This window comes from Larimichthys crocea, chromosome X (assembly GCF_000972845.2).
Source record: "Larimichthys crocea isolate SSNF chromosome X, L_crocea_2.0, whole genome shotgun sequence".
Classification (NCBI taxonomy): domain Eukaryota; kingdom Metazoa; phylum Chordata; class Actinopteri; family Sciaenidae; genus Larimichthys; species Larimichthys crocea.
Window position 1 is genome coordinate 32,114,383 of NC_040020.1, and position 284,536 is coordinate 32,398,918.

At 39.9% G+C, this 284,536-nt stretch overlaps 20 protein-coding genes across 35 annotated transcripts in view; 9 read left to right on the forward strand and 11 right to left on the reverse strand.

Moving 5' to 3' along the window:
- The first annotated feature begins 9,091 nt into the window (after positions 1–9,091).
- Positions 9,092–18,128, forward strand: dla (deltaA). Its single transcript, XM_019261862.2, has 11 exons — positions 9,092–12,491; positions 12,639–12,941; positions 13,235–13,295; positions 13,394–13,651; positions 14,625–14,685; positions 14,811–14,941; positions 15,502–15,671; positions 15,983–16,199; positions 16,357–17,137; positions 17,233–17,341; positions 17,459–18,128. The coding sequence occupies exons 1-11, from the start codon at positions 12,423–12,425 to the stop codon at positions 17,462–17,464; spliced, it is 2,166 nt and encodes a 721-aa protein (XP_019117407.2). The 5' UTR covers positions 9,092–12,422; the 3' UTR covers positions 17,465–18,128.
- A 2,777-nt stretch (positions 18,129–20,905) lies between these two features.
- Positions 20,906–34,524, reverse strand: zbtb45 (zinc finger and BTB domain containing 45). 4 transcript variants are annotated; one of them, XM_027283039.1, is made up of 6 exons: positions 34,400–34,524; positions 31,897–33,229; positions 31,396–31,530; positions 28,713–28,853; positions 27,013–27,286; positions 20,906–25,474 (listed from the first exon to the last, which is right to left on the reverse strand). In XM_027283039.1, exons 2-6 carry the CDS (start codon positions 32,959–32,961, stop codon positions 25,056–25,058), a joined length of 2,034 nt encoding a protein of 677 aa, XP_027138840.1. In that variant the 5' UTR covers positions 32,962–33,229; positions 34,400–34,524; the 3' UTR covers positions 20,906–25,055. The 4 variants fall into 4 exon arrangements, with proteins under 4 accessions (XP_027138840.1, XP_027138841.1, XP_027138842.1 ...); XM_027283040.1 differs by lacking the exon at positions 34,400–34,524 and adding an exon at positions 34,103–34,198; XM_027283041.1 differs by lacking the exon at positions 34,400–34,524 and adding an exon at positions 33,645–33,779.
- Positions 34,362–96,101, forward strand: myom2a (myomesin 2a). 4 transcript variants are annotated; one of them, XM_027283038.1, is made up of 39 exons: positions 34,362–34,485; positions 35,103–35,194; positions 39,469–39,624; positions 40,652–40,762; positions 67,607–67,699; positions 68,480–68,615; positions 69,955–70,109; positions 70,523–70,615; positions 72,628–72,716; positions 72,809–72,847; positions 73,881–74,045; positions 74,243–74,404; positions 75,162–75,303; positions 76,062–76,261; positions 76,347–76,400; positions 77,675–77,802; positions 78,845–79,028; positions 81,459–81,633; positions 83,094–83,215; positions 83,761–83,948; positions 84,378–84,504; positions 85,133–85,311; positions 85,480–85,594; positions 85,949–86,108; positions 86,948–87,054; positions 87,146–87,190; positions 87,281–87,417; positions 87,860–88,004; positions 89,556–89,615; positions 90,360–90,427; positions 90,510–90,623; positions 91,235–91,322; positions 91,407–91,445; positions 91,581–91,686; positions 92,222–92,385; positions 92,513–92,549; positions 92,640–92,662; positions 93,576–93,631; positions 94,440–96,101. In XM_027283038.1, the coding sequence occupies exons 3-39, from the start codon at positions 39,560–39,562 to the stop codon at positions 94,938–94,940; spliced, it is 4,572 nt and encodes a 1,523-aa protein (XP_027138839.1). In that variant the 5' UTR covers positions 34,362–34,485; positions 35,103–35,194; positions 39,469–39,559; the 3' UTR covers positions 94,941–96,101. The 4 variants fall into 4 exon arrangements, with proteins under 4 accessions (XP_027138839.1, XP_027138836.1, XP_027138837.1 ...); XM_027283035.1 differs by lacking the exons at positions 34,362–34,485; positions 35,103–35,194; positions 76,347–76,400; positions 77,675–77,802; positions 78,845–79,028 and having other exon boundaries at positions 39,494–39,624; positions 76,062–76,273; XM_027283037.1 differs by lacking the exons at positions 34,362–34,485; positions 35,103–35,194; positions 39,469–39,624; ... (2 more) ...; positions 77,675–77,802; positions 78,845–79,028 and adding exons at positions 64,128–64,209; positions 65,102–65,230 and having other exon boundaries at positions 76,062–76,273.
- On the reverse strand, positions 46,478–56,444 carry LOC104932780 (hexokinase-1). The gene is made up of 7 exons (XM_027283043.1): positions 56,011–56,444; positions 53,597–53,759; positions 49,106–49,254; positions 47,687–47,806; positions 47,271–47,366; positions 46,952–47,051; positions 46,478–46,665 (listed from the first exon to the last, which is right to left on the reverse strand). Exons 1-7 carry the CDS (start codon positions 56,071–56,073, stop codon positions 46,478–46,480), a joined length of 879 nt encoding a protein of 292 aa, XP_027138844.1. The 5' UTR covers positions 56,074–56,444.
- A 241-nt stretch (positions 96,102–96,342) lies between the features above and the next one.
- LOC104932778 (protein FAM83B) lies at positions 96,343–107,174 on the forward strand. The gene is made up of 5 exons (XM_010748083.3): positions 96,343–96,485; positions 96,650–97,179; positions 100,436–100,600; positions 103,242–103,366; positions 104,161–107,174. Exons 2-5 carry the CDS (start codon positions 96,742–96,744, stop codon positions 106,127–106,129), a joined length of 2,697 nt encoding a protein of 898 aa, XP_010746385.3. The 5' UTR covers positions 96,343–96,485; positions 96,650–96,741; the 3' UTR covers positions 106,130–107,174.
- A 951-nt stretch (positions 107,175–108,125) lies between these two features.
- lgsn (lengsin, lens protein with glutamine synthetase domain) lies at positions 108,126–111,711 on the reverse strand. The gene is made up of 4 exons (XM_010748089.3): positions 111,579–111,711; positions 110,698–111,394; positions 109,747–109,907; positions 108,126–109,333 (listed from the first exon to the last, which is right to left on the reverse strand). Exons 1-4 carry the CDS (start codon positions 111,600–111,602, stop codon positions 108,140–108,142), a joined length of 2,076 nt encoding a protein of 691 aa, XP_010746391.3. The 5' UTR covers positions 111,603–111,711; the 3' UTR covers positions 108,126–108,139.
- A 4,181-nt stretch (positions 111,712–115,892) lies between these two features.
- On the forward strand, positions 115,893–123,405 carry ptp4a1 (protein tyrosine phosphatase 4A1). Of its 3 annotated transcripts, none has more exons than XM_019278590.2 (6): positions 115,893–116,074; positions 118,442–119,126; positions 119,387–119,479; positions 120,275–120,405; positions 121,080–121,154; positions 122,132–123,405. In XM_019278590.2, the coding sequence occupies exons 2-6, from the start codon at positions 119,022–119,024 to the stop codon at positions 122,247–122,249; spliced, it is 522 nt and encodes a 173-aa protein (XP_019134135.1). In that variant the 5' UTR covers positions 115,893–116,074; positions 118,442–119,021; the 3' UTR covers positions 122,250–123,405. The 3 variants fall into 3 exon arrangements, with proteins under 3 accessions (XP_019134135.1, XP_010746384.1, XP_027139259.1); XM_010748082.3 differs by having other exon boundaries at positions 118,445–119,126; XM_027283458.1 differs by having other exon boundaries at positions 115,893–116,060.
- Positions 123,406–124,484: 1,079 nt separating this feature from the next.
- Positions 124,485–140,939, reverse strand: col9a1a (collagen, type IX, alpha 1a). 2 transcript variants are annotated; one of them, XM_010748081.3, is made up of 32 exons: positions 140,771–140,939; positions 139,862–139,936; positions 139,059–139,097; positions 138,890–138,952; positions 137,197–137,250; positions 136,953–136,988; positions 136,469–136,492; positions 136,006–136,059; positions 135,781–135,834; positions 135,566–135,598; positions 135,017–135,073; positions 134,844–134,897; positions 134,541–134,594; positions 134,350–134,403; positions 133,916–133,969; positions 133,788–133,841; positions 133,652–133,705; positions 133,357–133,410; positions 133,120–133,173; positions 132,965–133,009; positions 132,776–132,829; positions 132,496–132,549; positions 131,729–131,782; positions 129,763–129,834; positions 128,950–128,985; positions 128,800–128,844; positions 128,593–128,625; positions 127,945–128,091; positions 127,608–127,662; positions 126,493–126,681; positions 125,879–125,956; positions 124,485–125,624 (listed from the first exon to the last, which is right to left on the reverse strand). In XM_010748081.3, exons 1-32 carry the CDS (start codon positions 140,843–140,845, stop codon positions 125,419–125,421), a joined length of 2,064 nt encoding a protein of 687 aa, XP_010746383.3. In that variant the 5' UTR covers positions 140,846–140,939; the 3' UTR covers positions 124,485–125,418. The 2 variants fall into 2 exon arrangements, with proteins under 2 accessions (XP_010746383.3, XP_019134125.2); XM_019278580.2 differs by lacking the exons at positions 124,485–125,624; positions 125,879–125,956 and having other exon boundaries at positions 126,564–126,676.
- Positions 140,940–143,031: 2,092 nt separating this feature from the next.
- On the forward strand, positions 143,032–149,338 carry hyls1 (HYLS1 centriolar and ciliogenesis associated). Its single transcript, XM_019278563.2, has 12 exons — positions 143,032–143,242; positions 143,973–144,110; positions 144,283–144,405; positions 144,565–144,635; positions 145,066–145,289; positions 145,521–145,576; positions 147,680–147,846; positions 148,003–148,042; positions 148,133–148,187; positions 148,327–148,408; positions 148,519–148,545; positions 149,092–149,338. The coding sequence occupies exons 2-12, from the start codon at positions 144,011–144,013 to the stop codon at positions 149,224–149,226; spliced, it is 1,080 nt and encodes a 359-aa protein (XP_019134108.1). The 5' UTR covers positions 143,032–143,242; positions 143,973–144,010; the 3' UTR covers positions 149,227–149,338.
- Positions 149,339–149,357: 19 nt separating this feature from the next.
- mrpl4 (mitochondrial ribosomal protein L4) lies at positions 149,358–152,943 on the reverse strand. Its single transcript, XM_010730588.3, has 9 exons — positions 152,743–152,943; positions 151,947–152,028; positions 151,575–151,746; positions 151,195–151,246; positions 150,785–150,902; positions 150,514–150,620; positions 149,784–149,893; positions 149,626–149,699; positions 149,358–149,539 (listed from the first exon to the last, which is right to left on the reverse strand). Exons 1-9 carry the CDS (start codon positions 152,788–152,790, stop codon positions 149,394–149,396), a joined length of 909 nt encoding a protein of 302 aa, XP_010728890.2. The 5' UTR covers positions 152,791–152,943; the 3' UTR covers positions 149,358–149,393.
- Positions 152,944–155,024: 2,081 nt separating this feature from the next.
- On the reverse strand, positions 155,025–165,786 carry si:ch211-69b7.6 (neuroblast differentiation-associated protein AHNAK). 2 transcript variants are annotated; one of them, XM_010748383.3, is made up of 6 exons: positions 164,803–165,786; positions 164,239–164,353; positions 162,251–162,304; positions 162,044–162,164; positions 161,693–161,862; positions 155,025–161,373 (listed from the first exon to the last, which is right to left on the reverse strand). In XM_010748383.3, exons 3-6 carry the CDS (start codon positions 162,251–162,253, stop codon positions 155,671–155,673), a joined length of 5,997 nt encoding a protein of 1,998 aa, XP_010746685.3. In that variant the 5' UTR covers positions 162,254–162,304; positions 164,239–164,353; positions 164,803–165,786; the 3' UTR covers positions 155,025–155,670. The 2 variants fall into 2 exon arrangements, with proteins under 2 accessions (XP_010746685.3, XP_027138746.1); XM_027282945.1 differs by having other exon boundaries at positions 164,239–164,357.
- Positions 165,787–166,176: 390 nt separating this feature from the next.
- Positions 166,177–182,283, reverse strand: abcc10 (ATP-binding cassette, sub-family C (CFTR/MRP), member 10). Of its 4 annotated transcripts, XM_027282947.1 has the most exons (23): positions 182,198–182,222; positions 181,884–181,975; positions 181,089–181,302; positions 179,088–180,459; positions 178,638–178,865; positions 177,906–178,062; positions 177,447–177,595; positions 177,068–177,147; positions 175,995–176,166; positions 175,255–175,353; positions 174,605–174,794; positions 174,274–174,351; positions 173,845–174,033; positions 173,536–173,674; positions 172,537–172,732; positions 171,659–172,002; positions 171,408–171,577; positions 171,156–171,316; positions 170,712–170,965; positions 170,035–170,180; positions 169,198–169,295; positions 167,957–168,069; positions 166,177–167,801 (listed from the first exon to the last, which is right to left on the reverse strand). In XM_027282947.1, the coding sequence occupies exons 3-23, from the start codon at positions 181,262–181,264 to the stop codon at positions 167,678–167,680; spliced, it is 4,635 nt and encodes a 1,544-aa protein (XP_027138748.1). In that variant the 5' UTR covers positions 181,265–181,302; positions 181,884–181,975; positions 182,198–182,222; the 3' UTR covers positions 166,177–167,677. The 4 variants fall into 4 exon arrangements, with proteins under 4 accessions (XP_027138748.1, XP_019134104.2, XP_027138749.1 ...); XM_019278559.2 differs by lacking the exon at positions 181,884–181,975 and having other exon boundaries at positions 182,198–182,283; XM_027282948.1 differs by lacking the exon at positions 182,198–182,222 and having other exon boundaries at positions 181,953–182,186.
- Positions 182,284–182,657: 374 nt separating this feature from the next.
- sp2 (sp2 transcription factor) lies at positions 182,658–197,917 on the reverse strand. 2 transcript variants are annotated; one of them, XM_010748376.3, is made up of 8 exons: positions 197,816–197,917; positions 194,489–194,565; positions 192,349–193,104; positions 191,040–191,258; positions 190,274–190,568; positions 189,015–189,192; positions 188,468–188,661; positions 182,658–186,650 (listed from the first exon to the last, which is right to left on the reverse strand). In XM_010748376.3, exons 1-8 carry the CDS (start codon positions 197,820–197,822, stop codon positions 186,550–186,552), a joined length of 1,827 nt encoding a protein of 608 aa, XP_010746678.2. In that variant the 5' UTR covers positions 197,823–197,917; the 3' UTR covers positions 182,658–186,549. The 2 variants fall into 2 exon arrangements, with proteins under 2 accessions (XP_010746678.2, XP_027139010.1); XM_027283209.1 differs by lacking the exon at positions 197,816–197,917 and adding an exon at positions 197,794–197,811.
- Positions 197,918–203,115: 5,198 nt separating this feature from the next.
- On the reverse strand, positions 203,116–219,688 carry socs7 (suppressor of cytokine signaling 7). Of its 2 annotated transcripts, XM_019278561.2 has the most exons (10): positions 217,682–219,688; positions 216,719–216,798; positions 213,521–213,625; positions 212,020–212,154; positions 211,079–211,224; positions 210,433–210,601; positions 207,427–207,555; positions 206,311–206,446; positions 205,578–205,721; positions 203,116–205,436 (listed from the first exon to the last, which is right to left on the reverse strand). In XM_019278561.2, the coding sequence occupies exons 1-9, from the start codon at positions 219,241–219,243 to the stop codon at positions 205,601–205,603; spliced, it is 2,583 nt and encodes an 860-aa protein (XP_019134106.1). In that variant the 5' UTR covers positions 219,244–219,688; the 3' UTR covers positions 203,116–205,436; positions 205,578–205,600. The 2 variants fall into 2 exon arrangements, with proteins under 2 accessions (XP_019134106.1, XP_019134107.1); XM_019278562.2 differs by lacking the exon at positions 212,020–212,154.
- Positions 219,689–224,884: 5,196 nt separating this feature from the next.
- On the forward strand, positions 224,885–247,692 carry gpr179 (G protein-coupled receptor 179). The gene is made up of 11 exons (XM_019278558.2): positions 224,885–226,518; positions 227,836–227,944; positions 231,962–232,058; positions 232,983–233,215; positions 234,202–234,270; positions 238,602–238,711; positions 239,370–239,608; positions 240,481–240,619; positions 240,746–240,848; positions 241,884–242,030; positions 242,420–247,692. The coding sequence occupies exons 1-11, from the start codon at positions 225,593–225,595 to the stop codon at positions 245,720–245,722; spliced, it is 5,475 nt and encodes a 1,824-aa protein (XP_019134103.2). The 5' UTR covers positions 224,885–225,592; the 3' UTR covers positions 245,723–247,692.
- A 93-nt stretch (positions 247,693–247,785) lies between these two features.
- On the reverse strand, positions 247,786–253,019 carry mrpl45 (mitochondrial ribosomal protein L45). Its single transcript, XM_010748378.3, has 8 exons — positions 252,896–253,019; positions 251,816–252,011; positions 250,672–250,789; positions 250,407–250,505; positions 249,368–249,416; positions 249,114–249,263; positions 248,639–248,812; positions 247,786–248,253 (listed from the first exon to the last, which is right to left on the reverse strand). The coding sequence occupies exons 1-8, from the start codon at positions 252,956–252,958 to the stop codon at positions 248,155–248,157; spliced, it is 948 nt and encodes a 315-aa protein (XP_010746680.1). The 5' UTR covers positions 252,959–253,019; the 3' UTR covers positions 247,786–248,154.
- Positions 253,020–254,782: 1,763 nt separating this feature from the next.
- npepps (aminopeptidase puromycin sensitive) lies at positions 254,783–273,609 on the forward strand. Its single transcript, XM_010748379.3, has 23 exons — positions 254,783–255,207; positions 258,150–258,234; positions 258,447–258,524; positions 258,645–258,766; positions 261,104–261,211; positions 262,725–262,925; positions 263,198–263,294; positions 263,387–263,420; positions 264,048–264,162; positions 264,687–264,851; positions 265,114–265,218; positions 265,315–265,375; positions 265,474–265,583; positions 265,798–265,861; positions 265,950–266,089; positions 267,270–267,404; positions 268,323–268,542; positions 269,015–269,157; positions 269,542–269,598; positions 269,803–269,910; positions 270,308–270,463; positions 270,620–270,667; positions 271,395–273,609. The coding sequence occupies exons 1-23, from the start codon at positions 254,905–254,907 to the stop codon at positions 271,539–271,541; spliced, it is 2,802 nt and encodes a 933-aa protein (XP_010746681.3). The 5' UTR covers positions 254,783–254,904; the 3' UTR covers positions 271,542–273,609.
- Positions 273,610–275,077: 1,468 nt separating this feature from the next.
- cxh6orf120 (chromosome X C6orf120 homolog) lies at positions 275,078–279,780 on the forward strand. Its single transcript, XM_010748381.3, has 2 exons — positions 275,078–275,207; positions 277,212–279,780. The coding sequence occupies exon 2, from the start codon at positions 277,260–277,262 to the stop codon at positions 277,815–277,817; it is 558 nt and encodes a 185-aa protein (XP_010746683.1). The 5' UTR covers positions 275,078–275,207; positions 277,212–277,259; the 3' UTR covers positions 277,818–279,780.
- A 1,312-nt stretch (positions 279,781–281,092) lies between these two features.
- On the reverse strand, positions 281,093–282,222 carry mrpl21 (mitochondrial ribosomal protein L21). The gene has a single exon (XM_010748382.3). It carries the CDS (start codon positions 282,173–282,175, stop codon positions 281,591–281,593), a length of 585 nt encoding a protein of 194 aa, XP_010746684.2. The 5' UTR covers positions 282,176–282,222; the 3' UTR covers positions 281,093–281,590.
- An 892-nt stretch (positions 282,223–283,114) lies between these two features.
- The window catches only part of wipf2a (WAS/WASL interacting protein family, member 2a), a 20,749-nt gene continuing 19,327 nt past the window's right edge, over positions 283,115–284,536 (forward strand). Inside the window, exon 1 of the mRNA XM_027282960.1 lies at positions 283,115–283,626. The gene's annotated coding sequence lies outside the window, so the exon portion shown is untranslated. The remainder of the gene's footprint in view (positions 283,627–284,536) is intronic.

Here is a 284,536-nt window from a genome sequence, read left to right on the forward strand (position 1 = left end):
CCTAAAACAGAGGCCTTCTTCATTTGCAGAAATCTGTGCCATGCAAATACACTCTTATATTGTGAGGACTTGTAACTAACACAACACCAGGACTGCAAAAAAAAAAAAAAAGCCCTTCCTTCCCAAAAACGTCCAAGCTCACAAAGTGTTAAACTAAAGTTGGTCCTCATAAAGATAGACGTAAAAGAACAAACTGTGTCTCGGCTCCTTAACAATGGCAGTCTGCTAAAAATTATCTTTAACCAGGCGCTGACATTGCTGCTTAACAGGATTAATGAAGAGTCAGTGAAAAACAACAGAGATCTTCCAGCTCTGTGAATGGAGACATCGGGTAGCCCCGCTCCAGAAGCTGGCACAAAACCCAAAAACCCATAAACCCTGTCAACACACACACATACACACACACACATGTAACATACAAAGCTGCTATTCTACTCATGTACAAACAGTCTCCCTCCTACCCCTCCTCCTCCAACATCTGATAAACTAGACACCTAATCAGAATCTTTGGGGGCCCTGGGCCTCCTATTGGAGTTTGCAGACCAGGCAAATACATTAACTCAATTTAGAGTTTGGGATTAAGGACCCACCCCTCCCCCCTTATAACACACACACGCACGCACACATATATAGATACAAACACACACCATCAACCCACCTCCTCCTCCTCCTCCTCCTCTGCCTTTCCTCCTTCTCTCATCTCTCTTTTTGATGGGATCAGCTGAGCGCTACATTCTCCTCTTCTTCCACTGCACCCTCTCTCTCTCTCTCTCCCTCTCTCTCTCCCTCAGGGGACTGGGGTGCTCGGACTCTATAGTTATGGGCCGGGGCCATCTGTCACCGTGCGCATTCACGCAGCCACCAGAAGGCCGCAACATGTGCAGATTTAAATGGAGAACCCAACTTTCCCAGGACACACAGGCCTGACCCCGGCAGCCGCGGCAACCCCCACCCACCCGCCCTCTGCTTCCTCCTCCCTCCCCATCATCTCGTGCCTCCCCTCTCCTCCTCCTCCTGCTCCTCTCTCCTCCATCCCACGACCATCACACGCCACCACCACCATCCAGCATCCCTAAAAACCCAGACCCCACCCACCTGCCACACCCTCCCCAACCCCACCAAGAAATACTGTCTGCATGTGAATCAGTGAATAGAACCCCCCCCCCAAACCTCCTGACCAATCAAGTATGTGTGTATGGTAATGGCTGCGCAGCAAGCAGAAGCACCTTCTTTGCACACAAGATGGATTTCCACCTTACGTAGCAGCTGATGGTGAAGGGGGAGGTGATGGAGAAGGTGGGGTGGGGGGGGAGGAGAAGGGGATGAGGGCAACCCCTGGTGAATGTGTGAGAAGAGAGATCAGCTGATTGGTAAAATTGATTGTGAAGGAGAGAGGGAAAGGAAGAAGGGGACTGTGTGTGTGTGGTGTGGTGGGTGTGGGTGGTGTGTGTGTGTGTGTGGGTGTGTGTGTGTGTGGGGTGTTGTGTGTGTGTGTTGAGCAGCAGTATCAGTGTGTGTTGTGGTTTTTGTGGTTGCAAGGAGGGGAGGGCGAGGGGGATGAAGGGTGGGAGGGTAACAGGATTGGTCTTGTCTGTGGGACCCACGGGGAGGACAATGGGACCGGCGGGGGGGGGGGGAGTGTCACACGCTTTTGCTTTGTGGCTCGGTCAACAGGCGTGTGCCACGGGTGTCGTCTCGCCTCCTCTCGCCTGCTGTCCAACTCCGGGGAAGGACCGGCAGCCATGAGAACCGGGGCCCCGGGCCCTTTAATGAGGGGCGTGCTGTTTCTTATCAAAGATGGACAAGCCATCATTACAATCATCATTAGAAAGTGCACAATGGAGCACGCCTCCCTTTGCAATGGATGGGAAAATCCTCCTACAGAGCTGCGGCGGTGAAGGCGGTGGCAGTGGGGGATGAAATAAAAAAAAAAGAGCACAAAAAAGTCTGAGTGAACGTGTCTATTTAGTGAATCTGCAACAGTTACGTCTGGTGAGGCATGGCTCATCAGGTGCAACTGAAAGATTTTCAAATAAACATGACAACAGAGACAAAAACCCTTGCCATAAAACACACAAATAAAATGATTATTTGACACTTATTTGTTCGCTTTCTCTTCTCTATCTCTTTCTGAGCTGTCTCCCTCTTATTGGGGTGAGTCTAATGTTGTGTTAATGTCATATGAGATTAGTGGTCATGATGGTAAAGATTCCCATGTTGACAACTTGGGAGCATTTATAAGATATCAGACAATTCAAGCAGTTCAGACTACTCAGTGAGGTCAATACAGCAATATATCCATTAAGTTTGGATCAAGTTTGGATCAGACTGACTTTGGCTGACATGAGTCATCTCTACTTGTTTGCATTTTCATGCATATGTATTTAAATTCAATTGAATATGTCTAAGCTTCAGACAAAAGTTTCTGAGGCAAAATTATAACTTGGGTGTGGTGAATGCTACTTCCAAGTCTGAATTTGGTAACTCCAACACAGCATAAACATGGAAAAGTAGGAGGGTGTCTTATCTTGTTTGGATCGTGTGCTACAATTAATGAATTAAAATGCTATCATCCTCTGTGACAATAAAAATTTAAGATAGAAATGATAAACAGACCCAGATTTCAACACAACTAAAACATATTTGGAGATTTGAAGTGACGTGTTCCCACCTTAGCCATCACTAAAACAACAAAAGAGAGTTTATTTAGAAAGAATGGTGTTTATCTATCCAACAGAGCTCAGCAGATCTGGAAAATCCATGCCAAGAAACACTGGAACTGTTCCTGAGGTTTGTCTGGAGGCCCAAACCTTCTTTAAGACTTTATGTCGGTGATAAGTATGAATATCTGCATAATGAAAGGTAAACTTTGCTACTTTATGGTTTGAGTCTAAAGGCTGAAGTCTGGATTTGATTTTATATGACGCAAAACATTTACAAGTGTTGATAGTGTGGCATCTAAGTGAAAGAAAAGTCAGTCTCCTTTGACGCAGAAGAATTGAGAGCAAACTTGCAGCTGGGTTTCCTCTTTGAAGAAAACAAAAAGGAAGGAGTGAACCTTCAAGTCTGGCATCTACAATCAAACTTCCACGACAACATCAGGAGTAAGTTTTGCACCATCACACAGAAATTATGATCTCTCTTTCTTTCATTCAGCGCTCTATTTAATTCACTTTGAGGGGGCTGGCAGTCCGATTCGTCCAGGTTATCATGTCATGCACTGTAACCCTGCTCAGAGTTTGTCATCATTAATGTTCAGCAAAAAAACATGCTGCTCCGCTGTGGCCTTTCTCAAGAGTGTCCTCCAAGTCCTTTTTAATGCTCTCCACTGGCCTGTGGCCCTGGCCGCAGGGAGCATTGTCATGGTGCTGAAGGTGGAGGGGATACTAAGAGGTGGTGGTGGTGGTGTGTGTGTGTGTGTGGGGAGGGGGGGCATGACGCTGCAGCAGTGGCAGCTGGCGGCCCAGCTTGCAGAGGCCATCTCTTCACAATGGAGAGCCTTCCCCCTGGGGCCAGTGATTTAGGACAGGGCTCTCTGGACAGGCCCCTGGAGAGGAGGAGAGAGGACACTGGCTTTGGAGGAACGCACCCACCCTCCCCTCCTTCTCCTTGTCTTGTCCTCTAAAGCTTCCCTGCTGGTTCCCGTGCCCCCCCAGCTCCTCCACACACACTCCTGACACCCTCCCCTCATCCCACCGTGGATAAGCTCTCTCCTGGGACGAGGAGCCAGGCCTCTGGACAGGGAGCATTCCTGAGGTGTAGCACACTAACACTAGCCGGACACAATAGGGGGACGACAACAGGTGCGTGTGGATCCTCTGTCGTCCAGCGGCAGCTGAGAGATAGGGACGGGGGGCTATTATGGCACCATTATCCACCGCTGCTCTACCGTTGGGCTGTTGGACCTCTTTTCTGGAACAAAAACAAGGCTTTTTATGTGTAACCTGGTCTTGTACCCACCCTGCTCCAACAAGCCTCTCTTTCATCCTCCTACCCTAGCTAGCACCTGCCACCCCCGGGCCCTCTAATCGAGCCCAACAGCCACTTATCCCAAGACTGGATTCAATTCAATCGAACCCCAACTACACGAAAACCTGAGCCCACTTGTTTAAAACACCCACCACTTCATATTGGAGCCATAGAAATTATCCAGGCAGCCACCTCTGTACACCATCCAGCCCCCCTCCTATCCTCCCTCCTCTGTCCCTCTGAATTATGTTATGTCTCAAATGAGCAGTCATACAGCAGATTGTTTGGTGCAGCCACTTGATATAACTGGTGACAATGCCTCTAACAGAGCGAGTGTCCTGGGGGGATAGGCAGTATTTGGTTACTGCATCCCTGATCTCTCCCCATTGTGGTCGGCTCTGGGTCCCATGGAAGGTTGAAAGGGGGTTTTGGGGAGGGGGACATGTGCGCATATGTGGGCCCACAACGCAGGTGCCTACATCTGTTCATTTCTGGGCAGATGCTCATGGTTGTAGAGATAGAGAGGGAGAGTTAGAGAGAGGGGGGGAAGGGGAGGGCAGGGGAGGGGAGGTGGACTTCCTCCATTTATTCTCTCATCATTCATACTGGTGACTAAACCTAGATGAAACAAAGAGTTAAAGGTGACAAATGGAGGATTGCACTACTTCTGGTTCAAAAAAAGACACAAACATACCCATGTGTCTTTTCACCATCAAAAACACTACATGGATACAAGTATTTTGGGGTTGTTTTTCATGGTCTGGAACAAACTTTTTTAAAAATTTTTTATATGTAATTACTTTATCATTGAATTCATTTATGGACAGAAAATGTCAACCATTCACTGTGTCCTGTTTGTAAATGCTTTGTTTCACAGTAAATCGGAAATCGGAATTTTGGTCAAACAAAATCAGTGAGCTACAGGACACCACCTTAGGCTCTGTGACATTCTGATTGGGCATTTTATTTTCTGACATTTTATGGCTTAAACAATTTATCGTTCTGACTGTGAGCCAACATCAGTGTTGAACAGTGTCACTGATGTGGCTGAATGGCTTCCAAATCATGTAGAAAGCCTGAGTCTAGGAGAACAAATAGATGTTATAGAAGCAGATTAATGCCCAATTTGATGTCCAACAATCACATATGAGTACCCAACAGTTGGGTGTTTATATTACATATATACTTTTGGCCCACCTTATGTTCACGATTTTATTAGGTTTAATTTCATTTTTATTAGGTTTAAATTTAATTTCTATTGTGGTACAATAAAACTTTATTGTGGTACAATAAAATTACTGAACAAACAGAGCTTAGTGTGCTGATCCTTGTCTCTACTCCTGCAATAATCTAATGTTGTTATCTTGGACAGTTAATCATTTTCAATCTGCAGCCACTAGAAAACAGCCACACTATAGACTCTGCTAGGCTTTGCACTACATGCTAATGGCAACATGCATAATTTAGGGAGGTAATGTTTACCATGTGAGGCTAATGGGAATGTAATGTCAAACAGTAACCAATAGTAATCAAACAAGTTAAAAATGTGCAACTGATGATGGTGCTAGAAGTCTGGGAATCAAAGTGAAGCATGAATATCAGTTGCAAATTTCAAGTCAATCCATCTAACAAAGTCAAACTCAAGCTGGCACTAGATGAAAAGTCAGATCTGATGGGGTCTGAGGGGTTCATCCTCTGGGAAGCATGAATGTCTTTACAAAATTCATTTGTAATCTAATCCAAGTTGCTGAGATATTTCAGTGGTGGACTGAATGACAAAGTACCATCAGGCTACAAACACAAAGATGTTGATCTACTGCAAGCTTGCAGAATAGCGTCAGGGCTCATTGTCATTGATTTTCCAAGTCTCTGGAGCTCAAATGGAGGGGCACAACACCATTGTTGCTCATTTGCTGTTTATATGATGGTGAGTGGGAGTGTGACAATCTCCCACAGGTGGGTTGAGATCTTCAGATTTTGAAGGCCATAGGGAATGTGCACACTCTCTAAACCATACAGCTATGGATGGAAGTATCTCCAAACAGTGATAGGTATGTGATAGGATGTTAGCTGCTTAATTATATCATGCAGAATAGCCTTTCTTATGTTTTCTACTCATTTTTCAGGTTTTTCTTTTGTCATCTATATTTGGTGCTTTAGCGTTTCTGTGCTTGAAATTGGAATTTGAGATTGATTTAATGGATATTTTTACGCACATGTGTATTCATAAATTTCGAAAATACCTTATTTGTTTCTATTTGCACCTTTTCTATATAATAACCCAACAATCTTCTCAGTGGAACCCCCTACCGCAGCCAGCAGCCTAGTTGTTTTTTTTATGTTTGTTTAACCATTTAGTTCGACATCATTATGGCAGACTGAGCTCTGATCAGCACTCACTGAAGTATTTGTTGAGGGTAAACGTGTCTCGCACAGTATCAGTTGTTGAGTTATCGATTTTATTCATAGGGACCCGCATATGTTGCGGTGCGTCACCCCAGGGTGCGCGGCAGATGTGTTTTCATAAACATTGGCACGCGACTGGCCACGTACAGCTCCCTCTTTACCTCCCTCTTAGGTCCCCAGTGTCTCTGTACACACACACACACACACACACACACACACACACACACACCACCCCCTCCCTTCTCACACACTTATGGCGCACACACACTTGCAGGCGCGTCTCTGGGCCCCCCACGTAATTACTGCGGCACTCTTCCCATAAACTTAAGCTCAGCACGTCTCCAGTAACAGCAACATATGCAAATGAGACAGCAGCCCGGACCGGGAGCCGCGAGCAGCCGTGGGAAGCCGTGGGGAGTCTCGCGGAGCACCGAAGAGCCCTGGGGAGCTGCAGATCTGGCCTGTGGCCCCCTCTTCCAGCAGCTGGCCACAGTAATCTGATGTGGACACAAAGGAGCCTGTTGATCTCTGCGTTTCAGCAGGTAAAACCTGCGAACCAGACAGACAGAGAGACAGTCCAGGACCAGTCTTAAATCACAAGTCTTGAAAAGATGCAGAACTTTATGGACAATATGACACATCACGGCAAAAACAACCTATAAAGAAATAAAAATGATAATTTTAACATTAACTTAAGAACAATAAAGCACACATAAACTCACTGCTGAGTAGTATGGAATATTTTTCAGTAATTCAGTAATCAGTAATGTTTACATCACATCAACCACTGTTTTTTGTGCGTAAGCATCATTACGCAGTGGGGGCGTGCGTAAAAGCATCTGAGAAAGTGCTGATTCAAAACCTGCCACTTCCTCGAGCCTTTTTAGTACTAGCCCACATTTAAGCACGAGTGGCCTCTAAGACACCCCTCCCTCCCCTCCTCCTCGTCTCAACTCCATCCAACCCTGGCAGTGTTGGTCTGGTGCCTTGCTCCTGCATCCGTCAGGGAAGGGAACCACCAACCCTTGCATCACCATAGGCTCGACTAACTGCGCTCCACACGGGGTGGAAGCTTTCACTCTGGTTGAAAATGCGTCAATATTTTCTGTAATGATGAGGTATCAGTGAAAAAAAATCAATTGATCTTCACCCAGTAGAAACCCCCTCCCCCAGTTCCCCAATCACCGCTTCATATGATCGATATCGTGTGATGCGCGCCGTGTTTACGTTCCCACGAGTGACCATGTGGTGTCTCCTCTTCGGGGACCAAAAAAGGAAAAAAAAAAAACCTCCTGGCTTCCCCCTCGCCATATGGCCCCGGAGGGCCCATACCGTTACAGGTCCTTTAACATGCTTCCAGTTGAGTGTAGACGGAGCCCGGTGGACAGAGGCGCATAGAGACGTGCGCTTCAGGCCGGAGGAGGGAAGGAGGGAGGGAAGCAGGGAAATAAACGTCGTTTTCTGGATGTGGAGGGGGGTGGTTAGTGGCAGATGGCTTGTAAGGGTCTGTCCGCGTCTGAAGGCGTGTCGTGGTCCTTCACTGAAGACCCCCTTCCTCCCTCCCTCCTGCATTCACAATCAATGGAAATTAAAGCGCAGAGAATGGATGAATAGTCAGACCCCGAGTCACCCTTTTTTGTTTGGCGCAGCTACTGGTGGGCAGGAGTTAAACTACAGCAGCCCCCTACAGTAGCACTTTAGTTAAACAGTCAGAGCTCAGCCAGCAGCATCTTGGCCAAGAGAGGAAAAGGGGACAGAAAATATACTGTAGGGACAACTGTGTCCAAACTGGGCAGAGTTTGAATCTGGGTTCAGCTGTAAAGGGGGTTTTACTGGCTCTAGTTTGGAGCCTTTGCAGTATTGTTCAGGTTTAGATGCATTTTTTTAATATCAAACTTTTTATTCTTCTAAGATCAGGTTCACAAACACTGACTGCATTTGGTTGCTGATCAGGGCTTCCTTCAATCCATTAAAGATGGAGGTTCAGTTCATTTTGAGGGAAGACTTTAAATCTCAAGTCAGTTGTAGTTCTCTGACTATACCTTGTTTTCAAGTTAGTTTTCACTTTTTGATGGTTTCTGTCTCTTCAAATTGACTGCATTTGTCCTTGTTTTTTCAAGACCGGTCAAAACCACAACTACAGCGATATCACCAATGTTTCCTGTTATTCAGGTCTAATTTGTTCCCATACATTACTAATGAATTAATTATAATTAACTGAAAATGCTTACACTTCAGGCAAAACTCAAGTTTCACTTTTAATTTGTGACACTTAACTGCTGTACCACTGAAGAGAGTCAAACAGGTGATGGTGAGAACTGCAAGAAAGAAAGAAACAGCTCAAAAAGTTGTCCTACAGTCTGTAGTTAGAGGCTAAACACCTGCATGGCAAAGAAAACTAAAGAAAGGACAGGAGAATTCAGACCACAAGCCAACAGCTGCAAAGTTTTTTACAACAAATCAAACTCAGTATTTTATGAGGCAGCTCATTTAAAAAGAAATGGATGTGAACTAGTTCAGTTTTGTAACTAACTTACTACTAATAACCTGATATAAACACCCTCATCCCTTGTTACACTGTCCCTCTGCAGGAAACGCTTTATGTTGTTAAAATCCAATTTCTCTAATAACCAGGTTTAGGCTGCTCTGGTTTCAGTTGTCTCTACAGTAATAGAGTTGCACATGTTGCTTGCTGAAAAAATAAACTGTTTTCAATTCAGGATATCATTACTTAATTGTAATATTTAATGTGTTGTTACAAATGGTTACAAATAAATAAATAAAAATAAATAGTAGGCTATAAATAGACTCTGTGAACTGTGGTGATCGGAGCACCTTTAATATTAACCATAAGTATTCAGACATGAAAATGTATGAAAGAAAATCTGGGGGACTTATTACTGTGTCATGATGAAATTGTTCACAAGAGCACAAAGTTCCTCATAAATGAATAGATGAAGTGATGAATTTAATTTTAAAATGTACAACATATTCTTTGGTGGAGTAAGCCCCTGGATCCCAGAAAGTCGGAGGTTCACCCACTACAAGTCCTGTGTGAAACATCACTAAATGTGCATTTTTTTGTTAACAGTAGGTATTTACTGTCTAGTCTTGGTCTTGACTTGGTCTTGGTTTAGGTGGTCTTACTTTTGTAGACATTTAGTGTTTGATTTTGTCAACTTGGGTCCAAACGCACCAAATTTGTGACACGAAAATTACTCAGGTCCAACTCAAGTGACTCAACCATTCATCAACCATTTCAAAGTTAATCCATAATCATTGCCCTGCTTTCTGTACCACTAAACAAGTATTTGAAACTGGGCCTATTTTATTTTTTTTATTTTTTTTGCTTTCATTATGATTGTAACCATAAAGAAATTAAAGAAATGAGGGAAGAGAGGGCACTTTATGTTGGATGGTTCAGCAGGACCTTGGTTTAAAAAATAGCCCGTTGTGAAAGGAGAGATGGACAGGTTTATTAATGGAGGAGGACTTTGTTTGGTTGTTGCTGCCATTGATTAGAGGTAATAAGTAACTACGGACACATCAACCATGTTATGTGACAGAAGAAGTGAAGGTAATTTGGAAGAGAAAGGGAAAGCATGTCACTTTTTTTTTTTTTTTTTTTTTAGGGGTGGGGGTGGGGGTAGTGTCGACCGCCTCCTCTGACAGACGCGGCGTGGAAGACGGATCACAGCAGTCAGGTAACGGACACCGGAGAGACGCCAGAGAGTAAACAGGAGCCATGATGTGCATATCTGAACACAGTGACGCAATGCTACGGTAGCCTGAGCGTGCAGCTTGCTATTGGTTCTATTATGCGGCAGAAAAATCACACTTCTAATGAACGACCTAATTAAGAAACAACCCCCTCCACACACACACACACACACACACACACACACACACACACACACTACTTATTTATACGCGCGCGCACGAGTGCATGCGCAAACCACCTTCACACAGAGACACAAATAAGACTTAAATGATGGCGCGTGCATGTTGATCTCCCCCTGCTACATGGGATTTGGTCAAAACTTCAGTAAGAGAAGAAGAAATGTGTGCGATGATTGTCTGGTTATGTTTGATGTGTGTGTGTGTGTGTTTGTGTGTGTGTGTGTGTGTGTGTGAGGAGGGGAGAGAGTATTGTGTATGGGACGTGTGAGCGCGCGCGCTCAGCCAAGGGAGGCGCGCACTCGCTGTTATTGAGGGGAGAGCAGGTGCTGGCCGAATTACCATACAGCTGAGGGGGGAGCGAGAGAGAGAGAGAGAGAGAGAGAGAGAGAGAGAGAGAGAGAGAGAGAGAGAGAGAGAGAGCAAACTTATTCCTTCACCACACACACAATAACAAAAGTTCCCCCTCATGTTGGCCACGCGAGCGACTCCGGTGCGCGCGCGCCCGCTTGCACACACATACACACACTGCTATATACATACACACACACACACGCGCTTTTTTTTTTTTTTTTTTATATCTTAGCCCGGAGAATGAGAAGAAGGGGAGAGCAAAATGGAAAAGCAGCAGAGTCCAGCCCCTCAAGTCGTTTACCTCACCACACATGCTCTGCCAAGGAATGTTTTCTTTAGTCTTTTGAGTCGATTCAAAGCATCAAATTCTTCCCACAACCAGAAATACCAAAATCTAAAAGGGTGTGTGTGTGTGTGTGTGCAAAGAAGGAAAGAAGGAGGAAGAGAGGAAGGAGGAGGAGGAGGAGGGGTGTAAACAATTAACTGAGTCAAGGTTTCAACCCTGAAATATGTTTTTCTCTTTCTCTCACGTTTTGTTTTTGAGATCTTTGAATCTTTACACTGTTTTTTTGGGGGGGTGATTTTTTTTTTTTTTTTTGGCACTTTAACCAAAAACATCTTAAGACAGCTAAAAGACAAAGAGGTTTGTCCAGTGAGGCAACAGCTGGAGGGATCAATTCAACCACATGTCATCAATATCCTGTCAGAAGGGAATCTGGCAGGTTGTTCAAAACTCTTTACATTCTGGTTGAATGCAACTTCTTCGTCTACAAAGATTTGATGTTCCTTATTCGACTAAAATACTTTAACCATTTAATTCAGAGGGAACTACAGTGTGAGCTCCAAGCAACCAGAAAAAGTCAACATTATTTCCTCCTAATCCTGTAAATGTTGGGGTTACACCCCCTAAGGAGGCTCTCCTAAACCAGTGAATTCATTTAAGGTAGAAACCAGCTTTAATTTCCTTCAACAGGTTATGTGAAGGATAGTCAGTAATCTGTGGGAGTCACACAGCTTTTCTTTTCAAGTTTCACTTCTTATTTGGTCGGAATACTTTCACACGTCTCCATTTTGGGCTCATATATTAACGCTGTACGTGCTACACTGCTGCTGGGGGTAAAGGGAGGCTGTTGGGGTACTTGCATGGGATCCCATTGTGGAGAGCCGGGCCAGATTGGGAGGTGAAGTCGAGAAGGAGGAGGAGGGGGGTCAATTTGCATGTTATTACCATAGCATGTGTCAGGCCGTATATAACAGGCTGCAGGCGGCCTTGGCTGGAGACAGACGCACAGTTCACAGTGAGGAAAGACACTAGGAGGGAGAAGGAAGCATGTTGGACCAGTGACAAATCTGTCCCTGGGTTAGACCAAGACCTAGACACAAAAAGCTACTTCCTTAAATTTGTCACTTTCTTCACACAAAAAAACACAACAAAACAAGGAACCCATTCTTTTTTTTCTTCTTCTTTTTTTAAATCTGTCTTTACGCATTGGATTAACGCTTCATAACGGAACCGGAGGACTTTTGTATTCACCACCGCGCACTCGCATAAGTTCACATATCTTGTCTTGTGATTTTATTTTTTTACTTTGAAGGTTTGGGATTTATCCTTTTTTTTGTTCCTCGGGACATGAATGAGAGCGGCGTGGCTGACAGCCGCAGCAATTGATGAGAAAACCCCGTGAGGCGACAGAAACGTGCTCAATGCATCTTCCTCAGAGGGATTGAACAGGAGGAGGCACCCGGAGGACAAGCCGAGCCCCGAGACTTTTTACTTTATTTATTTATTATTTATTATGTATTTATTTAATATGGGGCGCACCATCCTGCTGACTCTCGCCGTCATGTCCATGTTGCTGTGCCAGGTAAGCTACTGAATCTAATTTTTTTTTTTCCCCAAACAATGAACCATCAATCCCCCCTCAACCCTCCCCTCCCCTCCCACCACAACACTCACTCATACACGAGCGGTCCTGTGTGTATAGTTAATGATAAGTTGCTTTCCTCCACAGGGGTTTTGTTCGGGAGTTTTTGAGCTGAAGTTGCAGGAGTTCTTAAACAAGAAGGGGGTGCAGGGCAACAAAAACTGCTGTAAGGGAGGCCTGACCTCTTCTTTCCAGCAGCAGTGCGAATGTCAAACCTTCTTCAGGATCTGTCTCAAGCACTACCAACCCAACGCCTCCCCGGAGCCCCCTTGCACCTACGGCGGCGCTGTGACGCCCGTACTCGGCTCCAACTCCTTCCAGGTCCCCGATGTCATCCCGGAGAGTTCATTCACCAACCCCATCAGGATTAACTTCGGCTTCACGTGGCCGGTAAGTACAGCTATTCATGTTCATTTCACTCCAGTAGTAATGAATGGTTTCAGCGAAATCGCGCCATTTTGGGGGGTAAATCCGTGCGTAAAAACGCACCGTGGCACGATTTCTGACCGCAAGTTGAGGGCTGAGAGCACAGAAAGTTTACAGGTATTTTGTTTCAGCGGATCAGGTTAGGCAGTTTGCATTCAGCACAGTGAGTGTATGGCACAATCGCCTCGGGCCTTTGCTTGATGTTATCGCCACATCTCCGCTGGCCACCTGTCTCATGAAGCCATTTGTGTTCCCAGGGGACCTTCTCGCTGATCATTGAGGCATTACACACAGACTCAAAAGACGACCTCTCCACAGGTAGGAAATAAACACCCATTCCTTTTCAATCTTTGGCACATTCACACCCTTTTCTAGCCCTTAACCCCTTATTTTCCACCTCCACTTGTGCACTTTAGAGAATCCAGACCGCGTTATCAGCACCATGACCACCCAGAGACATCTAACGGTGGGAGAGGACTGGTCTCAGGATCTGCACACCGGCGGCAGGACGGAGCTCAAGTACTCGTACCGCTTCGTGTGCGATGAGCACTACTACGGGGACGGTTGCTCTGTGTTCTGCCGGCCGAGAGACGATGCCTTCGGCCACTTCACCTGTGGGGAGCGCGGGGAGATTGTGTGCGACGCTGGGTGGAAGGGACAGTACTGCACTGAACGTGAGTAACACAACTTTGTTATTGTATTAGGAGCATGTGCTGACGTGAGTGTGAGGCGCTGAAATCTTAAAGGAATAATCCTAAAATATATTTCAAGGCACAAGAAATTGATATAAACAGAGATAAAACACCATAAAGTTGTTTTAAAGTCGATATTACAAGACAATTTAACTTTGTTCAAAGTTTAGAAATGTAATGTATAAAAAGTTTATTTCTGTGTTGGGTCTGTAATCAGATCCTCCGAGTGCCGTTAGAAGGCAACTTGTGCGTAAACACCACACGCACCCCCTCCTTTCCCCTCACACGCACACGCACACACACACACACACACGACCACTTGATTTATTCTAAGGAAAGTTTTTGGGAATAATCTCACGCGTGCCATAAATTTACATGCTACCTTCCGATTCGTTACTCTCGGAGTGGGCCGGGCGCTGATTGGCCGAGGCGGGGGAGGTATTGTTTGAAGTGGGCAGCTGCCGGCAGAGAGGAGACAATGGAGCAGCTGTCGCGCACTGGCAACACACTCGCCAGCTGTCCACTCTTATCTGCCCCAATCCGAGACATTAAGGGGAGTGTGTGTGTGTGTGTGTGTGTGTGCGCACAGAATGAATAAAAGAGTTTTGACCCGCAGCGAAGAAGAAAAAAAGAGGGTAGTGGGGTGGGTTGAGGGGGTCTGTGTGTGTGTGAGTGTGTGTACACTTTCTGTGGCACACACACATTCACACACTCCCTCCTTTGTCTCAGCACTATGTTAAGCAGAAAATTCTTCCACGGTGATAAGGAGATTGAGTTTAAGGTAACAGCTAATGGGTTTAGGAGCCCCTCCTCTCTTTTATTTTAATGACTTTCTTGGGATTTAGGTGATAAGTTTTATATATTCAAGATCAAAACCTAACAAAGGACCTGTGTTTGAGTTGTTTCCCCCCCCACTCAATGTGTCTAAAAAGTCTGTTTCTTCTCTCCTGTACAGCGATTTGCCTGCCAGGTTGTGACGAAGAGCATGGCTTCTGCGAGAAACCCGGAGAGTGCAAGTAAGTTTTTTTTTTTCTTTTTTTTTTTTTTCACAAGTTCACTGGGGCATTAATTAATTAGTGGGACACACATGAGGTAATGTGAGTGGACTGACCGGTGTTTCCTCCTAATTGGACAACAACAGGTGCAGAGTGGGATTCAAAGGCCGCTACTGCGATGAGTGCATTCGTTACCCGGGCTGCCTCCATGGGACCTGCCAGCAGCCCTGGCAGTGCAATTGTCAGGAGGGCTGGGGAGGACTTTTCTGCAATCAAGGTAAGGAGAGGGTGTGATGAGAGATGAGGACAAACAGGGAGGAAAGGAACCAGAAAGAAGTGATAGGGTTAGGATGTACAGGCCAATTTAGGTTTTAACTCTGCAGCATTCTGATGAATGAATTTCAGTGAGGAAAAAGGTCCTTACTTCATTTGGAAGAATGTTAATTGAAACTGTATTGAAACATAAATCTGATTTAATATATTCTACTATATATAGACAGATTAGGATCAACAAAACATCAAATCAGTTTGTCTTTGCTTTGTCACTGTTCAGTAAAGTTTCAAAGCCTTAAAACTGAGTTGGGAGAGGAACAAAATAAGGCATCAAGATACTAACATAAAAGGCATCAACACTGTGGTAACAAAAAAAAAAAACAAGAGTAGCAGTTGTTTCAAAATGAACAGCAAGGACAGGAGGCCAGGAAGAGGAAACAAAAAAAAAAAAAAAGAGAAAGAGTCAAGTGTGCCAGAGGACAAAAAGACATTCTGTCGCTGCTGCTGTTGTCCTGCCATGTGTTGTGCTGTGGCTAATCCACATGTGCTGCTGTGTCTTTCCAGATCTCAACTACTGCACTCACCACAAGCCCTGTATGAATGGAGCCACTTGTAGCAACACTGGTCAGGGCAGCTACACCTGTTCCTGCAAGCCTGGCTTCACTGGGGCCAGCTGTGAGATCCAGGTCAATGAATGTGCTGGAAACCCCTGTCGCAACGGAGGAAGCTGCACTGTAAGTGTTGTTTGGTCTTCTTAAATGATCTTGGAAGGAGAATAGTGACATCCTGTGAACCGTGGCTCAGCGCCAATTATGTTTTATTGCCACCTGGCACATTTGTCACAGGCTTTTACCCATTTTCTCCTATATTTTTTTTTTACTCTTGACTTGAAATTAAGCCAGAAAAGACTTCATAAAACAACATTTTAGAAACAATCCAACAGATACAGTATGCAGAAAATCAAGATCCAAATGGGTGCAGTTTGCAGCAGCTGCAGTTGCAAGACAGATTTTGATGTCAAGCCTGTTCTATTTTTTCCCCACAGGATTTGGAAAACACATATACCTGCACTTGCCCTCACGGTTTCTATGGCAACAACTGCGAGCTGAGCGCCATGACGTGTGCTGATGGGCCCTGCTCCAATGGTGGCCGCTGTGCTGACAACCCTGATGGAGGCTACTTCTGCCAGTGCCCCACAGGGTATGCAGGGTTCAACTGTGAAAAGAAGATTGACCACTGCACCTCCAGCCCCTGCTCCAATGGTAAGAGTAACTGGCTGTGTAATCCTACAGAATTCATTTTTACTCTCAGAGATGTGCAGGTCGCTTTCAGTGTGCCTTGAATGCCAAGCATCAGATATGGTATGTCACTCCAATGTTCAGATCACACATTTATTCCACTGTTTATCTCTGTTCTCAGGTGCACGATGTGTGGATCTTGTCAACTCGTACCTGTGTCAGTGTCCAGATGGTTTCACCGGCATGAACTGTGACCACACAGGGGATGAGTGCTCTACATACCCTTGCCAAAACGGCGGGACATGCCAGGAAGGTCTCAACGGCTACACCTGCACCTGCCCGCCGGGATACACTGGTCGCAACTGCAGCTCACCCATCAGCCGTTGTGAACACAATCCTTGCCACAATGGTGCCACCTGCCACGAGAGAAACAACCGCTATGTCTGTGCGTGTGTTCCTGGCTATGGTGGCAGAAACTGTCAGTTCTTGCTTCCAGAGCACGCTGCCATCCGCGGGTCAGAGGTGCCCTGGATGGCTGTTGGGTCCGGTGTGGCCTTGGTGCTTCTGCTGCTGGCAGGATGCGCTGTTCTTGTTGGATTTTTCAGATCAAAAGCTCAGCGCAGCGGTCAAGTAGAAACAGTTGGTGAGGGAGAGACAATAAATAATCTGACAAACAACTGTCACAGGAGTGACAGGGACCTGGCAGTCAGTGTGATGCCAACGCCAGGTGTCAAAAATATCAACAAGAAGATGGACTTCTGCAGCGGTGACCCTGATGAAGGATCTTCACCAGGCAGGAGCGGCTACAAGAGCCGCCATCAACCTGCAGACTACAACCTCGTACACGAGGTCAACTATGAGCAGGCGGCTAAAGAGGCCATGCTGGAGGCAGCCTGCGAGGACAAGTGCCAATCCCTGGACTCATTTGAGTTCGAGGAGAAACGCAGCAAACGTTTAAAATGGTAAATATTTTTTACTAAAAAGTCTCTCAAACAAAATGTAACATGGGTTCTGTCAGAATGATAAAGCTAACAGTATTTTTCTTTCTTTCCTAAAGCGATGCATCAGAAAAGAAAGCCCCAGAAATGTCTGCATGTGCGGACACCAAGTACAAATCTGTGTTTGTGATGTCAGAGGAAAAGGACGAATGTATAATTGCAACTGAGGTGAGTTTTGTATGTTTATTTTTGACTTTGTTTTTTCTTACAGTGCAACAAGATCACCGATGACAAGATTTGGCCAACAAACACTAATGATTTTTTTGTCTTTTTGCGTCTCTGCAGGTGTAACGAGCCACCAATGGGCTGCCCGTTGCTCATTTGCTCTATGGGAGAGTTTTTATACTCCTTCAGATGCTGCTCTAACCCTAGGGGGAGGTGTCCCGCCTTGAGACTGCTGCTGATACTGAGACGTTTAACTGATATTCAGAGTGAGCTGGTTCTCTACTGGAAACTAAGCGCAGGCAGCGGCGGCCTGTGGGATAAGAACTGGCGGGGTAAAAAATAAATAAATAAAAAGAAAAAGTTTACGGTTGAAAGTAAACTGCCATTTAGCTTTCTGTTCTGCCTTTTATCGGGGAAAGGGGGTAAAAAAAAATATATAAGCGGACACTGTCTCGTGGCGATAACGTGTGATGCTACGATTTTTGTTTTTGCAACATTTGCACCCAGGCCTTTTCTCTAACCCACACGCCGTTGCTGAGCGCAGGAACTGCATCAAACGGTGGATGTTTGGCCATACTGGCCTGTTCTTCATGAGGCTGTTCACATGGGCTGTTCACCCATCACTACACCTGTGAAGACTGTATGTATACTTGATCACTGTGTTAACTGAAGTGCGTTTTCTTCCCTAAGCCCTCCAAACCATTTATGACATATTATTGTTCTTTTTTTTTTGTTTCTTTTTGGGACATGAAAACTTTGTCTTAATTAAAAAAAAAAAAAAATGTTGCTTTTTCATACAGATTGTCCTTTTGTAAAATAAAGAAAGAAAAAAACAAGAAAAAAGTTATTGATTTAAAATTATGATTTAATTTAAGTTAATTTAATGATTTTGTGTTATTTTTATTTTGTATTGTATATTTGTGATGTTTGTTATGATTATTTAAGTTGGCTTTTTTAATAATGATGATATTTGCAAAGGCACTTCAGGTCAATGGGACTTTTTTTTAAGAAAATGTTATTTAAGAGGGATTGTACTGTACAAATTGTTATGTTACTGTCTCCTTTACCGTTTTTAAATGAAGGAATTAGCCAAGACTATTTTTCCAAATAAATATTGCTAAACGTGAAATTTTAATTGCGTCCAACTTTTGTTTTGTCCATCTGCAAGCACTCTGAAAAACACTTCTTTAGGGGTCTGTGAGCAAAGTTAATCAGTAACATCTGTTGTCTTCCCCTGGCGACCCCATAGTGGGCTTTTCTATGCCGACACTGTTGGCTACTGCCAGAAGTTGAAAGTGTCTCCCTGGAGACGGGAGAGGGGGCCTATTCATAAAAAACAATGTCCCTACGCTAGATTTACCACTCCTATTTCTCCCCCTAAAGAACAAGTCAGGTAATTCATGGCTCTAAAATTCAGATCAATGTAGAGTAACGCCTACTGGACATCCAACACTTTGGGTTTTGGTTTTCCACCCTTCCTGTTTCCACCAAAAATAACTTTAGTGGCTTTTTTCCTTACCATTATCTGAAACTTTTCCTTTTCACTGCTGTAAAGTTTGGTCATAACTGAACACAGCCATCATGTAAGTGAGAAAACAAACTTTAAATTTGCCTGCATCTAGGATTTACCAATATTCTTTTTCACAATTACCTCTTTAAATTCCCCTCAGTTTTCCTTGTTAATTGCCCCACAAAGACGTTGATTGTTTTTAGACACAAATAACTGTAAATCATCAGCCTGGTAGAGTTGGCCTCTGGAGGGGTTTATAACCCCGCGGCATTATGGGAACAGACTTCAGCAGACAATGATGGAATTGACAATGGGGCACACAAAAGGCCACCCTTGGGAGAGCCTGCGTGTCCCTCGGCATGCTGGGAGAAAGAGAGTAACAGGAACAGATGTTGTTGAGTAACAGATGCCTTCTGGCCAGAGTTCAGCCACGACCAGCCAGACCATCAAAGGCCTGAGCTGCAGAAAAAAAAAAGAAAGAATATCTATGGGCTTTCAAGAAGAGACAGCTTTTACATTGTCTTCCTGATAAATATGTTGGGATTTTGAGAAATGGACAGATAAGAGAACACCTAAGAAGACTTTTGTGTTCAGTGATGAATACAGACAAAGAAACTACAGTATGGCTGCAGGAATTAAAAAAGCATTCAATTAGTTTGAGGAATAACAGAAAGTAATTTTTACATCAGGAAGTTTTTAGGGTTAAAACACTGAGGGGAAGTAACATCAAAAGAGTGACTGTGTTCATTTAAAAAGAAAAAAAAAGATAACACAGTAATATGTCTTTTCACTAATTTGCTTGTTGTTGACTAACCAGTAGTTCAAAACCCATAGATATTCAGTTTACTATAAGAGCGATCACTAAAATTGACTCATTGTTTCATAAATATGTATTCCTACAAAAGTTTTTGTTTAATTAAATGTTTCACATGTGTTTACCACTTAAAAATATAAGTCAATTAAATGCTGTTCACTTTAAAAACTTTTCTTACCCAGTAAGAAGTTCTGAGTTTCTGGTACATTTTTACCAACCCATACCATATGTACTGTATATAAACACACACATTTGTTTGTTCAGACCTTACTTGTTAATAACTGTGTACCAACTGAAATATTCTGATTTCAGTGTGAGCAATTCATAAAAACATAAAAATATAATTTCATTGACTACAGAGGGTTAAACAAACTTGTGAAAAGCATCAGTACTAACATCTGTAGAGAGTAACTGGATACACTGAGGATTGGTACAATTTTGAGCTAACTTTTATGTTACTTTGTACTTTTACTGTATTACTTTTCACAGGCAACTTTTATGCTTTTCACTTCAGTTACTTTGTAAATAGGTTACATACAACATGGGCAGCTTTTAAACTAGCTGACATTGTTACTGATTAAACAGCATATAAACTAGTTAATAATTAATTATTAGTAATAGCTCTGTTTACACATGAAAGCCTCAGCAATCATTATCAGACATTAGAACAGACAACAGCACAATAACATTCAGTCAGCATTTTGTTGAATAATGAGTACTTTTGACAGTTTGAGGACACTTTGCCGACAACACTTGTGTTCAAGTTTAATTTTCAATAGCTCATTTTACTTGAAGCATCTTCACAATGTGGCTTAGCAGAATAACATGATTGAAGTTTTGACTTAAATCAGACAAAATCTGAAGCAATATGAGCAAGAAAAATAAGTTTTAAGTGCAAAAACATCAGGATGTGATTGTTTGAGGATGATTTGAGGATCAATAAGTATATACCCTCTCTTTGTCGAAGTGTCCTTGAGCAAGACATTAAACCCCAACTCTCGAGGCGCCAACGACAGCCCAGTACTCCCTCTACTGTATAGGATGGGTCAAATGTAGAAGACAAGGTTAGTTTTCAAGTGTATAAACTGCTGAGAAATAATAATAAAGACTAAAGGTTGAAAAGCTGTGGCCCTGATTCGTCATACGTTTGATGTAAAGGCACACACACACACACACACACACACGCACGCACGCACGCACACACGACTGAAAAAAGATTAAAATCCAATGACGAGCAGCTGGCCTGGAGCCATAGAAGACTTTTTATTTGGAGAAAGAAATCTTTGAAATCACTCATTTTTAAAATTCAATTAATTCATTGAGTACAACATCTAAGTTCTCAGAAAAAGTTAAAATCATGCCTTTAGTCTTTTTATACATAAAAGATGTGGTTTTACGATGACAAATGATTTTTTTTAATTTTTTTTTTTATAAAATGACTTTTTTTTTCTTCTGACATACTCTGTTAAAGAAATATTAATGTAGAAAAAACAATTATCAACTTCCCTCCCAATGAAACAAAAAACAGAAAAAAGGCATAACACAGTACGTTACAATGCGCTGACATGGCTTCAAAGCACACATATTACAGTACTGTACAAGGGTCCGCCTCAGACAAAATGCACCAAAACCACTTCCACTGCTGAGGATAGATCAAACCTCTGAAACAGCTCAACACTGCTTATTTACCAAACCCAGACCACAGCATGGTGTTGGCAACTGGCAAATGAGGTAAAGATTTCCAAAAAAGCACCAAAGGTTTGGCGTTAATTTTTTTTTATATAGCTTATAACCAACAGTGAGTTGGAGGAGTTTCAGTCCAGCTACTCTTAAGCTTGTTTTCTTTATCTTCTTTTCATCCACAACACAAACTACTGAGTCTGCAAATTATTTGCAACGTTCAGAGGCCAATGAACACACGCTGCTAGGCCTGCTCCCTGTAAATAAGCAGTTTTTCCACATTTAAAATGGGACATTAAATGTCAATATTTATAGTGAAGTCCAGACAGAAAGGATTTGAATCTACGCCTTTGCTGGACTCACTCTTTTAAATGAAAATAAGTCTTGATTAAAGTGATATTTTTGTCAAATTATCTCATCACTCGCAAAGTTCTCAAGCTCAAACATATCTCACTTGTTAAGTGAGGCCCACTTCGGAAATCATGTCAATTAGAAGGCTCTTACAAAGCTTAAGTAAACTACTGAATATCATATAATGCTTCGACTGACAAACATTAAGGAAAATGAGCAAAAAGCAGGGACACATAAGGTCTTTTTAAGATCACCTTTTAGGTGTAAAAAACAGAAAACAAAAACAATCTCAGGCCAAATACTTTAGGGGACATCAACAACATCTATGTCTATGTATTATGCTGTGCAAACTTAACTGTGCATAGAGATCAAATTGTAATAAATATTAATGTGATAATTACCATTATCACGAGTTTGACTTGGTCAAAACTTGTAGGGGTGATTGTACATTTTCATGATTAATTTAGTTGTACTAAAACGTTAAAAAGTTGTTTTATTTTATTTTTTTTTTATTATAGTGCTGCGAGAAAAGCTTTTATTGTTTTTTTAAGCAACAAACACTTCCCATTTATTATTAACCAGAGTCCCAAAAGACAAACACAAACACTCAATAAAAATCCCAATAAAAATCACTGATTTGTCATAGTTATTCAACCAAGTTTAACTTCCTCTGAATGGCTCTTTCTCTTTAAAGTTTTTTTTTTTTTTTAAATGTCCTGCCTTATTTCTGCATCAAAGAATCACATGAGCAACAAATAACAAACTGAGCGTTATAGCGATGTACAGGAATTTTACATAGAAGTACTTTAGTAAGCTTTCAAAAAGTAAACAGATCTATCTTAGCTTTCATTTTTCACTGTTTCTTCGTTTGATGTAGCTTAAAAGATGTGAAGCATAATGCCTGTCTTTGGACCACCGAGGTAATTGTAGGTGTGTGTGTGTGTGTGTGTATGTGTAAAACATGCTGAAATGTTTCCCAAACATTTCAAATGAGAAAATAGTGTTCCTCCGAGCCATCAGAGGCTCGTCCTGGTTCGAGGTATATGATCCTGGGGCTGACCAGTGGCGCCTGTGGAAAATGTTACAAAGCTGTCTAATGGATGATGGTGAATTTCATTCACACTGCTGTGCGTTATGCGTCCCCCCTCTCCTTCCCCTCCTTCCTCCCTCCCCTCCCTCCCTCCCTCCCCTCCCTGCTGTAGCCTCAATTTTGCTACTTTTCCTTCTTCGTCGAATCATTCATCAACAACCCTCTTTGTCACCCTGGTTTGATCCTGAATAGCGCCAGGCTCCATTCACATTCAATTCAGTTAATTCTGAAGTGCATTTTCTTCAGAAATATATATAAAAAACAACAACGAGGCTATTAAGGCCACTCGAGCGTTTTATTTTTTTTGAGAGTCTCAAAACTTTCCAGGACTGACCTCCAGTTCTTTCTGTTATTTTCCTCCAGTTCTCCTACTTTTCTGTTTGAATTTTCAAATCTAGCTAGTAAAAAAGTGTCTTTGCGTAAATTTCCACTGCCTAAAGCTAATCTGGACATTGTATTCAGTGTTGTAGTACTCAAGACTGGTCTCAAGAACATTTTTTGAAGGTCTCGGCCTTGATGAAGAGCCGACTGCATTTTTAACTCGGCCTTGTCTCAGTCTCAGACAAAAAAGACATGGGATTTTATTTCAAGACCGGTCAAGACCACAACTGCGGGGATATAACCCATGAATCACCTAATAATGTCTAATTTGTCCCAGCACACTTTCGTAAATTGGCCTACGGTCTGTAGTTATACGGCACAGAAAACTAAGTTCCTGAAACAAATCAAACTCAGTATTTTATGAATGAACATGAACTAGTTCAGTTTTGGGACTGTGGATTAAAAAAAAGAATCATTAAAGTTGTTTGTGAGTAAATACAATCTATATACAAAATAACAAATACAATCTTGACTTGGTCTCAGTTTAAGTGGTCTTGACTGATTATACTCCCTCTGATTATACACTGGTTATACCGATCTTGTATGGATTCGCCTTGAGTCTAATTTTCACTTTGTGTTTACCTCACTATGAAAACAGGAATTTAGAGGTCCATAATTTAGTGCCCTATAGTGATATTTTTATCTTACTTCTTAAGTTGAACTTGGAGGATGGAGTTGTTTGTCCACAGTTGGTGTCATGTTAACTAAATATATTACTTTCAAAATGTGTTCAGATCCAGATTTGAAAGAAAAGCACCTAATTTTTGCTTGACAGCTTAGATTGAAGCTATTTCAAGCTAACTAGGTTGCATTATTTTATAAGGGTGGAGTTGCGTGGGCCTTCAGTATGCTATGATTTTTAAATAGAACCAGAAGGAAGATAATAAAAAAAGCCGGACAACATAACAAGCTGTCATCACAGGTTGGACAAGCTCCCACTTAACTTCACGTTTCATCAAAACATGCTAACGGGCTAACGTGCCACGAGAAGAGCGGATCTTAACACCTCTCCAATTTTAAGAAATGTTTTTTGTTCCAACCTGGCTCTTTTTTCATAGTTCTGGAAACTCTTACTCTGCAACTTTGCTGAGATCTTGGGTTAAAAAAGTTATGTTCACACCTTTTTGCTCTTAAAGATGTGTCACTGAACAGAACTGAATTCTCAACTCCAATTCTCAACTTGAATTAAATGAACTGAAGGTAAATAAAACTCTGCAACTACCACCCGCCACCCCCCACCCTCCCTACCAAACCCCTCGTTCCCCTTGTTCTCCATAACTTGCATCACTATATAACCCCAAACTGCATCCTATCCCACCCCCCACCCTCACCTCCACCTAGAAATCCTAGAAATCTCCATGCCCTCACCAACTCCCAAACCCGCTCTCTATTCCTAACCTCTTTGGTGACTCTCTGGTGTCTTTGAAACAGGGTTCCTACACGATCTTTATTTAAAAATTCAAGACTTTTTCTTCTCTCCACCAACTTTTTGGCTGGATTTTGGATGGCTGTTCAACAAGCTGTGTGATTGTTAGCTTTTATGATTAGTCGTCACAGCAACAATGTCACAACACAGGAAATGACAGTAGGACTACAACTACTTATGATGGGTTTCTGGGGAGGGAACACCTCTACTTTTTACATACGTTTCCTGTTTTTTTGTGCAGTTCCAAAACACCTTTAAAACTGACATAATATTCAAACTTCAAAAGCCGTTCCGGTTTGTGTAGGAACCCTGATTGAAGGTGTCATTGAGCTAAAACAATGGGAACCTATACGCGCTGTTCCCTCCAGAACAAAAGATCAACAAGGCTGTTAGGACCAAATAAGTGTTGGTTCAAGGAATGGGCTCACTAACCTCCCCCTCTCCCCCGTATCTCGCCTTCTCTGTCTAGGTGGAAGAAGCTCCGTGGCTGGGCATGTTGGCCATGCTGCCAACCATGCCAGCCGCGCCAGCCATACCTGAGGGCCCTCCCAGAGCCGGAGGACTGTGCTTGGTAGGTGAGGTCATGTCGGGCCCGCGCCCCTGGCCTTGGCCCTGGGCCTGGGGGGCGTGGTGGGCGTGCTGCAGGGCATGGCGCTCCAGCAAGGTGCGGTGGGTGAAGGCCCGGTGGCACACGTTGCACTGGAAGGTGCGCTCGGCACGGTGGGTGCGCATGTGCACGTTGAGTGAGCTTTTCTGGGTAAAGCGCTTGCCGCACATGGAGCACTGGAAGGCCCTGACACCAGTGTGCACCACCATGTGTTTGAGGAGGTAGTCGCGCAGCGAGAAGGAGCGCCAGCAGATGGAGCACTGATGAGGTTTTTGACCTGGAGAGACAAAGACACAGAAAAAAAGTCATGTCAGTAGATCTATTTTCTACTACTTATTATCTATTACTAATAATTATAACGCATTGAAAGACAACTGAATCTGTTATTGAGGTTTTTGTTTGACACTTTTATCTGATGCAATGTCATGCAATTCTTCTAATTACTTTATACCTAATTTTGTCTATGTTTGTCCTATATTACAACCATAAAGCCAATCCAAAGAGGCTTTGAAAATCTAATATTTTATATTAATTCTGGCAAGAATTTCTTATATTTATCAGCAACCACACCTTGATTCCTGAGCATAACTCTGTGATGTTGTTCTTTTTTGTTCATTTTGCTACACTCAGATTTGGTCATTAGGCGACAGAGTTGAATTGCTGTTGTTGAATTGTTGACAGAGTTGTCTATTTTTACGATCGGCTTCTGCATAGTGTGCTTTATTTTGAAAATTGACCGGATTTTCTATGCTGTTTCTGTTTCTCTCTCCCAGGCAGCTCAGTCTGCTCTGTGCTGCTTGACGCAGCAGGTCGCAGTTTCCACCAAAAATAGACCAGCATATTTTCCGCAGAGTGGAGAGTCGTTTCTGAGACGCGCTGCGGTGCTTGTGGTGGAATCACAAGCATCGTCTAGAATGGCCTCGATCAGCTCCGGTGGCCCTATCACAGCCAGAGCGTGTTTCAGCCGTGCCTGGTGGAATCAAGCAATAAGAATTTGGCCCCGGCTCCAGAAAAAATAGACTTGACAAAGATTGCTCAGACCCTATAGAAGCACCTCCTCTGAAACAGCATTTAGACCATCACACTAAAAGTTTGAAATTTAGATTAATACATAAAACAAGTTAGCAGGTCTAAGGAGATAGTAATAAAATAAAATAAATAAAATGTAAATAAAAAGTAATAAAAAGTAAATACAATGTTGTAAGAAGAAAAAAGGTTTGCGAATTGTTTAGATAGATGTATTAAGAGAGAACCTTCTGCATTATCAATAATGAATGATACTGGGTGGTTTATATATTAAGCTAAACAGCATCCTGATACGTGTGTCTACCTACTCAGAAGTTGCAAATTATGTGAGAAGTAAAGCTTCAGCTGCATTTACAGTTTTTTACCACTCAGGGGCAGAAAAACAATGAGATGTCTGAATCACAATTATATTTATATTATTGGAGTCCATCTTGTTTCTTCATAATGAAAGGTCGTCTCATAATTACTCTCCTTTTAGTTCTGGTTTGGTATCCACCAACTCCTAAGAAAACTGTTCGGGAGTTGGTGGAGACGTTTTAGCTACAAGATGTTCCACTTTCTTCAACAGCTGGTCTCTAACGGTGTACGTCTGCTGCTTGGTGCTGGGGAGGTAGTGTACAGTGAGTTTATCAGAGCTTGTACTGACAACAGTTCCATACCAGGGTCTGATAAGAACAACATCAACACATCACAACTCATTTGACTGAGACCTTTCAAAGTTCAAGTGAAGTTAAGGAGTACTAATTAAATAAATAATAAACAAATGGAGGAGAAGAAAGCGTGTCTTACCGGAGTGGATGAACATGTGCTTGCTGTAGTTCTTCCTGGAACGTAAAGATTTGCCACAGTGCGTGCAGTCGAACGAGGTCTCAGATCCCTGGGAGGAAGGGGAGGGGCCCGCGGAGCAGGAGGAGGTGGAGGGCGGCGGGGCCGGGGTCATCGGCGCAGGGGGAGGAGCCTGCTGACTGGGCTCCGTTCCTGCCATGGTGTCAATCCCACCCATTGGCCCGCCCACGTAAAACGGAGCTGGCTGCGACTGGCTCACTGGGTACTGGAAAAGGAGCTGAGGGCAAAAAACAACATGCACTAGATGGAATGACACGTGATAAGTTTATTTGTTTATTTCCTTCTTTGTTTTTATTTTTGTTGACACATCTATGGATATATATGGATTGTATGTGTTCTCATATGTTATTCATTCATTGTACTGTCATGTGTGGTCTTATTTTTATTTAGGGCTGCAACTAAATTATCGGTTAATTGTTTGGTCCATTAAATGTCAAAAAATGGTGATAAATGTTGATCACTGTTTCTAAAAACCCAAGGTAGCATCCTCAAATGCCTTGTTTTGTCCACAACCTAAAGATTACTCTTACTTACAAAGTTTACTGTCACAGAGGACTAAAGAAAGCAGAAAATATTCACATTTGAAATCTGGAATTTTGTCATTCTTTTCTTAAAAAAACATGACAGAATGATTAATCGATTATTAAAATAGTTTGCAATTAATTTATAAACTGAAAACTAACAGATGATTGACTAATCATTGAAGCTTTATTTTTATTAGCTTCCAAATGTTGTTGTCATATCTATGACATCCTTTTAGTGCATGTTGCAAAACACAATATTGAATCTTTGTCTATCAAAAGTAGATAATAGTAAAACTCATCATAAATATAATTTTGTATTTGTTTTGTCTTCTTCTAAAATGACCTTGTCATTTAAATTAAAAACATAATTTCAACACAATTCCTTGTAAATTATAATTAAATTAGCTATTTTATTATTTAGTTATTGTATTTATCCTTGTATAAGGATGACAAATCGAGTGGCAGTGGTTCTGTTTATATTTACCTTTCCACATGGTCAAGTGCCTGCAAATGTAAACCCTCCTTTGCATTTTCATTTTCAAATTAAACACGCCTGTCAATCAAACTGTGTAGGAGGGGGTTTGTCCATCACACTAAAACTGACACCTTCATTTAGTTTTCTGTGTTATTTTTGTTTCATTGTTCATTTTTGTTAAGTCTTAATTAATTAATTTTAGTGTTGCATTGCATTAAATTCTGCTATCTGTCAATCACACATCATACCAAAAAACAGATGAAATACAGTAAATGTCACACTTAAATGAACTGTCTTTGGGAAGGCACTCAGCTTTGGAATTCAATGACCGTATCCTAGTCCTTTAAGATGCTGCGAATGAAAGCAAACCAGTCACATAACTTTTTACTAACTAACCTTAAAGACTATGCGTAGCTAAACATTTGGCCAAGATGTAATTGAAAAGTTAGAACAACAGCTCTATATAACAGATATTCTTCTGTAAGACACAAAAAAATAGAGAGTTTAGATAATGTTGTTGTTTTTTAGGAATTAGCAGAGCAGCATCCAGTGTGAGCAGATTAGGTTGTGGTGTCCATTGGTGACAATAAGAATATGTATGTTTTTCAACTGAAACACACTGTAACTCTACCTCTGGCACTGACCTGGTTGTTGATGGACTGTGTGGTTGGAGGTGGAGTCAAAGGCTTATTGACCCTTCCTCTGGGGTTGAAAGCCATGGCCTGAGGAGGCTCACTCTGGGGCCAGAAATTCTCTGAAAACACCCCCTGCTCATCATAGAAATCCTGAAGAGACACACAGACTTTAATAAAGATCCCAACACTCATATCTCAGATGAAAAATCTTGGTGGCATTCATATTTTGGCTTCAGTTTAATAACTGTTGAAAAAAGAAAAAAATCCTGCTCTCTCAATCTTTGAGAAAAACACTTTTGTCAGATCTGAGATTCCGTTCTCCCTGTGACATACTGTACGTAGACACCCTGACTGAGCTACCGTATTAAGCTTAACACTTACCTGCTCCATAGGTTTACATCCTGCGCGCCTCTGTGCTCTAAACTCCTTTGGTGAAACATGTTCACCTCAACAAATGTGTGCGTATGTTAAGAAACAAATCCCTAACTGCACATTTCTCAGTACTCCACTGTGTCTCCTTTCATGTGCACAGACCACATCCCTCATTATTTACACATTGAAACCTACTGGTTCCCCAATCCTACGCATGCATCAGTGGTGCAACAGCGTTGTGATCAAAAGTTTGATGTACGGCTGCAGAGCTCATCTGAAAGAAGAAGAAACGGCAGCACGGGTGGAGCTTGTTTAATGTAAAAGGAGCAGGAAATCCCTCATCTTTATGCAGTATACTTTCTGAAAACTAATTTACATATATTTTGGTTAATTAACTGAACTAAATATAAAAAAATCATAGAACTTTATCATATTGATACAATATTGAGAATCCAATATTGTAATATATCAGTTCTGCATATGAATTTACAACATTGTAATCCGGTTCCACCTGGTGTTAACATGCATTCTGTATCTGAATACCTTATTTGGATAATGACATCTAAATATGGATCTTTGCATTTGAACCTGTTAATAAGAATTCTCATCTCAATTTTGTCTGCTTTGTAATCAGGAGCCTGTTTCACCTAATTTCCAAAAGGCAAGCTGTAATTGGCAACATGACATAACTTCCTCTTTCTCAATTTTCTCTTTTCACTTCTCTAAACAAACACCATACTTGAGCATGAGCATGTCTGCACCCTGTATCTCCAAGCAACAATCATTTGTAAAATATGACACTGCGACCACTTACGTGCTAGCAATGGCTCCTTTGTGAAAGGTAGGCAGCCAAAGGTCATGTGACAGACAGATACAGCCATAGACATCTGTAGGCTAATTTGGTGGTAGCCTTGCAAACTAGGCTACAAATGAAGGCAATCAGAATCAGTGGAGAAGCCTGCTAGCACTACTTTTAGCCCAGCTACCACCATCAGTCATGTGGCTCTCGTTTTGCACGTTGTAGTGGTCCCTCGAGAATCTCCTGAAGCGATGCTGCTGTGTGGTTCCTACTCATTTTTTTCTTGCTGAAGACAGGACTCGTTTGTAGATTTTTTTTTTTGCTTGAGATAGCAGAAGAAGTGGAGATAGGAGACCTTTCAACATGTTGGGTCAGTTTCTTTTTTACAAACGTAGTCAAACTGTACAAAGGTATCATTGACATCTAGCTAAGGTCCAGCCACAGTGTGAGACACCTCGAGATGTGATCTGTCTGATCTCATCAGAACCGCAGAGAACCCTGTGTGCAATCACACCGTATTCTAAAAATGAGTTGTGGCAAAATCTCTACATGTTGTCAAATCTTTGTTGACTCATAGTATATTACATGATATTACGCCCTAATCTGAAGACACTTATAGTACATTGTAAAGTCCAAATTATTTTTTTGAAAAAAAAAAAAAAAAAAAAAAAAAACTCCAAATAGTGGCTAGTTATCACAATAATACTATATTCTGAAATCAGTGTCACGTTAGAGGTCAAATTTAAAGATACATTCAAATTTGTGCATAAATATTTGAGGACCAATTTTTAGGAGGTATAAAGATAAGCATATCTGCAAAGTCACATAATTAACTGTATAAAATATAACATGCCATTTTGCTGTGTCTGAATAGTGCAATGCTCTGTGCTGACATATGCAAGTAAGAAGCTGCTTCACACCATGCCATGCAAACTAAAGAACAGAGCAGAAAAACTGCTCAAAGAGAGAAGATGAGATTATTTGAAGCGCTGTTGGGTAATTTAGAAGATCACATGCTTTTCTTTGTATGAAAAACATAACACCTTAACCTCCTAAACTGAGCGGATTAATTCATTTTCAATCTGACTTACTCTGCAGCAATTTTGAGAAAACTGACAGGCAAAGCTGAATCATTTTGACTGTGTGGCAGATGTTCCTTGTGTAGTCTGCAGGGTACAGCAGGCTGCGGCATAAATCCGCTCCACCATGTTTTTCCCTCTACTTACTTCAGGACTTGTGACAGAAATGCTGAGAATAAATCTAACACAATAAGGTAAAAGTTTCCTTCTGAGGCAATATATAAAAATCTCCACCAAAACATCTTACATCATACCTTAAAATCAAGGCTCAACACTTAAAATCTGCAAGATGTTTCATGCTCTCAACGTCCTTCTACAAGCAGCTGATACATTTTTAAAAACGTTCAATAAAAGTGAGCGTTACATCTCTAATATATATTTTTTAATCAGTTGCTCTTTCATTGGCTCCCACAGCTGCAGCTCACCTCTTAGTTAAACCCACCTGTCCAAAGCCTGCCATGGCTTCCTGGGAGCCCTCCTGCTCTCCGTCTCGTCTCCCGTCCTCCAAGGCATAGACGGTCCCATCTGTGTCCTGGACCCCTTCATCTTTCACCACCACTCCCTCTCCTCCCAGCACCTAGAGAGAAAAAGGTCCATTTCAATTCTGAGTAGTAAAGAAATATGTTTGCAAGAGTGGCAGCAGAAAGTCCATAAGAACATTATAGAGTGCATTGACCCGGCTACAGCCCCTTCAAGCAGCTACTAATAAGTTTAATGACCTACAGTAAATATGCAGAAGTCCATAGAATATCAACAAGGCAATTACTGCAGAAGTTACGACGAGAGCTTCTCTTCAATTGTGCAAAGTGCAGAAACATCTCAGCGATATACGCCAATGCAGTGTGAGAAGAGGGAAAAGCAGAAAAAGAAAGAAAAGCAAACCGTTGCAGCTCTGCATGCCTGAAAGCTGTAACCATGGCAACCCTTCCCCTTATCCCTCTACCTGGAGTCTTAGCGGCTGCCTCTGCTTGCGGCTGTGGCTCGCCCCCCTGTCTCTGTCTCCATCTCTTCCCCGCTCTCTGCCGTCCAAATCCTCCTCCTCGCTGTATCTGTCCATCCCCACCAGGTCATCAGAGAGGTCAGTTGTGTTGCCGCGGAGGCTGTCCCTGCCGATGCTCTCCACACTGCCCACGCCAGAGCTGCAGCCCGCTGAGAGGTTCCCTGTGCTACTAGTGCTGGCTCCGTTGGCCGTCTGTGCCAACAGGTCTCGGAGCTTGTACCTGACATCCTGAGTACAGCTGGAGGTCTGCTTCATGAGGATTGTGCCGGCCCCAGAGCCCAGTCCGTCACTGCCACACATGGACCCGGGGCCCATGTCACCCAGCGCCATCAGACTCACGGTATTAGCTTGCTCCATCGGGCCTGGGCCACTCTCACTGACACTAATGCGAGCACCCCCTAACCCCCCGCCCATGTTACCAGAGCCACACTCAGCCATGAAGTTAGAGAAGTTGGCGTAACCTCCACCCCCACCTCCACCAACAGAACAGCTTCCACTGCTGCCTCTCTCCGTCCCTTTCCCCCCGCCACGCTCTTCTTGTTTAGGGAGAACTCCTCCGAGCATCCCTCCTCCCGCTGCCGCCGCCGCCGCGGCTGCTGCGGCAGCGCTCGCCGCCCCTGCTGCTGCCTTTCTCTGAGAGATGATCTGGGTGCACTCGTCGATGACCGTCTTGATCTGGAGGATGCTGGCAGCAGTGAGGATGCAGAGGGCCTGCGACTGCAGCACCACCAGCGAGCCGCTGTACATGAAATCTACAAGCTGCTTCACGGTTTCGGCGGGCACCAACGGCGGCACAGAGATTTCAGAGTGACCCAAAAGCAGCTTGTCTTGAAAGAAAGGACTACCGGCCGCCAGGACGCAGGCGTGGGCACGCAGCGAAGCATCATGTATCCGCACGGTGACATCGCAGAAGAGGCCCTCACGCCGCTGCGTGCGCAGGGCTTCCAGCACCGACTGGCTGGAGTTGTGAAGGTGGATGTAGTGCACCGTCTCCGTGCCGGGCGCCATGGCGGGGGGAGGTGAGTCGCTGGGGATGGGGTGGGAGTGGGGGTGGGGGAGGGGGGGAAGGTGTCTGGGGTTTTGCGTCAGCTTGAGGGATAAGGAGGGCAGGGAGGGAAACGGGTACAGTGCATGGGCCACGGTGGGTCCGTGTCCCCTCAAACAGTCATGAGTCTGATGGAAGCTTTCAAACTGCTGCTCTGCTGTGGTTCAAGTGTGGAGAGGAGGAGCTGCCTTTGTTATCCTGAGCGAGAGGGACGTCAAGAGGTTGTTTCCACTGTTGAAATAAGTCATAATAAGAACGATTAAACACCAAGCTGTTGTATTGAATGTTTGTTTGTAACGAAACGACAAGTCAATCAGCATAAATGATGAATCATCAACAATTTTCATAACCATTTAAGTCATTTGTGAAGCAAAAATACCAAATAAATGTTGTTTATCCTGGATTTGAATGATAAACTGAACATCTAAAAGGTTTTTTTTTTTTTGTACTGCGGCTCAGACCAACTGGGGGAGACATTTTTCAGCACTTCCCGACATTTTGTAGACTGCATGATTATAATCAAATCATAGAATAAATAAATCAACATATTATTATATATTGTTAATAATCGTCAGTTGAAGCCCAGGTTTAAAATCTTGTCCACTTTGCATTTATTACATTGCTCGAGCCCTACAGATAGATGTACCTGAAGGTGACACAGGTGACAGCTACGAAGCTGCTAATTGATCACCGAATAAAGTCGCGTGCATCATCTGTGAACACCTGTTTTGGACAAATGACAGCACGTGCCGTGCGCGAGACCAATAGCTCCCCGGGTCAGTTTATTTGGCTTATTCCGCACAGTGGGTGGCCGCTAACGCAACACCAAAAGATAATTGGACTGTTTAGGTGTGCCAAACAGACGCACGAACAGTGAAGCTGAACAATTAAAAACAGCCCGTTAACTGACTGTAACTGTTCAAGTGAACAGGTTAACCGTCCGGCCGTTAGCTCCAGCGACACGCGAACAGGTTAACGGTAACGAGCTAACGTTAGCCCGCGTTAGCTGTTGACATTAGCCGCACAACTCCCGCACGGAAATCTGCACGAAATACCAACATTTAAACATGCAAACCGGGGCGCGGACATCGACTGAACACGGACCTAAATTGTTAAATAGCGAACGCAGACTGGCACCGTGCCTGGCATAACATAAAAGCAGCTGTCTGAGCTCGCAGCCCTTCCGCGCACACACACACACACACACACACACACACGCTTCAAACACAATGCTAACCCAAGCTACGTTACTAGCGAGCTAGCGCAAATTGCAAAACACAACTAGTGAAGTTAGCACGCCAGCTAAACCCGCTACCAGCCTTTTTCTGCGCGGAGCATGTTAACGCTCATGTGGCTGACAAAGTCGGTGTCATTGCACGTCGTTTAATCGTGACTACATACCTGCAATGTGCAGTGACACTTCGGCGCTTTTAATTTTCAGGCAGATGGATACAGCAGGAAGCCCTCGGTATAACGCACCCAACCCGGTGAGAGCTGGAAACAAACACACGTTCAAACAGACACACACTCACAGACTCACACATGCAGACATATATACATGCATACAGGGATACACACACACACACACACAATAGGGGATGTGGAGTTTTCTTCTCTTTAACGACAGCTAGTCCGTCAACAACTGTTAATGTGCCGTACTTGTCTCAGACTAATGCACACAGGCTCACACACCCTTCAGAAAGTAGGACAAATACCTGCACACAAACCCACATCACAGACACACGGCACAGCCATCAGACATGAACGCATACAAATACAGGCAAACACACCTCTACACACCCACAACACACACACACACACACACCAGGAACATACCTAAAGAAAAGGTTGAAACACACACAAATTGTTTAAACTCTAATTTAGATTAAATGTGTATTGTAGTCATCAGCATAAAGGAGGGCATGGATGTTAAATGTACAGTAGCAATGTAACAAAGACAAAGAGTCATATTCCAATAATGAAAAAAATATTGACACATTAATAGGCTGACAGATGTTGGCAGGTGTCCAAATGTACAGCTTGTGCTCCATGAATATGTATTTTAAGAGTATTCGTACGGTGAGTTATCTTCTTTGTGCTGTAGCCTTGCTCCGGGTGGTTAAACTTCAATGGGGGTTGAACTCAGCACAGCCAGATTCCAGGATCAGCATGTACTTTCAAGGACGAAGACTTGAAGTGAGTATAACGCAGTACTGCACAGATGAGAAATGACTAGGACGTACAGTGTATGCACAAGCAAACTAGTATTATCAGCCTTTTCCAGATGAGGAGTTGAACTGAGGCACATGAAGAAAATCTTTATTTATTTATTTATTTATTTATTTATATATATATACACACACACACACACACACACACACACACAGAGTTGAAACCAGAAGTTTATATACACTGTATAAAAAGACACAATCTTTTTTTTTTCTCACTGTCTGACATTAAATCAGATTAAACTTTTCCTGTTTTAGGTCAATTAGGATTACCAAAATTATTTCTATTTTCTATATTAAATGCCAGAATGAGAGAATATTTTTATGACTTTCTTGAAAGTCAGAAGTTTACATACATTTCATTAGTATGTGGTACCATTGCCTTTAAACTGTATAGCTTGGGTCAAATGTTTTGGATATCTATCCACAAGCTTCTCACAATAGTTGGCAGGAATTTTGGCCCATTCCTCCTGACAGAACTGGTGTAACAAGTTCTGTCAAAGATCGTAGGCTGCTTTGCTCGCACATGCCTTTTAAGCTCTGCCCATAAGTTTTCAATAGGACCGAGATCAGGGCTTTGTGATGGCCACCGCAAAGCATTGACTTTGTTCCCCTTAAGCCACTTTGTAACCAGTTTGGCAGTATGCTTCAGGTCATTGACCCATTTGCGCCCAAGCTTTAACTTCCTGGCTGATGTCTTAAGATTGCTTCAGTATTTCCACATAATGTTCTTTCCTCATGATGCCGTCTATTTTGTGACCATTCTCTCCTGCAGCAAAACAACCCCACAACATGATGCTGCCACCCCCCGTATTTCACAGTTGGGATGGTGTTCTCAGGCTTGGCCCCTTTTTTTCTCCAAGCGTAACAATGGTCATTATGGCCAAACGGTTCGATTTATTTATTTATTTATTTTTTGGCCTTTTCAAGCTTTATTTCTGATAGAGACAGCTGAAGAGTGACAGGAATGCGGGGAGAAAGAGATGGAGAATGACATGTGGGAAAGAGCCATAGGTCGGATTCGAACCCTGGGCTTCCGCAGCAAGGACTGAGCACATGGGGCAGCTGCTCTACCAACTGAGCTAAACACCGCCCCGACAGTTCGATTTGAGTTTTGTCTCCAAAAATTAATGTCTTTGTCTCTGTGTGCATTTGCAAACTGTAATCTGGCTTTTTTTGTTTCTTCTGGCTTCTTCCTGGCAGAGTGGCCTTTCAGCCCATGTCGGTACAGTACTCGTTTCACTGTGAATAATGATACACTCTTACCGGCTTCAGCCAGCATCTTCACAAGGTCTTTTGCTTTTGTTCTTGGGTTGATATGCACATTTCGGACCAAATTTCGGACATTCCCATGCTGTTTATACTTGCGTATAATTGTTTGAACAGAGGAGCGTGGCACCTTCAGGCATCTGGAAATTGTACCCAAGGATGAACCTCTTCCTGATATTTTGGCTGATTTTCATGATGTTACACAAAGAAGCAGTGTGTTTCAGCTGTGCCTTAAAATACATCCACAGGTGTGTTTCTAATTAACTAAAATGTGGTCTTTCAAAGACATGGCATCATCATCTGGGCTTTCCCAAATTGTTTAAAGGCATAGTAATCTTAGTGTATGTAAACCCTTCTTCCATTATTCTGGCGTTTAGCAAATAGAAATAATTTTGGTAATCCTAATGGACCTAAAACAGAAGATGCTAACCATCTCTGAGGTCGTCTTATCTAATAAATACCGTTTCATAGCATCTATTGGTGAAGAAGAACCCTTTATGGTACATAAAAAGACACGTATGTTGTGGAAACAGCTGAAAATTGGTTCTATTACCAAGAAACGCTTATTAACTACCCATCCACCTGAGAACAAAAACAGCTGCCCACTGCGTTGGGTTGAGCTCCTCAGCTGAGCTTCATGCAAAGCTAATTTCTCTGTTTCTTTGTATTTGATAATTGTCCCACATTTCGGAACTTCTGCCGTCTGCAGTTCCCCCTCTAGCATTACAAGTTTAGGCATGCCTCTCCCATTGTTTGGGGGTTTAAGAAAGAAAGACCAGGATTTACTCCACAACAAAATATAATTTAATGAGTTCACTTTTCACTGTGTCGATCACAAATCTATATTGATGTAAAAAAGAAAAAGAAAAAATGATCCAGTGCTCTCCTTTGTCTTAATGTAAGGCATGCAAGGTCTCCACAGATCTTTGGACATTGACAGCTACAGATCATTACAGTAGGACACACTGACACTCAGCCACAAATACACACGAAAGCGCTCGTAGTATCCACTCTTTTTTCTTGGGGCCCAATAAACATTTATTCTTTGCACATACAATGAGTAGAAGTGGGATTCATCACAACACCAAAAGTATAGTAGTTCACAAATAGCAACTGGATACGCTAACACTTCCACTTGGGCCTTTTCTACCCTCTCAGCTTGTTAGGAATAAATGGTATGGTGCTGCTGGAATACTTTAATATGTGAAGTACATTAATAGTTACACAAAATGGTTAGTAGCAGATTAGCACATTGTGTGAGCAGGTTGCACATAAAATGAGGATGATTTTAACAGCCGTGACTCTTGCATTCAACCCTGTGCAGCGAGCCCTTTTGGAATTGGTAGCCTGTAAAAATGAGTTTCATCATTCAGTGAGAAGGACATGCTTCATTTGGAAGTTACATTGAAATGCTGCTGTAACTCTTATATAAAAAGTGCCGACATTTTCTTGTGTCTATGGTGCAAAATCCTAATGACCTCTGGGATTCAAAGTGGCCTCAGCTATATAAATACAGTTATATATTTGCCTCCATATAAAAATAAAATTAGCAATACACAAATATTGCACACCTAAGGAGTTTAGATTTATCAGTTTACTGACAAGCTACTGAGGAAAATGTACAAACATGGAAATAATAAACCCTCTGGTGCAGTATAAATAAATATTTTGATATTCAGTTTTAATTCCCTATGCATGCAGCATATCTCTCTGGCTGTGGGGGGGGCCAGGTGGGGCAGAGGTGGAGTCACGGCTGCCAAGGGGAGATGGAGTCGGGCTGTGCGGCGGGTGACGTGGGCGTGGTGGAGCAGCAGGTAGTTCTCAAGGATAAATGGGGCAGTGGTCCTTAGTGCTGCTGCGCCTCCAACTCCCTCTGGCGGCAGCCCACGGCTGTGATGAGCGCAGCCCCTTTGCCGCTGCCGTCCTCCGATAGCAGGAAGTTGACATCACATTTTGGGGCAAGTTCCTTCACTGTCTGCTGGAAGATCCGAGAGAAGCTGAGGGTGGAAAGCAACAGGAAACCGTGGTTAGGAGGCACTGAACTCAAAGAAATGAGAGATGCTTTCGAGTAGAAGCAACAAATGCAGCTGGCACTCGAGCCTTGCAGCGTGGATGAGCAGCAGGGTAGAGCAAGGAAAGCTCATCGAGGGCCTGTCTCATGAAGAGGGGATTATGATATCTGGACAACTAAGGATGGACTGAAATTAAAAGAGCTTCTCTGGATGGTAGCTGTGCAATTGTCCAGCTAATTTGTTAATCCTGCTTAATGGGACAATCCGCTAACCCTTTGATTTACAGTGGAACAAAGATGTTAGCCTTAAGCTTTTGCTAAATGGGGCTTGACCAGTGCCATGCAGTGCCTCTGATTCCTTTCCTATGCACAGTGGTAAAGCACTTGCAAGGACAATGATGTATGATGATATGAAAACAGCAGATTTTCATATTTAATGGCCTGAAACCAGCAAAAGCATTTGTTTGATAAACTTATGAATGAGCAAACAGCTTAACATTGAGATTAGTCATCCTATAAAAGGTCTTTATTATCAGTGTCCTGAAACGTTAGTACGCTGCAATTGTTTTTAGTGTGAAATAATAATCTAAAATACTCCTAATCAAAAATTAGTTCCTTGCCAGTTGAAGCAAGTGCCACCCACCCTCTGATCTGATTTGAGACAGGAAAATAAAAATAAGTTCCAATCTTTGCAGCCTGATGAAATTCAATATTTATTGTAGTGTTAGAATGAATGGACCCTTCCCCCCCAAACACGCCCCCTATTATGCTCTTATCCTGTGACTTACTGTGGGTGCAGCTTGTAGAGTGTGCCATCCACGCCCACGGTAATATCCAGGTGGTCCAATCCTCTGTTCTCACGGATCTTGTCCACCACAGCAGCCATACCGGCTCCGCAGATCTGAGCCGCACGGCGGGACACCGTGCCACACACCTCCTTGACGATAATACTGTCATCACAGGTGCTGTCGAGCCCCAGCTGTTGCAGGATCGCCCTGACCTGCAGTAGCGCCAGACGATCGCTGTAGAACAGGAGGGGCAGGGGGGGAGAGGATGTCAGAGGTCAGCCAACAGCAGGAGAGTCACCGGATACCTCACAGCTGTTGCCAGAGGCTAAGGTGGGCTTAAACAGTGTATAAATTCAAATGGTCACATTGCGCCCCCTCCTTCTCTTGTAGGTGTGTTATAGATTCTACTTTTCTATGAACAATGCTGCTGAAGCATGTGTTTTTATGGACTTATCCTCTCAACCATACTGCTGTTATAGTATGTCTCGGCTATAGGCTATATATTAAAACTATTTCTGGTGTTTCAGGTTTTCCTTCATCTGAGGAGCTACCTGTTTCATTTCACGACCTTATCAAACTAAACATGAACCTGATGACATACTTAGATAAACCATCACTTTGAATATCATGTTTGTTTTGGCAAATACCATATCAATATTTAAGTTGTAATTGTATAGTCATATAGTTTTTACTTTTGTTGTGTGTTTTCAGAAGAATTATGACAGAAATGAAAATAGACATGGTTTTCTTTGTAGCTACTTGTCTTTCTGCAACTTAAAGGACCAGTGTGTAGGATTTAGTAGCATCTTGCCATGTAGCTGGTGATTGCCTTGTTTCACCCTTTGGTTCCCAGTGTAAAAGAGAAACTACAGTGGCTGCGAAATGGGTGAAAAACAGAAATTCCCTTTGTAGAGCCAGGGTATAATTTGTTTGCTCTAGGCTACTGTAGAAACATGGCAGAGGATCTGCAGTGTCTGAAGATATAAAAGGCTTATTATAAGGTAACAATAACAAAAATGTAATTCTTATTTTAATATGATTTTATTTATATATAGATAGATAGATAGATAGATAGATAGATAGATAGATAGATAGATAGATAGCCCCTTAAATGTGACACTCTGGATCTTAATTTTCATGCTGTATGGAGGTAGGAGAAACAAGCTGTAGGCGGAGTTGGAGTATAGTTGGCACTAATGCAAGCCCTAAGCCCTTAAGGGCCTGTAGTTGTATATGGTTTCATCAGTTTGTGATATTTGATTTACACAAAGGAATAGTGCGGCAGGTAATTGTTGATTGCATTGTATCGAATTGTTGAAAGCATTAAATTATTAACTTGCCTCTCTATCTGTGACAGGAACTTTGTCTCGAAGATGCCCCTGGTCTTCAACGTCTCCGAGATTTGTCCTCGGAAGAGGAAGCCACGCTTGGTCAGATCGATCAAGATCTGCCTGACGATCTCTCCGAGGTACATACCACTGCACATCTTCTCATATCTGACATGTACAAGAAAGAGACAATTCATAATTAGCAGATGACAAAACACTGCACTAACACAACACCTTCCTCTGCTTCTTTATATCCGTTACATGAATTGATAAAGTGTTAAACTGGTTGAACTAGTTTGATACTGGAGGTGTCTTGACCTTTGTTTGCCTTCATTGAGGGAGTTCTCGTCCACCGCCTGGTCGTATCTCGTCCTGATGTCATCCAGACAGCCGTTGTCTCCAAAAGCTCCCCACTCCATATTGACACACATGCGGCCTTCGTTACCCTCCACTATCTCAATGTTCTTTGTCTCCTCCATGTAACAGGCGTTACTGCCTGTCCCTAAGAGGACACACAGCCACATCTCATCAGTCTCAGCATTCTGTTTTTAAACATACAAATCCCAGACATTTTCAACTATATATTAGTTTTTCCTATTGGTAGACAGCACTGAAAAATATGAAACAATGGTATGATAAATTAAATATATATATATATATATTATATATATATATATATATATATTTTTTTTTTTTTTATGTGTAGATCAAATGTCTCTTTTCCTTTTTAAAAACGTGTGTAACTCACCTGCGATCAGCCCCACTTCACAGGTGGGTTCCTCATATGCACATGTCATCATCGTTCCCACTGTGTCGTTCACTATGGCAACCACATCCAGCTCAAACTCCTGTGAAAACAAAAAGCAAAAAATTAATCACAGGTAGAAGAAAATTTAAACTATAAGTCTGTTGCTGGTTAAGAATTTGTAAACAAAACAAAAAAAAATCTCAAGAATTCATGCTTTGTGTTATAATCAAATAGGTCAATATACAGAATAGTTCAAGTCATAAAACTTTTAAATTATTAGAATTGTAATGCTAATTAAATGATAAAATCTCAGACGCTATTATTACATAATATCACTTATGTTTCCAACTTTTCACTCAACAATAAATCAATGTTAAGTCCATATTACATACATAAATCCAACAATCGCTGCGTTGACAGAAGGATTAATCTCAGGCCTAGCAACTTTTTAAACGGCACACGGAGCACAATGCACTTCACTCGCATTCCTGTTTAGACTACACAATAAAATACACAAGCTGCAAAATCCAGGAGCTATGCCAAACACACAAAATACAGTCAGCCTTGTCATCACGGTGTTAAATCTCAGCTTAAATAAAATCCCACACTGCAGACACAGACACACACTCCTTTAATAATATCTGAAAGTAGGTTTTCCGTGTAACATGCTACTGCAACAATGATCACACACTGCTCCAGTCCTGCACTGCTTTACCTGCCAGTTAACGATTTACAGTCACTTAATACTTACTGGATTCTCCATCTAAAAGAGTAAAATCGAAAAACTCAAAGGTGATGACATGAATAAACAAAACTTCCTGAATGCCAAACAGATGCAATAATCAGTGCTGTAAATTATGCTTAAGGCTATATTAGAAACTGTTGTGTAATTATGCCATGTGATTTATAGTAACTGGCAGGTCTTATGAAGAGTCTATTAGAGGGTTCATTTTTGTCCAGCAGCTTTTCAGTGCAGAGAATATTCACATTTGTTACTTGTTTGTGTACTGCTAAAAAAGGTATATCTGTATAGCTAGACAAAACAAACACATCATGCCAAAGACTTTACTCTAAAATCGCTTAAACACGTAAAAACATTGCTGCAGGTTGGTTGAAAGTCAGTTACCAGCATCTATCAGCTGTCAGTCAAAGCTTTTTGTTTGGAGGCTGCCAAAGCAACAATCTGAGCTACAAAGGGGTATTGTAAATGATACAAGTTGCACAGTCCAAACAAGCTGCATCAGTGCAAAGCAGCAAGTTTATTTTGACTAGCAGGAAGATTGTAGATATTTATAGTATCTACTACTGTTTCAACTATCTAGACTTTATTTGCAATACTGAACTAAATACTTAAAAGTTCTTTTAAATTAAGTTTTTTTTTTCTTTCTTTGAGCAACTTTGTATTAAATCATACTGTTTGTTTTCTAATTTTCTTAATGTGGCAGCACACGAATCCCACAGTGCATTAGATTTGTTAACTGAAGTGTGGAAAGGATTGAAGAAACTAAACTGTTGGTGTCTTTGTTGGAGTTCTAGTAACATATTATACCTAATGATGATCAGATCTACTTTATATTTGCAATACCTCTTTCCTCTTGATTGCTTCGCGAAGAAGCTCCACCACATCCTCACCCTCACAGTCTGTGGCCTTGAAGCCTTTGGTCCAGGTTACGAGGATACCCTGTAGAGCAGATAATACTTAATGGGAAGTGTCTCACAAATACTGTGGCTAGTACAGCACTATCACAATTTGACTCTACAGTCATCTTAAGGTTGCAGAGGTTAGAGCAGCCTTGTGACTCAAAGGTAAGCTCATAAACCCCTGAACATGAATAAAAAATATTGATGGAGACAAGAGATTAGAAATGCTTATGTGTCCTTAAAAAAGTCTAGTTGCTTATACTCAGTTACTATCTTTGTTATGACCTATACTTTACTATTCACATAGTTTAATACTTGAAGTTCTTGCCACTCTTTGCATTGATATTCCTGGTAAACGCCACATCAGTTAGGTGGAAGGGACCCAGGTCTGATTCTTTTTCTTTCTATTTCACAAAACGGGTTCTATTTTTTAAATGATTGTTAAAGAACATACTGCGTCCAAACTGGTCTGATGGCAGGGGAAGGAGAAGGTGAAACCCAGCGGCAGTCGAGCACTTTTCATTCCCATGTAGTCCAGGAAGTCAGAAATGCAGTGCACAATGTGGTCAAAGAGCTGGAAAGAGACAGGCTTTTAGTGGTGATTTGCTATCACATTTTTTGAAAGTAATGAGAATAAGAAATCCTCAGGGGCACAAAGAAGCAGTACTGAAATCCATTACCTCTTCTCCTGTGCCCTGCATGACTTCTATGGGTATGGCATAGATTTTGTTATGCATCTCCACTGTTCGCCTCTTCCCGCTGCGAATCTTTACCAGAAGCACACGAAAGTTTGTCCCTCCGAGATCCAGAGCGAGGAAATCTCCATTCTCTGTATTAGAGGAAAGACCCTGTTAGCTTAAGAATCAACAAAAATGAATCTGTTACCTATAGAAAGTTTTCTTCCATTTTATTGATTTAATTTTTTTTTAAAAACAAGTACTGGTGCTTGATGCTTTAATAATACATATACATAATAGTACAGTCTACTTAGATCTACAAGACAAGCAATGAGGTTTTAACGTAATGACAGTTAAGTTGCAGCTGTGGATCTTTTTCAAATAATGCGAAAGAAGCTGACTGACTTGTTACCGTAAATGACATTTCCGGTAACATTTGTAATTGGCCATTAACAATGGCAAATAAAAGCGTTGTAATGTTGTAACCTGACCTGGTAACGTGAATGCAAATACACTGTATGATTGACAGAAGGGAGTTAATTCAAGACACGCAACTCCGACAAACCTGATCAACCTTTCTAAAAAGCAGTGGTGTCTCTGCAGTAATACGCTGTTTTTAGTGTTTCATGATTAGTTGGTGGAAAACAACTCAGATAAAAATGATTGATGTCATTAATACCTTGTCAGTTATATAACTGCAAACTAACTTAAATGATTCACTGTTTGACCGCTTGAGATCCTAGTGATTTTTTCCTCACAGGTGATTGTGAACAGTTGACTGAATATGGTAGTACACGTCTGCTATAAACGTTGAGATTAGAAACAGTTGAAAATACATCAGTGATTATACAGATGAGCCTTCCCTTCTCAAATGTCTGCATATCTCGTTTTTTTAGTCACCTGTTCCATCTGGTGTAGTTCGGACAAAGGTTGGCAACATTTTGACCGTCGCCTCCTTGTGGCTGTCCTTCTTGAGGCCTCTTTCAATCTCCACCCTCATGCGTTTCTTCACTTCTAACAGCTGGGCTTTGCTCAGCCTGAATTCTGCCATAGTCTGCTGAATCTGGCGTGCCTGTTCTGTCAAACGGTACGCCACTGCTGTCACCATGGCTGCGCCTTTCGCACTCCCACTCTCAGACAGCAGGAAGCGGACATCTGAGTCTGGGACCAAGCGACGCACTGTCTTGTGCAGACGGCGAGCATATCTGTTCCAAGAGCAGAAGATGTCCTAATGAGATTGGTGTAACAAAATCCATGCCGTCTGTAGATATGAAGTGCTCATTCTATGGTAACAAAAACGTAACAATTCTTATTTTTAGGTGATTATACACTAATGAAAACATAGTTATACATATTATATTCTGTTTCTGCTATTTTCTGTAAATAAGAATAATTTCATCAGAAATCATCAGAATCATTTATTTGGATATCATATTATTCACATTAGTCTTGGACCTGTGTGGGAGTTTTTTTCTTTAAAGATTGATTTATGGGAATCTGCAATCTTCCCACTGGTGTACATCCTCTATATTCCTCTGAGGATCTTGTCAACAAATACTTTTTTGTCGGACATGAAATCCCAACTTTCAGTGTACTCTCTGTACGACTCTCCCTCGCTTAAAGAATACTCACTGAGGGTGCATCTTGTAGAGAGAACCATCGATGCCCACAGTGGTGCGGAGGCGTGCAACTCCTTTGTTTTCCTTTAGGCGAGAGAGAATGCCTCCCAGTGTTGAAGCAATTAGATTTGCTGAGCGAAAGGATACGATGGTGCACACATGCTGCACAGCCAGACAGTCTTCATCTGAAGGCTCCACCCCGAGCCTTGTCAGGATTTCCATACACTTCTTCAGTCCTTCTTTGGTCCTAAATTGACAATTATTTTTTGTTATTAAAGCTTTTATCCCAGCTGTAGAAGAAAAGCAATGAACCAGCAGTTTTTTTTATAATCTTGAGAAAAAAATTATATGCCCATTTTAAGGTCATTTAGTTTTCTCTTTTGCATTACATTACAAGTAATTCTCCCCACTCACTTTTCAATGGCAGAAACATGTTTTGTCTCAATCTTTCCTTTTGTCAGGAGCTCAGGTGTTATTCGTCCCTCAAACAGCAGTCCCTCTTTTGCCATCTTTACCAGGATGAGTCGAACCAGCTCACCCATGTACATCCCACTGGCCATCTTTTCAAACCTGAGCAGAGAAAGCAGCATTTTTAGATTATGTGTCATGGATACAGTTGGCATTAGTCTTCCATCTTCTCTTCAAAGACACAGTAGAATTGACATGCTGTTGGTGCTTGGCAGGATACAGTTTTGGAAGGCCTGTAAACTCTTTCTCTGTTTCTCGGATAAATATTATAGTTGCACCAAAAGCAAAGAACATGCTCCTGATGAGAAAATCAATCTCCAGAAAATCAAATATAGTGTTTTGTTGTAGTAGATTAAACTTTTTTACTGGCACAGCAACATAATTAAGAATATGGCTGATGCATATCTGTACTATACTGTAATTTCAGTCCTTTGTTTTTTTGCAATAATGAACACTTACTATATGCTGGCTGTTTGTTGTAATTACACTTTCAGGTGTCTCTATAGCCCTATTTTATATCACATTAATTGTCGATTTTACAGTATTCTATGTTGGGCTGGTTAAATAACTAGTAAAAATATGGATTTTGAAGAGTACTCTGTAGGTACTGTATCCCTCAGGTCTTCCTTGCAGGAGCTCTCTCGGACTATGTTTGGTTAGTAAAAGGATTTATTGAATAAATAAATGTTTGTAGGGAAAACCTTACAGCTGCTTTCCTGGGTTGATAGAGCCCCTGTCGATCTCTCGGTCAAACTCTGTGCGAATGTCTTCTATGGATCCGTTATCCCCGAAGGAACCCCACTCTGTGTTGATGCACATTCGCCCTTCATCTCCTTCCACCAGATCAATATGACGCAATTCCTCCATGTAACAGGCATTTGTTCCTGTCCCTGAAAGGATTCAAACCTGCATGACTCCAATCCCACATGAATTTTGCTTTGTGGAGCTCAGTAGGCAGAGTTAATTGTCCTAAGGATGCCAGAGTTATAATACCTTTGGCGCCCCCACATGTAGAACTATGCTCATGGTAAGTTGCTTTGGATATTTATATTGACTTAAGTATGCTTGCTGCTCAAATGAAAGTACTCTGATCAAAGATTTAAGCAGACTGCCCTATAATTTTAGGAATAAATAATTAATTTCTTCCCAAACAAACGTAGTCTAAAGAATCTCTACCTATGATGATGCCGACTTCACAGCGCTGATCGTCAAATCCACAGGTCATCATGGTACCAACTGTGTCATTCACCACCGCCATGATGTCTGCCTCATAGTCCTGAATAAACAAAATTATGTTTAATTGGGAAAAAAAATCTAAAAATAGACATCACTCACAGGCTGATAACTTTTGTACTTAGTCATTTTAAACAGTATACTATATATTGACATGAATTGGCCATCTCCTGTCACGTCTTTGTGGAGAGGATTTGCATGTGTTGTCCTGTATATCATATGCAAAAAGTAGTTAAAACTGTTAAAAGAAAAAAAAACTCACCCCTCGTTTCTTGATGGCTTTGTTCAGAAGCTTCACGACATCCATGCCTTCGACCCCACTGGCTTTAAACTTCTTTGTCCATGTCAGTAAGACTGCCTATAAAACAAGTCGTTTTAGAAGGCCAAACTTTAAGTTACAGTTTGACGGGCTTGGCAATGTCTGAAATGGCTGTCTATTGCTATTCCAACCACAGCACTGACATTTGCTACCACTTCTTCCTTAAGGAACTGAGAGTACAGTTGTACAATATTTACTTTATTCCCAATAATAATAATAATACTCCCATAAGCAAACATTTAAAAAAAAAAAAGAGCTCCACCCACATTTGAGATTGGAACCTTATACCTCAAAACTTGACAGATGAAACTAGCCTGAAAAATAGTAGTCTGAAAGTTGATTGTGGCTAAGTTGTTTACCTCATCTAGTTTGGATTGGGCACAGGGGAAGGAGAACGTAAATCCTACAGGAAGCTTTTTATCCTTGATTTTTTGCTTCTCCATGAAGTCGCCCAGGCAATCTGCAACATGGTCAAAGAGCTGCAGACAGAACAGAGATAATACACTGTAGAATAACAAGATAACACACCAAAACCTTTAACCAACATCACATTAACAAACATTTGACATTTTCCTTTCTTCATACTTGTTGTGAAGTAAAGAGGGATGTTCCTGATAATTGATCACATAATAATCAAATAATCATAACTATTTTGATAATCGATTTAAGCGAATGTTCATGCTTCTAGTTGTTTGCTGTTTTTGTATGTCTTTTCTGCATATTTTATATCATATTAAACTGAATATCTTTAGGTTTTGGACTGGCAAAACAAGACTTTTAAAGACATCACCTTGGACTTTGTTATGGACATTTTACACTTTAAATAAACAAAACAAAATAATCATAGATTTAACCTCCCTAAACAAAAATAATTTGAATGATGACTGAACATTGTAACTTTTGAGAAAGTCGTAGCAGACAAGTAGTAGTTTTATTTGACTTAATATACTGAACACTGAGTATCTGGCCCACTAAAATGTGACATATTGATGAAGATACAACACCAACACTCTAAGTACTATATTAATAACTTGATTGGTTTAGAAACTTACAAACCACTGTTGAAAGGGTTTACTGTATATCTTTGTTCACAACTGAACAACCAAATTTCACTCTGTGTCGCCATTAAAACAAAACACCTTGTTAAGAAACATGTTCATATAGCACATAACATTTTTGGCCAGCTGTCCCCTTGACCATTTCATTAAACAGCATCTGTCTTTGCTCTGTCTGTGTAAGTCATGCTCTGATCCAATCACAAAGCCTCAGACAGACGCTCATGTTTTGGCTATCATGTTCCAATACGACTGCCAGCTGTTCACTACAAGTTCAGTGAAGGTCAGCGAAGGGTCTGACTTCACTCTTATTGCTCTCAGCATTATTGAGGTCATTTTAGATATATTGAACCCCCAACTGACCTTTTAATATTACTGTGCTCTGTATGCAGGCCACAAACATTCAATATTTTGAGGTGAGTCTCTGACCTGGGTCATACAGTATTTGCTGATGATAGGGATTACAGTATGTGGACAGTTTAGATGCTGTCAAAGGCTCTATCTTGAGCCAGTGTTTGGTTTGTCCACTGTAGATATAAAAGGTTCATTCTAAGGTAACAAAAACATAAAAACTCCTATTTTCAGGTGAATGTAGACTAATGAAAACATAGTAATGTATATTGTGCTTTTGCTATATTCTGTAAATAGCTCCTCAATCTGACACACTGGACTTTTAACACAATATTTGTAATTTAAATATAGTCAGTATATGTTTGTGTTTACCCGTGACCCGCTGCCATGGATGATGTCATCAGGGGTGTCATAGACCTGGCTCTCCATTTGGACTGGCTGCTTTTTGTCATGTGTCACTTTGACACGCAGGATCCGAAAGTTCGATCCCCCAAGGTCCAGAGCTATGAAGTCCCCCTTTTCTGTCAAAATAAAAATACAGACAAAAGTTACATTTTTATATGGTAATTTTTTTTTTTTATTTAAGTGCTTATTTCTCTTGCACTTCCCAATGATTGTCAGGCAGACACGTAGGCAGTGCTGTATTGTCTTCATCACAGACAAGAAAGAATAACACATTATTGCTTGAGACTGCACTCTGAGCTCAATTATATGCCAACGAATCTTTTATTCGTATAAAACTGGCATGAGCAATGCTTCGTCTGTGATTCTTCAGGTTAATTTGTCTTACTGTTGACATGACATTATTGGGATGTGTATGTATACAGAATCCAGATCATGTGTAATGAGACACACAAAGAAACTAACTTATTATTAAGGTTGAAACAACCAAGACTTGAACCCTTCAGACACTAAAACCTTGAAAGGGAAGTGCTCATTAAGAAAGACAAGACAAACAAACAAACGTGACCTTATTTTAGGATACACTAGCTAGTTTTACACTCTTTCATCTGAACAGAGCCACCAGCCAAGTGCTGAGGTAGAGTCTCAGTCCAGGCAAGAAGCCAAGATGTAATGGTATCCTCAGTAGAGAGAAGCGTTCTCGTAACATTATATTATATGTAGAGTTATTTTTTATTTATTAGAATGTCCTATTATCTTGAAACTACAGGCCATTAAAATTTCCAAGATTTTACCGATATGTAATTGAATGGAAGATGTAAGATGTTGGCTAATTTCTGATATTTAATGATTTTTATGAAACGGTAAAAACAGCAATACAAACAGTTGTATTTTCATTTTTGATTAAAATTATTTATTTAGTTTTTTGAGGATGTATCTGATAGACACTAATCTAGAGCGAGTTACAAAGAAAAAACAGAAGGATTAGGTGACTTACAAAAGGACATATGATAGTGTGCATTTCACTGTTGCAGGGATCAGACCTGTGACCTTTACATGAAAACAGCCAGAACATCCTGCCTCCCACCAAAACAATGTTCTTCATTTAGTGCCACCATGACTGCAGTGTTTGCTGCAGTGTGCTATTTATCTCCTTGACCGGACTGGAATGAAAATGGCTTGACATATAGAAGTGTTACTGATTTGCGGCAGAGCATGTGTCCATTTTATAGCCCTGTCCCACTATAACCTTAGTTCTAGTATGTGTGAGCTGTAATGCTACTTCTTGGTGGTACATTTATTATAGATTTTTTAAATCAGGTGTCATTAAAAACAAAACAAAAAAAACTCAGGACACATGTTGCACAACCACAGAAACAAAGTGTTACAACGTATTTTGCATTATTAAACAGCAGAAATGCAGTTGTCATTCTTATATATAATCCTGGTTGTAATACTGCCAACAAACCCAGAGGTTTACTGGAGATATAATCCTCAAAGCTCTGAGCCAGCAGAAGAAGCTGGAGCTGTGGTCACATTGTAAATTTAGATACCAAAAATGATCCACGTCCAACTTTGTCTCTCACACTTTCCCAGGGTTCAGGCTTGTGAACTCTGCTGGGTGGCAAACTTGATCACAGAGCATTGTTGGCACACTAAGCTGGACATAGAGCATTGCTTAAGTCTGGTTTAATGCTGAACCTTTGAGAGCCCTAACTTCTATAGTGTGACATCAATGCCTCCTATAGTACACATTCATTGTGAGGAAGAGAGGGAATCTGGTTGCACAAATGAAAAGCTTCACCTAGTGTTGAAGTTAATGTTTGCATAGGTAAGAAATATCTAATATAATAATAGTATACTGTAAAGAAAAACATGATGGCATGAATTTTGTCAGTTTTGTGAAAAATTAAATCATAGTTCCCTTAACCTAAGAGCTTTCAACCATATTGGTTAATACAGTAGATTACAGAGATTAGTCTTTACTATGCTTGTATAGCCAGATCTCCACAATAAGTTTTAGTGTTGTCCCAGCGCTGGAGAAAGGTCTAGCTGTTTTTGTTGTTTCTGGTTTGTATTTCTTTGAACCGCCTTTAAATCATCTGCCTTGGGAGGCGATAAGCCCAGATGGAAAATAGTGATGTTTGATAGCAGAAAGGGAGGAGAATTCCAAGTAAAATAGTCGAACGGAGGCAGGCTTATACCCACAGCCTACTTCCCGTGAGTCAGACCTAATCTGAACTGACATCAGTGGAGCTTAGTTATAATTTATGATTTTAACTAATTTTGCTTTGAAACGCATAGAAGGTCTGCCCTGAGGGATTACGCTACCTGTTACTGAAACTACATCTTACAGTGGACAGTAATCTATTATTCTTGTTACTACAGTTATCTTTCTTATCATGTCTGTCATGTCAGGCTTTCAAATGTTTTAACTATTGCCATGACTTCAGCCCTGCTGCCCTTTGCTTGATCCTTCTGACCTCATGGAGTTGCTGAAACCTGAGGCTATTTATAACGTGAGAGAAGGCAAGAGACGGGCAGTTTGCCCTCTCCACTGGCCTCGTTCGGGTCACAATATGTCCGTCAGGCACATGGGTGTTATTTCTGTGTACTGGTGCTGTTTATTAACAAGGACATCAGTACTAAGCAGCAAATGGGCTCAGTTTGACTTTGACTCTGGCCAAGAAACTACAAGCTGTCCAGACAAACTGTTTTGACGAGTAGTTTGGTTTCTCTGAAGACATTTAGCACATTAAAATAATCCTGCTTTGCTGTCATCCTTATTTCAACAAGAATAAACTTGACACAATAATAATAACAGTTTAATACAGTTAGTATGTTGCTACTACAACTGCCAACCCACAGGTAATTAAATTGTCTCATAAAATAAAAAGAAAACTGACAGATTTATCGTCATCTGGACACTTGTTGCATGTTATGAGATGCAGAATATGAGAATACAGAGTGTTATTAGGCTGTTGAACTGTTTGGCCCCGGGGTTAAAACAATAGTGATCTACTGAGTCCAAATCCACAACAGAGCACAGCACAAAGAGGCTTATGTCACAGAACAGGCCTGATGATTTTACCACATCAGCACATTGTTTATAGACAGATAGAAACGGGATACATCAGGCAGTGCTTCAGTGCACTTACAGTAAAGATGGACTGTATATAATATAACAAAGGCACTTTACTCTTTGTTTAACAGCAACACTATTGTTGTCAATGTCTGAATGGGATCACTGCCTTTTAATGTGATGAACTTGTCATCCTCCTGATGGAAAACTGTGACTCTAATTGTTATAGTTGTTTCTTTATGAATACAATTACAAAAAATTTATATGGGGAACTGATGAAAGTTTTATTGAAACAATGAAATCTCGTATCTCTCTCAAATCTCATATTCATTCAATTTTATTATGACCCAGTCATCTCACTGTATCAAATTTAAAGTTTAATATTGCCTAGTATGGCAGTCGATCATAGTTAAAGTTTAATACCACTTGGAAATGCCCCCCAGCATTTCCAAGTGGTATTATTATTTATGCCATTGTCACAAAGGCTGGATCATTTCCGTTTTCCTCAGAGCTTAGATCCATAAAGAAAGAAGTACTTTGAAACAAGACAGAAGAAAGAAGCGTGTTCATTAATAAGTTAATAAATTCATATTGAATTTGGGACCAGGAATTGCAATGATACGCATTGTGTAATAATAACAGTTTGAGTAATGTCTTTGTTATGCACAAAAAAGTAATAACAAAGGGTTGGCATCTGGATGGAGAGGGGAGAAAAACTCTTTTCTTAGAAAGATCATCCCTGGTGGCAGACATAATTGCATAATGAAGCAAGGCCTATAGGGAATTCTAAATGTGGGTGGTGTCATTATTCTGTAGCCATTACACTGTGCAATCTACATTTAGTTCATAATGATCAGATAAAGCAAATGCTGAATCGATGCAATAATTCTGCAAAGGAGCACATCAGAGTTTCTTTTAGGACACCAGGAACTGATGCTGAAGGAAGACAGGTTATTCAATATTTAACTAATATTTAACTTCCAGCTGAATATTTCAAACAGACCTCCATGACCTTCAATCAATACCACAGCAGACAGACCATTGTCGTGTACACAACATATTAAAGCTACTATGGTTGTGCTTTACATTGTCTCTTAATCTCAGATTTCCCCTCAGCTCACTATTTGCAATGTTTCGAAATTCTAAAAAAATATCAAAAGTGAACTGCGCCCCGTCTCCTAAAAATATTATTAAGTGAAAAAACTTTTAATTTTATCTTAAGTGTAAAACAATTTTAGTGCCATCAGTTGGTCTTTAGACACTTTTAGAACTAAAGGACTACTACCAAATTTTTGAGCTCTCTAAGAGGTTTAGCTTTAGTTATCAAAATAAATCTTTATTATCTTTATTTGTATTGCAACAATCTATGTAAACTGTACCTGATCCATCAGGGATGGACCTGACAAAAGTGGGCAGCATCTTGACAGTGGCAGTGGGGTTGGTGTCACGGCCGAGCCCGTTCTCCATTTCCCTGCGGAACCGGTTCATGATGTCCTTCAGCGTCTCATCCGAGAACCGCATGGAGTACAGGTACTTATCAATCTGAGGAACAGACATAGGACACAAAGACATGGTGTCAGGGAACATTCAAAACAGTCAAAGTTATTGTATTATTGTTATTGGTTAACTGGAGCACACCTAACCATGTGCTAAAATTAAAAACCAACTTGACTTAAAGTTACCACAGATTTAAACACGTTAACACTGGATACCTTTTTTTTCCTTTGGTATATCATCATGATATAAACACAATAATAGTGAACTCCATGTCATTTACTCCCTCGTTCATTATTTTCCTATTTAAGGACACATCAGATTGTTTTACCACTTACCTAATTGAATTAGGTGCATGTTAAAGATTGGGTTCTGGGGCTGAGTGGAAGTTTAAGTCGATAGATTGATTAAATTCACTCAGCACCACAAATTGTGAGAGGGAGTCTGATCTCAACCCCCTGATCTAGAACACTGTTGGAAAAAAAAATGTTGGGACTGGGCGAAATTACTGCAGTACAACACAAGGTGGAGATACTTTCAATATGTCATATGCCACACGTTTGTTTCTCAACAGGCTACCATGTGGCATTTCTATTATTAGCATTTCAAATAATAAGACTAATGCAATGTGAATTACAGTAACATTGCAGAGTATTGATGACACTATGGCATGATTCCCAGGAGGAAAATCACTCTGTTCGTATCTTTCACTTGACGTCATCCTTGTGAAACTATATGTGAAGACCCTTAGATCATTTTGTTGATGAATGTCTTTGATTCTTGATTGTCTGCTTACATTACATGGTTCCTTTTAAATTGACAAAAACAGTATTGCATATATTCTGTATTAGTTTATTTCAACATTTAATTAAAGATTAATTATTAATTAATTATTGACTGAATATTTAAACACAAGGCATGTCATTTATGGCTACACCATGACTTAAAATGGAAATTTTATCATCACATTTTAATTATCATTTTGTTTACCTTCCCTCTCAATTTAGCCTGGCATATTTATTTTCTTAGTATAATTAGCTTTTTAAAGAAAGTACTGTGTTTGAACAGTGTTTGACTGCAGTCTTTTTTTCTGTTATTATCACCCTTCTATTAACCTTGCGAAGCAGCTAAAATTCATCTTTTTAGGCTTCAAGCTACGCGCTTGTTATCGAACCACAGTGGTTCCAACCAATCAGCATCCAATTCAAAATTACTGGCAGCTAGAGCACGAGCTACAGGCGTGGTTTAAGGCTAGATGTGTGTGACGACGTGTAAGAAATTGCTGAAAAACAACGATGGAAACTGCTAAAGAGGTTAGCACAGATGCTGCTTGCATCATTTGTATCAGAGCTGGAGAGTATTTCTTATTGAAAAAAGAGCACAGCACTGAAGGCTTTTTTTTATTTTTATGGAAAAGATGTTTTTTACCCTTCCTTCGACTGACTTTGGTAAGAGTTGTTGATGAAAACTGACTTCTTATATGGTACGCTGCGTACCAGTCATACATGGTTGGATAACTTTCAGGGATTGTGATTGACTCCAGTAGCGATTGTTGTAAATTCCACTAGCCTACTTCAGCACAGGCCCGTGCATTGACTGCACTGTGACATCACACACGACATCACAAATTTCCCACTCCCCCCCGCATCTCATCTGACTCCCTGCCAGGGAGCATCTCATTGGTCAGTCCTTCTGTCCAGTTATTCATTTCCACTGAACTTAAGGTCTGTTTCTTTAGATGACCAGAGGGTTTATTCTCGCTCAGAGTTTGTCGTCTTTGCCAGGAGTAACAAGTGAATGAGTGAGTAAAAAGGGGGGAAATATGAAACGGGAGAGAACAACCTGTCAAAGAGAGTAAAAATCAGTAAGCTGGGAAAGCAGCCAAGGAGGGAGGAGATTGTAGAGCTCACGACTTTTCCCAACAGCCCCTCACAGACACCTGTCTGCTTCAGACACCCTAGCAACCGGCGCTCCGGAAACACTCGATAACGAGGTTCTGTCTGCAGCTCATCACCACCATCATTGACCACAGCCCTTCTCAAGGACATTCATGTCAAACACTGCCAACCCCTGAATAAACTAAAACAGAATACAATCCAAATTATAATTCATCATGGCCTCCATTTCCTCTACTTCCCAAGTGCTGCATCCTCCTCTCCCAGACTGATACGCCCCACAGGCTCAATGCTGACATGCAGTTAACCGGCGTCCATGGCTGTCCACCAGGCTGCTGTCACATTACACAACTCTCCAAACCAGAAAAGGACCACTGTGGCAGTTCAAAGCTGCTTTCACTCACCTTTTTGAGTTGATCATCCTTCAACTCGGTGAAGTAGTAGGCCAAAAGCTGAGCTGCTATCATCCTGCCTGCACGTCCGCCAGGAGCTGTCAGCAACTACGAGGTGGATAGAGTAAAGAAGGAGGGAAAGGAAGGCTGCCGTCTGTTCTCTCCTGTCCCCCCACGCTGATCCCTCTTTATCCTGAAGTGGAGGAAGAAGCAGGCCTGAGCTGAGCACTGTGGCAAGGCAAGGTTAAAAGAAATAAGTCTGATGAAACAAGAGTGCAGCAGTGGCCGTGCCTGCTAGTCTGCGACAGGCACACACTTACAACCGCACACACATACACACACACACTTAAACACACAAACACACACAGAGGCTGGGTTTGACCGTGTCTCCTCCCTCTGAGCTGCTAGCTCCCTGTTAGCTCTGGGGAGATGCAGTAGCTCTGCACTGGAATGGTGCTTTTGCTATGCCCTGCCCCCACTGAGTCCTCTGATTGGCTGAGCTGTGTACGTGAAGGAGAGGAAGAAGGGGAGGGTTAGATGAGAGGAAGGGGCTTCTCCTACAGTATCAGGGGAAAGAAAGAGTTGGGGTGGAGGGGGGGCGGTAACCGGCTTTGAGCTAAAGCAGGAAGCTGCATCTGCATCATGACCTGCTTGTCTTCTCCCAGCAGCGCAGAGAGCCAGAGACACTCCCCCTCTCCAGCCAGCACGTCTCACATGTTGCCACGGCACCCAGAGGTGTACGTGCAGACAGTCAATGCAACCATGATGATGTCATTATCCCTCTTCCTGCAGCATCACATTCATCATCAGCTACAAGCTTAAGGGCATCACATGCAAACTACTATGTCTAACCATCTCCAAAAAGCTCCACACATGCAACACTTTCAGACTTGTGACTGACCGTTTCTTATCTCCTACAGTGCTCTCCCCTTTCCCAGCAACTGGTGTCATGTTCCCTACAACTGGCCAGATATGCATGGTGGCACATAATTGACTGAGGACTGCAGTATCCAAACCAAGATTCAATCACTAGCTTTTCCAGCACAACAGATACATAATGTATGTTTTTATCACCAGTCTCTGGTGTTTATACAAAAAAAAGGAGTTGAAACATACCACCAATACTTCACAAACTGCTGTTAAGGGTTTCATACTCACTTAGGGGTCTGTAGTACAAATCCCAGATGAGCCCACAATTCATCTTATATCTCTGGCCTAGATTTGACTCCCCGTGTTTAGCAAGGTTTGAGTTATAGCTTAACAAAGGAGAACAAGGACGCCCTGATGGCTGGGTCCTCACTGCTCTGGTCTGGGTTTAGTTCCAGCACTGCTCCTTTGCTGCTTGTTGTGCCTTTTTTTCCCTTACCCCTTCCTTTGTCTCTCTAGCTGTCACTATCAAATGAATCAGAAATGCAAATAAAAAAGACCTAATCCAAAAATTCTTACCCCCAAGAACTGTAACCTAAAGCTCCTTAAGCAAAAGCCATGGGGAAAAATGTCTCAGACACAAGGGGTTCTCAGTTCTTTACTGTTTCCAGTTGCATACTTAATGTTAACTCTAACTGTATATTGAGTATATTGTTTGTCCAACACAAAAAGACTTCAATTTGTCATCAAGCCCATAAAATGTGCTACCTTTTGTTGTTAAAATATGGAGCTGCTCTAGCTGTAAAAAGTGAAAAAGTATGAACTGTTGCACAAACACTTTCTTGGCAGCAAACAAAACAAAGACATGAATGTATAATAATCAGAAAGCTATACTTGATATTACTATTATACACAAAAGTACCGGTTAAGCTGACTATCTGTTCTGCCAGGTAGTTACTTACGTTCAGTTACAGCTCCAGGCGTAAATTAGTAAATCAGTGACTGATTATAGGACTAAATACTAAAGCTAGTAGAGGCTAGTAGAACTAGTAGAATGAATAACCAGCAGACAAGGAGACTGATTGTATTTCACTCTTCATATCCATCACATGGTCTCAAAATTAACTTTTTTCCCCCTGGATCAGTAATCTTGATCCCTTTCTAACTTTGTGTGAGTAACTCTTGCATTAGCTCCAAGATGTCAATAAAATCAGCCAAAACTCAAGATTGACAATAGCCATGCTATAGAATATGATGGTGATGTTGTTTACTGTAACCAATCCAAACCAACAGCACAATAACAAAATAAGAGCTGGGCTTTTATCCCTGATCAAGCAGCACACCTATAGCTGAACACCTGCCTTATAGTTGAAGTATTATCTTTTGATTATGTTGACTCTGGAGTTAATGAAACGGTAAGCATCCCTCCATCCTCTCAAATGTGCTATGAATGTCTTTTTTTTCCAAGGTGTGACACACTTAGTTATGAGCAGCACATGGTTTGAAGCCCCTCTTTGAATTCCTTATGAGCCCTGATGCAACAGATCTCAGTGTTGCTATACATAGTCAGGGATGACCCCTCCTCTTGACTCTGCAGCTCAATTACGTCAACACGCTCTGCGTAAAATGACCCATATCTGCTGACTCAATGACGTGCAAAAGCCTCTGACGTCCCTCTTTTTCCCCCTCAATGGCTGTGATTTAGGACTTCCCTCCTTGATTCCCCTCTGCACTGCCCACAATCCCCCTCCTCCTCTGTCCCATCTTCTGCCAGCTGCAACCACGAGTCAGTGAGTGCATGAATGAAAAGAACGGCTTTCGTGTACCATCTTTCCCCCGCTGTGCCCCAAAAGAGCTGTTCAAAAGGGAGGCAGGGAGGAGGGAGGGCTTAGCATTCACTCACTCCCCTCCCAGGCTGAATACCCTGCCTTGTGTCATGGCTGCTTCAGGGTGACCTTCTCTAATGACCTTCACATGAGACAAACACACAGACCCAATAAACCTGCATTATTATTATTATTTTTTAAATAACTGATGCTTAGCAAAGAAATGTGCCAATTTGAGGATGATTCTAATTCAAACTCAATAGTTATAATCTAAAAAAAAGGGAAAATATGACCTTATATCTATATGATCTTAGAGCATTCACTGCGTTTTTCTATCTCCTAAAATGTGATTTGCTTTTCTGTTTGTTGTACAGCATTATTAAATAAATTAAAATACAAGTGTTGATCAGATAAAACACAATATTTGATTACTTCACCTTGATGGACAATTTTCTAAAAGAAACAAACAAAAAAAAACGACGCAGTAACGATAATGAAAACAGTCTGTATAGTGTAGTATTAAACACACACAAGTGACAGCAAATGTGTCAAAAACAAACAAAAAAGCTGCATTTTACATATAAATCATGAAACCTTATAATAAAAAAGTCATCAATGATAAACAGTCATTTTTGGTAGCTTTCAGGATAATTTGTCCTCACTAAATGTTGTTGGAAGGAAGTTTCAGCATGGCAGTGTGTGTTTACGGCCACTGTAGTTTGTCCTTCATGCTAGTAAGGAGAGGATCAGTTGAGGGGGTAGCAACTGCATCACTAGATGGCGCTAAATTCCACACATTGCTCCTTTTAAGATGTCTTGATTATATTCAAAGTGTTATACTGTTGAATGGTCCAAATGACAAACATCCCTAACATGAACTGGGAGGAAAAAAATAATTTATTCACATGTTCATTATCAAATAACAATATTTTGGAATTTCTTACTATTACTTGAGTCACAAACAAAGTCGAAAAACTTTAAATGGATGCAGCAGTTTGCCCTCTAAAAATCCATCAGACCTGAATGTTGCTTTGCAGTGATGAGGCCCCTCAAACTTGTTAACTTCCTGCTCATCACATTATCATGCTCCAATAATCTCTTTTATTCCCACTACAAACATGCTGTGTACTGGGGCCAGAGGAAGGAGACTGGAATCCAGCAGGAGATCACACACCCACTCTCTCTTTCTCTCTCTTACGTTTGTTAACTTGCATCAATACAAAAAGTACTTTCTAACAATACAGTAACCGTGCAAACAAACATCATTCAGTTAAAGCTCATAATGTTTGTTTCTTTTGGATGACGGTATATCAGTATATTCAAGTTCATGTTGGTCAGAGTCTGTTTGTTCCTTTTTACTAATATATTTTTCCTGCGTTTCACTCTTTATGCCACAATTTGTGAGCATTTCCTATGAGCATTGTCTGAAAGAGTTAGGAATCTCTGCATGGGTCAAAGGGTAAAGCAACACTAACTGCACCACACTGCTTTCTGTCTCCCAGTACAATGGAGGTTATTGGTACTTTGTGTTGTGGTGCTCAAAGCTTTGACAAATTTGAAAATAATGAAAGCAAACATCGTTAAAATCTTATGAAAAGGTTTAATTTACTTTTCACTCCTTGTCCTTTTATTTCATTTATTAAAGTTGTATTTTATTTCACTCTTCAACCCTGGTTATTTATTATTATGAGTACTAAAATTCCAAACAAGTCTAAGAGTCATGGTTTGATATTCCGGTTTCCTATGATCTTCATGAGTCGCATCAAAGCACAAAAGTATATTTTTTGTTTTGTTTGTAGATCAGCTGGTCATCCACTACAACTTCAGATAAACAGACACCAGGTGGCAGCATTTAACAGAGAAAAACACCATACTGACCACCCACAGATCACCGGCCATGGTTGGTGTTACTCAGTGTTTGAAAACAGTGGTAAAATGTTCTCTGTGGCTCTGAAATAACAAGTGATGTCTTGAATTATTTCAGATGCACAGAAGATATATAACGGGTAATAAATAACTGGAAAGTCACATTGAGATCTCACAAGTGAGACCTGAGTACAGAGTAAAAGTGTAAATAAAATAGCAAAGATTTAAAGTAAATTTGTCATCAATCTGGATACCTGTTTATAATTAGAAACCATGTACCATTTAAAGTGCAGAACTGTAGACTACTGTCAGTTTCCTTACAGCTAGAGAAAAACAAACTTATCTGTATTTAAAACAAATTTAAGGTTAAAAGGTGCAGACTGTATGGTGGCGTCAGTGGCTGACTAAATAGAGTTAAATAGAGCCAAAGTTAATAAAATTGTATCATCTGCACAGAAATGTAAATTACATGTATCGATGGACATCCCACAATATTATTTATATGAATAATAAATGATAGTAGTGAAGGAGAAACTCAAATCATTCCATTGCCCACTTTTGTACACTGCTGTCTGTCTGAAATGTCGTGGCTGAACCCACTGGTGTCTGATTCTAATCCAATCGCAAACTAAAAAGTAACCTGGTCATATACCAGTCAGGATGGTCTAATGAAATATGCAATTGAGTGGAATTAAGAGACATTTAGGATCCAGTGTTTTTTTAACCTGACCCAAACAAGTAAGAACTATAAAGTCGGCATCCCGCTGTTACATCAACTACAGTGGTATGAAAAAGTTTGGGCACCCCTGATCGTTTTCAGGATTTTCCTTTATAAATCATTGGTTGTTCGGATCAGCAATTTCAGTTAAATATATCATATAGCAGACAAACACAGTGATATTTGAGAAGTGGAATGAAGTTTATAGAATTAACAGAAAGTGTGCAATAATTACTTAAACAAAAGTGGACAGGTGCATAAATTTGGGCACCCCAACAGAAAAATTACATCAATATTTCGTAGATCCTCCTTTTGCAGAAATAACAGCCTCTAAACGCTTCCTATAGCTTCCAATGAGGGTCTGGAGTGTGGTTGAAGGTATTTTTGACCATTCTTCTTTACAAAACATCTCCAGTTCAGTCAGGTTTGATGGCTTTAGAGCATGGACAGCCCGCTTTAAATCACACCACAGATTTTCAATAATGTTCAGGTCTGGGGACTGAGATGGCCATTCCAGAACATTGTAGTTGTTCCTCTGCATGAATGCCTTTGTAGAGTTTGAGCAGTGTTTGGGGTCGTTGTCTTGTTGAAGTATCCAGCCCCGGCGCAACTTCAACTTTGTCACTGATTCTTGAACATTGTTGGCAAGAATCTGCTGATACTGACTGGAATCCATGCGACCTTCAACTCTTACAAGATTGCCAGTACCTGCACTGGCCACACAGCCCCACAGCATGATGGAACCAACACCAAATTTTACTGTGGGTAGCAAGTGTTTGTCTTGGAATGCTGTGTTCTTCTTCCGCCATGCATACCGCCACTTGTTATGTCCAAATAACTCAATTTTACATTTATCAGTCCACAGGACCTTATTCCAAAAGGAAGCTGGCTTGTCCAAATGTGCTTTAGCATACCTAAAGCGACTCTGTTTGTGGCATGTGCGTAGAAAAGGCTTCCGCCGCATTACTCTCCCATACAGCATCTCCTTGTGCAAAGTGCGCTGAATAGTTGAACGATGCACAGTGACACCTTCTGCAGCAAGATCATGTTGTTGGTCTTTGGAGCTGGTCTGTGGGTTGAGTTTGACCGTTCTCACCATCCTTCGCCTCTGCTTCTCTGAGATTTTTCTTGGCCTGCCACTCCGGGCCTTAACTAGGACTGTGCCTGTGGTCTTCCATTTCCTCACTATGTTCCTCACAGTGGAAACTGACAGCTTAAATCTCTGAGCCAGCTTTTTGTATCCTTCCCTTAAACCATGATGTTGGACAATCTTTGTTTTCAGGTCATTTGAGAGTTGTTTTGAGGCTCCCATGGTGCCACTCCTCAGAGAAGATGCAAAAGGGAGAACAACTTGCTACTGGCCACCTGAAATACCCTTTCTCATGATTGGCTTCACCTGTGTATGTAGGTCAAGGGTCAGTGAGCTTACCAAACAAACTTTGTGTTCCAACAATTAGTGCTAAAGGTACTCAAATCAATAAAACAACAAGGGTGCCCAAATTTATGCACCTGTCCACTTTTGTTTAAGTAATTATTGCACACTTTCTGTTAAGCCTATAAACTTCATTTCACTTCTCAAATATCACTGTGTTTGTCTTCTATATGATATATTTAACTGAAATTGCTGATCCGAACAACCAATGATTTATAAAGGAAAATCCTGAAAACGATCAGGGGTGCCCAAACTTTTTCATACCACTGTATAACCATCCCTTTTTAAATCTGTCTCTTGCACACCTGGCTTTCTGAAACTGCAAAACAATTTGTTAGACAAGGAATTAGTAGTGTCTTATAAATAAAGTTGATATAATCATAGATTAGGCACATTTTTTTGTTTTCCATTAAGTGACGATACATACTTTTACCACATGAATACACACTGTGTGCTTGGTGAATATCTGCTGTGTACATCTGACAGGAAGAGCCCTCCAACATTGGTTGCACAGTGACATTATCTTTGTTTATTGTTTTATTATACATGGATGACACGTAATGTTATGGATTTCATGAGTTTGTGAGCAAAGTTGTAGACCAGTGTTAGTCTAAACGGTGAACAGGAAATTACCTTTCCAGTGAAGACAACTGCTGGGTTTCTGGGCAATAAACTCAAGGCCTGCTACCTCTTTAGAGTCCACTGTGGGGTTTTCTATTACATCCGAGTTTCACTAACTCTGCCTCATAAGAGCTTTTATCTCTGTATCATCAGTCATTTTATTTCTTTAAACAGACATGTGAATAAAAATAGCTGCAAGAGCTCTTGTACAGTAAGAATTGGGGGTATCACTGTACCGGAGGACTAGCTGTTAAAAATAGATTGACTGTTGCCCACAAGTGTTGAGCCAAGGAGGACTGGCTGTCTCGAGAAACCTAAAAAGGTCTCATAAGGCTTTCAGTGTTGGGATTTGCCAGCAAAACATTTTAAAGGCTTTTGGCTGAATAAATGTTTGTGAAATATAAAGGTGCGGTACCTCTTATTAATTTTGTTAGGAAATTAAATTAGTCTTCTTGCCAATAAGGGGAATCACATTGATTTTAGGACTTCTAAAATGAGTTATTGTTGTGTGAAAACAGTATTTGATTTTAGAAATCCAGCCACCATAAAGGTTTTACAGACTTTTCTAATTTTCTTTCAATATTTGACTAAAAATCTCAAAATAATCCTTAAATTTAATATATGCAGCGACTAATACATACCTCTAAGTTATTCAATAAAATTGCAGGTACTGATGCACACTCTTCATCTCCAAAGTGCAGAATGAGAACAAAATTTGGGGCTAAATGCTATATATAGTCTTAAGTGCGTCCATACATGGGGTGGAAGGGGGAACAGCATTCCTCCAGTGAGAGGGTAATATTTTTGTTACCATCAGCAAGTGCTTCCCAAGCGGCATCAGGCTGGTCTGCCACCGCTTTGCGCTGTTTTAATCTCTTGGGGTAAGTCACTTTTCTTCATATTTGTTCCCCAGTGGGCTCATTTTATTAGATAATTACTTTTACACAATGATTTTCAGAATAGGAAGAGAGGATATCTGCTGTCAAGTGTGAAATGTGTTGCTATAATGAATGACTGTAGATGATCTGTCTCCTGTGTGGGAAACAGCAGCAGTCTGTTGTAATCTCCCTGAGTGGTACTTCCATACATACCAGGGCATTAAGAGGTTGCTGACCTTCTTTCCCCAATTTGTGTCAGCCAGAAAGTTAATATTATTGTGTTGAAATAAATGATTATACATGGTGGAAGGATAATTAGCCTGGAGCAGTTTGTGGACTTGACAGCTGGTTTAGAAATAACTTGTTTGATTTATCTATACAGTTTGATCAGGCTAATTTTCTGCATGATGTTCTAATTAAATAATGTGAGGGCTGTGTGCTGTGGGTATTGACTCTATTTCCTTCATTTCTCCAATCATGGAATAGGCCGACTGCTGCAAGCTATTCATAGCTGAGCTGTGTGAGTTTGTAAGGTGAAACATTTGAAGTGCTGAGCTTTGGCATATACTGAAACTGTCCTGATGCCTCATAAATGCTGGTCTTTAATATGTCTTCCTCTAAGATAAATATGTTCTTATAATCTCTAAATATCGGCAATGGAAATTTATTATGTATAATTTACATATAACCATAAAAATTATTCTTGACGATACGATTTTACCCAGTTATAAAGAAGCACTGTTGTTACTTTCAGTATCTGTTAATCCTGCATTTCTAAGAAACCAGGAAAAATATGTATCACAGAGACTTGGCTGCGGTAACAACAGTGGTAAAGGACAGACTTGTATTGACATTGTTATCATTGTTATCCCCTCCCCCTGGTGCTCTTGGCCAGGTCTCCTTGAAGTGTTCCAGTCATGGCTTCCAAAGTCATACCTTGGTATAAGAAGAAGCGTGTGAGCCAAGTCAAAACTGATTATGCTTATCATCACACTAAATGCGTTGTCAAGCAGCAGACAGAAAGGTATGAAGGTGGAATTCACCTGCTAGTAGCATAGCTTTTGTTGCTTTGCTGCGTATAGCAGCAGATTTGCAGAGAGCTGCTACAGTGTGCATCTGCTTCCCAGCGTGCTATATCCATTTTTCTGCTGATATCAGATTTATAGCTGTGGAGACCTGGATTTTAATCAACAAATGAGTCCTTTGCAAAGTGATTAAGGCTAAAAAGGACTAACAGAGTTCAGTCTCCAATTACAGCCCATGTAGATTCACATTCATATTGATTTATGAGGTTCGATGAGCAGCAAATCAAAACGCTCTCCTAAACAGTAGCCAACAAGCTTCCCATCCATGTCCAACAGCTGGACTCATCAAAATCATTTTGAAAGTATTTGAATTCACATGCAGAAGGCAACACACACCAGGAAACATCCCGTCCTGTGATTAAGCTGTGACCTCACATTAGTCCCGAGTTCTTTTAGACACCATCTAAAAGACTTTAAGCACCTTTCTTTCTGTTGGTTTTAAAGAATTAACAAGGTAAGAAATTTGAACCACAAATTAAAGCATTCACACACATAAATCTAACTTTAAAACCTTAAAATCAATATTCAACTATGACAGATATTGGTTAAATTTGAAGGTTGAATTGGTTAAATTTAAAAATAGAAGATGAATTGTGTTTTTTGTCATTTCATTGCATCAATAATTACCTTTAATAACCAACATTTGTGGTTTTGCATGCTGTCTCACTAACTCTTGGTGGACTTTAACAATGCATTTTCATTTAACTGACTGTAAATTGCAAATATTGTACAAGCAGAATTCGTGGTCGTACGTAATTTTGTTTCTGGATGCAAAGATGGATCTAGATAGATAGATCTAGAAATGTTTAACTATTCCCTCTTACTGCCAACTGAAGTCATCTCTGTGTTAAGTTGCCTAAAGCCATGATCACACACCCTCCATTAAAAGGGCTCAAACTTGAGGCGCAAATATTTCTGTAGTGATGATGATTCATAGCGTCTGAGTTAGCAAACCTATTGTTGGCTGTAGAAAGTTCAAGATAGCTCATTTCATGTTGCTTGTTAAAAGAAAATGAGAAGCCAGTGCAGTTTTGAGCATGTTTCTCCCCTAATGCTTAGTTTAGTTTAGAGTGGGTATACATTTCATCCAGCAGTATGATGCTATTTGTTCCTGTAATGTTGATTTCGTTTGAGAATAAAACAATGACAGATGACATATTCAACCTACAGCACTCAAGAAGGAATTTGACACTGTTGCATGTCCAATGTAGAAAGATCAGACCTGCCACAGAGTATCATTCAAAAATTTGTGCTGTGTGTTGGCAAAGTTGGAATATTTTAAATTGGTCACCAGTGAGTCTGTTGCTTTGAAGCTAAAGACCGGCCTAAGGCTAGAGATAATATTAGTGCTACTGATGCTGTGTAGTTTGTAGTTTCTTGCTAGTTTTGTCACTCTTAGTTTAGGCTCTTATCCAGCTCTGCTATGCAACATAGTTACGATGAATCTGATACACAAGATGAAGGCTGCAATAAAGCTTTGTCATGACTAGTCATGAGGGCAGAATGTAAAACTGCTTCAAGTCCCAGATCTTAGCCACTACAAGCTGACTCCTGATCACAGGGAGAAAGCTGCCATGCGGTTATGTAGCCCCTGCCTTATGTCAGAGGTTGCATGAACTTGACCTACATCTGAGGCCAGTGGTCAGAGCTGCAGATACTGATACTGACAGTACTGACCAAGTTTCATTGGAAGAGACAAACACGGAGGCCCGAGTGTTTTTGATTCTTAGTTTTAATAGCAAACATGTCAACTTGTTGTCTGCATAGTTTGATCAACTATGTAATGTCGTTTTTGGGTTAAACATTACTCCATGTCCCTGATGCTTATTGGTCAAATTCTCTTTGTGCGTATCAGACATGAACCCAAGTCTTTATATCTAATAGTAGTAGTATTTATAAAGGGGGAATTCTTTTAAATTTAACTTTGGGGTTGCTATTTTGCAAATGTTGCCGTATTTGCTCTTTGTAAAATTGATATAATAAGAGTGGATTATAGTATATGATAGCATTATATTGGCAATGCAAAAGAGAGAAATTGGTGTCCAACAACATGTACAGAGGAGGAGCCACACATATTGTCTGGGAGTTAACATGGATTGGCACCATATTCTGTCCATCCATATCAAACTAAAGAAAATTAAAACAGGTACAGTTCTGCATTGTTATAGAATTACTTCAAATACAAGAAAAATCTCAGATGGATCATGGGATATTTCGCTCAGTGACTGCTTCTGCAAAACTAAAACTTGGAAAATCCATAATGGTGGCTTTCCTTTTTTATTCCTTTTGTGTAATGGTGGACCTCCTCCTGACAGGAAATCAAGCTCTAAATCGGCAAGCCAGGAGCAGGCCCAGGCCACAGAGGCTATGGCGGAACCAGCGTATACCATACCGGTGTTCCGGGACAGGTGAGTTCCCATTGGCTGCTGTCATATGTCAGGCTATTTTAGGTGTAAGGTAATACTGACCTACAGTCTCTACTAGCTGACCTCAGTCAAGACAGCACATTTCTTCAGTGTTACCACTTGTTCACTTTTCAGTATGATTATTTTGAATTGTGAAGTGTAAGGTCCATGAGATATGTTAAATTAACTCTGCTGGCCTGATGAGGAACAGTTTATCAATGGAAAATGTATTTGTGAAACTAAACTCTGTAGCATTACTGCAGGTACCACTGATGAAATACACAAATGTGAGGTTGAATCTAATGCAGGTATACATTATTCTGTAATTAAGAAATGAAGATAAGATGGAGATTGCAATGTAGATTACGTCAAATGGCTTAAAATAAATTATTTAGGGGGGAAAGAGACTATTTCCAGTGTAAGATTCATGGGCTGTATTCTAATCGTATATATTTGCCTAAAGGGGTTATATCTACAGACAGGTCCTATTACACATGTTGAAACACAATGTTTCTTCAGTAGCACAGAGCAGACACACTAAATACTGGCTTTAGATAGAGCCTTTTGCATTTAGTCATGGCCACCATAGTTGTCACCATAGGGTGAGATGAGCGGTTTGCCGTCAACCACTAGATGCCACTAAATCCTACACACTGGTCCTTTCAGAGAAGTTATGTGTTATAATGTATAAGATAAAAATCTAACTCATATAACATTAAAATTATTTATCTTATGTATGTAGTTGGTAAAAGTGGTGGATCAGTTTAAGTTCTGTGTTGGTAGGACTTCTGAGGGGACAGAGGAGTACCAGCGAGTGACTACGAATGTTGGGAAAGGACTGACTGTTATTCAGCAAGAGCTCCACAGGATGAGGATGGCCACCAAGGCTCAAGTGGACAGTCTTGCTATCCAGAGAGAGGTGAGGAGCCCAACATTTTACCAGACACATTATGTGGTACTGGATTTAATTATGTTGTTTCATTTGCCTTGTATTGTCAGATTTGATAAGCTTAGTGATAATAGTCAATATTTAACAACAATTCTGAATCCCCAGACCGAGCACAGTGTTTCATTTACATTTCATTTATTGCACCTATGCAGATGACACTCCACTGTACACTTATCTTTTACAGACTGCTTGGTCTTGTTGATACACTGCATATATTTACATTTTCTTGTTTAATAGGCACAAAATGTGCTGTATTTGTTTCATACCGAAATAAGAAAGGAAAATAATAAGAGAGACCGAGGAAGTAGAATTAATTACTCACTGCACCATCTCTCAATGTGTCTCAATGTGATTTGAAATGTGGGATTTAAAATCAGACACTGGAGCAGTGCTGGACTGTACCTCTGTATATTTATTTATTTATTTTCATGTACCAAAATTAATTGGCTGGAAGAAATATTTGAAATGGATACATTATTGAAAAAAGTTTGTGAAACACTGTCATAAATCACTGGATAATGTAGCGCTACAGCAGGATACAGTAGATCTTTGACATTCTTATGGGATATTGAGCTCTAAGGTTATCTTGAACTGTTTTTTTGCTGTCTTAGGGTGAGAATAAAGACCGAAACTACATTTCTGCCATTTAACAAACTGCCTGAGGAGCCCCTAACCTTCAAAAGCAGGCCTATAAATTTTGTTTCCAGATGACTTTTTGTCTCCATGCAGCATTTTTGTGTTTCCAAAATTCAGGTGAAAGCAGAAATTTTTTGCACATTCAAGATATGGTATCATTATCAAGGCCCATTAAAAAAGTTTAAATTCATTAACTAATGAGGAAACAAGTATGCTAATACATTACATATAATAATATGTAATATATAAACTAGATTAAATAAAGTGATGAAAATAGATGTCATTGGCCCAGAGTAGAGTCTGGAATGTTTCTATTTCTATTGATTTATATACAGTAATAACATTAAATTAATTATTAACATTAATCTGTTAATACTGCAAAATGAATGGTGCTCTATAAATGAGTGTGTCAAGACAGACAGATTAAAAGTTGTGCTCTGTTGTTGACTGCAGGTCTAACTACTTCCTGCTGACTTCACCTCTTTAATCCTTCTGGACAGATTTCAGATTCGTTGCTATTGATGTCAGCTGGGAAATGTTGATGATGACAACATGTTGGCATAGAAGAGTTTACAATGATGACTCTGTGTATTTACCATGCATGGTCAACAGCCAGTGAAGTATCACTGTCCTGTGCTGTATACATTCACTTAATGTAGTTTACTCTCTCCAGGTTAAGGACATGATGACCAAGAGGGTGGATGTGTTGGATGATATTCCCAAGATGCCGGACTTCCTGATTGCCCTGCGGCCCCACACTGTGTGGGAGAAGACTCCTGTCAAACTCTTCTGCACTGTGCAGGGAAACCCAAGACCTATTGTGAAATGGTCAGAATATTCACATCATCATCATTCTCATGTCAGAATAAACAAAACCATTCTTACATTATTTTAATATTTAAACAACATATGTACAAGATGAGCTCTAAAAAAACACTAAACAATATTCACAATTAATTTAATTACCATATGTTTGAATGTTTATGGTGGTGCAGTCATTTTTATACCTCATTTTGGTAAAATATTTACATTTTGATATTTTATGTTCTAGTTTAGTTGTTTTATATTATGCTGGGAAGAAATACAGCATTGATCATTTGATCCCTTTAATCCCTTTAATAACAATATACAGTGCTTAACATACCTCCCAGTTGCCATCACCTTGTACAAACATTTCACTTGGTGGTTGCTGGTGTGAGCATGTAGGTGTGAACATATCACTGACAGTTGACTGCTTGCAGGTATAAAGGAGGAGCGCCAGTCGACCCACTGAACACCCCAGGAAAGTACAAGATTGAAAGCAAGTATGGAGTCCACAGTTTGATCATTAGCAGGTACGGCACAAAAACAACTCTACATAGTTAAAACATAATTTTAAGGACTTTCTTAAAAAACACCATACACAGTTCTTTGATTTGAACAGTACTAACAATGTCCAGTCTGTAAAAGTGTGATGACCTTAAGTTAGCCTAAGTTATTAACTACTCTTTCAAAGGAATATCATCAATTTTGTCACACTAACAACTTAAAAAGATTTGATTTCACACTCCAATAATATTGTAATATTTTGAAAAAGTTGAAGCTCCACTTTTCCGGGTTTCACTGTAAAGATGTCATCCTAAATAAGATGGTGTCATACTAGAGGTGGATGGCCAACAATATTATCATAACCATTTAATCACAACCATGATCCATTTAAATAATTAATACATTTCTCCATTTGTGCCAATAAAACACAAAGTTGCAATAAAGACACTGCACACGTCTTAAAATGGTGAAACCAGTTTAATACAAAGTTGTCACTAGCAGCCAAAAGATAACATAATCATAGAAAAACACCTTTCAGGTACCCACAACTCAATTGTTTACAATACATCAGCCAAGCAAGAGCTAGTCGAAGTAATTCATCCTCAACTCAGCCAGTGGCCATGCTGATTGGCTACATCACACAAAGAAGTACGAGGACTTTAAACTGTTGAGTATATAAACAAAAATTCTATTAAATTAAGATCTGTATGATTTGCCTGAAGTGCATCAACACACAACCTTGTCTTGTGCAGCTTTACAGTATGCAAAGAGTTTGAAACCTTGAATTAAAAAATAAATAAATAAAGGAATCTGTGGTACAAAGAGCAGAGGGAGTTTAGAGTTAACTGTTACAAAGCTAAATATTTCCTCTTTGATTCTTTACCTTTAATATTTAATATCTTAGCAGTCTACATTAACTTCTGGTGTCTAAAATTAAAAGGGGGGGTGGCTAGAGAGGGAAGTTAGACTGAGCGCCAGGGCCCAGCCTGCTGGCTTGTCTGTCATCTTCAAGGCTCCTCAGCTGTTCGTGTCAAAACGCTGACCTTTGCGTCATTCAAGCCCTGAATTCCTCTCACTGCTCCCTCTCTCTCTCTCTCTCTCTCTCTCTGCTCTCTCTCTCTCTCTTTCTCTTTGAATATATCCAGTCCTCCATCATTGCATTACAGGGTCATCAAAGAGACTGTCATTTATGTCTCTAACTTTGTAAAAGACGTCAAAGAATTTTCTCATTCAGAGCCCATCTGAAAAGCTCTATTAGAGGAAAAAGACAGACGCAGTTGACAGCTGAGAAAATGAATCATCTTTTAAAATAGTTTGTCCAGGGTTAAGGTCACATTTCTTCCTTCTATTCTCACCCTCAGACTCCTCTTCAGGCTGGGCGCCGTTCCCTTGGTACAAATGCTTTTCAATGCCTTCACAACATGTGAGACTACTTTTCAAAAGAGGCAGTACATAATATCTTAGCTGTAATCAGAAATTAATAATCGGGAGTTTACAGCTAACCTTGAAGAGCAATGGCAGTATTGTTAATGAAAGAAAGAGCTTAGCTGCTCCATGTACCAATGTTTAACTCAGTATTCTGGTGCCAAAACTTTAAGATGGGCTAAATCTTCAGCTGATTGTTCCTTTTTCTTGTTCAAATGTCGTTTTTCTGTCAAGTTAAATATGGATATGCCACCTTTTTTAAAGGGCAACATGTCCATTTGGGGTGTGGGTACATATTATAAATCTTACTTTCACCCTCCACTTTTATGGTGAGTTTATAAACAGCAATTGATGACTCTGCATTTCAAATTGTTTATAGAAATCATGGACTTCTTGTCCTCCATAAATGAATGTTTTTTACAGTGTCTTTTTGGAATCAGAGTTGTAACTAAAAGACACATATATATTCTGCATTGGTTTTATCCAATCTGTTACTTCTCATACCTGCATTTGTATTAAAAACATATTTGACAAATATCTCAAGTAATAAAATGCTAAATAAAATCTAAAAAGAATCACATAAACCATTCTTGTGTGCTGTCTGGTCTTGTAGGTGTGCTGTGAGTGATACTGCTGAGTACAGTGCTGTGGCCACCAACCAGCATGGCACGGCTACCAGCAAGGCTACAGTTATCGTGAAGAGTAAGCCACTCTCTTATTTTGGCTCTGTACCAATCAGACACTATTCAGCTCTTGTGTTTCTCTCTGTTATCATGGTTTTCTTTTCATTACAGGACCAGCAGGAGTTGGAGAATCCTGCCATCTTGGTTTAGGTGAGAAAAGAAGAGGGCAGTAGCCGAGGATCTAGCGGGAGGGTGGGGTGTTTTTTCATTTTTGGTTGGAATCAGGCCCAGACACAAACAGTTCATCAACACGGGATGAGGTGGCTACAAATAGCTGTGTGTATGACAAGCCTGATAAGCAGTGGAAACTATTGTAAGAAGCTGTTGTTGTCAACCAGAAATAAATGGAAACAAGAAGATGATCTAATTAAGAATTCATATACTTTAGCTTAAATAGTTTAGGAAATAATTTCCCCCATTGTTAATATACTATATAAGTTTTATACATGCTATCGGACACAGTTCCTTTTAATAATATGAAAATATATTTCTATCTGTTCTTTTAGGTCTAAAGCAGACATGTTCACTGTGAAGGTGCTGTTATTTCAATAAATCTAAAAACCCAAATAAAACCCAAAATCAAATTGCACTCACCAAAAATCTAACTGCAACACATTTGCATCCAAGGAATTAATGTCCTCATCTCCCATGGCTCTGTTATATATCTATAATATATCTATAATTGCTGCACTTAGATCTCACATTATATGAAACAAATACAAATGTCATATTTCCATTGTGTTTCCTGCATTGTTTTTGACCGATGAAGATTTGACTGGAGCTCTTTTAATTTGATCATCTTATTTCGCACTCTACTTCTCGTTTTCCAATTGGAAAATTGCTGCCACCTACTGTTTACCTCGATGACTCCAACTCATAATAACTACATAAAGGGAGATGATGGAATCAAGTATTCATTTGCATTTAAAAATTTGTGATAGATTTGGGTGGAAACACAGCTTATGAGAAGCACGTGTAAGACAGCAGTTCCAGATATCTGATATTTCCCAAAGGCAGTTTCATCCACAAAATGTACTTTTTTACACTATATTACATTTTTTATTATTTTCTAATGTAGAGATTTTTCCTATTTCTATAAAATAATAAACATTAGACTGATTGTTTTAATGAATATTTATTAATGTTATTGATTATTAAGAATGATGTTTCACCTCTTTCTCAGTGCCCCATCTGACTGAGATCCACCCCAGTAAGCTGGAGGTCGCCCTGCTCGATCGGTTCTCAGTGACCTTTGGTGTGGAGGGCAGCTCCATCAGTCTGGCGTGTAGCATGGTGGTTGTCCCCGACCTCCCCAATGTACCCCCTCTCGCCCAGTGGTACAGAGACGGTAAGATGTTTGTTCGTTCTTTTGTTCAGGTACAGAGGGTACCATGTCTTTACAGATGACGTCTTGCCCAAGGACACGGCATTGTTTTTGGTTTTCATTTAATTTGATTTAATTGAACTCAACTTTGCTTTATTCTAGACTTTTATTTCATTTAACAGCTGGTCCTTGCTGTGTCCTTCCATCTTTTCTGCTAACAGATAAACTGCTGAAACCCAGTAAGCTGGCGGGAATGACAGCAGGTGGAGGAGTGGCCCGTCTGACACTGCCTAACCTGGCAAAGGATGATGAGGGTCTCTACACCCTCCGCATCTTTACAAAGGACGGTACCACCGAGCATAGCGCCTACATGTTTGTTTCAGGTACATCTCTCGGCATCAAAAAATCATCACCATGTTAACTGGGTCATTGGGTCACATTTCCTGTTTCTACAAAAAGGAATATTTAAAGCAAAAAACAGGAACCACAGTTAATAAGGAGCAAAATTGTGATTATCATATGGGAAAGCTTCTTGATAATTTTGTTTCAGCACAAGAGACATTATAAAAGAAACAATCTCCAGAATTGAATTGAATCTTCTTTTATTTTGAAAGAAACACAAGTAGAACATTATTAATCTCAAATGTGTAGATACGACCTCTTTGTAGTCTTTGGATGGATAAACTTGCTATTACAAGTGTCACATGTCACAGTTATGCACAGAATGCAACCGGCTCATAAATTCAGTCAAAGTTCACTCCAGTCTCACCAAACCTGGTTTCGGGACGTGCTTCAACATGACAAAATAATTATCTTGTCAGTCTGTAAACCATTAATCCGTGAGCACTTCAGTCAGGATATGTGCTGTTCCCATGATCTGATCAGCATCAGAGGTTTGGTTTGAGTGTTGAAAGGAAGGGTTTTTAATCATTATATTGATTATCATTATATTCAACATGCTTTTATGTAAATACATATCTATTGAAGCAAAAAGATTTAAATATGTTGTTCTTGTTACCCCTGAAAAACAACAACATATAGCACAAGAAAAGAAATAGAAGGAGTCACGGCTACAATTAATTTCCAATTATGTTCCCTTCACCCCTTCCTACCTTATGTCCTTATTTCCTTGTTTCCCAGATGCCGCCGCCTCTCCGGCCGGGGCCCCTGGTGCACCAATGAGCGTAAAGGCATATGACATCAACTCAGACTACGTCCTGGTTGCCTGGAAACCCCCTAACACCGTCAATGAGGCGGCAATCACCGGATACTTTGTGGATCGGTCAGTGTGCACCCTGAAAACTCTTCAAGCTTTCTTTTTATAGCACAGAGTTGGCACACTAACGTGAATGCAGTCAAATTACACTTCACTGAATGCCAAGGAAGTTATTTAAAGTACGATATGATGTCATTCTATTTATTTAAGCTTCTTTCAGCTCATAGTTTTGGTCTAACAGCTGTATGGTTCAGTCTCACTTCTAGTTATAACAGTTTGTTGGTTAATTGATTAGCTGATCCATCGAATTGACAACAAATTTGATGATGCATTAATCTTTAAAATATTCTCTGGTTGTGTCTTCTCCAATGTGACAATTTGCTGCTTTGTTTTTTCTGTTTTGTAAACTGATTTCTTTGAGTTGTGGACCGTTTGTTGGGCAAAACCTTCGCTGACATTTAGACTAAACGATAAATTAATTAATTAAAGATGCGATTGACAGATTAATCAGTAATGTAAATAGTTTCAGCCCTTCTCACCACTTCATTAGGTGATTTTATCTTTTTCAGCTTGTTGTGAAGGTTCTCTAAGCGGCCAAAAGAGAAACAATTAATGCAGTTTTAACTAAAGAACATTAAAGGGGCAATGTGTAATTTCTGACTACATGCTCCAAATAAATAGGAGGCAGCATTTCACCCCCATTCTTATCCAGTAGGTCAGAAGTGAATCAAAGCAAATTGTTGGTGATGAAAAGTTGAAGAATGAGATTTTCTTGCTGGTGATGTCATTGTACTGATGATGTCATCTCCTGCTCTGGTTTGTAGGTGTGAAGCTGGCAGCGACAGCTGGGTCCAGTGCAACGACTCCCCAGTGAAGATTTGTAAATACCCGGTGCACGGCTTGAAGGTGGGCCACTCCTACCACTTCCGGGTCCGAGCCGTGAATCGTGTCGGCATCAGCAGGCCATCCCGCAAGTCTGACAAAGTGACCGCTCTCGACGCCGCTGAGAGTGAGAGGCTGCAAGGTACCGATGAAGGTAAATACAAAATACAAACTGTCAGGATGCGGCGGTTTCCTAACAGGTTTGTTGTTGTCGTTTCCTGCAACAGTGATTAAAATCGAAGGAAAATACGATATAGTCATCAAGGATGATGATCTGGAAGGTACAGTAGTATACAACGACTGATCTGGGTTCAGTGATTTTCTTTTAATCCTTTAAACCACTTCAGTGAAATCTCACACAAACCAAACACTAACATCTGTCCCTCCTTTCAAACCTTATCACATCGTCTAGATAAAATATTTAACTTCTAAAAAGGTTTTTTTTTTTGGAAGTTAATCAGAATAGGAATATTTATTTATACATTTGGCCTAATTCTTTTCCATACAGAATATTATGAATAGGATTTCATTATTACCTCTTTATTGTGAAGTCAGTAAAAATTAGCTGCAAACTTAAAACATGAAACTTTTATCACTCAAAATGACCTATAAACATCACACCTGGAAATTCATTAGCCCTGACATCTTCTCTAACTTACTGATTTTAATACTACACAAAAGAAACCATTTCCCCATCTTCTCCCGTTCTAACGGTTGTGGTGACCTCTTTGATCTAACTCCAACTCTTCTATTCATGTTTAATCTTCTTTTCAATCAAACCACTTTTCTTCCTTCTGCGCGTGTGTAGTATCTTCTCTACTTTAAAACAAACCATTAACACGAAAACTAAAAATAGAAATACCGTTTTACACAAGGCTATTGTAGAAGTCCCACATGTTACTGCCATATACTATAGCCAAACTTCAGATCCTTGGAGTTCTAAAGCGACTCTAATAAACATTCAATCATCCATGTGTAGTAATTCCTATAGGATTGTGGATGTTTTTATTGTTTAATTTCTTATAAATAGCATTTTTCATCTTTCTTTGAAATATGAATATGGTATTATCTTTATCTACTACTTCACCTGCTAAGATTTCTTTATTATATGATAAAAGATGATTTGTTTTGTTTGCACACAACACCCAAACCTCCATGAGGCTTTGATATAACAAGTGATGTGTTGTTGCTAAATGCACACAAAATAATAATTGTATCTTTTTTAAAATACAGAGGATAAATTTTACTTGCCAGTACATAGGAATAATCACCGAAATATTCACAGGTCTGCATTTTAGAAAGACCAACAAAAGAAGGGAGCAGAATATAAGCTCTTTATTTGAATTAGGAAAAGATGCTGCTGTCTAAAAATCAGCAATGTACTCTTTAGATTCATTCAGTTTTAACCCCTCTAACAAAACCACATTTATTAATATAATATTATTGAATACATAATTAAAAACAATCAAAAAACACACACACACATAATGTGGGACTTCTGCAATAGGTGCCGTTGTATTTACTTAGGCCTCAACACTGTTCACTCCCAATCTAGGCTACGTAACTATCCCAGGGGAGCCCATCGACGTGCACGCATCAGAGATTTGCAAATCATATGTCGTGCTGAGCTGGAAGCCTCCCAGCCCCCGCGGACGAGCTCCGCTGTGGTACGTCATCGAGAAGGTGTGTGTCGCTTCACTGTTGGCCATCCATTTCCATCAAGCCCACTGTTACGTGCTGTAGTGAAAAGATAAAGAAGACATTAACCTCTTAAACTCAGGATTTTTCCTTCCAGTGTACCCTTTAAGTTTGTCCAAAACTACATAACAGCAGCACATGCAGCTCTTCTTGTTTAAAATGCTGCAAGCACAACTTTCCACACATTTTTTTCCAGAATTCATCCTGATATATTGAACCTATTGAGATCTCCATTAGAAATGTTCTGTGGCTTTGAACAGGAGTATGTTAAGATGGATTTACTGCTGAGTCCATCAGTGTTTAAGAGGTTACATGTGGTTTTTTTTTCTGTAATACTTTATTCACATAAACATGACAGAGTTATGAAGCTCACCATGAATCACATGTTTTGTTGGGGCTCCAGTTGTTCAGTCAAAATGTGGCCATAAATGAAGGTCACATAAATAACTTTCAGTTAATCCAGATGCTAGAAATGTAAGTAATAATGTAGATCAATGTTACCACTCAGTATTGGTGATACTCAGATATTAGTATCTGCGTAACTGTAGGCAGATGCAAACATTTTTATGCAGTTTATAGTTTAACCCTTTTTTTTCTCATTGGCTAATTGGATTTTTGTTATATTTGTTTTTCAATTGTGATAATAACATTTCTGAGAGAAATTAACTGTTAAAAATTCACCCTTGTCTTTTGCCTTTTGTCTTTTTCTTTTTTCATCTTTCCTATTTATATATCCTTGTCATAACTCTTGCTAAATAAAAACAAATATTGCAGATTAATCGCCCTATTTGTGTGACTCTTAAAGAGTAATGGTGATCACACCTTTTATACTTTGGTATTTCAGATTTACATCAGTGATTTTCTTCATTCTGCCTTTAGCCAATTGAAAAATAAACTGAGCCCCAGCTATGCAAAAACCATGTGATCTGTACCCTGAAAGCTCCTCATTATGTTTGTGCTATATCGAAGAGGTTGTATCGCAGATGGCTGTACCTTCTCATATACCCCCTCCCCGACTCTCTCATAGTGCTTAGCAGGCACTGGAGCATGGCAGAGGATCAACACGGCAGTCAAATTGCACTCCCCTCGTTACCCGGTTTTTGATTTGCAAGACGGGCAAAAGTACCAGTTCCGAGTGTATTCAGTCAACATGTACGGTTCCAGTGAGGCCTCTGCGCCCTCTGAGCCCATCCAAAAGGTCGATGAGGATGGTAAGGGCTGGAATCAGTGTCACATATACAGCACAAATATACATACAAGCATTTGCACACATGGCTACATATTAAATCAAATTCAATATCTCTAATAGTACACTCCCTAATTGTTTACCCACATTATTTCTTGCACCTCCCGAACATTGATGATGGTCAAAAGCAGTATGGATAAAGGCCTTAAAGGGTCTTGAGTAATGATATTTTTTTAGTTCATCAATACTAATGAAAAATGAAAAGAAGATTTTTTTAAATTTAACAACAAACAACAACCTTTTCTACAATGTCTTTTAATTAAATATATTTCACATATAATCATACAAGTACAATCATAGTGAAATGTATTTCTGTAAGCTTCTACAATATAATCTTCAATTAAAAATAGCTTAAAAGGGTAGGAATGAGAATAGAAAATGTAATAATGTAATAATATATTAATAGTTATGAAGTAATGTAAGTGAAAAGTACTGGCTACAAGTACTGGAACTAAAAAAAAATAAAATAATAATAATAAAACGTTCTCTACACTACATGGTTTCTAATACATTGTGTTATAGTTAACTATAAAATCTGGGAAGAAATGTTTTTTGGTTGCTTTTTGTTAACTATAAAATCTGGGAAGAAATGTTTTTTGGTTGCTTTTTGAGTGTAAAATTGCAGACTGTATCTTTACATTTGCCACTTTCCAATGTCTCAAATATTCAGTCTCTGCCCCACAGTTCTTTTTGTATTTCAACTCTGCAAGAGTTTTAGCACACATTTATGAAATACATACATACATATCTGCAAACATATAAACACATGAAATGCTGAAATTGATCTTTTGTTTAAAAGTAAATCACTGTATGTTCCAGGTACTGAGCTGCCAGTTGGTATGTACAGTTTAATGAAAACTCCTGCACTGTTTTACACTGCTGTAACATCACGCAGTTTACTCTTCCACTATGTGATTTAAACATGCATGATGAGCAGCACATTGGAAAAATACAGTTTATATAGAGTTTTTTTTGTATTGTGGCCTATTTAAAGGGACAGCTCACCACCAAATCAAAAATACATACTGACACATTTTTCCACTTACCTGTAATTTTGTCCATCTAGATTATTTTGGTGTGAGTTGCCAAGTTTTGGATATATGTTACAGCTCCATGAGTAGACGTACGCTTCCTTGTGATATGGTTGGTGGTAGTAGTAGTGCATATAATGTACATATTTGGATTTCTACATTTTTCAAAAGTGTCAAAACAAACACCAAACAAAACTTCCTAATCTCAATTGCTTCCCTTCAATCTAACTTCACATTGCTGTTTTGTTATTCCAACACAGACCCCAAACAAGTTTCACAAACCAATATTCACTTTGTTTGTTCACCTAATGTACAATGATAGAGATCAGCTTTCATTGTAAACACCAAAAGGACACACCTTTGCATGCTTTGCAAGTGGTCATTTTGTAATCTACAGCACAGTATGTGCAAATCAGATCAGTCGGTACATATCCAGAAGTGCAGAATGTTTAAAAAAGTCAGGTAATGAATTCCTGTGATTGACAGCTGATCTGATCACCGGTCTGAAACATCCTCATGTGGTAAATGAAGCTTCCTTTGTCTCTCTCTCTTTTTTCTTTTTTTTTTTACTTCATCCCTTCACTTTAGATGTTGACTCATTAAAAAGTGAAAAGTGTTGTTTTGTTTCTAAATTAAACTCTTAAAGCAACATTATGTAAGATTTTGTAAATTTGCAGTTTGGCACCGCAGTTTTCATATATAAATGAATGGAAAAATGGACAGTTGTACACATGTATTTGATATGATTACATCACTTATGATCAAAGACTAGAAAGCCAACAACTTTGATAACAACCAAGCAAGTGCAACAACAGACAGAGTAGCCAGCTAATATTATTTACTAGTCCAACAGCAGGAAGCGCATCTTGGCGTCTGTCCCTCAGCCTTTTATTTCATGAAGCTCTCTCCAACAACTAAAGTCAGTCCCAGATTTACTCTTGTCTGGGGGCTTCTTCCTCTGTCACTCTCTCCTTTTTTTCTTTTTAGCTTCCTAAGTTGTCTTCTTGGGTCTTGCCATGTTCGCAGGGGCTACTGAGCCCAGTTACATTGCCACCTTGTCTGCTTCTGGCACAATACTGACAACCAGTTGCCTGAATTTCAGCAGTCCGAAACTCATTGCTACTCGTTGTAAATAAAAACACTTCCTGGTCCTTTGAGCCTTAACTGTGAACTTACTTTGGCAAGTAAAGCTTTCTGTCTGTCTTTCTCCAAAATCAGTGACATAGTTATTTTAGGGTAAAAAAGTTACATAATTTTGCTTTAATCACATAAACTGAAGGTAAAATACATACCTCTAGAACCATTAATATTAATTGTTAATAAAGATATCATTACTAATGTGTAATAATTACTTATTTTCCCAGGTGTCCCCTCTGCTCCGGGTCAGGTTGTTGCCTCCAGAAACACCAAGACGTCTGTATTTGTGCAGTGGGATGCTCCCAAAGTTCTGAAAAACCTCATGGGATACTACATCGACGGCCGCGTTGTTGGAGCAAAGGATTGGTTCCCCTGTAATAACAAGCCCTTCAAACACAACAGGTACAGTGATTGTTCAAAGGCTTTATTATATGTACTACCTTTACTGTCTTTATGACTTTTGTAATAAAAGGACAGTTAATGTATACAACGCTGAAAGACCACAGTCTTGAATGAAGATAGGGGAAAAGCCCCATACACATCCAGCTTGATAAAAATTTTACATCCATCCATTGGCTAAACAAAATGTTATATTATTAATAATATTAAATTGAATATTGATAATTTAATTAATTAAATACAAGTAGGTCCTCCTGAAGTGTGGCACAGGCTAAAACCTCCTTCATCATCAATTTTTAGAGAAATTCCACCTGTAAATATATTTTCCTCAATGCTGCATAATCTCTAGGCAAGAGACCAAGATTTTTTCTATCAGAAGTACTCTGGTTTTCACTTGTAGTTTCACCAATCACATTTGAGTGGGTTTGGTTGCAACAGTCCATGTGGAGAGAAAAAGAGTCTGCATCTTGGAACCTGCCAGCTATCATCTGACAACGATTTAGCTTTCTGCATTCATATGCAGAAATCTGTTTAAAGAGATGAGCAGAAAGATGTCTTTCTTGTCATTATCATGTATCAAGATGCTATTCTGACTGCAGAGGAAGTCTTGGCCCAGATATCTGTTATCAATTTTCTGAAAATCTGCTGGCTACATCGGAAGCTCAGAAACATTTGCGCAGAACTTTGCCCCCAGAGGCTAAATCATCATCAGATGACAGCTGACAGGTTTCCAGATTGGTGTGGTGCTAATCTGGGACAAAGATGATCTGTATGACTCACCTATAAATATATATTATGCCTTAAAATAACAATATTTACATAGAAATAGTATATGTTGTGTAGAAATTGCTGAATTCAATGGTCAATGGTGAGGTCAGGAGGGAAGAAAGTGTTCAGGAGCCTCTGATGTCTTATGTTGTAATATTTATTGACACTTGGCCAAGGAGAATTAGAGACACCCTCAAAGTATATCAGAAGTGCCTGAGTCGGTCTCACATTCGCCCGAGCTCCTACTGGTGGATAGACTTTAAACCCCAAATACTATATGCCCCAAATAAGACAAAGAGAATTTTTTTTACCAAGAAAGCTGTTATTGTCAGCATATTCTTAGTGTGGAGACACAGATGTCTGTTCGCGTCAATTGAAACGTCAACAGTAAGCTATCTATTATGACTAGAAAGGCATTAATAGGTCTCTTCGACCCTGGCCACCACAGTGTTGAGATGGACTGGCACCTACTGTTCCCAGTTAAAGCCAAACAATTAATACTTCTGAGGACCTCAAGGCCCACATGTGACCTCATGTAGCCTAAGAATAGAAAATTCCAGTATATGCATAGTAAGGTAAAATCACGAAGAGGCTTTAGTCAGTAGTGTTAGGCTACAAAGATTACAAATCTGGATAATGGCAATAACTTTATATATTTTATGAAAATAAAATGTGTGTCTGTGTCTGTGTGTCAGGTTTGTGGTCCATGGCCTGATTCCTGGGGAGAGCTACGTGTTTCGTGTCCAAGCTGTCAACGTCTTTGGCCTCAGTGACGAGTCTCAGGAGTCCTCTCCAATTGCTGTGGAGCCAGCCCTCGGTGAGAGCAACATGACATTTACAATGTGACCAACACTGTTTATATATCCCTCGAGCAAAAAAAAAAAGATTTTTTTTATTTTATTATTCTAATAAAGCCGGTAGGTTCTATACAAAATGTTATATGCAAATTAAAATAGTTTCAAAACTGAAAAAAAAAGTGTCAGAAACATGATGAATGTTCAGTTTGATGTTCAGTGTGGCTCATTTCATTATTCTGTGCAGGCAAAGGGTTTGAATATGGTATGTATGAAATAGTTTTAGTTTTCTCCCACTTACTCACTTTGTCCACTTTCACTTTGCATTATGTTTTTAATCACAGATCTGCATATGTTCAGTGTCACCGTGCACAGCAGGAGTCATAAAGAACACAAAAACACTTAAATCATCTTGAACTACTGCACAGTTTTTCAACTTAGGTGCTAAAATCCTTGGATGTGTTTTTGAAATGTCACTGTGGTGTTGAGGTCAATTAGTTTGCTCACAGCTGATTGAATTAATCAAACACAGATGTATGCATATTAAACATTAAATATTGTGGTTCAGCAACTCCCAGCGCTCCCTTTGGCATCACCATGCTGAGCTGTGACGGCTCCTCCATGACTTTGGCCTGGAAGAGTCCTAAACACTGTGGTGGCTCTAAGGTCAACGCTTATTACATCGACAAGCGAAATGCCGACACTTTGGTGTGGAAGGAGGTCAACCTGGCGGCCGTCACTGAGAGGATCTGCACTGTGAGTGGCATAGTTTGTTTTAGAAACTTTTTTTAAAGATATTTTTTGGCTTTTTAAAGCTTTATAGTATAAAGACAACTGACAGGATAGGAAATGTGAGGAGAGAAAGATGGGGAATAACATGCAGCAAATGCCCGCAGGTCAGATTCGAACCCTGGGCCGCTGCGGCAAGGACTGAGCCTTCCTACATGGGGCGGATGGTCTATACCAACTGAGCTAAACGACACCCCTGTTTTGGAAACTTTTAACTTCATATTTAAAACTTTAAACTGACCATAAGTGGGTTTTCATGTAGTCGAGTGTAGTACTCAGAGACAAAACTCAACAGAGATGAAGAAGCATCCATCACAGACCTTTAGATACAGAGTAGCTGACCAGTTATTCATTGAATTTAATAATCATGCCACACCTCTCTCTGTGTATCTTCAGGTTGATAATCTAACTGAGGGAACCTTCTACGAGTTCAAGATCCAGGCCGCTAACATGGCCGGTGTCGGCGTGCCCTCAGCTCCCAGCGACCCAATGAAATGTGAAGCCTGGACCTTCAATGAGCCAGGTAAGAGAACCAAAACTGCTTCTCAAATAAAACCATACTGACAGCTTTCCACCCTGAACAGTGTGAACTTGAGGAAGGATGTGATCTTTTAGGATGCCAGATAAGGCTGTGAGATGCTGCTTCCCTTTTTTTTAAGTCTGTACGAGTGAGACTTTGACAAAAAGAAGTGTCTTTTAGATTCTTTTGTTTATCAGACATGATATTGCTTTTTTTGGCATTCAAGTCAATCTGATTCCCCCAAAACTTGTTTAGGTTGTTAAATCTGCAATAAGTAAGGTTTAATGGTCCCATAGCAGCTTAAATCACTGGTTTATTGACTAGAGTATTTGCAATTTATTGGTGCTGATGATTTAAGAGACTTTCACAAAATGTTGTCACAAAACACAGGTAGAGCCAGTGAATATCTCTGAAATGTCAATTTTCAATTTTAAGTTTTTTGTTCTTCAACATTTTCTTGATTTTTTCTAAAACCCAAGAATTATAGAAATGTATCAACCCTTAACTAATGTCAGGACAAGCTAAACATTACATGACTAACCTGTCACTGATCCCAACATGCAGCCAGAACTTTGAGACTACTCTTTGGTCCTGCTTATGTTTTGTATTTTTCTTTTCATCTTACCTCCAGGCCCAGCCTACGACCTGAGCTTCAGTGAGATCAGAAGTCACTCCCTGGTGATCCTGTGGAAGGCTCCAGTTTACACCGGAGCAAGTGCAGTCACTGGATATTTGGTGGAAATGGCCAAGAAGGGCTCATCAGACTTTGTTACTCTGAATCAGGAAGCTGTGAGCCACCGTTACCTGCAGGTAGGAGACCAACTGTCCAACTAGAAATTCAACTGCTTGGTCATAAGGACCCATTCACATCAGTAGACTGTGAAATAAAGACTTGACATAAAGATTTACCATTTATTTATTAGTTTTTATTAGAAACTTTGTCATGTCACACTAAGATGTTTCCATGGTTACCCGCAGGTGACTGGTCTGGAGGAAGGTGAAACTTATGTGTTCAAAGTCCGTGCTGTCAATGCAAGTGGCGTTGGAAAACCCTCACAGTTGTCTGAGCCGGTCTGTGCCAAAGCTCTTCCAGGTAACACAGCTTAACACAGCTATCTTAAACACAAAGTAACAGGAAAGAGAAAAGAAAACAGAAAATTTTAGATTACCAGTTTTGAACTCAATAATTATCATAATTTTCACAAGAATATTTCGTGAAAATTATAAAATGACTTTGTCACAAGTCTTTGCAATCGTTGATTTGCATGTGCAGTGCTATTTATACAGCAACTTGGTTTGCATATACTGTATTTCTCAGTAAATAATATGAAAATCTGTATTATGGTTCCAGTAATAGAGGTGAAAAGAAAAGCCATGTTACCTTATTATATGTTCTTGCTGAATGTAATATTTAAGAAACATTTAAAGTGGTTATTCATCTTCATAGGCACCAAGGAGATTGTGGCTGGCGTAGATGAGGAAACCGGAGATGTCTTCCTGTCTCTGGAGGCCTGTGAGATCTGTGATACCTCCAAGTTTGTGTGGTCAAAGAACTACAAACAGATCGGTGACTGCCCCAGAGTGGCCATCACCACAAAGGGCAGAACGTAAGCTCGCTGCAATCGTCAACATATTGAAGAGGCTTCAGGTAGTGCTTAGGGTTAATTTGCCTGCTTCTTTGATCACGGAAGGAATGATAATCTTTGAATAGTCTATAGAGACACTCAGAAAAATAAACAGTGTGTTTCCCCCTCGGGGCTTTGTCAGCCTGTTCTCACGTAACTCAGAGCAATAGCATGGATGGTGATTGAGTTCACAAACAAACGTAAGAGGTCATAGGTTAAAAACCAGAATAATAAATTTTAGATCCAGCTACAACATTACAAGGTGATTTATTGTGGACATTTATGAAAAATTCATTAATTCAGGTAAAATTACAGGAACTGAATAAAAGCTTAATAGCCAAGTTTTTTATATACTATAGCAAAAATGGGTGCGTCTTTATTTTGTAGGTCCTAAGGATTTTTTAAGAATTTCTTCTTTTTTTTACTGTGCTTTTAACAATTTAAATATATAACACTCGCCACGTGAGAGAGATCATCTAGAATTATATATTTGTAAAAAAAAAAAAAAGACAAAAAAACATTATCTTTGATTATAAATTTATAGTGCATAGAAAAGTGTTACCGACAGAAAATGAAACAACAATCACAAAAAGTTAAAGAATGATACTGAATGAAATAAATAAATAAGATTAGTGTCAATGAACCTGAATTCTAGTAGTAATTTTACTAGTAATTTTAGTACTAACTGAACACTCTCCCTGTTTGACCTGTAATCAGTGTTGATTTTTATGGTTACCTAAGTAATTTTATTCCTTTCGAGGTGGTGGCTCTAATTGTTTTTACTTTACAGATATTTCACAGTTTCTGTGTTTATTTCTCAGCTCCAGACTCACTTTCACCAACCCTGATAAAGATGATCTGGGCAGATACTCTGTGGTTGTCACCGACACAGATGGAGTTTCTGGCAGTCACACTCTGACTGAGGACGGTGGGTCACATAACAGATATAACCACTGTAAGTATTTTTAGTCCTCCTTGTTAGTCTTTGTTTCTCATATTTGTTTTCTTCTGTTCTGCAGCCCTGAATACTATGCTGGAGCTCAGCTATGCCATCAGACATCCAAGTGAGTATCATGCATTAGCAGCAAATCTTCTGTGTCAGTTAAAATATTTACTAAGGATCTAATATTTGTGTGTCCTTTGTCTCTGTGCAGTCGTTCCTCTGAAGCACGGTCTGAACTATGAGGTTTTGGAGAAGGGTCACGTGCGTTTCTGGGTGCAGGCCGTCAAACTGTCATCGTCTGTATCCTACAGGTTTATCGTTAACGACAAGGAGGTCACCAGTGGGGAGGTAACATCTTTCACATTCATATTGACTATAAGTTTCAAAATTAAAATTGAATCATACAGTCTTTATTAAATACACATAAACGATCAAATGCAGTCTAATGCAGCAGCAACATTACAAAGCCACGATTGGAAATTCAATTTTGGCAACATTTCCTGCTCTGTCTCCTTTTTATTTCCCATCTCTCTTTGACTTGTTTGGTGAACTCTGATGTTGTCAGACTACAATACCCAACATGCATATTATTTATCATTAAGTCAATGTTTTTCAGGTAAATATGTGAATATATATGTACATTGGGTCTTTAATATATAATTTCAGTAGTTTCTTATGCACAGTAAAGATCTAAGTGAGATAAAAATAAAATTAAAAAAAAAAAAAAAAAAGATAACACTTAAATTTGAATATGATCTTGTTGTAAATCTTTTCTTTGTTTTCCTCTCAGGGACACAAGATCAGCCATGATGTGGCCACAGGTATCATCCAGATGACGGTGGATACTTTCACCAGAGCCAATGAGGGCACTTACACTGTCCAGATCAACGACGGCAGGGCCAAAACCCAGAGCTCCCTGGTCCTGGTGGGAGATGGTGGGTTTCTTCTCCCTCAGTTTACTGTCATTAGATGTCATTAGATTAGATTTACACCAAGTACCACCTCAAAAAATACTTTGCTCTCCAAGTACCACCATAATGACCAACACTATACAGTAGCATAGTAGGCCTACTGTAAGTATTCATCAAAAACAAGGCAGAGGTTTTATTCCTAAAGAAATATATCTAATATTGTCAGTCATTGTAACATTTTACACCGTTTGAACAGTAAGACTGTGCTTAAACATAGGAAAATTTAAAAAACTGTACTTAAATAATGATTCAATCAAAATGTATTGCACATAAAAGTTAAATAAACATTGTACTTAAATAAATGTAAAACAACAAAACAAAAAACTGTTCTTAAAGATTAAATAAAACTGTACTGTACTTAAATGTTAAGTAAAAAATGTACTGTACTTCAAACAGTACATTGTACACTGTAAAATTAAACAGGCTATATGCATTGCTGCAAGTAACAGTTTATGCTGTCTCAACTTCACACACTGCTGTATGGCTGCATTCTGAAACAGAAACACACACACAAACACAGACGAAGAACAATAAATATAAAATAAAACAAAAGTGAGGAAGAGAATTAAGTGTAACAGCTGTAATTAAACATACACAGACTACTGATGACAACTTACATGAGCTTAATGTGATGGGTGTGCATGCCTCTGTGAACACAGTCCTGCAATGTCTGGATCAGTGGAGGTCAGCTTCAGTCTCAGGTTTGGCTCAGCATCCACCCTGCTTCTGTACTTTGTTTTTATGACAACAATCCAAGAGAAGCCTTTCTCGCACAGATAGGTGGTTGCAAAAGGAAGGAGACAGCCTTGGCCTTGTCAGAAAGCACTGTACTGCTTCATCCAAAAATCACATTTTCGTAAAAAAGATTCCACTGGTTTGTCATTAAGTGCCCTGTGTTTGACTGTAAGATGTCGTTTGAGATGCGATGGTTTCATGCATTCATTTCTCAAAACGTCTCCACCTCTTGGCTTTAAGAGCTACCGTGAATAATTCAAACGCTGTACTGCTACTTGCAAACTTTTTAAAAGTCTTAACTTAATTTGTATCTCTTTCATTTTCTTGGCATCGGCTGATAATGTATTTTCAGCTATTCTAATATGTTTGATAGTATTTCATGTTTTAAAGGATTTTTATTTTATTTATATTTATTTCAGTGATTCTTTAGCGTAGCACTAGAGGGAGCCCCGCCTACAGAATCACTGGTCTAGAACATTAAAATTTTCAGAAATTTAATGATGCGTTTTTAATTGTTTTACTTTATTGTTTGTTTATTGTTAGCCAATAAAATGCTGCAGTCGAGGTCGTATCATGAAGAGAACTAAATAAACCATTATGCAAATAAGCTGATGGTTATTTGGAGGTTTTTCAATCTGAGAAAAGTTTAAAAAAAAAAAAAACAGAAACAGAACTAAAATCCTTGGAATGATCCATAGTTGCAAAAACCAAAACACTGTGTCAGTTGTTTTCAGTTTTCTTCTAATGTGTGTTTTTATTAATCGTCTTTTTCTGTTTCAGTCTTCAAAGTTGCTCTAAGGGAGGCCGAGTTTCAGAGGAAAGAGCACATCAGGAAGCAAGGTACCAACATGCATAATGATCTATTCAACCCTCCACCGAGGCACAACTGTCATTATGTAGTAAACACACTAGTAAGCACACACTGCTGGCCAGAGCTAATTGTCTCTCTAAGAGTGTAATTTCCTCTAAAGAGGTTACAGTATTTTGCAATCTAATTAGTTTGTTTGTTGATGAATGAAGCAACAGGCAAAGAGACAAGTGGTTTGGTTGCAGGAACATTTTACGGATTTGTTAACCTTTTGAATATTATCATTTTGTTTGGATTATTTGAAACATGGTTGAGTGTGGTTGTATGAGGCACTTAACCTTAGTCATTGTAGTAGAAGGGGGCAGCCGGAAATTGTTTTTTTTACCCAAACCTAAAAAAAGTGTACACTATATATAGAACAATTTTACAGCTTTACATTGCCGTCAGTGAGCCCTTTCTTACAGGAAACTGAAGCAGATATATCACTCTCACCAAAGCCACCAGACATCATTGACAAAAACTACAATTTTACCTCAGACGCAGAAGTTTCTGGTCCACATAGACCGGCAACTGTGAAGTAAAATAAAGTTTTATGTCAATGAAATCACTCCTGACTTTGAAGAAACCATCGATCGATATAAATGCTTTAGTGTCCTGCTGGAAACATCTCATAATTTATGTAGATATACTGCTTCTGCTTTGACTGATTTTATATTTAATTTAATTCATTGTTCTGATTATATCCTAATTTATGTGATTCCACTGTGTGATTTTAGGTCCACATTTCTCTGAGTATCTGTATTTCACTGTCACTGAGGACTGCACTGTCATGCTCGCCTGCAAGGTAATGTTTCAATCACTCGCTTTTCCTTATCACACGACTTCCTTCTTCTCTCAGTAAAACAATCCTTGTGTTTGTGTTTCAGATGGCCAATGTGAAGAAGGAGACAAGTTTCCGTTGGTACAAAGAGGACGACGAGATTGTTCCAGAAACTCCTCCCAATGTCATGTCTGGAGCCTGCGCTCTTCCCATCCCTATGGTAACTATGGAGCTTGTTGACTTTCATGCTTTTATTTGCTTACACACAAATATTCATTATAAAATGCTAATTAAGTAAATAATTAAAGGTAAAAGCAATAATCTAACTGTGCTGGGCTAACATTTAGTGCACAATGTAATGTATGATCTGCATTTAATCAAAACTGTTAAAAGTTGAGTCACTTGATGAAGTCTTGCACTGGTGTCAAGGAGAATTTTCTCAAAATATGAAAAAAAAAATTCTCAAACTTAACACAGTTTTGAACTGGCAGGGACTTGTTTCTTTGTGCCCTCGGGTGGTAAATGTCTTGGTTAAAGCTACAACTCAGCAGTTCACTTGAAATTCAAGAAAAACATCAGCTATGAAGAGTTAACTTATGTCACTGTTGCAACATAACTACAGCTCGTAAAAATAAAATAAAAATCAATTACGGTAAGAAAATTGTAAATGCATGATTAAACAGTCAGCTGTTGTCTCTATATATTATCTTTAACACTGAGCACTTATATTTACTTAGGGTTAATACTTATCTTTTTTTGAATGTGTCTAAAAATATACTGAAATGTTCATGTTATGTATGTATATTGATAAATTAATGCGTGTTTTTCCAGTTCTCCAGAAAAGATCAGGGTGTTTTCAAGGCCGTGCTCAGTGACGACAGAGGAAAGGACACATCTGTGTTTGACATTTCAGGCCAAGGTACTTTCTCACTGTTCAGAAAGATGTTGGTCACTTCATTCACTTCATTCATTTAATGGATTTTGTGTCTTTCTTTCTTTGCAGTGTTTGAAGACATCATCAATGCCATCGCCCAAATCGCTGGTGAGTTTGATCAGCTGACATGTACATCATGCGAATGGCTGGTTGGGACACACATGGAGCTGCTTTAACTGTACAGAAAACATCTTTATTTTCTGTTGCTCTGATTGTGTGTTCACATGTGTTTGCTGCCTTCAGGTGCATCTGCCTCTGACCTGGTGCTGCAGTGTACTCCAGAGGGCATCAGGCTGCAGTGCTACATGAACTACTACACAGAGGAGATGAAGACTGTCTGGAAACACAAGTACGGTTTAATGAGATGCTTTATTTGACACTACTTAGTACATTTAAAATAAACAGGATTCAAATATTTACTTTTAAACCTGAGACGGAACAACATCATTTAGACCAACATGCCAATAGTGTGCTGCAGTAATGACGGCACACACACTGTGCGGTTCTGTGCATACAGTACTCTGTGTACTGCACTCTCTTAGTACACATTTGCAGTATTTCCGTTAATTAACATTCAGTCACACTGGGCCAAAAATGTATGTACTTACCGCTCAGTCCCTTTGGAGCAGGTGTTTTACCCCATCAGATTTATTCTTTAGAGGGTTTTTTAGGGAATGTGATGTTTCCTAATGAAGCTGTTTACTGAGATTCATATTTCTCAATACGTCTTTAACAAGGTACAATGAATCTGTAGTGTCCTCTGCTCTCTATATTCATATTTTTCTAAGTAAGGTAAAATCCCTCATCAGTCAGGTTTGATTATTTATCTGACATCAGTATGAACTGAGGCCTGACTCTTGTGATCTGTGATGTAAACCCTGCAGAGAGAGTAAGATTGCCTCCTCTGAGAAGATGAGGATTGGCGGCACAGCCGAGATGGCCTGGATGCAGATCTGTGATCCATCTGACAGGGAGAAGGGTCACTACTCCATCGAGATCTCAGACGGCGTGAAGACCCACACCAGGACCTTTGACCTCTCTGGACAAGGTAAACAACATTCAAATCAACATTTTTTTTATTATTATTGTTATTTCTCACTTTTATTGACTTTGAGTTACTGTAAAACTTTTGGAAACTAAAGTCAGTTATCATGACATTATTTCTCTTTTTGCAGCATACACTGATGCCTATGAGGAGTACCTAAGACTTAAGTAAGTTATTTGACCGTACAGTAGTTTGTGAACATGTCTTTGAATTGTATCCAAATTATATTAATCATACGACATTGTTTTATCTTCCAGGGCAGCCGCATTTGCTGAGAAGAGTGAGTATATCATTATTTATTATACTGAATCTGTTGCTGTTTACAGTTTTTACAAATACAATGGTCTAGAGCAGGGTTCGGCAACTAAGTTTGGACGCGGGCCAATTTTTTTCCTGACAATTCCATCGCGGTCCATGACCATGCGCGGGGGGGGGGGTTCTGCGTCCTGATTGGCTGAGTGAGAACCGCACGTGTGTTCTGCGTCCTGATTAATTAAGGGAGTACTGTACAAAATGCGTGTTAAACTTAAAAGATATATTTAAATATATATATATATATATATATTCAAATAAATCAACGTCATCTAGCGGGCCAGATATAATTGATGGCGGGCCAGTTTTGTCGTCATACAGAGACTCACTCGTAGCACCTCGCTCTGAATTCAAGGTGGCGATTTCATTGGCTAGATAGAATCACATGGGTAGCATGACTCTCACACGATTGGTTGGTACCTTCCAATGCTTGCTCAGTGCAGTGCTTGGATAGGGAAAAGTAATGTTACGGCATGAAATAGACTCGCCTGTCAAAAAAAAAAAAAAAAAAAAATTCTACAATTAATCTCGGGTCCGGATGATATGGCGATCCGGTCCGGATCCGGACCCCGGTCCGCGGGTTGGGAACCCCGGGTCTAGAGGTAATGCTGAATTACATTATGATGATGTTTTTAAAGATCGCTCAAGCGAGTTTGTGAGCTCTTGCAGCATTCTTAACATTTTCAGAGCAGTCTTGCAGACGACTTATTTGCTTTCAAGTCTGAAAATTCAAAGACAACTTCACATTCCTCCTCTCTCTCCATCTGAACATCTCAAACTTGTTTACACTGTGACAGATGCAGTCTTACATCACTTCACAATGAAAACGGCGATATTCTTAACTGAAGTTATGTAATAACACACATGTTGTCTCTCCTCAGACCGTGGCAGAGTGGTCGGTGGTCTGCCTGATGTGGTTACTATTATGGAAGAAAAGGTGAGGATTGCACGAAATAAACATCATGATATAAATCAATACTATTTAATTATATGTGAAAATTACATGATGATTACAGCGAGCAGCAGTTGGTCAATGAGCTGTACTGTAGCATTCCTGTGAAGCAAGTGCTGGAAGGAAAGAAATGCAAAAATCTCTAAGTTCTTATTTTCATGAAACTTAAGAGTCTTTCACAAGAGTAAAGAGAAGATATGAACGAAAGAGTTCACTTTTCAGCCTCCAGCTTTAATCACATATTTTAAAATCAGTTTACATAAAATGTATTTTCTAACCTTAGCTCAGTACAAAACAATAGAGAGGAAAAGATTTTTGTTTATGCAGCTCAAAGGACTGGAACACATTTATTAAGTGAAACAGCAGCGAAATTATAAAAAGTTTTCATATGGAGACTTTTACATATTCCTTTCCAGTGATGGTCAATGATACCAAATTCAACACCTTGAACTGTTCAGGTGAATTCAGTGATCACTCTATTGTATTTTATAAGTTGTATCATTATAATTCTTGACCATCAACACATAGGAGTAGGCATAATTTTTTCGGTGTTATTATGTTTGGTTCAGGAGATGGTAAAAAATAAAATGTCTACCATGGCCACCACAACACATTTATGGAAATGCTCAGGGTGAAGTTTTATACTTTAGTGAAAAGCACCTTTAATTTCCACCTGGACTACTAGAAGATTTTTAAAAATATGTTGAACTTCCCCTTTAACTGTTTTGTTTACAGTACACAAACCTATATTTTGAATACATTTTGACATGAGTTGACTCTCAACCTTCTGCAGTCTCTGAGCCTGACCTGCACTGTGTGGGGCGAGCCGACCCCTGAGGTCAGCTGGTTCAAGAATGAGCAGGAAGTCGCCTCTAACGAGCACACCAAGGTCACGTTTGACGGTGGCAAGTTCGCCAGCCTTGTCATCAACAAAGTCACTCCTGACGACTCTGGCAAGTACAGCATCAATGTACGGAACAAGTACGGCGGTGAGTTCGTCGAGATCACCGTCAGCGTCTACAAGCACGGTGAGAAGATCCCCGAGCCGAAACTGGGACAGCCCAAAACGCCTGCTGCTACACCTGCAGCTACACCTGCAGCCACACCTGTGCCACCGAGATCCCCAGCTCCTTCCAAGGCCCCAACCCCCGCTCCTTTAAAGACCCCTGCTTCCACCCCGGTCCCCAAATCTCCAACCCCAACCCCAAAGTCTCCAACTCCAACCCCATCTCGCGGCGTGAAGTCGCCCACCCCACCCAGATTCATGAAGTCTCCGACTCCACCAAGGAAGTAAACGGTGGTGACATCTGAGGGGGAAAAGTTTGCTGTTAGCAAAGCTGATTTATAGCATGAGTGTGAAACCATGAGCTGTTACTTTAAAGTTTATGTAGATGTAGTCACTGTGAAAAGTCCCACTATCTGAACTTCACATTTACAAAGAGCAAGCTTCTAACCAGTTTGAAGGTTTTTTGTGTTACAGCATTCACCATAATTCTCTCTATAGTGTCTTAGAACTAGTTGCAGGATAAAACCTATTAAAGAGGGACTTTTACAGTGGCTGCTAACATACAGTAGATGTCCTTTTCAGTTATTTCATATCATTCAACTGATCACCGTGCTTGTGACACAGGTGGGAAAAAGGCACAAAAAACAAGAAAGATAAAAAACCAGGGTAGATGTTCTATGTTTTAAAAGCTGCACCTTCCACTACGCCATGTTAGTGGAATGCCTGTATACATTTTTTTTTGTGGATAACTCGTGTTTATTACAACTTGGCTCATATTTACCCAGTTTCATCAGTGACCTCACTAAGAAAGACGGCGCACAGATCCCGACAAACGAGCATTCAGACGATCAGAGGTTTTAAACAAACAGACAAACTTATTGGAAGAGAACACAAAGGGTCGGCTCGTAAACCTACATCACAAGTTTCCTGTACAATGAGGCATTATTACCAACATTTCAGCTGTGCTCTCCAAATGAAGTGGTTCAGTTTAGGTTTGTTTTACAACCTGTCTGATCGAGTAGGATCTGAGCGATGTCACCGTGTTCTCAGATTTTAGCATCTAAAGTACAAAGTTATTGCAACCACTAAAAAATATGACCAAAACTATGTAAATAAGACCAAAGTTGTTATAAACCAGAATTATCCTTTAAACTGGATGACCTTGGGGTTAGCCGGTGCAGAACTGGGGTTCTGGGCGCGAAATTAACACCAGATACCAGATTATTTTTTGTTTTTTCTCCGGGGTGGTTAAGTTTTCATCCATCATCAACAGCTCCTTTTGTACCAGGTAGCTTTCATCATGTGTTGATCCTAATGAAGCAAGTTAGTGATCCTGTGAATAAAGAAATATTCACTTCCTGCCCTGGTCTGTATGCCGGAGAGGTCTGTCTGTCTGTCTGTGTCCCCCAAATGCTTTGTGATGGCAATAAACTTTACTTATCAACCTCCCTCTGTTGTCTTTGTGAATAATCTCTCCTCATCCCAGATATGTTAGGAGGTAACATGAATGAATAAAGTAAAAATGTGCACATATTGTGTCGTATCCAGGCTCAAATGGATTGCATGACAGCTAGACATCCAAACAAACCTGCTCCTGCTCCTGAAACCCAGGTGACTTGAGGTGGGCGGGGAGTGTTACAGTATATGAGCAATAGGGCAGGTACAACCAGGTATTCGTTTGCATAAACACTTCAAATCCACACCTTAGTGCTGCTGGTTCATGCTGCAGAGAGTACAGATACCAAGACTGACTGGAGGGTTTCAACTTTGTTCTTTTTAAGCTTCAGGACTCAGAAACACAGGAAAACCAAGATTTCCTTTACCTGTCATGAAGTAAGTTTGTTTAAGAACCTTTTCAGTTCACAATGTTCAAGAAGTCACCACACGCCATGTATTGTTTATTTTGTGGTGAATCAAACTAGACAGACAGGTTTTTGTCACTTTATATTGCCTTTTCTTTAAATGAGCTTCTAAGTGTCTCTTGCTTCATTGTCTAGTCTGAACAGGATGGTTGACAGACACAGTTTGTTACACTGAAGCTAAAGGAGAGGCCTGTTTCACATAGAGACTCAGAGGGGATCTGACATCCATGGAGTCTGAACTGTCCTACCTGTCTTCACTGAAAGAAGACAACAGTCCGGTTTACATCCAGCCACATTACAAAGAAACTTACCGCCTGGCCATTTATGCCCTTCTCTGTGGAGGCAAAGAGGCCTACGAGGAATTCCTCCGAGCCGAACAGATCCACCACTTTCTGTCCGAGGAGGAGATCTTGTTCATTTTGGAAAATGCAGAGTTACCTGTTGTGGATGATGACTCAGAGGCCAAACAGGTCACAAGTGAGGTCAGCCCCTCCACATACTTTCCAGTTGAGTCGGACGAGGAGGTGCCTGACCTGGAGCTGGGCTGGCCGGAGGTCTCACTGGAAGATGTGGACACAAGCATCAGCCTGCTGTTCCACCCGCCCAGACAAGACACACCGAGCATTAAAGAAGTAATTCGCAAACAGATACAGGAGGCGAAGCAGGTGAGAGCCGATTCCTGTCAAACAAATGAAAAAATAAATGTGCAAAGATTCATCTTCCTGACTTTAGCTGCACACAAATAGAGAACAGGGACAATAGCAGTTAACCTATAGCACAAACACACAATTAAAGGGCGTTGCTTTGCACAGAGGAAAATACACACTCTACATATATCCCTGTATACACAGCGTTTTACAGGCTTAGACCATACATTACTGGAGACAGCTGAACACACAAGTCACTCTGTTTTCTGTTTAACAATGACAGGAAACACTCTCAAAACTATTTAATCCTTCTTCAGTCTGCTACCCTTATTGCAGTTTTACTACATGAGATGTAATTGATTCTGATTTAAATACTAATGACTAACTTAAAGCGATTTTGTCCTTTGCGTGACAAAAATTCATTGCCTATAGGCTTGAAATGTGGCCGTAAAATGTTTTCCTTGCCTTTGCTAGATACACTCTAGGGTGTACCCTTAAGGGTGGACTTCCAGTGAAGAAATCATGATGCAGTGGCAGAAAATGAGTTGTCCTCTATCCATCATCAGAGATTCTAGTTTAAAAGATTTAAGAGAGAAAAAGAGATTTCTTAGTTATTTGCTTGGAACTTTACTGGGAAATAACTATGTGATCTGGTAATTGTTCTGAGAGTTTATGAGGAGCACTGCTCCATTCAAATTAAACATGCAGAAACAAATCACAAAATCTGTAAAGACACACTTCATCTGAGTCCGCCCTTATGAGAGAGCCCGTCGAGTTCATGAGCAGATATATGTGTTAGTCTACACATGTTACAACACAGCCTCCCGCTCCTTTATAGGTCAGACCTGCTTCATCCTGCAGCAGCTCCCTCACCATTGTAAAATAATCATCTTGTGCTAAGCTAGATGATTCTGTTGTAGGTTAACCTGTACAGACCTAATGACTAAATTAAACCAAGCCAGTTCAAAACTAGATTGTTTGTGATTCAGTAGCCATGGATAAAATAATGATACATAATGATAACAATAATGATAAAGAGAAGAATAAAAACTTCAGCTGTTCTCTTACTACTCTATGTTTGTAGATCCACAGTATGCAGCACACTAAACACACTCCCTATAAAGGTTAAAAGTAGTCAGTCAGGTTTCTGAAAACTTTACTGAAGACAGTGTTAGATAAAACACAATAAATGTGGGCCTAAAAGAGTAAAAGTTAAAAATAAAAAAGTACTTGTCAACATCTGGCCCATTAAACAGTAACTGTGTCAACTGTGTCAAATGATATTTAAATACCTTAACCACATGTTCAACATCTAATTTAAAATAGTGATAATTTATTAATAAAGCAGATTTTTTTAAATGTAACTGTTCATGTGTGTCACTTAAAACCAGTGGTGGAATGTAACTACATTTACTCAAGTACTTCACTTAAGAACAAATGTAGTACTTAATATATGTTTATTTAGGGAAAATAGAGGAAAATATTGTAATACTCCTTTGTAATTATGTCTGACAACTGGCCCAAAAGTGTATGCAAGATGATACGATTAGTCAATTAACTGACTGCTGGAGAGAAAATTATAAATAGTCAACTATTTATTTTAAGTCAAGGCACTCACCAAAAATTTCATGGATCCAGATTTCATGGATCCTTTTAATTATTTGAATTTATACATTTTTCTTTTATATAATTTTGCATTTGTTGGACAACACAAGCATTTTGAAGATGTCACTTTAGGCTCTTTGTTTATTGTGACAGCTTTTCTCATCTCCATAAATCCTAATAATGAGATAATTTTATATATGATAGCAATTTACAGTGTAGTATTAGTATCACTATTTAAAATGATGATCTGAATACTTTCTCCACCACTTCTTAACCACTCCTAGTGTTTTTTGTGCACTAATTAACAAGTCGTTTTTGAAGTTGTTGATATTGCTATATTGAAGTTTTACTTGACAGTAGATTTTGATATGAATATTCTAAACATTTATCAGTTGTATGTGACCATTAATCGTAAATTTGCGAAGAGAATGTAGCAGAATAACTATGCGTGTATCCAGCAACTGCTGAAATTACAATAGTGACTTGCTGCTGACTTGCAGAAAAAACTAAGCACCTGAGGCAAATTATTAGTCATTTGAGTTACTCCATTTACAAGAATAAATGTCAATCGTGCTACAGCATGTAGTACTATATGCAAATTAACATGTAAAGAACAGTCTACATATTACTTTACACACAATCTCTACCCAGCTTCAAGAGAGAAAGTTAATTTATTGAATGTGAAATTAATTCATAATGAAAAAAGTTAGTATGAAGGTTATGTTTCACTTTCAAACACATGACATTTTCCGGGCCAACGTGTCTCAGCTTGAATGTTCAGCTACCAGCTCACCGTCTCCAGAGGTGAAACCAATTATTCAGAAATTACAGCAGGGCGTGTGTCTCTTTTGTCTGAGGGCACAGAGTGGAGTTTCATTCTACAGATATCCACTAACTGAAAATGACTGATGAAATGCACACAGGGTAGCTGCTTGACATGCGCTGCTCAATGTATACATAAACTGAAACACGTGACACGTCATAATGCAATAAGCCCTGTGTGCTTTCAGACACGATTGTCTTTCCTTTGAGAAACTTATTTATCTGATAATCTGAACATGCTGCCATATGTCAAGTTAATAATTTACCTAATAAAAATATTTGTCAGGGCATAAAATGTGAATTAACACATATAGTAATTGCGTGTCCAAAGAGTGTGGCAGAAATGGAATATAATATTGATAACTATGTTTTTATTAGTATATAATCAACTGGAAATAACCGCTCTAGATAAGGCCTTTTGCATTTTTCAAGTGTTTTGCAGCCAATCAGCAGCTACACATCTGGATGCCACTAAATCCTGCACACGGGTCCTTTAAGTACAAGTTTTTATATGTTTTTATTTATTCTCAGACTTCTTGAGCTAAATAAATATTTTAAAAAGTGTTTTTTTTCTGAGTTATAATAGGAAAACACTTTGAGTTAATTTGCTGATAATACTTACAGTAAATACTTAATTCAGGTTTTGAATGCAGGACTTTTACCTATAGTGAAGTATTTTTACAGTCTAGTATTAATAATTTCACTGTGTAAAATCTGAATACTTCTTCCACTTCTTCATTGATTCATTAATTTATGGATTCACTCATTCTCACAATCTTTCAACCTGTCTTTGCTATGTGGACTGTGACTTCTTGGTCTGAAATTGTTTTGTTTTTTGTGTCTCCAGATTATTGCCATAGCGATGGACATCTTCACAGATATCGATATTTTCAAAGAGATCGTCTCTGCCACGTTGAGGGGAGTGGTAGTCTACATCCTCCTGGATGAGACCCACTCCCAGAGTTTCCTCACCATGGCACGCAAGGTGGGCGTCAATATCCAAGACCTCAAGGTAAGACATATAGTAATAGTATCAATAGTAATAAGGACTAAAATAAGTACAGTAAGTAAGGACGTAAAGGATTTTAAGGGTGCAGTGTCCCCGTTCAGAATCCTTGTGGTCTGGGAGTAGTAGCTCCTCCTGAGCTTCTCAGTCCTGGCCTGGTGTATTGTGAATCTTCTTCCTGATCGCAGCAGGGTGAAAGGCTGGTAGAGATGTCCTTTAGGCAGTTTGAGCAACACCTATTGTGTGTTCATGTTGTGCATTCAGGGCCTTGTGGTCTTTTTTGGCCTTGTTTTCTTTCCATACCAGACAGTGATGTTCCCTGTCAGGATGCTCTCAGTCAGAGCCAGTAAGCAGAGTCCAGGTCAAGCCCTCTGTCATGTGGACACCGAGGTGAAGCTGCCCTTTTCATTGTTTTTAGTGATCAGGGCAATCCAGTCTCACATAAATCCCTTTATGCATATTATATTCAAATCCTGCCATATTCCGTAAATAATGCCCCCTAAATCTGACACACTGGACACTGGACCTCTTTGTTTGCTCTGGATCAATGTTTTCATGAGTGGGGCCCTAGGTTGTTTATTCTCATGTATGGGGATGAGCATGCAAATGCACTTGGCTGACAATGAAATAGATGCACAGCAGACATTTCGTCATAGCAACAAAATGACAGCTGTAGCTGCATTCCATTTAGGAGAGGGTCTGCTTATGTCCATGTTGAGTCACCACTGCTCTCTGTTTTTTTTCCAACTTTGATAAGTCTACAAAATGTCTGCTGTGCAATCAGTCCATAGACGCACATTATACCACTCATGTGCCAGTGGCTGCAAAGCACCAAGAAATGATGCAATGAGTCAATGAAGGCAGCGAAGAAGGTGACTGCCAGCAAGTAAAATTAAATGCAAACAATGTATACACTCCTCGCTTGGTCACTTTCTCCTTTTCATCTGTCAGCATTCTATTCGGTCTCTTTGTCTCTGTCATTATGTCCATAGGAGCTGCTTATCCCAGTTACATTGCCAATTTCCAATCTCCTCCTCTTCCTGGTGGTCCAAAACACCAGTGGTGCAAACACTAACTCTGAGCTGACAGTCCAGGCAGCCTGGCTAACAAACTGAGCTAGAAAACTCCATAAATCACAGAGTGTTGATACGCAGGTTCACAAAAAACAGTGAAATAGTTGGTGGTGGGTGACTTAGTGCACTAAAACATTTCGTACGTTTGATGATTATTGTACCTGCAGCATAAAGTTACATAGTGCAAGAACAAGCGTACCGAGAATGACAGAGACGCCATTCATCTGACTTGAAATTATTCAGTTATTTTATGGCAAAAAAGTTACACAGTGTTGTTTTAATGCCTCAATGTTATTAATATAGTCTAAATTTGCTTGCCATTCATTAAATTACCTCAGTCATTCAAGTCATAACAGGTAGAGGAATCAAACTTTATTGACTCAGTCTTGTCTTACACAGGATCTTGTTCTCAATATAAAAAATTATAGGGCATGATTAGAAAATGATCACTTCTTGTCTGGTCAAGCTGCACAGAAAGAGACATCTCCTATTCAAAGACTTACAACACAAGAACCTGTTGAATATGATGTGGACATCTTTCCACTTATTCAGCTGTATATTTGTTGATTTGTATTCCACTGATGTTTGCTACCAGAGGAAGCTTTGCCTGTAACATGACCTTTATTTTATGGGCAAGAACATTAGTGAATTAAATCTGACATTTGCTCCACACCCTCGTCAAAACGCTGCCATTTACCAACATTCCTCTGCTGCGTTTCTACCTGTCATTATCATATGAGGGAACTGCTGCTGCCGTAGGACAGATCTGTTGGCCTGGCTGGATTTTCCTGTTAAACAGCATCAGTGTGATGTTCCAACAGTCCAAACAACAAGTCAGCAGAGTTAGCACAGTGACGCCTTTGAGATCTCTGTGCAAATTCTTAGCCAGTAGCCACATCAAAAAACCAGCCTCAGAGAAAACGACGCACAGGTTTGATCTTGCTCAGTCTCCCAAAGTGTAAGCATGCTTCCCTGTAATGGGGGGGTATGCTTTTCTTTACTAATTTCCCTAATAATTACTTTGTTCACTTGAACACTTCACCACATGTATGAAATCAAATCTAGTTAATTAAAATGCATCTCATTTAGCATGAAAATGTTACTTTAACTTAAAAACAGACCATGTTATGTTAAAAAAAAGAAGTAAAAGGACAAGAAAATTCAAACTAGAAAACTTTATAAGAAAAAATTACAAATTACAAAGAGGTTTTTATAAGCAAGCTGAAATTTAACTTAAAAGCCAAAGGACCACAAAAGCTGCTGTCTGATAGGATGAGGGGATTTCTAAACTATTTATTAATATTTGTTGGATATATTTTAAATACTTATTTATATTTTAAATAGTACCTGGTCATGTATAAAAAATAGAGACACGTTCTGTTCTTGAACCTGTACACCTGAGGCTGTACTGGACTGATGTGTTCATTTTAACCAGGTTCACCAAAGTCAGTAGGCTTCATCCTTGAGCCTACACCAAATTTTATGCCAATCCATCCAAGATATTGTCAAGATATGTGTTGGATTGATCAATAGAGACCGTAATGATCGTAATGAAAATCCTGTTTCTCCACCAGAATATTCGTGTTCGGACGGTTCAGGGGCAGCAGTATCAGTGTCAGTCTGGGATGAAGTTTCACGGAGGTTTGGAGCAAAAATTTATTCTGGTGGACTGCCGAACAGTGTTGTATGGAACATACAGGTGAGTCAGCCATTTATGCACTCATATGTATTCCCAGCAATTAAAAATCAAAATATAAGCCGCTAATTGAACTAAATTTCTCTTATTGTTTCTTAAACTGAGATAAAAGCATAAATCCAGCATAGTGTTGGTCACTTGAACCCCAATTATCCCTGAGACTAACATGCAATCTCTCCTATCTAGGTAAGGAAAATTGCTTGTTAAAACAAGTTGTAAATGCAGCTTGCCTGGCAGGTGGAAAGCTTAGCTCAAGCAATCCTGCCAGTCCTACCAGTCCTACCAAACTGATTTGTATATTGAGATCAGACCACAGTGTGGGGAAAGGACCCAAATGCAAACAGGCAGGCACAAACAGTTCAATGCTCTGTCTTACAGGCCAATGTCGAGACAGGTTACATGAAAAAGGATTCATGTTTGGATTCAGACACAAAGCTGAGACTGATGATCTGGCAACAGACTGGAGAAATAGGGCTGGTTTGATGGTTTGACAGGGTGATCTGGGAAACAGACACAGCTGACACAGAGAGTCAGAATGGGCACAAATTAAAAAAACACTCAAGCAGCTCTCATGACAGGACATAATCAAGATGATCTGAATGCTTATCAACACCAGGTGTAAAAGGCTGTGGATCAGATGTCATTATCCAGATACAGATCAAATGTTGATAGCATGCAAAAATGTGGCCTTTTGTTGTTTGATTATTTGAAGCTTTGCATCAGTTCTATCAACAGTCTATTCACCATCATCATGCCTTCTTGCTCTCTAATCTTTGTGTCACCATTTAATTTTTCAGCTACACATGGTCATTTGAGAAGATCAACCTCAGCATGGTCCTGGTGATCACAGGTCAGCTGGTGTGCTCTTATGATGAAGAGTTTCGAAGACTTTTCGCTCGCTCCACAGTTCCAGCAGTTCAGTCCTGGGAGAGGGTATCTGTCCAGAACAATATACACACTGGGGCCGTGCAGAGCCCCAGCTCTAGCCAGCTTTCCCTCCATCAGATTCACATGAGATCCATAGGGGTGCATGGCATGAGAAGTGCTCAGGATGCCTCAATGTTGACTAGGGGGCTGAGCGTGCAAGACAGGCTGCATCAATCTCACTGTACAGACCTCGGGAATCTGTTACGGGGACACAGTTACGGTGGAGAACTGCAGAAGTTAAACCCGTTGACTCGACTGAGGATGGGGAACAAGGACATTGGAGGTCCTACTGGTCCAGAGAGGCCTGGATCTAACCTGAGGAGTGGCGACCCTGCTCTAACAAACAGATTGTCTCAGCAGCACATTAGGCACCGGACTCTCTATGGAGCAGACGAGAATCTGATACCATTCAGCTCTGAAACATCACTCCACAAGTGGAAGATGGACACTTACCTTAACGACAACATGCCTCTAGATCCATCGTGTGATGCATTATCCCCAATGACATCTCCATATAGTAGTTACACAGGCTTAAACGAATATCAGTCACAGATGATTCACAGTAGGTCGAGGGACATTAACTCCAGGATGGAAGAACTGAGGCAAAAGAGGCTCAATTTACAGGATCACAGCAATCTCCGGCAGAGTCAAGAGTCCTTGAGGTTTCCAACAGAAAGGCCTAAATTGATGTCTTCATTGAGAGGTCTGGACATGAGTGTGGCAGAATTAAAGCCAAATGCACAAAACAGTTGGAGCCAAGAAAGAGCAAACCACAAAGACAGTGAGCCAAATAAGGAAGGAAATCTCACTGATAGCCACCAGTTTTCCTCTCACTACGATGTCAACATGGGTTCAGATCGAAAGACACTGCAGATGTATGACTGGCATGAACCTCTTTCCAGGACAACCTCAGCGGGTGATTTAGATATGAAACTGAAGGAGCCATCGCTCAAGTTATCTCATTTGTTGCCCAGTGGTCACAATGCCCAGCACGGAAGAGCAATGGAGTCTTTGACTCAAATCCCTGAAGAGAAGGAGGGTTCAAACACACGTGTCAATGGTTCAGGCTCTGCTGTTTTCCAAGATGGAAATGAGCAATCAAAGCATCAGGATCATGCCAGAGGGAGCCATGATTCAATAGTTAAGGTTTCTAACAGTTCAGGCTCTGCTACTCCAGATGAAGGACAGAAATCAACATCAAAAGCGGTAAGGACTCTTCTACAGGACACTTCCACAGGATCTCAACATGCAGAGGAGGCTAAGAGTAGTTACACGAATAGAGGGAAAACACAAAGCGAGGAACCACCCCTTCAAAGGAAAAATTCTTTGAGAATGAAAGTATATTCGCTGCTTACATCAGATGAAAAGAAAGCATCCAAAAAAGAGGAGAAGTCACTCCAAAGAAAGGGCTCGTTAATATCAAACCAACCAGTTAAAGCGGACCATTCACAGGCACCTGCAGTAGACCAAACACCTAAGAAAGGTCAATCCCCAAGCATCTCCAGGTCACAGAACCCTGTCAGTGGTCCAGCAGAGACAGAGAAACAAAAAACTCCATTCCTGAGACTATCTACTCAGCGTTCAAGCAAAAGGAAGACAGCAGCAGACCAGGATCGAGCCTCTTGGAGCTCTCCGAATGATGGGGCGGCAACTGCCTGTCAAAGACAGAAAGTCTACAGTCGATTTGAATATTTTCTTAACACTGAAAGTGTTCCTAAAGACGGAACCTCTTCCATGAACAGGTCTGAGTCTGCATTGTATCAGACACAAAGTGGTACTGATAACAAACTGGGAAAATTCATGCAGCGCGTAGGTAATTTTATAGGCAAGAACAAGTAGAGCTGCAGGAAGAGAATAAGGCTGCCATGATCAAGAATGAATAGTGCGTACTCCTTCTGATGTTTATTATGTAGTACTCATTGATATACTGCAGTATACCACATTTTTCCTTTAATGGGTTTGATGCTGGCCTTAGATCTTACCAGGGGAGATATTTACCAGTGAAACCAAAAAGCAAGATGTAATGTATGAGGTATCTGCTCCTCAATCAGTGTCTATCTACTAAACTGAACTGGATGTTCAGGGAATCAGGGCTGATATGAAAATACTGTTAAGTCACTAACTAATGAAGTTACAACAGAGTCAATGTAACAATAGCGCTTATGGACATCAAGTTTAATTGTAAAATGATTGTTGCATCTGTGTTTATATTGAATGTATTTGTTCTTTGTAAAGGTTTAGTGAAAGGATAAGTCTAATGATATTTCATATTTTGCCTACTCATAACAAATCCCACAAAAAGACCAAAACAAACAATGAATTGATCCCACTAGCAAGTACTGTCTGTGTCTATAAAAAGCCTGATCTATCCTATTCCTCTATCACACAGAGCTCCATTGTTCAAAAACTACAAAGAACACATCAAAGAGCCATGCCCTTGGTTTATTCTGACTCAATCCCACACACACCATCCTGCTGCTCCAAACACTCACTAGAGTATTAAATGTGGATTCATTCACTGCTAAAAACAAACATAGTATTTCTTCGTGTTTGTTGATACAGTGACCTTGTGAAATTTCTGAACCTTCATTAAGGTATTTAGAGATGGACTAACATTTGTTGGTTTGGGTCTTTTAATGGAATCTGTTAATAATAACAAAAATATTTAGTATCACCAACCGGATCCTTTCTATTTAGTAAAATATAGTTTTTCTAATGTGGCTTGATGTTGTACATTTTCTCTGCATTGTCCATTATTGATAATGACATTTATGACTCAGTTGTTCTCAAACTCATTGAAGATATTCATGTTTGAAGTACATATGTATGGCTGTAATATAGTGAAATCCAAATGTTTAATAAAATAAAATAAAATATACAGTACAACCACATTGATGTATGTAGCCTGGAAACCCGGATTTCACAGACTTATGAGGTACTGTATCTTTTACTGAGTACTAAGTATATACAGTAGTATCCAGACTTTTTAAGCCATCAATGTCATTAATGGGTGGATTTTTATAATTTCCTTTATAGCACTCAAAGTACAAGCTAAACACTGAAATGTTTTAACTTGGTTTTTCTTAACATCCTTGTCGTTAGTCTTTAAGGGTTGCTTTTTTCAAATTTTCCAAGAAAAGTCTCCAGAACAACAGGTCAGGAATTTCAGATCATCATAATCTTTGATACAAACCTATTCTGGACTGCAACAATATAGATTCATAAATAAAAATAATAATCTGATGATTTTCCTTAGTCCAAGACCTGGTCCAGACATTTTATATTGACATTTTATAATCTAATCCAATGGGATGAAATGAGTAACCCCATGTGATTAATTAATACATACAGTATGACACAGAAATGGTTACACCTCAAAAACTACAATGAGTTATGTGAAACACTTGACAACTGGATTCCTCTTTACAGAAAAAACAAGACTTCAATCAGCAGCCACACTAGTGGCCTCCAGAGGTTGAAAATGTTAATTACATACCCGGAAATAAAAAATCCTGACAAGACTGAAGATGGAGAGATCATTTATTAGCATTAGGGTTACAGCTTATTTTAGCTTCTGTGGCAGCCAGGGTGCAGGACAACACCAATTAATTATGTAGTACTCATACACTTGTCAACAGCTGCATCAGAATCGTTCTTGAAAATGATGAAACACAACAAAATTGCACTGTTAGGGTGTATTTATACCTTTATTCTGAAATAACTAAAAAAAAATTGCAATATTTTTAATATATTATGGTATGAATATGAAATGAAAATATATAAAATAAAAATATTTTTATTTATGTTTTTATTTGTGTTTCTCATATTTAAAAAAAACATGGAAAATTTCTAGATGAAATACTCCAGGCACTTGTTCCTTTCATCATCCAGTTCTTGGGTCTCAATCTCAAACTTTTTCATGGCAATGAAATACTGAACAAACGGCTCTCCAAGGGTGCTGCAGATGACATGATCTTCCGCCAAAGCCTCCAGAGCGTCGTCGAGCTTCACAGGAATGGCAAACTCCTTCTGCTGAATGGGAGCTTTGTTCAGAACGCTGTCGACATTCAGGTTTCGTCTGATGCCGTCCAGTCCTGCGGCCACAGTAGCAGCTAGCACAATGTAAGGGTTGGCTATGGCTGAGCCCAGCTTGTTGTCAATGTGCATCTCCCTCCCGCCATGACATTTGATATTGAAGGAAGTACTGTTATCATTGCAGCCACAAGTCGCGCACAGCATTCGCTTGGGGTCTTTGACTGTCTTGGCGATGTGGCTTCGGCAGCCTAGGCCAGGCGACATCAGGCAGCTTAGGGCAGCAGAGTGGGTGAGGAGCCCAGCCAGCCATTTCCTGCCAATCTCAGACAGCTCAGCTGCCTTCTCCCCGCTGTGGAAGAGGCTGCGCCGACCATTAGCATCCCACAAACTGTGAGAGAGCACCCCAGCATTGTACAGGCCATCATCAGTGAAGAAGCTAGCAATGTAGCTGTGTTTACGAGCCATCTCTTTGATGCCGGTGCGGAAGGTGAAGGCGCTATCTGCAGCCGCAATCCCATACTCTGGCCTCAGGTTGATCTCCATCTGGCCGGGGCCACTTGCAGAGGCAATGCTGTCTATGTCTGCGCCCATGCAGTACATGCTGTCCACCAGCTGCTGGAAGAAAGGCAGGTCATGGTTGCTGAGCAGAGTGGTAGCCGGGAACAAAAGTGTCTTTGGTCCAATCCGGTCCGGTGCTCCAAGGACGCAGCATTCATAAGTGAAGGATGAGTGCAAGGAAAATCCCATGCTTTGGAGCTGGCCAAGGAGCTGCTTAGCGATGAGGCGAGGGGAGGTTCGAAGAGGGTTTCCTGTCACTGTGCAGGGGTCACAGATGACTCGAGCTGTCTGCTCAGCCCAGGGTAAGGCCCTGAAAGTCGAAAGATCAGGGATCAGAAGGACATCGCTGCTGTAGTTGGCAGTGTTGGAATGGTCCACTTCGTTGCTCTTTGCGCTCAGTGTCAGCTCCAAGTAGCTTCTCGGCATTGGTACCCCATATACTGCTTTCTCCTGTGGATTCAACATGTACATTTAAAAAATAGTTAAACATTAGTTAGATGTTAGATGAGACAATCAATACAACTCTAATTATGCTAGCATTGTATAATGACAAGAAGCAGGCGAAAATAAATAGCATGGCTCTGTCTAAAGTTCAAAAAAACCCCAGCTGACTAATTAACATGTTTTAACAGCCTCAGGTGTACTTAGTGTTTAGTGGTAATTATGTTATAAATGTGAGCATGCTAACATCTTCTTAAAATGTTTAACATAGTACCTGAACCCAAAATCTTTTGCTGTTAAATGTAAAAAAAAAACAACCTTTTTTTAAAGTATATTTCCTATATCCTATATTTTTATATCTTGCTTGCAAACATAACAGTCCGTCTAAATAGATAGCTAGAAAGGTGAGGTGGAGTGATTACATGGAAGAAGCGAACAGGCACTGTCTTGGACCTGGACACCCCGTGGAGGTCAGTGGCCTCGAAGCGGACGAAGGTGATGTTTTCTCTGGCAATCTGCTGCTTGATCTGCTCCATGGCTGAAATAAATCTCTGATTCCCAAAGATCTTGATGATCTCGTTATCTATGGAAAAGAGTTTGAAATTTCTGCAAAAACATTGGACAACCATTTGATTTCAAATACTAAGTACAGTATCCCATGTTTGAAAATAATGACACATAATCCATGTTTGTCCGTCAGTATTTCTAAAACTCAGAGCTCTAGTGGTATCAAAAACAAGTCAGTCAAGCCAAAGTCAAATTTCAAACCAGTTCTGCTTGATTTCAAGTCAATACTGAGTACATTTAAATGATAAATCTGCCCAGCTGATATTGGTTTATTGCAGGTATATCTGTATCTGTTTGTAATAAACTGATAATAGATAATTTAGTTAATTCTACTAGTCACCAGTACAACATTTGCCCACCAGAGAGCACTAACAAGTTCATTTTTCAACTGTAAAATGTCTCACTCAAAATGTATATTGGTCCCCATTAGCTTAAGATCAAATCCCATTAAAAAACAACCTCAAAATAGGCAGTAAACCATTGTTCCAAATGTAAAACTAATGATTAATTTTACTATATGACAAATCAATTCATAGAAATTAAAAGACCACAAATAGGTTTAGGGTAAAGAAGTCAAAATCTATCAATCTTGAATCCAAGAAACACCCAAGTTAAAACAGGAACTAGAATAAGACAAGTCAAATAAAAAAATAAATAAAATAAGACTTGAGTGTTAGAACCCTGTAAGCCAGCATCTTTGTTTTTTCTTCAAAGAGCTGAAGCTATATAATATTTGCTCAGTTTTGACTTGTATGATATTTCTTCATTTATATCAAGAATAAACTTTTGACCAAATCTTCACTAACCTGCATGAGAAGCTTCAGTCTCTCCCCAGGATCTACTGCTTACATATGTGTGTGCACTGACTCCAGGCTGCCTATCCGTGTTAGCATCAGACCTGATTGAGCTGGATGAATCCATGCTGGAAGTATGAATAGATGTGCTATCTCTGGAGCTGGCCCCCCTTCTGGAAGCATCATAGTGGGGTTTGAAGGTGCTGAATGCCCTGTTGAGGTTTCCATCGCTCTGCTGTCGATCAGGCCTTCCAACACCACGTCCACCACTGCTACTGCTGCTTCCATGGAGGTACGTATAAGGACGCCCTGGCTTCCCATCATCTCTTCCCTGAATGCTGACCAGAGGACTATCCCTTAGGATGGTCTTCAGCTCCTTCATGGTCTGTCGGGGGACGTCCATCTCCCTGTAGGACACTCTGGGTTTAGAAGACCCCCCTCTGGTCCACTCCTCACCAACAGCAGGTTCATTTATCCTGGGAACATCAATTTGCTCTGGGGACCTGTGAAGCGGGGGGCCGATGGAGATCACAGTGGGGTTGTCTGGAGGTAAAGGGATCCTGGTGGGAGAGTGGATGACAGATGGACCTTCTCCTTTGCTGCTCCAGTCCACCGGAGCCACATATTTCCCAGTTACCCTCACTCCCTTCTTGTGGCCCAGGCTCATTCCTGTGCCATCTATTTGGTCTTTGCTTCTACTTTGACCCTCCTGGAAAACACACATTGGATCTGTCATGATTATGGTAAGAGATGGTCAAGTTAAAATGAAAAGTTATGAAAGAATCTAAGGAATCAAGGGCTAATCTAGTCAACATAGTATAAAAGATAGATATATTTGAAGACATCCACACTTTTGTGATGAAACAAAATGAAAAAGTTAGATGTAGAGTTACCTTGAAATCTTCAGAGTCATTCATTTCTTTGTTTGTAGTCTTTCATGAACTGTGATTATATAGCCCTAGTGAAGGCAAAGCTTCAGTCGCACATTAATTTTTATAAACAATAGGTACAATGGTGACGAATTAGAAAATTCTTGACCCCCCCAACACCCACAGGAGTCCAGCTGGGAACTGGTACCTGCCAGCTGATGGTGGACACTGAACCACTGCTGCTTTGAGCTCATTGGCTGCCCATGAGGACAATTCAGTGTTGCTTTTGTGGCATTGCAAAGTGAAACTGCAGAGTTCAGCAGTTTGTGCTTCCAGAAAGATATGGAAGCAAACGTATTTATTCCAGAGAGATGAAAACACACAAATATGAAGATCAGACAATGACTGTGATGGTCTGTGCATTACAGAGCTGTTGTCTGCATGAAATCACTCTCCAATCAAAAGTTTAGTTTTTCTTCTTAATTTCACTTCTTAAAGGCTTCAGTCCGTGTAGTTTGTCACCAGAAAAGAATAATGGCATCACTTTCTAATAAGTTATATGCAATAAAAAGAAACAGTCTCTATCTTTTAAGATAATATGGACAAGAAAGTCCTTAAGTCCTTAAATACTTTCAAATTAACAAACAAGGTTGCTGATGAGGAGCATGTAATATAGTCAAAAGCCCTGGAGCAGCCACTTAATGGACCTTGGGGTGAGGTTGTGTCATCAACTACTTCTTCCAAAGTATTATAATTAATGTGTATGTATAATCATTACAAACATTTAAGTAATTTGGGAAGCTATAAGTAACACATCCACTCAGATAGTGTTCTGCTTGCAATAACAATGCAACAAATGACCTGCAAACAGCAAAACAGACAATTTATCGGCCAGATCAGCCCTGGGGATCTGGATGAATTAGATGATATTATCCACCCAAGACAGTATTTTGCTATGTTAAGCAATTTGTCTGCAACCAAGTTAACGTTATCCAGCTAAACCACAGTATCTCAACATATTTCACATGCTTTGCAGTAATGTTAGCTTTGACTTTTGACATTTTTGTTGCACCTATTATATTTATACTTCTGCTAATTCAGCACCTTCTTCTACTTCTGTCGCACTGCTACAGACTTTCTATATATCTGATGCTAACTGGACTGAATCTCCTGCAGTAGTGGTGATGGAGGTGGTGATTTTCCCAGAATTCACTTTAATAGGGTGTTTAATGATGTAGATGACATGTAATCAGAAGCTACACACCACTGTCAAAACTTTAAATTGATAAAAGCTCAGTTCACACAATCAGGTTTAGAAATAACTGCATCTGATCATTTACTTCAGCCACAGCTGAAAAATAGAGTTTTATTTGATGTGTTTTAGGTAAACTTGCAATATGACGGTAAATACTGCAAGGCAGTTTAAATGTATCTATCATGAAATATTTTGCAATAGGCCTACTGTTTATCTCTTTGTACTGTTTCTGTGTTTATTAGGCCACTATGGCAGGACTGCTTTATGAAAATGTGGGATTTTAAGATTGTTATTTGGGAATCACTGTGATTATTTCTGATGTATTTCATGCAAAACAGACATACATGAACAGTGTTTCAATTGATTTGTCCAAAACTGTGAAGATACACAATATAAAATGGCATCTACTAGAATAGAGGATTGTATCTATATCACACACTTCTATAGGGTAAAGTGTAAAGTTACATTTAAAGAACACAACAGCAATGCATAAACAGCATGCACAGCTAGATACTACTGTGTGCTGTGAATTTATTTATTTATTTATTTATTATTGTGTTCAGCTTTTCCCACACAAACTCCATCAGTTTAGATTTGGTCGAAGAGGTTACAGTGAGTTCTGGAAAAGTCCACTTTTAGTTTTGTTAATAAATAGTTTGGTCCGAATGTTTCAGTCTTTATAATTTGGTGTTAGTGATTTCTGGTGTCCACATGTCTCTGAAGGAGGAGAGAGAGCAGTCAGGCCTCAGCAGGAACCACCTGATCTGTGCAGCATGGAGGGAGAGAGATGTCTGGGCAGAGCACCTCACTTTTTCAGGGTGGGGTTTTAAAGAGCTGAGTCAAGTTGGAGACCATTTAATATTAGGAGAACCGGAAGTTTGCTGGGTTTCTCTTCAAAATAATGCTTAGGGGTCGTCATGGGAACAAAACATGGAGACAAAACTCTATTTGATATTATAGAAAATAACATATTGCAATTGTTGTGAATTGAGTGATAATATAAGATAGCTTTAATCATGTGTAAAATCATGGCTAATAATTTTAAATATCTGACAAACAGAAAATATTCTCCATTCTCACCTTTTCTTAAATGTATGTGTGAATGCTTTAGAGCAGGAGGCACGGCTGAAATACTGAACATTGTCAACACTTTTGTTTTGTTATGTTTGAGTGGTTTGGCATTTGAACTCCCCATGAAGGATCACAAGATTAAAGTTCACCTGCTGGCTGATGGAACTGGTTAGACAACATTGTGCAAAGTTCAATCCAAGTTTGTTTTTTGTCTGATTATTGAGTGATTGACAGTTTGGTGATACTTGGCATGCAGCAGCATATTTTGTATATTGGCTCAAGTATCATGTTTTTGGTTGACTAGACAGACATTCACAACATTCCCACAGTGTAATTTGTGTGTTTGGGGAGTCAGGACCTAAGTAATTCTTAATTCCTGGCTACTTACTGTTATAATTATGTAGCTCATTATTATGTCATATATGTGACAAATAAGACATTTTCTGGTAACATACAAAATCAAAATAAGTACTTTTAAAGGTCCAGTGTGTAACATTTCCAAAGATCTATTGGCATACATGTTTTCATTATTCTATAATCGCCTAGAATTGTTGTGTTTTTGCAACATTAGAATGAGACCTTTTTATCTACACAGCAAGCACATTGTCTACCATGTTGCACAGCTATGCTTCTGCAGCAGCCCATAATGGATAAACTACTAAACGACACTGGGTCTACATAGTGCCATGGCTGCTGTATGTTCTCATACACCCTTGGTAGTTGAGGGTGAGGAGTGGGGTATTCACCATTAGTGCCACTAAATTTTACAAACTGGACCTTTAAAAACGTGTTCATGTGCAGAACAAGCAGCAAGGTCTATGCCTGGGAAATGAAGCCAGTCCAGAAATGCCACAAACTGCAATTCCCCAATTTCACCCGTTCAGATCATATTGAGACTTAAAGGTACGCATAATTAACAGCATGGATGCTTTGATTGACAGTTGGGTGCCATACAGATGGGTTGCTTGAGCACCCAGGAATTATTCGACCAGCTGTATGGTCAAGATCTTTGGTGTTTTTTAGATTAGCCAAGAAGCAGAAGAAGCAGTATTTCATTCATTAATTTATTTAATGGGACCATGTACAGTATTAAACATAAACAATTACATTTGATGTACTGCACCATAGTTAGCTTACAGCTACTTTTCATCTGCAGTCACAATTAAAACATATTACAGCACAAAAACAAACAATAAAAAGCAAAAAACACACAGGACACATAATACAAAGTACACACAATAGCACATAACACTTGAAAACCAACGGGTGACATATGCTGTACACAGTCTTTTTTATTTTAATTAGTGCAGAATTTCAAATAAATTGGGCACTGATTTATTTATTTTTTTTACAATTATAGAAATTACTACTATTTTAATTTTACTGCCGGGGGTGCTCAGTCCATAGGGACTTGGCTTGGGAACCGGAGGGTGGCCGGTCCAAGTCCCATATGGACCAAATATGGAAGGTGGACTGGTAACTGGAGAGGTGCCAGTTCACCTCCTGGGCACTGCCGAGGTGCCCTTGAGCAAGGCACCGATCCCTCCCAACTGCTTGCTGGGCGCTCCTCAGGGGGGCTGCCCATCACTCCACCATCTCTTTCCAAATTGCATGTCTACGAGCCCTTGTACTACATGTGTGTGTGTGTCTGGGTTAAAATGCATGTAAAATAAAAAAAATTCCCCGTCGTGGGATTAATAAAGTATATCTTCTTCTTCTTCTTCTTGAACTAATCTGCTTGATTATGGATTAATTGCTTCAATAAAATGGAAGACAATAGTGGAAAAAGTTTAAAGGTGGCACCTTCAAATTGTTTGTTTCCTCTGACCAACAGTACAAAAACCAAGTCAAATAAAAAAAAAAGAAGCAAGAAAAACAAAAATATAGATTAGTGGCCCTGCTACTAGAGAGAGAGAGAGAGAGAGAGAGAGAGAGAGAGAGAGAGAAGAGAGAGAGAGAGAGAGAGAGAGAGAGAGAGAGAGAGAGAGGTGTTTTATTTTGAAAGTTGTGGCAGGAAGTTGTCTCCGTCCTCCTCTCCAGCCTGACGGAGTCGTCTCGGCAGGTCAGGAGACTTCGGCTCCGCTCGGAGAAACAGCACCGGACTGTATGGTGGAGAACCGTTTAACATTTTTACCTTTTTCTGGGGACCGGCTGTATGATTAAGCTACAATCTTCAATGAGTAAGCATATCCCAGTAAGTGACGTGTTTTCTGTGGCTGCCATGTCGTCTCCGTTGTTGTCTTTCTCCTCCGTCTTGCTGTAAAATCAGGACGTTTTCGTCCCCAGCTGGCCTTCACGTTTCTTCGGTGAAATCACGGCCTGCTCCGACACAAACCCGGTTTAATTTCTCCGCGACTTTAACGCTTAACATCAAACCTTTCAGCTATCAGCAACTCAAACAGACTGAGCTGTTGTTCCCCCTCCTTGTTATCCAGGTTAAATTGAAGCTTTGTGTGACGGTCCGTCGTGGTGAGGAAGCGGCTGTCGGGATGCGCAGCAGCACGGGCTGGTCCACGGCCAGTCAACTCGAAGTTTCTGTCGGATTAAATCGACGCATTTTAATGTGAAGTCAATCAAAAATGAAAACCGCATATTGTCTGTGGTTTCCGACACACGCTGTCCTGCCTGCTGCTTTAACGAGGCGTCGTGTTTGTCGGTCGCACAGCCGGTCCATCTCTGCGCTCCTGCCTCTGCCTGCAGGCCTCTACCGTGAGATGATGGCGCCCAGTCTATCCTCACACAAAGGACACTTCACAGCTCTGTAATGTAATGCAACATGTCAAATATTTAAATCAACGCTTATATATATATATTTTTTTTTCACCTCTCTTGTCTTTTCATATCACCTCCCTCTCTGTCATTTAATCATTTTGTTCGCCGTGCAACATTTTCTACCAAATGCTGTTTTTCAGCCGGATTAACAAAAGCATACTTGTGCAGCTTAGGTTTTAGTATTTGGAGCATAAGCTGGAGAGAAACATCTCTAGTCCACTAAGTATACCTTCATGTATTACTCACTGCTTATACGTGTAAAGGCAAAAAAACAAAAACATTAGGCGCTAGATGGCAGGGAAAGCTTTGTGGTGATGATAATAACAGTGTGTGTTAAAGCCCAGCTGAAGGCCTCATGGTGAGCTCAGCTTTCACAGATATGACCTAGATGTCAGAAATGACACATCCTTCCTATTGTACATCCAGCAGCTATTAGGTAAGATGTTACATGGCACTGCGGTGTGACTTTATGTAAGGTACATCTTCATTTGTGCCTCTGTGAAAGCAGCGTATCTCACATTTTGTTGCAGGCTTTTCAGGAGAAGGAAGAAAAACCCCACCTTGTTACCTACACCTGTTCAGCATGGGAATCAAACCCTAACACCGTGGCAGTGGTTAATGCCTTGCTTAGCACGTTCATCTCAGTCACTCACATGGGAGTTTTAAATTTTTCAGCTGTTATGTCTTATTTGGTTTAAAAAAAACAGGAAATTGTACAACTTGTTTTCAGTGTAAAAGGTGGAAATTTAGAAAATTAGGGAGAAGTTGCAGGAACGGACATGAAGTAAAGTAAGGTGTGTGTTTGGTCTCCGTCTGGAGAGAATCGGTTATTCTTTGAGTCTGAATGGCTGATGCATTTGACTGGAGATTCAGTTTCAGTGTCATTGTTGCCAGCGTTTGGTTACATTGTTGTTACTCATAAGTGTGCAGAAGGGTGTGATGCAACTGTGTGACAATACGTCAACAAATGTACGTCACGCGGCTCTGGAAACGGGTTAAATTCGACTAAACGAGCGTTTGTGGGTAATGTTTTTTTTAGTTTGACACTTGTTCTGTGAAATGTCAAAAGAGAAATATGACAAATGTTCATCGCAGATGAGTTCAAAGTGTCACTAAATATTATAGTTTGTCGTCACGTGAATTTGAGTAAAGCAAATCCTCGACAGGTAGCATTTTTGTTTGATAACTGACTTTCAAACGTTAATTTAATTAAAGCTGCACAATTAGTTGATTGACAGAAAATTCATCAGCAAGAATCTTTATTTGTCAAAATGTCAAAAACTGGTTCTCATCTGTGTTAGTAAACTGGATATCTTTGGACTGCTGGTCGAACAAAAAAAAGACACGTCACCTTTGAACTTTTGGAACTTTTTCACAGTTTGCTGATATATGATCATTAGTTGTAACTTGAATATTAAGGTCATTGTATTTCTGAATAATTGAGCACAAAACCTAAAGTGTTTTATTTACAATCAATATGTTCTTAAAATAATTTAGTGGAACTTGTCCTGAAATAAGGATGTTGTTCACCCGACATTAGCAGTGGAGTCAGAGATTGCTCAAACATTTTCTGTCCACAAACTTCAACTCTCTACATGTGAATAAGAAAAATAGAAAGTATAACGTACAGCACCAGTAGCTGTTTTTGTCACGTTTCAGTGCCAAAACATAGAGAAGCTTCTTCTTGTCACACTTCAAACAGAAGCCCTCTGTGATGTCTCTTTTTAAGGTCTGTCTTTTTAAAAGCATCTTCTTCTTCTTCCTCCCTGTCCCCCTCTGTGTCCTGCAGCAGTTCTGTGGTGTTCTGGGTCACACATTTATGGAGTTTCTGAAGGGCAGTGGGGACTACTGCCAGGCTCAGCACGCTGCCTATGCAGACGAGTGAACAGCCAAACTCGCCATCGATCCGACGCACTTGAGCCACAGGAAGGACCCCGGAAAGTTGGCAGGACCGGGACGCCTCCCAGAACCAGCGACAACTCGGCCTGGATGGGGTAACTTCACCCGCTGCACACTGCCCTCGTCGGCTTCCGCCTGGCCTGAATCAAGGTGGAACCAGCCTTGTTTTTTTCTTCCTTTTCTTTTGTTTTATTCCAAAGGAGAGGGTTTTGAGTTCTTTCTCTGATTGTCTCCCCTTTTTTGGCCTCTAATTCCCCAAATTTTCCCCCATTTATCTGTCGCCGCCTTCGTTTTTTTGTTTAGCCTTGCCAACCCCGAAGGAAGACCGGAGGATTCTGGGTTTCTAGAAGCTCGTTGGACGTTTTTGTTTGACATTCCCTCCGAGTTTAACTAAGTGTTTACATTAGTGTTTTTACTCTGTGGAAGACTTTTGGGTTTTGTTATTCTTTTTTTTTTTACGTTGCGTCACAATGGCTCGTATGAACAGACCGGCCCCTGTGGAGATTACCTACAAAAACATGAGGTTCCTCATTACCCACAATCCCACCAACGCCACCCTGAACAAGTTCATCGAGGTGAGCCTCAGTGTCATTAGTTAAAAGTTCAGATTTATTCAGCTCGATTCAAGCTTGATTGGAAAGTTTCTTTTTGGGAAACATGAGGACAAAGATAATGTTCTTGGAAATAAGTGTAATGGAAAGATAAGCTTCAGCAGAAGATAAAACAGTAATAAAGGACACACTGTTTTTGTACTTACATAATGTTTGAGATAGCTTTCCTGTTTCTGGCTGTTACAGTTTTTTTTTCTTCTAAACTTTGCGACTCATCATTACAGGAGCTGAAGAAATATGGAGTGACCACCGTTGTGCGAGTTTGTGAGGCCACCTATGATGCCACGCTGGTGGTGAAGGAGGGAATCCAAGTTCTCGTAAGTTCAGGTCTCATAACTATCGAGGCATCAAACCAAACTTTTCCCCCCAGCTCTTACTTACTTTCCTGAACACGGCTGGTCAGTTTTTTTTTCCTTGTGTTTTTACTCTAGTTTTATTACAGTGTTGTGTAAGATTTTCCATCAATAAAACGCACAAAAGGCGTCCATAACACTGAGCACTGTTGCCAACTTGGTGACTTTATCCCTGAACTTGGTTGCCAAACAAAAAAATGCTTTAAAAACAAGCAGACTAGGGAGGGACAGTGTTCATGCATTTTCAAAACATGAGAGCAACAACAGAAGAGTGGGACACATGCTCTACACAATCTTCATCTGCTTTTGTTCTCTATTTAAAAGCATAAACGTGTTAAAGTTGCACTGACATAAAAGCAAGAAAGCAGACAAAAAGAACTAGCAAATGTCAGCACATAAAGCACTTAAACAATCATCGTTTCACAAAACAGTCATCAGAGAATTTTCTGTCGATTTACTCATTAGTTAAATAAATGTTCCAGCATGTTCAATCTTTTTCCTTTTAAATATCAGAAGTCTTGTCAGTATTTTTCATAAACTGATTGTATCACAAACTACATTAATCATTTTTATAAAACTTCATGTGTAACCACTAAACCCAAATCAATAAAATGTGAAATGTCGACAGAAAGAAACACCCTCCCGTCGTCGCTTTCTCTATAACAGCATCTGGTTTCAGCCCTCACACTTCTTTTGTTTTGGTTTCCGAGAAACTGGGCAGATGACATCATTTCCCTCTTTCTCCTTCTTCTTTTCCAGGATTGGCCGTTTGACGATGGAGCTCCTCCCTCCAACCAGATCGTGGATGATTGGCTGAACCTGCTGAAGCTGAAGTTCAGGGAGGAGCCCGGCTGCTGCATCGCTGTCCACTGTGTGGCAGGGCTGGGGAGGTGAGTGCTCACTGCCAAAGAGATTAAAGTATTATGTTCTTATCATACAGGATAATATTTTACACATCATTTCTGTTGATCGGCATGTGGCAGAAAAAACATTGTTACATTGTTTTAAGCTGGTTCTTGTTTAAAAAAAAAAAAAGTCAAACATCCTGTTTCTGTTTTCAAAACTTGCTGCTTTGACGCTGCTTTACTATTTTTTGACATTTAGTAGACTAATAATTTATTAATCAAAAAACATGGTTAAAAAACACGTTGTTACTTTGGGTTTTTGGCTGATATTTAGTAAAGTTAAAGTGTTTTAAAAAGTGTATTGGGCCAACCCTAACCACAATAACCATACCAAAATGTGAATCATAACAGCAGTCAGCAGATTTTCTTTTATGTCGTTGTACATGACTCAAGACAACGCTTACATTTTGCTGTGCGTGTTTTTAGCTCTGTTCTGTTTTTGTTTTTGTTTTGTTTTTTTGCTTTAAAATTATGAGTTTCAAATAGCTGAACATCCTCTTAAACGTACACCTCTGCTTTACATGATTATTGATTGATTATTAATTATGAAGTTTTTGTTCTTGCCTTTAACTCCAGAGAAATTAGAAGGTCTTTTTGATAGATGAAACCAGCTAAAGTTCTTTTTGGCTGACTCTTTTGGACCTTTATTTCCCCTGCAGAGCTCCTGTTCTGGTTGCACTCGCCTTGATTGAATGTGGGATGAAATATGAAGATGCTGTCCAGTTCATTCGACAGTAAGTTCAATGAAAAGCTTTTGAAATGTTTGCAAGTTTGTTTGGAAGAACTTTATGTTTCGTGAATCCAGAGGCTGATAATGATTTGATGTCTTTTGAGGAATCAATGAAAGAGAAGGAGGCATGCAGCTCAAGTCCTTTTAATAGACTCAGACTGTGAACATTGCTGTTATGCACTTCAACCATTAGGCTGACAAATATATGTATATTTATTTATAAACATACAAATGGCTTTTTTTAAACTCCTTTAGTTGTGGTTTGATTGTGAGCAGGTTCTTGATCCTTGTCACCCGCGATACGGGCACAGAAAAGTGTATCTGTGATAATATTGGCCATGCCATTATAATATAATATTATTGGTTTTGAGCTCTTCCAGCTTTTCTGTGGGATCTTGTTTCTCACAAAAACTGAATGTTCAGGTCGTACATAAAGCAGGCAGGGATGAGTCATGCAACTGTAAATAGCTTGGATGTATCATCGGATAGTGTGATGAGAGTAGGAAGAGTGTTTTTAAGTATGTGGTGTCAGTCCCACATGTTGGCTTAATAACAAAGTTACAAGAATAAGGGACAACAACAGGGAAAGAAATAAGATTTCAATAGAAAGAAAAAATGTCTCACTGTACATATCTTCATATCACCCACCCCTAATTAAGATGTAGAAATTGGCTAATAAGGTGGATAACTGCACTTTCAGTATGTAGATATTAAATCAATGGCAGGACAGTGATGCAGTGGTTAGCGCTGTGGCCTTTTCTGTGTGGAGTTTGCATGTTCTCTCCGGGTACTCCGGTCTCCTCCAAAAACATGCAGGTCCACAGGTTAAGTGGTGACTGAATCATTGTTTGTTTCTATGTGTCACAACTTGCAACCTGTTAAGGGTGTAAGCCATATTAAAGATGAAGTGAAATGTTGTTTGGAGACAGCTGTGATGATCTGTTGAACTCAGCTGGTTTCTTGTCCTGTTGATTCTTCCAGGAAGCGTCGAGGAGCGTTCAACAGCAAGCAGCTGTTGTACCTGGAGAAATATCGTCCAAAGATGCGCCTGCGCTTCAAAGATTCCAACGGCCATCGCAATAACTGCTGCATCCAGTAGAGCCAAACTCTGAGCCACACCAACCTCCCGCCCCACTACCACACACACACACACACACACACACACACACACACAACAGAAGGGTTCAGTTCAACCTCGCTAGCTTATTACCTGGCAAGCGTGTTTTCTTAGTCATTGTGTTTATTGAATATTTTACTTTGAAGAACCATGCTCGGTAATTCACCTGTCCCCTTTCCGCTCCAGGTTCAAAATCAAGTGTCAAAAAAAAGAAAGAAAAGTTTTGTGAGCCGGAATCACCGTGTTTTCTCTTCATGTGCCCAGCAAAAAATAAAAAATAAAAAAAATTAGGAAGGGCAGCGCTGAGTCCGTGTATCAATGTAAGATGTTGGATTAATTGTTTTCTGCAAACGCATCCCAAAGATTTCGATTGGCCAGTTTACATAGCCTGAGAATGTGCTTAAAAAAAAAGATGTTTTTAATTTCATGTGAGTAATTATGTACCCCGTTCAATTTTAGTAGGGTTCCGTTTCAAGACTGACTAGAAAGAGGTATGCCTTCATTCAAATCAGATGGTTCATCCATAAATGCCTTACAATCGAAGTGGAACAAAGGCAATCGAGGTGGGAGTTGTCTCCCACTGGCATTTGGAAAAGGTGTTTAATTTTTCTACTCGGAACAAAAAAAAAAAACGTTGCCTTTGTCTTGTGCAGGAAGTCTTACACTCACTTATGCCCTTTCAGTAACTATTTTTTAATATAAAATGCTTAATTGTTGCAATATTTGTTAATTGAAAGTCTAGGATTTTGTTTTTTTTCCTCTATCAAACCTTCTGTTTACTAATTAACTGCCATGTCCAAAATGTGATTTTATTTTTTCCTTTGTTTTTTCTTTTTCCCAGTTTTTGTTTATTTTTTTAAAATTTTTTGCTTCAAACTGGACTTCCAACGTCTGCGATATTTTGTATGCCTTTTTATTTGATGTCCGTAACTTAAGACTTGGATACTTGATGATTTTATGTAGTTTAAAATGTGGTACTAATTATTATTATTATTATTATGATTGATTAATTATTATTATTATTAGGTTGGCTATTTATACTATCAATGGATGTGTGATTTAGTACCGTGAGCGACAAAGTTGTACCTGTTCACCAACTTGTGAGAGTACATTAAATGATACACTGAAAAACAACAAAGAAAAGAGTTGATGGGTGGTTATTTTGAAATAAGCTGTTCTCCTTAATACTTACGTGTCTGAATGGCAGTTCATTCTTGAGTGTGGAAATAAGTTTGACCAAAAAAATCTTGAGTCTCAAGTTCACTTACTGGCTTTTTCCAGATCCGTTTCTAAAAATCTACATTAAAAAAAATTTAATGTTTACTTTAATGTTTACTCTTACAATACAGTATGTCACAAACTCTAAATGTTTTTAGTGTTCTTTTGCCAAGTTAATAAAAGACAAATTAATCTTTTGGTCAAGAACGCATCAAGAGACAGGATTTTAAATCAAATAGATTATCTGATGAAAAATTCAGATCTTTGCCAGACAGAAACACTGGGAGCCCTTTTCTGTCATTGAGTAAACTAAGTGATTTTATGGATATTTCATATTCAGTGCGGAACAATAACAGAACAGAACAACAGAGAAACTAGACAACTAACTTAAACAGTAAACACAATAATTGGAGTTTGTGTCAAATGAGTGATTCGGACGGATTTTTCCTGTGAATATTTCATCATGGATATAGGCCTCGTGAACCCCATGAAGCTTTGATCACCCCCAGGTTGGGAACCATGTGGTAGGCTTGCCACCCCGTGGTTCGCCCCCTTGTGGTCATTTTTAAACACACAGCCAATAGCATTTACGTACACCCCCAAAGTTTCCTTCTTGTTTCTGATGATCATGCTGAACATGCTGTACATTTCAACCAGAACACTTTCCTCTTGTGGTTCCCCTGATAAGCTGATGTCTTATTTAAACACTGAGAGAGCTTCATCATCACAGTCATGCATACTTGTTGTCCTTTATAATAAATCCTCTTTATCATTCAGCTCTGATATAACTGCTAATGCTATAGCTGTGAAAAATTAGATACATTTAAAAATAGTTATAACATTTTTTGTGAGATTAGGAGGAAAGTTGTTCAAATCAATGCTCAGTTTTGGATGAGTTTAATTACTACTTCTTTACTGGTAGAATGTGATATTTTATGACTCATCTAAATAAATAGATAAAAGATCAATTTAAATTCAGTTGTTTTAATTAGTTACACCAGAAACAAACATGTGTGTGTTTTAAAAGGACAACACTTCATTGGGAACATTTAATACTTGACTTGCAAGAAAACTGTGAGCTTTAAAGACAGCTTCAGTCTAAAAATTTTTAACTTCTGGCATGTTTTTCTTTTCACAGCAGGATTGTCAGCTTTGGCTTGTTAGAAGAAGTGTCTTAAAGCTGTTGGTCATATGAATTCAGTTTAATTTGAAATTTTTGAAGCGCACTCCTGGTTGTTTTTGGCTGTACTTGTCCATACAAAACATGCAAGAGGTTATCAAAATGTGTTTATTTCCTCCTTTGTACAACTCGAAGATGTCACTCTGAACCTTGATATAATAAATAAGAAGTCATATAAAACTGCCAGAGAGGTTTTCACACATCGCAACCCTCCAATCACAAAAACAACAGTCGTCATGACAGAGAAATTATCAAACATATCCTACATTTAGAGGAAAAGGCACAGGGGGGATTTAAGTGGATAAACAACAAAGATACTCACAAACAAAATGTACGTCATCTAGCAGTATAATTTTGCATATTGACACATTTACATAAACATACAGAAAAACTTTCAGACTTGTCTTATTGAATAGAAATGGGGCTGGTAGGTTTGTACATGTTCAGTGAGCTCTTAATTTCTTAGATTTTACAGTACAGAGAGGACAAAACTGAGGTAAAATGAAACTTTTTATGTAAAGGAGTTTCAAAAGGTGAGGTGTGCTGTTCAGTCTCCACCTTCATGTCAGTTTATAACCATTAGTTGCCAAAAGATGGCTTCAAGAGAACAAAATTACTTTCCATATGAGATGACCAAATTAAAAAAAAAAAAAAGACAAACATACAAACCAAGTGACAAAACCCAAATGGACAAATCTTCCATGGAGTTCTGGTTTCTCCTCCAGTCTCTCATTTTTCTGCTTGGGCCCCTCTTTACATCTCATTGGGGCCCTTCATGCTGGAGTCCTTTGCGGAAACAGGCGACGCCACCATGGGCAAGACACACTGTGACGATTCACAGTAACCGTTCAGACCAGGGGGACCAGGAGGCCCAGGAACGCCGGCTGTACCAGGAACACCACGGGGTCCCCTCTCTCCGTCACGACCGTCTTTGCCGTAGGCTGGCCGACCATAGTCACCTAAAAGAAGAAATTAAACAAAGATTCTTTAAAACACACCATGTCTGCCTTGTTGAGCAAAACACTGAATAATAAAAGTTTTTGTTCCTAAATAAAGTATTTGAGTCTGTAAGAAGTTAGGACTGATGACAAAAAAGTAGCTTTAAAAATGTTTGTATCATTTTGAAAACGGTGCATCTGAATGGTATTTCTCTTCAGACAATAAATGGTTTTATAATCTAAAATCAGATTTATACTTCGTGATTGTCAGTTACCTGGTAGACCAGGAGCACCTGGTGCTCCTTTGGGCCCTCTCTCTGTGGGTCCTCTCTCCCCTTTGTCACCCTGGTCACCTGCAGAGAGCAAACATAATTATCATCATAATTGAAGTTACCATATTTAGCTGACGTTCAAGCTCAGAGTTCACACCTCATCTGTTCCTTCATTAACATTAAGATGAATTTGATTGGCCCCCTGAGGGGGAAGTGGGTCACTGCAGGATATAAATAAGTACACATAAAATAAAAAACACCACAAGATCTTTAGCCCTTGGCCAGAACAAACTCTCATAATTTTGACTATTCATTTATTTAAAAATATAGATGATAGGATAGAGGGTGTATGCTGCACAGACTGCACTTTTTGATTTGTGAACAGAACAGGGATTTAGAGGGGTTTAATATGGATCTGTTATATCTGACTGATAACCTGATCAGTTTAATGGGTTCATTATTGGGTAAAATTGATGTATGCTTAGTTTTTTCAGCCCACACCTATGATGAACTCACTTTATAGCACATCTTATTAACCAACTGTAACTCTTAATTGAAACCACAGAACTAAACAACACCCACAACAATTGTTGTATAACTGCTCATGTGAATCTCACCTTTGATTCCTTTGCGACCCATTAGCCCAGGTGGACCCTTCAGACCAGGCAGCCCTCGTGATCCGGTGTGTCCGGGGAAACCATTGTCTCCGGTGGGGCCTGGAGGTCCAGGCGGGCCGGGAGGACCAGGTAGCCCAGAAATGCCTGACTCAGGCCTGCTCAGGCTAGCTGCTAGCTGGGCCAGCTGCTCTGTGACACAGGAGGACATGTTTGACATTTATATTTATAAGCTGGCACTTGAGTCCAGAGCAACATTAACGATTCAGTCCATGAACATTTGCAGCTTTATGTAGAGATTTTTTTATCAGTTGGATACATCTCAAAAAACAAAATATGAAGTCATCATATTAAGTAAGAAAATATGTGTTTTTGTGTTTTGGATGACTCCTAAAGCAGGATGAGCATCAGTTACAATATCTAACAGTCACAGTGTCCTTATTCAGATCCTTTACTTAAGTACTTAAGTATAATCAGAAAAATGTTTTCTTCTTTTCTTTTCTTTATGTAGTATATGTGATTATATACTAATTTTGTAGTATTTTGATGGTATAATATGTTTTTACATTCTTCCACATACCACTAGAGGGACGTTGTGTACCACCATGTACCATAATTTGAGAACCAGTGACTCAAGTGATTAATAAATTAGCAAAACATCTACAATCATAAATTAATTGACTAATCGTTTAAGCTAATATGTAATAGTTTGGTAATCATTTATTTATATGGACACATTAGTTAACATTTCTGTGAATATGACAGTGTATAGTTATTATTATGAATATGTAGCAAAGTATAATATTTATTTCTGAAATGTAGTGAAGTATCAGTATAAAGTGTACAAAAATACTCACCATGTTAACCTCTTAAACTCTTGAGTCTAGGTTTGTAATATTTTTCATCTCTTGATAGTTTCACAACTTATATTACATGTCAGCTTGTTCCAACTTTTCAGTTTCAATGAAACTTGAATTGTTTGTTTTGCTTTTGATTGAAATACTTAATAAGAAAATGTCACATGAATAATGACTCAAACAATTAAAAAGAATTTACAAAAGGTAGAAAGTAAAGCGCACAAACTGAGTAAGTTTATTGACAAGATGACAAACACTTACCTTGCATTACCCTCATGCAGACTTGTTTGATGTGTGTATCTGTTGGTGATTTTCCCTGAACGAACATAGAATTGTTGATGGTGATGAGCCATTAATGTTTGTTCATACAATGCAATGTGGCAATGGGCAAACGCCACAGTTGAGGTGTTGCCTCAACAAACCAAATATATTTAATTCCAATAAAAAACATTGCCTAAACACTTTCCTGTTCAAAGATCATTTTCAACACATTATCACAACTTTAAAATTAGCTTCTGGTTCATCTTCCACATAGATTAAGCAGCTCTGATTCAACAGCTGTCACATAATAGTTCAGAGAAAACAAAAAACATCTCACCGCTGGTCCCTGTCCCCCCGGCAGGCCTGGTACCCCCATGTCGCCCTGCATGCCGCGCGGCCCCACCTGGCCCGACTTGCCCTCTTTCCCTTGCTGTCCTCGGCTGCCCTCGGGTCCTTTATTTCCTGTCTCTCCTGGTGGGCCTGTCTGCAGTCAACAGCAGACAACATTTTAAGATACACACCCAGTAAGAGGTGGAGAAACAAATATAAACTAAAAATCTAATCAAATTTATGTTTTGTTAGATGACACCAGGGACATGGCAACCTTTAAGTGAGTCAGTATTTATTTTTATAAATATGAAAATGTCCTTTCAAAGGTTAAAGGGAGGGATGGGATGAAAACTAGAAGGACATTTGTCATTCAGGAGTTACTGTTGTTTGAAATTGTTGTTTCACTGAAGATTACTGGATTTCACCAAATCCAGACAAGACATTTATCAAGAAGCATCATTTGTTCATGGCCAAATGTCCTGAAGCTTCTTCACAGTTAAAGTTTACGAGGAAATTGCAGTGAAGCAACTGGTTGTGATCCCCAAGATGTAAACAACAACCTGAATTATATTAGAAAAGAAACAAGGACCTCATGACAATCATTCAGTCAACTGAAGTGTTATGTGGTTATGATGCTTTGTTTGTGTGTCCGTACCGATCCTTTCTCTCCTGGTTCTCCTTCATCACCCTGTGAGGGAAAAGATACATAAATTACTGTTTTACTGCAGAAAGATGCATCCAAGTTTATAGCAGCAGAACGTCATATTCATCCTTCTGGTTTCACACTGATTTCCTCAACAGACGTATGTACTGCTGTGCACATGAAAGTCAAAAGCAGGTGTTTCAGTACTAGATCACTCACCAGGTCTCCTCTGTCTCCTGGTGTTCCTTCCGCACCTGGAGATCCCTATAAAATAAAGCCGCATGACAGATTTTTGGCTCTTTGTGTGCTGCAACTCAACACTCAACAAGTTTTAACGGCAGGTGCAATATTACGACTTATTAAACATACCTGCTCTCCCTGTGGACCATCGAGACCGACAGCACCCTGAGAAAAAAAACAATAATGAATAACTGATTATTTGAAACTAAATCCACTATACACCTCACATCAAACCTCACAGTGATTTTGTGTTGATATTCAGCATTACTAAGATTAGACAAAACAAAAGAGTTCTGTAAAAATAACTACACACCTACACATGTGATTAGGTGATGAGTTCAGACTATGCATGTCATTTTTCTTTTTTAAAGGTCCAGTGTATCAGATTCTCTTTAGAGAATATGGCAGAAATATAATATAATATAACAATGAATAACTATGTTTTCATTAGTGTATAAACACTTATGCGTTATGTTTTTGTTATCTTTCATTCAGCTTTTTATATCTACAGACACTGCAGGTCCTCTTCCACAGAGTCCATCATTTTGAACCGCAATGTTTCTACAGTAACCCAGAACGGACAAACTAAACACTAGCTAGTAGTTTCTCCTTCACACTAAAAGAGAGACAGGAGAGACGACAGAGTTGCAATCTGTAACTACACCACTAGATGTCACTAAATCCTGCACACCGGTCCTTTAAAGGGGACATTTTATGTCTCTACAACCTTTGGCATCAACACATTCCAGCAAAAGCTCCAGCCAAAGATTAGAAAAATAATATGGGACTTTAAATTGACTGCATTTATTTACAATACATTTCTATGATCTGAGCAAAGGTACGTCTAAAAACAGATCACAAAATGCATTCTGACTGCTTCTGATTTTTTGTCTGTTGCACTCACATAACTTAATTTTTAAGGTGTAATTTTATGTCTCTTACCCTGTCACCCTTCTGGCCACGATAACCAGCAGGACCAGGAAGTCCAGGAAGGCCTGGATCCCCTTTGGCTCCCTGTTAAAAACACACACAAAAATAAATTAAACAGTTAAATACACAGAAGGCACGCGCACATGAACGCTCAAAATCATAACACAAGGCCGACTGTGAGAAGCTTAGAAATGTCACCTCCCCCACCTTAACTTGGCCACATCCACAGAAAAAATAAAAACATTTCCAGCTTCACATCATCTGAACGGTGAGGCTGCAAGGTCCTGAAGACCCCCTCCACCACCACCACCACCACCCCAACCATCCAGCCATCCAACCATCCGCCCTCCCTCACATGTTTTTGGGTTTGTGTGGGTACTGATTGTGGTATACAGTGGGGCGACGGGCTTCAGGCATTCCTGGGGAACAGAGAGCTCTTTCAGGGCTTCTCAACTTCTTTTCCTGCCCTGAATCCCCCCTTGAGCTGTAGAAAAACCCCTTGGGCCTTCAGATTCCTGTAACAAGGGGCCATTCATGCCCGCTCACTGGCAGATTAGAGACTTAACTGTAGGGACAGAAGTTCATAAAGACCTGCCGCTCTTTAATGAAAGCATGGCACACGGCTTCAGTTCCCAGATACAAAGTTTATCTTGGTAAATGATCCTTGTGTCGAATTATACATTTAGTATAGGAGACAATATTTATGAACACTGATTGCTCGCTTTGTATTTCAGGGCCCGGATCTTTTAGTTTGATAGAGTCGAGGTTTGCAGCAGCAGGCCTGAGCTGAGCAGAAAGGTTCAGCTGGTATTTAGAACTATCAAACACATTTAAGAGATTATTATGTTTTTATATATTCAACCTGAATAAATTCTGGACATCTATAATCTCATTTTCATCCATATCTTATCTTGTAACAGTGTTACAATAATCCTAATTGTTGTCCATGTTGATAGGATTTGTCCAAGTGATTACCAATTACACTTTAATAATAATACTATTGACGTCTTCTTCACAGTTATCCAGGTGCTTGGATAAGTGATATAGACAGGTTTTTTTCTTGATTTCTTAACTTCTAACTAATGTTTGGAATACCTCAGGGTTCTGAACTGGGGCCACACCCTTTCTGAAATCCTGCAGATTAGGGTCAAACTTTTGCAGTTACTATTCTCTTTATTCTTTGTACCTTTTCTGAAAACATATTAAACAAAGGTTCAGCAAAGCAAAGAATATACTGAAATATCATCAAAGTATACCTGTAACTTATGATTTACTATGGTTTATATGACACTATACTGCACTGAAGCTAATTAATTTCTGTCTTTCAAAGTCAATCATGTAACTCTTTTAAAATGGAAAGATATTCAGAGACCTAATTCTATCCGGTGTCATATGTATATATTGTATATTTAAAGATGCTGTGTTATTGGGGAAAGGATTAGAGGATTTTTGTAAACGTTTGTTTTGTTTATTCAAAATATGAAATTATGGCCTCCTTTCATGCAGAGCTCTTTCTCTTCTAATTATCTTGTTCTGTTAGTCACTTCGTCTTCTTTGTCTTGCTCACCCACCATCCTTCATAATTATTGTGTGTATTATTATGAGTTGCTCCCACACACTTTTCATTCAAAGTCTTGAACTTGACCTCTAAACTACAAAGACCCCTGCCCATCTGTGATAGAGGGAGATATCTCCTGCAGTTTGTTCTTAAAACCTGTTTATGTGAGGTAATACACCTCTTCCAACTCTGTTCTAACTTTTTCCCTTATTCTCTCAAATAAATGCTATACTTTATTTGGATAGTCACTCTGAAACCTGTTTCACTCTGTTCTGTTAGGATCCACATTCATTATCATCTCCATTTACAGCACCTCCACCTGTACATGCTGTACTTCCTGGTTGATTTCATTTTCTGACACTGTGGCAGTCACTGCTGTGGTGTCAAGATTTTATTCTTGGACTCTCTCACAGGTCTTACCCTGGCTCCTGGTTGTCCTGCAGGCCCTTCATTCCCTCTCGGTCCTCGTTCACCCTAAAAGATAGAAAAGAAAATAGATACCTCAATGTATAAATGAAAATAAATATTTTAAATGCAGTGCGCTGCACATTATTTTTAGTTTCTAACCTCCCAGTGTGCTTTATTAGGGTGCCTTGACTGATGAATTTTGTGAATATATGAATGTTTAATGCTCTTTCATTTGTTTACTGTGGTGACTGTGTTTAATGTATTTTGCACTTTGGGCACCAGTTTTATTCCATATTAAAAAGTAGTCATGTATAATGTAATACTTCAATGCATTATCTAGGAAATTATAGGAAACAGCTTTGTCACATCGTGTTTTGGGGGCTTCTATGTGACTTTTGCAAAGTAAATCTCTGTCAGGACAGTCAGAGGCATCAGAATATGTTTTTGTTGTTTTTTTACACGATGCAGTGGTGCTGAATCAAGAATGTATGATGAAAACACTGAACTGCGCAGCAGACTGTACATGTTGGTGTTCACAAAATCAGTCTGTTAATATGTTAACTTGATCTCAATAGAAGATGTCATGACGTTAAGGAATGTGATGTCATGACATCTTATATGACAGAGATGTGAAAAATGTATTAGAATTCCTAGACAAAAAAGATATGATAAGCTGAGGCAGGAAGTGAAGGGGAAGAGGGCATGGCTAAACAATATATTTCCTTTCTCAGGGTGAAAAACTGTATCTTGTAAGTGAAATGCAGATGCAGGTGACTCACTGGTCCTCCTCTGGGTCCAGGAGGTCCCACCTCTCCCTGTTCACCACGCTCGCCCTGGAAACAAAAAAGACATCAAATTAAATAATTATCAGAGCTCCAGAAAACAAATGCAAGTCACAGGCAGCGTTTTTGTCTTATACATAAAATGAAACTTTAGATTATAATTAACTATTAAAATTATTATTGAACTAGTGTTTAGATTCAGTGTACATCTTGCTGTGAGGCTTTACAATTAAATCAACTTACACGATGGATGTATTTCACCTTGCTTTAAACTTACTTCTTTCCCTGGAGACCCCATCAGTCCTACAACACCTGGAGCACCTGTGTCACCCTGGTGACAGTAAGTTTATTTTAATTAGGAAACTACAATTTAATTATAACCATCAACAACAGCAGTAAAAGTAGTAGAAATAACTATTATTAACATTAATAGTGTTACTCAACATTGCTGCACAAGTTAGCATACCTTTCCACCACTGACTCCTTTTTGGCCATAAGCTCCTGGCAAACCCTAGAAGGAGAAGACAATTGTATCAAACATCAATATCTGAACTCAAAAGTGCAAATGTCACACTGTTAATGATGAATCAGGGATGCTTTGTGGTCAGAAGTGACACTTACAGGAAGTCCTTGTGGGCCTGCGTCACCTGGAGCCCCACTTTTGCCTGGAAGACCCTAAAAATAACACAAACAGCAAACTGTCAGGAGGATTTGCTAAAGGCCACAAGATCTCTTTAATTTGCAGATCCAGACTGAAGGATTTCTGAAAGCAAACACAAATAGTTTTGCAGCAAAAAATCACTTTCACGCACTGTTCAAAAATAAATAGTAGTTACTGTTAAAAGTAATACTAGTTACCTTGGACCCTGGCAGCCCAGGTATACCCTCACGGCCATCTGGACCAGGGAGGCCCTGTCGACAGCAAAGAAGAGAGGTTTATATAGTTGATAATCCAAATGTGTTGATCTTTTAATAAAGAAAACACTTAGAGCAAAAGGTACAAAATTATATCTATTGACAACAGCATATAATATAGAATATGGTAAATCGATGGCATTTATATGGTTGCTTTATGGGAAGATAGATAGAGGGTTTGAAAGATGGTAGATGTGCCAATGTGTGTGGTTTATTGATAAGTTGAAGTGGTGCTCACAGGGTCCCCTTTTGGTCCCGGTACTCCTCTAATTCCAGCTGGACCTCGATCTCCCTATCCAGAAACAAAGAAGGAAATTAATAAGGATTTATTAAGACATTAAAACACAATTCGATTTTAGTCACTGTTGTCCTACCTGCACTCCCACTGGCCCGATCTCACCGATGGCTCCTCTTTGTCCTGGATCACCCTAAAAGAAAATTTTTTTATCAGTGTTTTGTCAAACAGGGGGTCAACAGAAACGATACAAAGACAGGTACTCACTGGGCCTCCCTGGATTCCCTGAGGACCTACATCACCAGATTTTCCACGAGGTCCCTGTTTGTGGAGAAAAATTGTTGTAGTCAGTAAAACATCTGTTGATTAAATATACAGACAATCAACTTGTAAAAAAAAGTAATAATACAGATACATACACTGGATGAGACAGTTGATGGTCCTGATGGGTGTTTTTTGAGAAAGTAAGTTTTGAATATTAGAGTGTAATAATAGAGTTTTGTAAATGTTTAATGAGGTTTTCAAATTTCAAATTAGATAATTGATAGTCAGCCATTTTGTGGTGTGTGTGTATATAAAATGATGGCGTGTGCTAAAACATGATCACTGTAAAAAGTTTATATTCTTCTAGTCTGTTTCCAAGTTATCTCGTGGCCTGTGTGATGAAACAATAAAAATGATTTGTGTGTGTGACATCTTACCCTGTCGCCTTTGGAGCCCACTATTCCTGGGAGGCCTCTTGGACCACCTGGACCCTAAAATTACTCAGCGGATAGAGTAAAAGATACAGAAATGTTAATGTTAATATGTTTGACTGTGAGGAGTCGCCTTTTTTGAAGTAGGCTCTTTGTGAAGGGAACTTTCATAGAGAGAGAATGGTGAAATATTTTACTGGTAGTCCTTGAGCTCCAACTTCTCCCATCAGCCCTTGGTCACCTTCTTCTCCCTGAAAGAGAACATAACTCAGTTATGTCAAGCTATATGTTTTCATCCATTTCCATCTACTTCAAACAATGTAGCTTGTACCTTGAATTTGCAAACATTTTTGTTATTTACATACTATGTTTTGTTCTAGCATATGTGTAAATCTATTTCTATACACACCATTCTCACTTAAGAAAAATATCTTTGCATGTTATCTAGTGTAGCAGTAGATCACAGATGCTGCACACAGTGTGAAAGGAGAGGATGTTACCTTGTGTCCTTGTCTTCCAGGCTCACCAGATTCACCCTTAGCCCCTTTGTGGCCCTACAGGTAAGAACAACAAGTTAAATGTATCTATGAAATGCATTTAACAAGAAAAAGTCCAATTACAAAAGTGTAAGTGAAGTGAAGTAAAGACATGATGTTATCATTTTATCACTTACTTTCATGCCAGGGAGACCAGTATGTCCGTTCAGACCAGCAGGACAAGCGTTGGGACACTGAAAAACACAACAGCCTATTTGAGGTCATGGAAGAGCCCTGCCACAAGGGGGCTCCACTGACAGTGGCATTACCTTGGTCAGCCATTGGTTTTAGAAAATCAGAACTGAAAATGTAATAAAATTTAGTTTGAGTTCAGTCACAAAGAGGATTTTGTGAATTTGTCTCTTGCTTTGCAGGTCACTGGTTGACAGTAGTTTCTCAAGTCTCGGATGTTGGAGTTTTCTAGAAGCACTTGAATACACCAGTCTTGCTTTCAGTTTGACAAATAAGCGACTAGTTTTCATACTGTACTGACATGAACTGAAAAAAATGGCTGCCATGCAATAAAAAAGTAAGACACAGCTGTGCTCCCTTAAAGCACAAAATATAAACCTGAAGATGCTTTCTCAACCACATAGCTGACTAGCTCAGTTTTAGTCATATGAGCTATTTTTATAAAGGCAGAAAGCAAATAGTTATAAATGAATCTACTTTGGGATCAAACTTACCAGGTCTTCACCTTGATACACGCCTGGAGGACCCTGAAAAAAAAAACACATCATAATTTTTTATTTTTCAGCCTAGACCTCTTTGTTAACGTACAAGAAACACACAACTCTAAAACACCCTCTCTGTATTGAGAGCTGTCCCTTGACTCACTCAAAAGTTTCCTAATCAGCCTCCCATGATAGTGTTTCACATCAGTGGAGACAGAAATATTTACCCGTGGCCCAACAGCACCAGGAAGACCCACTTGACCTCTCTTGCCTCTTGCTCCCTGTGAAAGAAAGAGGAGTCTTTATTAATGTGATAAATATTGTACAAGAATCTACCCATATCAATACACTTTTTAATTTGTATCTGTCCTTTCACTTAATTTTAATAATATGTAGTTACATTCAAGTAAACATGACAAACTTTACATAATGAAAATCATAATTGTACTCACAGGTGGTCCAACTTTGCCCAGTTCACCTGGTAGTCCATCTGTACCAGGAATACCCTGTTAACAAACAACAAAGTTCTGTTGCAATAAAGCCTCTAACACTGCCACTGTTTTCCCCAGATTGAGCAAAATGTTCCTACATTAATGGTGGAGATTATAAAATAACAGATTTAGTATAACATTGACATAAATACAGCCACGTTAAAGTGTAACTTAACACCAGCTGAATTTTTGTTTTTGCTGACCTCTGGTGGTCTCTTGCTGTGTTAATGTAGAAGTGTACTCTGGGTGTTGTCAGTACACCGTGACATCACCGATTCAGCTTGATGTTAAGTTACTGCAGTGGTTGTGGTAATAATATCAGCAGCATTTGATAGTGAACTGGTAACCAATTATGTTTAATTTACCCACACCAACCTGAACTGAGTGTGTTTACCCTGACAGCATGTATAAAGTTTGTACTCACATCAAGCCCGTCAGGTCCTACACCCTGTGAGAGAGAAATCATGGATTGACAGTGTCAGACTGAGACTGATTAGTCATCAGGAATAAAGATAAGCACAATGTTGTTAGTGCTCAAAGAGAGAGCTTAATGCATCTTTGATTTTATCATCTGTGCAGACATTCAATGTATTTGTTTAACTATGCCATATAAATAATGAATAATGTGCAGGGTTGGTGATACTTTATTCTATATATACTGTATTCACAAATATCAGAATATATTGTTTTAATATTATAAGAATGCCATATTACCCAGCTGTAATTATATGAGCAGCAGATATTTACACAATTCTCACATTCTCACACAGTTTTGAACAGATTCTGCAGTACTGATCAGTCTAGTTTGTTTGTTTATTGTTAAAATGTAAAGGGAAGGTCTGAGGTGTTTGTTTGTTTGTTTAAAACTGAATCACTGCAGTTGTATTCAGGTTAATATTTGTGCTTACAGGCTCCCCAGGAGGTCCACGTGGTCCAGAATCTCCCTGAAAATAAGCATGAACAGACATGTTAAGTCAAAATATTAATATACAGATGCTTAGAGTTTGATTTGTCCACCAGCTCTGCAGACAGAGAGAGTGAGTGAGAATTAGCACTAATGTTTCAACAGAAAGACTAAAAAGAAGAACAATTTATTGATAATAAACTTACTTTTTCTCCTGTAGGGCCCTCTATGCCTGCAGCTCCACTTACTTTTTCTCCTGTAGGGCCCTCTATGCCTGCAGCTCCAGGAGGTCCAACAGGTCCCTAAAAAGATGACATAAAAATCCTTAAAAAAAACAAACTCTAACACGTAATGAAAAAAAAAACAAAATAGCACAAATACTGTGAATGTTGAACCTTTTAAGGACACAGACCTTTTAAAGTGAACTTGTCGTAGAATTAAGACAGCTTCAAGATAATAATGGACACTGGACTGTGTTTCAGCCAGATGGAGCAAGAAACACAAAGACTTGGACAATCAGAAAGGATGTAAACCAGCGGACCATTTAGCCAGATTACCTTAATCACTTATTTTAGAGTTCTATTACCTGACAGATCCCAAATAAGCATCTGGTTTGGGGTCATGTTCAGGCCATTGTGTTGCATAAATCTTTGACCTCTGGTTGGGTTTGTTTGTCTCTATTCAAATCCAGTTTTATTAAGAAATTCAGTGAAAGAAATTTCTCTCTTTTTCTCTCTGACCGAGCCAATTCTATGTGTCCATGTGTGTCATGTGTTGCAGTTGCTAAGTGGAAAGAGTGAATAACACGACTAATGTGTTGCATTAGCCTGGCATACGAACAATCAGTTATGAATGAAATCAAGAAAAATCATGCTTCTGCCTCAGGTTGCGTTCGAGTTTGGCAGCAGCAGTTGGGTTTTGTCAGGTCGGGTCTTAGACATCAGTACAGGCTGGGTATGGGTCTCATTTAAGACTGTTGCAGATTTCTGCTTTATTTGAAATTTAATTTGGTGAGAAGAAAATTGGTGATTAAAACTTGAAAAGTCTATCAAACTTTCTCTGTCTGCGTTCATCTTTGGAGATTCAAAAAAATGAGATATCAGAAGGAGGTGTGGCCTTCCTTCATTCTTTAGCTCCTCCCCTCACCCGCCTCCCCATAAATAACCCTGAAACACTCTCCACCTGGTTAAATGCATCAGCAAGTAAAAGGAACCAAAGACACCTAAAACTAGACAATCACAGCAACAAAGTAGACACACCAAAAAAAGGAAAAATACCGCTTCAGATAATCAATTTACCTACTGCACTGTATTCTAAACTCTCTCTCCACCTTTTCTCAAAGTACGATTTATTGGTTGGTGTAGCTTAAACTTTTTCTCTGTTTCAGTCCACATGAATCTGTCGGTCTGTTTCCAGCACCGTCACCACAAAGACAGCAAACACACTGAGCCCATTCTGCACCACCTTTTCCCAGCATACGCTTCTCTCCTGTCAGCCATCTCTGGGCAGCCGATCCCCCTGCACACCCCTCGATCCCTCACAAAAAGACCCCTGTTTCTGTCAGGAAGCTACTCGAGACTCTCCCCTAAATAGCCAGATTGATTTATTCAAAGGACCTTTTTTTTACCCCCCTCCACATTTAAACTCAGTGGCAGCCAAGACAAACTGCTCGCACAGCAGCACATCTGAATATCTCAAGTCCTCCTGCTCAGATCTTACAGAGATTCAATACATCCTCTTACTGGAGAGTTTAACCTTTCATCCACTTGATTAAAGCAGCTAGTGGATCCAAAATTCAACAGATCTTGCAGTTTTTTGAAAATAGACAAGCCTGTTGAACCAACTGTAAAATGTGTCTGGTATGTGACCACTCGACCAGCTGCAACAAAAACCAGTCTGTGCTGAATGTTACCCTCCACTATGACAACATGTTTTACTTACATCTGCGCCTGGAAGGCCTGCAGCTCCAGGAAGTCCGTCTTTGCCGTTATCACCATCAGGACCCTGAAAGTAGAAGTTCACATCATGTTAACACTGTTGATTTGAATCCTATAGTCAGCATCCATCATACATCTCTGCATGTGAACAGAGAAATTAGAAGTCAACTTACTGGTCCGCCGTTCACTGTGGAATCTTCTCCTCTGTCACCCTGAAGATACACAAAGACCGTGTTCAGACAATGATAATAAGCCTAATAAAAAGGGGAATTTTTCAAGATCCATAAATGGAAAGTCTTCAATTTTCAATAAGACTATTTGCTTGTTCCACTGGGCGTTAGCTACCATTGAGCACACTGGGGCTGTGTCCATTTCGAAACCTGGGAAGCTAAACTGGCATGATTATTAGTTTACTTTAGAGGATATTCTCCAACAAAAATATGCAGAAAACATAACTGAATAACTAACTTTTGTTTTTGGTGCATTTGGGGGAACTCATGTTCTCTGTATTTCTAAAATCCTGACTATGGTCCTGCATATTCAGGGAACTAAGAGAAACAGCCCTTTTTCGGTGTAAACATGAGACGTGTTTGAGATAATTTAATGTTATTTTGGAAGACTGTATTACCTTTAAGGAGTTATATTAATTTTTCTTGTTTAATTAAAACATAAAAATGATCTGACTGTAGTTTTATGTAACAACAGCTGCTCTGTTTAATCTGATAGTAGAACATGTTTTTGTAGGTGAAGGTGAATGATGACCTGATGATGTAAGGACGTTTTTATTTCCAAAGAACTTCATTATTAAGACAGTTGCTGTTTTTTTCTCTTTCTTGTATGAAACAATGAAAATCTCTTTCACTGTTCACTAAGCTGATTAACCCAGAAGTGAACTGATCCACAGCGTCGACCCACATCTGAAAACTTTGAATAAACTGAAAGTTTATAACCGAGAAGCGACTAAACTGTGACTCACATCAATGCCGTCCACTCCGGGCACACCTGATGCTCCAGGCGGCCCTGTGGGGCCTCTGGGACCGACGGGGCCCCTCTGTAAAACAAACACAAAAATCAGTTTTCAGAATCACACTTTTTTTCTCACAGAAATTCATCTCTAAATTTCGTCCAGTGTTGCTGCTGCTGCTGCTGGTGGTTGTGGTGTGAAGGGCAGCTCACACAGAGTCTCATTGTTTTGGATGATGTGAGGGGAAAGGTCATGAAACTAAACCTGGGTTCCCATTATAGTCCCATTATACCGCCTAAGTAACTGCATGTGTTCGGATTACTGCTGCTGTCTGGACCTTATTGGTGCCAGGTGTGCAAACTGGGATAAATGGACCACAGTTTGGTCAAGGTTTTAGATAAACTTCACATAGACATTGAAGTAACTCTACCTATACCAATACACACTGTAAAAGAGAGTCCAATACTAAACCATAAAATATTTAAAGTACACGTGAGTATCTAAAAAATGTTACAAGGATTCAAGATTTAATTAAAGCACACTAAAATATATATATATATATATCTCACTATAGAAACACACAAAGTTAAATTTACAGGTGACGAGGTATAACATGGTGCAAAAGGTACTGTAGGATACAATAAAGTAAACAAAGAACATAGCAGTGCCAATAGGAATATAAAATGCGATGCTATAAGAGATTCAACATAATATAATGTATAATCAAGATATACATTTACTTTTAAGAATCATATAGATGCCTCAGATTCTCTATTTATCATATTGTTAGGATACACAGAAAATATAACACTATAAGGTGCAATAAGTCCTCTATGCATGCCTTACTGAGCATTGAATATTACAGGAACACTTCCTCTCCTGGAGATGAAGGGGAGAAAAGAAAGAGCACCTATGTCTCACCTGAGCGGAGCAAATCAGCACGATGTGCAGTAAAATCACCAGCAAAGACTCTCGACAGATCCCGGAGAGAGCCATGGTCTTCCCAGGGCCAAGGAAGACGCTAAAAGTCCCTTTTTTCCCAGATTAGACAGGGCTCACGGACGGTCCACCTGTCAGTCTCCCCCCTGACTGAAACCCCACCGCCTGCTGGAAGGGGAGGATGTTAGAAAGTCCTGATTATTCATGAGAAGCTGAGGCTCTGCAGGAGGAGGAGGAGGAGGAAGAGGAGGAGGAGGAGGGTGAGGAAGAGGAGGAGGAGGAAGGCTTCTTCACACAGACTGAGTGGGTTTACTTACCTTTAAATAGAAACCATAGGTAGAAAATGGTTTGACCTTGCCTTTTACCTTTTACTGCTGTTTCAGGTTGAGCTCATTTTAGATTTTATAAACTGTTGATCAGTTTAATCTACAGCAATGCATCATGCTCTATACAGTAAGATCATGATATGTTTGTAGTGTCGCTGTCCTGTTATCATTAGCTAATGCCTCATTTGCGATATAAAAAGATCATTGTCTTAATGTAAATAATCAACTGATGATGTTTCATGGTGAGATCTATAAGTTGTTCCTATCTATATTCTGAAGGTTTTAACAGAGATGTTCATTCATAGCCTGATGTATAGGACATTTTATTAATAAAAACTGGAGTCATAAAAAGAGATATCCATGGTTTCCTCTGTAAAACCCTTAACACTTAATCCTTCAATTTGTCATTTACATATTAAAGGTCCAGTGTGTAGAATTTAGTTGCGTCTAGTGGTGTAATTGCTGCATTGCAATCTCCTCACATCACCCTCACCTTCCTTGTGTAAAGGAGAAATAAAACTTGGAAGGCTGTGTCTAGAGTCAGTATTTAGTTTGTCTGTTCTGGGCTACTGTAGCAACACAGTGTTTTAACAAGGGTGCCTCCATGAAAGAGGACCCGCCTCCACTGTAGATAAAAAAAGAGCATTTTTAACTAAGAAAATCAAATAGATTGTTATTTTCAGCTGGTTATACATGCATGAAAACATAGTTATGAATATTATCCTTATAATGCTTTTGCTCACATTCAAAGCCATCCATAACCTCGCACCACCATATCTCTCGGATCTTCTTCATGTTGCTGCTCCCCCTCGCTCCCTCAAATCTTCTTCCTCCATTCACCTGACTGTCCCCTCCGCCCGTCTCATCACCAGAGCTTTCAGCCGCTCTGCTCCCCAGCTCTGGAACTCTTTACCCCCAATCATAAGGAACATCAACTCACTCTCACAATTCAAGTCCGCACTCAAAACCCACCTGTTTAAAATAGCCTTTTTCATCTGACTGATTCAATTGCATTGTCCTATTTTATCCTGTTTTTAATGTTGTATTTTTGTAATTTGATATACTTTTATGGTTCTTTTTATTTGTTTTTGTTACTTACTTTACTTACTGTAAGGTGTCCATGGGTGATAGAAAGGCACCTATGAAATAAAATGTATTATTTTTTATTATTATGTATTATATTCCATGTCCGCCTGAATTCTGAAAAGGCCCCAAATCTTACACACTGCACCTTTAATACATGAGTAATAAATATCCAGAATTATAATAGTATAACACTGACAAGAGCCACTCCCCATTAAGTACTTTTGATACTTTATTTTGCTGATACTTTTGTAACTTCTGCCAAACTCAGACCATCTGTTTCATGAATGTGAGACTGTCCAAAATTTGTGGAAATCTCTCCGAGACCTGATCTCGTCCAGCTCCAGAGACATGGACTTCTGTTCCTCTCAAAATATTCGAACAGGAGTAATCCTCAAAGACAATAGAAATGAGTTTTTAGTGAATAATCTCATTATTATTACAAAATATTATATACACAAGTGTCGATATGCCAACATTTACAAAATGAAACGAATAAATAATGCAAGTAAACTGTACACATTTATAGAAAAACCTAACCTATCCTAAACCCCTTAGTATGGATTTACTTGTTTATATGATTTAATTTCTATTGATTATTTATTGAATGTTTCTTCTCATTCCTCTTTATATCTATTATATGTTTGAAATGTGATATACACCACAGTAATATTTTTTTGTTTGGTTTCTCATGGAGGTGTTACTTTACTTTAAACTGTGTGATTATGATGTTTCTGTCTGAGTGTGTCATTGTTCATGTAATGTTGTTTGTTTAAATAAAGTTTTTTTTAAACTGCTGCTGCTGCTGCTGACACGCTCCAGCCGAGCGGGTGGCGCTAAAACACGAGACAACCAACACGAGCCAGCCAAGCGAAGAAGAAGAAGCGCGAGCGTCGTTTTCAAAGCTCGTTAACGGCTGTTTGTTGCTCCGGTTGTCTTGGTGCTGTGTTTGCGGACCTGTAAGCGACAAAACGACCATTAATTAACTTCACCGTTAATGTTACCGTGATGGACACACTGTAACAGCGACCCGGCCCTCGCTCAGGTGAGAGACGAGCCCGGTAAACGCCTCTTATTGTTGTTAGATGACGTTGTTTATGTTTACTGTCTGTTGTTCAGGTTAGCTTAGCTCCACACTTTGCCAAACCCTCTCCAGAAACCTCTCACTTTAGGACTGTCCTGCTTATTAACGAGCATTGAGCTGCAACTATAACTAAACTTTTGGGGCTACGTAAAATCTTCATAGTGTGTCGCTAAATGCGGCTTTAACAACAGCTGCAGGTTGCACATTTTAACCAGATAGCAGCTGAGAAAAGGTTCACAACGCCCTTTTTTATTAGAGCTGACTACAGGTTACAGCAAAGACACATTCAGTCATCACAGGAGTGAAATAAAACTTCATGAAAGACAAGTATTAAATATGATATTTGACTGTTTTTAGAGAAGTGATGATAGTTTGTGGCATTGTTGAGCTATAATGTGTCAAACTGAGATGTATTTTATCAGTTATGGTAGACGAATTAATACCATATGCTTTTTATATTGATTTCATTCATCTATGGATCTACAAGGTTATGCATATGCGTACAACAATAAAATAGCGAAAGCCAAAAATTACATTTGTAAATGTGTAAACTCAAAAATACACATCAAATCCCATAAATATATTTATTGATGCCTTGAAAACCCTAAAACATCTCCTTTGTTCTTCTTAATACCTGTTGTCTACTGTCATATTATATCTTGTGATTTTCTTTTTTTCCCCCACCCTTCAGGATTTATGCTTCCTCCTTGACTTGAAGTTTAAAATATTATGGACAATCTGGATTTCTCAGAAGAGGAAATTCAAGAACAACTCGCACTCCTGGGCTACAAAAACATACCGAAACACAGGCTGCATGAATTTAAACGAGGTTAGAATCTTAAATATCCGTCCTCTGATTTCAGCTTTTTTTTTTTGTAGTTTGTTTGGGACCCTAAATGTTTGCGTTGTGCATTGATGTGTCCTTACCAGGGACAAACAATGGTGATTTCCATGTTTTAACTCATCTTGAAGGATTAAAGCCACTCTTTGTGTATTGTCAGATCTTGATGAACTGATTCGACATGGAGACTGGAAACGTTTTGCCTCGCCCACTCAAATAAACTCCACCAAACCTCCGACAGCTACATCTCAGCCGAGTCCACCAGCCTACACCAAAGAGAAAGGTCGGGGCACTTATCTCACTGTGGGATAATAATAACTGTATTTTTACAATTTTCTCAAAAAACAAAACCAAAAAAACAGCATGTGGAGTGAAATATTTTAAGATTTTCTATTAAAAATCGTTGTTTGTTAACTGGTGAATTCTGTCTTTTCCTTCACAGTTAGTCACTGTCACTTTGAAGACTCTGAAGGGTTTTTCTTACATGCCAGACAAGCGGACCTTGACAGACAGGTAAATGTTAACCATACTAAGACTGCACACGAGCAGATATTGTGTTTACATTTTGTACAATCTGAGTATGGTATCATTAAACTGTGAAAAATAGCTTTAAAAAACGTGATAATCAGACTTGAAACAAACTGCAGGTTCAAGCTGCACAACAGACTCAAGGTTAAGAGTTTAAGTAATGAAGAGAAATACTATTTTTAGCATCATATTTCAGTTAATAAGGTTTAAAATGAAGATAGTAGTTCACCAAAACTCCTCACAACTCACTTTAGTCTGCATCACTTGGAAATTAATTGGATCATTCAAGTTTTACATTCATGAGATGGCTTGTTTTATTGTCAAAGTCTAACATTTAGATTGGACAAACAAATATTAATACAGTCATAGTGACAGGCACATGTAATTTAATAATATGTTGTATGATTTAACACAGGTGCTCACCACCTGTCAGAACAGAGATTATGGGCGTCAGCAAGGATGCTGCGACACGTACGCTCAGCACTCCGTGGCTTCAAAGCTGCGGTTGCCTTCAGGTGCTCCCAACAGGCTGCAGGTGGAGCCGGATCCTGATGAGACCCTCTACCCGCCGCTCACTGACAGCTACACATCCACTCCTGACAGCCAGGGGAGACGCTTTATCAAGAGAAAAGTCCTGAGGTAATACTTGTAGCCACAGACATACTGACTGTTCATTCAGCTGTCTTTACATTCATTCATTCGCTTGTTTGTCAAGTTTCAAGTTTAATTTTATTTGTCATCCCATCTATAAAAGATGGAGCTGAATATAGCAAGTATAGCAATGAGTATAGCGATGCATCACTAGAACAGGAAAAATAATATATTATCTAATCTATAATCCTATAATAATACATTTTTTTCCATCTACAGGAAACACAAAGGACAGTCTCTTGTCTGCGATGAATCAATCTACAGTGAAGACTCAGGTAACATAAACTGAAACACATAAACTCTTCTGATCATCATCAGCCATCATGAAATAGATCAAACCAGCGATGTAAATCAAGTAGAAAATCAATTAAAATATAAGCTCCCTGAGGTCTTAAGCAGACATTTGAAGGATGTTACTGACTCAATGTTTCTAAAGTTAGAGATCCACCATTTCAAATACCTAAAAAAGAATGGTCATAAAAATAGGTGAATGATAAAAATGTAATTTTAACACTTTTAGAGGATTATGCAATTCAAAATCACAAAGCAGCAATTTAAAAAAGGTAAAAGTTCACTTCATAAATTCATTCACAGCAAGTAGAATAAAAACATGAACTAAAATGATAAACAATGAAAACACGAGCAAACTAAATACTGAGGCATCCTGGTGCTTGAGGTGGTCTGTGTCAAGTTCCTTCCTAAAATGGAATCAAATAAAATGTTAAATAAATAAAAATCAAATAAAAGAATAACCAAGAAGCAGCAGGGATGTAATCCCTTTGATGACCAGCAGTTGGAGCTGTCTCAGTTTTCGAGAAGAGGCCCAGCAGAAGAGGCTGAAGCTCCTGAATATCAGCTTAATCCTCTTAACTCGTTCTTTAAGCCTCCACAGATCACACACTGTACACACCTCAGCAGGAGCGTGAGTCGCCACCATGTACAAAATGTACAACACCCAGTCGGACGATGACAGCGACAATGATAAGAATTCTCTCAACTCTTCTTTTTGGTCTGATGGAGAGCGTCAGGAAGACGAAGAGGAGGAAGAGGAGAAGGTGGAGATTGAGCGAGTGTTCAGTGAGAAAGAAACCAAACCTGTTGGCGATACAGAGGAAACTCTCCAGGAGACTTCAGTGGATGGAAAGCTTGAACTGAAAGAGGGCAACGTCAGTGGGGAGAGTTTGGTAGGTGGAATTGATGATGATGATGTTGATGATGAAGAAAGCTGCAGCAGCAGTTGTGATAGTCCAGCTCCGAGTCTGATGACCTCCGGCTATGGCACCTACAGACCAGAGGAGCAGGAGGGAGGAGACTACAGAGACGACCACACCATAACAGAGTTTGATCAGGATAGTCGCGGAGATCTGTCTGAGGTGAGAGATGACGAAGAGGACGATCGTTCACTTTGCAGCTTCAGCTGGTTTGACCGGTTTGAACCCACAGAGCCGGACTACGACGAGACTTATCCACTGAGCGTGTTAGCAGACACAGAGCCTGAAGCTAATTGTGGAGATGATGGCCTGCGTGAAGAAGTGGACATCACAGACATGAAACTAGAAGGAGATAAAGACCAGGAGGGTGAGAAGGAATTTGAAGATCTTCATGCAGCGTCCAAAAATGGAGTGACTGATGGAACATTAGAGGAGCAACATCACAACGCTGTAGCTGAAGACAAATTTATACTGGATGAGAAACGTTTGGAAGGTGACAGTGTTAATGTTGAACAGGGAAAACTAAATGAAAGGCAAGAAGAAGAAGTGCAGGGCATTAAAGAAGAGAATAAAGTGGAGTCAGAGGATCCAGACGAGTCTTCAAGCAACAAAGACATCAAGTTTATTGACTCCAAAGTGGATTTCAGCCAGATGACGTATGAGGAGATGTGTAAGGAGTGGGAAGGAAACCTCAGACAAAAGAAGGGTAAATGATTTCCTGTGTGTGACACTTATGCATCTGTTAACAGTATCAGGATATCAGGTCGTTCAAAAGGTTAAAATTCAAAGGATTACTTCTTCTAGAGCCAATCCACCAGCAGATATTATCACCTGATATTTTCAGCCTATCACAGGTGTATCTGTATTCCATATTTGTTACCCAATATGCGCCAATATGAAAACTTTTTTCCTTCTATGTAATGTAGAAAAACATGCTTGCAGTAAAACAGTGGTGTCACAGCAAAGTTTAGCTGTGATTCATGACAAGATTATTTTTTGCTGTGCACAGAACCGATTCAGGAACCAGAGAAAAGTGGAACTCCTGATCCACACTTCTCTTAATAATATTTTCCACTTGGAGCCACGGTTGTGATGTTGTGATGTTTTCCCTAAAAAAACAAACAAACCCAATCCCGATAACCCTTTGAATTTATGCATTCTTTGCAGACGCAGCAAGCTGTCTGGAGGAACGACTGGCGGAGCTTAATTTATCCACGTCACCTCAACGTGTCTTTGAGACGGAGAACGAAGACATAACCAGTCAGAGTGACACCCAGAGCTCAGAGACAGGGGGAATCTCTATGAGCGCCTTTGAATCCTACATAAGAGGCATGGTGGGTAGTGTAGTCTCCAACAATGTGACACTTGTTTCCACTGTTTGTGTCACATTGCAGAGAATAGATAAAAATGTAGCTACTCTGTGGTTAGAGCTGATTAAATGTTTTAAATAATCACTTAAAGTCACTTTACTGGTGCTTCGTTTTGGACAGACTCGAGCTCAAAGTGACGTCAGGCCCAAACCCAAATCCTGTAAGTCAAGATCGACATAATGCACCAAGTCATTTTAATGTTTTTATGACACTAAACTGTCTTACAATCTATTAAAAATGTTTGTTTCAGTCATCCGACCAGTGATGAGTCAGAAAGCCATAAAGAAGACAGACCCAGTGGCCAAGTAAGTAAAAACCCTGAAAATTATGGAGGAAAATCTGCAACAGAACCAAAGATACTAAAACATTTTTATTCCTATTATTTTGTTCTGATTGTTGTCAATAGTTGACGTGTTTGGTCATGTGGTTTTCTCGTCTCTGCAGGTATTTTCAGTATAAGCAGCTCTGGGAAATGTTTAAACTTCCAGGAGAAAAGGACCGGAGACATCTCCGCCTGGAGATAAAGGTATGAAAATATATATTTATAGAAAAAAATCTTTTTTAGGCTTGCAACTGTGAAATTAAACATAAAAATGACATGTTGTTATTCAGTTACTGTTTTGTGTTTGTTTTCAGGAACGACTTGCATACCAACCTCCACCAGTAAGTATTCTCCCAAATATTTTCTATAAAGCTGCACAAGGCAACAGGTTTTGTATTAAGCTTTTATCTGTTTGAACCACAGGTTAAAGATATGTTTTTTATTTTGTTTTTCTTTGGGTCCCAAATGTAATTGTGGTGTCAGAGGCTGACCTTCATCATCTCCAAAAACCCACACTCACTTTTCTACTGTAGCTTTAAAACCAGTACAATAAATAGACCAAAAGATCACAGGAACTGTTATTGATAAATCTTAGTTTTAACATCTGCACCAATATAAAACAGTGATTTGGACAAGATTCTCAATTCAGCAGCCCTACAAAAACTGTTAAAAAAAAAAAGATTTCAACAACCCCTGAATGGTGTGATCAGCAATAATGAAACGCAGCACACATTTACAGACAACTTTAGAAGACAGAAATATCAGTACTCTCTCCGACCTCTGTCCAGACAACTACCTCCAAACATTTATGTGGACTGACATGTAGACACAAATGGATCCACATTAGCAATGAAGCAGATTAAATCTTGTTTTGTTGTGTGTTGCAGCCCAAACCTCGGAGAGTTTACGTGCCGAACACCTACATTGTGCCAACAGAGAAGAAGCGCTCGGCCCTCCGCTGGGAGGTCAGAAACGATCTGGCCAACGGTCTCGTTCCGTACAAATTCAGCTATCGATTTTAAGCCTTTTGCTGTACACATGCCTTTTAGATACTTTTAATAAAACTTTACATTGTTGTTTTTTAACATTGGCATTATTTATTGATGACATTTTTGAACATAATAAACACATAAAGAAAACATTTGTCTCACTGCAGTCAGTGAATATATTACAGGTCATTTTGTGTCTTCTATGGGAAATCTGAATAGGGCAGTTTAAATGGGTACAGAGGCGTATAACGCTGGTCGTGCCAAAGCAGCTTGTCTTCCAGGAACTTGATAGTCTCAAGCGTGAGGACGACGGCTTCATGTTTCAGCAGGCTGTGGACATTCAGTCCTGACAGAGGAAAGACAAAAACATCTGCTACTGACAGATTTTGTTCACTTCTACAGAAACTTCATGTTACATACATGCGAACTTACCAATGGCTGGAATAATGTTCACCGTGTTCAAACTAGCTGCCGCTTGAAGGATGTTTTCAGGAATCTCTTCACCTCTGAAAACAACAGACACAACTTCAGCACTCCGTGAACCACAAAGGAAATAAAAGTGGCACAAGAGTCTTGTGGACGAAACTCACACGTCAACTATTAACACAGACTCTCCCCAGTGTCTGTGTTTGATGAGGTCCAGCAGGTACTGAGAGTCAGGTGTGGGGATGTTCAGAGAGTCCACAATATGAAGGTAGTCCTGAGAAAATATAAACAAAACAGACTTGAAACAATTCAATAAAAAATAATCAGGATAAATGCTGTAGTCTATTATTTTTATTATTGATTAATCTGTTCATGATTTTCTCAATCAATTAGTTGGTCAGTGTTTACCAAAGCCCTCAAATGTCAAAAGCTGAAGTCCTAAAAAGTTTATTTTGAATGTTAAAAAGGAGTTTTTAACTGGTTATGAAACCATCTCAGTTTAATACTGATGTCTCTATATGATCTACATAAACAAACAAGACTATCAGCGAGATTATTATCTATTTCTATACAATTATTATTAATGACTGCCACCAGATTGGATTCAGTCAAATTCTCTCTGAAATCAAACAAAAGAAGGAGGTTGAAACACTATCGCTTCTGTCCACAGAGGCCCCTGAATCAACACAAAACTTTCAATAGTATGTGTTTGTAGCTGCTTCAAGTATTTAAAAGGCTGATGAAGGTTTGTATATCTATAAGCAGTACTTTTAAGCTATACATGAGTTTGTCAACAACAAAAAACTGAATTAAAGCAATCAATGCTAACAGAATGCTATTATGTTTAAAACGAGTTTAAAATGAACTTTGCTCTCATGAACAGGTTTCAGTTACCTGGGTCATCTTGGAGCTTAGAGCCACTTTAAGTCCTTGAACTCGAACCTTCATGGGTAACATGTAGTAGTAACTGGTCGGCCCTCTGGGTCCATGAGACACCCCACCTGAGAGAAACACATCACCTGTCAGACCTCCTCTGACTTTTCATCCCCTGAAACACTCAAGATCGATGATGATGCTACGCAGGTCAAAGTAAAGCATTTACAGAGAATGAAATAAAACAATAAAAAAACATTCATGTTGGAGACAAATGAACAGAACATGTCACCTCCTCTCCATATCGGAGATCTGATGCTTCCATGACGGGCTCTACCACTTCCTTTCTGTTTCCATGGTTTCTTGCCTCCACCTCTGACCTCTGATCTCACTTTTGTGTTAGCGTGGCTCTTAGAGACCAAGACAACTGTAGGTTAAAAGGAGTATTTGCTTTCTGCTGTAGGTGGTCTCTTCTGTTTTGTTCTCACTGCTTATACTGCCTGAAGTCAGACATTTATGAAAACCTGGTTGAGTTTAGCATGCAGTGTAGTTACATGGGAAGAAGTCCAAATACTTAAGACATGCATTAATATTGGTTTTAAAGCTCATCGTGACGGGCCTAGAGGAAGTTAAAGCCTAAACATGAAGCCATCTAACGACATACACTACAAACATTTCAAAATGAGTAAATGTGTAACTTACAATTCTTTTAAAGTTTTTCTGCCATATTTCAACAGAATGGAGAATATCGAGTCTGTGAGGAGAGAAAAGGCACAGCTGATTAACACATTCATACGCTTTCCGCTTCACACAGACACAGATTTTTTGTGACTGGATATTTGGTGGTACTACTAGGAATTAACTAAGTGAGCATCAGGATCTTTCATTGTCTCAATAAAATGTATCCTGTTTGTCCACTGCTCTTTTTTTAATTCAAGGAAATAAAGGGATGTTCAGGAACATTGTGCCTGAACATTAGTTGATAATAGTTTGATAACGATGACTGATCTTTGCCGACAGGAACTGAGAGCAAAACAATACATTTTTATATTGAAGCTTTGCAAATGTGGACTGGGCTTTACCTCGGAGGCACTGCGAAGACATCTGGGTGGAGATGAGCCAAACCCAACGGCTCGCTGTCTCGACTCTCCAGAGTCTCCACCCACGTCTGGACGGGGCTCAGATGAGCAGGAATGACAGCATCGCACTTCCTCAGGACAGGCAGGGAGCAGTCTGCAGGAGGAGGAGGGCGCTCTGTGGGAGAAAAGACCAGTTAATACTGTTCAACCTAGTACATAATAAGTATGATTTCCACGATGCAATGCAGATAAAAAACTCTTGAGAAACATATTTTATTTGATATTGAGGAGGATAAAATCAGTGAAATTTAAAAACACCATATCAGCTCAACCACAGCAAGTTTGATTTAATCTAAAACAAAAGTTTTGGCTCACTTAATCTGTCAGGATCCACGAGGTTTGTCGGCAGCAGTAGATTTGGAGGCAGAGCACTCTCTCCGGAGAACGACGAGGCAAACTGAGGAGGAGAAAACTTTGAGTCAGTGGAAAACACACATCTATGTACACACATATGTTTATCAAGCATTATGATTAGAGCGCATGTCCATGTTATGGTACCTTTATTTTCAATAATATTTTCAAATACACAGGCAAATAATAAATACTTTATGCAGTTTTACGCATGAGGTATTAAAATAACACATCTTCATAAGTTATCAGAGCAAAGAGTCTTGTTTGTTCTGTCTAACAATCAACACCTGAAAATATTCCACTTACAATGATAATAAAATAAAATGTTGATTTAATGTATTCATAAAAAAAAGTTCATCTGCATCAACTTGCTGATATCCTTTATCATGAAAAATGTTTCTTTGTGAGTTTTCTGCTTTGTATCATTAACATTTTTTTATTTTTAGAATATGAGGACATCACCTTCTAGACACCTTCTTTAAAACTGCTTAAACATAATCTTTGGCATGTTTAATTAAAGTATATAAATATAAAAATATTTAGGCCACCCTATAGGGTTCTGTTCTGTAAAACACGTATCAAACTCAGATGTATATTTCTGATCACTATTGGACATATATGAGTTAGATTCTGAGCTCATTAATGTAAAATAAACATATATGAGTTAGATTCTGAGCTCATTAATGTAAAATAAATATCTATTATCATTACTACACTGACTGTGTGAAGCTCATGTGGCTGCAGGTTAAACGTTACTCACCCTTTTAGCGACTCCTCTGCCACAGATTACCAAAGAACAACGAAGCATGTTGAGAGTGACACACACACAAACCTAATGTCTCCTTAATTCATTTGAAATCAACATCATAAACTGAATGAACAGACTGTGCTCGCGGTGTGAAAGGTCGTGTGGTGTGTTGGCGCGTGCTGATGACACCAGGTATCGAGCTTCTTCTTCTTCCTCCTCGTTTCGTTTTATGGCAGATCACAGTCCTTTAATACTGCCACCTACTGCACCGGGGTAAGTATGGGACGATGGCTTTTTAAAGTGTGTAGTGTGTCTGATTGGTGTGAACAATTTTGGAAATGTTTAAAATGGAGAAAATGAGCTATTCTTTAAGGATTCAAAGGGAGAAATTCTACCAAATTTGGAGTAAATGGATTGAATTCATAGCCCTGATAAGTGCAGACTTTGTATGTGTTATGGAATTTCCTATCCTTAGGTTACACGAGGTCACGTATGGGCCTCAAGGTCCTCGGCAGTATTAGTTGTTTGGCTTTGGTTGGGAACAGTAGGTGCCACCATATCTCAACACTGTGGTGGCCAGGGTCGAAGAGACCTTCTTAGACATAATAGATAGCTTGCCGTTGACGTTCCAATCTGCATAAACAGACATCTGTGTCTCCAGACTAGAATATGATGACAGTAACACCTCTATGGGTAAAAGCATATATAGTAAAGCATGTATAGTATTTGTGGTGTTATCTTGGTGTTTAAAGTCTATCCAACAGGATGAGTTGGGCAGAATAAGACATCAGAGGCTCCTGAACACTTTCTTCCTTCCTGACCTCACCATTGACCTTTGACTTCAGCAATTTCTCCACAACATATGAATTCACTGTTGCTTAGTACAACTTCCCTTATGTTGATGCGAATAATAGAAATATGAGCTCCCTTGGTTCTATTGTTGATTGTTATTTTGTTATTTATGGTAGAAGGACATATTTTGGACATACGTGAGAAAGACAAAGGTATGTGTGTGAACTTTAAGCACACAAGTTCAGGTAGATGTAATGCTTTTGTGTATGTGTGCATATGTACATGTGTGTATGTAAAAACTGGAAAAGGGCTTTTTTGCTTTTTAAGGATAGCAAGTAAAGCTGACCTTTTCTGAATAAAAAATAAAAGTAAAGTATAGTGTGTCATTTAGTGTGCTCTATTTATAGAATATGAAATGAAATATAGCCTTTTAAACTATTTTTTAGTGTATGATTACCTAAAAATAAGAATCATTGCGTTTGTTTTTTTCCTTACCTTAGAATATCTCCATATTCCATATAGACGCCACAGGACCTCTTCCACTGAGTCTGCTATTTTGAACCACCAGTAACCAGGAACGGACAAACTTGCTCCAGATAAGGCCTTTCACATTTTATACAATTACATGTTTTAGATCCTGTACATGTTGTTATTAATGCTGCGTCGTATTTAATTAATGGTCTGTGATGTTTCATATCCTGTAGATGTTATTAATGCTGTCTCATGTTTCAGATCATGTCGATGTTGGGGGGAGTGTTAGTATTTGTACCACTGGACAGGGAGTGGAGCAAGTGTTGTGCCAGAACCGGAGCCAGGCTGTTGGACTAGTAAGTAATATTAGCTGGCTGCTATGTGTTGTGTATGTTGTGTTACTAAACTAATACGCTGATGGTTCACAGTTTCCAGAATCACTTTTACAACCACTAGAGAGCAGTATTGCAACATTTCTTTACTGCCAATACTCTTATATAATTTTAAGAAGCAGTGTGTAAGACTTAGCAGCATCCAACAATGTAGTTGCTGTTGCTGTAGTTTTGCTCTTTTTACACCATTCAGCAACATGTTCTAACATTGTAAATGTTTCTAAAATGGCATTTCCAAGTTGATTTCAACATAATACAAAGTACAAAAGGGAAAATGTGCCAGAAATTCACTTTTAAAGCACTCCCCCCCGACAGAAAATATTTAAAAATATGAATTCTCCATAACACCAATCACCAAATACAAATCAATATAGAACACTTTTATTTGAAACTGTTTATTTCAGAATTTTACTCATCTGTTGAGATGATTAGATATCTGCCTATAATGCTTTTTATCGTTTTTACTCAAATTTGTGAAAACCTTAATGTGAGCAGATTCAAACGTATGACCCCTGCCCATACTAAGCACCTGGCACCATCCCAAATCACACACTGTACTGGCCTTAAATAAATGTAAACTTGATGGACAATTTATATTCTCTCTCTTTCTCAATAAAGTGGCACAACAGAATCAAAAAAAATATATTGTGTATATTTTTATATTTTTTTATTTTGTAAAACATAATAAATTTGAATTCTAATGGTTTTATGGTCACATTCAAACTGGACTAAGGTATTTCATGCAGTGTAGTATATATAGTAATCTTAAATAACTTCATTATGATTTATAATATTATTGTTTAAACATGTTGAAGCAAACATTTTGTGAAAAATCTATAAACTCAATTACATACAACCCCAATGAATATAAAATAAAGTATGCAGTTCAATAGTATAGATACACAGTATAATACAACATACTCACAACTTCACAACATTGGATATGTTAACATTCAGTTGAAAATGCATATCAGTGCATCATGGATGCCATAATGTAACTTTGTGGTACATAGAAAGGACACCCACTTTTAAAACAAGTATTGTATAGTACAAACATAGTACAAAATATTCTGAAAAGGTTTCACTTTACATATAAAACAAGTGCAAGAATGCTGCATTTTAATGTAGGCTGGATCATTACAAAGCAACAAGGTTGGTTTTATATACCAAAAACTTAAATGAGGCAGAGCATGAGCATGAATCATATACAATAACAAAAAACAGCTTAAGTTAAATAAATAAACCCAATATACAAAGCTCACTAAAAGAAACATTTGGTGGAAACCTACATGAGGTTGGAGAAAAAGAATGTTGACCCTTTTAGGTCACTACCATCTGGAACTTCAAGTTCCACGTTTCTTGGATAAAAGTCAGGCGGCCCAAGTGTGTTATTTGTGCGGTTTAGCATTTTTTGATTTTGTGGTTGAGTGGAAAAATCTGTGACATAGTATCCTTCCATACTTTGAGGTACTCTCTTTCTTGAATCTTGTGGTAACCGTGCATTAGGTATTGGCTGCATTGCTTTGTGAGGCTTTGCATATATGTCCATGTCACCAGAAGTAAATTGTCTGGCATCCCTCATGTCACTGTTAACACCTGGAGGGGACATCATGTGTCTGTAGCTATGTGATGCTTTGAGGTCCCTTTTCGAACCTCTAGCTCTAAGAACATGATCCTTTCCTGTAAAATCATCAATGTTGAGATCTGAACGGTTGAAATCAATATGTTGGCCTAAATGAGCATCCCCCAGAGGGTAGCTGGACCTTACTTTGGTCCTAGGTGACTTTACATTAGTGTGATTAAATCTGACATCACCATCTACATCCAGGACAGGCATTCTCATGTTTATCCCTGTGGTATCTGATCTGCGATTCTTATAAGAAGGCCCATTGAAATTTAGTGAAGGATCATCAATGTTAAAATCTGGATTCCGCATTTCCATTTTTGGCATGTTGAAATGCATGTTTGGAGCACTGACATTTGGACCTGTGATATCCCCCTTCAACCCTTGTGGTTTCATGTTTAATTTTGCATTTGGAGGAGAAATATCCAGATTTGTTGGTCTCAGAGAGGCGCCAAAATCAATATCAGATCCTGCCCCATTAAGATCTGGGACTCGAAATTGAGGCATCTTGAAAGAAGGGAGTTTGAATCTTTTGTCTGCCAAATCAAAATCCGTCTGAGGACCATGTATGTGTCCTGAGGGAACATTCATGTCGAAGTCTGGACCTCTTATTTCTATGTCTGATGTTTTTGTCTTAGGCCCAGAGATATTGAGGTCTGGTGCATTTAAACTTGACATTTTTAATTTTCCTTTTGGACCATTCACATCTACATTTGGAATATTCAGGTCTGGCCCCTGTAGGTCGCCATTTATGTCAAGATTGGGGCCTTTCGGCATCTTTGGCTTTTTAAAATTTGCATCAGGGAAATCAATATTTAGATCTGGAGTCTTCATATCTAACTTGGGTGCTTTAAGGTCCATGTTTGGTAAGCCTATCTTAGGGGCATCAATTCCACTTTTCATCTTTGGAGCTTTGATATTACCTGAATTCATGTTCAAACTTGGTCCTTTTGGTAATTTGGCATTAAGATCTGGTGCATTGAAATCAAAGTTTGGACTAGAAAATCCCACATCAGGCATTTTTAAATCTGGCTTTTTAAGTTTTCCCGACGGGGTGCCAAAACCAACATCTGGCATTTCAAAGCCAGGTTTGGACCCTTTGAGGTTAACATTTGGTGTATCGATGTCGATGTCTGGGGCATCGAAATCGCCGTCAATGTCAGGTCTTTTTATCTTTAATCTTGGCATTTTTATCTTTGCTTTGGGTGAGCCAAAGGTGACATCTGGGGTGTTCACATCTAACTTGGGAGCTTTAAGGTCCAAGTCAGGAGGATCAATTCCACCCTTTATTTTTGGTTTTGCCAGGGTTGGCATTTTCAGTTTGCCTGATGGCATGTCTAAGTTGAGCTTTGGGGTGTCCATCTTGGGGGTTTTAAGGTCAACCTTTGGCAAGTTTATGTCTGGTGCCTTTATTCCACCACTGAGGTTAGGACCAGCGATATCTAGGTCAGGTGATTTGATGTCCAAGTTAGGGCCATCTAACTTTGGACCAGAAAAGCCAAAATCAGGCAGGTTGAAGTTTGGCTTTTTGAATTTTCCAGATGGACCAGAAATATCAACATCTAAGTCAGCTTTAGGACCTTTCAGGTTGACAGTGGGTGCATTTAAATCTACATCTGGGCCATTGAGGTTTGCATCAATTTCAGGTCCTTTTAGGGCTGGCACATTAAATTTAGGCATTTTTAATTTGGGCAGTTTCAGCTTTGCTTTGGGTGAACCAATGTTAACATCAGGAGTGTTCACATCTAACTTGGGGGCTTTAAGGTCCACGTTTGGTAAATCCAGTTCAGGAGTATCAATTCCACCCTTTATCTTTGGTGCTTTCAGATTCAAATCTGGTGATTTAAGATCTGCGTTCAGGTCCAAATTTGGTCCTTTTGGTAATGTACCTGAAAGATTCAACTTAGGCCTTTTTAATTTGCCTGAGGGAGCATTAACATTCCAGTCTGGAGCATTAAGCTCTGGCATTTTCAGTTTACCTGATGGCATGTCTAAGTTGAGCTTTGGGGTATTAATGTCCAGCTTGGGGCTTTTGCGATCAACCTTGGGCATATTTATTTCTGGTGCATTAATACCACCACTGAGATTAGGACCAGAGATATCTAGGTCTGGTGATATTAGGTCCAAGTTAGGGCCATCTAACTTTGGACCAGAAAGGCCAAAATTAGGCAGGTTGAAGTTTGGCTTTTTGAATTTTCCAGATGGACCAGAAATATCAACATCTGGCATTTCTAAATCAGCTTTAGGACCTTTAAGATTAACATTGGGTACATTTACATCAACATCTGGGCCATCTAAGTTTCCATCAATCTCAGGTCCTTTTAGGGTTGGAAGACTAAATTTGGGCAACCTAAATTTGGGCATTTTAAATTTTGCCTTGGGTGAACCAATGTTGACATCTGGAGTGTTCACATCTAACTTGGGAGCTTTAAGGTCCATGTTTGGTAAGTCCAATTCAGGAGCATCAATTCCACCCTTTATCTTTGGTGCTTTCAGATTCACATCTGGGGTATTAAAATCTGCATTCAGGTCCAAATTTGGTCCTTTTGGTAATGTACCTGAAAGACTGAACTTAGGCATTTTTAGTTTGCCTGAGGGAGCATTAACATCCCAGTCTGGAGCATTAAGCTCTGGCATTTTCAGTTTACCTGATGGCATGTCTAAGTTGAGCTTTGGGGTATTGATGTCCAGCTTGGGGCTTTTGAGATCAACCTTGGGCATATTTATGTCTGGTGCATTTATGCTGCCTGTGAGGTTAGGACCAGAGATATCTAGGTCAGGTGACTTTAGGCCCAGGTTAGGGCCATCTACCTTTGGACCAGAAAGGCCAAAATCAGGCAGGTTAAAGTTTGGCTTTTTGAATTTTCCTGATGGGCCAGCAATATCAACATCTGGCATTTCTAAATCAGCTTTAGGACCTTTAAGGTCGATATTGGGTACATCAGTATCCATGTCTGGACCATCAAAACTGCCATCGATCTCAGGTCCTTTTAGGTTTGGAAGACCAAATTTAGGCATGTTTAATTTGGGCATTTTTAATTTTGCTTTCGGCGAACCAATGTTGACATTTGGAGCTTTAAGGTCCATGTTTGGTAAGTCCAAGTCAGGAGCATCAATTCCACCATTTATCTTTGGAGCTTTCAGACTCAAGTCTGGTGACTTAATATCTGTGTTCAGGTCCAAATTTGGTTTCTTTATTGCTGGTGCTTTGAATTTACCTGAGGACATATCTAAGTCAACATGTGGGCCAGAAAGATCTAGTTTGGGTTCTTTAATGTCAAAGTCTGGAGTCTTTACCTCACCATCAAACCCTTTCATCTTTGGTCCTGATAGTCCAATATCAGCATCAGGCATTTTCAGCTTTGACCTTGGGCCTTTGAGATCAAGTGATGGTGCATCAATGTCAAACTTTGGCTTAGACAAATCCACATCAAGACCACCTGATGGCAGGTCTGGTCTGTTAATAGACCCGTCAATGTCAATGTTTGCTTCCTTTGAACCTGACACATCAAAGCTGGGTATTTTCAGTTTTGGCATTTTAAATTTTCCTTTGGCTGAACCAATGTTTACATCTGGAGAATGGAGGTCTAATTTTGGAGCTTTGAGATCCACATTTGGTACACTCACATCAGGAGCATCCATGCCAGTTGTTATCTTTGGGGATTTCAGAGTTAGTTCAGGTGTTTTCATCCCTGCATTGATATCCACATCTTTCTTCTTTGGTAATGTGCCAAAGAGCTTAAATTTTGGCAGCTTAAGCTTGCCAGAGGAAGCTTCTGTATTTATGTCCAGTTTACCAGAAGGCATATTAATATCCATATCAGGTTTACTAAGGTCTAGCTTTGGGTCTTTGAGATCATCACCAGGCAAATTGATGCCCCCTTTAAACTTGGGAGCAGATATATCCATATCTGGAGTTTTTAACTCATATTCAGGGCCTTTAACTTTAGGCCCAGATAATCCAAAGCCTGGCATTTTTAGCTTTCCAGATGGGTGTGCAATATCTAAGTCAACATTTGGGTCTGCAATTCCAGCTTTGATATCTGGTGCTCTCAACCTTATATCTGCTCCTATTAAATCGCCATTAAATCCTGGAAGTTGAATGTCTGGTAAATCAAATTTGGGCATTGTGAACTTAGGAGGCTTGTATTTTCCAGTTGGACCTTTAATGTCAACTGATGGACTGTCAGTGGTTAATTTAGGTCCCTTTATGTCAGCTTTGGGTAGATTTGCATTAGGTGCACTTCTTATCTTTGGTGTTTTGAGACTTAGGTCAGGTGTTTTAACAAAAGCTTCATTTTGTTCTGAGACCCCAAATTTGGGCATGGTGAATTTACCAGATGGGGCATCTAGATCTAAATCTGGGGATTTAAAATCAGCTTTTGATTTCTTAAGTGTCACTTTGACTTCCCCTGAAGGCATGTTAATGACTGGCACATTTAGATTAACTTGTGATATATCAACACCTGGCATTTCTTGGTCTAGGTCAGGCCCAGAAAGCCTGGGCTTGGGCGATTTTGCATAACTGAAAGGATCGTCCACATTAAGATCAGGGTTTTTCAGTCTCTTGGAATGCTTGAGACTGAGTTTACCTGAGGGAACATCTGTGGTTCCTACATCTGGTATCATGACCTCACATTCTGGACCACTAAAAGAAGGTTCAGAGAGGCCCAGGTTTGGCAGATTGAATTTTGGCATTTCGAAATCTTTTTTTATTCCGTCAATAGCCACTTTGGGAACACCAGTGTCAAAGGATGGTCCAGTGATATTTCTCCCATTCAGATTTGTTCCCATGTCAGGTGTTCTAGCATCTGTACCTTTTAAGTCCATGCCTACCTCAGGAGCACTTAAAGTTCCATTGCTATCAAGCCCAATTTGAGGTCCTTCAAGATTTGGCATTGTCAAGTCAACCGAGGGACTGTCACAGTTTGGCAGTTGCATACCAGCTGTAGTGTTGACATTTGGACCCTCAGGTAATGTCCCGGACAGATGGATGCCTGGAGTGACAGGCTGTGCATTGACTTTCAATCTTGGTACCTGAGCTCCACTTATGGCAGCCCGATTCAAACTGAGACCCAACGGTGGAAGGTTCAGATTGCTGTCATATGTTAATTTTCCAGCAACATCAGATTGTGGATCAGCATTATCATCTGTGCTCAAAGTTTTTGTTTTCAGAAGTCCAAAGTCAACTCCTAGGCGAGGCAATCCCATGTCGTGTTTTAGGTTGACCTTGGGTGAGCCTGGCACAGTTGGATTGGCGGTAACAGCCCCGTTTACACTTCTCTCTTCGGCACCAGGCAAGTCACCTCTCATAAACTTCTTGATTTTGGCATTGTAGAGTTTGCTGTAGGAATCCTGAAGCATCTAGAAATGTAACACAACTTAGTGATTGGAATGCAACTAATAATATCATGGTTTCTTGTATGGCAGTTGGAGTGGGGATCAAAAGCATTATCTTGATGACAACTGATGTAATGTAACAGCTCTTAGTTTAACACTATAATGGTGTCCTTTAAATTTGAGGAAAACCAAAAAAGAAATTTTACTTTGGTGGAACCTGCATTCAAACGTTTAGGAGAACATCTGAACATTTCAATAAATGTGAGTTGTGTCGCATGAAAATACAAGAAATTAATTAATTCATTAATTTCATTTGACTCAATAATATCTATATTCTACCTACCATCTCAGGGCTCTTGGCACACTGGTCCAAATTTCCAACACTCTTGCTCAGGTTTTTCCTCGTGAGAACTTTCATCCTGTCATCAAATGGTTCCATCAGCTTAAGTACATTTAACACCTCCTCTTTTGATAGGTGATCAAAATTGATTGTTGCCCCCAAAATTTCATCCCCTGAAAAAGTAAAAGAAATATTAAATGTCGACATAAAACAATAATGTCCAGAACATTGCTTTGTTTTCCTGGGTGCAAATTAGGCAGGGTATTGAGCCAGAATCACAACATGAAACTCTTGCTTTTTAAACAGTCAAAAGCATCACAAAAAAAAGCATCAGTAGCATGTCAAGAGATATACCTTCCCTCAGTCCCTGATTAGCTGAGGCATTGCTGCTGATGCTGGATACGATGAGCCCTCCCTCGGCTGATCGTTCCAGAGTCAAGGCATCAGACAAACTCCTTCCCCTGCGGTGTGATGGCTGCAAGCAAAGGCATTTCAAGTGTTTGAAACAATAAAAATACACGTTTTAACAAAGAACTAAAACAATAGGACAGTGTTTCATACCATGATTCTCGTGTTTCTGTCAGAGTTCCAGTGAAAAATCCCCTTTGACTAAACCTATAGAAGAAATTAAAATGTTAAGTAAACAGATTCAGATAATAAAATAATATAAATAAAAGAAATGACAAAATGAAATATTCCAACTGATTCCACTAATTTACAACTAAGGAACACATTTTTCCAGTCTTTACAGTTGCACATGAATACAGTACTTTGGCAGACTGTAGTTTCCAAGCAGTCCTTTGAAAGTAGGGAACAACAAATATAAAAACATGAAAAAGATTTGGGTGGGGCAAATAAAGCCAACTACAGTTGCAAAAATCAACAAACACAAAGACATGAGTGGTGGGGTAGCAATTTCAAAGAAAGAAGAAATTTCAATTTATGCAAATGTATAATTTCAAAGCTTTATTTAACAAGCTAATTTTTACATCTTATCTCAGTTTATTAAGAATTTTGATAAATAAGCCAGAGCGCTGAGAGAGAAGTTTTGTTTACTGAATATTTAAAAAGAAAAAAGAAAAAAAAAGTGTAGTGTGTACATTTTAGTTAATGCAGAAAGACTAGTGACACCCAGGTGACTCCACAGATGCACCTAAGGTATTTGAGTTATGGCCATGGAGCTCTTGGGCAATAACTGAGGGAAATCAGGAACAGGTTTATCAAGTGTTCTGTTGTTGGGTATTTCCTTTTTGTAAGCACACAGTGTTAAAAGTAACCACACCCACTGCTTTCTAGTATAGAAACCCTTGCACTGGCAGACTCCAGTGAATCCAGACACACTATCAAGTTCTATCAAAATCAAGAAATGATGTGCAAAGATAAACTGGAAGAATGAAACTGTTGTATAAACAATGCTACAAAAGTGCAAAATACCATTCATACAGCACAATGTGCCATTATAGCCATAAATATACAATACAAGCTAAGGCAATAAGAACTTCAGTCATACTACAATAATGATCCCAGGATCATCTCAATAACAATGTGATATTTACTAAAGAATTCAAAATCCTGAATGTTATGTTCATCCCTTTTAAGTCAAATTACAGTCAATTCAAAAATATATGTTGTCAGGTAACAATTACAACTGTGAACTGAGTCCTGGAGAGAGAAAACTATATATTCAGGTCATGCTTTACTATATCAAGCACTCAGAATGCTGTTGGTTGGACATGAGCAACACGTTTTGTTTAATTTATGTGTACAAGATAAGTGTATAAACAGAGAGCCAGCACAACAGACCAGCCTTTCTCCCCAAAACATGAAGTTCACCTGCTGCAAGTATTATGAACCAACCAAGTCAACCAACCGTACACTGACAATTAAGGAATAACACGAAACTCAACCCTGACTTAAGCATCGCTTTCCTCACCATAATAAGCCTTTGTTGAACACATGAGTATTCCATCACAACTATACATCCTAATGTAAGTATACCCACAGCCACTGTGCATGAAGTTTGGTTTTTTAGCATGTGTTTGTGTGAAACCAAATACTTTCATCAATCACATTTTGCCATTCAGTTCATATTTCACATGGCTCCAACTGACATGGAAGGAAGCAGATGATTTACTGCTTCAAAAGTTACATATTAAACACTGACTCAAAGTGCACATGCCTGCAAAAAATTATGCACAGGAGAGCTAAGATTCAATGGCAGGTATTTCATGTTTCATTAGCAACATTAAATTATGAACAATCAGCACTTGTAATTTGTAATTTAGCAGAGCACCAACCTTTTTTTATAGAAACATAGCATGATGCACCAAGAGTTGATTAAAACAACGGTAACAAAAAATTGTTTAGAATTTTCTCAAAGCAGTCAAGATGAACAGCCCAGGAGCCACCTGAGACAGAAACTACTTGGATGATGGCACCTGAAACCTGAAATGCAGCCACCCACTGACAATCAAAACCTGCCACCTTACAGACCAGACATCACACTGGATGAAGTTTACAACTGAACAGAAAATATAAATGACACTGACCTCAGGGTCCATTGAGCAGGTGTTTTGGCAGGTGTCTGACCTCAGTGTTGTTGAAGTTGTATCGAAAAGCTTCAGCACAGAGATCAGTCAGTCCATGCTGTTTGCTCTGCAGTCTCTGACTGGGGAGAAGAGTGCCAGTCAGGTGAATGAATACTTTACTTGAAGCAGACAAACAGGTTCCACCTTAAATGTCCTGCCTTCATTAACTGACAGCAGACATAAACACTCACGCACACACATTCACATCACACACCCTGAAACAAACACACCTTGACTACAGCATGCCTGCAGCTCGTGTGTATGCAAACACAAACTACAACAGACAACAGTACAACATGAATCTCTGACCCGCTTTTCCTCATACGTCAACACATCTGTTTCGTACATGCACACATATGCAGTTTAAGAACAGACACACACACACACACACAAACACATACACACACTAAAGTCAGTGGTAAAGTCAAAACCTTGACTTACAGGAATCAGGGCAGATAAAATAAATAAACTAAACACTCCCCCTGACAACATGATAAGTCTGTTAACTTGAGAAAAAATGCTGACCTGTGCCAAGGGAGTGGCAGGCGTTCACTGTGTGAGTCACTCTGATTACACCTGTTTTTCACCTATTCGTCACAAAGACTGCTGTCTGTGTGAACCTGGATGGAAAGAAAAGAGCACTCTGTGGCATTCTCACAGTCATTATATAATCGTACCTGAAAAGGTATGACTGTAGGCTCTGACGTTACATAAAACAAGTCTGTTCTCAGGCAAATCTGGTGAAACAAAACACTTAAAACAACCATGTTTATTAAAAATGCAAATGATTTATTTATTATTTTTGTTATAGTAGAAAAATACCATAGCAGTACTATAGCTTTATTACTAATAAGTGCTTCATTAAGTATCTTATTGATAAAACGAATAAATTTTTTAAAAAGTCCAGGTATTCAGCAACAATGCATGTAGCAACAGCACTAGTACACTCTGCATCTTTCAATCAATATTTAATTGTAAATTAGATTTAAAGTTTACATTTCAGTCTCTGGTTATAAAAAGACTTTGTTCAAAGACAAGACAAGTTGTATTTTAGTTTTGTTAAGAACATAATTTAAGTGTTGAAGATAAAATCAGAAAATTAATCAGACAAGTGTCAACAGAAGCCTCACATCTTGTGATCTTACATAATAACATGCTAATAATGACAAACTATGAAGGGAATTTAGTTGAGTTGATAAAAGCTTTTCTCCGACGTTTTCTCCTTTTGGATGTTAACAGCAGAAAACCTGTGAGTTCATTAAAATATAATATATGTGGTAATATATTATATATACGTAATATATGTGGTAACTTTATAATGTAAGGTGGTAATATATCTATGAAAAAAAAGCTTGTTTTATCAACTTGTATGAATAGAAATAAACACAGGTGAGAGATGAGAATTCAAATGTACGAAATGTAAGACAATAGTTATTTTTTAGTCTCTGGAGCAATATAATTATTTCTGTTTTATTTCACTTTCAAATGAAATTAACAAATTTCTATAATTATGCTAATTAAAAACAATGATTTGCTAAAAATGTAGTTATAAAAAGTCATAACTGACCTGTTTATTGACTGTCTTCAGACAAACAGTGTGTTGCATCATTTATCTCAACAGAAATGTCAAATTCTTCATCATTAGTTACAAGAACATTATAACTGAAAAAAGGTATATGTACAACAAAAACTACAGGGGACCAAAACAGCTTCCCTGAGGAACACCAAAACATGCTGCATGTCATATTAGAAGGTCGAACCAGCCATTTTGGAGAAATATAGTTGATTGTCATGTTTCGTTCTCAGGTTGGCAAAAATTAATAGTTTGGGTTATACCAAATGGGAAACAAACAACAGTTGGTGTTTGTGCTCCCAGGTTGTTAAATACGACCTTAGAAAGAGACTTGACAGAATGACTTTAATATGAAAGACAGCCTGATCTCCAAGATGTGAACTCTGTGTAAAACCAATTCAGTTTCCAAGATAGATTTAGTCAAGATGAAGCTGATCTCTGAGTAACACTGAAATCTGACTATGATATCCTTATAATATTGCCTTCAGTTATAACAGCTCACTATTTAGTGGCTTGCCTCAGGTCAGGTAACTTACCCTGATAATCTTTAGTTACTAACAGGTAACAAATCAGTTCAGCTGGTAATACATGCATTGTTCAGTTTCAACCCGGTTTCCTGTCTATCTCTGGCTGTCACTATCTAAATAAAAGGCTTAAAAACCAACCAGTATATGCGGTTTGAAAAAACTAAAACAAAACAAAAAATGTACCCTAACTTCATGTTGTTCCCAGAAGAGCCAGCAGAGGAAGGACAGAGGAAAAATCTCTCTCACCTGCTAGTAAATTAACAGTTTAGACAGTTTTAAATTTAAACCTCATTTTACAAAACACATATACAAATCTCAAAATAATAATAATAATAATAATAATAATAATTAATAATAATAAGAATGGAATCTGATCCTTACAAAGTGACTCATCATTAACTCCAACTTTAAAAAGGAGCCAGTTAAAGATTACAGATTACTGACATACTGTATATCACCCAAATCAGAGTTAGACAGGTATGTATGATTGATATTGCTACATCCCTAACAAATACTAAACCTGCAGTAATACCTGACATCTCATTCGTACATTCAGATTTTTTCTTCATAAATTCATTGCAGTAACATGATATTGTAACATATAGTTTTTGTACAACAAAATCTTAGATAACTGTATCCTCAACTAAATTTATTTCCACAGTCTGAGATTTAGCAGCGAGTATTTGACATCTGAAATCTAAATTAGATGTCCCAGATGTTTGGTAGCATTTTATATTTCTTTCTTTTCACATGCAAAAGAGTAGAAAGAAAGTAGAAAGAGAAAAAAACAAAACATACTGGCTCCACACAAACCAGCCAACATGGGCTGGTTGAGCATAGAGTAATATGTTGGCCCTGCTGCCAGTTCCCCAATAAATGAAAACAAATTATAGCAGCAGAAATTCTTAATTTACCGATGTGCAATACAAATGTATTGCTTTAATTGCTTCATTGTTAAAAAATGAGATCAAACAGGCAAAAAAAAGTCATTTAACGGAAGTGAAGTTTTTACTCAGCATTCAGGAAAAATTAAATGAATAGTGTCAACATGTTCATATTATCATTCCCAGTCCAAACTGCTGGTTCAAATTAGGAACAGTACCCTGAAAGCAAGGCATTCACGGCCTCTCTGCTCCAACAGTAGAAGTAGAAGTAGAGAGTATGTGTGCTGTAAACGTGCGTGAAACAGGACGGTACCGAAAAAGGCAGCGAGTACTCAGAAATCCTTCACAGGATAAAATATAAAAATAAATCTTTTGATTTCCTTCCAGTGTATTTTCTCATCATGTCAGTCTCATTTTCAGCCAACCAGCCTCTGGAAAATGGAGTGGTCAGTTTGGCAGAGAGCAGCCGGGGTGTCAAACTCCATAACTTTCCCAGCATGCATCACTAGAACCCGATCACAGTCCATAATGGTGTTGATCCTGGTGACACGAACACAGACAACACAGATTTTATTCCCGAAATAGAAGAAATGAGAACGTAATTATGTGAATACGCGTGTATCAGTCTATGATTGATTGTAATATTACATCTTGACACGATTGGAAATTATTTTTTCAATCAGGAAACCTTTTACCTGTGTGCAATAGTGAGGACAGTCTTGTCCTGAAACTTCTCTCTGATGGTCTGTTGCAGCAACTTGTCCGTCTTCTGATCCACACTGGCTGTGGCTTCATCAACACACAGGAGCTGCATGATGGGAAAACAGTGTCTTATATTCCAATGTTATGATTTGCAGCTCAGTGTATTTATTAGCAACAGCAGTGCAGAAATTACTGAGAATGATGGAAAGAGGGAGGCACATGAAACGCTTATTCAAGGGAAAACATTGCGTGTCTGGCACAAAGTAAATTTAACACTACAGTCAACAAAAGTCATTGATATAAGATGCTTAATAATACCTGCATCTCATTAAAGGTGGTTACTGCTTTTGTGTTTTGTATTTAATCGCAGGGCACACTGTCAATCACAGTAAAGGTTGAATGCATTCCTCAGTGTGCAGTGTGTGTCACAGTCTAATTCTTTTCAAACCGGTAAATAGTATCGGGTTCTCATAATGTGCAGAAGGCCAGGAAAAGGTGTGGCTGTACAGCTGAATGAAGCATTTTGTTTTCTCTGCTCAAAGCTGCTCTGCTTAATATCGCTCGCTACATTGAAAGAAAAAAGCTGCTTTGTATCTTGATTTTAGCTTAAACCTTTACACCCTGTGTCACGCTCTGCACAAGGAGAGGATTCTTAATCTTTTATAGCTGATCAAGTCGTCTCCATCAGCCAGAGAATGTTGACTTTTTGTAATATAACATGAAAGGTATCAAACTCACACAAGAGGACCATTGGTTTGCCCACAGACAGAAGAATAACTAACAGGATGTTGGTGTTTTTAGAATTACTGAAATAACCTCCACCTTCACAGTCAAGATGTCTGCCTTATGCCTGAAAGAATAATAATAGAAAAACACTGCATCCTCTGTGCTCGTCAGACAGCGAACTAGGTCCATTGTGCCCTGCTGTCATGTGGAAAACTGCTCTCTTGTTGCATGAAATCAGATCATGGTTCCTCATGACAGGATGGACTACAGCCAGGTACTGGTTGACTTTACATGAGTTACATGAGCACTGTAAACAGATACACTGTTTGCTCTTCTCTTGTATTTTGGACAAAGTAGCTGCCCAAGGAGTGTTTGCTTTTGCTTTTGTGTTTCTTTTCTTTAGCGCATCCCTTGATCTGTTTGAACTGGTGAACTGGACGCAGCTGAGCTGGATGTAAGCAGCTGATCTGTGTTGGTTACAGGAAGAATAACACAGCTGAGGTCTCACCTTGGCCTGGGTCAGCAGAGCTCTGGCCAGACACAGCAGCTGCCTCTGTCCCACAGAGAAGGATTTTCCTTTCTCTCCAACCTCAGCATCCAGACCACCTGGACACACACAGACAAAATAAGGCATTTGAGAGGTCCAATTTATGCTGATACACTACTGTCTGTAGTGGAACCTAATATATTAAACAGGATGCTGTATGCTAAACGAAAAATCGAAATCTTGCAGAGAGTAAAGTTCTTCCTGCATTCAAAACTAAAAAACTTTCCAAGATTAATCAAAGCACATGAGAGAGGAGGAAGATGAAAAGAAGAAGGAGGGAAATACCATAAGTAGATCCTATAACTTGATTTTATGTACAGACAATTAACACTGATGTTCTGAATCAAACACTTACTCAGTAGTGAATAAAACCTTTTGAACCAAGAGAAACACTCTGTAAGAGTCACTGATCATGTGAGCAGACAGGAATGATGAAGGGTGGAGTGAATACAAAAGGACTCAAAACACACACACACCCTGGCTTGATCAGCATTGCTCTGCCCATCCTTAATTCACTCTGTCATCCCATCTCATTATCTTTATTTGACAGGGACAGTATTAACATATGAATCATTTCTCCCCAGGAAGGCAACAGTTGAAAGAACAATCAACAATAAAATTTGTGAAAATAAGCAAATACAAACAAGGCATGCACTCGATAAACTAAAGAGACACACAGAATCAACAATAATATATAAAAACAATCTATTAATATCAGGACAGCGTAACATTAGTTCAAGCACTTGATCACTGACTTCATCAGTGTGTCATTTGATCTGTTCTGGCTCAGTCTCTCACCCATTCTGTTGACCACAGAGCTGAGGTGGCACTGGTCCAGGACGTCCAGCAACTGCTGGTCTGAGTGTCGCCCACATGGGTCCAAATTCTCCTTGATGGTCCCACTGAACAGGAAGGGGTCCTGGGGAATAATGGCCAACCTGGACCTGCAGAATGTGCCACAAAAACAAACTCAAAAGTGTCAACTGACACTGACTTGTCACTGGCTGCTTTTATTATACTGTACTGAAACAATCAGACTGATATATGATTTTTTTTCTCATGAGTTCTCATTGGAAAAACAACACAAAGAAAGTGCATCTTCGAGATTTAAGGGAGAGATCACACCTTTTACCTGTAGTGCTATGTATCCATCTAGATTGTTTGGCGTGAGTTGCCTAATTTTGAAGATGTCAGATATCATTTTAACTTTGACAACTGTATTCTGATGTAGATCTGGATCCGAATACAGATTAAAACCCTCGACATTCACAGAGTATTGTGCAGCCTTGGTGGAAGTATTCCCTCTTACTGAATGACTATACTGTTAAAAAACTCAAAGGGGAATTGGAGAAAATATAAATATAATAAAACTGTACCTCCTCCTGCCAGTAGGTTGATGACAAGATAACAAAACAATATTACAATCAGCATATGTAACACATGCAGATCTTTAACTACTTGTTATTTTATCCTACCTGAGCTGAGCCAGGCCCACAGTGCTGATATCCAACCCATCCAGGAGAATCTGACCCTGGTTCAGCTCCACCATACGGAACAGTGCCAGGAACAGGGTGGACTTGCCGGAGCCCGTACGTCCCACGATGCCCACCTTCTCCCCAGGTCGCATTACTAGGCTCACCCCGTCCAGAGCATTGGGAAGACCTTCCCTGTAGGCCAAAACCACAGCACGGAACTCCAACCATCCCTGCTCGGGCCACGCTGGGGACAGCTGAGGTTGAAGCACCAACAGAGACAAAATATAAATCTGTACTTTGCATTACTTGCTTTTTTATTTAATTTAAAGCCATAAAATCTGGATCCTGGAGGCTAGACTAGTCAGACAATTCATGTTCTCCATAACTTTCATGGGTGTTATACAACTATCAGTATCTGGTGGGCAGTGTAGCAGTTGGTCAGACCTGTGCGTTCTGGTGCTGAGGCTCAGTGGGGAGGCCGGTGGAGTACTCCTCAGTTCTCTCCACACTCACCAGCTGCATCTCAGTCTGGGTAAAGCTGAATATGAGTCCAGACAGCAGCGATGTGATGGACAGGGCGTAGGACAGGGACAGACCTACCAGACCTGACAGGGAGGACACAGCCAGTAACACACATTATGGATCTGACCATCTCATATATTAGTGTGCAGCCACTAAACTCAGATGTGGACTCACCTGGATCAACAGAATTATACTGGTGCTGGATGACAGCAATCACACCGAGGCCGGTTACTACAGCGACACCAATCAGCTGCAGGCGGATGTCCAGCCACTGCATGGCAGCGTTGCTGAGGAACAGGCAGCGTTGGTTCTGTTCCAGGCGCCTGGCGCTCTCCTCCTGAAATCTGCAACAACAAATGTGAGTCCTTTAGATACTGTGCACTGAAGTTTATTTTTCAACTGTAAAATGTCAGAACATCTCTCACCTGGCACAGCTGCGACTGGTCCGGATGGTTTCCAGCCCAGTCAGTGTCTCAGAGAAGTGCGAGTAGATGGGCGACAGAGTGAGGCTGCACAGGCGCTTCAGCTCCCGAGACGTGTGTCGGTAGAAGCGCTGTGTGTGGTGGTAGAACAGAGCAAGGGGCAGCAGGGGTACTAGGACCCAGGGGAGGCCATAACCTATAATTACCAGCATGCCTAGCAGGCTGAACATCGTCGCCAGCAGGATGTTCAGGATGAACGGCAGGCTGTCGTCCACGCTGTACAGGTCTGAAGAGAAACGGTTGAGAACACGACCCATCGGGGTGGTGTCGAAGAAGGTTACCGTGGCCTGAGAAGGATGTAAACAGGAAGTTTGGTTAGTTAACCCAGGTAGGTAAAGATGAGAGAAATGTCTTTTTAAAGTTGCTCTTTATTTTATACAACATATGCATGTAAAAGATGTAGCTCTTAGTGATGAATCCACACCAGACTCTATAGGTCCTGACTATGCTCTATGGAGCTTTTTAGCATCTTTCAGCTCATTGTTTTGTTTTTACGGACCCCAACTTTACTGTTCTGATTTAGTATCAGCACACTGAATATTCAGTGGCACAGTAGGCAGCTGTTTTCAGCTAAAAAGCTCCACTATGTGTTCAGCAAACCACAACAAGCAAGGTGTCTGAGGCTGAAGAAAGACTATGTTTCATAAACATCCTCTTAGCTAGTCTGGAGTTTCATGCTGGCAACATTTCAGTCAGCAGCCTGGTTCTCTAACCTTCATCTAATGCTGCCAAAAATAACACTCAATCTGCTCAGCTCAGCTCTGACTGTCGGCCTGAAGAGCCTGACAGTTGCTTCGGGGCTCAAAGCTCAGATGACGCACCTTAAGGACCCGGTCCAGAAGTCTGTTGTGGATGGCTGTGGCGGCGCAGATGGCTCCATAGGCAAAGAGAAAGGCTCGGAGGGCAGTGAAGACAGTGTTGGCCACAGCAATGGAGCTGTACACTGTCAGGTAAAATTTGACATCGGAGCTCACGTTGTTTGAAGGAAACGTTTGCACAGAGGAGGACAGAGGAGACCTGGATGGGTAGATGTGAGTGTTCATTACCAAAACAACTTTAAAATACAAAGATATTCATTTTCATGCTTCTACTGTTGCCTTTTCTGAGTTAAGTTACAAGGATTTTTATACTAAACTTTTTGAACTGATAAAGGACGATGATGTTTCAAAGACTGTGTACCAGTATCATTCTTATCTGCCTAATATGAGCTATGTTTGGAAACCACACCCTGCTGACATGTTACAACACAGTTTAATTAATTGGCCATATACAGGTCTGATCTCAAATTGGCCAGACCAGTAAATCCAGTGCATCATAACCTGTAAATAACACCTCCAAACTGTTTACTTTCTTTTAGTGCAGAAGGAGAACATTTAAAAAAAATGTATACAAGTAACAATTATCAATTCCAATTTTCATAATATGTCTCACATGCATTAGATTTACAGATCACCATGGATACAAAGGCACAACATTTAGTCACATGTATTTTGGAAGTAAACAACAATAGAGTATTACTTTGAACTTGTGAACAAGAAGTAGCAGTGCACTGACTTGACTTCTTTGCAATTTTCACATATTTTCAGGCAAACTCAGCCAGTTGACCAGATTAAAACCTTTGACGGGCGGATTCTGGCCTCAGGTGTGTTACACTGTAAATTTAACCATAAAAGTACATTTCATAAATAACTATTATATAATCATAAGATTAATCAGATATGTTTTGACAGAAATCTGTTTGAATTTGTGCTGTGTAATTTGGTGGTCATTTTGTTTGGTACTTTGATTCAATTAAAAATTACATTGACTGGATGACTTACATTAACCCTCCAGGTGAGAATAGCAGCAGGTGAGGTGAGCTAAAGGCACCTGAGGATGAACCATTTGTTCTAGTGGAACCATTGTTCTTCAGCTCTGAGATCCAGTGCGAGAGCCACCAGTCAGAAACATTCTTCGAGACTGAATCAAAAAAATAACATGACAGCAGTTGGTTGTTGAAGCACAATGTGGATTTAAAACAGGAAAAGCATTTTTTTTTTCAGGTGAAATACAGTGAATAAAAGTGTGATAAAAGCCTAATGCCCCCACGGCTGCAATGATCGTTACACTCGAGTATAGTCGATCCACACCTTGCATGAGGAGCAGCGCCATCAGGATGGAAGTAGCCAGCACTCCACCCACAGCAACCCAGTAGGTCTGGTAAACCCTCCATGCCAGCCCGCCCACCTGCTTCTGCTCTGCCCCTGACAGGTCAGGGTGATCATCCACACATAGATCAGGGGGCGAACCCGTCTCCTCTTCCTCCTGCTCCACACCATCTGGTTAAAATAAATGTCAGATTCTTCAGCAAATCCAGACTGGATAAATGATCAATAGCTGGCTTTCACTCGGATTATCAGCCATGCACCAAATTATTGTGGGCACCATCAACATCTGATCAACATTTTGAGTTGTTGAGATGTTTCGGCTGAACCAAAGTAATGATATAATATAATACAAAAGCTGCATTGTTAAATCTCTGCTTATAGTCAAGGTGTAACACCTCGAGGTGAACATACCTTTCTCCTTCATGTTGTGGTCATTCTTCCGTTTCTTCGGCACCGCCTCGACCAAAGGAAGGATTTCTGCTGGTGTGCCTGTTTGACAGCAAAGGGAAAGTGATATGATGAATTATAGCAACTTGCTATAAAACTTGCAAATTACTTAGCAACTTAACTTGACAAAAATGTATTTAACTTTTCACTCTTTTCCCAACAGTGAATAACATAAATACTATAATGTTATGATCACACTAATAATGTGAATTCTCTCTCTCTGCCAATATGAGAGAGAATGACAATGACCACGTGAGACATTTCCGCCTGTCTGAGTCAGATTATTTGTTTTTACCTGTTCTGATGATCGTTCCATTGTCCATGAGAACCACCATGTCAGCTTTGTCCACAAATTCAACCCGGTGCGTGCAGAGGATTCTGGTCTTTCCCCTGAGGAGCTCCATGATACATTTCTTCATGAGGTGTTCGGCCACGTCGGTATCAACTGCTGCCAAAGGATCATCAAGGAGGTAGATGTCTTTGTCCTGAGGTGGTGAGTTTAAGCAGAAAAATTAAATGAGAGGATAAATTGGCGTGATACACCTGCTGATTACACATAAACATAATGTTATTTTAGATTTACTAAACTATAAAGGCATGTTTTTAGACAGTTGGCTAATGGTTTTATGGTCCTACATGCAGACAGTACATCTGATGTAGGGGACTGTTTCAGGCAGACTTCGTCAACCACCAACTTAACTTAATTTCTTCATAAAAATAAGAATTAAATCTATCTAAACATTTACATGATGTGTCAGTACATGTGTATCTAAACTACAGCTGTTTTTTAGCATTAATAAAACCAATGCACACCATGCAACAAAAATAAGTCCATATTAATATCTTTTGCTTTTTTCCTTTTTCTGTGTTTTTCCTGCAGACTAGCACTTATTTGTTTGGTAAACCCTCTTCCACGTCACTGGCAGGTTTGTGCAGCGGACTGACCATGTAAACAGCTCTGGCGAGAGCCACTCGGGCCTTCTGCCCTCCGCTCAGAGTCACTCCGTTCTCTCCGACTTCTGTCTTGTCACCATTTGGCAAAACCTGAAGACACATTTTAGGACAAGTTTACTATAATTGTTAAATAATCACACAAACTGTTGAGCACACTACTCTCTAACTGCTGTAAAGCTGAAATTTGTCAGTTTGCTTTGGCTTGAGATTAGCTCAAGAGGAAGCGGTTGCTGCGTATTGATATTATAGATTCATATGTTGATTAAAAGGAGTGGACAGAAAAAGCCTTAGGGTGACAAGTACATTTACTCAAGTTTCTGATTAAACAAAAAGGTCTATCTGTGTTGGTTCCTTTCCATAATGTTGTCAGACACTTGAAGGGTAACTTTGGTTTATTTCAACCTAAACCTTAATTTCCAGGTTTTTGTGTCCAAGTAAGTAATGGAGATTTAAAAAAATAAATCAATAAATCTTTTTTTTGTTGATCCAGTACTAATAAAATAATAGCAGTAATTTAGACACAAAAAAGTTTCTCCTCAAAGATCTGAGTACTTGCTCCTTAACTGGATCCCTGTCCAGAAGTTGTCTCACTCATGACCACTCATAGGCAAAAGGTAAATGTGTCTCCTTGTGCACAACCAAAAGAATCAATAAGTGGCAGTAATATGTAGAGATACTGTATGTATGAAATTCTCAGACTGCAAAAGACATGAAGGGTGTAGTAATCGTACATTGAGGTCATCTGAGAGAGCACAGGCTTCAATCACAGCCCGGTAGAAGGCAGGATCGTAGTCTTTGCCAAACAGGATGTTGTCCCGTACTGATGCGTGCTGGATCCACGGCTCCTGAGATGCCAGACCAAAGCCGGCCTCTCTGTCTGCGACATACACAACTCCACTCAGCCTGCAGAGACAGGAGGAAGACTGGTGAACCTCAGTTCGTACCCCATTATTTAATCTCTTCTGAGCACAACATCAAAGTGTGTTGTAACTTTTGTGATCATTTCACATGAATCAAAACATTGTTCTGAGACCTAAAAGTTATATTCTTTCCTCATCTCTTAAAGTCATTTTTAATGTCGAGTTCTCACGACAGTTGGGATGAAAGTAATCATCGAATCCACCAGTTCCCAACATTTGAATATTTCATACTATATTCTATGCAAAACAATAACAGAACACACAACTGTAAAATTATCAATTAACAAGGACAGTGAACACAATAATAATAATTTGTGTCAAACAATTTTGAGCAGATTTTTTCCAGTGCATATTTCATTAGTGATGAATTTTCCTGGGAAACAATTATCCATTCCTAATAGACATATTCTTTGTTTCCTTCTCATTGTTCTATGAGCTCTTTGGTTATTTTAACTGTGTACTTTTCTAATACAGGATGAGGCTGTTTAACAGAAAGTGAAAACTCTGAATATAGCTTGTGTTCAGGTCTTCATCGTGTCCTTAACCTGTCACATTTATTTAACTCTTAAATGATAATCAAAAGTTTAAAAATAACTAAGAAGTTTTATTCACACCTCTCCTTGTGACCTGTCTCAAAGCTTTAGTGACCCCTAGGGGGGGTGTTAGGACCCCCAGATTGGAAACCAGTGATCTAATGTAGTGAATATGTACAAAAAATTACAAAGTATATACTTGTAATTTATAAACTTGATGAAAACATGATACTCCCTAACTTCATATTCCCTTACCTTTTCTGGTAGGATATGATCGCAAAGCAACCATACGAATTAAATTCATAGAATTAATCAATCATAATATTTTAGGTTTCAGAGTTGGTGCTTTACCTGCTGAGTTCTCCAGTGAGAGCAGCCAGTAAGGAACTCTTCCCACAGCCGACCTTCCCCACCACAACAACCAGAGAGCCCTGCATTAGACACAAGTCAACGCTGTTACTCCTGTCACCGGCCATACACTGACAGCAAGATTCAGCATGAAAAACAACTTTCAGATGTTTCAAACCTCAATCATTTCATTTGTTTCCAATTATGCTAAAGACAAAACACTGATTTTTTACACTTTCATTCATTAATCACTCGTTTACTGGCTGAATTAAGTCAGTTCAAAGCAACTGTAGCTCAGCTTTAATTCTGCAGGACCTATAAATAGAACATGAAGGCATTGAAGTCATTCACATACATCTATGTGTTAACAGATGGCTTATACCTTGGTTATGTGTAGACTGAGGCTGTGCAGCAGCAGACTTTCTTTAGCAGCTCCAGTTTCAGGTTCCCCCTCTTTGGGACTGTCAGGCCCCTGCCAGGAAAATTTCCCATGGCTCAACAGGATCGATGTCTGACTGTCTTCAGGAGTCACTAGGACAGATATGGTAAGTTTCATTCATATTAGTACATATAATGATATATAATTATTAAATTAATTAAATTAACAGTTCTTAACATTTATTGTACAAAAAAAAATAAACAGGATTCAGTTATCAGATGTTTCTAACTTTAAAATTTTGCGCCTGCAGATTTAGTTTTTAACATTCAGAAAAGTCTCAGTCTCTTTCCTTGACAGAAACAACTAAACAGGACCAAATAAATACGATGACCTGTTTTGGGTCATTGATTAAACACAAACACACAAATACACCTACACACAAACTTCAAAGCAGCAACCTACACAGGGCATAGTACGCCTGCAGGTCCTGGTTGGTCAGTTTGAAGAAGCGCTGGATTCGCTCCAGAGACACTTTGGCCTCCAGGATGCCATTGAGTACCCAGGGGAAAGCGTTGAGTGGGACTATCAACATTCCCACCAGAGCCAGCGTGGTGAACACCTACAGGGGAGAATACTGATTACTGAGTGTAAACTAAATCATCAATCATGCATACTATAACCTGCATTCAAAAACAAAAAGAAGGGGAAAAAAGAGGCTGTGAAAATTGTCCAAGCTGAAGATCTAGTAACTATGGAGAGCCATGCACCTTTGCTAAAATCAAGAATATAAACTATGATGTAAAGAAGTATATGACATGACATGAGATGTAAAGGAACTTTTAACATTAAAGACACAGTGTGTGAAAAAGCTTTCATAAACTTTAAATAGACTGAATCATTAAACTGATAAAAAGCAATAAACTGACATTTGTTTATATAAATATGGTACAAATTATTACTAAAAGAAATCTAGTTTTTATTTTAAAAAACTGATTCACTCCTGCTTACCATCAAGGCACAAGTTAAATTAAAGAAACTGTATATAAAATCCATTTTAGCTGTTTCTCAGATCCAAAAAAAATATTTTTAAAGACTCTGTTTGCAACAAGACTAAAAACTACAACGAAATAGGCTCTGTTTGCATTAACACAGTCAATAGTTAAAACAAAAAAAATTAAAATAAAGCTTCCCCACCTTGGCTGCAGTCAGCTGATGTCCCAACAGCACGTATGTGACAAAGGTAAGGATGGAGATGACAACAGGCAGAGCAGCCCAGGTGTAAACACACATGGCATCCAGGTACTTGATGGCCTTGAGGTGGGACAGCTCATGTTTACGACAGTCGGCGACCTTCTGAGTAAAATGAGACTCCCAGTTGTAGAACTTGATGACACGAATGCCAAAGAGGATCTCGGTCATCAACTAAGAGAGACAAGTCACAAAAAAAGAGAATAATCTCAGTCTCAACTTTCTTCTTGAACAAATACTCTGTGAATAAGGAATCATTAATTTCAGCAATAAAGTAATTCCGCCTACTAAGACAAATTATTCTTATAATTTTATCATTGCTACCGCCATTGTGTTCACAACAACTATCCTTTTTTAACCACAGACTTTGTAGCAACAGTTTTAAACTGTTCTCACCTTAACACGACTGTCCTTGTACCTGAGCATGTGTTTGTTGTTGCTAAGGATACGGGAAGCGAGGAACTTGTTGAACGGCACCAGCAGCAGTGCCACGCCCAGCCCTCCGAGAAAAGCCACACCCACCTGCAGATACAGCAAGTATAGGGTAATAATAAACTGGAAGGGCATGCTCCACAGCTCGTGGAAACTGTTGAAGAAGTTGACCACGCGGTCAGTGTCCGTGCTCATTAAGTTCACAACCTCTCCTAGAGCAAAGCCGGCGAGGCTGCTGCCGCTGACCTGCAGGGCTTTGCCATAGATGGCTGACACAAGAGCGGCGCGGGCTGACAGTGCCACCTTAGAGACCTCGAAGACAAAGATGTTTCGGAGGATGGAAGAGAGAAGAGTGGTGGCAAAGAGACCCACAGCGCACCAGACACCTGTGCTGACTGGAGCACCCTCTTCTTCCATAAAGTTCACCAGACTGCTGAGGAGCAGCGGACCTGCGAAGCTCAGCATGCTGATCACCACCTTCAGCACACCAAGCATGTAGTACCGCAACCCAAACGCCTTGTGCAACACTCTCAGTAGTCCTACATCACCCTGCAGCTCCAGTGGTTCCTCCTGGTAGTGTGAACTCCAAGTGCCACTCAGGAGGTTTCTGCTCACCGGCCTGGGCCACTGATCCTGTCCGTTGCTGACTGCTGCCCCTCGTCGACAGGCTTCCCAGCACTGTTGGAAATATCGACAAACGACACTGGTCCGAAGTTTTCGAGGGAGGTGATAAACGTCAGTTGGTCTGTCCAGCTCCCCTCGCTGCCCTCGTTTGAGAAGAGGAGTCAACCACAGGTAGAAGAGCCGGGAGAAGCAGCCGCTCCCGTCCTCGGCCACCATCTCACCTGTGTCCGGGTGGATGCTTTCTGGAATGAGCGGGGATCCATCCACAGCATTGATGTACAAAGTATATCCAGCATCCCTGATGCAGGGAAATGCAAATGCCAGAAAATAAACTAGAAGGGGGAGCGTTCGGGCTGAGGCAAGGACAAAACGTGTGAATATAAGAGGTTCTGTGAAGTTCAAATAGTCCTGACTGTCACAGTAAGTCATCAAAGTGATGACCACGTTTGGGACAGACAGAAGGACCAGCAGAAGCAGCAGTGGAGGTCCTCTGGTTCTCCTGAAAGCAGTCCTCTGGAGCACCGTGATGGCACTGAAGTGGACCAGCCATGCCAGAATGGCACAGCTGTCAGCTAGGACATCCAGGTACATGTCCGCCTGCTGGAGGAGGCACACCAGGATGACATCTGCAGTGAAGAGCAGTGTACCAAGCAGAGCTGACACCAACCTGAGCGTCCAACCACAGGGAGGAGACGTCTGGAGGAGGCTGCATCTACACAAAAGAAATAATATTACTGAAAATACTAAAGGTGCACTGATATGAAAATCCAGGGTCGATATATTACTTTATATATTTTGTGTTAATCAATACAATAACAGGAAAAGTGAAGCAGACAATAAAGGCTAACTTGAGCTAAGACTGAGTTTATTTCTCGTTTTATACCACACATTAGTGCTTGTCCTTAAAGAAACTGTCTCCTTGTTGAAGTGCATGTTCAGTGAGTGCAGGTACATAAACTGGAGTCAGGGAATAAACTATCCAGGATGTTTGTTTGATGTTTTTTGTGTCCCTGATCACATCTGGCACGTAAAAAACGTCTTTCGTGTATGAAAATGCGACACACACCTTTGCCTTTTACAAACTGATGTGCTAATGTGCATTTTTTTTTTTTTGTCCTCTAACATTTACAAACCCACAAATTAATAATCAACAATGATGTATTTAGGTGTTCAGACCCAACATGGACAGAAAGCATCTTTTGATGTAAAACTTCAACATTTCACTAATGTTAAAGTACAAATGCGAACAATATTATGCTTAATGAAAAAAATACTAATTTCTTATGCATGAATAAACTGACCAGGGTAAATTCCACATTTTGCTGAAAGTGTGTGACCTACCTTGCCATGCCGAGGTAACAGGCACTGAATACTGCCAACCCTGCATGAGGCAAGACTCCGAGGACGAGCTGGTTAAAACAAGAGCTGATGTGTCCGTTCTGCCACACAGGGAAAGGATTCTGCTCGTCTGTGTGACAGAGGCCTGCGACCAGCTCTGCTGGCCCAAAGTCCCTCATCCCTCCTCCTATTTGACTGCCGTCATTCTAGAAAACATCTGAAGAGCAGAAAATAATATGAATCGCTAGCTGTAATGGACATTAGAGAGAGATAACAGAGATACTACTGAAAACAGGCAGATCTTTGTGAGGTGCGTGTCCGCCTCAGTGGCCAGGATAGGACAAAAAGGTGAGACACTAAAGCACCATGTGAAAGTCTTTGTCCTTTGTCCATCGAGAATGTTTTTCCAATTTTTCGGGCTGGTGAATGAAGGATTTCACCAGTCACTTGCATGGTTTACCAGAATTTAACTGGTTGAGTGCTGTAGGATGATATCATTAGACAGCATCTGATCTTACAGGTATTCTAGTGTGGCTCATTAAAATAACATCAAACGCTTGCTGTAATTTGGTCGATCCAAAAAAAGGGTTGAGTTCAACATTGGTATTAAAATAAACATTGTTTTGATTAACAGGGATTGGTATTTTTTTTAAAAATACCCAGCTCTGTTCAGTCCATTCTGAAAATGAAATTTATGTAAGAGGTTAAGTGCAGAGAGAGTCCAAAATGTTTGTATGGCCTCCAAATACAAGAGACCATCAGCACTTAACAAGTAGGAGACAAACTTGGACAGCATACCTGACATACCTCAGGTAGTCACTTGTTTTTTTGTGGGAATTTTCCATCATAAAAGCGTTTTGCACTGACCTCCAACCTGTTCAAACCTGCGTCTGAGAGCAGATCAGTTCAGTGAGCAGCTGGACAAACTAATGTAAACAAATGAGGCGAGCTAACTAGCTTAGCCAACAACACATCAGCCTGTGGGCTTGTTTAAACGACGCTGACATGACAACACGAATATCACACAAGAAACGCTGACTGGCCTGTGCAAAATAAACCTCAACAACAGCACTAATGTCGTGTAAGTGAGAGGAGAAAAACTCAAATATTACCGGCTTTCATCCAGCTAGCAGGAAGTACTACTCTACTGATTCCTGATGACGCACGACACAGCGCTTTCAAAATAAAAGTCGCATTGGGAAATATTTTTATGAACAAAATCTCAAAAGCAGCAAATCTAAATTAAAATATAAAACAATAACACAATGCAATTTAGTTTACTTACTTGAAAGTAATATCCATTTTTATTAAAGTAATTTAACAGCTGAAAGATTTGGATTAAACATTTAAAATTGTCTGAAACTTGTCTAACATTACACTGTTGCCACATTGCTAAATTAAAGCAGCTTTTAAATGTTAATTTTACTGCACTGAAAAACACAATTGACATTCGAACTATGTCATACAACTGTTGTCTTCTCTTTTATTTGTTGGTTTTACCTTGTCAACAAAAAAAATCTATACTATACTTGACCTCAAGACAGGCATAGGAAAAAAATAAAAGAAGCAGCAGGCAGTTTGAGTTCTTTATTGAGGGGGTGACTGTAGAAAAGGAGCAAACTTTTAGGTTTTAGCACCTTTATAGTTATAAAATAAATTGCTGGTTCTCTGGGTTCTCCTGATAAACACAACAGTTGGCTGCAGAACATTATATGACATATAGGCTTGGAGAAGGAGAAGCATTTAAATTCATAGAAACCAAGCAATAGAAATGTCTTAATTTGGAAAATCTCAATATATTTAATTACAATCAAGATTTAATTTACAAATTCTGCAACCTGGGATTTTAAATCAGTGCACATTACATTAGCATGTAACATAAGTTAAAAACACAAAAGGAAAGGAATTTTACAAATGTTGTTACCTGGAATTAGACAGAAAAAAAGAACATCTTTAAATACTGGGCGCAGCTGTCTAAGGCATCTTTAATTCAATAGAAAAAAGATCTAGAAGTCTTATACAAAGCAGGAATGAAGCTATACAATGTCACATTATATTTTATTCCTTACACACTGTACAAATTCCACTTCCTTCAGGGATGGCCGTGCCAACCACAACACTAGGCAGCTTAACTTTTGTTTTCTAATATCCTACATTTACTGTGTCTACCAGACACACACTGTATTTACATATTGAGACATGAAATACAAACATAAATATGAGCAGGCTCTGTCTGTCCATCCCAATGGCATTGCATGTCTTCAGACACATTCTTGAAAAAAATACACCAAATGTTGGCCACCTAAGCTTTACGTTATCTGTCGCCCCTGTGAAGCACTTTGAGGAGGAGAACTGGTTCAAAGTGCTTCTAAAATAAATGTGACTTTAGCTTTTTGGTCAAATTTCTTTGTTGGATTATTTTTAGCAAGGCAGCACCATCCTTTAAACACGTATGTCACAGTATTAAAACACACCACAGTGAAAACTCGACACAGAGGTGAAGCTGCTACCTGCTGTCTGATGGCACCACACTAATTTGACCAAAAAAGCTAATTTAACAATAAGTTGATGTATTTCTTAAATGGAAGGAACTCCCGTACAAAACCAACCAGACTTCAAACTGACTGACGACCTGTTAGCGAAAGGTCAGCATATCTAAACTGATATGAGCAACAGTACGTTTTTGTAAAGCAAAAAAAAAAAAAAAAGATATTAAAGTAACTTGTGTGAATACTGTACAGTAGGCCTAATGCTGGTCATCTGAATATCAACAAAAGTTTTAATTAAAGCTATCATATAGCTGGAAAGAATCATGTACAAAGTAACTGATCAAAGGCCTGAGAAAGGTTGTTTTCTTTTCATGTCGAGACGTGATTGTCAAGTCAGGCCAAAAAAATTTAAATCTGATCATATATACAACAATGCATAGGCTACAAATGATCAAATCAAAATTATACTGTAGGCAAAGCAGAATAGCAGAGTTACCCTGGAATTTAGTTATTATTCATTAGCACACAATGTGCAGTTAGGGCTGGGTGTCACTTGGTACAGGTACCAAATATTTACTTTGAGTAGTATAAACATGTTTTTCTAAAATAAACTCCATAATAAGAAAACATTTTCGGTTAACAGAAGTGTTCAAATTAAACGTTAAATGTCTAAAAACACACTCTCATTCAAAAACTTTACGTTAACAGAAAAATGTCTAAAGCTAGAGAATCTAAAAATTAGGTGCTATGTGATAAAAGTATGAATCTGAAACATTCGATGCCAACTCTCTGACAGCTTCAATACTCAGGACACATTTCAGTACCAGTCAGAACCAGAAAAAGTATTTATGTGTGATACCCAGCCATAGACATAAGCGTACCTGTCGTGGTATCCACAAGGGATGACCAGCTATGTAGTTTGGTTCTGGTTTATTACTCAACTCGTGTTATCAGAATATTTCACTGGATTAAATCCTTAGCATCTGGGGACTCAAGAGCCCTCTTTGCCCATCAAATTTGACAACACAGGGAAAGAAGTAGTTCTCTCCAAAGTTGAAAGTTTTTGCAGTGATTCTCTAAACATCATGGATTTTTAGGTAGAATAATGTGTGAAATCATCATCACCCTTGGACAGATTAGTGGTACAGTCTGCCACAAACGTCTATGAAATATGACTTACTGATAAAAGCAACTTAACTGTCGAACAGAAAAAAACAAACCTGGATCCTCTCATTAATTACAGGTCCCATTTCTGGTTTTTAACAGTATTTCCTGCACACCTTTAGTAAACATTTCTAAAGAACTTCGGCCATCTAACATGTAACTAACAACTTCCTCCTTGCAGTAGATAGATGTGACATCCTGCTTCATCTTGACCAATTCACAGTCTTTTCACATTGATAGACAGGTCAAATTTAAACACACTTAGATTTGGTGTTCCACAGGGATCAATCCTGGGTCACCTTATTATGCTCCAATTACATTTGCCCTTGTAACATTAAACCTAATCAGTTATTCTGACAATAATAATGAGTGTTTGAAAATGAGAGACCCTTGAGTGTTCAGATTAACCTGATGTTGATAAAAAACTCTTGATAATGTCGTTCCTGCCAACAAAACTCAATCAACAAGACACAAAACAATACTTAAACCTTACTAAGCTTTACCAAGTTTGACTGTGACATTATATTCAATATTTGTCCTGCTTCCCTGTTTAAGCAAACTGTATTTCCAAGAAAATCTTCATTCAAACAACAACTGTATGTATATTTTTCAGCTTCACCAACTACTCACATGTCAGCAACAAACTTTGCCTCTTTATTTTAAAAACTGATTTTCAAAATTTTAATGACAACTTTTAAGGCACAGTGACTCCTGGCCCTGAACTGCACGTTAAACCCCCTCCAGGCCTGAGCTCAGCCTGAAGTGCTGCTGTTTTGTTCAAAGGTCTTGGAAGCTGCAGTGGCTGCATCCAAAACCTTGCCATCAGAGATGCCAGGCTTTGAATTGCTCTGCTGGAAGAGCTCAGGTTAGGCTAATCAGTACCCTCAAAGCAAACTTGTGCATGTAATAAAATCTTTCAGGCCTCCTGTCATTTAGTCATTTAGTTTTTTCTACATACCTACTTGTACCTGTAAATCAATTTGTAACAATTGGTATGGAAAAATGTTATAAATAGTTTATTATCATTATTAATATTATGTAGAATAGTATGCATATACACACTTTTTAAAATAGCCGATGTAAACTTCTAAAGGTTTTCAAAAGTCTTGTAGGGGGGGTTGGTCCCCAACTTCATTTTGGGTGTACAGGTTTTTAAATCAGCAGAAACTCTTGCTGAAACACAAACAGCTAATTAAATTACCATCCAACTGTGGTAAAACAATTTCTGTTAAATTTACAAAACATGGTATTGATTTTTTTTTCATTTTCTGACAGCCAGTTTGTAGGAGCTCCCAATGTTCCACAACAAACAAATAAAAAATAAAACAACAAGCAGGACTTTGGGGAAGAAAAACTAAACAAAAGAGAGGGGAACTCTGACAGGAGTCCTGTGGTCTTTGTTGTTTAATTATTCTGTGTATGTTCTTCCCCCCGAGCAGTTCATAAATAAGCAAGCAGAGTTAAGCATCTGCATCTGAAGCCGCGCCATCTCGTCATCTTACACGTTCAGTCGGAGCTGGTACTGGCCTCCGCTCAGACCAGAGAAAAACAAAACAAAACAAAGATAAACTATTATTAATAAATTTGCTGGATCAGTTTGAAGTCCACCAGGAAGGTTTTCTTTGTACACCACGCTACAGTGTCCTTGAGGAGTGAGAGGGGATATAGGAACTTTTTTGGAGTATTTCCCATGATGGGATAAAGTCACAGACACTCCCTTGGTATCGTTTCCTCTGTCCCTCCTTCCTCTAATACAGTCTTTCTTTAGTTTAAGAGAGTTTGTTTGCGTATACACTCAGTATACAGACAGCTCACAGGTTCTTGGTGTTTATGTGAGTCTTGTAATGCTTCGTCAGGTGGTCACTCCTCATGAAGCGTTTCTGACACTGGCTGCATTCGAAGCGCTTGTCTCCTGTCGGGGGGGCAAAAAGAAAGTGACGTGGTTATGTTGAATGTCGAATACAAATCCCAACAGGCAACTAACATGTTGTGCTGGGCAAAAAATATTATCACCATTAACACTTGAAGTTTTACAAAATTCTGTAATTTATATAAATCTTTTATAGGCCAGTTCTATGAATTTAGAAGTTCATCCGACTGCTCTTTTAATTCAATTCCTTCAGGTTCTATAATCTCACCAGAGGAGTAAATGCTCAGATATTTTAGCTGTGCTATTTTTCAGTGTGCAATGAAGAAGAAATTTGATTGCACACTGAAAAAAAGCACAGCAGAAACATCTGAGTATTTACTCCTCTGATGTAAAATAGCATTAAAAGACAATTCTAAATTGATATGGGTATGCAAACTCCTCGTGTGCTTGCTGGGTTTTCCCAACTCTCTTTTTGTCTTTGGTTAAGCACAATGTTTTTTCTACAACCTTCAAATGAACCGATAATACAAGTTGATTTATCTGTCAGGCTCCAATGAATAATTTCAATATTTGAAAGAATTGAAAAGTCTCATCATTCATATTACTTACTCTGTTGATAGTATGATGTGATCACTTCCCCTATTTTTCTTTCTTTTTTCATATTTAATGTAGGGATGCACTGATCTGATACTGTCCCGATATTGAAGAAAATTCTAGATCGGGTATCTGTGACAATGGGCCGATCCATATCGGCCAATCTATTCTGTCTAATTCTATACTGTGCACCGTGAGTGACGTCATACACAAGCAACACGCCACGCTGAAGCCCACATTGTTTTCAAAATGGAGCAAGCAAAAGGATCGGCTATCTGAAACTTTTTCACACTACCTCAGCCAACAAACTCGAAGGCTACTTGCAATACCTGCACAGAAAATGTTCTGAGGAGCAGTGGTAAAACTTATATTATAAAGGTGCTAACTTATAAACACAACCAACTTAATCAAGCAACTACAGAAATTTCACGCCAGCACACGGATTGGAAAAACTTCCACTTTTGTGTTGGATGCTAAAATCATTTTTGCACTAAACTAAACCATTACAAAGAACTGACTTTTTAATTTGAATGTCAAGCTTGTGAATCTATTGTTTTTTTTAAAGATTGTTGTACTGGGGCACAGTTATTAAATAAATAAGTAATTCAGTACATTTATATCTGTTTATTTGTTTTTAAAAAATAGGAAAGTAATGTTTAAGTCAAGTCTGATAGATACGAAACATAATAGATAACGGTATTGTTAGTGAAAAAAGTGGATCGGTGCATCCCTAATTTACTCCCAGGCACTGTTAGCAACTGTCAATAACTGCATTTTTACTTTTACTTTTTAACTTGGACTTCAAATAGGAATAAGAGGTAACTGGGACATTTGAACTTTAGTTTTAAATCAACATTTTAGAAGTTTTAAATATTAAACTCACATGCTTTTAAGCAGGGTTGGGTCATTTTCCAGTTTTGCCCATTCAGTCTTGTACATAAGCTTGAACTAGTCTGATTTAGTTTGTCATTTTGTCATTACAAGGCAAATTAAAAAGAACCAAGAAGTAACTCTGAGCAATGTGGTGCAGACTTAGCAGTGTCAGGTTTGTAAAATACATAACAGAAAAGTTAATAAACAATGACCCATCATATTCAATATAATGCTAATAGAACCCTGTCGTGCTCATCACGTTTGCTGTTAGTAAGTTAGTTAGCCAGCTAGTACAGTCAGTGATGTAGCAGAAGTTTGAAGCCTCATTTGATCCGCTCCTGTTTGTGCGTGTGTGGGTTTCATGTGTGTTTCAGTATCTCCAGCAGACAGACCTGTGTGCGTCCTGGCGTGTCGCTGCAGCTCATCGCTGCGTGTGAAACGTTTCCCACAGAAAACCCAGTTGCAGACGAAGGGCCTTTCACCAGTGTGCAGCCGGACATGAGCTCTGAGCAGCGACGTTTTTCGGAACGTCTTTTCACAGCCAGGTACGTGGCAGATGTGCTTCCTCTTCCCAGCCTCCCCGGGTCTATAGAGTGTACACACAAATACACAGTGAGATTTTAATGGTAGAATGGTAGTTTTCAAACCTAACATCTAATCTTAATTTCATCAAACATCAAAACAGACTTAAATGCTCATTTACAAAGTACACAAAGTGTCTACAAAGAATTAGATTTGTATTCACTCGTGTTTTCTGTCAACATTACTAGCAGTATCTTCACATGCGACACTATTTACTGAAAAACGGGCTTTTATTTATTACGCTTCCCACAAGAGCAGAAAACACATTTTTAATTCCTCTCATGTCTCTTCATGCCTTGTTAATGACTCTCACTCTGCACAACAGCTATGGAAAAGTCCACCTCTTGACACACTCACCTTTTGTCTGCGTCTTTACAGTTGGGGCACGTGCAAGCCATACGTCGCTTCTTTTCCCCTGGCTGGCCGGGCAGCTCTAGGGTGAGGGTCTGGTCTACCTGGATGGCCTGCTGGCCCTGTGCTGTTGCCAGCTGGAGCCCTCCACCCTGCATCGTCTGGACCGTGAGGTGCTGCTGGCCTGACAAACACAGAGACAGACACACTGTAAGAGACACAGCAGTGCTCCCACCAGAGCAGCCAAGTTCCTCTGAAAACGTAATTAACACCAGCTGACCGCCTTGAGTCAGAATGGAGTGAAAGTCTAATAAGTGACTAATGGAAACATTAACATAATGCATATCTGTGAAAGCAAAGAGTTGACTAGATGTTCTCCTGGAGTTGATTAAGTCTGAAGTTTTTACATTTTTAAAAATGTTGATGATATTTGTGCAAAAATAAGATTACTAGAAAGTATTCAATACCAGTATTCTGATTGTAGATCTGTTTTTGTTTTATATCTTCGGTACTTTTAAATACTATTTAAAGATAGTATTGTATTATTGCCTTACACACATGGTATCTGAAAAGTATAAAATTACTGATACTGTTGATAACTTTATCACATAAATGAAGGGTTATAAAATCCAATTGTTAATGTGTATGCTCTATTCTGACTGTGAAATCTATTATATTGCCAAATAATTGCCAAAAGATTGTAGTTCATCAGTTAACACTAAACAAGTTCTGGATTTGACCAAAAATGTGTTACTTTTCCATACTGGAACTCTGATCTTGAATCATCTGATCTTTATGGTTGATATTTTCTGCTGACGTTGCCCTCAGGCTGACCAATAATTTTAAATTTCAGTGAAATTGTATCCTGCTTATAAGAACTCATAATTAACAATTATTTAAAAACAAAATGGGTTATTAAATATTTGTATTGAAAAGCAACTTAAATCTAAATATATACTAAACAGTATAAATACTACACTATTCATTTTTAGAGCAAACTTCAAGTTTTTAGTTTTAGTTCAGTTAAGTTAAAAATGTTGTTTATTTTCCTATTTACCTCTTTGTGTGTCCTAATGTTGTTCCTGTTTTGTGATTCAAAGCACAAACAATTTCCCAATGGGATTAATCATGTACTGATTTATATTATGTAGAGTTACTTTATTACACTATGAAAAGGTTCTGGTCTCAGTCTAAAACAAATCTGTGATGTTGCCTTGTAACTTTGTGTTTCACAATCCTGATCCTGTCAACGGACATGAACTCACCCCCTGCGTTGGTGATGGTGACAGGAACTCCCTGAACTTGAACCCCGTTGATGCTGATCGTCTGCACCGCCTGAGCTGCTGAGGAGAGCTGCGACGTATTCAATGCTATCATCCCCCCCGCCGGAGCAATTTTTGCCAGAGTCCGTTCCTTACGCCCCCCCGCCAGCGTCCTCTTGGCGCCGGCCGGTGGCGAGGTGGTGGTGGTGGCAACTGAAGTGGTGGGGGTCGTTGTCGTGGAAACTGAGTCCTGGAGCTGAATGGACTGCCACTCACCCAGTGCTGTTTTGAAGAGGATCTGAGGGAAGAAATGCCAAATGGAGGTTTTATTTAAACTGAACTGCACAGTATGACTAGGGTTTGTGCTCCTTTCCACAATTTTTTAAAACAACTTTTAAATGACAGTGATAATAGATTATGATGGAATTTTTATGACACTGTCAAAATGACGGAGTACGAGAAAGTCTAACGCAACCAAGACTCTAGTATGGCTCAAAATTTTAAAGAAAACCATCACTAAAGCTAGAAATAATTATTAAAGCTAGATATAATTATAACACAATGAAGAAAAACACAAATGTCATCAAACATATTTTTAGATATATTATAAATCACTTTTAATCATATAAAATAACCTTGAAACAGTAATATGTGGTCCCTGGTGTACTTTTATTAGCACTCTACAACAGCTCTGAATGAGTCAGACATCAGAGTTGATAAAAATTGTTTCATTACACATTTGTTTTGAAGAGTATGTCTGAATAGATACCTGCGTTGGTGATGGCTCTGTCTGAGCGACCTGCAGGCTTGAGGGGACTGACTGTCTCTGTGGGACGGGCGGTAATGTGGCGGAGGCGGCCTGCACCACCTTCAAGGCCTGCTGGGGGATCTGAACCACCTGAGACTCTGGTTTGGACTGGACCAGCTGGACCTGCTGAACCATAGCTGGCTGCCCAGGACTCTGTACGATCAAGAGGTTGTTACCTGCCTGTAAATACAGAGACAGAAGAGGTTTATCCTGTAGCACTCACGTACGAGGCTGTTAGCCAATGGTCACATCTGGAGTGGTGTGACCATTAATTAGTAGGAAGGGATTGGCTGTGTTGGGCTCAAGGCTATGTGTAAGGATGCAGTCAACCCTGTAATAGTTTAGTAATGGGGCCATCAACACAAGTTCAAAATAACCCAACAAATTAGTGAGCTCACTTTTCATTAAACCTGCATTAAGTGATGTTTTGGGCAACAGAACAAATTTCAAATACAACTCTGATATTATGATGTTCACTCCTTAAATCTGGATCTGGCTCTTTAGCTGCTAAATGCTGCACTATGATCATTTTGCTGTTTGGTTTTGGGCCTGTAGTTGGAAACAACACTGATGAGAGCAGTGAGAGTGAACCAAAACAACAAAGTTGCAGTAATAAAACCAAAACAATGAACTCATTATTACAAGTGACACCTTGTAGCACGTAAATATGAATAAAAAAATATTTATGAGAGAAACTTTACTGCCTGATGACACGATAGAGCGAAGGTCAACCTAAGTCAGGATTTGAATTCAGCTATCAACTGAAATTGGATAAAGTCTGGTTCAGTCAATTAATCAATTAATTCTTTCAGCTGACAGAAAATGTACTTACAAGTATGATAATCTATAAATTTTCAACCTTGTCTAATAAAAGTGATCCATTAAGCAAAACATCTGTGAGAATTAAGTGTTTGTATCTGTTTTATATCATTGTAAATTCAATAACAAACAAAATTTCTAAAAAGGTTAATTTACATGCATTTCTATCTCACAACTCCATCAACATTAACTGTTGACTGAATTCATATTCTCTCACTGGAAAGTGAACCTTGAGTTTAGATTATTTTGTTACAGATGTCTTCAGGTCAAGACTTGTGTTTGCGTAACCATACAAGTAAACTCTTGTATCTCGCCCAGAAACATCTGTCACTACAGCTCCAGAAACCTCACAGAGTTTAACGCAAACAAGTTCAGGCTGTTCAACACGATGAGCCAGTGGATTATCACAAAAAGTGTGTATTCTGTTGCTTGCAGCAGCCGCCAGATGTACCTGAATGATGTTGTCGCCAGCCTCTATCAAGATGGTCTCCATCTGCTCTGGGGGTGGGGAGGCGGCCTGTGGAGGGGGAGGAGGTTGAGGCTGAACAGCGAGAACTGCTTTCTTCTTCCTCCCTCGTCGTCCCTTTCCTGGAATGGGTGGGGCAGCTGCCGTCTCTGTGATGATTTGAGTCCCACCAACCTCTCCAGTCGCCACATTGAGCGGCAGCGTGAGCCCGCTGGGTAGCTGCACCATGTTCGCAGTAGAGTTGTTTGGCTTGCGCAACTTGGGGGAGGGTTTGATGGCTACAGTCTTCTGCGGCGTGACCGGAGTGGTGGCGGCTGCGGGGGCCGGTACAGTCATGGGAGTGGTGATGATGGCCTGGTTGGTGCCTGGTATGAGCTGGATCTGACCTCCCTGTGGCATCACCTGGATAGTCTGGGCACCCTGGATCTGCGGCACCACCTGGTACTGAATGTTGGCGGGTGCCGAAGTGTTGGTGCGTGCTGGGCTCTGCTGGATGGTGAGCACAATGGGACTGCCAGGGTTTGTGGAGCCTAGGCCAGCAGGGAGCTGAATCACATTGCCTTTGGTTGACAGGAAACCCAGGTTTTTAGGCGGAGCGGGGGCGATAGGAGCCGGCTTTATGGGTAGGAGGCGGCGAGGCTGCGGCTGTGCTGGAGGAGAGGTTACAGGAGCCTGAGCAGCCGGAGGGCCAATTTTACTACAGGTGGCAGCCAAGAGAGCCAGAGGAGAGGGCTGTGTGTCCTGCAGAGAGAAACACAACAACTCAGACACAACACACACAGTCTGCAATAAAACCAGCCTGAGGAGAAACAGTCAACCACTGAGAGAGAGAGATAAGGCGAGATAGTGACTACGAATATGAACATAAGATTTCAACATCAGACAGAAAATCATAAACAATGTTGAACACTGTGCTGCTCCACCTGCAAAGCTCTTCTTCTTTTCTGTGTGATCCTACAGCTACAGGACAAACAGGCTTTCTACGTGAACATCTTCAGCTATTTTAAAGCCTCTGGAAATTAATCTCATTGAAATGAATCTATGAATATTAAAAATGCACATCAAAAGTTAACAAAGCTGAGTGAAATTAAATGTTCAGAACTATTTCGAAAACCTAACCCAGAACAACGTTCAGACTGTTTCTCCAGACTGTGCAGGTGTAGCAGATCACATTTTAATGCCACATGAGAACCAGCACAAAAGCAGAACCACGTAATGCTGTGAACGAGGGAGCAGCATAACTGTTTTATCTACCTAAAAAAAAAATCACTATCAGTTTAAGTGTATGATATATTGTGAAAGTTTTCACTGCTTTACTTTCCAGCAGGGAACTGAAGCAATTATCTCTCTAGTTTTATGATTGGTTCACAGAATTAATTGTGCAATAATTGTCTGAGCATAACCACATAAAGACACAAAATGGTAAAAAAAATCATTCCTAATACATTTTAGGTGATTTCTATTATGTACATAAGACCCTAAATTACATAGTTAAAAGGCAGTTGTGGATTTGGACTTCGTTCTGATGTTGATGTTCAAAATACAACAATGTGACAAGACTTTAATGATTACTGGTGATTTTAGAAGTTACACAGGGAAAATAATGAGAAGGTAAACTATTTGTTAAGTTGTTATATTGACAAAGTAGCTTAAAATCACTCAAGAAAGTCAACATTTAAGAATGATAACACACATTCAATAACCCGTAACCAAAATACCAGATGGCATTTAGTCCCTTGAAACAATTTATTCTTATCTGAAAGCTTTTTTAACTGCATCTTCAGCTAAAGCTCAAGTTAGCTGTGTGTGTGAGATGCAGTAGAAAGCGCTAAAAGCCTCCAAACCTTTGACCTTAGATTATTTTGTTCTACATACTTCCCCAACGATCAAACCTTTTAGTATCATATCACAATATTTATTTTATATTGATATGATCTGTCAGCATTACTATATCAGATCACACTTCATGTCTAAAATTTGTTCATTCATTTCAAATCAGTACAAAACTGTGCGTACACAGTGCAGCAACTTGAATGCATCATGGGTAGACAGAGGAAATGATGTCAGGAGACAGTGCAACCAGAGAGCAGACAGTAGCAGGACTCGACATCTGGCTGTTACTCACTTGTGCGGAAGCGGTGGAAGGCTGAAGGTATTCACTGGGACTGACAGCAACAGTGGTGGCCATACTGTCCTGTTGTTCTGGAAAACACACACAGACACAGCGAGTCAGATTCAGGCTGCCTGCGGCATCTATTTTCAGGGGTTAGACTGTTCAAGGACATCACAGGACATTCCTACAAAACAGAAACAAATCTAAGAACGGCAAGCTCTGTAATGTCGCACTGTAATCACGACACGTTCAACACCTCAGTTACACAAATCGGGTCATGAACTACGCTTGATAGTGTCACAAATATTTACATGTTGACATATAAGTCTTGAACACACATGGAGTGTTTATAGATCTCGCATCCCTCAAAGCATTAACAGGTGACAGAGGTTTAAAGAAAATATTTCTGATGATTTTAGTGGCTAATATTAGCTTATTACAGAAATACCTTCATGCTGTCTGACATGAAACTTTTTTAAAATCAGATATGAAGTTGCTTGGGGCAATTTAGATCTACTTGTTGTGTTCTGTTTGTTTTTTATGTGTAGTTAGATAATTGTTAAATTCACAGTAAAGTTTATTATTTTATTGCTGTTATGGACAATAAAATGTCCATGTCTGTCATGAGTGTTTGTTAACCACATTTCATCAATGCAACAAATATATTTATTTCTACACATTAACATCGGCCAATGTATCAATATCGGAATAAATATTTTCATCTCCATAACTGGAACAATGTTGTTCCATTAAAGGACGTGCATCTGCTGCTAGACATTTTGATCTTGCAAGTCTGATCATGTTCTTAAATGTATTTTCCCTAGTACATTATTTAGTACATACATATTTAGTATTTTCCTACATGCTACAATGTGGCACTGGCAGCTGCAGCTGAATTACAATGCAACTACAAAAAAATAAAAAGCGGAATAATTAACAAATGCTGTGATAATCTACCGCAAATACTTTCCTATTTTACTAGTTCGCTTTCATACTATAACCAACAAACTGGGAGGAAGGAAAAATCTTTGACAATTTATAACAGCAAGTAACAGTAATGCGAAGGAGTACAGACAAAGATTTGATCAACGTAGGCCAGGTCTAGATAATGATCACACTTTTTAAAATCAAGGACAACAGTTTGTTCTTAACATTTTAACAAGTGCAGCTTCAGCAAAAGCTCAGGTCAAGACAACTTTTTCAAAAAACATTTAGTAGGTCATGTCCATGACACCTGTTACATTTGGCCCTGTACAAGCACAAACATATTTGAGAAACAAATGAGCTACGAGCAATGATTCAGATGTCCAAGCAAACACATGCATTATTGGGCTGCAGTCAAAAATGTTACGTGACGAAAAGACTAATTTAGCTAATTTATTGAGCGTATTGTATTTCTGTTCAGACAGTCAGCATAAGTACATTTAGGGCAGGCTGCCCAGTAGTTTAAGAGCAGGGTAAATCTTGAGTACCAGGCAATGCTGCCTAATGGCCAAAATTGGTTGAGGCTGTTATTGTCAAACTGAATTGCTCTGAGTAAAGTGGTACACTCATGATTCACACTGAGTGACCTAATCCACTGGCCATTATTGCCTGAACTGCAATACAGCCTGTATACAAAATACAAATCGCATGTTTATAAAAAAAATAAAATCAATTGCAAAACACAAATTCAGGCAGCGTCTCCCTTAAGTCTTTCTATTTGCTGTGTTATGCCACAGTCGTGCTTTTCAGGTTTAACTCAGCGTGTATCATCATTCGTGAACGTCTAAAACGAACTGAAATATGAAATACTTTTTGATTTGTAGTATTTGAATACATTAGTTGAGCTCGGGGCGCTTCGGCTGGCAAACACTTGAAATCAAACAGCAGGTGACACGTAACCACATGACAGCCACAGAGCGCTGTTCTGTCGAGCGGCAGTAGCTGTGCACAAGCTGCTGGGAAAGAGCTGATTCATTATAGAGCTTCTCTAACTGCGGATGATCATCAAAGTCAGGCAGCTTGTCCCTCTGAAGTATTAACACTACATTTGAGTCACGCCCTAAGCATTTGTTCTTGTTGTATTTGTTTGTTTTGGAAAGACAGATACCTTGCAAATTAAAAATAGAAAAAACACCAACACTGCACAAACTAAACCATAAATGTTATTTTGACACGCACAATACAGATGAATATATACTGAGGAGGACATTCCAGCTACTGACATCTTTGTCTGGACTAGGAAACTGAGACAACAAGTTCAAAAGCTCTTACATCGACTCCAACGTAACAGTAATGCATGAAAGCCCTTACACACTTACACTACCGCAGTCAAATGCATACAAGAGACAAAAGTTGTTGCATGTTATGAGGAAGTAAATACAACTCACACCGCTGACTGCCTAATTCTGTCCTCTCCTCTGTGAACACTGAACTTTACCCTGACAGAAAATAAGCTGTGTTGTGTTGTGGCTGCTGAACATCAGACCAAACAGGAAGGGTTTACTCTGCCTCATTAAGTGACAGTATTATAAACCATAGTGCCTAAACTTCACTGTCAAACCAACAACAACAAAAAAACTTTCACATGGGGATATCCCAGCCTGCTGCTGAGCCACTAATCTCTCTTGGCTGAGGTACTTTTTTTTTTTTTTTTTTTTTTGGATATTGTGGATGTGTGATTACAGAGCAAGCAGACAGTTTCACAACAATAAACACTGCTTTAGCATTCTTTGCAGCCACCACAGTTATGCGAGTGTGTCTTTAAGCTCTGCCAGTGTTGCACACACACAGGAAAGGAAAAAAAAATACAGTGCGGCCTCAAAATAGCGCCGCCATCAAACACACACACACACACACACACACACACACACTGCACGGGTTGGTTTGCTGTAGACAACCAGCTAACATTAGCTGAGCGAGCTAACCAGCAGCACCAACTAACCGGGGGCAGGGTGAAGAAGTGGCTAGCAGCTAGCCTGAGCTGATGAGCTCAGTTTCTACTAATAAACGAACCAGTAAATGAAACGCGTCATTTGCACCATCTACACAGCTCTGTGTTTTATTGTGGGAAGGATACGTGGGGGGAAATGCACCGCCGGATTTGTGAAAAAATAAACGAGTAGCAGCCACATAGCTTAGCATGTCTGGCTAAGTCAAACTCTCTTTGATAACAGAAAAAGGCAGCCCCTTTTTCCGGAAGTGCACTGCTTATTTTGATTCACTCAGCTGCCCGAGTGCCCCCTAAAACACGCTCGTTCGTGCCACATAACGTCCAGTGCGTCCCTGCTCAATACAAATATAATGTTTTACGAAGTAGATAGTAATATAAACACCAATGTTTTAATTCCTACCCACCGCTCATGACGACATTCGCTCTCCGCGAGCCTTGAAGACCGAGCCCCACAGAGGAATCCGCCCGCGCTGCTGCACCAATCCCCGGACAATGGGCTGTTGAGTGACAGCCGCGCCGACCAATCGGCTTGAGGTGTCTGTGTGATTGAAATTCGACTGAGCCAATCGCGTTGTGACATTTTTGCACGTCGTTCGATGGATGATGGCTCGACCAATGGGATGTCGAGATTGTGCTCGGCGGGGGCGTTTCTGGAGGATTAACCCAGAACAAGCTCGGGCCCTATTAAAGCAGCAATACGGTTTCACTGACGTGCCCGACGACCAATGCGCGCGTCGAGGGGCAGGTCGGTCAAAACAAGAATGACAACCGTGTTGATCAATGAGCTTTGAGTCACTGCTGTGTGACCTGTTTAAACGGTCCCATGTTGCATTATGATGAGCAGTCCGTTATGTGGCATGACACAGACTGCACTAAGCCAGTGTAAACGGATTATACGTTTATTATAAGGCTGTGTCTGGGAACATATCATACTATAATACAATACTGAATGCGTAGGTAAACATGGACTCACCTGTTTGAGTAACACCTGCCCAGAATATGTATGGTATGCTGTTGTCTATTGAATCCCAGTGCTGTTCAATACAACTTGCACAATAGGTTGTAGCTTGACCCTGAAAGGCCATTTGACCCAGTATTTGGCTCTATGCTTGTGTAAGAACAGCTAATCCATTAGTGGATATACTGTAGCCTTCAGGTCAGCAGTTTATTCATAACAACAACGCTCTAATGCTAAAGTCCCACTAATTATTATAATGTTTAATAAATATATTGCTGCTCATAGTGACAGAAGCAGCTGTTTAGCCTCTTTTGATCCACATATTCACTATAATGGAAGGAGTACTCAGATCATTTGCTTAAAAGTATCAATACCACAATATTTAAAAAAAAACGTGCTTAACTTAAAATCCTACTTAAGTAAAAGTACCAAAGTATTCACAGAAAAATGTACAAAAGTACTTGTACTGTGGAAAGTTGTCCCATGTGACTGATTAGGAGTCTAAAGGGTCACAAGATGAATCTGAGGGGTCATGAGGGCCTAGTCTAGACAAGATTCTGCCATACACAATTTATATATAAGTTTTGGAGTTTGTCATAATTATTGGCATCTAGCGGTGTAGCTATGGACTGAACCCTCTCGTTTCACCCTCTACTTCCTAGCATGAAGGATGAACTATGTTGGCCGTGAAATACCCTCTAGAGCCGGTGTTTGGTTTGTCCTTTCTGGTCTACTGTAGAAACATGGTGGTTCAGCATGGCAGACTCTGTTCGTTCAGCTTCTCCCGCTTTATCCGTTATCGGGTCGCGGGGGCAGCAGCTTCAGCAGGGAAGCCCAGACTTCCCTCTCCCCTGCCACTTCATCCAGCTCTCCCAGGGGGACTCCAAGGCGTTCCCAGGCCAGCCGAGAGACATAGTCCCTCCAGTGTGTCCTGGGTCTTCCCCGGGGCCACCTCCCGGAGGGACGTGCCCGGAACATCTCACCAGGGAGACGTCCAGCAGGCATCCTCACGAGATGCCCGAGCCACCTTAACTGGTTCCTCTCGATGTGGAGGAGCAGCGGTTCTACTCTTCTACTCTCATTTCGGCCGCTTGTATTCGCGATCTCATTCTTTTGGTCACTACCCAAAGCTTGTGACCATAGGTCAGGGTAGGAACGTAGATCGACTGGTAAATCGAGAGCTTCGCCTTTCGGCTCAGCTCCTTCTTCACCACGACGGACCGGTGCAGTGTCCGCATCACTGCAGAAGCTGCACCGATCCACCGGTCGATCTCCTGCTTCATCCTTCCCTCACTCGTAAACAAGACCCCGAGATACTTGAACTCCTCCACTTAAGGCAGGATCTCACCCCCGAAGTCCCCAGGAGGACGAGGGAGTACCCGGAGCACCCCCTCCAAAGACTCCTAAAAGGGTGGGTACTCTGAACTGCCATTCGGTGCATAGGCACAGACGACAGTCAGGACCCGTCTCCCCACCTGAAGGCGAAGGGAGGCTACCCTCTCGTCCACTGGGGTGAACCCCAACGTACAGGCGCAGAGCCTGGGGGGAAACAAGCATTCCCACCCCCGCTCTGCACCTCTCACCAGGGGCATCTTCAGAGGAGCCCACGCTGTGCGTCGAGGCGAGCCCGACTATATCTAGCCGGTACCTCGCGCAACAGCTCAGGTTCCTTCCCAGCCAGAGAGGTGACGTTCCATGTCCCCAGAGCCAGCTTCTGCAACCGGGGGTCGGACCGTCAGGGTCACCACCTCCGACTGCCGCCCAACTCTCTTTGCACATGCCCTCTGTGACCCCTTCCATGGGTAGTGGGCCCATGTGAAGGGGGGCCCATGTCACCCTTTCGTACTGTGCCCGGCCAGGCCCCATGAAGACCCGACCACCAGGCCCTCGCCAACAAGCCCCACCCCCAGGCCTGGCTCCAGGGGGGGGCCCCGGTGAACCACGTCCGGGCAAGGGAAACTCGGCTCCTTGGATAGACATTTCATCAGGGGAGTTGAGCTGCGCTTTGTCTGGTCCCTCACCTAGGACCTGATTGCCTTGGGTGACCCTACCAGGGGCATGAAGCCTTCGACAACATAGCTCCTGGGATCATTGTAACACGCAAACCCCTCCACGTGGTAAGGTGGCAGCTCCAGGAGGGGGACTCGGGCAGACTCCATTTTCCGGTTATTATACACTAATGAAAACTTAATTATGAGTGGTATATTCAATTTCTTTCATGTTCTGTAAATTTTGTGCCTCCTAAATCTTTAATACATTCATTAAATGTTTGTTTTTATGTTAAAATCTTTATCCAAGAAGTAAATAGTGACTTTAGCTGTCAAATAAAGATATTGGAGTAAGAACTACAATACCTCCCTCTGAGTAGTGTAGAAGTATAAAGCATAAAATGGCACCTAAACATTCTACTTAAATACAGTAAATGCATTTAATGACTTTCCACCACGGCAAGTCAACTTTTGTTGTAGTATTTGTTTTTAGCAAATAAACTCCATAAATCCCATGTATGCTACGTCAAGTTCTGCTACAAACAAAATATAATTTCAGGTTTCAGGTTGGTTTAGGATCTTAGAAAGGTGTGTTTTAGGATGGACATATTGATCTATATCTGCTAGATTTGTAATGGCCAGTGTTTTCTAATATAACATCTTTGAACATGTATTCAGTCATTTGTCATGTTAAAAAAACACAACTTGGACTTTCATCACTACAGACTACCTGATCAATTGTATTTTTTATCACAGTTAGAGACTTATTTTGGTCACAACATAATCCTAACTGACCTTAAAATTTAAATACTATCTAGAAACAGTGTGTTTTGTCTGCATAGATAGATAAAAACTCAGACTGGACCAGATTTAAACACTGAAGGCTGAAGTACTTGACTGCTTGGTGTTTGGCTATAACCCAACGAGTAAGGCTGACATGATCCCAGCTTGCCACTGCAGGCCTTCACCCTGTGGAGGAAGCGTTCCAGTCGTGGCTGTCAGTCCCATCTGTCAACATCAGCTGAATTGGCCTGCAGCATGTAGGCTACAACTAGCCGTCCCTCTTTCTCATTGGATCACTCACTGTGACTCTTTTCACATCTACAATGCATGTAACCCTTTTCATATAGGCCTTTCCCAAAGAGTGCACTTGACCTTATTCACATACAGCCATCTGTGTTTCTCCCCAGTGCACCATCTCCCTGCATCACTGCAAGGGGTTTTTAAAGTGCTTTGCAAACAAGAGTACTGCTTTTAGCCAAAGCACTTTCTCCCTCTCCACCTCAAGTGTGCTGTAGTTGGCAGTGGAGGATGCAGATACTGTCTATCACCTTCTCCCCAAGCACTGCTGTGGACAGCCTCAGAGAGGAAGAACTGCATAATTTAACTGGGATAGCTTCACTTTTTTTCACAGGCTTCATGAGCAAGGCAAAGCATTAGCTGGAGAGTTTTTCAGCCCTAAACATTTTTAAGTGAATAGCTGATATAGCTGAAAAAATTAAACACTTTCTATGCTGTGATACCTCCACCAGAAACTGTGAAACATCTTTACAGTGTTAATGCCCTAGCTGCATTGATAATGTCACACACCCTTCTCTGTGTTGGCTGCTAAACAGTATGTTACATTCACATTCATGTTTACTTTTGCTTGGAAAGTAAACATGAAACATCCTTAGAGATAGGGTTGGGAGGAGCTCGGACATCCAGAGAGTGTGCCCCTTGAGCGCCTTCCTTTGGAGGTGTTCCAGGCACTTTCCTTTGGACCTTTTGTTCCTTTAGACCCAGCAGACCCAGAACCTGCTGTAAGGGACTACATGGTCATTTGCTCTCTGAATGCCTGAGGATCCTTCAGGAGGAGCTGGAATGCATTGCTGTGGAGAGGGAAGAACGGATAGATGGATGGATGGATGGATGGATGGATGGATGGATGGATGGATGCATGAAACATCCATGGCAACAGCCCAGGTGGGACCTACCTGCCTAAAACTTCATTTTCAATGATAAGAGTTTTTATGGTATTCAAACATTTTCAACAACCATATAATCATTATCAAATTGAAAAAAGATGCCACACACTGATGATTATTTTTCTTCTTTTTTACTGAAAACGCTGAGCCAGTAGCCAGCTTCAGGGTTCTGAGAAATAGAATGAGCAAAATACACCTGGGCATTTCAACAAATAAAACTGACAGGTAGAGACGAGTCATGGCAGATATACACACTTTGAGGCAGGGCATTGTGGGAAAATTGAGGCATCATGGTATAACCTCATAAAGTCCCAGTACAGTAATGCTAATGTAAGTAGACTCCACATTAGCTTTATTTGTCTCTTTTATTATTTTCTTTTAAGACTACCCATCAGAATAAGTGCATTAATCATAAGTACATACTGTATACCTGATGGTGAAACATATAATGGACCTACAGAAAAAATAACCTTTTTAAAAATTATCTTAACATTAAAGAGAAGCAACATGATTCCCTTTCTGCGTTATTTTGCTTTAAATTCCACTGAATTAGTTGGAATAAAGCAGTATCACACTGCTAAAATCCGCCATTTGTAATCTAAATTGTACTTCTTAAGATTTTTCTCTCTTTGGTGTATTTTCCCCCATTCCTGTGAATACTTGTCCAAATGTAAACAGCTACTGTATGTGGTGAAATCTGTCATGTGAAAACAGATATCAAATTATCTCCCATCAGGAGCCTCAGTAGATCAGAATGCAATGCATCTCCTGGACACGTTGTGCTATGAGTATTGGACACAGCAAGCAGCAAGCTAGCTAACAACTCTTTTTTAAAGGCTGTCAAGAGGCATTCTGGGAAGTGTAGGGAGCCACTATCACTTATATCTCCTGCAATGCACAGGACACCTGAAACTGATATCTACCATAAAGTATCCATTTTTGGAGAAAGCAACAGGACACTCTGGCATTCTTTTGTAAACCTTGTGTATTGTGGGAAGTTTTAGTTGTTGTTGTTGTTGATATAGTAACAAAAAGAATGGCTGTGACCTGATATTAGAGGCCTGATATTATGGAGAGTGTTTGGCTACTGACTGTACAATAAAAGGTACAACCCACAATATCAGAGGATAACAACAAAACAAAAGAAAGTTGCACTTCTCCTTCTACCTTGCAAACACATGCTGAGTGGGGTTCAGTTAATGATGAGCTGATACTGGAGGCTGTGGTTGACATTCAAACTAGTGACATTTATGAACAACTGTAGGAACAACAAGAAACACAACTGCACTTGTTTTCCTCTTAAAGGAGACATCACAGATTTGGGTGTAGCTTTATGTGCTGCATGTTTGCAGGTGTCATAGACCATATATAAAGACGGATCATGTGTCTATCCCAGAGATAGGGGCTGCCATCTTGCACTGGTGATGTCATTTGGAGCTAGAGTCTGTGCAGTAGTAGTAGTATTTGGAGTAGCGGCTTCCAGGTCTCAATTGCGAACAGGACTCAGCTGTAAATCATGATGTGAAATCCCCTTTTTATAGCATCAAGTAACTATTTAAAACCAAATTCATAAGAGAAATGAGCACTTAAATGTAAACATCAGCTTGATAAGAACTACCTAAAATGACAGAGACCATATTTGGGAAAATTTATTTGACCTGTACTTTGATTTTTTTGTTTGGTCCTTGTCCCATCTGCTAACATGAAGGGTGCAGAGTTTATGACCTACACTGCCGATCGATATGTTTTTGTTGTTTTGTTTTTTTCAACAGCTTTGTTCAGGGATTTAAAAAGATCCGGTGTTGTGCTCATTGAAGGCTGTGTTGGAGAAACAACAGAACAACCAGAGCTTTATAGGTGAGATTAAGAATGGGGACGTCTTCTCTCGACATAGCTAACTAGATGCATTAATGAAAAATAGTGACAAAAAAAAAAGAAACAACGGCAAAAATGTATGTGATTGACACAGTTGTATAGGTTGTTCTGATTGTACTTACAGATATAATAACTCTTAGTTCTACTTATTTCTTCATTTGATATGACAAATAAGCTTACTGTTATCGCAACTGCTATCGCGACTTCCATGTTAACTTAAAATGACAACAGTGGGATGAAAATGTCTGACTAGTTTTGGCAAACCAAAACAAAATAACCCTCTCTTGACTAAAACAATCATCCATCCATTAGTTATACCCACTTAGAAGGTCACAGAGGGCTGGAGCCAATGTTAGCTGACACTGCACGATAGGCAGGGTACAGCCTGGACATGTCACCAATCAATGCCAATCAAACACAGGGCTAACACAATGTCGGACTAAATTATGCAATTGAAACAAAATAGCAATAAATCCTGATTATGAGGCTAAAAAACACAATCAAAACATTCAAATGGTGAAATGTTTACGCTGCAGTCAGAATAAACAAGTATGAAGTTCAAGCTGAGAAGTTGTAAAGGTCTGTCTGTGTAAGAAGTGCCTTCTTGAATTTAATTTTAAACTACTTTTATGTCTAATTTATTTTAGCATTGCATTAGCTCTATAGCTAACACTGATATTTTGTTTTTTTCCAAGCAGATCAGGTTACCCAGTATAAGATTATAGGTCCTCCAACATGGTGGCCTGTTTCTCTTAAACACCTTGACTGTTCAAATGCTCAGTAATGGGCCTCTGTTGCCCTGCCTCTGTGTGTATAACTGTCCTGAGGGCAACTTTTAATCCAAAAACCCTCATTTTGACAGACTGGAAGAAAAAACAAGGAAACGGCAGCAAACAACAGTTGTACAAATTGACCAGTGCATCGTGTTTTAAAAGTCCAGTTCAGTAAATTTGCAAATCAAGTTCATGTTACACGTTCTCCTTTTGTTTCAAGCCAACGTGTTTTGCAGGTGAGAACATCTCTGCAGTCCCTCTGAAGACGAGGCTGTGTCCTCTGCATCTGAACTTCTCATTGACAGTTTTCCCACCGTCCAGCTGCAAACACTCATCCCTCTTTTTGTTAGTCCAAATCAAGAGAGAGGCAGGTCCGTCCGAGTTCAGCTGGACACTGAGATTTCCAAGGACTCTGATTGGCTGATACTGGCAGACCAGAACAGATCAGTCCTCCATACAGAAACCTAAGCAGAGATACAGGTTTTGAGCAAAGTTAGGATAAAGCTGCATTTAAATCCTATCATCTTAACATAATAAATAATTATAGATTATAGCTTCCCCACAAGGTCAACACATCGTTTGAACGAGTCCCCAAACTGACTCACTTGAGCTGAGAAGATCTCTTCTGCTACGTCTGTGACTCAGCCTCCTGCTCTGCTCCCACCACCCTCCGGATGCTCTTGATTGACAGGTACATCTCCTCTTCGGGGTCGTAGTAATAAAACTTACTCAGGTAGGATATTAATGGTCTGGAAGGAAAAAATAAAAACAACGATCAGCCACGTATCTCTGTGTTTGTACTTGTACCGTGCAATCAGAATAGTAAAATGCTAGAGTGTTAGAACTGGGCTCGTTTTGCATAGATGCAAAACAATATCATTAAAACCATGGAAGTCTGGACCAAAACCACAAAAAGTAAACACATTTTGAAATCCTCAGGCAGCTTCAGAGTCTGAAAATGTCACCAGAACTGGTATTTAGTTTTTTATTGGGTACAAACAAATTCTCCAGAGGGCAATTTTATGCATAATTTGAAGCATAACAACAAGCTCTCATCAAGCAAGCAGAGACTGCGTCTTCTCAAACTGATTCATGTGCTTGAATTTGTCCAGAAAAGTGTGACACAATAAAACCTAATAAAATGTTCACTAAAAAACATTTAATTGTGTGCAAGTTGCAAGTTGCTTTAATATCAAAGAGGCCTAGACAAACTTTGGATAATATTTTGGAAATCCTGACACATTTTAATTAATGCAGTTTTGTGTGTTTATTGTGGTTTATGGTACAACAGGTACGTAGATGTTTAAATGATCACATCACTTTATAGGAGCTGAGTACCTGGGCAGTGGAAGCTCCTGGATGTGGTCGATGCGAACTATTTGTCGGATGCAGAAGCGGCAGAGATGTTGTAGTGACTTCACGTTGCTGAAGCGAGATACAGGGTACAGCAGCTGAACTGGGGTTGGAGGAAGCCCTGCAGGGAGGAATCCCATTAAAAGATGTGAAATAAGAAGTTTTTAATACAAATAGACAGTCTCAGTAATTTCAGTAACAACTGATCACTGTAGTTTTTAACAAGGATTTCTTGGGGACTATTTTTGGGGACTATTTTCACCCGTGGATGAGTGTACATTCGGTGCTCTAGTGAGTATTTGGGACAGCAGGATGGTGTATGTGTGTTCAACTGTGTGGTTGACTGATGTGTTTTTGGACAACAATAGAACTCCATGGCACAGGGGAAGAAGATATATCAGGTTTTGATCCACACAATACTTAATAGTAGAATACATCCATTGTTGGTATGTTTTCTATCAAGGTGACTAATGAGGAAGTTTTGAATTTGATTCAGTGTTGAGTGAGAGCGCTACTGGCTGCAACGCAATCCTTGTAGGCAATTGCATCAGAATATGTCCATTAAAAGTGTTGTTGCTGCTGACAACCTCATTTACTCGTCGAGTTTAGAAAGTTCATTGTACATATTTGTTATACAGTACAGTATAGTATAATATTAATCAGCAGTCATCAGTGTCATTGCTCTTTGCTCTTTTGACTCTAAACCAAAGCTATGATAGCTTTAATTCTTTTTAGGGGGATATTCCATGTATATGTATGGACAGACTGGTGTTGCAATTTCGTTGTACTGTATCTGTACTAAACAATGACAAATAAAGCCTTTATCCAATCCAATCCAATACACATTCACATATATTTTTAACACAAATAAAACACAAACCCATGTCATATTAAGTAGTTATGTATTCATACACTGAGAACAAACCACACACACAGAGCCATTCTCACATTCATAAATCATGCACAGGATCAATGCAGACATACAGACAGTCATATACATTCCTTCTCTCTTTCGTCTCTCAAGCACTTCTCACTTTGTGGCAGCTCACATCCATTTTTGATCGGCCAGGGCTGCGTGCAGATATATGACCTATATTTTACCTGGGACTCTGGAGCGGAGGAAATAGAGGAATTTGCCGTTCTTGGAGTGCATGATGGCTCGCTCAATGAACTCCACCACCGAGTGGCAACGGTCCTCAAACTTCGGATGGCACCACAAGCTGAACGTCCCTGGAGATGAAGAAGAGGAGAGAAATGTTTTTCTTTATATATCACACACAACATTTTATCATCTTTAAGTCATAGCCACATTAATTATGAAACAGTCATATAATTACAGTAAACAAGTAAGACTGTACAATGTGTTTCACATGGTGAACCTCTTTGATTGTTTGTGCAGAGAAATATTACTTACAGCGCAAATGTTTCAAATTTCTCAAGTTCCTAAGTTGTACCAAATTTAGTTTTACTCTGCATACATGACCTGATAATAATTCTGATTGGCTAAGCAGTAAAAACACCCGGACAGTGTAGCAGTAGAGTTGCACAAAACACCTCTTTATTGGTTTGTCATGCAGCTTTAAGTTGGAACATCAAAGCCCAACCTGAACTTCCTGGAAAAATATTACTTCTGGGAAAGCAACGCACCTTTAATGTTGAGCTGTACAAAAAATTCAACCAATGAAACCTCAGAAGTTTATTTTCCAACTGTAAAATGTTCAGCACATATCACAAATTCAAATTCCAAAATAATAGTCTCTAATTTGGACAGAAAGCCCATTATCTACAACCAACAGATCTATGGCTACACATATGCAGAGTGAATAGACACATCATGTTGACTGCTCTGTTGTTGTTTATATCCAAAAGCTGCCCTTGATGAATGTCAGGCCACGATGCGTTCATGCACACAGAATCGTGTTGATGTGAATGTGTTATGTCAGTCAGGGCTGCACGTCTGAATAATGAATGTGTTTCCAGGCATGACTCCATAGCTTCATAATGGTGACTCAATAATGAAGATCCTCATTTAGTATGTATGTGTGTGTGTGTGTGTGTGTTTGGGTGTGTGTGCGTGCGTGTTTGGGTGTGTCTGTCTGCCTAGTAACACATGTATCTCCCACGAGTCACCTTGCTAGTCACACATGTGGCGTGTGTGCAAATATCCATGTAGTGTTGTGAGTTATTCATGCAGTTCATTCAGTATCAAATTGTGATCTTATTGGATCTCTACAAGGATGTTATTGCTAGCATGTGGAAAGCTACAACAAAAAGATTCTGATAAAGACATGCAACAGTATTTGGTTATTGTCTATGCACATGAGTTTACTTCCTCATCCTCTTCAGGTAACTTCACATTGAACACAAAACACATTTCTGCCTTGTTTGATTGGTACATATGTGACTGTTTACTAACTGTACAGTGTATGTATTTGTCTTCATCTCAAAAACTCAATTTCTTACTAATTTTTCTCCAGTTAATCTAGTTTCTAATCTCATCTGTGTTACAGAAAAGCTTTTGCCACTATAGTCAGGTGTGAATTTGAAATATCTTTCTACATACCTGTGTTCATCTGCCTAAGAACTAAATTAGTATGTAACCAAGTTGACAGACTTTTTCTGTTAAATAATTAACCCTGTCTAAGTCTGGACTCTTTTTGCTCTGTACTTCAATAACAGCAAGACATGATCAGGACCTCTGCCAAAAAAAGAAGAGACATCTCACTGAAGAGTTATTTCCTGTATCTGTGTCACATTGGTTTAGCAGGTTTTGACTCTATTGACTCTGATGGGAGGGGTAAATATAATAGTCCCATAGTCACCAGACATTTTACATAAGCCACATATCATCTGAACATTGTGATGTGTATATATATACAACTGTTTTATGTGCATATTCATATGTATGTTGACATGAGGTCAGATTGCATGTTAGCATAAATGTCTTCTGTGACTCATCACAGTAGTGTGCGTTCATACATGTGGTCTGTGTCCTTATCACATGTCTGAAGTGCTGAATGACCAGCGTGTTTCTGCACGTGTTTCTGTAGGCATTATATGTGTGTTGCTGTGAGCATGCATTATGTTTGCATACTTGCACACATACAGTGTAAGCATGATGCAAGATATGAAGGAAAATGTGTGTGTGCGGGCTCTTGCACTTCTATCCCTGTGAGGTCTAATTCTGGGTTTTAAACTGAGAGTGAAGACATTTAGGAAATGAGAACATTGTGTCTGGTTCTCGGTGTCAGGGATGAGGTTATAATTAGGTTTGGTTTAAAGGAGGGGGTTAGCCGTGTAGCTGTGATGGTTTTGGTTAAGCTATAATTACACCTTGCTGATAGCCAGAAGAGTTTGGCTGATGTAAATTTCATCATCTGCACATGTCTGCAAGAAACTGTGCGCTAACTGTAAATGCTGACTGTGTGAACATTCATCATTGTTATGTTAAAGAACATATTTTTATACATTGCACATATTGTTCATACTGTGTGTTACACAGTGTTTAGTCAAATCTTTTAAAAACAAATTTCTGCCTAAATTGATTAAAATTGTATATAATGTTCTCTGAGGCTGCAGGAGTTGTACATTTTATTAATTGTGTCCATATCATCACGGATTATGTAATATGTGCATTATACAACAACACATATACAACATGTGCAATATATGTAGTATGAAATATGTGTATCATATATATCATATTGTATCATATTATATTGTGTCAAATTTAATCATAAGCAGCTATATATGCACAGCATTTGGTTCCAAGACAGAAGAGTATATTGTATTTTATCATATCATATGGTATCATATTGTATTGTGTCATATCGTGTCATATTGTATCATCACAAATTTCTGTTTTATATTCATAATTCGTAATCCAAACATAAGATAAATTCTTTGTATGTGAAAACCTACTTGTCACACTGGTCTATGAGGATATCTGTAGTCTATTGCATGCATCTGTTAGTGAACATTTTATCTCAATGAGGACAGTTAGGGTTAGAGTTATTGTACGTGTGTGTGTGTGTGTGTGTGTGTGTGTGTGTGTGTGTGTGTGTGTGTGTGTGTGTGTGTGCGTGTGCGTGTGTGTGTGTGTCTCACCTCGGTAGTGCTCCATGCGTGTGTGGTGTGTGACTCCCTGCGACCTAAAGCTGAGGCTCAGGATGTATCTGGGGTCCGAACTGTCTCGGACCAGGAAAGATCCATCTGGTTTCCCCTTAAGCTTCATCTCTGCGTCCTCCCAGTTCATCGGGCCCCAGTACCAGCCACACTGCAGAGAAACCAACAAAACCTTCAGTAACGTGGTGAGAACTAGCCTCGCTGCTGCTCTCCGTTTCTCTAATTTCTTTCTTTTCCGTTTAAACTTTCATCCAAACAAGCTAACTGTTATGTCACTTAATTATTTAAGTCATTTTTTTTAGTTTCTTGTTCTCTAGTCCCAGTTGATTAGATGTTGAGCTGCTTTTCTTAGTCTTTGATTATCAATATATATATATATATTTTTGAGTGGACTGGACAAAATATGAGATTTCAACATGTCAACTTGGGCTTTAGGAAGTTGAGAGTGAGGAAAAAAATAGATTTTTCACAATAGTCTAACATTTTATGGACCAAAAGATCATCGATTAAGAAAATAATCTTAATAATATGGTATAATAATACTGTGAACAGCAGTTCACCTGGGAATCCTGAGCCAACATGTGATCAACACCTACATGAAAGACTCACAAGGAAATCTTAGTCTTACCTTCTCCAGCTCTCTCAGACTGGCGGTGAAGTTGCTGGCTTCAGACCGCCGCAGGGCGCACAGCATGGGGGGCGGGACTTGTCTGGATGGAGGTGGAGCATCAGCCGGCGATGGAGCTGAATGAGGAAGTGCCCGGAGGAAGGCATCTAAATCAGAGAAAGAATGAGAGAAATTAAAGGTGCTAGAATATTTAAAGTTGAACTGAATTTTTAAAAATTATTCTCTTCACAGAAGCAACAACAAATAAAATAAACAATGCCACAGGTGTTGTGGTATATATTTTTCAAAGGAAAATACCATTTTTGGACAGCTCCTTACTGACAACATGTCTCCTACTGATGGAGAACAAAGTGTATAGACAGTTTCAGTTGAACTATGAAAAAAAAGAATCAGTATCAAATTATAACGTGAAAAGTTTGAAAAGACAGATCACTTTAACATTATTATAAATATTTTCATGTTATAGCAACAAACTAAATTCTAACCTTAACAAGAAACTTTTTCATATTATAGCATGATGAGTTGTTATAATGTGACATATTTTATGTTCTAACAAGATAAATAATATATCATTGTAACAGTTTCTTGTTATAACTTGATGTTTGTATGTTGTAATAACATGAAAACATCTTAAAACTTTTCACGTTATGAATATGATTCTGATTAGTTTTTTCTTTCTCTAGCCTGTCAGCAATACACTGCTGCAGATGTTGAGAGCAGCTTGCATAAATATAAATAATTTAGTGTATTTAAATGACAGCTTGGAGGAGATGATTAATCGCTTGACTAAATTAAGACTACTTTTCCCATCAGCCCATTGCTTAATGATAAACATGTTGGAACAAAAATGTTCCATTGATTGTTGACTCTGTTTGCTTCATTCACTCCACATTCATTGGCAGGAAGCAAACGAGCAGATTTACCGGCACGGCACGTCTTACCATTGAGGCTGAGACTGTGCTGGATGGTGGCGTGGGAGGGAGGAGGAGGAGGAGGGAGAGGCAGGGGTAGGGACTGCAGGGAGGCGCCCATAACACTCACAAGGAAAGGCCCAGGCTGAGGCCCGGCTATGTCATCTGGAGGAAGGACAGGAAGGAAAGGAGACGGCAAGGAGGGAAGGAAGGGAAGAAAAGAAGGACAGGAGAGGAGAGGGATAGAAAGAAGGCAGTAGGACAAAGACAGGGATGTAGGAAGTAAAGGTAGAAAATAAAAATAAAGCAAAGAAATTAAGAAAGAGGGAAAGGAAAGGAAAGATGAGGGAAGGAAGGAAGGAAGGAAGGATAGAGCTTTTCAGCACCATCAAAGCCTCAGTCCACCATATTAAAAGATTTCTTCTTTTAATGTTGACCAATAGGATTCATCAATTTTGTAAGTTTACTCATTTTTATCTTTATTATCAACTAATCCCACAGCATGTCTGTTAAAAACTACAGTGAACAACTGTTTTAGAAAACTGTGGGGGTGTTTTTAAAGATTCAGTCTTCAGTGGGAACCAATGGGCATGGAGCAGAGAGCTACAGACAGGGTAGAGAAGCCAGAAAATATTGAAAAACACACTGCCGGTAATATTGCCAACCTTTCTTAAGTCTGCTGCGTATGTGGGTCAGAAAATAACACCAGGCTTGGAGCAGAAATATGTATTTGAAAGGTCAAAGAATGGCCATGAAATTAAAAAAATCCCCAATATCAGGGTGCCCATCCAAGGTCTCTACACCCCCTTTCCCGTGTATCTCAAGTAATAACTGTCAATCAAGGGATACAGATTGTAAAGCCCTCTGAGGCAAATGTACTTTGTGACTTTGGGCTATACAAATAAAATTGATTTGATTTGATTTGATTTAAAAAGGCCCAGAAATAATAAAGTAATAAAGCATAATAGTATAATTTTCACATTTTGCATTGTTCACAATAGATTAGTCAGAATCTCTGACTGGTTTTAGTGCAATTGGTGACCAACAAAGAATCACATTTGATCTTGAAAAACTTAATAGTGGAATAGAAAGTGATACAAATCGCTGCGTTACCACAAACAAACAAACAATAAAAGTTGTTTTTAAACCCTGGAACAGATTGTTTTCCTGTGAAGAGAGGAAAACTGTTTTTCCCATCGACTGAGTCATGGCGCTCAGATTTTTAAATTAAATTTGTAGTCAGCAGTTGACCTTTCAAAGCTTTGTCCAATCAGATTACAGCAGATTACAAAAACTTGTCTGTGTCTATTTCCAGCAATATACAACAAAAACAAAATTTATAAATATTTGACCAAGACAGAAATATTGACAGAAACTGCAAGAGCTTCTGTTTCATCAAAATGTAGACAGGCTGAAGCACTCTGTAACTCTTCATTTTACCGTATTATATCGCTTGGTATGTACATCTGTAGAATGAACAAGGCGAGGAAAGAAACAGGAGTAGAGACAGGCAGAAAGGAGATAAAAGTACCTAACAAACTGAGACTTCGGCGTGGAGGAGGGGGAGGCGTGGGAGGGTGTGGTGTGTTCGCCCCTCGGCGTGAAATATCCACATCCACCAGGGAGACAGTCTCACCTGAAGCCAGAGTAGCAGAGAAGAAACGAAAGAAAGGGAAAGGAAGGTGAAATAAAGACGCCAACACCAGAGTGAGGAAAAAGTAAAAACAAGCCCTGGTTTGTGTATCTGTGATCGTGTGTGCTGCAGAGTGCCATTAAAGCTGCACCGGGCAGGATGTTTATGGAAAATTACACCCAGCTAATCAGCCTAAATCACTGCAATAAAGAGGAACATCCCATCCCCACTAATTGAGATGCTGCAGATTCACTGTTTACCAAAGTGAAATTCTGCAGTTGGGGATGATTACTGGCAGGGATAGAAACAAATTCAAATATAAGAGCCAAATCCCCACCGTCTCCTGAACAGCAGAAAGCTGGACTCGCATACTTTAGATCTCTTCTTCTATCATCCCTTTGGTTGTGAAACATCACAGATAGGCTTGCTTAGTAAACACAAGCATGCTGTGTGCATGACTTCTGGGTTTTGAAGATTTAAAACAACTCACCCTTCCGCTTATGGGGCCAGCATCATGAAATATTGCCTGCACAGTGCATCTTTAATGTCTCTGTGTAACTGGTAGTCAGCCCTGTGTAGAGCATGTGTTCATTAAACTATAAAAAAAAAACTACAAAAATTACCATATTCAATAAGTAAACTAAGCAAATCTGAGATCTACATGTAATGTGGGACACCAGAATGTACTTCTGAGCCCTGCAGAGGTTGTGGACCCATTAAAGTCAGCTAAATAATTTTTGCCAGCTGAGCTACAGACTTCCTCGCCGTTCTTACCCACAGGCCTTTTGTGTTAAATCCTGTCTTATCTGGTGCACCAGTTGCAGGGTTTCACTGGCAAGAACAGTTAAAGGTTTCCAGCTTTGGAGTGCGTAGTGAAGCTGCTTGTTTTTAAACAGGTTTCCTTATATTTTGTTATTAGAACTTTATAGAAATAGTTCAGAAAGAAGATCGATGCCGCTATATGTCAGTTAAATGTGAAGATCAAGCCAGCAGCTGGTTAGTTTAACATAAAGATCAAAATACACAACTTGTTAGTTTCCCATGCTAATTTCTCCCCCTGTTTCCAGTCTTTGTGCTAAGCTAACTATTTCCCGCTTCCAGCTCCATGTTTGACAGACATGAGAGTGGTATCGTAGCCATACAGAAGAAGAAAGTGAATAGGTGTGTTAGATTTAACATGTAGATTTAATGTGTAGGTTCATAATGGAAACATACAGGTAATATCAACCGTAGTATCAGCGACTGCCAAGTACTAAAATTTGGCCTTGGATTCTTGGTCAGATTATTAGTCTTGTTCATTTAGTCTCTGATTAAATATTTCCTGATTTAAAATAAAATTAATATAAACCTTTAATAAAGTAATTTTTCTATTATAAAACACTGTTTTTTGCGTTAAAACAAGGTTCAGGATGTGATTAACCTAGCTTAGCACAAAGACTGAAAATAGGGCGAAACGGTCAGCCCAACAGCACTGAATAAAATTACATTCAAGCAGTGCCAAAATATTCTTAAATGCTTGTATTATCGTCTCAGCTAACAAACTATACTTACATATAAATCCTAGACTCACCTGGGTTTTGTTTAGAGCTAATAAAATGTGCAAAATTAGTGAACAGCCTCCTTCCAGTCATTGTTGTTGGTCGGTAAAGAGGCTACCTTTAACTGTTACACTAACTACTACTAACTACTATTTCTTCACATGTAAAATACCCAAATACAAAGTGTATACAAACAGGTTTGGAGCTGTTAAAGGTACATTTGATTAAGCTAGGCCAGCAGTTTCCACCTTCTTATAGTCTTTTGCTATGCTTGACTAAACATTACTGATGCAGAGAGATTAAACTGATATCAGTCTTCTCACAACTTGATGCAGGTGCTGAACTTAAAACAAGGCAAAAACCGGTTTCAGCTTTAAACCCTCAAATATAATTGCTAATGCAACTGTGCTACGCTAAAATAAAATTACAGTGAACAAACAAGACCAGGTCAAAATGACAGAATGACTGTCACACAGCGATACAGCTTCAGTCTCTCAGTAAATGGATTAATCCAGTGTATTACAGTGGCAGAGGAAGAACAATGATTCAAATTTTGTAAGTAGAAATAGTAATACTATTGTGTAAAGATACGCTACAGACTTCTGTTACAGAAAGTGCACGGTTATTATCAGCAAAACGTACTTAAGCATCAAATGTAAGATTACTCATCATGCAGAGAATCTTCCTAAAAAGGAGAACCCACAAATCAAATGTATTTTCTACAGTCTGGCAACTGAAAGGATTGTTAAAGAGTAACAAGTGATTAGTTTTAATTTGTTAACACTTTATAAAGTAGAAAGTGGTAAACAGCATTTTTTTTGGTGTGTACAGAGGTGTGTCAAATTTCTAATTATAAACTGGTTGTTGTATGACAGTCCATCATACTTCACAATTTATATGTGAAATATTAAGCTGCAAACAAACTACAGCTGTCAAATAAATGTATCAGAGTAAGTGTAAGTAGATTAAGACACAGTACTTAAGGACAAAACTTGAGTTTGCTCTTTGTTTCTTCATGACAAAGATGAAATAGTACACAAATACTATACAGCAAACAGATATATATAAACAAAAGTGTAAAAGTATCTTTAAAGCTTTGGAATACAGAGATGTCTGTTGTTATTGACAACACTGAGGTTACATTACTTTAACTGATCATGCCAATATCGATATTTTAAAAGTCGAATGACCGAAATTGAATCAACTGTTCTGATAATTAATTAAACATTTAAGGAACTTTTCAAGAAAAACTGCCAAACATTAGTCAGAACCCAATAATTGTTACGATGGGATGCTTTTCTTTCCCTGATTAGATAGTAAACTGAATATTTTTTGGGGTTTTGGGGCTCTTGATTGGAGACATCATCTGTGATTTTTTGTCATTTTATAGATGCTACTATCAATCAACTGAGCGAGAAATCATTAATCAACAATGAAAATCATCTTTGGAGAGTTTAGACTGAACTGCTGTGTGCTGAATAAAGTGTCAGGGGGCTTTTTTATACCCAGGAAAGAAAGCTTTTGTGAGGTTACAACCAAAGCAACAAGCAGCCCTTACCAGTGAAAGCAGAGAGGGAGGCAGAGAGAGAGGCAGGGGAGAAGGCACTGTGGGCCCTGGTCAGACTGGGCTGGCTCTGGCTGCAGGACAGACATCAAGACAGACAGAAGAAGAACATAAGAGACGAGTTAGAGTGCAGAGAAGAAGAAGTGTTAGTAGCTGAAGAGGTTCAGAAAATTAACTTTTCAGTATGAGTGTGTGTGTCTGCAGTTTTGGGTCCTGCAGCTTTTTTTTCCTTTTTTTTTTACTTTCTCTATTTGATGCTCTTAGCTCTGGCAGTCAAGACTTGTGAAGCTATGTTTTTTTAATCACAGCCTTCCTTCAGCGTGCTGTTGTGAATAATGACTAAGCAGTGAGTTGGATAGAGGGTGACAAGCCACAAAGGTTTGAAAAATCTCTGCATTTAAAGTTCTTCAATGTCTGAAGAAAGGCCAATAAGCTGCCATGCTGCCAGTTGAAGGAGTTAATTCAAGTCATTAGAAAACAATGACTGCTTAGCTTATTAAAACGTCCACAGCAGAATGGAAAAACTTGGAAAGGAGTCAACATGCCCCTGAATGAGGGCATGAAACAGTGACTGGATTCAAAATATGTTGCTTCTTTTACAATATTACTGTTCAGATCTGTCTGTTTGCAGGACTTCAGCTTGTTTTCAGCTCAACCTTTTCTGTGTTTTGTCATTAAACTTCCCTACTTGTATCTTAGAAAACAATCAGATTCTTTAACTTTATTTGCAGCCTCTTAATTAAAGTCTAAACAAAACAGAGGAAACTCATGCAGGGACACTGCATGCAGAAATATTTCACACGTTCCTGTACAAGGTGCAGCTCTGCTGACTTTGCAGTCCTACAGATGTTTAGATCCTTGATTGCTCCCCTGGAGCATATTTTCCATGTGTCATCTATGCTAGATTAGTTTGATCTTCTTCTTAATGACTGTGGGAAATGAGAATATATTGCTCACCTGTCTGTGTCCTGCTCAGCACCAGAGGTGCTCGCCATGTCCACCAGACTCCCGGCAGAAGATACTGAGTAGGTCACTGAGGGCCTCTTGTCCAGCAGGTGATTGGAGCCACTGCAGCTTTTAGTCCGGAACAGTTTACTCAGGCGGATCTTTAACGAGCCCTTTTTGGACTTCCCTGGAACTTTGAGCGTCTTTTCCCCACCCGCGGCCGAGCCTGTGGGAGTCCGTGGCGCACTGGCGCACCTCTCCGGCCGCCTTCTAGGTGTCGACGCCTGGCTAAGATTTGGGCTTGTGGCCCAAGGGGAGCTCTGGACCGGTGTAGGTGACGGTGATATGGTGGAAACCTGGGCGACAACCTCTGAATTTCCGGAGCTTACCTGCGAGAGTCGGCTGGATAAGTTCCCGTGGAGGCTGCACACCTGCGCGCCTAGGTGCGCTGCTGTCGCCGCCGCCTCGGTTGCCGCCGCTGGGGCCATCCCCTCCACCTGCCTCCTCAGCTCCGCTTGGAAACTGCTGATGGAGAAAGTCCCGGACATTTTCTGAACTATTTCCCTTTTCCTGTTGAGTAAAAACTCGCGGCGTCCGTTCTCATCATCAGTCTCACCCTCCGGACACTCATCCATGCCCAGGCCGGCAACGTCCCCGCTCCCTAGCCCCTCCAAGACCAACAAAGCATCGCTGGTCTCTGTCGGGTCATCCCCGGGCTCCACTCCCCCTCCTACCGGCCCGTGTGCACCCTGACACGAACACTGCGGGAGCTCCCCTGCTTTAAACAGCATCTTGGGTACCGCACCGACCCCCAGCTCCCCGAACCGTCGGGCCAGTTCAAACACGGCTCCCTCTCTGTCCCTGGTGGCGCATCCCCATTTAGAGTCAATCACGGTGAGAGGGTTGGATCTCTCCGACAACAAGGGCCACTCGGGCGGGGTAGTGATGAGTCGATGCCGTCGGCACAGCTCCGCAGCTCCCTGCATCTCCGCGGTTACGGAGACCGAGGAATGCGCTCCCCATGTCCGGTCCAGCAGGTTCTGCTGCTGCTGAACGTCTCCGGGACTCAGTGTGTTGTTATTGACAGTCGGGCCGGAGCAGTCAGACCCTGGGCTCTGATCCAAACCCATAGCATCCCTCGGCTGATTCCGACGGTCTAATTCTAAAATCCCTTCTCCATTCCGCATTATATTGGAGAAGACCAGCAGCTGAGGCCGTAGGCCGGGGCTGGGAGCGAAGTCAAATCCCTGGGCCTCCATAGGGCTCTGCGGCGGAGGAGGCGCGGACAGCGGGGCTCGGCTCTCCGTCACCCCGGTGTCAGGTGCAGCCGTGCCCTCGCCACTCGGCTGGGCTTTGTTCAGGCGGTTGCTGGGATGCTCGAGGCCCGCCGTCGGATCTCGGCTGATATCCAACCCCGCTTTGACGCCACTATGAGCGAGGACCTCCTTCCCCAGCCCTGCCACCACTCCTCCCGGCGGCAGATTCCCGTTTTCTGCGTCCAAGCGGTCATCCTCGGCCGCGGAAACCAGGCGCATCAACACGAAATCGGGCGACATATCTTGCGCGTTGTTCATAATTATTCCTCAGGATCGCGAAACGAGAATTATTAGGCGATCTGCTCTTCACATAGCTAACCGCGGAGATCTCGTTCCTATAATAAAGAAAGGGCCAAGCCGCTGCTGCCTCCCATAAATAGGCTATGAGCGAAAATGCCAAAAAATATATCAGCCGATTTTTTCATCCTCCTCCCTTACGACAGCACAGCATCCATCTGTCAAATATCAGGGAAATGAGTGCAGTTTGCTGCTGGCAGCAGGCGGACCCCTGGGTCAGACATGCGGTCTGATCTGAGAATAAAAGCCAGTAGAGTCTCCGGTCAGTGACCACAGTCTGCCTCTGTGTTCCCAGCCAGGCCCCACCCGCTCCTCCTCCGCTCAGCCCATAACACCACTTTATGAGCACCAATGATGAGAACTATAAATTAGTCTGTGGCATTTTAATATCATAGGGTTATACCTGATTCAGCCCCACATCTGAACAGCTGATTTCTGTTTTCATTCCTTATGAGGGAATAAAAGTAAAAATTAATTATATATAGATAAGAAAATATATAATACTTCTATAATAGCTGCTCAGCCTAGAGCCAATAATCACGTTTCTGTAGTGCTCTGCTATAAGTTCAAATGTTTTTTTATGTGTATTTTATAATATTTCTGAATCCTAATTCTCTAAAATGCAACATCATGAATGCAGTTCAAACATGCATCACAGTATATGCATATTCAAATTTCCTGCTATAAGGAATCAAAAGGTTCACCATCATTATACAGAGTCCTGTGTCTTTTGCATGTAAAATATAGGCTGGATTTTCAGAAACTAATCATTTGTGAAAAGAAATAATCATATTATGTTATTAAAAATTAACCTGGCCTAAAAAATATCATGTAATGTACTATAACTACTTGACACCAGTGGTGGAATGTAACTAAGTCCTGTACTTAAGTACGCATTTTATGTATATTTGTACTTTACTGAGTCTTTACTTACTATTTACTTCATCTTCACTACACTTCAGAGGGGAATATTGTACTTTTTACATTTAGTGGCATATAAAACATATGACAGGAAATATAATGTTTTGTTATAAATTAAAAACACAGCAGTATACAAGTCAACAGACAGAAAATTAATTGGCAACTACTTTGATAATTGCATTTTCATGTAAAAACATTTAATAGTGCCAAATGTAAAGATCTGGTGCCCTTCCTTTGAATGTATTTTAAATAATGTTGAAGGTTGGACTGCTGGTTGGACAAACAAACAATGTGAAGGTGTCACTTTGAGCTCTGGGTATCTATGACAGCATTTGTCACTATTTTTAGCAAGGCAAACAATCAATCAATTCATGGGTTATCAGTAAATTAATCAACATTGAAAATAATCATTAGTTGCAGTCCAATACAAAATTCCTGCTTTTACATTAAACATGAGTCATAATAATGTAATGATATCACATATGATAGTAGATCAGTCACAGGAGACATTTTCCTGGTTATATGTAAACACATTTACTACATTTTCAATGCAGGATTTGTATTTTTATAGTGTGATATTAGTACTTTGCTTAAGTAAAGGATCTGAAGAGTTCCTCCGCCACTACTCGACACCACCTATTTAATTTGCTCTGAACTATTTTATAGCTCACATTTAATGAGGTGCTGGGAGAGTGGGAGTAGTTCCCTCTGGCTTTCTCTCAGGTATCAGAGTTAATAACAAGTTTATTTAATCCTCTGTCGGACGACTTCAACCTGAACTTCTCAGGCTCATTCTTGGTATATTCATCATTTTTGTGTTTACTATCTTCTCTTATGTAATCTAACTTTTTTTCAGTACCGAATGCCAGAAACACACATTACCTAGATTAGTTTGTGGTTTAGAGATTATTTCATCCAAATTATTGCCACAAAAATAAAAGCATCTATTCAAAAGCAGGAGGTAACACATATGTTAAGAATAAGGACCTCAAAATGATGTTAAGATCAACTAATATGTATCACCAAAGTAATTGTGGCTCAGGAGATTATCCACTAATTGATATCTGGATCCTCTTGTGTGTATCAAAATGTCCTTGAACAAGAAATTATACTCCCCATGGGCAGGTTAGGGTGTGTGTGTGTTTGTGTGTGTGTGTGTGTGTGTGTGTGTGTGTGTGTGTGTGTGTGTGTGTGTTTGTGTGTTTGAGTGAACGAGAGGCAAATTTTAAAGCATTCTAGATGAAAGCAACCATTAACAAGTCTTCCTGAGAAGCATGAATGTGTGTTTAATGTCAATCTATCCAACAGTTGTAGAAAAAAAATGTGCTCACTTGTATTCATGCACACGCTTAAAGGGAATACTTTTATGTTAGTAGTTGCACTGTTCTTTGTATTGTGTAATATGATGTCTATCTATCTAGCTTTATTTCTATGGATGCAAAAACTACATATGTCATCGTCATGGTGCCACTAGAGTAAAAAGTCAGGGGATGGCCAAAGTCAGTAGGATTCACCCTCTGGTGTCTATGAACGTCAAAAAATGTCATCATGATTCATCAAATACTTGTTGAGATATTAACAAACCAAGAAATAAAAACATGTCGCTAAACCAAACAGGTAAAACATGCTTTGTTTACTCTGCTTTCTTACAGGAAACTGACAAATAAGAGGACTTCTTTGTTTGAGGGCCCCCTGGTGGCTGCAGGGCCCCTGAACAGCAGCATATCTTCGTCACAGAAAGAAACGTACACACCCAGTGTGAGCTGCACACGCTCAATAACACCGACCAGGAGTGCATTAATGCTATGTGGCAGGCAGATGGCGCTGCAGGACATCCAGCAGTGATGGATACAGATAATGATGGGAGAGTGGATGAAGGGCCATTAATCCTAACAGAGAGTGTGTGTGTGTGTGTGTGTGTGTGTGTGTGTGTGTGTGTTTAGAGAGAAGAAGGCAGTGTTTGTTTGTATCTGAGGTTTATGTGGAGTAATCAAACTAACAACCTGCCCTGCAGAGCTGAATATTGATGTGATGCAGCCTGGAGGTCAGAGGTCAGCAGCATGCAGCAATAATGTTGCACTACTTTTATTGACTATTTTGTTTCTTTTGGCTCATCATATGCATCTGACATCTGAATGAAATGATGAAAACAGACGAGCACTGAAAAAAAGAAGACTTTTTTTTATCTCACTTTTTTGTCTTGTTTTTGTTTTATTTATTTCGTGACGTCTCCTAATAATTGGTCTTGTTGCGTCTTCTGATTTGATCTAATTCAAAGGTGTTTCTTCAGTAACTACAAACAGACAAATAAACAGTAGAACTGTAGATAGAGCCTTTCGCGTGTTACGTGGCCACCATAGTTTCTCCATCAAGCTAAGAACGAGAGGGTGAGACAAGGGGGTTGCAATTAGCAACTACAGCACTAGATGTCGCTAAATCCTACACATTGGTCATTAAACTGTGTTTGGTTTTACTTTGATAATTTTTAAGAGAGCAGACACTCCACCACTTTAAGAGAAAAGTTTTGAAGAAAGAATGTTCCTAAAAAAATATTTTCCTCAAATTCTACAATAAAAAAATGAAATGACAATTCATATCTCTAGGAATTCAGATCAAAACATCATATTCATCTCAACTGAGAGTGCAGCAGTGTATGTATCCAGTACAGTACAGTGATTGTCTGTAGTTGGTTTTGGCTTGTGTGTGAGCACGATGGCACTAAACCTGACAACACTGTGACAGCAGGACTCACACTGTGACTGCCTGCTGTTGTTCACCAAGAAATAGTTTAAACATGTAACCTTTGTTTAAGGAGGATGTATAGACTTAAATTAACAATGTTATAACTAAAATGGACTTGTGGTTCCTCCTGCAGGTTTTGGAGTTTTTTTAGATGTCAGGTATTTTATGATCATCTTATTCAAACAATGCTTTTGTGAAACAGGGCCTTTGTCTGTATCTACGGTTCCATGGCACGTGTGGTCTGTTGTGTGAACTTGAGGGTGTGGGGAGTGAGTAGGGGAACAGGGAATCAGAAGGACATTTTTTCTCAAGGCTTCTTTACTAGTTTGGTCGAAAGGCATAGTTGGACGAGTCGAGGTAGAGTGAAGGGGCACAGAAATTAAAGTTGCATTTTTAGTAGTAGTAGTTTAGTAGAGTATATGATCATTTAAGAATGATGCTAGTAAAATCTCCATTATTTCTGATGAGTTTCTCTGGGTGGATGATGATTTTTTAAAAAGTGTGTGTCAGATTTTATTTGTAGGGACAAAAGAGAAGACACAGTTTCTTGTCAAGGTTATATTCTTGACTGACAAACGGCAAAAAATATATCTTTCTGAAGAAAGTCGACAAAGACGATGAGCAGGAGGAAGGTGTGAGGAGACTGGTACAGTTCTACAGGGCTACAGTTTCTTTTCGCAAATGAAATTTCACTTTTAATGTTGTCCTTCAGGACTTTTTACAATCTTCTACCGTTTACTTCTTTATTTGTATTATATTTACATGTTTGTTACATTTAAATGACACATTCTGCAGTGGTTCTTCTGGTGTCTTATATGTCCATGTGGGCTCTACACTTATATGTGCATGACACAACAAACAACAGATCTACTAAGTCGAGAAGCACAGCGAGACTTCACATGAAAAAAAGGAAAAAGTAGGGAAGTGAAGGAGCAGAATGTGACTCATGTCGTGTTTAACCCACGGCATATTTTCATCCTTACACTTGTCATCTGTGTGTTTTCCCTTGACAGCGACATGAGAACAGACAGGAACACGATTACACTGCAACGCGACATGTATGAACAGGTGACACAAACACACACCCTCTGCCTTATTGTCTTCCTCAGGCTTGACTGCAGCACCTTGGCTGCTCTGCAGTGAAGTCCCAGGGCGGGAGGTGGGAGTGGTGTCTGTGTATGTGTGTGTGTGTGTGTGTGTCTATGGGGGGTGTTGGGGTGTGATTCTTAGGAACCGGTTGCCATGGCCACCAAAACAAGGATTCTTGTCTGCATCACTCCTCCCAGTGAGCACGCTTCATTTCTCTCTCTCTCTCTCTCTCTCTCTCTCTCTGCTTCTCATGCAGCACCTCTCGCTCATCCAGACTTTGGTGAACACACGCACAAACATGACGAAAGTGTATGTAACACACACCTCTACAAACACACATACAAGCAGGGAATTCCCTGACACTGCAAAAATCTAAATTTATATCTCTTCTTGTTGTTTAATCTAATGTCAACATGCTGCATCTATGATCTCCTCCAGTGTGTGTGTGTGTGTGTGTGTGTGTGTGCGTGTGTGTGTGTGTCAAAAGAGCACCCTCTTCCTCATCTACTCTCTTTGTATGGGAGGAATTAATCCATCCATCCATCCATCCATCCATCCATCCATCCATCCATCCAGCAGGGGGGATTCTTGATGGACGCACACATGCAGCAGAGCTTAACCCTTATTTCTGACGGACTGCATCATCCTCTGTGAACAGACACACACACACACACACACACACACACACACACACACACACACACACACACTCTCTCTCATCACCTTTCAGCACTGGTGAGCGCCCCTGTCGATATGGAGGAGGGAGGCACAGGGTGAATGGAGGGGAGGGAGGGAATGATGGGAGGGATGGGGCGGGAGGGATGGACGAGCATCACAAGCCTCCGTCAGATGGGCTGGAAGCTCTTTGGAGCAACAGATAGCAGAGCGGCAGACAGAAGAAGAAGAAAGGGAGAGAAAAGGAGGAAATTGACCCTTCTCTCTCTTCACTCCTCCATCTCTACAACACACGACTCTCCTCTGTCCTCCTCCCACCTGACTCGGGGATCCCCCAACTTTGAGGCTTTTCCCTCTTCCTCCCTCCCGCCTCCTCCCACCTGCCTCCTCTTCTTTGCGCACGCTGCGTTTGCTTTGCTCCGGAGCTTGGCGCACCGCGTTGTCACTATAAACAGCGGAGACTGAGCGGCACCGCGGGCAGGAGATACCAGACGGACTGCGGAGTTGCGGGGATTCCTCCTCCCTTCGTCCTCCACCTCCCACCACCAGCACCACCGAGGCCACGCAGGTTTAAAGATACCTCTGTGCGAGTGTGTGCGTGAGCGTGACGTGCGTGTGTCCGTGCGGCGCACAGATGGAGTTGTGCGCTTCGAGTTTGAGTGAGAGCGCCGCAGACCGAGTGGCCGCGCTCCTCCCGGACACCTGCTACCGCTGCAGCGCCTCACAGCTGTAAAGATGAAGAAAGTCCAAACCTCCGCAAACATGTGACATTTTCTTTTTCCTCAAGGGAATCAGAGAGGGGTAGAGCGCCAAAAAGAGACGGTGTTGTAGATATGTGACCCCCTTCACTCCTTCTCTTCTTCTTCTTCAGAGTGAGTTCAGGATGGGTCCTGTTTGGCTTCTTCTTCTTCTGCTTCCATCCCTTCTCAGAGCGCAGGTAACTTCAAACTTTACATCAGGAGTTAAGTTGGAGGCAGACAACACTACTGACTCTTTAACAAACAGCACAGGAGCCTCAGACATTTCCACCAGCCCCTCCACTTCCATCCAGTCACCAGAACCTTCTGGGTTTGCAGCAACGCCTTCACAAGCTCCCACAGAGGAGGAAGATGACTGGTCACCAGCAGAGACCTTCATGTACACAGGAGAACCCTCCACTCTGGAAGCAGCCCGCTGCTCACGGGCGTATAGCCCACCTAGGCAGACCGGATCTCTGCCCATCAGCTTTAGTGCCCCCCTCCGGCCAGCTTTGGATGCGCTGGCTAACACGGCCAACTTCCTCAACATGATCTTCCAGGCCAGTGACCTGCGAGAGAGCACCGTGGAGGAGGATATGGAGTGGTACCATGCCCTGGTCCGTGCCCTCCTGGAGGCTGACGTGCTCATCCAACGCGCCCTGCTCACCTTTGACGCTGATCCAACTGCCCCAGTGCCGCAACTGGTGCTACGTGCCTCCCGCAACCCAAAGGCCAAGGTGCAGACCATCATCCTCCAGGACTTATCCAAGGCCTGGGAGAGCCTGCACCCGCCTGCACCAGCCCCTGATGACAGCTGGTTCAGAAGATTTAAATTCCCAGAGTCCAACCAGCCAATAGCAGCCCTGTCCAAGCGGGTGCTCCTCAACGACCTCACCACCTTGGACACGCCCAAGTGGAGGCAGGGCGACAGCTATGTCACCAATCGCAGTGGGGTATGCTGGGCCACCGCTCCATTCCTCGATTGTACAGACGGACATTTCACACCTGGGTGGATGCTCACCCTGTCCACGTCCTTCTACGGCCTCAAGCCTGACCTGACACCAGAGTTCAGGTTAGGGCCTGCACATACACCAAAACACACATATACACGCAAGCTCTCACACATAGATGGAGAATTACAAATACTCAAGGGAACCAATACAGAAAAATACTAGAAGATTATTTTAGAGCTACCGTTACATTTTCTAGCAGTATTCTACAACACTGAATCATTAACTTTTGTTATTTTTATTTCACGTCTGACATGTAGCTGCACTGAACTGCAAAACCTGTCAACATAAACACTTTACAAATAACACACCTGAGATGTGTCAGAGAGGGTTACCTGGAGCACATACAGTTTCAAGAGAAATGGACCATTAAAAACTATTTGTGGTGGCATCCAGCATCATTGGGTGCAAGGTAGAGGAGAGGAAAAGTCCACTGTTGTCTAATATGTGTTCATTACACAGTGATGGAAAGTACAGTTACTCAAGTACCTTCCTTTTGAGGTACTTGTACTTCAGTATTTCCATTTTCTGCTGCTTCATACTTCTACTACTTAATTCAGAAGGACTTCTTAACTTCACTTACTTTAGTTACTTTGTTGAGATTAATAAAAAACAACAACAAACAAACAAATTATGATGTAAAATTATAGTTTAAGAGAGAAGTATATTGAGCTCTGCAGGGAAATTTAAAAGCTACCAATCAGATAAAGTACAGAAAGAGTTAAAATTCACATTAAAGTGATGAACACATTAAAATCCAATAATATAATATATATTATTCTGAAATTGGTCATTCTGCATAAATACTACTTGTCTGGTGGAAGTTGCCTGAGTTTGTCACTAAAACTGAGCACTGAGCACTCATCATGATACTTTCAAACTCTTGATTGTTTCAGGGTAGGACCCAATCCATCCCGATCCAAGTAGACTGTTAAAGAGTGTTAAAGAAATATCTCATAACTCCAGTTTTATTCATTATTATGATTGGCAATGAAGATTCAGTAAATTATTTTGCCTTTCCTACTGGTGTGTTAGTATGACATATTAAAAACGAGGATAAGATGTCAGAAATACTTCCCTCAAAAGGAATAAACAACGTGTATTTCGCCTGCCTTTCTAGTTCTGTGGTGGCCCCTGTGACCTTCTCCTGTGCACTTTGGGAACAAGTTTTATAAGAATTTGGAATATAAAATGTGTTAAAATCAACATAGTTGGATAAATTTACAGGATTTTGCAGACGAAATGTGGAGCCAAAGGAGAAAAAGGGGATTATTCTGTGAGTCTGATAATATTTGGAGCTACTCTTATTTCTTTGCTCTGACTAACTTGTTTCTGTAAACTCCCCTTTCTGGGTGTCTGTGTGTGTGTTTCTGTGTCAGAGGTGTGATCCGTGTGGATGTCAACATTCAAGACATCGACTTGGACCAGTGTGCATCAGGAGACGGCTGGTTTGCTGACACCCACCAGTGCAACCGCACCACCATGGAGGTAACAAAATGATACAGTTGACAAACTCCCATGACTTTCCATTGCACGATGCAATTGCAATCAAATTAAGATATATCAACTATATCAAACATTTCTGCATAGTTTCATGGCATTTCACATTTCAGCAGTCCGTTTTCAGTGTCAAGCCCTCTCCTCTAACCTTTAAGCTGTCTCCCAAAAGGGCACTCTGCCCTACAAACAGCAACAAATGTACCATCCAACAAAGAGCATGGAAGTATTACATTACCTGTGAAGCACCAAAGCTATTGAAATTTACAGAGACAAAATGGATAACAGTTGATTTATTGGATAATTTAAAACATCCAGTTTCCACTTCACACACGTCTTATAGTATTTGCTACATAGCTTATAGAAGAGAGAAGTTAAGGTCCGTTAGATAGGGAGGAATTACATGTGATAAAGCTGAGCACTGGTTGCACCATTGACAGTGACTATATAGTACAGAAACACTAAATTACTTTCGGACTATCATCTGTTAATGATGCAGACAAAACAATAATAATCTTAGGCTGGACTCTTTATGCTGCCTGTGATGATTTTTAGTTAAAAACTTTAAGAACTTATAAAGAAGGAATGTGGTACCTGTGACGTCACCCACAGGAGCTGTTTTGAACCTCGGAGTGTGGTGGCTCTGGCTGCCGCCATGTTGGCTGTTCAGCCTCTTCCGCCTCCCTGCTAATCTAAAAAAACGTGGGTCATTGGCAAACCTAAGCCTGGTAGCTCAAACAAGCTACCTGTAACAGCACCCACCTGTCAATCAAAGCAGCCACACTGTAATTAAAAACCACTTTAAGCCTTAATATAATTTGAACGTTGAGTAAAAAAAAAAATTCCCCTCAGTACAGTTGCCATGAGCAGGGAAATTATCTATAAAGACCAACCGTTTCTGTACCAGGCTGTAAACATGTTTATTTCTGCTGTGAAGTTGGACATTTCAATATGGGGACCACAAGTGGACATTTGAGGAACTGCAGTTTTTGGCACTCCTGCATAGGAGGTTGCCACTCAGATCACAGGTTTGCATTACGCCCTAGATACTACTCAATATCAAAACAGCAATTTGGTGTTTGAGAGGGAAATCTGAATATTGGATGACTAAAAGATTTTACCCCACTGACCTCACCTGGTCCCAGACCTGTGAATCACCACCACATCTCTGATTTCTTCTGTGATTCAAATAGGTCTGGTGTTCACAATCAAAACAATCAGCACAAATCATACTGGAGAATATTTGTTGTGAATTAACACTAACCCATACTGTGTACCATTGGTTGCTGATGGTGAGGAAGTGATGCAGGCATTACCTGAACTCTGATGAGTCCCATTTTCCGTAAAGTCAGTAGTTGGTTTCATTTAAGGTATAAATGAAGACAAAAACTTAAACAAAATGCTTCATGCTTATTATTCTTAATATTTAATATCACAAAGGAGGCGGTCACCTCTGACAGGCTCATATTAGATAAGACCCATCCTCTTTACTTTCAGCCACCACCTCAATAGGATAATGAGAACCATGAAACAATGACAGTAGACTAATCGAAAATGGCGATGTCATTTCCATTCATAGCCAGAAAGTAAATTAGATCAACACAGCTTTTTAAAGTCAATTTACAGATAGTTTTAAAATCAACATAAGTAAAAAAAATTTTTTAAAAACAATGCCTGAGAGAGTTCCAAACTTGACAGAAACTAGAAAAGTGCCATCATTATGTTGGCAAAACAATATCATGACAAGGTCGCTATTCATCAGAAGCTTTCACTCACATCCGTTACTAAATTAAAATTTCTAAAAGCGACTAGACCAATGATATTATTTTGTTGAGTTGTATACTTACATTATCACAGATGTTTCCAAATCTTTCACACCCAGGGAAATCTGTGATTTTATTGAAGGTAACGATATGTTTTATTTGAATGTTAAAAGCGTCTTGCCTCTAGTTGCTACAACTTTTGGCGAAACACAAGATACATCAGAGAGTGAATTGAAGTGTATGTGTACTTAAATACCGCCTTGTGGTGAGATTTGATTGCCAACTGGTGTTTTCAAATTCAAGAATGACCCTTAAATCTCATCATACAAGATTTTGTTGCTGTACACATGCCACAACTCTATTTCCACTTCATGTAAATATCATCTAAACGGTAGAGAAGCTGTTTAAACTGTCTATTTGTCAATGTTTGTGAATTTTAGTTACATCACACAAATACACTCTAAACTGTTTGCGACCTCTGAAAATGGTTTAAGCTCTTTCTGTTTGTGCTCATTACGTCGTTTTTGCCTTTTATCTTTTGCTCACGCTTTCACCCAGTCACACTTTAACTCTTCTGTCTGCTCCCCCCATCCACTCCGCCTCCAACCCTCTTTTAGCTTCAGTTTCCCTTTTCCCTGTCTGTCGAGACCCAATCCTCTACCTCTCATCTCAGCTGTCTATTTAAAGATGGTTGCGCTGTGCGGCGGGCTGCAGGATGATCTGATGGATTATGGCGATAATCCTGTCCGTTGACATACTTCCCCTTTATGCACCGCACTCACAGAGGTCTGAAACACAAGAGAAGAACAGTCCTAAAAATCCCCAAATCCACATGACACCCTTTGTCCTGGGCTGTCCTACCTGGCTTAGAGGATTCAAACCCTTTAGCTGAGCAGAGCATGTCACCCAGGACGACCATGAAGCCATTAAAAGTTCAAAGTGGCCAACATAGTTTCAACCTAAACATGACAGATGACTGAATCCACTCATTTACTACGACTATCTGTTGAAATGAGATGTGACCATGGAGAGAATTAAGTTTATTGCTATGTATAATCCATATCACATTAATGTTCAGCTCATGGCATTAGGCCTTTGATCTTCTGATAAGGGGGTTGTGGGTTTGTATATACATATGTGAAGCCAGCGTGTGTGTGTGTGTGTGTGTGTGTGTGTGTGTGTGTGTGTGTGTGTGTGTGTGTGTGTGTGTGTGCGTGTGTGTATGTGTGCGCGGAGAACAGGATTTCTCTAGAAGGATAATACTCTCAGTCGAGGCATTATGTATCCATTTAGCTTTTAACTTAGATTAACACACAGACCATCAAAGTGTGTGTGTTTGTGTGATTGTGTGTGTGTTGTGTGTGTGTCCCAACTGGCTAAATTGAAGCTAGCATCAGAGGGAAATAGAGTGAGAAAGTAAAATGACCCACTTTTTTTTTTTTAACCTGTATTCATTCAGGCACTTTTAGTTTCAGAGCACCGACTTTATGTTCCCACAGTTCAACTTACTTTTGTTGTTTATTTGGGATCCTCATTAATTGTTGCCTTGGGAACTATTGTATTTCTTAACAAAGTAATAAACTACACCTGAACCCATCCTGAACTTTCGCCTTTGTTAGATTAGTGTTCTATCTATACTTGCTCTGACTGAATAGTAGATTGAAAACTATGAACCTGAAAGCCCCACAGAACCATAAAGTCTGGTGTTGTCTGGTTTATGAGACTTCTTAATTTAGTTAATCTGGTTGGCGGTTTGTTTTTAAACATGTTTTAATTTAGAATTTACATTTTGTGCTTGTTGGTGCAGATTCTGTTGTTAGTCACGATAGATAGTAATATAACTGAGCAGTGGGAATGTGTAAGTTAATGAATGCGGCCATGAACAGAGTGTTATTGTTGACAGATAAACTTTCCCTGCGTATATTGATGTTAGGGCAAGAGTAAACATAACATGGTGCCCTGGTAGTTCACCTGGTATTGTGTGTGCCCCATGTTCAAAGGCTCAGTCCTTGCCAGAGCAGCGCCTGTTTGTTTTCCAACCTGGTGCCCTTCGCTGCATATCATCCCTCCTCTCTCTCCACACCTTAAGCTGCTCCAACAAAAAAATAATAAAACACTTTTTAAAAAAGCACTTAATTAGAAAGTAGCATTATGTGTCTTTTTGTTATTATTACTGAAAGGTATGGAAAATCTATAGCTCTTTAGACAAAAAAAACAAAAGAATAAATCTTTCCGTTTCTTGCAGTGCATACCAATCCCAGGCCGTGGTTTTCGACTTGGTCAGTACTGTTGCCGCTGTAAAGAGGGTTACTACAATCCTGAGATAGCCCCTCAAGACTTAGGTAAGTCAATAATTAACCATGACCATTGTACGGTTGCATATCTGACAGTGCAACCAGGATGCCAGTCTTATCTAGCATGACCAAACTATTTGACACAGTTGATAGAGTTTGCTTCTATCTGATATTTTCCATTAGGTAATATTCATTTAAATCAATTCTCTACATAAATTATTTATAATTCAAGAAATATATAATATATTTCATAATAGTTCATGAAAAAAAGAATGACAAATGTGTGAAAATTCATCATACTCTGACCTCCCCCCCAGTCCCAGTGTGCCACCCCGAGGTTTTCAGTGGCCCCATCTGGTCGCCCCCAAATGAAAGATTTCTGGCAGGGTGGTGCCACTGCTGCCAATTCAAATTCAATTCAAAATCTATTATGCAGCTTTAATAGAATGTTGACTTCCTGTAGATGAAGAAATGCTAGCAGCACTATAACAAATTTTACCCTTTAATCATAAACATTTCACTGTTTAAAGAGTTCTTGGATCTTGACGATGAGAACATTTTCCACAGACTACAGTCTTTATAAACTTCATTTGGATTTTTGTCCCCTATTTGTCCCATTCTGAATGCGCCACGTCTCTGCTAACAACTGTTGGCGTGTTGGAGGTTGGAGTAAACATGTACTTCCTCTGTAACATGCATCCTTTGCCTACAGCAAGGGAGCTTCATTTGGAGATTGTAACATGCAGGAAGTTAGCACTGTCACCCCAGGTTGACTGCTAATTCACAAGTGCCCTAATCAGGTTAAATCCCTCACAGGTTTCCCATTTACAGGTAATCATGCTCACTGGGATCCAGGCTAGAAATCAAACCCTAGTTTTGTCTGACATTTCCAGTATTGAGTATAGTGCAGTATGTACTATATGAGGCTTTCTAAGTCACATGTATTTGAGGTCTTCTCATGGGTTTGTGTAGGTGTCAATGCAGATGGTGGCCCTGCGAACAGGAGTGACGGCGGCAGTATGTGTTACCCGAACATGCCCATCTGTCTCCCATGCTGGCCGGGCTGTAAGAGCTGTCAGGATGGCACCCCATGCTGGGTACAGGAGGCCTGGCTTCTCAGGGCCAGCGTGCTGGCCGTCCAGGGTGTCTTCATGTTCCTCATTTTTGTCAGCATGCTGGTGGCCTACAGGCACCGTCGAAACCGGGTGAGTCAGGTCTTTTGGCTGAACAGAGCCATCGTACAGATGGGATTGGATAGAGGGAGAGCTTTTCTAGGCACTGAGCCATGATGCATCGTGTCACAAAATTCAGCTGTTTTTTTAGTGTACAGTAGATCACCCCAAATTTTCCTTTCTATCTTTATGTTGCTTAGTGCATATGTGTAAATCTGTTTTGTTGCTGTCAATCAATCTTTAAAAAAAAATCACAGATGTCAGCACACAGCCCCACCTCTTTTCCAAGTTTGCCTTTGTCGCATTAACATCAGCCAGATAACATTTGATTTTTGGTGTTCTCTCTCTGTTTGTGTCAACTGCGTTTCATATTGGATCTAATTAACCTCTGGTCTATTTCAGACAGTTTCTGACTGTCTCTTTTTAAAAGAAATTACTTTATGTAGGTTCAGATAGATTTTTGAATCGAGAACATTTTTAAATTGGGTCCAAACTTTTTGGACCTGTTATGGTCTCTAGTGCAGTGATTCCCAACCATGGGTCTTTGTATCCTTGGAGGTACTTCTGCAGCTGTCAGTGAGTACATCAAAAGATTTAAAGAGATCTAAATTATTATATGGTTTAAAAGTATAATTTCATATATATTCACTTTTATATAGTTAATAGTGAATAACATCCAGTTTATAATACATTTATAAGAACATGTTTGGCACATGACGGGTGGTGTTGATGTAGGGAGTGCTTGAGTTCATCTGATAGGACTGTAGGGGTATTTGTGGGGGGCTACAAGAAAAGGTTATGAACCACTGCTCTAGTATCTAGGATACTGGTTTAACTAAGAAAATACACAGGGGACTGAAAGTGGAACAGAAGCTAACCTAGCTAAGATGCAGCAATCTAAAAATGAATAATAGGATAATTTATTAGTAGTTAAGTTTACAAAAAACACACTGATATGGTCCTTTAACCTCTTAACCAACACGACAACTGTTCCTGTTATCCACTTTCTCCTCCCTCAGAGGATCCGGGCATCCGGTCTCCTTCTGCTGGAGACAATCTTGTTCGGCTCTCTGCTCCTCTACTTCCCGGTGAGTGTCTGACCGAGCCGGCTGAGAGTGTCACAGATTAGAGCTCTTTACAGATCACTGCACAGTACAGCGGCATGGATTATATCATAATGGACCATTTGTGGGAGGGTGAATGGGTTGAGGGTGTGTGTGTGTGTGTGTGTGTGTGTGTGTGTAAGTGGAAATCAAGTGGGTGGGTAGTCGACAGTTTTCATAACTGCTCCAATAATAGATTATCAATCAATCTTCAGGTTCATTTTACCAATTAAAGAGCCGTTAACATAAGTCAGCCATGACTTTTTATCCATCTATCTGAAAGTGCCAGTCAATGTGAGACGTCCCTGCTGACTGTATGATTCACTGTGTGTGTGTGTGTGTGTATACAGCAGGTCACTGATCATTGATTTAGTTTAACATGTGATATGGGAACATGTTAATGGGCTTTTATCGTGGCCTTTTAACTGTACACTGGTGCATAAAAATGATCATCATATGCAAGTCATAAAAATTCTTACCTCCATATGAATGAATGTCAATGCTGACAATGGTAATTTTTCATTTAAACACTGATTCAGATTCTAGTTTGTTTATAATAAACTGAAGGAGTTTTTGCATGCACACCGATGACTGAACAGATTACAGAGTGTCAATAAAAACAACAAACATGGGTATAATGCAGGATTTTTGAAGGGGTATTTTGAGACCTGGATTTCATACTTCCTGCTATCTTGGCAGCTTCAGGAGACAATCTGAATTCACTGGCCTTAATTAGGATTTTGTAGGATTATGACTGGGCTCAATTGGGGCTGGGTCAATCAGGCTAGCATGCTCTGAAACAGGGTACATTGAGCTCAAACTAATGTAGTCGGATACTAGATAAATTGTCATTAAGGTTATTATTTATGTTAAAGCTGTTTTAGAGAGGCATTGATGGAACTTTAATTTTGGGAGATTTGCAGTTTGTGGTGCTGTTGACTTGTCTTGATGTATTCTGAGATGTGTTGCTAATATTTAGCTTCTCATTACCTCCTCCAGTTGTCTAGTTATAGGACTTAAAGAACCAGTGTGTAGGATTTAGTGGAATCTAGCTGTGTATTTGCTATTTGCAATGCCCTCGCAAAAACATAATGACAATTTGCAGGGGGAATAAAATTCATTAAATCTGACACACTGGACCTTTAAAGTGGCAATCTTCTTAACACAAACCAAAACCTGTCAGTAAAAAAAAAAAAAAAAATCAATATTACCAGACATCTGTGTCTGACTTTTTCTTTAGTGGTTTTCTTTACAAACCTTTGACCAGAGATGGATGATCCTCGGAGGATGAATTCTTATGACTTTGAACTGACTTTTCCTCTAGTACCACCATGAGATTTATACTTGTGGTTTTGAGTGAAATGTTTCCACAACTACAGGATGTATTGTCATAAAAGTTGGTACACACATTCATGTTCCCCTCAGGATGACAAACTTTGGTGATCCTCTGAAGTTGTTTCAAGTGTGTTTTTCTAAGCTGCACTATGGATCACTGATAAACACAAGAGGAAAGATACGACTTTAATTTATTGTCCATGACTGAAATAAATTTAAAGCTAATGTTTTTGAAAGTTTAGCTTAAAACTTCTTGTCTATCAACAGTCAGAGAAACATAAACAAACATACAAACAACATAAATATTTTCTCTCTAGTCTATTAACATGTAATATATTTTAAGGATTCAAAAGCTGTATTTGTCATGTACACAAGTGACAGTTGTAGTGAAATACAACACATCATGCTGTACTTAAAGTCTAGTGTGAAATATAAGATTGAGAAAAAGGAGATATAAAGCAAATTATTAATTGAAGATAATGCGTTAGACAAAGATAAGGGATAAATATAGAATATACTGTAATGAGATTTTAACTCTTAAACCATTCATTGCACATTGATGTAAGACAGGATAGGAGTGAAAGAAATGAGAGAGACCCATTTTTGGCATTTTGGGATGATGCTGTTAAGAGTTTTGTTTGACCAAGTCAAAGGTAAATTGCAGCCAACATACCTGACTGTAGTTCTGAAAAATCCCAGATGAAAAGTCAGTCTCTCATCTCAGTGAGGGGTCACTGTGCTGGGGTATCCATTTGATCTATAAACAGATCACCTGCTGGACGACCTGTTTGGTGTGCACGTGAAGAATGGTCATAGCGCCAAAAACCTGATCTGTGTGAGGATTCCAAAATTGTTGCTGGATTGAAATTTTTACAAACCAGTTGATTATTGATTAATGGAGAAAATAAAATCATTAATCAGCAGATTAATTCACAATAGAAATAATCATTAGTTGCAGTTTGATACAAAAGTGTTTAAAATGAGCTCCACTTCAACAAAAACTACAACAGTAAAATTCTGCTTTTACATAAATGCACGAGTCATAATAATCAAATTATATCATATATGATAGTAGAACAGTCACAGGGACTCCAAGTACATTTTCCCGGTTATACTTCCCCACTTTTACTTGTAATAGAATATTTTTGTTTTTCAGTGCGGTATTAGTACTTTCACTTCATTCACCACTGAATACATGTTTTATGTCTCTCAGGGAACAAAAGCCACATCTGTGGATAAAGCACATCTACGGTTATGAGCATCGCATATATCCAGCTCTGGCGTTATACTAAAGATCAGGTCCTCTTAGTGCCTTTAAAAAAAGATAAGAGGGAAATTGGCTAGTAAATATAAAACAACATAACTTCTGTTGGATGATTTTTGTGTGACTTGAAAAATGTTGGCAACCTAAGGAGTAACAGCCATTCAACTAAATAATAAATAAATAAATAAAAACATTATGTTGCAGCCATTGTGACAATTTTAACCACTGCAGTACTGATGAATGTAATTAATATACAAAATGGTTGAAATGTTCATCCCACGTGTGATAATTGTGTGCAGAAAATTTATCTTTGTCTTTTGAGTATCAAATAGTGCCCAAGTGCTTAAAAGGTGGCTCAGAAAGTTTATAGAATCACAATCAGGTTTCTTGCCAAGAAGGTTTTCACATACAAGGAATTTGCCTTGTTGTTTTGGTGCATAACAAATATAATATATATTTTTTTTTTTAATTGAGAAAGAAGTATACAGTTTTGTGCAGAAATGTGTAAAATATTCACCAGAGAATGAGTAAAAGTTCAAATCGCACAAAATATTTAAAATGTGCAAGATAAAATACACCAAAGTGTTATAGTATAGTTTCAAATTTGCTATTCTAATGATTTTAAATGACATTCTGATGTTTTTAATTAAATTTTCTTCTCTTTTTAATTTTTTATTTCTATTGCTATTGCTTGTCTTAATGTCAAATGTTTTTCCTTGCCTCTGTAAAGCACTATGAATTGCCTTGTGTACGAATTGTGCTATACAAATAAACTTGCCTTGCCTTGCCTTGCCTATAGAAATTAAAACTGTGTCCTGATGATGGCACTGGGGAACACGAATGTCTGCTTGAAAATCTCCAGAAGTGAAAACTTAAAGAGTTACACTAATGTTCTTAAAACCATGCACCCTCAATAGTCAGGCTGAATCTAAAATTGTAGGAACTCATGATATTAATTATATTAGAACATCAGTAAACCTGTTTGAGAAGTCTCATCATTAAATTTCACAGGTATTGCTGGTGATTATTGGCTCTGTAGCTTTAGACCGACCAATCAGATTATTTCTTCCTCCAGAGCAGCTCCGCCTTTAACTGAGACCCCAATCTGCCTTTGAGTGCAGGCCATTTCTGCTGATTAAAACTGCCCTCCTCTGCATGTGGACTGCGAGTATATCTGATTCTATATATTAACTCTGAGTAGTTTATCCTTTATGAGTGGTTTTAACACAATGATGTAAATTCACATTCACATTTTAGGCTTTAGCTGATGCTCTTATCCAGAGTGACGGCAACTGACTGTCACAGTACAATGAGCTTTAATTCCTGGATTACAGTCATCCACTCTGCTGTTACACACTGAACAGGGACGAAGGTACAACCTGTTGTTGAACGTGACTGAAAGTCTTCACAATGTAAACACAGTTTTTGACTATAAATGCTGATGTGTTATTAATTGTCTGTTAGATATTTTGTTCATATGTTGTAGGACATATTAGAGGTAGCAATAACACTACTATGCTAATAGTCATAATAAATTGCACTAGTAATATCAATACCATAATAATAAACATGGTAATAGTAGTACTTGTAAGCAGCAGTAATAGCAGTACAGCTAGTGATAGTACTAGTAATACCGTGTCAGTGTAGATAGCATACACACCAACAGAAACAGCTGTCACTGCTGCTGTAGTTTGACTCACACTAAGTGTCTTTGCAGGTCTTCATCATGTACTTCAAGCCGAGTACGTTCAGGTGTATTCTGCTCCGCTGGGTCCGAATGCTTGGCTTCTCCATCGTCTACGGTACAGTCACACTAAAAATGTACAGGTAGGTTTGGTTTCTTTTAGTTCACAGTAACATCCTTCCATCCATTACATTTCAACACAACAAAAAACATTCATGATCAGAATATAAACCCAGTAGGACCTCAGATCTTTAGGAAGCCATCAGCCAAAGAACCAAGATCCAAACAGGCTGAAGCTGCACACAGATATAAACAACATTCTAATGAACCCAATGCACCACAACTTGAGCCACTTTCAAATCTAAATGTTCTCCTGTGCCTCTGATTGATTTGTTTCTTTACTGCACTTTTATTTCCTTTGTTGCATTTGGGGAAACTCATAAGTTATGACTGCAGCAACTGCCGTTCTGGTCTATTCGACTTGTATTTTATATATTTAATTTCATTTTAACTTTACCTGAAAATCTAATTTATTCTATCTTAACTGATTTTATTCAGTGCAGTTTATACGTTTTTAAAAAAAAAATATTTATAGATGATGATGCACACCCTTTGCCTCTGTGTTTAAGAAATGCTATATAAAACATTATAAACATAAAACATAAAACAACAATATAAAGCTGCTTTTTCTTTTTTTTGTAAACAATAACACGTAACACACATAACATTTTGGAACTTAGTGGCTGACTAAATTATTAAGTTCAGCAAAAATCTAATTCTAAGCTTCTTGCCTCTGCACAGGGTGCTGAAGGTGTTTCTCTCACGCACGGCCCAGAGAGTGCCCTACATGTCTAGCCTCCACTTGCTGAGGATTCTGGGAGTGATGCTGATGACGGTCAGCTGGTTTCTGTGTGCATGGACGGTGGGTGTCCTCCAGAACCGCGACAGGAACATCCCTGTGTTCATCACAACCACCACGTCAGAGGGGCAGGGGTTCAATTTGTGTTACCTGGATCGCTGGGACTACATGATGGCTGTGGGTAAGTGGCAGTCGACAAGATAATTTCATTCCAACAATGACTCATTATGAAATTATTTTATGACTATTGAAAAGTTAGTATATATAAAATCATTTTTAAAACAATTTTGACCTTAAATAATGGCAATTAATATGCTAAAGCCAATATTACCTTAAATGGCAACAGAAATATCAACATGGACGTGTGTTAAAGGATTTAGTAAAACATCCTTAAAGGTGAATACCAGTTTATTACAATTTGGATCCTCTTTCTGTAGTTTTGACCATCATTTCTCTCAGTAATAAAAACACTGTACTCACCAAAGTAACAGCTTAGATCGGTGAAAAAGATATCTTTACGACAACAAAGCCTAATGGTGTAAGAAACATGAAATATCAGGTCAGTCCAATTAGCAAGACAATAAAAGTACAGTAATTACGGTAAGAAGAAAAGGAGATCTTCACAGAGAAAATAATATTTTGCCACTTTGTTATACAGTTAATATACAGTCGTGCAATTGAGAGGAGATATGTTAGAGTATCCCTCAAGCAGTTAGGGGTTTGATTCCCTGTTCAAGAGACTTGGCAGTACCCAGTACCTCTCCAGCTACTGTGGTCTGTGCTGCATGTGAACCGACCACCCATCGGTTTCCAAGCCCAGTCCTCACCGAATGAGCTACTACTACTGGTAGGTCAAAACTGAACCATGAAACTACAAAAAATAAGCCCAAAGTTGTATAAAACGAAGAATTGTCTAATTAAAATGGCAGTTTGGCAGTAGATTCATGAAAATATACTAAACAAATTGAACAACTTCAAACAACTGCCCTAGTTATATCTGAACTTTTAAGTGACCACCATTTCCTCTGTACTCCATACTTTCTTTTGCCACAGCTGAGCTTCTGTTCCTTTGTTGGGGCAGCTCCCTGTGGACCGCTGTCAGGCCAGTCCCCTCAGCCTTCCACGAGCCTCGCTACATGGGCATTGCCATCCACAACGAGCTGCTTCTCTCCACCATGTTTCATCTGTTCCGGTAGACAGTGATAATTTCTCCGCATGACAGCTAACCTGAGCCTATCCCCTCAGCAGTGAAACTGTATACTCAATAAAAACACAAGACACTGATGTGATGAGTTTTTGTGTTTTCTGTCACCTCCAGGTTCACCTTCCCCTCTCTACATCCTGATTGGATGTTACTGCTCTCCTTCACGCACACCCATGTGACCATCACTGTGACACTCGCCCTGCTCTTCATTCCCAAGGTAGAGCTATAATGCTTGGGGTAGAATATGGTGTGAAAGAAGAAAAAAAAGGTCATCAATTAAGTATTAAAACATGTAGATTGATGGGTTATTCCCATCTCTTAAAGGGACATCCTTACTCTTGACTTTGGAATTATTTAAATTACATTAAAATGTTTGTCCTGATGTCCTGCATAATAGATGTAAAAGATTGTTTGATTAATCAAAAGAATGTATCTGTACAGAAACAGGGGACATCTCATCTCAGTTTTACAGGCTCAGCAATACATTGTGAATACATTTGTTAACCTCAGATGTTCCAAGGCTCTGTAATGCTAACTAGCTACATACTACCATTAACATAATCTCAGCATTCACTTCAGTTAGGATTTAACTCAGCATGTTATGCAACAGATTGGCAGGTAATGTCTTATTGATATGGGGACTCGATATTTGTTCCGACTGCTCGTTATTCCGCAACCTGAATATTACGAAGAATGTCCCATTAGACCATAAGGGCATTTGTCCAACAGCATGAAAGCCTGTTTTCCCCTCAAAATATATTATAGTATTGTAGTTAGATGTTCAGGAACAGACAGTGTCAGGGTACATTCATTGTCATATTAACAAGAGTCAGGGGACCTTTGTCATCTTGGTAACAAAAATTAACGTGGGAAAGCTAGCTAAGTTTCGGTAACAAAACTACTTGATTAGGTTTAGTAAAATATCATGGTTTGGGTCAGAATAAGTATGTTTGAAAATTGGTGATACCAGAGAGGGTATTTTCAGAACAACAGGCCTTTGGGGCAATGGCCATTTGATTACTGAACAAAAGACTGTTGGACAAATGGGGGGGGGGGGGGCTATTGGGGTTTTGGGAAATTGCCCATTAGAACAATCCATGGCACCAAATTCATGCATATTCTTGAATGTGTGTGGATGGATCGAGACTTTCATGGCAACATGATAAACAAGCCAAACATTAGCATTGACGCATGTCAACACAATTTTCACATGCACAGTTGAATATGAGTTGTATGCCTCTATGTTCCACAGTTTCTTTATGTGTCCAAGCCTGGGAGAGAAGAAATTGCAGCAGAGGTGTATGAAGATGAAGTGGATCTTCGGCGCTCCGGCTCATACCTCAACAGCAGTTTTCACTCTGTTTGGAGTGAGCCCAGTGTGGACCCGGATGACTTTCGGGTAAACTCTCTCGTCCCTTTAGAACGATGTTATCACTTTGCATTGGGACATAATTTACAAAGGGTGGAAGACATTCCAAAGGTCACATTTAAATAAGGCAAATAAATGTCCCATAATTCCATTAGCACATGTAGACTCAATTAAACATATCTTAAATGTATTATAATTTAAATCATAAATTAACAGTAAATACAAGCAATGATAGAATTAACAGTTGTACTGTATAACCTTTCTCCAACCTTTTTCCTTTTTTTCCTAAACTGTGTTCTATGAAAATGTCTTTTACCTTTCCTCTGACTTGTTACTCTCCATATCTTTCCCACCCATTAAACATTTCAACCATTTCCTCAATCCCTTCTTCAATTCCCACCCTTCTTCATATGCACCAGGATGAGCTGAAGAAGTTATATGCCCAGTTAGAAGTCCACAAGACCAAAAAGATGACAGCTAACAACCCTCATCTGTCAAAGAAGCGAAGTTCTCGATGTGCACTGGGGAGATCCATTATTAGACGCATTGCTGAAATCCCAGAAAGCATGAGCCGGCAGTGCAGCCGCGAGGAAAAAGATGGATCCTTCCACAGTAGAAGTGTGAATCAGTCCGAGTCGTTCAGGAGAGGCCCAGATACAATATCAGTCAGTATCAGTTACAGGAGTTCAATAAAAACACCATCACCATCCATGCGTAAGTCCCAAAGTGATCATCACTATGTGAGGGAAAGAGACTCTTCTTTGCGTGACTCCATGTTAAAGAACAATGCTGTGAAGAGATCTTCCCGGCGATCTGAGACCGATTCCTTAGATATTCCACCAGGGGTTTGCAAGTCAGCAAGTGCCCAAAATCTGACCATTGACACCAATCTTCTGCATCCTGATCACACCAGGCTTCATAAGTCCTGGAGTCTAACCTCAACTACTGCCCATTCTATGGAGAACATACCTAAGGTTAACAGAGCCAGCACAGTGCTGTCTAGGTCCAGGCAGAGCATATCCATTAGTGACCAGACCAGGAGTGCTCTCCAGTCAGAGTCATTTGACAAGACTGAGGTCTGTCCTTGGGAGGTGGAGTCAGAACAATCAGGAGACAAGAACCAGAAGCATGTCACCTACGCAAACTCTGAGGATGCTGAGGAAAACGTGCCACCATCTCCCCAGATGCTAATCTGTCCCTGGGACCATTTACCATCTATAGAAAAAACTCCTTCAGAGGATAAGGGAATACAAAGTGAAGCTCCGTCTCCCAAACCACAGGCCCCTGTGTCTGCAAGTGCGCCAGTCTCTCCAAGACCAAAGGTCACAAAAGATCAACGTGTCTTCTCCTTCCGCACCTCCACAAGTAAGTGGCTTTCAGTGAAATCAATTATGGGATCCATGGATGCAGGAAGCAAGTCTAGTAAAGATGGAAATTTACATATTGAGGATTCTGTTTCACAAAAAAGTCAAGAAAGTGCTTCCCCAACACCAAGATCAGAAACATCTAGTAGACGCCCAAGCACGGAAAAGCGGTCACTTCAGAAACGAAGTATGACAACAGACGGAAAACCATGCCTTGTTAAGCAGAATGCCATCAGACTCTCCTCTGGGGATTCTTGCGACAGAAGCCCAAGAAGGCTTGTGATTGTAAAATCTGCTGTCTACCCATGGGACATGGATGATGTGCAAAAAGATGGCACTTATGAAAATGTGTTTTTATCAAGGCAGAACAGCAAACGTAGTAGTATAAGTTCTTGGGAAACTGCCAGCAGCTGTAGAACTCCTTCAACTCACAGAAGAGGTAGTAATCGAATTACACCAGTGCGTAATATTTCCCATGCAGATGTGTGTCCATGGGAGGGAACTGGTACTTTCCAGGAAGGGGAAGGACCAAAGAAGCAGCAGAGTATTAAAGCAGACATCTGCCCTTGGGACTTGCAGGTATCTGAACCATCAAATGTATGTCCATGGGAATCTCAAGAGCAAATGAATATGAGAAGACGAGGAAGTGCGATTAGTAATGTGTGTCCTTGGGAATCTCAGGAGCAAATGAGTATGAGAAGACGAGGAAGTGCGATTAGTAACGTGTGTCCTTGGGAATCGCAGGATATTCCTATTATTCATCATACTAACGTGTCCAGAGATTCACAGACACAGTCTTTGAAACGTGCAGCAGATGGGAGTTTCTGGGAGACTGCAGAAACTTCCAAACCTTCTATAAGGCAAGATAATGAATATGCTAATGTTTGTCCTTGGGATGTTCAGGACAAGGACGTTGTCTATGAAAATCTAAATCCTTTGGAGACCAAGCAATCTCTGACAGTGCCCCATCTACAAGAAGCAGGGAAACCTACCAACTACCCCGGTGCATCAAAAGAAAGTTTAAGAAATGAGCAACAATACCATGCAAAGTCACCTGCTCTGAATTTGGGTAGACAGATGACCAAGACATCAGAAAGCTGTCCATGGGATTTTCCTGATCCTCCTAAAATCATGGAAAACATTTGTCCATGGGAAGAGGTAAACACAGACCCAACAAATACCGAATCAAGTTCACAAAGGACCATCAAGGTAGATATTTGTCCCTGGGAGACTGGACAAAACAAACCAGAAGACTCACAAAAAGATGTTTCGCCTTTGAAAGTTGCTACCATACAGGCTGAAGGGAAAGACAGTGCAAAAGTAAATATATGTCCCTGGGAAACTGAGCCCCCTGAAAAAAGGGGTGATGATGCAGTTACCAAGATGCTCCCACAAGGACTGGAAAAACTGGCTGATGTTTGTCCATGGGATAGCAGTGAACCAGAATCAGGAAAGCCAGAGACATCTAAAACAATAGAGAGTCATGTAAGGCAAGACACAGTTCATGCAAATGTTTGTCCATGGGAAACAGAATCCCCAAAAGTTGCACAAAAACACGACAGTGCTCTGGCAGATGTCTGTCCATGGGACACAGCAGAACCAAAAGTTCTCAAAAAGCAAGATAGTGCTCGGGCAGATGTTTGTCCATGGGACACAGAAGAACCAAAAGTTCTCAAAAAGCAAGATAATGCTCGGGTAGATGTTTGCCCATGGGACACAGATGACCCAAAAGTTCTTACAAAGCAAGATAGTGCTCAGGTGGATGTTTGTCCATGGGAGACAAATGACCCAAAAGTTCTTACGAAGCAAGATAGTGCTCGGGCAGATGTTTGTCCATGGGACACAGATGATCCAAAAGTTCTCACAAAGCAAGATAGTGCTCGGGCAGATGTTTGTCCATGGGACACAGATGATCCAAAAGTTCTCACAAAGCAAGACACTGCTCGGGCAGATGTTTGTCCATGGGACACAGCGGACCCAAAAGTTATCACAAAGCAAGACACTGCTCAGGCAGATGTTTGTCCATGGGATTCTAGGGATCCACAAACCTTAACTGAAAGTAAAGTTGAAACTCCCACCAGTGACAAAGTTGAAGTCACAGAGAACCCGGGGCCACTCAGTGTAGAAGAGATACCTGCAGCTATCAGCACAGCGCAGATAAATGAATCTAAGGAAAACTTAGCCCTGGGGCGCCGTGATGCTTTGTGTCCTTGGGAAATGTCAAGGAACAATTCTGGTTCATTCACTGACAATACCTCGGATGTTTTTACATGGGAGCCTGAGAATATTCCTGAGGAAGATGAGGAAGACGATGCAGAATGTGCTGCTGAGGCTTTTGTATTCCCACCCGACTTGTGACCCAAATCTAGCCAGCATTTGCTTTCACTTTTGACCCATCCCACTGAATCTAGAGGAATGTGAACTAATCATATTAGTACTACTGGTGGTAGCCTGTTGAAGGGGAACTTTTGGGAACAACTGTTATTAACATTTCCCATCTCCACAAGGAGATCAGAGTGCAGGCTCAGCTGACGAAAAACTCCCCTGCAGTTGGCAGAGCTGAGAGCCCTTTCTGTTGGAGAATTATTTTGGTTGCTTAAAGACAGAATTTAGGGCTGTATTATTTCAGGTTGGACTATCCATTTGAGCCATGGCACTGTCTGACTAAGAAGCCTATAGTAGAGACTTGATGAAATGGACACAATACGTTGTGCAAACCGGAACACATATTGCAAACTCATTATGTTCCTAATCAATCCAGAAATTAACGACAAATTGACGTTTCTTGGCGCATTAGCTGAAGACTCTTTTCTTCCTGCTTCTACCCCCCATTTTAAAGTAAAATGTTTTTGTGTCTTTGTATGTTATTAGGTGACACATATTTGCCATGTACGTACAGTATGTTGAACACATAGCTGGGGTGAATATATTACAAAATCTGATCTTAAGTCCACAGTGCTCATAATCAAAACTTTACATAGCAAAGAGGAGATGGAACTCAATGGACGATGGAAGCGTAACCAGCATATACCAGATAAATAAAATCTAATTTTGTTCTTTTGTGGAAATTATATTTTTAAAGTGAAAGAAAGTGTTACATGTAAAGCAGTGCTGCCAAAACTACAATAGATGTCAAATTACATTTCTATTAAGTGTTAATGATTGATAAAACTATGCATACCTGTTTGCTTGAGTGACTTATTCATGACTAAAGGCCAATGATTAATATTACTCTGCCAATTGATTCAGTCATATTAGGGAAAGTGACATTCCACCACATACAAGTAACAATGTCAAAAATTGCATAACTCACCATAAACTGAAGTGAAAAGCTACATAATTATATTATATATCTGAGCATTTAGAAAGTCTTATCATTGCCTTTTATGTTGATGCAATGTAGTGGACACTAGTTTCATTAAGCTGGGACAATGAAATTAAACATTAAAAACTATTAGAAATACATTATTTTTAAATGTTTGGGAATAGCAAAACAACTAACACAGGACATTTATGTTGCAGCTAACCTGACCTACTTCCAGTTTTACTCTAAATGCTGCAAATGATGAGGGTTCAGTTTTAATGAAAAATGGGGCTGCCCTCAATCAACTACAAAAGTTTTTGTCAGAGTTTTTTATGCAGATAATATTAGTCATTATAGTTCTAACTGGAAGAAATCACAACTTTGGCAGCACTTTAATATTCAAGTGCAATCTGCATGACATTGATATGCAGACAATTGGTAATGCTAATAAATAATGACAAAGTTAAATCAACTTATGGATTAGTCAAAGATGTCAAAGACTATTAGATATCCATTATTAGGTAATAATTTCTTTATATCAAGAGTAACTCTACATTTCATGTCTGACAGTGGGTGTGCTTTAAAAAGTTTAGAGTCACTAAGACGCCTGCAACTTTTTAAAACCAGTATTAAGTTAGAAAAAGTTTTATGAGGAATAAAAACAGTTTTCTGTAATGATGTAATGAAGTTACATGTCTATGCCAGCAATTTGTCTGTGAAATCAGGTGTCAGCTTTTCAGCACTTCTGCTACAGTGACTCTAGGTTTGTCATTCAGTAATCTCATTGTTAAACACTGCACTGAGTTTTTTTGTCAATGGAGTGAACTAGTTTTGTGAGCATTGTTGCATGTTAGTGTGTTTTTGAATGAGCGTGCTGTAATTTGTTGTCACATAAAAAAAAAAAATCTGATGTTGTTGTAACATTCCATGATTTGCATAAAGAAACAGCTTAAGTTCTGTTTTGAATTTTGTATGCAATTTCTTCTATGAACGATTATTCTGATAAAAAAAAATCCTCTAAAATCTAACGGTGTGAAAAGAAGCAGATGGGACACTTTATTTTTGTATTTCCTGAGGTCAACATGCAGCATTTTCACCAGAGAAATAAACCATACCATTTGTGGGGATCTGTACATTTTATTTTTTATTACGTGTACATATTAAGTTAGTCTCATGAAAAAAAACATGGAAATGTGTGAAACAAATTTGAGTCATGATAAAAGCTGTTATTATTCCAGACTGTTGTGTGATAATTTGTTGCAGGGATAGCAGCAGCTTTATTGGCTGCAGGACACAGTGGTTTGTTCATCCTAAAACTCACCTGCTGCTTTCACCATTTCAACAGCCAACAACATTTAGAGACCAAGGTTTCCTGCCAAAGTGGACAAACTAACCAGCCACAGCCAAATCTTAAACAGTATTTGGCACATGACTGCTGATAATGTCCTACTGTGGTTTGATGAAAAGAGCAGCGCCGCCTGGTGGCCTATTTGTTCCATTGTACTGCCTCTGGTTTGGGAACTTGATAGTTGAGGGCATCAAACTCTTGTCCTGGCTTCAGCTCTGGACCAGGAATCATGACAGTCTGAGAGAGAAACAAGAGCAGATGAGTATTATTAGTAATCAGAGTCAAATTTGAATAAAATATATTTAAATTAAAACACATTACAAATATCACAAGTGTCCTCTATTGCATACATTTGTTATGATGGGATCAACCTTCAGGTCCAAGATGGGAAAATCAGTTTGTGATATTTGAAAGATCGGTAAAGCACTGAAAAACAAGTTAGTGTGGCTGACTGCTGCATTCCCTCATTGTTTTGTACCACTATAAATGCTATCCCAGATATTTTGGAATTATACTGAAAAGCATGAAACACTAAAACATACTCCAGTGACCTTTTTCATGTGGACCTCTGACTTTTTCTTACTAAAAGATATAAAAAAGACATTGCAGAGTAGAGGGTCACCTTAATAATTGGGTCTTTGGCAGGTGCCCAGGACGGCACTATTTTTCCGTGTAACCTCCATTGGCTGTAGGGGTTGACAAGGTGTCGTTCTATGACCAGATACTCTAAGACGTCCTTCGGCTGCTCCTCGCTGCCCAGCATCAGCCTCCCGAAGCGGTCATAGATGGCCAGAGTCTGCAGGACAAGCAGGTGAAAGAATGTTCATTCAGTCATCTAAATCCTGATTGTAGTCTTGGTTTTAAAACCAAATGCAAATCCCAAAAGAACTGCTCTTGAATTTGTATCACCCCTGCAATTAACTGTGTGCAATGTATCACACTAAAAATGTTTAAACCTGTACAAACTACTGGCTACTGGGATGTCATTTAAACGTTTACACCGGTAAGAAACATTACAACAGTAGCTTTATTAATGATCATACTGACATCATTACTAGACTTTAGTTGACTACAGTCCATGAACATATGAGTTGTACCTGTTTGGAGTGCATGCGGACCGTCACCTGGCCGTACAGGTTACCTTTGGAGACCATATCAGGGCAGCGGGCGTGGACCACTTTGGGCGGCTCTAGGGACTCTATAAACCTCCAGTGGATTGTCTTGTATCGGTTTCCCCTCGTCATCTCCTGAATACATGACAGAGGAGAGATGGGATGAGTTAAACACGATCAATTGGGACTTGATGAAACTGAATAAGTGAACAACTTCACTAACATTTAGAAGAACTTACAGGATAACACCTTTCTGTCACCAATGAGTGAAGTTTCTCCTTGTTGAACCTGCAAAACAAAGAGCGTATTTTGATTTTTATTTCTAAATCTCATGCAACTGATTTTTTTTTTATTATTGTAGAGTGCACAACAGATCTGTCAATTTTACAAGTTTGTTTTTTATTCAGAACGGAAATAAAAAGGAAAAATAAATAATCTATTTATTATTATTAAAAGGTCTGGGGAGATCAACCACATCCCACAGTCTTCATCAGGAGATGGAGTTTAACCAGTTTGCTTACATTTTAGTTAGACTGAGCAGACTCCAGCCACTGAAGTAGACCATGAGATACGATTAAAAACTCCAGTAAAATCTTGTTACGTGTATCTGAATTTAAGTTTGTTACTTTAAAGCTTGTCTTTATTATTGTCAGAATATTTTATTTGGATTGTCTGCATACAGAATTTACAGATTTTTGTAACAGAGTATTAACTAGTAGAGTATATATGAAGAATCAAGAACAAATAAGACGTTTTTGTGCCTAAACCTTATCAAAACTTAACCACAGTGGTGTTATATAAAAAAGAACAACTAATAAGCTATTGAAATGTTACAAATGTTGCAGATTATCTAAATAAATTTTATAACTATGATTTTTTTGTTTGCTCAATATTTCACAATGACTTAAAAATATGCATCAGAAGAGTCTTCTGTGAGTCATAAAAAGGTTGTTAAAACAGCTGAACTCTGGCTCTTGTAAAGAATTAGACTGATTACAATAAAGGGACAACATAAATCTACATTAGCTCTGCAAGGTATGAGATCTATTCTAAGAACCAGCTATTTTTTTTCTTAGCTTAGTTTATTAGCAATGCAAAGGATATTTCCATATTTTAGTGTTTTCCTCACTTTGCAGATGAGCTGAAGGCAGCACGTGTCTATCCCTCACTTCTATAACAAATGTCTCACTGTAATGTTCAGCTTCTCCCAACTGAGAGGCTGTGATGAGCTGTGTCAGCTTGCTGAGTGAGGTGAGAGACATGAGTTCATTTTCTTACTGTGTCAGGGCATTGTGAGCTTCAATAAAGATTTCTTGAGCTTGCTCTGCAAAATTCTTCGACGTGAAATGAGAGTCGTGTTCTTTGATTTTACGAATCCTGTTGGAAACACACACACACACAAAAAAACATATTCAGCTTTCTCACATTTGGATCTAATTCAATAAAACGGCTGTAATAAGGACGCAGCCACTCCAGTGCCAGATGTGTTTGACAAGAAAAGCATCAGTACAGGAACAACATGAGGAGTTAGAAAAACTCTTACGCCAGCTGTGAGGCGGCGCTCTGTTTTATCTGCTCAGTTCGTTGTTTCAGGCCTTCTTTAGACAGAGTGGAAAGACGAGCGTCGCCCTCTGGGGGGATGTAAGGGTCGAAGATTCCCGCTGGTTAAGACAGCAGACAGGACTCATCAATCAGTATGCACACTCCAACCAGGACAGATATTACAAGGTAATAGTTTCAATGCACAAATGCAGTTTGAAAGATGAGGTATGGCTTCACACTCCATTAGATCAATGCATGCTATATATTTATTGAGAAATATCTGCAAAATATGTTCTTCTGGCACTAGTGCTGTCATTTGAAACATACAGTGATGTAGTTTGTGTCAAGGAAGAACTACGGGCTGTTTCAACTCGGAAGGTAGCTTTCTTCTTCAATATAGCACACACTGAGAAATGTATTTGTTATAAAAATTAGGATTATACTGGGGTGCAGATGTTTTATATATTCATATATATATATATATTCATATAGATAGTGTGTGTGTCCTGTCTTTTACATGTCTTGCATACCTCCCTTAGTTGGCCTCTGATTTACTGAGACTGGCAGGGAGAGACAAATATAAATCAGTAGTACAAGGACAGGCGAGACAGGCTAGAGGAGTACCATGTGGATATAAAATATAGTGCTTATTCCTGAGCAGTAAACCAACTAAAGGAATGTTGTGATGTTATCTGTATCAGTGGGGAGGTTTTTAAAAAATGTATAAGAACCTACTGATAGAGCTCCTCAGGGAGCCTTTTCTCTGTAACCCCTTTTGTGTGTTGCACTGTTAAACACTCCTTCTTGTACAAGAATAATAAATTCAACTTAAACTTTGATACTTTGAATCCAGTCTTCCTTATTCAAGGGTTCTTCTTTAAAGATTCTTGTAACAGTATTGCTTCAGTTGACTACCTTTTTGATCAGCACTGCTTGGACATTCATATCAAATCTGGTAAATGTTCCCTTTAACAAAAAACTATACGTTTTTAAGTGGTAAATCTTCTCTCCACACTTGAAGCCAAACACTTGGCCTCCTTCAAAACAGTGAACCTTTCAACTCACATGCCAGATAGTTCTCAGTAATTCAAACAGAATATATAAATCAATGCTCAATCAATAGCTTCATGTATGCCTGTCATTACCAGTGCAGGCAATGTTGATAGGCCTCTCAATGTACTGCTGTCTGAAGACAATGCCTGCTGCTTGGGCTTTGGCCTCCGTGTTCCCTCTCTTCTTTTCTTTCAACCCCACTGCTGGAGGGATGAAGTACCGCTTCTTGGTCCGGACTGGCAGGAAAAGTGGGACAGGATGCCGAACATCCAGAGACGCTTCACCACTCTGAGAAAAGGAGAACACACATAAAAGAGTTTTTGTAACAATTTTACTTTGTGTTTATTATTAACGTCATTGTGGTTGGTGGTTTTGTTTTGTATCTGTTTTAATTTTCTTGTTCTTAGTTTGTGCTGATGCCTGTCTTGGCCAGGAAGAGTTTTTATAATCTCAATGGGACCTTTCCTGGTTAAATAAAAATAAATAAATAATACTTGCTCCTTTTACTCAAGTAGAACATCTGAGTGCTTCTTGGAGTTGTACATCACATTAAGAGGTGTTATGAATATTTTGGCCCTCGCGTTTAATTTCTTTGCACAGGTCTAATTTCTCTATACATATTAAGCACAGGTTTAATTTCTTTACAAGCTTAATTTCGTCAGGTTTAATTTAAATCCAGATTTATCTCATAGGTTAATTTGAACGTATGACTAATGTGTGTTTAATGTGTCTCATGCTTCTACTGGATGCTTGAATTTCCCTCGGGATCAAAAAAGTATCTATCTATCTATCTATCTATCTATCTATCTATCTATCTATCTGGTGTGGACAAAATATTAGAGACACTTGTCAACACAATGCGGACCAGTACACAACCAAAACTCACTAAACTCTTAAGGACGAGATCATCTGACTGTTAAAGTTAGTTAAAAATGAAGTGATAACAAGTCACAATGTTACCTTATTCATAATATCATAATCTTAATTCAGTACATGTCATTTTTTGACCTCCTTTCAGGTTAATGTCCTCACAGTCAGCTAACGTCAGCTAGCCTCGGAAGGACTCTGTGCAGCTATAACTCGGCCAGAAGGAACAAAACAGGCGAGCTGCTTCTCCAACATGTTGACTATCTGCGTGTAAAACAATAACGTGTTATTAAATGTCTCCGCACCTTCAACGTGCTGCATGTGGCTCTGTGCAGAGCCGCCAGCGTCCTCCTCATGGGCATCGCCATCTTGCTGCCGTTTGACAGAACACTTCCGGCTTCCTCTTTCAAAATAAAACTTTCAATGAAATGAGATCAAAAGTCCAAGATAGAAGACAGAGAGGCAGATCTGCAATTCCCCTCTTTTCCCTCTTATCTGTGTTTATTCTCAAATTATTTCTTTTACTTGTATGTTTGATTTAATTATTTCAGGTGTATTCACCTCAGGTGTTGACACTTCAAACCCTTTGAACAACAACAACAACAACAACAAAGTTATCTTCATCTAACTCTCTAAACTCTCGTTGTTAATGAACACTCCACCAGTTTCCAGTACTCAGACTTCAGCTGCAACACTCCTCCTTCAACCGATCTTTTTTACTCAGTGTATTACTTCATTCAACTTAAACTGACACTTCATCTTCATTCACTGCTTACGCTAACTAAATATTCTTCACTTCCACTTCCTTCAGTAGCTATCTAAAAACATTTTAATATCTGCAGGTAGCACACCTATTTATTCGGTTTATTTATTTATATCTGCTCTTGCTTGCATTTGCATTCCACAGTTTTATGTCAACTGACATTTCAACTCCTTTCAGTGTCTGCTGAAACTTAACTACTTAACTCCATTTCACACTTCAAACCCTTTCAGGTCTCACATCTTCACCAAAATCCTCTTCAGCTCTTCTTACTCCCAGAATACTTACTCCAACCGTTTTCAATGTTTCAATTCAGCTGACACTTCCATTTGGTTTAGCACTTCACCTCTTTAACTGGACCCTTTCTGCTCAATGTATCACTCATACTTTGATAGCTTCAGCTCCCTGTCATTTCACTTCAACTGATATCATCCTTCAGTTTATACATAGAGCAATTTGTTTTAGCATTTCCTCTTCCTCTTTACTTTTACTTCAACTGATACTTAAACTTTATGCAGAAACGGCTAAAATTGACACTTCAATTTCATTCAGTAACTGCCATTTCAATGTCGCCTTCAGCTATTCTAACTTCAGATATTAAATAGATAATTATAGATAATAATTTTTCTACAAATGTTTAATTTCTCTCCACATATTTAAATTCAGATCTATCTCAGGTTCATTTTAACATATGATTATATATATACACATTGGATGGATAGATAGATAGATAGATAGATAGATAGATAGATAGATAGATAGATAGATAGATAGATAGATAGATAGATAGAGTACTTTATTGATCTCTGAAGGCATGAGGTAAAAATCGGTGACAACAGTATAAATAGAATAGAATAAACTCTAAGGAGGAAGAACATAATAATAATAATAATACATTTTATTTCTTAGGTGCCTTTCTGTCACCCAAGGACACCTTACAATAAATGAGAGTAGACAGCAAATAACAGCAACAAACAAAAAGAACCATAAAAGTATATCAAATTACAAGAATACAACATTAAAAACGGGTTAAAATAGGACAATGCAATTGAATCAGATGGAAAAGACTTTTAAACAGGTGGGTTTTAAGTGCAGACCTGAATTGTGTGAACATATCAAGTTTTGGTTGCTTTACTTTGCGTCATTGTTCTATGTCACTGTTTGTCTATTTATTGTTTGTTGTGTAAGTTGCATTGTCACTGCAAATCAAATTTCCCCTGGAGGGACAATAAAGCTCTGAACTGAACTGAACTGAACTGAACATATGGTTCTGTCTCTAAAATATACACAAGAGAAATAAACATATTGACTCTGTATACTCTCTATATACAGGAACTGTAGAATGTTCCAGTGAATACTTAGTTACTTTGTTGTAACGGGAACGCTACAGTGGCTTTTAAAGGGGCGCCGTATACGCGCATCCGCACGTTTGGCACGTACGCTGAAACGTGATGACGTCGCGGGGCTGTCGGTCGACGCTGCTTAACTCGAGTTGTTTGGGCTGTGTACGAGGAGTGAACTGTAGCTGGCAGTGCTGAGAGGGCTTTCCAGTTGATGTTGCTGTTCCTGGGCCGCAGGGTTCCGCTGTCATTCGCACACAGACTCACTGCCGTCTGTCCATCCTCGCTGCCGAGGCCCGTCCTGGTCAGCTCCGTACTCATAAGACTGAGAGCTTTAACTAGAGTCACACACCGCACGGTTTTCGTTAGCGCAGCCGGCCAAAATAGAGGAACCATGCCCGAAAGGAGGCCCTTCGTACGGCTACCAACTGACGTTTACCCCGTCAACTACGGCTTGTGTCTGAAGCCCGACCTGATCGACTTCACTTTCGAGGGCAAGCTGGAGGCGCTGGTGGAGGTACGTGTACACCAGGGCGTCTGTCTACACAGGCGGATGGATTTGTGTGTGTGCATGGCGCGGATCTTGTTATGTAATCTGACCAGCTAACCAGCAGCTACGGTTAGCCGCTAGCCCCAGCGGCTGTAGCAGGTGTTAGCTCGTGTTAGCGAGTATCTGGCAGCTGCTGAGCAGCTAACCCGCCTCTGAGCTGGGCTCACACTGGCCGAGGGAGACTCACGGAGTGGAGATTTCCTGTAATAGTCGCAAGCTAATTGAAGCTAGCTCGCACAGAGACTTGCACTCTCATGTTAGCTTAGCGTCACATTAGCCTGCTAACAGCGCTAACAGGCAATGCGCTTAATGTGTGTGTGTGTGTGTGTGTGTGTGTGTGTGTGCCAGCTACGTTAACCTCTTGTAACAGCAGCGGTGCATTATTATCAGTCACTATAGGTTAATCCGATATTGATCACTTATGTTATCCTCCAGCCCAGTAGCGGCGAGCTAACGCTCACCAGTGTTTGCTAAATCACGGCAACATCATTTGGCTCCCTCCCACCCTCTGCCTCGCTCACTCATTGACTATATAAAGTTAGACTTTATATATATAAACACCTATAAACTGTCCTCTGATATGTGCTGAGTGAATCTGCTTATATTTAGAGCAGCTTTATTTAAGGTTAAACTAATCTTTAAACAGCCTCTCAGGTAGAGTTAGATTAGATTAGATACACTTTATTCATCCCACCACGGGGAAATATACTTGTTACAGCAGCATGCACTACAGAATTAGAAGAAAAAACACAATAAACAGACAGAAATATCTATAACCCACACAATAAACATGAAAAACAATCAACCTTCAAATAAAAGTGGCATGGTATATAAAGAGTATTGTAGTGTAAAGTGACCATAGTGTAAGAAATATTGCAAAGAAATGATACACATAATAATATTATTGCAAAAGTTGTGACTATCATATAAATAATATTACAAAAGTAAGTGACCATGATATCAATAATAACCGCAAGGTATAAATGAAATAAAATAGGAAAAAAAACTGCAGAGAGACATGAACAGGAGACTACAACATGATCAGGTGTGAGTCATGCATACTGCGTTTGTTAACGTTAGTCAGCTTTTAGTTGACTTAATAGTGAATGAGTTGTGTTCACTAAGGCTTGTCGCTCAAACAGGTGTAGATAGATGCATAAAACACACAATGGCAGCTCACGTGATTTTCATTTCAGGGATATATAATTTGGCTTTTGCAGGGTGTAAAGTGCTCCATTGTGTGGTCACAGACACCTGTCGGCTCTGTTGCCTAACACCTGTGCATGTACTGAGCTTGTAAACATTCACTCAACACACATGACAGACAACACATTTTTTTTTCCACCCACTTGCCCACGGTCTACAGATACAAAGCAATCTTCTCTATCTCTTTCTTTTGAGATAAATATATTTTGTACACGTTAGCTGTCTGATATAAATACACGTAGTCAAGTCAAACTTTATTGTCAATTGCTGCTATATGTACAGGACATACACCAAATTGAATAGTGTTTCTCCCAATCCCTGGTGCAAACAGCAATAAACATGAATTATAAAATATGAAATATAAAAAATATATATTAAGTTAAAAAGATCTAAAGAAAAATATGGAAATCTAAAATATAAACAGTCAGTATAAATAGAATGGAAAGTATAAATAATATATCTCAAAAATATAGGATGTATAGAGTGAAAACAGTTTGTAAACAGTTAGTCTACAGCAATTGACTGTACATAGTGCAATTTAGGTTTATAGAAGAGTTTTTTTAGAGTTTGTAAAGTGGGTAATAAACTAAATACTATATATATGAGATAATTGGACATGAATGAACAACAGCAGATAAACTAATAGTGGTACATTCAGACCCCATAGAACATGAGTAAAACGACACAACTACAAAGCAGATAGCTGTAAAGCAAATGATAAACAGTCAAAACAGGGTTTTTTACAGTCCAAAACCCAAAAATGTACAGTTTGCAAATCATAAAACAAGTATGTAAATCATTTGAGAAGTTGGCATGTTTCTTAAAATGACACAACAAAGTTTTTCTCGTATTAAAATGACACCTAGCATGAGGAATATATGCTGAAAAAGCTGTTAAACCGAGACATATTGAAGCATATTTATACAAACTATATTCATAAAACATTCAAACTTGCTTTGAATATATTCAAACATTCTGTCCATGTGTTAATCATTTAAATGTTTGCCGGCGGTAATTGCAAATCCACATTTCAGCAAGTCCAAGTTGAGTCCTACTGAAAGTTTTTCTTTTCTCTCTCTCTACCACAGTTTGCTTTAGTAATGCCCTGTTTACTTGCAGTCTGAACAAAGCCTGGGTAAAATACAATAGACCGGAAGAAACTAAAGTAACGTGGCACTTTGCCATTTGCCTGGCATGTTTTAGAATTACTGTCTCTCTACCGCTGTGTCAGCCCCCAAGTGTCTCAAACAACAGCAGCGTCCAACCGGCAGTGCCACAAACCGTGAATGTCACTATTACTGCCCTCTTTGAAAACTGCATGGCATCCAAGTGTGCTACTGTGTTTTGCCCTCAATAAGTTAAGTAGTCACCTGCACTATCAGAGGCCTCATAGTTTGCATCCCTTGTTAATATTTTTATACCACTGGTTCTTTATCTGTGACTAGTTTAACTCAAAGTAAGAAGATTCATTCCAGTCTCAGCTATCCGACCCAGGTTTGAATTTACCATCAGACTTTCATTTGCTCTAGCCAAACAAAACACAAACAAAACTCTGGCTTCTTTTACATACTTATTGTCAAGTCCAAGTGCTGGTTTCATCCGAGAGTTGTTTAAACCTCATCTTTACTAAACACATAGGTATTTAAAAAATATGGCACAGCAGAGGTTATCAAAGTATAAGTTATGCCACTTTATGTTTACAGGTTACACAAGCCACACATCAGATTGTGATGAACTGTGCTGACATCGACATCATCACAGCGTCCTTTGTGCCACAGGGAGGAGAAGGTGAGTGTCAGACTGTGTCAGCTTTTTCCCCCTTTTTTGTTTTTTATGACATTGTCATAAATGAAAATGTAGTTTGTAGATACGACGTTTGATCTCTCCTCATCACAAGTTTTGGCTTACAGCTGATTTTAAATTTGTGATACAGAAGAAAGAAGTATTGTACATTCTGCTAACCCTCCTTTGTTTTCTCTCTTTTTTTTCTTTTTTTTTAGAAATTAATGCTACAGGATTCAACTATCAGAATGAGGATGAGAAAGTCACCCTGTCATTTCCCAGCGCTCTACAGAAAGGTATGTAGGGACTTCACTTTTAAACATTATTCTACCATAATTGCTGTTGAAGAATAACAGATTTCCTGTTCGGACGTGGCTGAATGACCAGTGCAACTCTCTCTGTACACGCCTCCTCAGGCTCTGGCACGTTGAAGATAGACTTTGTTGGGGAGCTGAACGATAAAATGAAAGGATTCTACAGAAGTAAATATACAACCTCTGCTGGAGAGATCCGCTATGCTGCTGTCACACAGTTTGAGGTAAGTTGTTGGCCTCAGGGAAATGGGATGTTTTCTTTTGAGAAAGTTGAGTGTGTTGCTTAATGCTCTACTTGCCTGTGTTGCGACATAGGAGGGAGTGATGGTGGTCATGTGACTCTTGTTGGTAAACCAGAAATGTCCAAAACATGAGGCAATATCTCGAATTTTCATTCTATTTATACTTGTGTTTTGAAAATGCCACTGCGTGTTGATTTATGTTTCTGGAAAAGTTGAGCCAAAACTAGGTCAGTCTAGGCTGGACACTAACTGGGGGGAGGGCTTTCACCAGAAGCTGTCACCTGCATGGTACATAGCTGCTGTGTGATTGCATGCACGTTCACAAATCACATAGGTTTTGGTTTAGGCATGATCTCCATGTGTCCTCCCAGCACACAGATGACTTGATACCAGAGAGAGAGGCATAAGTGCAGCAGAGAGAGTGTGAGCGTCAAATTGAAACAAAAACAAAACTTCCGTCCGTCTTCTTCCGCTGTATCCGTTTTTATCGGGTAATTGAAACAAAACTTTCAATTGAAGATATACAGTTGGACTTCTTAGCTGCTCTCATGTAGTGGCCTAACAGATTTTTTTACTTTTGTAAAAAAAAACAAAAAAAAAACAGGATATTCTTGTTGGAGTTACAGTTCAAGTTCCAGGTAATCACCTCAAATAGCCTATAACATTATGGAGTTACTGAGCTTTTATGCTGAATGTATGGCTCCTGGCAGGGCAGCAGTGGCTCAGAAGCTAGAGCGAATTGTCTACTTGGAAAATTGATCCCCCCCACCTCCCACTGTCCACATAACGAGGTGTCCTTGGACAAGACACTGAAGCCACTGAGGATGCACAAGCCAGTGTGTATTCATAATTGCCACACACACAAACGTGAGGGTTGCATCATCAAAAAGTCTGTGGCAAGTCAGATATGGGGATCTCTGTGCTGGTTTTTGTGTTTATAGATGATACAAGGTGTGGAAATATCTAAATAAATACCTGTCAGATCAACTGACAACTTCTCATTGATGCAAAAATACCTAAAATCCAGTATTACCATGAAATCCGGCTCAGTTCAGCTGACACTGGCCTATAAACAGACGTATACCTGAGATGAAATGGCATGAAGTGTTGTGTCTAAAGGTTAAAGTGATCGCAGCTGCTTCAAATGAGCACACGAGGTGAGGTGAAAAGCCTGCTGTCATAGAGATGTGATAATTATTCAAATATGGATAATGGCACAGTCTCTTCTCAAAGGCATTCAAAGTGTTGCACTTGGTTGTGCACACAAAAAGTGACAGAAGTTGTGTGAAGAAAAGAAAATGAGAATTTGAAAGGGAAGGTCAAAGACAGCCTGCTTTAATGCGTTCATAATTACATGCTTGTCGATCGCTGTGTGACGCTGTTAGTTTTTAGAAATTGTCTGAGGTAGCCCCATCACCCCAAATGTGACTTTTGTAAAGGTGTGACGGTTTCATACTGAGACAAAGTAAAGAACAATCTACGATCAACACACAAAGTAAGTTATGGGATACATTTTCCCTCCTCGAATAATAAGTAATCTTATTCAGAGTATATTTTATTTAGTTGCTTTCTTACATTGTTAAAATCATAGCAGATAAAAGCAGACTGTGTAAACTTGGACAAATAAAACCGATAGAAGCTGTAATGACTTGCAGTGACTCCTGTTAATGAGCGAGCCTTTTAATGGTAGCTGTTTCAGAAGCCCAGTTGCAAAAAAGCATCTGCGCCTATGTTTCAAGGCTATTTAGCTGAAGGCAGCTAAAGGAAATGCTGCAAATGCCACAGCTAAATTTGATGCTTTCAGTGTATCGGTTCGTAAACGGCTTACCTGGCACAGATAAAAACACTTCACTGTAGTGCTGCTTGCTCCTGCACTGAAGGGAAGGAGCCTGGGGCTGCTTACACAGCAAATTGACAGACTGTGTGAACGTTAAGTTTCCAGAAATCTTTTGGTGTTGCCACCCAAATAATTTCTCCCCAAAGAGTTTATAAATGAGGTGGTTGCTTTCTTCCATCTAATTCTTTATGTCTATTTTATCCTTGCATAGCACTGGCATGTCTTTATCATTCTTGTTTTAAACGTTTTCTTCTAAATTAAAGTTTAAAATTTTCTGGGTAGTTATATGCAAACAGCCTCCTGTACCCTTACTGTATGCCTGAGTGTGTGTAGTCACGGTGTACCACAGATGATAAAAACATGATAACAGCAGGTGGAGACTCATTTAAGATGCATTTCAAGATGCGGTCCACCTCAGCTTGCATCCCAACACAGTCTCAGTTTGTGTCCCCTCTCCCTCTCTCTCTGTGTTCCCACTCCAGGCCACGGATGCTCGCAGAGCTTTCCCCTGTTGGGATGAGCCAGCTATCAAAGCCACCTTTGACATCGCTCTGATAGTTCCCAAGGACCGGGTAGCCTTGTCAAATATGGTACGTGTCATAAGTTCGCTCCTCCCTCAGAGAACCTCCAGACTGCCTGAGTCACTTCAGCTGCCAAGTTTCTTCTATGTGTGTGTGTGTCGTTTCCCTCCTTTCTCTTCCCTCTTTGTAGCTTACATAACAGAGGGCAGACAGTCACTACATATTCTGGCTCCGGCTAATGTTATGTTAACTACATGTGAAATGTAACTCCTGTACACGTACAATGAGAGTTGTCATTGAAAGAAGAAGCATGTGTTGTGTTCGTCGTACAGACTCTGAAGGCGTTTGCAGCTAAATTGCATCAGAAAACATCATCTGGCTTAGATTATTTCTAACCACATCACCACTCCAGGCTAACACAGTTCATCTGGGTGGTGACGATGAAGCTAAATTTGTCTCTTTCTAATGACTAAATATGAATACAGTCTGTCAGTCTTTATTGAATGATGTGTGTTTTCATGTCCAGTCCTGTTGTGTCAGTTTTTACAACTCTTCCACAAGACGGAACAGCAAAATTTGATGGAGAAGAAATGACCAAATATTATAGATATTAACTTGAGATAATACTATACATGATTATAGAGACATAATAATTACTGCAGAAAAATTGCAAATTGCATGGCTGAAGTGAATAAAGTGTTTAGTTAGGCCAGCCGGATTAAGACCTCTACATTGTTTTCAGTCTCACTCTTGACCTTTTGTGTCCACATACCTGCTGAAATTTATTTCCATTGCAGATCTGTGACCTCTTTAAAGTCTCAATGTGCCACAATACTGCATTTAGCTTGACTGTGTATGCGTACAGATGCTGTTCAGTGGATATTTGGTGTTAACATGAGGGTTTACACGCTGGTACAGATGGTAAAAGATATCTACTGTAAGATACCTGCTGGCCAAAAAGATGATGTGCGATGAAGTACTGTGTGTATCAAAGCACTATTAAAAATACATCAGTGTTCCTTCATTACCATTAACATGTTTATTTTGACTGCCCCAAATATTCACTAGAGCACCAAACGTGGATTAATCCATTGCTGAAAATGATCCCCTAGAGTTCAACTGATACTGCATTTTTGAGGTGCTGATATTGGGGAGTAAAAAATTCAACATGTCTGCTGATATTCTTTGATATCTTTGCTCCCTCAGGTGCGGTTATCACACGCTTGTGATATTTTACAGTTTTGGATTCAACTTTGTCTTTAGTGCACTGAAACTGCAAGATTGCCTAGGAATTTAATAATTTAAAATTATTATAAGATCCCAGATATCAACTTGTGGTGTGTGATAAATATTTCAGCTTTTAACAGCTGCTGGTGGGGCTTCAGACTTAAAGTCTGTTTGTGTTATATAACATCACTCTGTGCCCCAAAATGAAAAAATTAGAAGGTAACAGAGTCAGAAGCTTTTGCACTTGAGCGATGATGAGTCATATTTTAGTCTAATGTCCCAACCCATTGTTACCTCAGTAATATATGACAAACATATGACTTTCCCATGCTGAATCATTTAACGTCTTTTCCAGAATGTCATCGATCGAAAGCCATATCCAGATGATGAGAACCTTGTGGAAGTGAAGTTTGCCACCACACCCATTATGTCCACATACCTTGTAGCTTTTGTCATCGGTGAATATGACTATGTGGAGAGCCAATCATCAGACGGTATAACGGTACGCGTCTACACACCTGTTGGGAAGGCGGAACAAGGGAAATTTGCACTGGAGGTGAGAATGTTGCGTAAACACTTTCACATATCCAGACAGCATATCATGGTGGACTGAGTACATACTGTCAAGAATGTAACAGAATGTAGACAAATACACAGAAGACATTTGTGTGATCATAGATTCACCCCAGAATGTTTGTAACCGCTCGCTCCTTTCTGCCTCATTTTTATACTTTGTCCTGACACAAAAGAGATTAAATTATTTGTACATTCTTAAATGATTTTTAAACATTTTTTTTATATTAAGTTAAATGTTCTTCTTTTTCGCAGGTTGCAACTAAGACCTTACCGTTCTACAAAGACTACTTCAGTGTTCCTTATCCTTTGCCTAAAATTGATCTCATAGCGATTGCTGATTTTGCTGCAGGTGAGTACTTGGCACTTCTACATTCAGTAATTTGAGACATTTCAACAGAAAATGTTCAAAGTCAAACACACACACTGCTTCCTCCCGTTCAGGTGCCATGGAAAACTGGGGCCTTGTTACATACAGGTAAGCTTTAGTCGCTCTTAAACTTAAAAACATCATGTTCTTTTTAATTTACTAGGAACTTTCATTTTGTGTTGATTCTGCATCCCATGTAAACACAAGCAGCAGCGTTTCCACTGCCTAGTTTGATCAATATAAGATTTTTCTGCTGTTTTATATCATTGTAAATTCAATATGTTTGGGTTCGGTATGTTTGTTGATTGGACAAAATGGTCCATTTAAACTGGTAAACTGGTTAATAATTGATTGAGTAATTGATGTAGAAAACAATAGTTAGTTGCAGCCATAGACCCTAGTTGTGCAGCTCGAGGTGTCATTGAGAAACCAGCACATTTTCCCTCTCTTCCTTGTTGCAGTTGTGTTATTTTGGTCGACAGCACTGATGGCTTTTTAATTGCTCTGTGGTTAGTTGGTGCTGCCATCTGTTAGGTGTTCATATGGCATCTGATTAGCATGCGAGCATTCATCTGCCTTCTACCGCCACCTGCACGCAGGTTTTCTCAATAAACAGCCTAGGAGCTGTTGTGGCCCCTGGATGGTTTGATGGAGGGGAAAAAAACCCTGCTGGTGTTAAGAAGCATCGACCTTCAGCCGTCTCTGTGCTGACTTCCATTTTCTGTTGTTTTCCAGGGAGACGGCACTGCTAATTGACCCGAAGAACTCCTGCTCATCCTCCAGGCAGTGGGTGGCACTGGTAGTAGGACACGAGCTCGCCCACCAGTGGTTTGGAAACTTGGTCACCATGGTAACCAGCCATAACCCTCCATCAGCTATTTGTTACTAAAAATGGCTTCAGGCAGCCTTTATATATGGGCAGTTTGTGAGCAGAGGAGAGATTAGATTACACTTAAACAACATGTGACACTTACTGAAAGACGGTTTACAAAGTGTGTGGTACAGTGTAATACACAAATGTCAACAAAAAAGGCAGATTTACTCCCAGAAAAGTCGAGGTACACTTCTTTGTTGAGATATAAATGTTAAGCTTTTTTTGACGACATTTATCGCCTCCCCCATGTATCAGGATCACCTGTTTTGTGTCGGATCCGAGAAGAGTTTCCTTTTTTATCCGACTGTCGTAGAACATAAATATTTTTATATCTTTTCAACAACTTAACCATTGTCCTTTGGAGAGTACTGTAATTAGTTTGTGTTCCCACAATCACTGAGTGTTGGTGTTTGTAATGCAGGAGATCTTATTTTGAAAGGGAAACATTTTGAAAAACTTTGAAGACGCAGTCATCTTGACGCGTGTGTGTGTACATACAGGAATGGTGGACCCATCTTTGGCTTAACGAAGGATTTGCATCCTGGATCGAGTATCTGTGTGTGGACCACTGTTTCCCAGAGTACGACATCTGGACTCAGTTTGTCTCGGCTGACTATACCCGCGCTCTGGAGCTGGACGCGCTTGACAGCAGCCATCCCATCGAGGTGAACTGTGAAGGGATTCATGTTATGAAGCTGAAAGCTGCTGGCTCATGTAGCCTGTTCAGAAGAATGTTTTTACTTTTAGCGACTGTGATTATGATCACACCACCAGGATACGTAGTCTCATCTTTACAGCTGTCAGAATATACTCTTAAGATTATTTTGGATGTAATCTTTTTATTTATTTACTGTGTGTGTGACTGGCTAAGTATAAAAGTTGCCTTCATACTCTTAAAACATGAGTTTTGACTGTTATGTTTTCCAGGTGAACGTTGGCCATCCATCAGAGGTAGATGAAATCTTTGACGCCATCTCCTACAGCAAAGGAGCATCTGTGATCCGCATGTTGCACAACTACATAGGAGACGAGGTAGGTTGTCTAACACTCTGCGTTGCTCGCAGCGTAGTGTCATTTTCATTTTAATATTTTGCTCATTAAGTTTCACCTTTAATTCTTTCTCTGTAGGACTTTAGGAAAGGAATGAATGCCTATCTTTTGAAGTTCCAACATAAAAATGCTTCGACAGGTAAGAACATGCAGTAGGAATTTTCCTCAAGTTGAAAGAGCTTTGCAAACCGATTTCACAAATTCATAATTTTCTGACCTCCTGGCTGTCTTCCACAGAGGATCTATGGGACTGTCTGGAACAGGCCAGTGGAAAACCCATCGCTGCAGTGATGGGCTCGTGGACCAAGCAGATGGGCTTCCCGATAATAGTAGTGGACCAAGAACAGGTGAGCTGTAGAATCAGCCCACAGTACTGAGTGCATTAAATCAGTGTCAGATCATTTTGTTCACTGACTGAACTGTTCAGAGAATGATTTAAGAATTCACCAGACCAAGTAAATCAGCTTTATGTGACTGAACAGTGAAAATGTCTAGTGGCTCCTTGCAGTTCTGTTTTGTTGATTGTCACACACACACTGACCCATGATGTTTATTTTATAGCAAGGTGACGAACGCATCCTCAAGATATCTCAGAAGAAGTTCTGTGCCAGTGGACCACATAATGGTGAGTGTTTATGTACATGTAGTGCACCAGACACAGGGTTAACGCTGTGGTGGCTTCTAATTGGCTTCTTCACATGTCTGTTGGACAGGTGAGGATTGCCCCAACTGGATGGTCCCTATTAGTATTTGTACCAGCGAGGACTCCAAATGCACCAAGCTCAAGGTTCTGCTGGACAGACCCGAGACGACCATCACTCTGAGCGGCGTCACCCCCGACCAGTGGGTCAAGGTGAGTGTTTGAGTGGTTCAACAGTCGCCACAGCAACCAGGACGCACTGATTTAACTTTTTCTCTCTTGAGTCTGATACATAAATGCAGGGTATCTGCCAAATACTGGTCCAGCACCTGGCATGTAGTGTGATTAAATAAAGCGATTTTGTATGAAAGTATGCATGGATGTACCAAGAATAGATGTGGTACTTAAAACTTGTAGGTCCACCGTAATGGAATAAACATACCAGATAGTGGCAAGTGACATTGCTGAACAAACTGTATTTAGACAAATGGACATTACATACAAAGTGGAAGCAGGTTTGAATAATTTCCACAAAGGGTGGATTTCTACAGGGCGCAGTCGCCTTTCATTTGCTTTTCTAAACACTGCCGTCATAATGTGGCTCTGCCCGTTTGGTTTTACATGTGGCTGTGATTGTCAAAAAAGGTCATGTACACACAAACAAGTAGAACTAAATGATTTCTCAAGAGTAGAGAGTCTTAAGCTGAAATAGTGAGTCATAATGAAAGTTCCTTCCATCCGTCCGTTTTTCATGAAAAAGCGTTGCATCAAAGTTGAAACAAAGTTCACAGCCTCACCCACACTTGTGTGTGTTCACATTGTCTACTAAGGAAGGGACAGATTAGTCAGTATATTATTTAAGCTTTTTGTTCTGGTAATTTTGCAGTGTAAATTTGATTTTGGTGAAATGTGGCAAGAATGTGAATGGACTTGTTCGATCTCTCGTGGGTGTTAACTTGCAAATTAGCACAGCTGTTGATGTTTCTGTCAGAACGAAGAAGGAAATAAACAAAGGAATGAAAATGGATTGGGCTGCATACAGCTGATGCTGAACTATAAATAATGCCTCGAATCCTCACTTCTCCGATCCTGTTTAACGACTTGTTTATGTTCCTGTTACCAACTCAATTTTGAGGCTTTCAGCTGCAGTTAAGAGCTACAGATCTGCAAAAAAGGAAATTTTAAAAAGACCACGTCCCTCTCCTAATGTTTCTTCAGTTAAATCAGACATTGTTGACTAAACCCTCAAGCATTAGCATTAGGATGACACTGTTTCACTCACTTTTAAGCCATTCTGAATAAAAGCAATAAAAGCACTCAGTCTAAGAGGTAAAAATGGCAAGACTGCATTTTTCCCCACAGTCTGACCCAGTTGTGTCCCTGCTGTTTACAGATCAACCCCGGCACTGTGGGCTTCTATCGCATCCAGTACAGTTCATCCATGCTGGAGAGTCTGCTGCCAGGCGTCCGGGACCTCAGCCTGCAGCCTGTGGACCGACTCGGCCTGCAGAACGACCTCTTCTCCCTGGTGAGTCACACACAGCCCTACTGCTGGGCAATAAAACAACAACAATCACCCCCCTTTTGTTTTATTCCTTACCGCAAAATATAATCAGCTACTAGTGTTGAGGTACCCTAAAAAGTCTAGTTGCTTGTCAGGATAAAAAAGGAAATCCACTCCTCTCTCAAAGCATAAACAAATGTGAGGTGTGTTTTGAGTTCCCTGAGAGATAATCAGTATTAGAAATTAAAACACTGGATGAGACACAAATGAAAGATAAAAAAGCCACACATAGATAACAAATAAAAAAACACACACCACAAAAACACATACAGGGTTAAACCTTCACATACTGGCCTAATAATATGTCAATTATATTATTGTTGTTGTTGTTGTTGTTGTTGTTAGAAAAATAATATTTTAACAGAAGTGACAGGTCATGCTAAATATTGCTATTGCGTGATAGGAACATATTTCTCATTTTCAGTCAGGTCATCCAGCATGACACAGCACACAGCGACCTCCATAGTCTTCATAGTTTTCTTTACATGGAAATCGCTTGGAACACTGACCTTGACCTGCCTATGAAAATATTAGACATAATTATTACTTGATGTGTCAGACAGTCACTTCGGGAAATGTATTATCCTATCAAAATCTAACCAAAGATCAGATTGATTCCTTTAATTCTCTACAGGAAAACATGTGTTTTGTTCACCAGCAGATGTTTGTCTATTTTCTGCTATTTTCTGCTGTTATGAAACCTTCAGTTTGAGACCATAAACCTGACATGTTCAGAACAGCAGATCATCACCCTAAAAATTATTCTTTGCTAAAGCACAAAGCTTTTATTATGTGGGACTATGTTTAATTTAGAGAATCAGAGAGAAGAAGGAAAGGCATTCCTAAAGGCTAGCACAGATGGTAATTGTTTTGTGGCTTCAGTCTCGTGCAGGGATGATTAGCACGGTGGAGGTGCTGAAGCTGATGGAGGCATTCGTCAACGAGCCCAACTACACAGTGTGGAGCGACCTCAGCTGCAACCTGGGAGTGTTGTCCTCGCTGCTCTCCCACACTGACTTCCACGAGGAGATCCAGGAGTTCATCCGGGACCTCTTCACCCCTATAGGCCTAGAGCTCGGCTGGGACAGCAAACCAGGGGAAGGTGAGGGGGTTACGGACAGAAGCAAACGTAGTGTAGTTCAAATCTTCTTATTTAGACCTGAGTAGATTTCTTTCCTTGTTAACATTTAACTGATGTATTTTAAGCTGTTGCCTGTCATCATTTTATAATTTTATGTATTTATTTCAAACGCTAAAAACTGACCAACTTCCTATAAAATTTGTTTTTGCAATATAATTTTCCATAAAATGCATCAGGGTGTCTACATGTATATGCTGTATATCATCATTAAGTACTATAGAAGCACTTAAATGTGTCTTCCATCATTTGAGGCTGTGTAAATAGAAAATGGTATCAAATAAAGATATTACATTTTTAACTCAGCACCCACTGTGAATCTGACTCTGAAGTATATTTTTAACATCTGAGGGAGGTGTCGGATGTCCTTGATCGATCACAGCGCTGTGGCAGGGAGAAAGACGATAACTTCAGCATGACAATTTCCGTTCTGCAGGTCACTTGGACGCTCTGTTGAGAGGCCTGGTTCTGGGGAAACTGGGGAAGGCAGGACACAAACCCACACTGGAGGAGGCCCGACGGAGATTCAGGGACCATGTGGACGGCAAGCAGGTCCTGCCTGCAGACCTCAGGAGCCCAGTAAGTAAAATAAAAACAGATCCCATTTCTCTGAAGCGTGTTCTCCAACAGAGTTCATACACAACATGTTTTGTTCTGTGGTTTGTGATGAAAACAAGATAATTGTGTTCTGTTTAACATCTGACTTTTTTATACCCAAACCACCTCTTTGTTTTCTAAATTTGGATTTGTTGTTTGGTCCTGCCTCTGTAGCACTTTGATGTTAAAAACAAACGTACACTGAAGTGTTGTACAAACTAAATAAGGATATTGCTGCTTTAGCTGAGGTATTGAAGGTGGTTAATCTGTTTACATCCAAATCACTGCTCATACAGAATCTAATTTCTTCCATCATCCACATCTTAGGAGTCATTTTAACTGTGTATTTGTGCTGTTTTTGTTCAGGTGTATTTAACAGTGCTGAAGCATGGAGACAGTGCCACATTGGACACGATGATGAAGGTAAGATCTGCAGCTAGCAGGTTAGACTGTGACATGAAGATCATCAGGGACAATTACAGTAACACATTTCATTAATATTTGAGTGATTTGACATAATTTTTACAAAACCAAATGCATTAATATATTATTTATACTGTATTTATATATTATTTTATTTTTTTATTTATTTTATATCTGTTTGTCTCTGTCACCCGGCCCACTTAGCTCCACAAACAAGCCGACATGCAGGAGGAGAAGAACCGTATCGAGCGAGTGCTGGGCGCCATCTCTGCTCCCGACCTCATCCAGAAAGTCCTCAACTTCGCCCTCTCGGTACACATGACCACATTTACCGCATGTCGCCAAACGTTGGTTTTGTTTCTCTGTGTGAGGAAATGAAACGAGTGTGTTTTGCGGATGTATTTTTAACCAGCATGCTTATAATCATGTGTTTATAGAAGGAAATCCAACAGTTTCTGTTGTTAGGTCTTTTTCATTTGGAGCTTGAGTTTAATTTTATTTTTCAGTGCTGCTGTGCTTAATGATTATAGTAAATTGTGGTGTATACACTGTAGGGAAGAAATGAAGGCAGTTTAACTAGAAAAGCACAGTAAATACTCATCACTAGAGAACAAGTTTCAGACCTTTTGCATTTTGGTTCAGCCGGTGAGATGCTGACCTGAATAAACCTCACCACAGTTAACCTCTCTGTGGTTCTTTTCTCCGACAGGAAGAGGTCCGTCCTCAGGACACAGTGTCAGTAATCGGGGGCGTGGCAGGAAGCAGTAAACAAGGACGGAAAGCCGCCTGGAAGTTTGTCAAGGACAACTGGGAGGAGCTTTACAACCGCTACCAGGGTGGCTTCCTCATATCACGGCTTATCAAGGTAAAAAGAAAAGAAAAAACTCTGTCTGCTTGGTGAATGAGCAGAAACTTTAATCATTTATGTCCTGATATTTTTTTATAAGGGAGTCAGACTTGGACATGTGTCTGTGGTATAATTTGTTTTGCTCACATGTTTCTTGTTCACCTGTCTTTGCAGCTCTCAGTTGACGGTTTTGCCATTGACAAAATGGCTGCTGAAGTGAAGGTGAGAGAGAGCTACTCTCTTTTTGTTTTCTGCAGTTTCACTTTGTTGTTTTAAAGGAGGAGGTGCATTTATTTCTAGGTTTATTGAATTTGTTTCTAATTCTCAAAATTAATAATTTAATCTTATTTTCTTTGGCGCTGATTTTGAAATGTTCAAAGTTGAAATCAGCTAAATTTTGTTGGAAAGAACAGGTACTTTCACCACTAGAGGGCAGATTGACCTCCCAGCATACAGTCAGCAGTAAAACTGGTCCTGCATACCAAGTTGTGGTCAATATAGCAAGCGAACAGTTGCCCACTTATTCACCCACGAAACAACTTTAACATCTCATAAAGGCATGTTTCTGTTCACCTAATGAATTAAATCCTATATTCACTCTGCTTTTAACTCTGCACGTCACTGCTACATATCAGTACGTCACTGAATGCAACAGGGAAGGGTTTAACAGGAAGCAAACAAAGCACCAGGACAAGTTGACCTCATATCAGGATGGTTCTGCCTTTTATGTGTGACTTGACTCTAGATGGGAAGGAAATGTTGGGAGAGAGGTGGAGGTCATGACATACAGCAAAGGAATCAAACTGTGGACTTAATTGGACAGACACCTTTTTTGTTTTGATACTTGTTGATGATAGTAGATGTTTAAATATTTCAGTTCCGTGAAATCTGTGTAAGAGATCGACACCCTTTCTTAAACTGGTCTCTCTGCATGATTCTGTTTCCGCAGAGCTTCTTTGAGAGTCACCCGGCGCCGGCAGCTGAGCGCACGGTGCAGCAATGCTGTGAGAACATCCTCCTCAACGCTGCCTGGCTGAAGCGCGACTCTGACGACATCCAGCAGTATCTACTGCAGCGCAAAGCGCCCCCTGTCTGAGCCGCCGCCCATGCCGTCTCCTCCAGCCCCCTTCCCCCCTCCCTCCAGCGCGGACCTCCCAGCATCATAGCTGCCTCGGCCCCCCCCCCCCCTCAATACAGACCAGAGTGGGAGACCAGAGCGTACTTACAGCAGGCTTCATTTCTCTAAAGAAACTGTATGAAACAAGAAGGCAAAGCCAAGAATTTTAAGTGTTGGAAACACAAAGAGACTCTTTCTACGTTAACGACGCAAATCCATTTTAGTCAGACCAGGAATGTAGTTTTACCCCCATTCTGTCCTCGAGCAGACGACTCATCTGCCAGACAACAAGTAACGTTATAAAACCGGCGCTCAGCAAAGTCGCAGAAACACCACATCCCTTGAAATGATCGCTAACCCTGCTAACGCACTCCACATCACCTGCCCCGTATGCACACCCTCATCCATCTCTGCGTCGTAGCTGAGAAAACTGTGAATCCCTACCCTCCTCTCCTTTTTGTTTTATTTTTTTTTCTCCTTGCTGCCACTCATTTTGAATGCATGAAGTGTGATTTTGAATGCATTTGCTGCTTTGTTTACTTCAGTTTGTTTTCTGTACAAACAAATTGTAACCCCCCCCCCCCCCCCCCCAAGTTAATCTTTACAACCCTCTCCCTCCTCCTTCTCTTTCGGGCGCTGTGATTGGGTGAAAGCAGAAGGCACCTGGGCAGAATGGGGCTAATAACATTAGTGTGTGTTGTAGTTTCCAACAGCACTGATTCTCCATTGCTAATAAATGGTTAGGATGAGCCGAGCAGCGCTAGCATGGTACTACGTTGTAAACTGTATAACGCAAGCATTTTTTTTTTTTATTCTTATTTTTTATTTTTTTTCGGATGGTGTTCCTTTTTAAAAGAATTAAATGGAAAAGTTCACGGTTATCTGTTTCCACCCTACCCCCCTCCCCAAAAAAAACCCCTCAAGCTCTGTCAAAGTTAATCATCAACAAGCATATTTAAACTACGGTTTCTTTACCTACCACCCTTAATGAAATGAAGATATTGGTGTGTTTTATAAGACATCAGATGCAGTGATTTATTTAAATGTTGAGATAATCTTATATTCTAAGGAGAGAGAGAGAGAGGGGAAAAAAAAAAAAGATCACAACACTACTTTTCGGGGCCTTTTCATTCTGAAGTAACATCAGGAAACGGTTGAGAGTCCGGCGAGGCCCGCTCCGAACTTGTGTGGACAGATCGACTTGACTCCACTGTCAAACTTGGAAGCCTTACAATTGGTCGACTTGTTTGCAGTAAATATTTAACACTGAAGTGGTGATTATAGGTGACTTCCACATAACGTCAAATGTATTTAATGTGACAGATTATGCAGACTTGTTGAACGAGTATATCTATATAGAATTTACAATTTGATGTGGGTTTTTTTTTGGAAAACATACCGATCTAGTCATCCAACCTGTTGTCGAGACTCTTTTCCCCCTGGAACATTTGTTGTTGTTGTGTTTTTTTTTTTTTTCTGTTTTTCTTTTTGTTTTTCTTCTTTATTTTGTTTAAAACTACGGTTGGTGTTCATTAAAGTGAAAAAGGAATATAAAAACAAATGATGTGAAATTAGTACAAGTTGATTTTAATGAGTGGGGTGTGAATGTGCATGCCTGGAAACAGATTTGTAATTTATTTTGTATTATCTCACACGTGGAGATGATCATATTGGATTACAAATGGTTAAAGCAGCACTGAAACTGATGACTAATATGTGTATATAACAGCTGAATTACACCTGATGAGAATAAAATTGGTTACAGATCGATACAGATGATTTACAGAGAAAAGAATTCAAATGTCTTCACATTTTGGTTTCATAAAGTGTCTGTAGAAAACTTTCAGGCGGTTTGAGTTTGTGTTGTGCAGAGATGTTTAATGTTTCCTTGTCTTTTTCTAATGAATCTGAATTTAGTTCAACATGCGGGATGTCTTTGTGCTTCTGACTTTAAAAAGAGAAAAGTCTGTCAGGCAGGAGAGCTTTGACTTGAGCGATGCTGAGGCAAACGTAAATATGCAGTCCAATAAAGTAACACTTGATGATACATTATCTGTCACTACAAGACATTTCTCAGATCTATTATGACTCCTAAATGTCTAAAACTAGTCTCTCCAAACCGTTCTGCTGTGCTGGTTTCCCTCTGCTCGTGTGCAGTGAAGAGTACAAGTGGAATTTGTTTTGATAATCTGGTTATTTGGAACAAAAGTTCCTAAAAATATCAGGAAAGGTCTTTGATGCTGTATTCACAGGAAATCTGCTCAAAATTTCATTCAAATCTATTTTTTGATACAAACTTCCTGCAGTTATTACGTTCACTATTTGAGGTAATTGTACTGTGCTTTATTAGTTGTTTTGTTCTATTATTTTTATGCATTGATTATGTTATGAAATATCCATAAAATATGTTAGTCAGTTTACTCATGATAGAAAAAAGGTTGGAGAGCACTGCTGCAGAGGGCCATGTGACAGAATCTATTTTATTATTATTTGTTGCAATTTAGCTATTTTGATACAAGATAGTAGGTTGCTGTCAGTAAATGTAAGAAAAATGGGGATAACGTAGCAAGTACCCCTGTCCAGACCTGAGTTTGGAATGTTGGGATTACATGGTGATGTCCAAAAAATGTCTTTTTATGACCTTTTAATACAGTTTTCAGTTGATCTTTAATAACAAATTTGTTTTGATCAAACTAAATTACTTTGATCAAACTAAAAACCTGGAGTTGTTTCCAGTATGGGATATGTTGGTTAGTTTCTGGCACTTTGGGCAAAATTAGTTTGGATGGCTCAAGGGTTAAATAAACCACTGCAGAGTGACTCCAGCTAGGCTTTCTCTTTTTGGGTAGTTTGTTCTGATTTCTGTCAGATTATATATTTAGTTTATACTGGTGGTTTATACTGTTTACATCCAAATCACTGCTCATACAGTATCTAATTTCTTCCATCATCCACATCTTAGAATAAGATGTCTATGTGCCCTGTGACAAGCTGGCGACTTGTCCAGGGTGTACCCTGCCTCTCGTGCAAAGTCAGCTGGGATAGGCTCCAGCCCCACTGTGACCCTGGATGAGGATCTCTGTCCTGGACTGTCCCCTAGACTCCATAGAGGAAGTGGGGGAGAGGAGGATGTTAGCAAAGCTGACATCCATCATGGACAACTCCTCTCACCTGCATGAGACTGTGGAGGCCTTAAACAGCTCCTTCAGCAACAGACTGCTACTCCCACCATGTAAAAAATTAACTGTAGAATAAAAATGTTATATACAAATATAAAACTATATTAAAAATATAAAGTGACCGTAGAAATAAAAATGTTATGGGGGTTAAGGGACTGTATATTCTACTGTGTGGTATATAAATATCAACACTCAACACTTTTAAATTTAAGACTTAAAATGTTTGCATAATATTCACTTTCTGATGAATATTACACATACATTGAGGTTTAATTGAGGTTCAACAGAGGTTTAATTGGGGTTTAATTGAGGGTCTGCTGGTGCAGTTACCGGTGTCAGCGGTAGGTGGCGGCGGTGGGCGGGTCTCCGTTGGTGAGTCAAAGGAAAAGGAAGTGAAGAAGTGAACTTCATTTCCAGCAGGTTGCTGTGGTTTAGACGAAGATGCTGGTTAGGAAATGACAGCTGTGTAAGTAAACCAAGCGTACTGTTGGACGGCTGATCAATATATATTTAATAATCAAGTTTTAAGTTGAAAGGCCGTCTCTATTTTCTGTAAAATCGGATTCAGCTCAAATTGAACGAGCTAGCAGCAGCGTTAGCTGCGTGATGGCTAACTGAACTGTGTGTGAAGAAGCTAACCTAGTTAAATAAGTCGCTCGCTGTCAGCTCAGGACAACACCACTCTTATTTCTACTAAACAAAGTGCGAGCTGGTGGTCGCGATGCTGTTTATTTAGCTGCACAGAGGAGCGCGTATTTTTCTGTGACCGCTGGAACTGCTGGCAGGTGCCGTGTTAGCATGTTAGCATTAGTGAAACTCAAGTATCGAGAGTCACAGCTTTTAGTTATGGCTGATACAAACGACGGCTGCCTTTTTAAACGTTACATTTCTCACCTGTTCCCGCTTTGAAAGTCACAAATCTGCGCATTAAAGTGAACACGAGGAGCTTCGTTAGTGGGAAAAACGTCAACAACCGTTAAAAGTAGTTTTGCTTCGAATCAAAGGTCAGACACACCGGTGGGTGTCACGGGTTAACAAGCGACCCTGTTAATTGGTGACCGTCTACAGTTGTTATATAAGGCAGTCCTCGTGAATGTCTCTTTGCTTAGTTTTTTTATTTAAAATACACGTTGCAGTATTAAAAAAAACAAACAAAACACATATTTGATTCGCCTTTGAGGTCTCGTTGGTCTTAATTGTCTCCAGTTAACACGGTCACTCGTTAAACCGAAACACCAGCGGGCAGAGAAGAGACCGATGGGTTTATTTTTAGCTCTGCTGAGAGGCTTTTTGTCACTTTGCTTTAGACTCAGCTTTCACTGGACCGTGACATGGTGGAGAGTTAGTTAATATGTTTTACTCATTAGCAGGAAAAACCTACAGACTTCATTTATATTCTGACAACTAGGTTGTCTTATGAAATAATGCAGGTGGCTTTGCTTTGCTTTGTTTTGTAGTTTGCATCCAGTCCTTGGGTTGGTATACAGTCACGTTAATGGCGTGCATGTCTGCATTGTTAAAAAGTCTCTGGGGACAGGTCGTATTGCATTGAAGGAGCACTGGATGTGTAGTCTGACAAAGGGCAGGGGGTGTGTTGGGTGTCAAGATAAATACCACTGATATGTGAACATGCTACAGTTACAACAAATCGATTAGTTGCCAACTATTAAGTTAATCACCAGCTATTTTGATTTTCAATTGTTTTGAGTAATTTCTGTATGAACATGTCTGATGTCAGTTTCTTAAATATGAATATTTTCTGGTTTCTTTGGTCCTTTGTGACAGTAAACTGAGTATCTTTGAGTTGAGGATGTCACCTTGGGCTTTGGGAAACATTTTTCACTATTTTCTGATGTTTTATGGGTCAAATAACCGATAATCGACAGATTAATCATCATTTGACTGATCTACATGTGATATGCTTCAAAAGTCACAATTAAGGCTACTAGTGATTGTTTTTATTATCATTATTACAACATGTAATGGTCCACATGTCAGTGCTTTGTTCTAGATGTGCTGTTTTTCATTCTGTTTGGTGGGTGTAAAAACCACAGAATAGACCCCAGAAGGAGTAATTGTTGCCAAGGATCCAAAAACACTAAACAGGATCAAACATTTTAGTGGCTGAGCAACGAGTTTCTTTCAAAATTATTAATAGTAAGAGTAGTCCATCAAGAGAATATTGACTGGCAAGTAATTTATAAAGCGAAATGCTACAAAATTTCACAGTTCCCACCGTCTAGGATGTGAAATCTGTTAAATATTATTGTAAATTGCATATTTTTTTGGGTTTTGGCCTGTTGGTTGGACAAAATAAGCAATTTGAAGAAACTATATTAGTATATTTAATACACTAAAACAGATCAGTTAATTCTGAAATGAGTCATTAATTGCAGCCCTAGTTTAATGTTTGCATATTAAATATACCACATCATCATTTTCTTTGTTTTGCCTCTCGTTCTGTTGCCAGGCTGTCTGGTGTCGTCCAGGCGGTGACTGACTGACAGATGCCTTCATTATGATGCCGAGCTACAGCGCTCTGGTCATCACCCTCCTGCTGTCCCAGGCCCGAGGCTTCCTGAACCCTCCAGAGGACGATAACATCCCCAAAGAGTGGGTGCTGCTCCATGTGGTTCAGGGCCACATCGGGGCCGGAAACTACAGCTACCTGCGCCTCAACCACGATGGCAGAATCATCCTGCACATGCAAAGCCTCAAGGGAGACGCAGACCTCTACGTGTCGGATAAGACACTACGGCCGAGCTTCGACACTTACAAGCTGCAGTCTGTCACCTGCGGCCAGGATATGGTGGTGGTGCCAGGGGACTTCACAAGGCCCGTGGGCATCGGCATTTACGGCCACCCGTCTCACAAGGAGAGCGAGTTTGAAATGCGGGTGTTTTACGATCAGACGGTTCTCCAAGACCCGTTTGATAAGGGCTCATACAGTTCAGATGACGGATTCAAGAAAACAAAACCCCCTCAGGCAGCAGAGGAGGACTTTCAGGAAGAGGAGTCAATCTTTTGGACAATTCTGATCGGACTTTTGAAGATTATACTTGAGATCTTGTTTTGAAAATGATTTCCTGCCTCGCTGCTGCACCAGAAGGAGGAGATTTGGCTTCTCTCTTTTTTTTTTCTTTTTTTTTTTTGGCTCAGTCAGCCTTTATACATTAAATAAGATTAGTTTCTTTCATTCTGTGAGAATGAGAAAATGTATGTTTCCTTGTGATCAAACAAACAAACTTGATTTAAAAAAAAAAAAAGAAAGTCCAAATCAAATCAATTTTAAAAGTTGTAATTGGAAGTTGAAACTGAATTCACCAGTGAAGCCAGAAAATGTTTCACGGTGTCTGTATGTTTGGTGACGAGAAAAACTGAACATTAGTCTCTCGGATTTAGGAGTTGTTTTGGTGTCCTCTCATAGAAAGACTGGAACAAAGCATATTAAGGTGAAGCACAGGCACATGTTCAGTCGTGGCCTAAATATGAGCCTTTGTGATTTTCTATTTTGAACCGCAGTTCAACCAAAAGGGGCAAGAGGATATTAATATTTCTGCTGTCTTAAAGGATAGGTTAGAGTCTTTTTTTACTGTATCTTAACACAACACTCACATGCTGTATATAAGTTGAAGTGAAGTGACTATACTGTTAAAGATGGTGAACAAAATCCACATGATATGCGGCTTCAGCAATCAGAGTTCACATGAGCTACATCTAAAGGTAGAGCTCCTGGCTGACCGCGCTGCCTTCCTGATCTCTCTTCAAGAGCTCTTTGTGTTTCTTTTGTAGCTTTGATGTGATGAATCCTATAAACGAGGTGAATGTTTTCACACAGACTCTACTTGAAGGCATTCACGGTGTTGCACAATGACAGAAGTAGCTGTGCGAATGGAAAAAAATCTTATCTAGAGTAGTTAAAATCCAGCCTGTTACCTGTCCTCTGCATACCCGCCCAGAAGACGCATCAAGAAGCAAAATTTTAAACCCATGTTGAGTGTTTCCACCGTTATTTGAAATGATAATTTTACAGACATTAATTAGCACTTTTTTTGTGAAATGAAGTCACACTATAGACTGTTTATCTCCATTAGTATACGCCATCGCCTGAGTGTTTTTGAAAGCCTGAATTCTCAGAAAAAGATGCCAGCATCGATGAAAGTAATTAATGAGCTCTGAGGCTTATGATTCTGATAGATCCAGTTCTCAATTCCCATCAGTATTTTTCATGTTTCTTTGCTAAAATGCGTCTTGTTAGTCACATGTAGGTTTATTGTAAGGTCGCTTCACCAGGTATAAACCAAGGGTACAACTAGCACGACTTGAGTTTACTGACTTATGGACAGGAGGGACAGAACTCTCACAGTGTAAAGAAAAATGTGAATATTGTGTCATGATGCACTTGAACCTATCCTTTAACTCAATCATAAATGTAACTGATGCGACTGACTCTCACCTCGGCCTCTGGATGAATGAAACCGCTTGTCTTAACTCTGCATATCAACACCACACAGGATGTGTGTGGGTTTAAAGATCACAAAAACTTAGCAATAGTCATTGTCAGCCATTTGGATACATACATGAGGTTCCTACAGGACAGGTTTGTTGTTGGACATGAAGGAAGGCCTGAAACGGTGAAAGTATGATGGTATTGGGTCAGTGAAGGTAAAGCTGCTGCTGAATATACTGTCTTGATTCTTGATCCTCACTTTTCATTCACTGTTTACAGATTTATTGCTTTCATTCAGCCTCCAAATGGGAACATCTGTTTTTTGAAGATACTGCTACCAATACGTTAACATCAGTAGCAACATTTCACTCACTTTGTTTTTGCCTGTTGGACAAGCTCCTGATTTAAACATCGCCTCCTACCTTCGTTGGAGTTCAGTTACAAGTAAACATGCGACCACTGAGCAGAAATGTTCAACAGTGCCTTCAGATCAGTCCTCTGCAGGGTGAACAGCCGAGCAGTTGTCCTGCTTCCAGAGACGATTCAGTCAGGTTTCTAAATAAAGCAGTTGTTTTGCAGACTGTAAAACTCTTTTTGTCTCGTGGATCTTTTGTTTCAGATTTCATAAAGTAGAAGTTTGGATGATGGGTGTCAATGGGTTGAGAAGAACATGAGAAGAAAAACACCCAATATTACTGGTTCCCAACCTGAGGGTTCTGATCCCTGCTGGGGTTCTCCAAAGCTTCATGAGGTCTTTTTGATTTTAAAGGGTGTAAGAATACTTTTTTTAAATGTAGAGGTATATACAGTAAGCCTATATTTTCATAAAAATTTCAGTGAATTTCATACATTTCATTAATTTTCTGTGAAGAAATCTAAATGAAATCGTAAAATTGTATAATTTAGGATGTAAATTTAAGTAAACGTGACCGGATGAGAGCACGGTGAAGACCTGAACTACATTGACACAGCCATAACTCTCTGCTAAACAGCCTCATCCTGTATTAAAGTATGTAGTTAAAACAACCAAAGAGCTCATAGAACAATGAGAAGAAAGTACTGAATTTGTCGAGAAAGAAGCCTATTAAGTACGTATGATTGTTAAAAATGCATTACAGACAGAATTGTATAAAGTTATTCTAATATCAGGAAAACTCATCTCTGATCAAATATTCACAGTAAATAATCTCACTATTTGTGTTAATTGTAGTTTAGTTGTTCTTGTATGCATTGAATATAATATGAAATATTCATAAAATATCTGTTTACTTAATGGTAGGAAAAGGACACCCTGGAAGACAAAGGTCGGGAACCAGAGCTTAATATCAATATACAGAATCATGTCAGGTGTCGAGTTCATGTTTGTCGCATTAAACTGCAAGATGATGAGAAATAACTCTTGTAACTCCAAGAGAGAAATCTAAATTGACTCGCTAACATTACGATAAAGAGTGAAATCATAATCTGCAAAGTTTCAAACAATTCAACCAGATTCTTTGCAAGATGCATCTTTTTTCTCAGCAACAGATACTGTGTGACACGTGACGACAGCTTAACAGGGCTGCAGCCATTCATTGAGTTTAATGTTTATATATGTATAGAAAAAAATATTTGTCCAATAAACACTGGGAAAAACCTACAAAACACTGAAATATTTAGATGATTTTGAAGTAAGCTGTTATATTTTTCATTCCCACCTGTCACACTTGAGTTTTTCACTGAAATTATCTGATTTTCGCTCCTCAAATGTGAATATTTTCTGGTTTCTTTAGTCTTGTGTGACAATAAAGTGAACATCTTTGGAAATTTAAGGACGTCGCCTTGGACATTTTTCACCATCCTATGGACCAAAACTACTAAAGAATTAATCGAGAAAATTGTCAACGTATAATTAATCGTTAGTTGCAGCCATATTTAATATACATTACTGTTTCCAAAGTGTGACTGCAGCATTAAAATCAAGTCTTCATGTGCTGCCTCAGCTTTAAAAACAGAAAATGTTTTATAGTTTTTACCTAATAAATAATTAACATCAAATCTTTATTCTTATGTCAATCAACTCATCATTGTGTCTTATCTTTTTTAACCTTTATCAGGTATAATATTTGTTTCTGTGTTCTGACCAGGAAACACGTGGCAGATTTATACATAACTGGATTTGAGATGGTTTGTTTTAATACCCTTCAGGACTTTAAAAACAACTCCTGCTAACAGAGAATCTTTAAATATCCATCTGGAAAAGATGGAGGTTTATTTACAGCAGTAAACAGTCAACATCCGGGCCCAGTTCTTCATCAGAAACACGGGAGTCAAAGTCATGAAGTTTGTTTACGTATAATCACTGAGAACAAATAAACCCTCAGTCTGTGTGTGAAACATTACAGTCTTCATCATCTTCATCATGTCAGACTGGGGGCCAGTTGGATGCTGTTGATTCTCAGCACCGTCTGTGGCTGGATGATGATCCTCTTGCGCTGGAACCTGTGTCTCTTCCAGAACCTCATGTGGACTTTGGGCCAGGACTCGGTCTTCTCGATCACGGTAGCCTCGACCCTGACCAGCTCCTTCCCCAGCAGAGGCCTGCCGATCAGGGTGAAGTCCTCCGCGCCGACCAGCAGCACCTTCTCCATCCGGATCCGCTCCCCGCACTCCGCCTCGATGTGGTTCTCGATCAGGATCAGGTCTTCGTCGGTGACCTTCCACTGACGGCCGGCGAAGTGGACCACGGCGAACAGCCGCCCGTAGTCCTGCTGGTTGATCTGCTGGTTGACGGCGCTCACCACGGCGGCGTGTCGGCTCCGCTCCTCCTCCTCCGAGAACTGCAGGGTCTGCTCCGGCCACTGCGGCCTGGACAGGGAGGTCCGCGGCACCAGGTCCCCGCTCACAGAGCTCTGTGTTCGGACAGCAGCGGGGAACAGGAGAGGCTGTCTGGACAACAACATGCTGCATGTCCTCCACAGACCCACTCCTCTGCACAGCGCCATCTTGACAGGAAATGCCTTAGTTCGCACCGCGCATGTTTGACGTCGTTACAAATGTGCGCATGCGTCACCTGACAGTCACCTGACTTTTTCTGCTGCGTTGGAAAAGTCAACACAACACAAAGTTACACTAAGTAATAAGATAACACTGTAAAAACACTACATAGGGGCTAGATAGCTTAGATAAATAGAGAGAGATAGAGAGACACAGATGCACAGCACCAGCAAATCATTAAGTAACTATAAACTGATATGGTAGCAATAATGACAGTAGTAATAAATGTAGTGGACTATGGGGTGCCGTTTGTAAAGTGGCTCGTGCTGAAAATAATAGCAACATTTTGTTACATTTAGCTTCAAACAATGTTCAAAAAACTGGGGTGAATTTTTGAGAGTCACTTTTTTGCACATTTGCAACAATATTTGTCAACTTAGAGATATTTTAAATATTTAAATCTAAATGTTAAATCTAAATCCAAATGTTAGATCTAAATGTTAAATCTATATCTAAATGTTAAATCTAAATGTTAAATCTAAATCTAAATCTAATTGTTAAATCTAAATGTTAAATCTAAATGTTAAATCTAAATCTAATTGTTAAATCTAAATGTTAAATCTAAATCTAAATGTTAAATCTAAATCTTAAATCTAAATCTAATTGTTAAATCTAAATCTAAATCTTAAATCTAACTCTAATAAATGTAAATCTAAATGTTTAATCTAAATGTTGAATCTAAAAATCAAAAAAATGGTCCTGCAGAACCTGCTAGACGAGAGAGCACAGAAACTCCAGGGAAGAATTTTAGTTAGTAACAGGCATTTCTGCCATGAAGTTAAATATGTTCATATGGAGACCGACTCTCTTCTGGAGCCAGCCTCCAGTGGTTGGGATTGGGAAAACACTGCATTACATCACATCATAAACTTGGAGGCTGTAACTTACGGCAGCACTTGAACGCAGCGCAGATCTGCCTCCATTTTGTGTCGGTCGGCCCGTTTCCGGGTTTCCGAGCAGATAAACGGTGTCAGCGGGGAGTATGGCTCTGCTCGCAGGTCAGGAGTGCGGGTAAAGTTTTCCGTAGCTACCTGAAGCTGTTAAAAAGTGACTCTCAAACGCTTTCAGCGGTTTGTTTAATGCGATACATCACCGCAAACAACTCTTGTGGACGTGTTTTTTCCACAGCCAGCCGGACTGCGCTGACACTGACAGCTCGAGCTAACCAGCTAACCGCCGCGAGCTCCACTGGTTAACCGTCGAGAGCGAGCTAACGTTAGCCGGCTAACCTGCGAGTGTTTTCGGCGGCGTTAAGTTACATCACCGGGACTTGCCAGCACCCTCCCCATCCTTAATTTTTTTTGTCAAACTGCTCCGACGAAGGATTGCCACAACGGCACTTTCCATTCATGTTGTTTAGGAGGACGATACTATCAAACCGTCAGTTCTTCGTGCCAGGGTAAGTAAGTTGTTACTAAGCTAACTTTACCGCACCTTAGTTTAAACTGCTGCCAGGTATGTTTGTCCCAGCGGATCTTTACCTGGGAGCGGCTGGAGCTGCTAAACAACCTGCCCAGGCCTGATAAATCCTGTTTGTTTTTTTCTGAGCTGTATGTGACACAATTTGTGTATTTATTTCTCTTCGGCTGGAGCAACAACATGTATGATTTATAGTTTTTATTCTTCAATTATGTAAATGCGTGCTTGCTACACAAGTTACCCGAAGAGGATGTTTTTTATAGAAGTGGATAAGCACATTAATCGGGCTATGTTGTGGCAATCTAGCGCTGTCACTGCCCCCCCAAAAAAGCCTAGAAACACAGACACACACAGCCACACACAGCCACAGGCCTTTAGCTCAGTGTATTTCCTTGACCACAAAAGCATCTGACTTCCTCATACAGCCCCCCCTCCCTCCCTCCCTGGTTGTATTTCTCTGTGAACCATGAAACTTATTTCCATTAAATGGCTGTTTACTAAATGTTTGGAGAGACCAAACCTCAGCGACCGTGACCTACTCAGGGCCACACTTCACCTTGATCTTGAATTGAAAGGATTAAGCAGATTATAGGGGTCAAAGGTCAGGACCTGATGGTTTTTATCAGTGTATAGCTGTCAGTTTTGCATGTGTTGGATAGTGGTGGGTATCATTTAATACAGTCCTTGTATTTTGATATCACTACTAGAACAATACTGTACTTTTTTAGGTAGAAGAACATGCTCTACAAAAGCCACTCATGTTGTACACAAATGTAACTTAATTAAGTATTGATCTGACACTTCAAACCGTAAGATAAATATAATCGACAAAATGCTGAGCCTAATCCTAATGTTGACCCCCTATCATGTTTAGTCTTTGTGTCGGATCC

What these genes read in the sequence shown, in the direction of transcription:
- LOC104932780 (XM_027283043.1), bottom strand. Translation starts at nt 56,073, where the DNA reads ATGATAGCAGCTCAGCTTTTGGCCTACTACTTCACCGAGTTGAAGGAT. An exon ending in TCCATGGCAGCGGGTCACGG is followed by an intron (nt 47,807 to 49,105) that starts GTAAACACAAAC and finishes TTCTGTCTGCAG; the next exon opens with CTCTTTGACCATGTTGCAGA. An exon ending in AAGCCATCAAGAAACGAGGG is followed by an intron (nt 47,052 to 47,270) that starts GTGAGTTTTTTT and finishes TTGTTTATTCAG; the next exon opens with GACTATGAGGCAGACATCAT.
- col9a1a (XM_010748081.3), bottom strand. Translation starts at nt 140,845, where the DNA reads ATGGCTCTCTCCGGGATCTGTCGAGAGTCTTTGCTGGTGATTTTACTG. An exon ending in CAGGCCTTCCAGGCGCAGAT is followed by an intron (nt 137,251 to 138,889) that starts GTAAGTAAAACA and finishes TCATCTTTTTAG; the next exon opens with GGACCTGTTGGACCTCCTGG. An exon ending in CAGGACAACCAGGAGCCAGG is followed by an intron (nt 129,835 to 131,728) that starts GTAAGACCTGTG and finishes TGTTTTTAACAG; the next exon opens with GGAGCCAAAGGGGATCCAGG.
- npepps (XM_010748379.3), top strand. Translation starts at nt 254,905, where the DNA reads ATGTTGCTGTTCCTGGGCCGCAGGGTTCCGCTGTCATTCGCACACAGA. An exon ending in AAGGGAAATTTGCACTGGAG is followed by an intron (nt 262,926 to 263,197) that starts GTGAGAATGTTG and finishes TCTTTTTCGCAG; the next exon opens with GTTGCAACTAAGACCTTACC. An exon ending in TCATATCACGGCTTATCAAG is followed by an intron (nt 270,464 to 270,619) that starts GTAAAAAGAAAA and finishes CTGTCTTTGCAG; the next exon opens with CTCTCAGTTGACGGTTTTGC.
- dla (XM_019261862.2), top strand. Translation starts at nt 12,423, where the DNA reads ATGTATTTATTTAATATGGGGCGCACCATCCTGCTGACTCTCGCCGTC. An exon ending in AAAAGACGACCTCTCCACAG is followed by an intron (nt 13,296 to 13,393) that starts GTAGGAAATAAA and finishes TGTGCACTTTAG; the next exon opens with AGAATCCAGACCGCGTTATC. An exon ending in AGGACTTTTCTGCAATCAAG is followed by an intron (nt 14,942 to 15,501) that starts GTAAGGAGAGGG and finishes GTGTCTTTCCAG; the next exon opens with ATCTCAACTACTGCACTCAC.
- mrpl21 (XM_010748382.3), bottom strand. Translation starts at nt 282,175, where the DNA reads ATGGCGCTGTGCAGAGGAGTGGGTCTGTGGAGGACATGCAGCATGTTG.
- zbtb45 (XM_027283039.1), bottom strand. Translation starts at nt 32,961, where the DNA reads ATGGCGCCCGGCACGGAGACGGTGCACTACATCCACCTTCACAACTCC. An exon ending in GGCAGCCGCTAAGACTCCAG is followed by an intron (nt 31,531 to 31,896) that starts GTAGAGGGATAA and finishes TTTTCTCTCTAG; the next exon opens with GTGCTGGGAGGAGAGGGAGT. An exon ending in CACAGTCCATCAACAACCAG is followed by an intron (nt 27,287 to 28,712) that starts GTCAGTGCCAGA and finishes TTTTGCCCTCAG; the next exon opens with CTCCTTTTCCAGTACCCAGT.
- lgsn (XM_010748089.3), bottom strand. Translation starts at nt 111,602, where the DNA reads ATGAATGACTCTGAAGATTTCAAG. An exon ending in GACTGAAGCTTCTCATGCAG is followed by an intron (nt 109,908 to 110,697) that starts GTTAGTGAAGAT and finishes TCTTTTCCATAG; the next exon opens with ATAACGAGATCATCAAGATC. An exon ending in TGCCTGTTCGCTTCTTCCAT is followed by an intron (nt 109,334 to 109,746) that starts GTAATCACTCCA and finishes TTGAATCCACAG; the next exon opens with GAGAAAGCAGTATATGGGGT.
- socs7 (XM_019278561.2), bottom strand. Translation starts at nt 219,243, where the DNA reads ATGAACAACGCGCAAGATATGTCGCCCGATTTCGTGTTGATGCGCCTG. An exon ending in ACGCATGGAGCACTACCGAG is followed by an intron (nt 207,556 to 210,432) that starts GTGAGACACACA and finishes CTTCATCTCCAG; the next exon opens with GGACGTTCAGCTTGTGGTGC. An exon ending in CCTCCGCTCCAGAGTCCCAG is followed by an intron (nt 206,447 to 207,426) that starts GTAAAATATAGG and finishes TCCTCCCTGCAG; the next exon opens with GGCTTCCTCCAACCCCAGTT.
- cxh6orf120 (XM_010748381.3), top strand. Translation starts at nt 277,260, where the DNA reads ATGATGCCGAGCTACAGCGCTCTGGTCATCACCCTCCTGCTGTCCCAG.
- myom2a (XM_027283038.1), top strand. Translation starts at nt 39,560, where the DNA reads ATGTCAGAGGTCAGCCAACAGCAGGAGAGTCACCGGATACCTCACAGC. An exon ending in AGGAGGTCACCAGTGGGGAG is followed by an intron (nt 87,418 to 87,859) that starts GTAACATCTTTC and finishes TTTTCCTCTCAG; the next exon opens with GGACACAAGATCAGCCATGA. An exon ending in TGCCATCGCCCAAATCGCTG is followed by an intron (nt 91,446 to 91,580) that starts GTGAGTTTGATC and finishes TGCTGCCTTCAG; the next exon opens with GTGCATCTGCCTCTGACCTG.
- sp2 (XM_010748376.3), bottom strand. An exon ending in CTGGCGACAACATCATTCAG is followed by an intron (nt 191,259 to 192,348) that starts GTACATCTGGCG and finishes CTGTATTTACAG; the next exon opens with GCAGGTAACAACCTCTTGAT. An exon ending in CAGAGCCATCACCAACGCAG is followed by an intron (nt 190,569 to 191,039) that starts GTATCTATTCAG and finishes TTCTTCCCTCAG; the next exon opens with ATCCTCTTCAAAACAGCACT.
- LOC104932778 (XM_010748083.3), top strand. Translation starts at nt 96,742, where the DNA reads ATGGAGTCTGAACTGTCCTACCTGTCTTCACTGAAAGAAGACAACAGT. An exon ending in AGATACAGGAGGCGAAGCAG is followed by an intron (nt 97,180 to 100,435) that starts GTGAGAGCCGAT and finishes TTGTGTCTCCAG; the next exon opens with ATTATTGCCATAGCGATGGA. An exon ending in TCAATATCCAAGACCTCAAG is followed by an intron (nt 100,601 to 103,241) that starts GTAAGACATATA and finishes TTTCTCCACCAG; the next exon opens with AATATTCGTGTTCGGACGGT.
- mrpl45 (XM_010748378.3), bottom strand. Translation starts at nt 252,958, where the DNA reads ATGGCGATGCCCATGAGGAGGACGCTGGCGGCTCTGCACAGAGCCACA. An exon ending in TATCAACATTGCCTGCACTG is followed by an intron (nt 250,790 to 251,815) that starts GTAATGACAGGC and finishes TGTCTTAACCAG; the next exon opens with CGGGAATCTTCGACCCTTAC. An exon ending in AGCGCCGCCTCACAGCTGGC is followed by an intron (nt 250,506 to 250,671) that starts GTAAGAGTTTTT and finishes TGTTTCCAACAG; the next exon opens with GATTCGTAAAATCAAAGAAC.
- abcc10 (XM_019278559.2), bottom strand. Translation starts at nt 181,264, where the DNA reads ATGAGGGACTTTGGGCCAGCAGAGCTGGTCGCAGGCCTCTGTCACACA. An exon ending in ACAAGGACAGTCGTGTTAAG is followed by an intron (nt 178,866 to 179,087) that starts GTGAGAACAGTT and finishes TGTCTCTCTTAG; the next exon opens with TTGATGACCGAGATCCTCTT. An exon ending in TCGCCAGAGCTGTTTACATG is followed by an intron (nt 174,795 to 175,254) that starts GTCAGTCCGCTG and finishes TCACCACCTCAG; the next exon opens with GACAAAGACATCTACCTCCT.
- si:ch211-69b7.6 (XM_010748383.3), bottom strand. An exon ending in TAATCAGGGACTGAGGGAAG is followed by an intron (nt 161,863 to 162,043) that starts GTATATCTCTTG and finishes TTACTTTTTCAG; the next exon opens with GGGATGAAATTTTGGGGGCA. An exon ending in GTGCCAAGAGCCCTGAGATG is followed by an intron (nt 161,374 to 161,692) that starts GTAGGTAGAATA and finishes TTACATTTCTAG; the next exon opens with ATGCTTCAGGATTCCTACAG.
- ptp4a1 (XM_019278590.2), top strand. Translation starts at nt 119,022, where the DNA reads ATGGCTCGTATGAACAGACCGGCCCCTGTGGAGATTACCTACAAAAAC. An exon ending in CCCTGAACAAGTTCATCGAG is followed by an intron (nt 119,127 to 119,386) that starts GTGAGCCTCAGT and finishes TCATCATTACAG; the next exon opens with GAGCTGAAGAAATATGGAGT. An exon ending in TGTGTGGCAGGGCTGGGGAG is followed by an intron (nt 120,406 to 121,079) that starts GTGAGTGCTCAC and finishes TTTCCCCTGCAG; the next exon opens with AGCTCCTGTTCTGGTTGCAC.
- hyls1 (XM_019278563.2), top strand. Translation starts at nt 144,011, where the DNA reads ATGGACAATCTGGATTTCTCAGAAGAGGAAATTCAAGAACAACTCGCA. An exon ending in AGCCTACACCAAAGAGAAAG is followed by an intron (nt 144,406 to 144,564) that starts GTCGGGGCACTT and finishes TTTCCTTCACAG; the next exon opens with TTAGTCACTGTCACTTTGAA. An exon ending in AATCCTACATAAGAGGCATG is followed by an intron (nt 147,847 to 148,002) that starts GTGGGTAGTGTA and finishes CGTTTTGGACAG; the next exon opens with ACTCGAGCTCAAAGTGACGT.
- mrpl4 (XM_010730588.3), bottom strand. Translation starts at nt 152,790, where the DNA reads ATGCTTCGTTGTTCTTTGGTAATCTGTGGCAGAGGAGTCGCTAAAAGG. An exon ending in AGAAAAACTTTAAAAGAATT is followed by an intron (nt 150,903 to 151,194) that starts GTAAGTTACACA and finishes TTGGTCTCTAAG; the next exon opens with AGCCACGCTAACACAAAAGT. An exon ending in TAAGCTCCAAGATGACCCAG is followed by an intron (nt 149,894 to 150,513) that starts GTAACTGAAACC and finishes ATATTTTCTCAG; the next exon opens with GACTACCTTCATATTGTGGA.
- gpr179 (XM_019278558.2), top strand. Translation starts at nt 225,593, where the DNA reads ATGGGTCCTGTTTGGCTTCTTCTTCTTCTGCTTCCATCCCTTCTCAGA. An exon ending in CTCTGCTCCTCTACTTCCCG is followed by an intron (nt 234,271 to 238,601) that starts GTGAGTGTCTGA and finishes GTGTCTTTGCAG; the next exon opens with GTCTTCATCATGTACTTCAA. An exon ending in TGGACCCGGATGACTTTCGG is followed by an intron (nt 242,031 to 242,419) that starts GTAAACTCTCTC and finishes CATATGCACCAG; the next exon opens with GATGAGCTGAAGAAGTTATA.